Genomic DNA, 279,895 nt, shown 5'->3' on the forward strand with positions numbered 1-279,895 from the left:
CAAATCGTGTTCGGTAAACTTTTTCTGTGTAACTTGATCTCTTTCCAAGATTAGCTTCACCATCTCTTCCAAACGCCCAATTCCACCATTCGAATCCTGCACATTATTTTGAACATTAGTACCATCGGTGTTATTATTATTATAATACTGACCTTGCCCTTGATTATAATAGTTTTGAAATCCGGGTGGTGCACCCGACGGACGCCAATTAGCATTATTCTGATTCGGGTTCTTGTAAGTGTTCCCATTCTGACTGTTGTTGTAATTATTGGGAAACCTAGTTTGACCAGCAACAAAATCGACCTGTTGATTCATCACCGGGCATTCCAACTTACCATGTCCTCCCCTACAAAACTAACACCTGTCCACCTTGGCCTTAAGTTCCTTCACCTCTCGGGTTAGTGATTCCAAAGCAGCAGCCACACTAGTATCCAGATTAACCTGGTGTACACATCGAGCAGACGAGGATGTACTTCTGACGGGAATGGAATTCCCGCAATGTGGCTCATTGGCAAGGTCCGATTGAGCGAAGCTCTTAAACATTTCGTTACACTCGGTGACATTTTTCCTCGCCAGTAAACTTCCTCCCGCGGCCGTGTCGAACCGAACTTGGGTTTCGTAGTTCAACCCATTGTAAAATTTCTCCACGAGAGCCCATGGTGTGAGACCATTCTGTGAGCAACGGTCTAGCATGTTCTGAACATGCTCCCAAGCATGACAATATTTCTCCCCCGGCTCCATGTGAAATGAGTGAATCTGATCGAGAAGAATAGCCACTTTAGCCGGTGGGAAGTATCTCTTGATAAATGCAGAACGTAGTGCTTCCCAAGTGGTGAACGTGCCAGGTGGCTACGTGTCAAGCCAATTAGCTGCTTTACCTGCAAGTGAAAACGGAAACAAATGTAAGAAAATAGCATCTTCGGTAGCACCTTGTAAATTAAAAGTTTTAAGAACGCGGTAAAGTCGGTTAATGTGAGCAGGTGCATCCTCGTCATCACGCCCCGTGAACTGATTAGTTTGAACGATGTTGTTCATGAAGTATGACGGAAACTGCCACGAGTTGGGATTGTTGATTGCAGGAACGATGATGCATGACTGGTTTCCAGTTAAACCATCGAAGGCTTGAGCATCAATTGTTCTGTCGTCGGCCATTTGATCTTGATTTCTTGGAGTGAACTGGGTGGTGACGAATTTGGTGTAGACGCAGGTTCTGACGGTTGTTTCTCTGCTGACGAGCTTGCCTCGGTCTTCAATGGAGAGAAATCCAGATAATCTAACGATGGTCCTTGCGAACGAAGATATGGCATAAACCTTAAAGACGCAACAGACCAAGTGAGTAGACTCGAATACTTAAATAATAAAAATAATAAAAATAAACTAAAACATAAATTAGACTCCTATGACTCAAACGAAAATAAACAAATAGCACGAATGTAGCAAATAAGTCCAATTAGAACTAAATAACGCAATTGCCAAGAGTCCCCGGCAACGGCGCCAAGAACTTGATGTGCTTAAAACAGTCAATTAAATATTAACTAATGTGAGGCCCCATTACCGGTGCCTCACTTTATCGTTGGATTTACTCATAAACACAGTTCTAAATATCATAGTTAATTAAAACTTTACGCGGAATATAAAACTTCAACCAATATATTACATATTCATCATTCCTTGTCTTAACAAACATTCATAGTTATTTAATTTCAAACATAGTCTTTAAAACATCATAACATTTCCTTGAGATGCCAGTGTCTTCAATTCCATGCCATGTGTCTTCATCAAGCGAGCTGCCTCATTCTACTCACCTGCGTGCATACTAAAAGTCAGCTACGCTGAGTGAGTTCTAGTTAATCAGGTAACATACATTACATCCATATACATAACATGTATCCGAAGACACATACTTTCGTCTTTTCTTACATACTCATTTACATACTTACGTACATACTTTCATTGCTACATATACCTTTAAAGAGCATTCTACCCTGTAGCATTCGCCGATATTATTAGGGTCGGTTCCCTGCATTCGCCGATATTATTAGGGTCGGTTCCCTGCATTCGCCGATACTATCAGGGTCGGTTACCTTCATTCTCCGATACTATTAAGGTCGGTTCCCTACATTCGTACTACTATAACATACATGTCCTTTACATACGTTCCTTGACAATACGTGCAATCTCCGAAGAGAGTTCACGTACCATTAACATATCGTACATACACTATTCATACATCATATGCATTCATACATACATCGTTCTTACATCATACATATCAATCATACCTTTAACTTCTGTTGGTGCATAATGTCAGTAGTTCAGTATCTAGTGTTTTGTATGTGTCTGTAATCGTGTTAGATTGGTTTTAGATATGGTGTCACACAAGTTCGCCTGATGTAAGCGAACTTGTAGACAAGCGAAGTTAAGACAACTTCGCCTAGTCTGTTAGGCAAAGTTGTCGTGGCCTATATATGCCTAACTTCGGCTTGTTTAGAAAAGGAGTTTTGGGCAGAACGTGTAAGTGATATTCGAGATCACGTGTTGAAGTGTTGCAATACAAACGTGTTTATTAGTATTGTAACATGTGTTTGTGTATCGTCTCAACGTATTATATATCTTACGCTCGTATCGTATTACGTGGGGATTCCGCACCCTCGTGTTACGAGATATTCCTATGTAGATCCGGCTGGGAACCTACAATTGGTATCAGAGCATTTGCTCGTGATTGTGTGGTTCGGGACTATCACACTGGTGTTAGGACTGTTCCGTTTGACTATTCGCGGAACGAGTTTACGTTGAAATACCTAGTTTTTGTGTCTTGCCCATCTCCCATCATCAAATACAACCCAATACACCTTCGCATATCTCGCAATACATTCAATTAAAACCTGCAAAAACTCGTGTTCATCAGGCGAAGTTGCCGTCATCGTTTGTAGGGTTTAAGTGAACTTATAAGGTTTAGGCGAAGTTACAGAGAAGGCGAAGTTACAAAGAAGGCGAATGTACAGAGAAGGCGAAGTTAAGGTTCAGCGAAGTTAAGGTTCAGTGAAGTTAAGTACAGCGAAGTTAGGAAGCAAGCAAAGTTAAGCCAAGCGAAGTTAAGCACAACTTCGCCATCTGATCACTGTTCAAAAATAAAAAAAATAATAATAATATACTTTCTTTGTATTTCGAGTCGTATTTCTTTCAACTATGACTTCAATAAACATTACTGAACTGGTAAAAATGGAGGTTGAAGCCGGTTCAGCAACCAAAGCTCCAAAAATGCTTAAGGGTACCGATTTCGTTGCATGGAAAGATCGGTTTGAACAGTATGTGAAGTATCAAGACGCTAAGATGTGGGTTGGCATTCAAGATGGATACATTCCACCAACATCCTTGTTTGAAGGTCGTGATCAAATTAAGAAGTACAGTAAGATGGAAGAGGAGGAAAAGAAAATGTATGAGGCAGAGAGTAAAGCTCATGCAGCAATAACCATGGATCTTCCACAAGAGATTCTTCATACCTTCAAGAAGTACAAAACTGCTAGAGAGCTATGGGAAGCACTAGAAAATAGATATGAAGGTAATGTGGGGATACGTGCTTCCAAGACAAAGCTACTAAAAACCCAATTCTCTGTATTCAAGTATTTGAAAAATGAATCACTTGACGATATCATCACCAGATATTATCACTTGATGACCGAACTTAGTAATTACTCCATTGAATACAAGGAAGAAGAGATAGTAGAGAAACTCCTTGATGCTCTTCCACCGAAATGGGAAATGTACACGGTTTTGATGAGAGAGGATAAAGACTTTGCCAATATTGATTTGGAAACAGCAGTGAATAAGTTACAAAATTTTGAACTTAACATGGTTCGGAAGGAGACACCAACTGATCAGGTTCGGGATCCGGGAATGTATGGTGCGAAAGTCACTCCAAGTTCAAGTTCAAAATCTAAATCCTCTGCCTACTACTCAAAGGGAGAATCAAACTCAAACTCAACTCATGATGGTCATGTGATTCTCAATATGGAAGGCGACGTATTTTTCGTAGCTGGAGGCAGTAATCCTTCAAAACCTCAAGCCACAACTGGAAATTTCTCGTCAAATGTTCCGAGTTACAACTACTCACAGATGCCTATGAGTGTTAAATCAACTGAACAGCAGGTTGCTCTTTATGCATCGTTCATTGCATCCTATGAGAACTACATCAAAGGTAAAATAGTCGACCCTGCAACGTTGGATGAAGACTATGATCAGATCGATGCTGATTATTTGGAAGAGATGGACCTACAGTGGCAGGTGGCTATGATAGTAAGAAGGGTAAAGAGATTCATGAAGAAAACGGGCAGGAAGTTCGTTGGAGAAAGACCAGGGTTTGATAAATCAAAGGTTCGATGTTACAACTGTCAACAGAATGGTCACTTTTCTAAGGAGTGTACAAATGAGGGAGTCGAAGGAAGTCAGAACAGGCCTGCACAACAGAATGGGGGTGGTAGTGAGAATAGGGCTATGGTATCCAGACAGAATGGTGGATACAACTGGAATATACACGTTGAGGAAGTGTTCGAACAGGCTAATTTGGTAAACATCGAAACTGGAGGAAGTGAGAAGGAGACGGGAGAAAATCAAGCATATATGGCAGAAGTGAACGATCAGCTCTCTGAGGTAAGTTCTTAACTTCATTGTATGCAATGTGAAAATCTGTCTGAACAATTAAAAACAGTAACTGATCAGTTTGGTAGTTTGGACGCACAATTTAAAACGTTAAAAGAAGATCATCACTATACTAAAACTAGAGAAAACAGTTACTCGGTAAAAATAAAAGCTAGTGAAAAAGATATCAGAAGTCTAAAAGCCAATCTAGCTGATAAAATACAAGTAATTGATCTTAGTTATGAAGTATTAGAAGAAAAAACCAAACTAATTGCTGAAAAAGATAAACAGATAGCTGATTACCAGGTAAAAGTGGTGGAACTAAACAGAAAAATTGAACAGTTTAGAAATTCATCAGCTATGCTTGATCACATCATAAGTGTTCAACGTTCCCCAGTTAACAAAGGGGGAATTGGATTTTCTGAAGTTCCACCACCGTATAACAATAATTATACCTATAATCCTAGTGATCAGCAATCTGCTAATGTTGAGATTAATCAGACAGTTCCAGTCAAAATTTCGACTGAAGAACCTGAAGTCAAAAAGAGCGAAACGAGTAAGTCAACTTCTAAGGTTGAGATTTCTGTCCCTAGCTCTGTCTCATCAAATTTGGACCAGTCATCCGAATCGAGTGAGATAAAAGAAAAGGTAGTGTTACTAAAACGTGGGGAGGAATATAAGCCTAAATCTGATGAAAAGAAACATTCCCTAAATCCGTTTGTCCCCCCATATGTTCGATAAACGGGTAGTAATGCAACCTCGACATCTGCAACTACTGTTGAGACAAAAGTTGAAAACAGAAGTTGTTTCAGTTGCAATCAAGTAGGACACCTTATTGCAGATTGTTCCCTAAACCAGAGAAACCTTAGAGGTATGAGGCCTCCGAAAACGCAGAATAAAACAAAGAGTAATTATTATACTGGTAAGAATGCGAAATCACAAAATTTCAGACATTGGTCTAATCCAAGATTTCAAAGAAATCGGTCTCATTTTTCCCCAGTTAACTACCAAACCAACAATTATAATTCAGTTAATTCACTAAGGTTTGGATGGCCTCATAGTCAATCCTCAAGAAGGTTTCCTTTCAGAACTTACAGAAATCATCCTCAAACTGATTTTGGGCAACCAAAGTACTGGATGCCGGTCAACATATTTAATCGACCCAAGACCAGTAGGTCTTGGATCCCCAGATTTTAATCTTTTTCTTTAATTGTGCAGGAACAGTCGAAAAGAGCTATAAACAATTTGTGGGTAGTTGACAGTGGCTGTTCCCGACACATGACTGGTAACAAGAATTTGTTACATGACTGGAAATCTGTTCAAGGAGGAAGGGTTAGTTTCGCTGGAGAGAGTGGAGGTAGAATCACTGGTATTGGAACTGTGACAAATGGAAAAATGAAGTTAGAGAAGGTGAATTTTGTTGAAGAATTGAAGCATAACCTGTTGAGTGTATCTCAGATTTGTGACAAAGAATATACGGTGCACATTACTAAAAACGAGGCAATCGTCCTTTATCCTGGTTTCAAGATACCAGAGGCATGGGTGGTTATGAGAGCTCCAAGAGAAAAGAACATGTATGTAATGGATATGAGGTCAAATGAGATGATAACAGAAGAATCATGTCTTCTGTCAAAGGCAACTGAGTCTGTGTCAGAGTTATGGCATCGAAGAATGGGTCATATACATCTTCGCAAAATGAATTACATTGTAAAGAATGGGCTGGTGCTTGGTGTTCCCTTAAAGAATTTTAACTTTGAAGATCAATGCTTATCGTGCAAGAAGGGAAAGCAACACAAAAAACCTCATCACTCCAAGAAGGTTAACTCAATTATCAGCACCCTAGACCTACTTCACATGAATCTCTTTGGTCCCGTGAATGTAAAGAGTCTAGGTGGAACGTCATACTGCTTGGTTGTAACCGATGATTACTCTCGATACTCTTGGGTATACTTTCTGAAGGCAAAAGATGAGACGGTTCAGTTGGTAATTAACTTGATTACCAAGGTTGAAAATATTGTTGGGAGAAAGGTTAAGTACATCAGGAGTGATAATGGTACAGAGTTCAAGAACTACCAGATGGAGATGTTCTGCTTACCAAAAGGGATAGACCATCAGTACAGCGCCCTGTATACTCCGCAACAAAATGGGGTGGCTGAGAGGAAGAATAGAACGCTAATTGAAGGAGCCAGAACCATGCTGGCTGATTCTAAACTTCCCGTGGTGTTCTGGGCTGAAGCTGTTGCCACAGCCTGTTATATCCTTAATCGTGTTTCAACTGTTAAAAGATTAAATAAAACTTGTTATGAACTCATGCATGGTAGAAAGCCAAACTTGAATGGTCTCGAACCTTTCGGGTCCCCATGTACGATATTAAAGACAAACTCAAAATTTGATGAGAAAGCCGACGAAGGTATTTTAGTCGGATATGTTGTTGGGACACCCAACAGAAGAGTCTTTAATTTATCGAACAGCAAGGTTGAGGTGGTATGTAACACTGACATCATGAATTACAAATCACCAAAACCTAGCATGGGACCCGCTGAAGATTTTGACTATGATAAACTGTTCAAATCTTTTAATATACCTTACTTGGATTTTGCAGAAGTTGATGAGAAAATTGCTTCACAGATTCTGTATGACGAGGAAGAAAATTTTGTGCAACGTCCGCGATACGACGAAAGTCAACCTTCCTCGTCAAGTGCCGTTGATACTCCTGCTGCCTCTATCGAAGAAGAATTCTACAACCCATTTTTCTCTCAACATCAATCATCCACTGATGAACTCTCTTCGAATTTAGAAAACAATCTGGAAGTTGGTCCGATTCAGACTACTGCAATTCACAAAAATCATCTTTTGGAGAACGTGATAGGTAATCTGTCTGACGGTGTTCAAACAAGAAGAAGTTTGGATGAACACAAATGTGTTTACGCAAGCATTAAAAACACGGGTATCATAAATGAATGCTTGTACACCTGCTTCATCAGCCAGATTGAACCGAAGAACTATCAAATGGCTCTAAAGGATAGCTCGTGGGTCGGAGCCATGCAAGAAGAGTTAGCACAGTTCGAGAAGATGAAAGTATGGAAATTAGTTGAAAAACCAAAGAATGTAAATGCTATTGGTACAAAGTGGGTTTTTAAATGTAAGAGAGATGAGAAAGGGATAATCATACGGAACAAGGCAAGGCTGGTAGTACAAGGGTTTAATCAGCAAGAACGAATCGACTACAACGAAGTGTTTGCTCCTGTGGCAAGATTGGAGGCAATTCGACTATTTTTGGCATTTTCTGCTCACAAAGAGATGAAAGTGTTCCAGTTAGATGTGAAAAGAGCCTTTTTAAATGGTAAAGTCGATGAGGTGGTGTATGTTGAACAACCTCCGGGTTTCCCTGACCCAGATTTTCCTGATCATGTGTACAAACTGAGTAAAGCTTTATATGGGCTACATCAGGCCCCTCGTACCTGGTACGCAACATTGTCCGATTACTTGCTTGAGAATGGGTTCGAAAGAGGAAAGATCGATAGCACGTTGTTTGTCAAGAGAAAAGGGGGAGATCTTCTACTAGTTCAAGTCTATGTGGACGACATCATTTTTGCTGCATCAAAAGTCGCCATGTGTCAGGAATTTGAAGCAGTCATGAAAAAGAGGTTTGAAATGAGCGCCATGGGGGAATTAACTTTCTTTTTGGGATTGCAGGTTGATAAGAAGAAAGATGGGATGTTTATTCATAAAACAAAATATGTCCATGATGTGCTCAAACGCTTCAAGATGGAAGATAGCACCACATTTGATACTCCAGTTTTCGTCAACCACAAACTGGGTGCTGATTCTGACAGTGATGAAGACGTGGATCCCACCCAATATCGAGCAATCATAGGTTCTTTAATGCATTTAACTGCATCTAGACCTGATATTATGTTTGTAGTTTGTCTTTGTGCTCGTTTTCAGGCAAGCCCGAAGGAATCTCACATGAAGGAAGTGAAGCGAATATTGTGGTATCTCAAAGGCAAGCCTAAGTTGGGATTGTGGTACACGAAATGGGGAGAACTGAATTTGGTAGCTTACACAGATTCTGACTATGGTGGTTGCAATCAGAACAGGAAGTCAACAACCGGTGGATGTCAGTTTCTGGGAGGAAGATTGGTGTCGTGGCAGTGCAAAAAGCAGACCTCAGTAGCCATTTCCACCTGTGAAGCAGAGTACATGGCAGCATCGAACTGCTGCTCCCAGGTTCTTTGGATACAACAGCAATTGCGCGATTACGGTCTGAATTTCACTCAAACTCCTATTTGTATTGATAACACTGCTGCAATCTCAGTAACTAACAATCCCGTCAAACACAGCAAAACTAAACATATTGACATTCGTCATCATTTTATACGGGATTGTGCTGAGAAGAAATTAATTGTGCTAGAAAAGGTTGATTCGTTGGATAATTTCGCCGACCTTTTTACTAAAGCGTTTGACTGATCCCGTTTTCAAAATCTGGTTGAGCTAAATGGGATGATCAATCCCGAGTAACCTTGTTTTTCGTTTTTATTTAAAAAAAATCACTACCGCTTAGAATTATGTCGGTTGCTTCAGTTTGAAGGACACATCCTCGGATATGTTTGGCCCTTACTTCTACTAGTAGATTATGAGGATAGCCATTAACCAGATGAATAAAAGTGACCGGGGCGGTTTATGATGGGTTTTTATTCTTTCGCTGAAAAATAGTCGTTCATACTTAGTTAGAAGGACACATACCCGTATGTGGTCGGTCCAGCTGATCCATTGGATCTTCAGGATAGCCGTTTACCTGAAGACTTTGACTTGATCGGGGCGATTGAATTTAACATTTTTAAAGGGAGATGATATAATTTTTCAAGTCTATAACTTCGTAAGAAGTTTCTATACAATGTTTAAAAGAAAATTGATCCAACCTTGGAAAGTGATAGTAAAACTATTTCTGTGTGCCTAACTGGTGAAGTTATTAGGCCTAAAAGACTCTAGAACAGCCATTGTATGTTATGGTAGCTTTTATGGTGCGTAAAAGTATAAATGATACAAACTAAATCTCCTCGATTTAATGTGGAGAATCATTCTGAGTTGTGCATGTCTCCATATACATCTTTCCGAATGATAGGCAGAAAAGTGATTACCCTGTCATACACGAGCCCGTGAGTGTTCTGATTCCCGAGAAGATGGTGTGTTAAGTACCTGCAGTGATCCAGATTCGGGACTTGCAGTCGTCTACTATTTGAAGCTGTATTAATATCTTTATTTGAAAAAAATGTTGTTAAGCCTTTTTGAAGCTTATGTTATTTCAAATATCAACCAAGAGGCAAGAAAGAGAATGGGAAGAAGACTCTAAAGATCGATATGTACTTACTGTTTAATCAGACACTACGGGTCGAGGTCAATTCGGGGTGACTTGGGGAAAGCCAAATACGCTTTGAAAATAGATAGGAGGCATCACAATCTCTCATGTGATGTCCATCTAAATTTTGAGCTTAATTGAACCTAATCCGTATCACAGAAGCGATGAAAACCATACTAAGTTTTATACCTGCTTACAACCTGTTTCTTTATGTCATAGTACCGCTGAACATGGATCTATGTGACAGTCACTTAATTAGTATGATTCCAATTCGGATCTTTTCTAAAACATGCAGGTTCTCGTCAAGACTGAAATTTGATCCCTTTTATTTACTTACTACAATTTTCACACGCATATTTTGTTTTATGGTTTAAAACTTGGTCACCTGGTTATTTGATCGTAAAGTTTAAATCTTTAACGGAGGATTTTAAAAGACAGTTGCACTTTGATCAAATTTATAAGGTCCTGTTTTGTAAATTAAGCTAGGCGAACTTGTGTTAAGGTAAAGAGGCGAAGTTGTACATGCTTGGTGTTAAGTGAAAGAAAATGAAAAATCACAAGTACTCCCGAGCACATCCTTGCTACCGAGCACACTTTTGCTCCCGAGCATGCTTGGTGTTATGTGAAAGAAAATGAAAAAAGCACTAAGTAATTCGAGCACACTTTGTTTCCGAGCACTAAGTAATCCGAGCACACTTTACTTCCGAGCACACTTTGTGCTAGTTGAAAATTGAAAAATCACAAGTGTTTTGATTTCTAGGTACACTTTGTGCTAGGAAAGTGCTTCTGGGTACACTTTGTGCTAGTTAAAAATTGAAAAATACAAGTGTTTTGCTTAACGAGTAGACTTTACTTCCGAGCACATTTTGTTTTCTAAGTACACTTTGTTTTCCGAGCACACTTTGCTTCCGAGTACACTTTAGGCGAACTTGTAAAGAGGCGAAGTTGACCATGGTTGACCTTGAGCGAAGTTAATGATAATCTGTTGACCAGCGAAGTTGTCACAGGGGCGAAGTTAAGGTTAACTTCGCCCTTGCATTTTCAAACCTATATAAGGGTCAACCTGGTCAAACCCTCGGCGAACTTATATACACTCCTAACCCTCGGCGAACTTATATACACTCCTAACCCTCGGCGTACTTAATCCTTGAATCCGTATTATCTGTTTCCAATCCGTGTTAAAGGTGTGTAGGCTCGGTATTACATGTAATCATACTAATGGTGATAATCAAGGGCCGTGGTGATTCGATGTGTGACATTGTTTATGCTAACTTTTAAACAATTGATAAACCAATCTATTTCTAATGTGTTCTTAACTCAGTAAATCGTCTAGATCTCCATAGTAACATCTTTTCTTGTTTTCAATCACAAATTCACCAAACAACCCAGGATCGGACCTCTGTACTCGCCGTTTCAGATTCAGACGAAGTTAGGCTTAGGCGAAGTTGTTCTCAGCTTCGCCTTATGCATAACTTCGCCTGCTCATGTTTAATTAATTAATTAGCCTGGTTGTTCTCAGGCGAAGTTAGGGTTAAGGCGAAGTTGCACTCAATTTCGCCATATGGTTAACTTCGCCTGCACATAAGATGTTATCATAACTTCGCTCATTGTAACTGGAGAAGTTATGATCTGCTTTGTCGATGTTTTAACTTAGACCGTTTGTTGTGCAGATATGGCTGCTGTAGCATGAGCTGGTAGTGCTGGTGGTGACGAAGGTGGTGACAACAACCGACAGTTCTTTCCAGGTCACAACATGTACATTACTTTGGATCCGGATGCTAGTTGTATCGACGATTATCGCGAGATCATCTCCTTCCTAGTTCGCTCACGTATTTTTTACACTATTACTACAACTCTCCCCATTTCTCTTCCGAATATTGAAGATCTCTGGCGAACGGTAGAATATGACTGTAGAGTTGAGCCTCCGGATATGCGCGCCATAGTGAACAATAAGGAGGTGCAGTTCTCAGCAGATTAGATCAGAGTCGCTTTGCAGTTCGGGACTAAAACTAGAGATGATCCTACAGATTTTTCAACTCCATTCAGAGATGGTGCATTTTTACGCATGGGCTATTCGGGTCCATTGGGTGACACTCAAAGGCGAAAGGGGTTTTTATTGGATCAGTGGCGTTTTCTGATGCACGTGATGATTGTGTGCATGTCGGGTCGTAAAGCTGGTACTGACGGTATGGGGGCAACGATGCAATCTGCTATGACGGCCCTGACTTACAACAAGCCCTACAGCTTCAGTCAGATGGTGTTTTATGAAATCGATCGTCAGAGACGCGCGGTCGCTCGTGAAAGATTCTTAATGTACCCAAGATTTTTACAGATAATTTTGAATCATGTAGCACCTACGCTACCTCAACGACGTCCCATCCGTTATGTTGAGAGTGTAAGTAAGAGGATCTTTGCGCAATGTAGGTCGTCAAGCGCACGTAGCAAACCAGAGCTTCGTCCGCGGCACACTCCATTGTTTGGTTATTTGGTGAACCCTGCTTATATTGCTCCTCGTGGAGATGAATTTCGGGACCCGGCACCGCAACAGGCTAATGTTCCTCAACCACCACCTGTGGTACAGCAAGCTTTGCCTGCTGATCCTGTTGCAGCTCCAGAGGAACAGGTGGATCTTGAAGCTGCTTTTGGTGGCCAAGGGTTCTTTGATATGGAGCAGATTGATCCAGCTGCAGAGGTTCAAGCACCAGAAGCTGAGGCATCTGGTGTGAATGTTTCAATAGTAGCTACGTCTGTAGCAGATTCTGAGAGAACCGACTCTGACTCCTCCCCTGACGATATCGCTGAAGCACGACAGATTCTGGTCACACAAGAAAGAATACATGGTAAGAGAAAGAAAGACTCAGATGACAGTGAATCTGACTTCGAGGAGGAGTTAGACCAGTTGATACGTCGATCAAAGAGGGCCAGAACTGGTGAGGATTCGGGAGCTGGTGAAAGCTCAAGGGTGGTTCGTTTCTCTCCACCCTCGTTATCTGGTATGACCATGGTTCCGGCTTCGATGACTGTAACAGTACCGATCACCTCCAGTGTTCCCGTGGTGACATCATCATCATTTGGTATTCCACCAACCACGTTTCAGTTTTCGGCTCCGGAGATAGTTTCCTTGCCACCTCCTACTCTTACTCCCTCGGAGGTTGTTGCAAGATTTGTTGAGTCGACGTTGGTAGCTACTGCGGGGTTATCTGTTACATTACCACCCACGGTTACTGTTCAGCCTGCTTCTGATACTCCAGTCAGTCTGGGAATACCTCCACCTTATGCTCAAGACGTTTCTCACATGCGGTTCGATTTTGATGCTACCTTGTCTGATTCTGAAAGGATAGCGGCTCTTGAAAGGGTGGTTGCTGAACAATCGAGAATAAATCTAATCCAGACACAAGCTATCCAGTGCCTTGTAGCAGAAAATCAAATCCAATCGTCCCTCCTTGTTGAACACGGTAAACTTTTTGATGCTCTAAAGCAGTTCTTAGCATCTCAGGGGGAGACGAGCTGCAAGGGCGATGAGTTGAGAACAAAGAAGAGACATGATAGAGACGATGATCCCAATGCATCTGAAGGTGCAGGTGGTGAGTTGCCAAGAACTGAACAAACTCTTGGGACTTCCACATCTCAGGGGGAGTCAACTGGTACGGCAGGTAGATCAGGTGGTGAAGATGTTGTGGTTATGGATGATGAGGAAACGTTGGGTGATGATGATGTGGGTGATGACGATGTGTTACCTGTTGAAGAGATTGAAAAGATAGGTGAACAGATTGTGATTGATAGTGAGATTGAAGAGGGTGAGATTGTGGATGACAGTGTAGAACATGATATTCCAGGCGTTGACAAAGTAAATGTAAGTCAAGATATGTATGTGTTAGATGAGTCTGAGTGGGAAGAGCAGCCGAGATGGAAAGAAGGATACGCTCAGTGGTTTGTAAAGACAAAGAAGCCAGCGGTTCCAACCATGTTCAAGAAAAGTTACAATATCAAAGGGTATGCTGAGTCGAAGAAGGGTATTATTTGCTGGTTATATGATGAGCAGTTGAGGTTATTTGTGATTAAACGCTTTGATGGTATTCAGTATTTTAAGAGGATGTTGAGATCTCTCAATACCTTGCCTGAGTGTGAGGTGAAGGATTTGGCAAAATTAGGGTTGATTAATAGAAGTGATGATAATATGGCCAGAATAATTGGGAAGATTGTGTGGAAAGAAAGTGTGAAAGAGAAGAAGTTTGAATTGTTAAAGCCGCAGAAAGGGAAGATGGTTGAAGATAAGGAAAGAGGAATGCGAGCTGATGGTAAACCTTGGATGGTAATGAAATATAAACCAATTCGGTGTTTAAAAGAAGTGCCGATTAAGATAATGCCTAAGGATGTCTTAAAGAATCTCAAGTGGTGGTACGTTGATAGTCAAACAGCTGAAGCGGTTATGGAAGATGAAGACGAACAAGAGATTCTGAGAGTGTATGATCCCATGCACTTGGTAAATTTGTCTCAAGCTGACTTGCAGGTGCTAAACGATAAGAAGATATTCTATATTCCTGCATGGAAAGATGAAGCCAAGAAGTACCAGAGAGTGGTCTCTGTGTGTGTCAGACAAAGCCTAGTCTGTTAGGCGAAGTTGTCGAGGCCTATATATACCTAACTTCGGCTTGTTTAGAAAAGTAGTTTTGGGCAGAACGTGTAAGTGATATTCGAGATCACGTGTTGAAGTGTTGCAATACAAACGTGTTTATTAGTATTGTAACGTGTGTTTGTGTATCGTCTCAACGTATTATATATCTTACGCTCGTATCGTATTACGTGGGGATTCCGCACCCTCGTGTTACGAGATATTCCTGAGTAGATTCGGCTGGGAACCTACAACTACTACTTGACGGCGCATGCAATATCCGAAGATCGTTCACGCACCGTTAAGCAATCATCATACATAAATCATACAAGGTGTAAACTTACCACCTAAGGTAAGTGTATTAACTATCACATCGAGTATGCACACAGCCCCGAAAATATAACAAGGAAGTGGGGCTAGAAACTAACCTCAATGCGGTTGTGTTCACCATTTACGGTTATTCCCTTCTTGAGATGTGCCTGACTAACTGTATAATAATTATACGTATCAATAAACTATCACTACACATATCGTCTTTCTACTTTAATTATTACCGTCAACGAACGGGGTCCGGGGGCAGCGCCCCTGGCAGCGGGGTTCTAGGGGCGGCAGCCCCTAGCGGGGTCCAATGGGCAGAGCCCCTGGCTGGGGTTAAATAATTTTCATTAACTGTCTTAACACATTTTCCATTAAGATTTTGAACAATTAAATAATTTGCTACTTAAAAGTCCAAGGGCTTCTTTATAATTAAATCATTCTATTCTAAGTCCAGGGACTGTTCTTGTCATTCTGTCAAACTCCTAGTTCGTTACCTATCCTTAACGAACTGACTTGTCATGACGAACTGGTTATTTTAACGAATTGAACCCTTCTAACAAACTGGACCCTTAACGAATCAGTCCATAGCGAACCAGTCTATGTAACGAATTGAACCTTTCAATTCGTAATCTTTTAACTATAGCGAATCAAGGGTAATTCACTGTCTTTTCCCCTTAACGAACTGAAGTTAGTTCGTTATGTTTCCTTAGGTGAATCAGCTAGAGAATCACTTTAATTCGTTAGTTATTCCTTAGCGAACTAGGGTTAGGTCGGGAATGTCAGAACATTCCCTGACAACCTCGTATTAACTTTTCCGGCGGCGCCGCCGGAGGGCCGCCGGAAAACCACTAATTCGCCGGAAAAACGAGTTTTAACTCGTTTTTTTCACCGTTTTTCGTCCCGTTCGATCCAGATCTGAGCTAGGGTGACCCCTAAGCTCATCTTAGGTTCGATTTATACCCGATTCCACCCGGATCTCGTGACTTAAACGGTTTAACGATGTCGGCTCGTCGTTTCGTGACCATATCTAACGGATTTAAGCTTATACAACATAATACTATCATACCTTGGGTCGGGATCGGTTTTCTCTTCTATTTTTCGGCTAGAGATAGAGACTAGAGAGAGAGAGCTTAAGTGTGTGTTTTGGTGGTGTAAGGGATATGTGTAAATGAGGGAATTAATGGTGATTATGGTTTATATATTTAGGGATCATGGGATTAAACCCATGGTCTTTCCTTCTTTCGTTCATACCCAAGTCCACAACCCATATCCATTTAACCCAACACTAGCCCAACTATTAATAACCCATACTTTCATTTATTAACCGAAACCCGAAAAACGGGATGTTACAACTAAACTAAACAAGTAATAAAAACTAGACTTAAGACTCAACTACACAAAACACCGGCAAGTGAACCGGTCAATTGTACTAAAGCTAAGTAAGTCCGGAATATCGAACCCACATGACTCTATAAATTACGTTAATTAACTAATTAGACTCAACTTATGACACGACTATTTATTATTAATGTTTAAAGGGGGATTTTAAACTAAGAAAGTAAATAAACAAATAAACTAGAAATCAAGCAATTAAACACGAGATCAAAACCAATCAGAGAAGGAATCTGCCTAGGTAAGAATCCCATGCATCAACAATCATCAAGCAATGGACAACTAATATGATATGGAAACTGATTTCTAAATATATTCATCTAACAAACCCTAAAGGACCCTTGACCGAATCAAACGAAATCCCAAAGAAAAGTTATTAGATTTTTAAGCAATCAGTTATATTAAATTCCTTACAGTTATCAAATAGGGTTAATTAATAGTATCTAAAGCAAGTAATCTCACGAAACACTAAACCCTAGATAACTTGATAAGCTAAACACGACATCATGAACAAGGATCAACACAATAAGAAAGAATTTTGTCACTAATCTATCCTAGCATGCGATTGACCAAGACACATGAACAACTCCTCACCTTACAGCTATTGGAATTTAGTAGTACATTTAAAACCCTAACCAACTATCAACTAGCTTCTATGATCTAATAGGCCCATTCAATCACAATAATCAAAACACCAAGTAATGATTAAACAAAACCCTAAATCTAAATAACACAATCAAGAGATAAAAGATCTATGTGAAGCTAAATTAACAATCAATCAAGATAATAAACATTCATATGAATCATGAAAGCAAAATCAAGTCTTTTACTATTAAAATAACGAAACCATAATCAAAACATTTGTTTGATCCCGTATTACCAATCAATAACAATTACAACTAACAGATCTCAGATCTGTGTATATAAGATTAATACGAGTAAGGATCTAGCTCATGATTAACATCAATTCAGTGTTATAAATATGTGTATATATTATCAATAAGTTATCAGTATAGTGTATTAAGGTGAAGCTTGAGAGAGATCTGGACAGCAAAACTTCCCAAAACCTTTTTCAAAACTTACATTAAAGTGAACAGTAGTTCACTATATATAGAAGGCGACCTGGTTCGCTAACATCCCCTAGCGAACCAGCTTCTCCTTCGTTACATAATTTAACATAACGAACCAACCCCTGATTCGTTAACATCCCCTAACGAATCAGGAGGGAATACATTATAATTTCTTAGTTCGCTAACATCCCTAGCGAACTAGACTTAACCTTAACGAACTAGTTAATAATAAACATTAAATATTACATTAATTAATAAATAAACATTAACGATAAATACAAAGACTCCAGACGCAAAACCGTGCACTAACAACATAGTCCAAAGCAAGAATCAAATCAACACATGTTCATCAAACCTAGGGATGGCAAAAATCCCCGAATCCGACGGGGAAACCCGAAAACCGGCTTATTTCGGGTCGGGTCGGGTTTTGTTTTTTCGGTTTCGGGTCGGGTTTCGGAGATTGTTTCGGGGATTGTTTCGGGTTCGGGTTCGGGTTTGGGTTCAGGTACCCCCGCCCCGACCCGCCCCGATATAATATATAAATATAAATATAAATAATATATATATATATATATATTAAAAACCTAAACCTACATCCAGACATCCACTCATCCTTTGTATTACGTTTGACCCAAATGTAGTAGAAATAGAAGTAGTTTGTATACCAATTTGTATTAAAATTGGGGTTGTTAAAAGGATTTAGGGTTAACAAGCACTCACACAGTCACACTTGCTTCTTCATCAACATCATATTTCATCGATAACTCCTGGTATGTAAATTGCGACTATTTGATGTTCTCTCTGTCCTGCATTTGATTTTGTTGTTGAAGATGCGTTTAGTTGGAACGATATTTGTGTTTAATTGGAATTATAATTGTTAAAAGCGTATCAGATTTGTTTAAAACCGTAACCATTTTTAATATATAATTGGAATGATATTCGTTATTCTAGTAGTTGTGAATTTTAATGTGAATTTGCTGCTGTGAGTTAGATCTGAAGAAGCGTATGCTGACTTAATATTTAATTGTTTTTTAGGTTAGGAGAAATAGTGTGTTTAATCGATTCTAATCGTTGATTGCTGGACTGATTCTTTGTAACTATTATATTTTGATTTGTTTTGTTAATTAATTAGGTTTTTAAGTTTTTCTGAATCATGAAGATAAAGCAAGTTAAGTATTCTTCTATGTGTTAAGCAAGTTAAGTATTCTTCTATGTGAACCAATTTCGGGTCGGATCGGTTTCGGGTTTTCGGGTTCGGGGACGGGGCGGGTCGGGGGGGTACAAAAAACCAAACGGGGAATCCCCGAATTAAACCCGACGGGTAATGGGGCGGGTACGGGGATGGTTTTTGGTTTCGGGTTCGGGTTCGGGTTAAGCAAAACCCGCCCCAAACCCGCCCCGTTGCCATTCCTAATCAAACCTAGGTAGACATGAAGTCTAGCCTAGAATCATTATTAAAAACAATCCTAAACAAGCAATACAAAAGAGATTCATGATAAATAACAAGAACGAAGAAAGTAGAGCGATAAAACCCTTAAGACTCCTTTCTTGATCGATTGAATGAAAGCTCCTTGATCTCCAATGTAATCAACCTTCAAAGAACCTCAAACTCTTGGTTTTTCTCTCCAAACTCGGCTGCCAAAGCTTGTTTTTCCATTTAGGTTTATAATAATATATATGTACGACGAGTTGGGCCTTAAAACTTGCAAAAATGAGTGAACAGTGAGCCCTAGGCGCCGCGCGACCGGGCCTTGCCACCCCCGTTGCGCGGCGCGGCGTGGCCTAGGGGGAGGATCCGGATTTTCTTGTTATTTGTTGCTTGTTTATGTTGGATCTCTTCCTTGACTCTCAAGCAACGATAAGTAACTTCTAGAACTTCTTTTCTTGGCTTACAAATCATCATCTACATGAAAACAAATCCAAACACTAAGTGGAGCAATCATGTAATCAATAACGAGCAAAACGAACTTAAACTTCGCATGAAAAGATAGAAAGAATTAAGTTTAACATGCAAGACACCAAAAGATATAAAACACGTAAACATATAATAAACTTGACTCAAAACCTGAATCAATAAAAGATGAACTAAACACGAACTAAACCGAACATGAAACATTAAAGAAACACAACTTTACAAGGGATTCGAGATGTATAAATAGATGTATATCAGGTGCCAATTTAATTTTTATAGATTATAATTTTTGTAGTCTATTAAACGAACCTTTAAAAAAACTAAATAAAACTCTAAGCGTCGAGACTGCTAGCGGCGAAATAGTTAAAATCTCCGAAGCCCTTGAAAACGAAAAAATTCTTTTAGCCGGTTATATTCTGCCCATTCAATTATTGCCTATGACTCTTGCTGGTTTTTATATTGTACTTGGTATGGATTAGTTATCCAACAACCATGCTCGTATCATTTGTAATAGAAAAACTGTCGAACTTCAAGCCCCTGATAACCGAACCATTAGAATTGAAGGGGACAAAGATGCTGGCCAAGTTAGCATAATTTCCATGATTAGGGCTAACAAATGTTTGAATCAAGGATGCTTAGCATTCATGGCCTACGTCACTAAAGAATCCAAACCGAAGGAGATAAAGGACGTGCCTATTGTCTCCGACTTTGCTGATGTTTTTCCCGACGAACTTCCTGGAATCCCTCCTGATCGTGAAGTAGAGTTTAGGATCGATCTCATCCCCGGTACTGCTCCGATCGCCAAAACTCCATATCGTCTAGCTCTGACCGAAATGAAAGAATTAAAGAAGCAACTTGACGAATTGCTTGATAAGGGTTTTATCCGACCAAGTTCTTCACCGTGGGGAGCACCAATTTTGTTCGTCAAAAAGAAGGATGGTTCCATGCGTATGTGTATCGACTACCGAGATCTCAACAAAGTCACAATCAAGAATCGTTATCCACTCCCTCGAATCGATGATCTCTTTGAAAAACTCCAAGGCGTAAGCTTCTTTTCTAAAATCGACCTTCGTTCTAGTTACCATCAACTCAAAGTTCAATATGAGGATATTTCGAAAACCGCATTTCGAACAAGGTATGGCCATTATGAGTTCACCGTTATGCCATTTGGACTTACTAATGCGCCAGCTGCGTTTATGGATATGATGAATCGAATCTGTAAGCCTTACTTGGATAAATTTGTTATCGTATTCATCGAAGACATACTTATTTATTCTAAGTCTAAGGATGATCAGGAAAATCATCTCCGAACCTTGCTTGAAATACTTAGAACCGAGAAATTGTACGCCAAGTTCTCAAAGTGCGAGTTCTGGTTGCATGAGGTGCAATTTCTTGGTCACATCATCAATGTAAATGGTATTCAAGTGGATCCCGCTAAGATTGAAGCTATCTCTAAGTGGGAAATCCCAAAGTCGCCAACCGAGATCCGAAGTTTCTTAGGTTTGGCCGGCTACTATCGAAGGTTCATTGAAAACTATTCTCGTATAGTTGTTCCCCTAACTTCTTTGACTCGCAAAAACATCAAGTACGAATGGGGAGCTAAGCGACAAGAGGCGTTCGATATACTTAAACAAAAGCTTACTCAAGCACCTATACTGGTCTTGACAGAAGGTACTAAAGATTTTGTTGTCTTTAGTGACGCGTCTCATTCCGGTTTGGAATGTGTGCTGATGCAATGAAAGAAAGTGATCGTTTATGCCTCTCGACAGCTCAAAGTGCACGAAAAGAACTACACAATTCACGATCTAGAGTTAGGCGCCATAATCTTTGCATTAAAGATAAGGAGGCACTATCTCTATGGAGTAAGAATTATCGTGTATACCGATTATAAAAGCTTAAAACACATCTTCGATCAAAAAGAACTCAACATGCATCAACGATGCTGGATGGAAACTCTAAATGACTAAGACTACGAAATTGTCTATCATGAAGGCAAAGCCAATGTTGTGTCCGATGCCTTAATTCGTAAGGAACATGAAAAGCCAAAAAAAGTCCGAGCGTTAAGGTTAGAAATCCAAATTAACCTCATCAAACAAATCAAATCCACTCAAATCCAAGCTATCAATGAAAACAAAGTTTCTGACGAAAAACGTAACGGCGCCATTGACTCGCTAGTCAAAGGTGACGATGGTATCCTTAGAATGGGAAACCGGATTTGGGTACCAATCGTTGGAGACTTGCGTGAGAAAATAATGAATGAATCTCACAAGTCCAAGTACATGATGCACCCCGGTAGTGACAAAATGTACCAAAATCTCAAACCGAACTACTGGTGGAATGGGATGAAAAAGGACATCGCTTCGCATGTGGCGAAATGTTTAACTTCTTTGAAGGTCAAGGTTGAACACCAAAGCCTTTGGGATTGCTTCAGCAACCTGAACTTCCTATTTGGAAATGGGAGTTAATAACCATGGATTTCATCACTAAACTCCCGAAAATGACTTGACAACATAATGCTATTTGGGTTATTGTGGATCGACTAACAAAATCTGCACACTTTATACCCATCAATGAGCCCTACTCAATGGATAGATTGGCGCATATCTATGTAAACAACATCGTTGCTTTGCATGGAGTACCGTTGTCTATAATCTCAGATCGAGACAGTCGTTTTACGTCTCATTTCTGGAAAAGCTTCCAACAAGCGTTAGGCACAAAACTGAACCTTAGCACCGCCTATCATCCACAAACCGATGGGCAAAGCGAAAGGAGAATCCAAACGTTGGAAGACATGCTCCGCGCTTGTGTGATAAACTTAGGTGGAAGTTGGGACAACCACTTGCCCCTAATGGAATTTTCATATAACAATAGCTATCACACGAGTATTCAAGCCGCACCATTCGAGACGTTGTATGCTCGTAAATGTAGAACGCCCGTGTGCTGGTCTGAAACTGGAGATAATCATTTATCTGGACCCGAGATAGTCCACGAAACCACCGAAAAGATTCTACAAATCCGAGAACGACTTAAGACAGTACGTGATCGCCAAAAGAGTTATGCCGATGTTCGTCGTAAGCAATTGGAATTCAATGTTGGTGACAAAGTTCTCTTGAAAGTTTGCCATGGAAAGGCGTAGTTCACTTCGGAAAGAAAGGAAAGCTAAGTCCTCGATTCGTTGGACCCTTCGAGGTACTTGAACCAATTGGTACTGTTGCATACCGATTGCGACAACCCGAGGACATACAAGGGATACACGATGTATTCCATATCTCGAATCCGCGTAAATGTTTAGCCGACGAATCTCTATCGATGCCCTTAAAAGATGTAGAAATAAACGAGAACTTAAAATTTGTAGAAAAACCAATTTCAATCGAAGATTCGAAAACAAAGAAATTGAAAAGACGAACGTTGAAAATAGTAAAAGTAAAATGGGACTCACGAAGAGGTTCCGAATATACTTGGGAACTCGAATCCGAAATGAGAAAGAAATACCTTCATCTATTCTAAAGAAGCAATCTCGAGGACGAGATTTATTTCAAGGTGGGGAGGATGTAACACCGTGAAAATTTCAAGTTCAAAATATAAAGTTTCTGAAGTTAAGGGACCAAAACTGTCCAATTCAAAACCTTAGAGTTTAAAAAGAAAATTCTGCTTTCCTGACCCATCGCGATACGCGATGGATCAAAAGGGAAACCCATCGCGTATCGCGATGGGTTGTCTGACAAGCGAGGCACGAGGCGTACCACGTGTCCACACGTGGCACACCGTTCGCCAAGTGTCCCGCCACGTGGCACAACGTCTGCCACGTGGCGCCACATGGCAGATCTATATGGTAACGACGCAATCCTACGACGTGATACGCGACTGGCTAGCCAGAAGCCATCGCGTATCGCGATGACTCCCAAGATTTTGCCTATAAATAGCAAGCTCGGGTGTTCACACTTCTCATCCCAAAATCAGCTATTCTCTCTCTCTAACATCTCTCTAGAATTCCACAATCATACCCCCGATTCACCTCGAAAAGCGTGTCCATAATACTCGATCTCCATTCCTGATTCCTCGATATTCGTGCCACTTACCATCGACGTTTCAATCAAGAAGGTGTTACCATCCCGACGACTCGCCTCGTGAAGCGTGCCGGTGTGAGAAGAAGTGTTGGTGCCTAGTTTTGTGTACCAAAGTGAAGTGTTGATCAAGAAAGTGGTGAAAGGGTAAAAGGCGTCGAAGTGCTGCTCGATCGTCTAGAGTTATTATAAGCCAACCAAGGTAGGCATAATGGCTAATAAAATAATAATAAAATATTATAAAAGGCTTAAAACCCTAAGTTGAGGTTATACTCGATACCTCGATAAATAAAAATATAACAAAGAAAAGTAAAGAAAGAAATTATGAATTTTATATATATGTGTGTAATTATATATATGTGATGATTCTTTGTTTTAAATATTATTTAAGTAATAAATAACTATTCTTAAATAATAAAGAAAAGAAAAGAATACGTTTCTTAGAGAAGAAGAAACATAGGGTTTTATGAAAATAAACTAAAGGTTTATAATGTAATTAAAATAAAGACTTTTAATTTAAGAATACTTTTAAAACTAAAGGTTTTAAAGTAAAGAAAAGAGATTTGAACTAAAGGTTCACATAATCGAGGTAAAGATTATAAAAGACTAAAGGTCTTAAGCAGAATTGTATATCCGACTAACAAAAGGTTATACTCGTACTATAGGTGTGAGATAGCAACGGGAAAGACCATCGGACGGTGTTTGAAGGCGATCCAAATAAAAAAGGTGAATACGAACCAAACTTTACAAACTTGTTTTCAAACGAATCAAATGTGTTATGTGAAAATATTTACATGAGACTACGTGTCTCTAAAAACATTTATGAACAAGAGTATAAACCTTACCCTCAGGCTATAGTATATGTTTGTCTGGATCCTTACATATGTGGTAAAATGTGTTGGGCACATCGCACCGCACTTGGTTATAGTCACGCTCGCCTGCGGGGAGTAATGACCATGTGTATGCGTATGGTAACCAAGTAATGTCGAACGCTGCGGTGTTTGCTGGGGTGCTTTGTGTAGAGACTTGAGTTTATAAATTGTATTGTTTTATAACTTGATTATTCCTAAGCCACGATGGTCCGGACCCAAGTTATGTCTCAAGGGGTAATCAAGTAAAAGAAAATATTTTAGTGTCAGCATATTCACCAGCATTCGTTGCTGACGTATTTTCTTAACATTTTGCAGGTGACTAAATTTAGAGCTTGGAAATGACGAAGTGCACAAGATATCCGATGGCTCGGATCTTTTTGCTAAATATTTAAATGTTAAAATTGGTGGTTTTGTAATTAAACAAGTAATCTTTTGTTAAAACTTAAAAACGGGTATTTTATAATCCCGCCTTTTATTGTAAATATTATATTTTAAATCCACAAGTTTTAAAAGACTTCTGCTTTAATATGTAACTCTAATTTATTTACAATTGTGGTACCAACTGTTCACGCCCAAGCCTAAGATGGGGGTGTGACAAGTTTCTGGGCCGATTTCAAAGCATAGTTTAATTACCTATTGTGGTGACGGATTGAGGGTGAACGACGAGATGGGGTTCGCAGCTTAAGATTGAACACGAATTAGATCTTAAAGGCCTTGTATACTGAAATTTGTTTAGGGTTTTAGGTCGCAATGCAGTAAGGATAGTGTGGTGTGATTTAATTGAATTATAAACGAGTTTATATAGTGTTTTAAGATTGATTTGGTCCGCGATTCGTTATTAATGAATTAGCTATCAATTGGTTAATCCTTTTCTATAATTAGGGTGCAGGGAGGCGCGATTTAGGTAAGCTAGTGGTTGTGTTACGTCAATTACGTGATTTGGTCCATGAATTTTGGTTCAAGAAATGGGGGGTATGTCGGCGACGGGCGAGGGAGAAGGAGGGGAAAAAATATTTTGCGTATTTACCGTTTGGTCCTTGATCTATGGTGTTGGATGCAAAGGTGAATTAGAGTTGGTTAAGGGTTGTTTTTGTACAATCTTATAACTATAATCAATTTTAAAAAGAAAATAAATAAAAGTATTAAGCAAATACGGAACCTTATTGATAAAATTCCCGAACCCAAAACCGGGTCGGGTAAAGATTACAAATACGAAAGATTTGAAAACCCGAAATGTTACATCTTAAGCTAGATTAATGATCTAGTATTAACAAAAGGTTATACTTGTACTATAGGTCCGAGATAGCTAAGAAAGACCGATCAGTGAAGTGAAGCTGATCCTTTAAAGGTGAATATGCCCCAAACTTTTATAACTTGTTTAATCGAGTCAAAGTAAATTGATTACATGAGATTGTGTATCTCTAAAACATTATGAACAAAAGTAATCGTTGGCCCTCGGGCTATCGTGTACGTTTGTTTGGATCCTTACATATGTGGCAGACGGTGGGCACACCGCGCCACACCTGTTACATGCCTCCGCCATGATGGGCCGGACCTAAGTTACGCCTGAGAGAGGGTAATCATGTGTATACTGATGGTAGCTGTAAGGCCTCGTTACCAGTACCCTATTTTGGACGTTGGATTTACTCATAAACGCAGTTCTAAATATCAGAGTTAATTAAACTTTTGCGGAATAACATAAGACATCAACAGTCATTACAAACATTCATAACTTGTCTTTAAAACATACTTAAAACATGTCTTTTAGTTCAACATTAACAAATAAATCTTCAGATGTCAGCTTCTTTATTCATCCGCTATGTGTCTCCCTTCAAGCCAGCTGTCTCATCCTACTCACCTGCGTGCATACTAAAAGTCAGCTACGCTGAGTGAGTTCTAGTTAATCATACAACATACAACATATTCATAATTACATAATTCCATACGCATCCCATGCTTCCATACTTTCGTTTATACATACTTACTTACTTACTTACTCCTTTCCTTTCATATTCATACCTTACGTTGTAAAGAGCATTTTGCCCTTTAACCTTCGCATATATTATTAGGGTATGCAACCCTTTAACCTTCGCATATATTATTAGGGTATGCAACCCTTTAACCTTCGCATATATTATTAAAGTATGCAACCCTTTAACCTTACCTTACCTTTCATTATCATCACCATTATCATATCCATACATTTGATATCATACATATCATATTCGTACATACTTCCTTATTCACATACACATAACATACATACTACACTATACTTGCCTTAACGATACGTGCAATACCCGAAGGTCGTTCACATACTGTCAAGCATACAATCATAACAATCATATTTGTCATTAAGACATACACTTACCATTTAAGGTAAGTGTATTAATATTCACATCGAGTATGCACACAGTCCCGAAAACATAACAAGGAAATGGGGCTAGAAACTCACCTGAATTCGATTGCGTTCACCGTTTATTGTTATTCCCTTTTTAAGCTGTTCACGACTAACTGTATAACAATTACACGTATCAATTAACTATCACTATCCACATCATCTTTCTAGTTTAATTATTACCCACAACGAACGGGGGTCCGGGGGCAGCGCCCCTGGCAGCGGGGTTCTAGGGGCGGCAGCCCCTAGCGGGGTCCAAGGGGCAGAGCCCCTGGCTGGGGTTAAGCTGCCAGGTCAGCTTGGAAAAGTTTTATTTTCATTAACTGTCTTAACACATTTTCCATTAGCATTTTAAGTTATTTTCTAAGTTGGGCTTGTTATATATCTTAAGATATTGGGCTTGCTTGTTTCAAACAGAACATGGGCTTAAGTTGCGGACTGAGCTAAGTCACCAACGGCCCATTACAGCATCTGGGTTCAGGCCCAAACTGGGTGGCCGAGAACCCAAGACAGAGAACCTTTAAGTTGACCGACAACTCTCATATTTGTCCGAGATCCATACTTAACCGAGAACCCGTGTTTTCGGCCGAGAACTTGACCGAGAACACGTGTTCACCGAGAACACTGACCGAGAACTCTTGGTGACTGAATGTTTGACCGAAACCACATAGTTTGACCAATGATTCTCAAAATTGGCCGAGAACACCCAGTTCAACTCATCGTTCCATTTCCAGGTTTCTGCCTTGCCCAGTTTGCTCGTTCTAAGGTTCAAATCATGAACTCTTGATCCTTTATCATCATCATTCATACCCGTTTACCCCCATTCCTATCACGGCTTCAAGATCTATCCCGTTTTAGGCATAAAGCTTAGACCTTTATAGGTTTAAAACGTTCTAGGATAGATCTAGGGTTCATCTTTGAGCCGTATACTATCATAAGACCATTAGGTTCATTTTAATCTCCAAGTTTGTATTTTTATGAGACATCTAGATCCAATCTACTCTAGGGTCAAGTTTCATGGAAAAACATTCATAAAAATGTAACCTTTAAACTTAAAGGACATACCTTTATATGGTTATTAGGTCACGGCTAGCTTGTTATGAAGTATTGATCTTGTATCTAGCTTGTATCCCAAAGATCTATCAATAAAAGATTTGATTTTGATCTCGGTTTCTTGATCTTGCTTGTGGCCGAAATGGAAGGGTTTATGTGTGTGTCATGGAGGTGTAGGGAGAATAAGATGGATGGAAATGGAAAGATTTAGGGTTTAAGGGGTATTTATACTCCCTTAAGCCCATGGACCTAAGGCCCATCTTTCCTTTCTTGTCCACGATTAATCCCTCTAATCTAGCCTACTTATCCTTCCCCCCCCCCTATTATTATTGTTTTATTTACCATCTTAAGTAAACTTGTCCACCGTAAGAGATAATATATAAAATTTTATTTATTGAAATTTTGGGATGTTACAGTAGCTAAGTAATTTCGAACGTTGCGGTGTTTGCTGAGCGATTTCGAGTAGAGATTAAGTTTATAATTGTGTTTAAATTTTAACTTGATTATTCCTAAGCCACGATGGGCCGAGACCTAAGTTATGTCTCGAGGGGTAATTAAGTAAATAAAATGTTTTATGCGTCAACTTATTCACCAGCATGTGTTGCTAACGTATTTTCAAACTATTTTTCAGGTAATGAAGATCAGCCGCTTGAAGAATCGAAGTTGACATCTAGGCGATCTGATGGCTTAGATCATTTTTGTTAAATGTTAAACTTAAATGGTGGTTTGTATAAAACAACTAATCATTTTGTAAACATTAACGGGTATTTTTAAATCCCGTCTTTTGATATGTAAATATTATTTTAATCCACGCTAATATATTTCCGCTATTAAACTCGTAACTCTGATTTAATTACAAAAGGGGATACCAACTGTTGGTCGCATGCCCAGGCCCGAGATGGGGGTGTGAAAAACTTATTTATTTAAATGTTATCACTAGAGTTATTCTAAATTTAGTTTTTCCTAAGACTAATCAAAATAACTCCTAAGATGCATGCGTTTCTTCTAAATTCTAACTATAAGGTTAAATGGTATTCCTGAATACATCATAACGTACAATACCATGACCCATAAAATTAAGGGTTCACACATAAAAATAAGTACAATTTTATAGTACATTGTATTACTAAAATTTTCAATAGTACAATTTGGTGCCTTATGAATCAACTATAACACTCAGAAGTACCAAAGAAAAATGAGTGTGTTGATCAGCAACATATGTACACGAAAACAAATATCTGGTACTGTAAATTAGTTGTTATTCAACTCATTAGCACTAAAACCTAAAAGAGGATAATTCTAAGGTTCATAGACAAAAGTATTACTTGCAGCTTTAAGTTCTTTGATGTTGTTCCCACCTTTGCATTTTTACTCCCTATGGGGGGTTGCGGTTCCAACCCATTTACAACCTCCAAACCCTTCAAGTTAAGGTCATTGTTACAAGAAGCATCTGAACTGCCCATGTTAAATTTCACATTCGGACATTTTACTACCTTTTCGCCTACTCAACCTCGTACGACACTGGAAACCTCTTCGGAGAAGCGTCTACAATTTCCCAAGCTCTTGTGTATGCAAACACATGCTTATATTAGAAAGTGTATTGATCACTAGCCAGCTTATAAATATCGACGTTGTTGGTACCACTCTTTCGATTGTCGTGGACGTTGTTGTAAATATTTCATTATGTATATTTGTTGGCCGCGCAATTAAAAGACAACTTCCACGGTTTAGTATCTTAAAGTTTTGTCATCTAAGTTTTAAATATTTATCTTTTGAGTCCTCAAATACTTGTTATTAATCAAGACAAAACATATGAATCAATCAATAGTTCTAATATTTCCAAAAAAGATATTCATAACAAGAAAGAAAAGAACAAGGAAAGGAAAAGGATTAGCTATGTAATTAATGACTGGTGAAGAAACATGCATACATACATGACATGACATGACCATCACCACAAACAAGTAACCCTTGCTTGCCCCAATTTTCATTTATTCAATTTCTTCTTCTTCATCCGCAAGTCGTCCTTCATAATATTCTCTAGAAACCTCCTCCACCAATTCCTTTCTTTCACTTGACGATCATAATCATAATCATATTATGGAAACCCTAGCTTCATCTGCATCAATCGCACCCGTCAAAGCCTTCTCTCCAAGATTCAAACACAAAAGACTCACCCGCTTCTCTATTTCTTCCAAAAGTAACCAACTTTTTCATACCTATATCTATCGTTGATTATTCAATAATACTAATTTGGTGTGTGTTTCCTTTCAGGTAATGGAAATGAATCTGATATGCGATCGGATCCTAATGATGCCAGCATCGTCCCGATTTCAACCTACCCTCCTTTCTCCAAGGTAATCATATTATTAGGTGTTTTCTAGATTCTATGATGTGGACCAATTACAACCTAATTTTATTTTATTTGATTGTTTTGAATAATAATGATCTTGATGTTAGGTAATTTTGTTGCCTTTTTTCATTTTAGGTCAATTCGATGATCCTTTTATGATTTGCTCAGGTGTTTGTTTGTTACTTTCATGTTTTTTTATCCTAAGGGAGAATTTGCTGATTTGGTGTGCCCTCAATATTGTCACGCAAAAATTTATTTTGATTATGTAATTATGATTACGCGTACGTACAGGATTGCTTATCAAAACGGCTTACTCGTTATTGTTTTCAAATAAGTGGCTTGGTTTAAGGCACACACGTCTATTTTGAATCAAATAAGCTTTATTTACAACCAGAAACTATATATCTCTCTCTCGTATGTGTTTACACGTACACTTACTTATCAAGTAAACATTTTTGTAGTTTCTGCATCTCTTGGTGGTTCTTACACATGCCTCTAATTTACATCAATTTTGACCCAGAGTTACGTGAGCCTTTTTAAGAACAAGATAAAGCAGTTGGGATAAGCAATCCCAAACACCCTTTAAAACCCACTTATTGTTTAATCTAGTCACTATAAGCAGAAAAGCAGTTTTGAGATGCGATCATAATCATAAACACCCCATAGTATGGGTCTAAACAACCCGAGCGAAGCTTGTGAGTAGTTTTTTCAAGCTTGAACTCTGCTCCTTTTTTAATTATATATCAGTTAAATTATATACCTTTTTTATTCTTTTTTTATATATATTTGTAATTAAAGTTTATACCCAACATAATATGTCTCATTTAATTATTTTATCATAGTTTAAATGTGATAATTGTTATTATTATAAAATATAAATTACACATAAATAACAGACTTAACAAGGCTAGCAAGCCAGCTTGATAAGTGAATCTCGGGCTCTAGCTCATTATTAAATATGCTTATTTGTGTGAGTGCGTATACCTGTTCTAGATGCTTGTTAAAATTTGAGGTGTATCATTTGTTCTTTTATATATATATATATATATATATATGGGTTAGTATCATTTGAGAACTCCAAAAAAGTTAAGAACTTATTTGGATAACATTTGAGAACTTTTATATATATATATATATATATATATATATATATATATATATATAATATTATATAATATATGGGTTAGTATCATTTGAGAACTCCAAAAAAGTTAAGAACTTCTAGGAACTCATAAGAAACAAACATTTTTTTAATTTTTTTTATATAGTAACATTGTTTAAGACTAGTTTTACCATATTTTATATATAAATTTGTTATTACATATATAAATCACAAGTTTACATATGTGTAAAATTTATGTAATAACAAATTTACATATATGCAGAAAAAAGTTTAGATATGTGTAAAAACTAATTTTCATAATTGTAATCGTAATTATAGATATAAAAAGTGATAAAACTACACTCAAATAACACTAACATACAAAAAATTTATAAAAAACGTTAATTTTCAAGGGTTCCTTCAAGTTCTTAAATAATTTAAGAGTTCTGTGATGATACTAATCCTAATATATATATATATATATATATATATATATATATATATATATATTATGTTACTGTTTTTTATTAGAAATGAGCCAAATCGGTTAAACACCGAGCCCGAACTCAAGCTCAAAATTTCAGTTCAGTTTAGAATTCGAGCCAAGCCGGAGTTGACTTTGGCTTAGCTCGTGAACAACCATAGAAGCAGCAAAGGCTAATTTGGTTCATTTATGGTGTTTTCTTTTTGGGCCAAATTATTGCAGGATGATGCAATGGGATTAGTGTTAAGTGCAGCAAATGTTAGGGGTTGGACTACAGGGTCCGGTATGGAAGGTCCTTCAGTACCTGCAGGTGGTAGTTGTGATAGCGAATCAAATACCGAGAACATCTCCACATTTCCATGGTCTCTTTTCACCAAATCTCCAAGACGTCGTATGCGCGTTGCTTTCACTTGCAACGTGTGTGGTCGAAGGACCACTCGTGCCATTAATCCCCATGCTTATACTGATGGCACCGTTTTTGTCCAGGTATTATTGGTTATTACAAAAGACTAAATTCTTGAGAAAACAAAAAGAACAAACCTAAATCGTTTAATTATCTAGATAAGCGGTTCATGTTTTTAAGAACTCTTACTTCTTACATACAAATGTCCATGTTATGTATATAATAAGACTGTAGATGGGCCAAACGTTCAGGAACCGTTGGGCTGGAAGTTTGTTTGTGTTTGCTCGTTTAATAAATGAACATAAACAACGATTTCTGTTTGATTAATTAATTGAACAAACGTGGGCAGAAGTCGCGTGCGTTCATTTGTGTTCCTAAATGTTCAGTAATATACATTTATGTTTGTTACATTGCTTTTTATTTTCAATTATATATATATATATATATATATATATATATATATATATATATACTAGAAGAGTGCCTGCGTCATGCAGCGGGAAACACATACCTTGATGATCATGTAACAATTTTATGGGTGTTCATTATTTCGTTTGAAATTGTGAGACCGTTCACTAGTTTGGTTTCCCGGTTGAAACCGGAGCTGGCCGTACATATTAAAATGTTAATTATTTACTTATCTAGTATTAGATGTGTTTTATAATATATATTAGACATAGTTAAAATATAGTTAAACAAAGTTTTATTTAATACAAGCAAACTCGTCTATTACAACTTTAATTTAGCCCAATATCCAGTATTTTTTTTTTATAGTCTTTGTTCTTGTTATGATTTCGTATTCTATTTATTCTAATAAGGTTTATTATTTATGTGACCAAAGTTACCGTTGTTCATATTATGATTCTCTTAATAATGTATTAGTTAGTGTTTAGTTTGAAGTGAAGCTATATGCAGATTAATAATTTTTATTTTAACTTTTAAACTCAATTTTTTTTATTGAAGTACAAACTGTATCGGAACCTAATCGTTGGTAATGGTTTGACTTAATTGGGTTTTAATTTTAAACAGTTCAGTTTTGGTTTTCGACGACAAAAAAAAACGTGTAAAAATGGCTAATGGTTTAATTTTAAGTCATCAAAACCAATCCGCAAGCACTTTTGCCTAAATTGTTTTTTTTTTTCGAAAACTATAACAATATCATACTCAAATTAAAGATAATAAAATGCTCGTTTTTATGATCCCATTTTTTTAAAAAAATATTAATGTATGAAAAAGTTAAGAACGTTTAGAAATCGTGGGGGTAGTTGGGTTAAACGTGAAAATAAAATAATATATAAGTAAAAGATTAAGGACCAATGCTGTAACTAATTGTAATTATTTTGAAAAAATTTAAATGCATTTAATGTAACAAAGACATTTTTGTCCCTAGTTAATCTTGTATCTCATGCTTTAGAGTGTTGTAAATTACTTAAAGATGTAGTGTCTTAATTTGCCCATGAGTGGTGCATTATATATAGTATAGATATAGATATAGATATAGATATAGATTATCATTTATGTAATTATGTTGGTTTGTCTTTGTTTGCGTTCGTCATCAAACTTAACAAACAAACATTAACAAGTTCATTTCCTTAATGAAGGAACACGTACAACAAATTTCGTTCGGTTATGTATTCATGAATTGTATGTTTGCCCGTTGACTTAACGAACGAACACGGTCAAGGTCTCGTTCGGTTTGTTTACATCCCTATACATAAATAATCATTAATCTAAGTTGTTCATATGTTTTTTGTTTTCATTTTTTAAACTTTTACATGCACCTGTAGGTTCTATAAATAAGCGAATTTTGCTTATATATATTTTACAATATTAGAAGAGAAATAAAGTAATAAACATTGCATTTCAACCATTTTCTTGTATTCTATGATTTTTCAAAACTGAAAAAAATGAATTGTTTATTTTGTTCTTTCTCTTGTCGCAAGAAAGTGTCTTCTGCATAGAACTTTTCCCATAGTCAGGATATTGAATCATATACTGCACATTAGTTATAAAGTTATATATTAAAATGGTCATTTTATAGTTTGGATTATCGTCTCAAATGCACATTACTTGTGTTGGTTGTGCGTTACACTAATTATATGTTTTTCTATCCGAGTGCAGTGTTGCGGGTGCAATGTATTTCACAAACTGGTGGACAATTTGAATCTGTTTCATGAGATGAAATGTTATGTGAATCCATCTTTCAAGTATCATGATCCTAATGAGAATGTTGGCAGCCTCGGGTTCAAATATCTAGACATGAATGATGAGGAAGGCACGCAAAGTCTGCAACAAGGGCGTGATTGTGATTGTAAATAGTGTTGGAACTCTAATTTAGTGTTAAATAAATAAACTAGATTGGATGGGGTATAAGTATCTTTATATGGCTGTCTTAAAATCATAAGACCTTCTATTGTACATGACTCTAGATGTTATTTAAGGAAGGTGTCTAGTTGGGTTGTGAACCAAATTAATTTGGAACCCAATGTGAATCATTTTATGGTCATATGCGTACTCTTGTTTAAAAATGGTGATGAAATTATAGGAATTTTTAGAGGTGGTTAAAGAAACTAAGAAAGTGTCTCGACGGTTGGGTTAACATTAACGGAACGATCTTCTGCTGAAATTATTCATTTACTTTTACCGTTTGCTTACGTCAGTGATCCCTTCTTAACAAAGTTGTTGGAAGGAGAACCATTGATGTAAGCTGACCGTAAAATGTAAGGTATCCAACTGAAGTGAATAGACTATGTCGTTATTTGCCATAATTTCTTTTATGTAAATTTGATGATTAACTAAAATGTGTTCTTTGAGATATAAAGCAAGTCGAAACTGAGAAAGATTATGTGACATTTGTTATTGCTTGGTCTTGCGAGAGGAGAATGGTCGAAACGACTGTGTTACGTACTTATTAAATCATTGGCAGTCTACCATGCCTTTATTATAACCGTAAAGCATAAGCTAGAACTCCTTTTATAATCGTGATAACCTGTTAGCGTTAACACTGGTGCTCCATAGTGTGGATGAACATTAAAATCTAAATACGTTGTGTTTTAACTTTTTCTCGATGTCCCCGTATAAATTATGATGAAACAGGGTTGTGTCGGAACAAAGTATTTCTTTTTTTGGTAGTAGTAGGCTATACCAAGTGTCTTACCGGTATAGTGACATACGATGGCTAGTGGCGGAGCCAAGAATTTTTTCCTATGAGTTCGGAATTTTTCGGTGTTCGATTTTTTTTTCCGTTGTCAAAGTTTTCAGGCCCGGATGTGTCGGGTCCATCATTCGGTCAAATAAATAAAATGCAATATCACAACCATAACCAAAGTACATTGTATGCATTAAAATAAAATACAGAGTCAAATTAAATAAAACTGTTTACATATTATAATTGTTCCATACGCGTTTTCATGTATTGAAAACGAATCATAAAATCTTCGACCGTCCAAGAACTCATTTTCAATATAAAAAAATGCAAGCATTGTTCATACAACAGCAACACATACGATTAGTTCGGATATTTATGATGATGGAGGATATCAAAATTAAAGGAGTATATTCTTATAATTAAAATAGGGGGCAACGAGAGGAATTTGATTAGTCGAGCTTGTGTAATTGTACATTTAATGAAATTGAAGTTTGGTGTTGTACGTTCCTCCCTTTTAAGCTTCTTGCTAGGCATTGGAGTTTTTTAATAATACTTTAGTCGTTAAAAATAATAAAATAAATATAGATCAATGATGTCGGCCATTACACAAAATACAGTGTTACATATATTATTATAATTAAAACAATATTTGTCTGCACATATATTTTATGAGCACAAAGAAATTGACAAGTTTTCTCCTCATACCATCTTATTCTCCATGAATGTCCTAAAATTAAATTTAAATGACATGTACTCAAGCTTAAGAAAATGACATCGTTGTCTCTCTCTAAAATTCAAGTTTTTATTTTTTCACCGGCGAACGGTGAAATGTTTCCAAAGATTTCGTGACACTGGGTTCGTTCGCCAAAAAAGAATGGATTCTCTCGTTAAATCGTACTTATAAGTTATATATAAAACCGAAAATGGACCGGGTTCGGCCGAACCCGGTGACTTAAATGTGGCTCCGCCACTGACGATGGCAATATTGACCGAACAATGTAGTACTGGTATTTGTTTTTATGGTTTCAATCAATGTGGAACATGACTTTAGTTTTTGGGTTACACGACATTATTTTTCAACTCACATAAGATCACTTTTGTGTGATGAAATTGTAATAAACAACTTTTTTTTTGTATCATACAAGTAATGTTCAAATAATATCTATATATTGTGCCGTAAAGTTTACCGATTTCTGGTACCATACTAGTAACAAAACAAACCAGACCAATACTGGTTGAACAACTTCGGTACCAGTTCGTTGTTACTAAAACCATTATCAATATTCGTTTTTATTATTTGTTCGATCCAAATCGCGTATTGGTATCCTTTGGAGCATGTCTCAACTTGTTTTTGTATTCGATTCGCCTGTTACTATAAACAATAGTTTAGTCAATAGCTTTTAACTTTCAAAACTACATACGGAATAATGACACGGCACGTAACTATAGTTTTCTTGGAAGATGAAGCATACATGTTCACACAAAAAAGAACCACTATTTGACATGGAATTATGAGCCTTAATCAAGTGCAATGCCCGTAAAGAGATCCATGGCCGATTGGAAGTCACGGAGTTAGAGAGGGACATCTGGATACTTTCTTTTGTTCATTTAGATAAACGAACATAACACATGCCTTGTTCGTTCATTTACCTTTGTAATTTATTTACTTTCATTTACATTGGATAGCGTAGTTGAAATTCGTTTGTTTATCATTTGTTTTGTTCAAGTGGTGTTACTTTAATTTTGTAATCTCCCCCTCCTATGGTGTATTATTTACTTTTTTCTTTAGTTTTATAATATGATGTTAAAAAGAAACTTATTCATTAAAGTTTTTAAGGCATGACAATTTATTTTAGTCTATTGTTATTGTTATAATTAAGATACTAACCATTAGAATTAGTTTAAATAGAATTTCAGCACTAACAAATTTATGTTCATGTATACTTTTAGTTGGTATTTGTTCAATACGTTATGTTTAATAAGTTTTTGTTCGTTTACGCTATTAAGCTCTTTGTATATATTAGTAACTAACGAAACGTAAACACAGTTTATTATGCTAAGAGCAAATTATTTGCATGGATGGAGACGGTGTTACAAACTTGAAATAAATAAAAATATATACCTTTAATTTCAAGGATATTTACATTTATGACACTGAAAAATCATAAAATCAAAGAATAATGAATTAAAAGAATAAAAAACAAAACTCAAATATCTTCTACTAATTTTTCTTTCAAAAATCAGAAAACTAAATATTATTATTATTATTATTATTATTCAAGAGAAGAGGCTTCGGCTGCTGCATGGTTCTTCTCTTCCACAAATTAATTTCTTTTCTCGGCTCCGTACATCCCACAACCCCCCTAACATCAAACCCTACCGGAATATTCCTTATCATCACCGGCGCAGACGACGGCACAACAATAACCTCTTCATCAGACTCATTATCATTATCAATATGATCCGACAACTTATCCCGACCGCTAGAAAACCTCTTCATCGTACTCAAGCTCGGAGCTTTATCAAGATACATCGGAACTCCACCGTTTAATTTCCCGGCGACTGGTTTCCGGCCACCGCAGCCGGGAACCATCAAATCACCAAACAGTTTCATAAACCCCATCATTTTCTTGGTCTTATTTTCACCTTTTGAAGATTCCGGTAGCCGGGATAATTTTCCGGCGGGTGGTAGTTTGGTTCCGGCGAGCCGGAGTTTATCTTTTGTGTACCTGCACTTAACATTGCCCATGCATGAGACTCTTGGAGACGTGGGTTCGTATACCACGGCGGGGTTCTTGATTGTCCGGCGGGTGTTGTCGCCGGCGTCGGTGACCAATGGGCCGGAGAAGGATATTCCGATGTGGGGTTTTTCTGATGGTCTTGGTAGGATGTTCATGATTGTATGTTGATCCATTTTTGTATATGAGGTTTGTGTGCGTGTGTATATATATAAATATATATGGTGGTCGGAGGAAGAGATAGGAAGGAGTAAGGTGGTAGAAATATGTTGAAGTCTTAGTCCGGTGAGATAGAATGAGACAAAATAAGGGAAGCGTGTGTGTGTGTGTGTGTTTTGAGAGGAGAAGTCAATGGTGAATTTAAGGAGGATTTAATAGATTTGACTATGTTCTTGGTTTTATCATGTCACGTTTCTTAAAATAGAATCAAATTTAGTGACTCGTATTTTTAATTATTTTAATTTTCTATGTTAGTTTAGTCAAAGAATGAGAAAAAGAATTCAAAATAAATAAGTGTTAATAAATTGAATAGGATAGATATATAAATGCGATTTATGAGTTTTTATTATACAATTAAGTTTTTGAGAGACGTTAGTTGTAACACCCCACCCTGGAAGGGTGACATGTCACTATCATAGATATCAAAACATAAGACATAATTCCATAAGTCAAACATTATTACAGAGCCCTAGGTTTAATTATTTATTACATAACATCAGTTCTAGATAAACTAGCATAGGCTACCAAAAGTGACTAACTTTGTCAAACCAAAAGTCCTAGAGCTCAGTTTTTATCTCTCTTCACACCCCGCCTAGAGTAACCTGTGAACCTGCTAAAAAAAAGATTTACGGAATGAGCCGAATGCTCAGTACGGATAAAATGGCACAAGTAACAATAATAACAATCTAGCAAGATCAAACAATAATATGACATAAGATGATATGACACAATGTAAAGCAAGCCAATAAACTAAATCGTATCATACGGATGTACCCATGAGCCGAATAACTTATTACTTACAAACATGCACATAGAGCTGCAGACCCTATGTGCCGAACGTGCAATGGAGCGTGGGCATCACACACCATCCACCATAGTCATATACATATATCCTAGGACCAGTTCATACGCCTCCTAATGGCCTCATGTACCTCACAAGTACTAAGGAGACGCCGTGATTTAGGCTCACCGTCACGGCCGGTGCCACGCCATCGATGCCGCAAATGTCGTGCTTGTGGTCACCCCCACAAGTAGGAACATGCTCAGGGTAACAGATTATAACAGCTGAAACAACACTACAACAATATATCCAAAGTACGCTCTCGAAGCGTCAAAGCAAATATATAATCATATCCTTATCATTGAAGCATGCAATAATGAGCACAATATAATAATAGTTCTATCGCATGCTATTAAGTCATATAACAAATCATAATTAGAACATGAATCGAACGGACGGCCAAATGAATCGAGTTGTCAAAGAACGCTAGGAGTTCCAAAGGTATATATATATATATATATATATATATATATATATATATATATATATCATCATCGTACTCATTATATCCCACCAATAGCAATGCTATGGTAGGGTCTGAGGAGGGTAAGATGTAGACAGCCTTACCTCTATCCCATAGGGATAGAGAGGCTGCTTCCGGTGAGACCCCCGGCTCGATAGTAGTTTTGCATCAAGCCTTGGACATAAGGCACATAGCACTCAATCATCGGGACACCGGCTGATTGGTGCATGTGCCCTTGTGTTTCGGCTATCAACGCCACTACATGATGCCTGATTAACCTTCCGCCACTTTTAACATTATTTTCACGAGATTAGTAAAATAACGTCAAAATTAGTGCAATTTTACTTTTGCCCACCCGAGGGTTCACACATATATACATTATATGCGCGCACCGCAAGCAGGGCGTATATATATATAATATATATATACGCCCTTAAATGAAAATGGTTCACACACACACACACACACATATATATATATATATATATATATATATATATATATAATATCAACAGGGTTTATAACAAACGAATATAATAACAATAAGGAAGGGGTTAGGATCCGTACCTTAAATGAAAATTTACACTAGAATCAGACATGTTCTTTTAAGGGGTTGTAAAGACCTACAAGTATTTCAGGTTTGATGAGACTTAGCTTTACATTAATTAATATTTTTTTTAAAGATCTATAGTTTGTGAAGTATTAGTGTTTTGTATGGTTAAAAAAAATTAAGACTCTAGTCATGTACGGTTCGACTTGTAACTCTTAATTATTAGTCACATTAATTTTATATTTTAGCATCTATATGCCACCTGTTAAATTCATATTTTGGTGGACGTAAATATGTATATGTTGTGAATGAAAATCTCTAAGTTTATTTTCATATTTTTTCTATTTTATTTTATTTTCTTTTTCATTTATAGTTGTACATATAATAACATATAATTATGTTAGTTATTACTTTACTGAGACAAAAGTGACCGAGAGAAAAGTGGCAGATTTAATGCATAGCTTGTAAATCTATATTTCTTTGGATTTCATAAAAGTTTTAGTTTATAAAATATATGGTCAATATTAAACAACGTTTTAAATATTGAGGCACTAGCTAAATAGAAGTAAAATTTATGAAATATTCTATAGTTTTACTTTTAATTAAGTCTTTCATATCCAACTTTCTTCTGATTATATTTAAAGTAACTCTAAACATGATAGTCAACCTACTTAGTTCATGAAATAATGAGGTAGGTGAGTTGGGCTATCTAAGTGGTTGGTTTTAAAACATAACTAAAAACTAAATAACATATCGAAGAAAACCGTTAGTGAGTCATGTTCAACCCGAGGTGTGCGGTTATTACTGATAAGCAGAAAAAAAAACTTAATCATATCATTATAATGTAAGATTTGTTTAACATTAAACATGAGGGAAGAGTTCCATTGTTTATAAATGCGGTTACATATTTTACGACACTGTTATAGAGTGATTTCCCAAGTCCAAAACATAACTAGAACCGGTTTGTATACGAAAGTATGGGGAGGGGTTGTGGCTACCTGCAAAAGACGTCAGTGTTTGGTGGTGTTGCGGCGGTGGCGGCGTTCGTCGGCTTCGGTAGTCTAAGTGGTACTTCAGATGCTCAGCTACGATAGCTAACGGTGGAGATGTTGAGTGGTGGTGTCGGTTTTGGGTTATGAAAATGGGTTGTTTGGAGATGATTAAAATGGTTACCAGAAAATATAGTTGGTCGTCGGAGATGATTGTTGGTGGGTAAGTGATGAGTGGTTTGACACAAGGTATATTTTTATAGGCAGTATTGTTAGAGCCAAAATATCTTATGAGACATGCATAATTATTCAAGATATGGTCTCAACATATGATTACCTGAGTTCATCTGATTGCTTAACCATTTGAAAGAAATATATGTTGTGATTTGAAAGTTCAGGAAAGAGAATGGAGAGTTGGTCTGTATACTGGTTTTTAACCTCCACCACACAAACATACTTCTACTTGATATTTATTATTATTATTATTATTCAACGTACATATGTATGTGGAGTTTTAAATTTGAAAGTAGAACTACTTCTTTTATGATTTATTTTATTTTTCTTTATTATTACTCAAATAATATATAACTTATATACCTATATATTTCTATCTAAACTCTATATGTACTCACATAAACTTCTTTTTGTTATTAAATTGTTATTTTTTTTATTTAAACGGTTATTTCATTAGTTTTAGCTGAGGTAAATCCGTAACTCACTCATGAGTTTTAACTATAGTAAATTCGTAACTTATGTATAGTCCAAAATTTACTCTGTATTTTTAAATTGTTTAGTTAACATGAATAAACTAAGTTTTGTTTACACTGCTAAAACTGTTATCTCATGATAAATTTAGATACATCGTTGGAATGATTTTGTTTTTATCTACATTTTAATATAAACTATATAACAAAACTCAGGTGCTAAGTTACTTTTACATCTATAAAGTTTATCTGTATAAATTTTTTATATGTAAAATTTACACGACTCGGGTTTATGAAATTTACCTTAAGAAAGAATAAATCATAACGTCACATTTAAATTTATAAGAATTATTATATAGTAAAAGTTATAAAATTAAACTAAAGTCTATATGATATCAAAATTCCATAATTACAATAAATGATTCAGAATTGTTTCATCAAATAGGCGGAATAGCAACTTTCAGGATGAAAATAGATTAATGTTTGCATCAATTTTAGTTTTAAACACAAGTATTACCTTAAAAATTTGTCCAAACAATACGAACAATTGAAAAAAAATGACGCACTGACAATTTAGTAGTTACATATATACTGTAGTTAACTACCCTATATCACAAAAACCAACCAGAGTAATACATACGTGACGGCATTAACATGTTGCGTAATTTTATTATGCTATAATTTTAAAAGCGTTGTTAATATAATATCGTAATATATATATATATGATATTTCACAAGTTTATATGGGCATATATGAAATTCTCTCTTCCAAAAAGATAGTCTTGTTTTCAAACAAATCCGAGGATGTTAAGTTTTATTATTAAAAGAAAGTTGTACAACTATGTAATGATAGTGTATACTTTCATTATACACATCTTCGTTTTGATACACAATATTTTCGATACTAGAGTGACGGATCCAATATTTTTTCATTCAAATACCGCTTTGAAAATTTTCATCGAACGAGTCAACATGATCATATTTTCTCAACTCAATGATGCATTGGTACAAATCATGTAACACTTATCAATTACTTTTGTATCAAAAACATTACAAAGACTTCTAACCAGTCTCCTTTGTATCAATCAACATAATGTCTTTAGCAGTGTTATGATTCAAAGTCATCAAGTGTTATATTAAATGAATTTCAAACACCACCTTACTGCTGCCGCACGATTTGGGGGACAATTAACTTGCTTGATTCTCAAGTAAACTCGTGTTTAGTTGCCTTGCATATCAAGCATCTCATCTAAACCCTTCAGTCTCTCGATTCCCTCACTAATCAAGTAACGAATCTTCTGTTTGTCATTGCACTCCCTGTTTTGCTCTATCTCGTGTCTGATTGTTTGCATAAGTTCACCTGAAAATATTCCAGTTATAAATCTAAGTGCGGGCGGATTAAACCTGGTTATTACTATCAGAGGTGTAAACGAGCCAAGTTACTTGTGAGCTGCTCGAGATCGGCTCGTTAAAAGCTAGAATCAAGCTGAGCTTAAACGAGTTCAAGCCTAATAAATAAGGTTGCTTAACAAATGAGCCCAAACCCGAGCTTCACTTATCAAGCTCTAGCTGAGCCGTGAACGTAAGCGGGCCTATTATTTGGATAATTTTTATTTAATATATTTATTATATTTGATAATTAACATAATATATAAATATTTGATAAAAATAAGCAAATAATATATATTATATAATATACAAAATTATAATTAAAATACATACAAAATCTAATTATAAAAGTATATAAATCAATCAACAAATAAAGAAAAGAGTTTTAGTCAAGTCCGACCTTGAAAATTATAAACGGGCTGACCTTTAGATATAGAGCTCGAAACGAGCTATTGTAAATAACACGAGTCTGGACTTGGCTCCGTTCGGCTCGTTTACGGCCCTAACGTCTTCTATACAGAAGAAATGATCTAATTTCCAAGAAAAACATGAAAGCTAATGTGAAATTGAGAATGGAAAATACAGTTAGGAATACAACGGTGCTTAACTTGTAATAGAATATAATAACTATTTACTAAGGAACTCGGTTGACTGTCAAAAGTCAAACATGACATCTTCATTTCTTTTCAATAAGTGGTGGCTGATTAGTTTTTTATTTTTAAGTGTCTTTGATGGGATTATCATAGAAACATGTTGACATTAATTATATAATTTTGTGGCGTAAAAAGAGTTCACCTTTACTGTGTGCAGGTGCTCTTTTAGCAACTCTTAGAGCTTGCCTATACAGCTTCAACACCCGAGCACGCAGAATGAATGTCTGCAAATCGAAGGAGACAGCCATAACCGAGCCACCCCTGCAGTGCAATAATATCATAATATTACAATCTACTTCAAACACCGAATTATCAAAATTATCATACCCTATAAAATATCAAAAGCAGTAAGAATATCTATCCAATGTTGAAAATGTAACAGGAAATTTCAATTCATTCATGTGAAAACGGGTCAATTTGGGTTAATAGTAAATTGATAAACATGTCAAACGGGTCGGCTTAAAAATATTTAGTTAAAACATGTTAAATTTAGAAAGTCAACCAAAGTATACCCAGGTTTTTACATTTGGGAAAATTTCAATCCAATTATGTGAAACAGGTCAATTTGGATTAATAGACTAATAGTTAACAGATAAAACATGATATTTTAGCTGAAGAGGTTAGATTTAAAAGTCACCCAAAGTATGCTCAAGTGTAAACATTCTTACAAGCTTTAATCCCAAATTTTAAATAAAGTTATAGACTTGATTCATATAATCATATCTTAGAAGTTGCATGATACATTTACTTATGACCTGATTCAGGTTATGCTTATATCTCTAGTAATGAAATGGGTAGAACTTATCAATCTTGCAAAAACATTTGTAAGATTATTATAGAAACATTAAAAGTTTTGTAGTCAATCTTTCCTCTCTTCCAATTAAAACTATTAAGATCTTAATAAAATTCTCCATCATCCCGAAACATGGTCTCAATGTTTTATTGCATTAATCCCACAATTCCTAAATTCAATCTTGTCGGGCTTGAGCTTTGACCCGATGATATTAACCTAAGCTAGAAATCAAATTAAAGTAGTTGCATCAAATATGTTTGAAAAGAATTGGGGCATTCATTGCATCAAAAACCCAGAATTACTAAATTATAGACCAGAGGGAGGTGTAACAATTGAAGTTGAATCTGCACATTTGATACATAAAGATTAAAAAGATACATTAAATTAGAACAGGTCGTTAACACAACAAACCCTAGTGTTTTTTTTAATAATAATAAAACTGTAGCTAGGGTTTGCATCAATCAACAAGTAGAGAAAAATTACCTGAAAATTCGCAGGCTTTCTTTCTTCTTCAACACTCGGTTATCAGTTTCTTTTCTTTGCTTTCCTGTTGCTTTTATTTCATTTTCATTGTCTGTCTGGTTGAATTCGGTTCAAATCAAATCGTATGTCGGGTCAAAAAGGAATCCGTTCTGTTTTAATTAATGGGGTTGAGGTGTCACAGGGCCCGTTCCCGTATGAAAAATGTTAGTGAAAATTCCTTAAATGATTCAAAATAAGAGAGAGAAAAAAAAATGATTTAAAAACAATTCAAATTTCCAAAATAGCTCATGAAATTTGTACTGAATTGACGCATTGGAAAGATAACCGGCGAGATTGATTAACCATTTAAAAGCCGACACATGGCAAGAATCTGACAAATCCGACCGTATTTTTGAAAATATTGGCGTTTTCATCCAAATCTGTTCTTTAAATCTTTTGTAAAAAGCAGTATCTCCAGACGGTTTTTATGTTTCCTATCTGGTCCGTTCAAATTATTATTATTTCCAACCTTTTCTTCATCTTCCATCCGTGACAAGGTACAAATCGATGGAAAGACGTTGAGCATATCCGTGATTGAAGAGGTAGGTCCCAGCAGAGCCCAGTTGGACCCGCAAGACTCACCTTGAAGAGGGACGTCTGGGCAGAAACCAACTGGATCCGCAGGACCCACCATGCTCAGAGACGTGACGTCCTTACGCGCAGTACGCAAGCTGTTCCCGCAGGAAATGCCTCCCAATGGTGAAGTACTCTGCCTGTTCCCGCAGCTGTGGATACAAGCCATCAGGGAAGGCCACCCGCGCAGCAAGGCTACACGCACAAGGCACTTAGCTCTCAATCACTCAGTGTCACCTGAAGGAATGAGCAAAGCCGGGAACAACCCCGCACAAAGGCGGGAGGGGGAATACTCCCGCCCAAAAGCCAGTCCGTACGATACGGAAAGATCTTTTGTACTGTACCTGACGAGGTATGGGCAAAAGATCTGACTAAAGATACGACAGCTTATTGACAACAGTATGGCGAGCAGCATGCTCCTGTACTGTATGTCACTATTAGCCGCTGCCTACTCACCAACTCCTGTCATACCACGTGCATAGCCGGCAGTTGGTGGAAAAGGAATAGTACACAGCAGGCCTGGTCACTGTCAGCCGCTGCCTACCCACCAACTACCAGCAGGGCACGTGCGTAAGCCACAGTTGGTAGAACAGGAATACTATTGCAGCCGACCACACCTCCTTGGAAACCTACCTTCGGCTATAAATATCCCAAATGGTATGATCATCTCATCTTATCAGATTATCATCATATTATACCTGATATCTGCTCTAGCAATCTCTTAATATACATTTATATTTAAAGAGCAATCTAGTCTGATTCTCACGCCGGAGGGTGGTCACAAGGAGGAACCCCCCCCCCCCTTCTCAGTGACAAGCTCACGGTGTCTGTTTTGCAGGTTATCAGAAGAACCATCTTTGCCGGGTCTAACCCCTCGTGGGAAACATCTATCTAACCCCCAGGTTACTCGTAATCTGCCCGGGGTCCGGTTAGTGTTTCTTCAGTGATTATCCGTGAAGGTGCCTTAATAGTAAGAAATTGATGCATTTCAATGCATACATATCATATGCTATTTTTCAGATTTGATGCCTCAAATGCCTTTCATGTCAAGACACGCATATACATATTCTAGGGTTTCTAGCAGTAACTTTTGTTGATTTGTATTTGGTTTTCAATATACTACTAAGTGACCCAAATGTGTTTGTCAAGTCGTTTGATTATAAAAGAACAAGTTGATGAGATGAAGAAGATGAAGGTGTGAAAGAATGTAGGGATAATAATAATTTGAACGGACCAGACAAGAAATATAAAAAAACCATCTGGAGAGACTGTTTTTTAAAATATGATTTAACTTTAAATATGGACCGAAACCCGAGATTTTTAAAAATCCAGTCGAAATGTCAGAAACTTTCCAAGTGTCAACTTTTGATTGGTTGAAAAATCCCGTCTCTTATATTACCAAAGTGTCGGCTCAGTAAATATTTAATGAGTTATTTTGGGAATTTGGTCTTTTTAATCATTTTTTTTCTCTCTCTCTTATTTTGGTTCATTTTGGTAATTTTCCCAAAATGTTATCTTATCATTGTCTTTATTACTCGAATAGTTTCAGTTTGAGATTTCATTAGGGTCCTGCTAAGCACACCTCAAAAAATTAAAAACACCACTCAATCCACCACGGATTACTTTAGTTTTGTCGTATTATGTATGTACCCTATCCGCCACGGATAGGGCTATCCGCCACAGACCTCATACACGTCAACCTCAGACTATCAAATCAGTCTGACTCGTACACAATCCTCCACGGATTGGGCGATCCACCCCAGATTGACTCAGTAATTGAATTTCCCTTTCTCTATATATTATGCATCCCTCCATTTCTCTATAACAAGTAAATTAAAAAACAAGTATGTTACAAAATATTTGTTAAAATATACAAAGAAAATGTCGTTGTATGATATTTTGTTTGGTGACGGGAATGACGAGTAGTCGGGCTACACATATAACGATCAGCCGGAGCAGTCGGGTTTGCTAGATTTGAATGAACTTTCAGACTCGAACCATGAGCCGGGCTATGCATATATCGAGCAGTATGACTTACCAAATCCTGACCAGGTTATTTAGTATATTTATATAGTACAATAGCGTGCTAGTTATTTTTTAAATATTATACGTTGTCATTATATTTTTATCAGGGGTATGTCATATACGGTAGTCACCCTTCTTGGCCGGAGGAAAATAGGACATCGCCGAATACATACGATGCTAGACCCAAACAATCTTATGGTCAGTTTTCGCAGCAGTTACATGTAGATGGTCCGTATTATGAAACCCAGAATTCGTACCAGTTACCTTTAGAAGAGCATCCATACGTGTCACGAGCAACGTCGTTGATGGCATTCAAGAGGCTCACAGCGAAGGAGGCGATGATGATGATGATGTTGATGTTGTTGATGATGATGATGATGATGGTGGTGGTGGTGGTGATCGTTACATACGCCAGAAGACATTTTTCTATGTAACTGATAATGTATGACCTATGTTTTTTTTAAAACTTATTATTATTTTTTTTCAACACGTTACTAAATATTACTTTATTTACATTGCTTGATATCAGTATTTTAATTCTCTTGATGAGTTGGTGGATTGGGTTAAGAAGACAGGACAGGAGCATGGTTGTGCTATCTCAGTCCAACGTTCAATGAACAAAAGTGTTGAACTTGTATGCAATCGAGGAGGGTAACCAAAACTCAAGGCCATGGTGAGGCATACCGGGAGTATTGAAAGGGGTTGTCCATTTAACCTTGTCGGGAGGTACAACGCGACAGGTGATTGTTGGAAGTTAGAGGTTGTCAACAAGACGCACAACCACGGTCCCGTTGTGTTTGAGGAGGGGCACCCGGCTCTACAGAAAATGACCGACGAGGAAGTTGATATGGTTGCGACGTTACATAGGCAGGGTCTGAGGCCTACTCAAATTAAGGCAGCCTTAAAGGAACGCTTTCCTGGTAACAAATGTATTAATAAGGACATATACAACGTCGTGAAGCTTGTTGATGGCCAAGATAAATTGGTGACACCCCCATGCAGGTACTTTTTTGTGACAATCGTCAATTTCAGGTTAACTCCGTTAACTCAACTCCGTCAATTCAAACTTTAGATCATTGAATCTATAACGCACACCTCATTACATTTAAACTAGGGTTTAAATGACGCTTGACACTTACTACATGTGTAGTCTTTCGGGAATTGCACCGAAACGCAAACGAGTTGACGCAAACAATTGGGGAATAAACGAAAAACGTCAAAACAATAATTATGTGATAATTATGTGTTAGACTTATGTGTTATGTAAACGTTAACTCAATGTGCTAGAACTAGTTAATTAAGCTAGAAAAGTACAAACTAGAAGTTGAGGGACTAAAGTGTAACATGTTATTATTATTAATAAATATAAACCCTAACCTCTCCTCTCTCTTTCCCTCACCTAAGTCGACGGCAGCCCCCCCCCCCCCCATTGCTCTCCTCACAATCGGCTCACATACACACACATATCACTTGGTTTTGATCTTGGTTTTTCACAGTTGAAGCATCCTACATCCGTTTCTAGCCATCTTCTACCTTCCTCTTGCTTGTATTGGTGTTTTTGAAGGTATAATTATAAACCCTAAACCCTAGGTCCGATTTTCATATGTATATGTGTTCATATGTTTTATCTTGATTTGATGATGGATTGATTGTGATATGATAACTAGAATTGATATTATTACATGTTAATTGTTGTGTCTTTGAGTTTGAGATCAAATAAAACCCTAACCATGTATGTATGGTGAAATTGATATGCATGGATAGTGGTTATAGTGTCTAGAATGTTATATGAATGATTTGTGGTCTATAGATGGTTAATATGTTGAGTTTTGCTGCAAACAGTTTCTGGACAGATTGTGTTGTTGATGTTCAATTGACTGTAACGGGGTGTAAATGTGAAAATTGGTTGAGATTATTGATACTACAGTAAACTAGGTTGAGTCTAGTTTCTAAAGAATATAAATTTGCAATTTTTGGACGTGTAAAAGTTAACCTTTATGATTTTACAAAAACATTGTGCAAAGCTGAGTTGTTAGACCTGCTGTTAGGTTGTTTTGTAAATGTTATATCTCATGAACTACGAGACCTATTGGGTTGGTTCCACTTCTGGAAGTTGACTTGTTGAGTTAGGAACCTAACCCAAGCGGTCTTGCATTTGTTGGATTTTTCGTTTAACTAGAAATTCAAATAACATTCTGTTGCGCATAAATTTGACTGTTATGAGTTTGCTGTGGTGAATTGATCATTGTGAAAAATATACATGGAATAAAAATACAACAAAATATGTTCTGGAAACCTAACACATACATGCTTTTGTGATGATTTTTGGTAAATTAATTGAGATGCTATGATCGGTGTAATAGACTAGTTTTTCAAGTAGAATTCTGTCGTTAAGAAACTAGTTGCTGAATTTTGTAAAAGTTGCATGAAACATGGTAGTTGCTAATTGATTTGTCATGTTTTGACCAAAATGCCCTTGCGGGGAATAATTGCTAGTAAATTGTTATGTGTGACCAAATTGCCCTCACGGGGAGTAATTGCTAGTGATGTACATTATTAATACATGACACGTAAATAATTGTTCACACATGTATCGTATCACAAATGTACTTGTTAAGTCACACACGATTCACAAACGAACACGAAACGTATCTTGTGCTTAGGAATTATGTGCCGGGTCTAGAGACTCGATATTAGTTCCGATATTTAGAAAATCTCCTTGTTGTTTTAGAACGCTAGAGAGAGTTTTCTGTGACGCGCATCACTTGGTGATTTATTTTGGGAATTCTTCGCAAACAGTGAGTTTCATTTACCCTTTAAACTGTTTTAAACGCTTTTCACTTGGGGGAGATAACATACTCCGAAAAACGCATTTAAGATTTTGTTAGTAAATTATATATCACTTGTAAAGGCTAAGTGGCAAACGAAACAATTGAAGTCCTACACATCGAACCGGTTAATATTTGGAATAGCGAGTCACCGTTGAGTAGTACTACTGGGTTTGACAAACCCCACCCAACGCTAAACTCGACTGGAGGTCGAGCGGGTGTAATTTTGGCTAACACGTACCATGGTCTGGATGAACTGGTGACAAGCCACTTGATAAACAGTCAGCTTCGGTGTCGAACACTTAGTAATACTTGTTGTATAGGCTAGCTACCTATCGATATATAATTGATTTAACACTATCTGGTAACGCAAAACGCTGAACGCAAAACGCAAAACGCTTTATTTTATATAAACTTGTGAACTCACCAACCTCGTGTTGACACTTTTAGTATGTTATTCTCAGGTAGCCGAGGCGGGCGCGCGGTATAGGATCATGCATTGCTTGAAACGCTTTTGTTATGCAAACTATTTTTAAAACTGTTATCATTTGGTTTAAGTCATCCTGCGTGGCGCAACATTTATTTTATGGTTTTTACGCTTCCGCACTTATTTTCATTTAAAACGTTTTTATGGTTTGATTATAACTGATGATTCCGATCCTGTTAGTTCACACCCTCTGACGGTAAAACTCCATTAGTGGATTTTGAGGGTGTGACATTTTTGTAAGAATATTATTATTTTGTAAAACTATTTTTAATATATATTATTTTGTAAGACTATTTTTAATATACATTAATTTGTTTTATCATATTTAAAATATATTATTTTGTAATATTTTTTAATTAATTATTTTATATTATACTATTTTTATTATTATTTTGATATGTAATAATAATATTTGTAATATTTAGTGTATTTTGTTAAACCCAATGTAGGTACTTTAAAACTTTCTTGTGTCCCATGAATTCACCTTTCACACATGGGAGAATCCTTCCACCAACAGAACATAGAATGTTTTCTTCTGTAATGAGAAGTCGCATACCATATGGCGTGATTTTTTGTTGATTGACACGACGTACAACACCAACATGTACAAGTGGCCGTTTGTTCAGTTTGTTGGTGTGACGTCGACATCAAAGTCTTTCTGTATTGCGCACGCGGTTACCTTTAGGGAACAACAGTGTAACTTCACATGGGCCTGGAACGACTTAAAGACATGCTCTGCGATTGTAGGGAGCCGCGTGTGATCTTGACTGACAAGGACCAAGTCTTGATGAAATCCTGTAGGTGGCACATCACACAGAACATAAAGAAAAAAACATAAGAGTCTTTTTCAGGCAGATATCTTGGAATCATTCTCTTACTGGTGGAAAGTATTGTACGAGTCACCAACAAAGACTATGTACGACTACAACTGCGGTCAAATGGAAGCAACGTTAGCTGGACACGGGAGACGCGGTAAGTCTTTGTCCCGTATATACACATGATTTTAGATTCTAGTTGTACATTGCATAAATTATTTTTTTTTAATTTGTTTCTAGAGGCTTGATATTATATTCATGACAACAGGTTGGATTCATACAAAGAAAAGTTCATGTCCTGCTGGATTGACGACCGCCTAAACTTCGACGAGCATTCAACAAACAGACACGTGAACTTGAAGAGATACCTTCCGGGGCCGAACAATTCGCTAGACTCACTTGAGGCGCATGCCCTTCAAGTTGTGAATTCCCCAAATGGAATGTAACACCTCGGCTAAAGCGGAAACGCCTGAGTGTGACGTACAGATTGCTCAAAACACATGTGACACTATTAAGTGACAATATTATCATTAATTCATTCCAAAGCATCAAGTACACAAGTTATTTCAAATGAACAAACACAATGGAAAATGAACAAAACGAACATCTTCTTGTTTATTATCTAGATAACATAGCTTCTAGTATCCTCGTCATTTCGTCCTCTAATGAAAGCACATGTAGTATATATATAAAATAATGTCAACTAAATGAATAGTTGGTGAGTTCACACAAGTTTTGATATAAGTACATAAAAATCTACAATTCCATGAACAAGTGTAAATGAGCAAGTAAAGTCCTTTCCAGTTGGGATTGTGCACCAACGTACTCGGATAATAGCGCAAATAAGTGTCTTTTCCGTTGGTAACAACCAACGTACTCGGATCGGGGGTCCCTATTCCACTCATAACATCGAGGTCCTGAGTGCAGGGGGGGGGGGGCGTATGATCATACTTAATGAGGAAACCATGAGCACGTAATCTTTGAGCAAGTAAGCAATTAAACACACAAGTCCATGTAACGAATTGTAGTTTGTAAATAATAAATAAACGAAATTGTTATGTTGATAGGATATATATGTCATCCCCAAAATGTGTAAAAGAGTTAAAAAGGGGGTGTGAGAAACTCACCTTGAAGTTGAAGACAAACTTGAAATAAAACCGAAAGTGCATAAATGAAACCGAAGCAATTGAACGTCACGGACTAGAATTAAAAGCACAAAATTAATATTAACTAACGACTGATAAAAGTAGATAAATCGGGTTCTCGGGATTGTTATATATTTTTCATCATTTTATGAAGGTTGATATTATAATATTATAATATTATTTTAATGATTTATTAAATCTAATATTTTTTTTATTACGAGGTAAATGCTAAGTTTGAATATTATAACGTTTACAGAGTTTGGATGTAATGGTATATTTTATTTTGGACAACGACATGTTAATGAATTTTAAAGTTTAACGGAGGAAAATATGTATACATATATATAAGTTAAACTAGTTTTAAACGAATTTGACGGGTTTAAGATCTATAACGTTTATGCATTATGGATCTTCACGAAATTTAGCTTTGAAAAATAATTATATTAGCGTAATATAAAGTTTTAACGAAATAATATATATTAATTTAATATTAATCGGAATTTTAATGAAAACTTAACGGAAACGAAAGTCGGGTTTATAGGTGAAAAGAGATTATAACTAATTTAACTTAAAAAGATTTCATTTGATTTATAATACTTTTTAATAATTTGATTAAAATAAAGAAAGAAAAAGGCTTAAAAAAACAAGTAAAAAATCACTCTAACCCGGGTTTGAACCCAGGTCTTTTGGCTGATACAAACATGTTATAACCACTGGACTAACTTCTTTTGTTTGTTAAAATCTCAGAAACAAATTTACATAAACTAACAGAAAAGGTCATCATCTTCCTCATAAACCCTAGAATTCAAACTGTTAATTGGATCCATGTTTGCTGAATATTATTTAGGGATTTCGTTATACGGCTAAAAACAATAACAATTCATATTTTAATTACCTGGAAATGTTTCGGGTTGGTGGCGAACGGTGGGTGTCGGAATACTAACTTTGATGAACAAGGACGAGATTTCAAATGGTATATTAGATTTATTTGTTGTTGTGGACAGGTTTAGTTGATGCATATCGGCCTATTTATAAGTCTAATTGGAGCGTATAATGTTTAATGCGAGTTAATGGATTTATAAATATTTCCCGGCGGTTCGGATCATAACACGCGCGGGTTAGTTATTAAAAACACATTATTGTTCGACGATTGAGTTTTGCCGTTATGGTCTAACGAGATTACAAACTTTAATTGGGTCGAAACGCATAATTTATGGAAGTTTAAGTGTCGCCGGAACCGTTTTCCGGTCGCCGGAGATGGCGCCAGAAAAACGTAAGTATAGGCAGGGAGACGGGCTGCTGCTGCATCCTTTTTATTATTATTATATTATATATAATTTACATTTTCAGCCCCTGTACTTTTATTTTATATTAAAACTGAATTTAAAGAATGTTTACAAATTGAACCTTGTACTTTCTTATAAATGAAATAAAAGTTTATGAAGTTAGATATTTTTCGTATTATACTTGGGATAGTTCGGGTCTCGTTTATGTACAACATTAAATTCCGGAGTTTTATAAATTAAATAAATTGAATAGAAAACGATTGATTAATTAATGTAATTATCGAGAATATTATATAAATAATAAACGAAAATTACGATGGCATCGAAACGTCATAACGTGTCCGTTTAACGAATGTAAATAAAAATACATGAGACGAAACTTGAAATAGATATATTTATATTTATTTATAAATAAACCAAAAATTTTAAACGGGTCAAATTTTCAGGTTTGAAAAGTAACGAATGCTACATGGAAGAAATCGGTGCAACCTTTAAAGACTCCTGTGTTAGGATCAAGAAGTACCATAAGTTGAGTTTGTTTAATAAGCAACACAATAGGGTGTCGATTTTTGCTCTCATTAAACTTGAAAAAGAGCTGACTTTGCTTGACACATTGCAAGATACGGGTGGGTTCGTGCAACCACCGGTTACAGACATCCTGGGGCTTGTCGTGTGCTTGTAAGCTTAACTGGTACACTATTAACAATATACGTATTCCATTAAAAGACATAGACCCCTATTGGAGGAAGCTCGATTTCAGTCCGGCGTTTGTTCGATACGAAGAACTAGACTATGAAGCGGAACTAGAAGATGTGAAAAAACAAGGTCAAGGACTAAACAATCGAATGCAACAAAAAAAAGTATACTCTCAAATATAAGGTCTGTTCTTCCTGGGAAATCAAACAAGGAGGAGCCTGAGAAACGAGAGGACCATCGGGGTCGTCCAAATCTAAACCAACAAGCCAGAAAACGAGAAACCCCTAGACAGAGCTCGTACTCCCCGTCCCCGTCAATTGATCCCCACAGACAGAGCTCGTACTCCCCGTAATTATGACACAGTTCGTGATTCTCTCGACGTCAGCTTTATTCTAACAAAAGAGTAGCTGGTTTTCGGTACCTGGGCACGAACACGTAGCGGCTCAAACGTTTGATTGTGTTTTAATCAATCTCCATCTGACCTCCAGTGAGAGTTACTTCCAGAGTCCCGAACCACTATCTCAGATTCCAGTGATAACTATCTTAAATGCTCAAGATAATCATTGGCTCAACATACAATTAGAAGGGAATTTCTTCGTGTCGCTACCAGCACGTCAATGGGAAGGATACGCCAACGAAGCGGCACACGAATGGAAATCTTTGTACGAAGATCGTATAAAAGAGTATATGCGAATAAGGGAAACTTGGCGAGTGCAAACCGAAGAGTCAGTTTATTTAGGATGACGTGTATGTTGTAGTTTGAGAAATTATTAATAAAATGTTTGTATTATTATGAATAAAATTATAAATTATATATTAAAAATAATATAAAAAAATCAAAAAAATTTTATATATATACTTGAGAACGATAATATATATATTAAAAATAATATAAAAAAATCAACATTTTTTTTATATATACTTTTTTTATATATACATTTTTATATATACTTGAGAATGATAAAATATATATTAAAAATAAAAAACTTTTTTTATATATACTTTTTTATATATACTTGAGAATGATAATATATATATATTAAAAATAAACAATTTTTTTATATATATATACTTGAGAATGATAAAATATATATTAAAATGATATAAAAAAATCAACAATTAAAAATAATTTTTATATACTTACTTGAGAATGTAATGTAAACAAATAATAAAATAATAAAATACATATTAAAAATAATAAAAAATAATACAATATCTGCATGTTGATTTGAATTGTGGATCACTAACGCGGCGGATCGCCCTATCCGTTGCATACTCTGCTGCAAATCAGATCCGTGGCGGATAGGACGATCCGCCACGGTTGTGATCCATATTTCATTGTGTTAAATACACACGGGTTAAAACCGTTCAACATGCCAAAACCTCAAAAAACGCTCAACCTTTCACTCAAAACATCACCAGATTATACCACCACCACCGGAAAATAATGATGACGGGGTCCGAAATAGCATCTACACAGCCATAATTATTTCGTTCAGAAATAGTGACTGTGTAAATGCTATTTTGGAGTCCGTTATTATTACAAAATAAGACCATATGTTGGCGGAAAATAATGACGACGAAGTCTGAAAATAGCATCTACACAGCCATAATAATTTCGTTCAGAAATAGTGGTGGCTGTGTAAATGCTATTTTGGAGTCCATTATTATTACAAAATAAAACCATAAGTTGGCTGTGTAGATGTTATTTTGAACTTATGTGCTACCAGTGCAGCTGTCGAGAGCTGGCGGAACACTTTAGTAGTCCACATTCATAAATCCCAACAGTGTCGTTAATGGGGATTGTGGAGATTGTGGGGATCAGCACTATTCAACCACATAATAAAGTCTCGTATCAACCTACTTGGGGTTGTCCAGTATCAACAAATATTGCAGCGATGCACCCACGTGGGGTTCATCTAACAATCTTTGGTTTTTGATGAATTCGGTGTCACCCTAAATTGTCTCCTTGTTGATGTTAACCGATTAGTGACTCCATAATATCAGCAAGGGCTAACACGGATGTAGAAGGAGATATGGGGGCATAACTGTACCTGATAGGGTACATTATTTAAAGTTATCTGGTGTATCCTGCCGGATTTGACATCCCGGTGACTGGAGTGCTCTGACCGAAACAGATTTGCTCACTTTCTGGTGAATGGAGTGTTGCGGCAAAGATATGCTGTGTAGATGCTATTTTCGGAGTGGTTATCCAGAAGAATTGCTAATAAGCCCGAAGATGATTAGGAAATAGTCGATGTATAGATGTTTTTTTATGTAATTATTCAAATTTGTAATTTATTATTGGTTTAATATAAAATTTGTGTTATTATTATTAATCTACGATGTAATTATATAATATTATTATAAATATTAGGAATTAATGGTTTATTTGTATAAATAATATTACTCATAATATTTAAAAATTATATAATATTATTATAAATAATACGAATTAATGGTTTTATTTTGTATAAATATTACTCGAAATATTTAAAAATTATATAATATTATTTTAAAATCAATCCGCCACTGATAGACCTATCCGTGGCGGATTTGATTTAAAAAGTAATCAGCCACTGAGAGATCTATCAGTGGCGGATTGTCCCACAGATACTCCTCTCCGTCTCTGATTACTTACACTATCAAACAAAAACAAACACACACCCATCTGTCCGATCCGTTTTCGTTTGACATAAACTATTCGAGATCCGACCAGCAACATCAAGGTAAGTAACATACTTGTATTATGCTCTAGTTTGATATAAGTTATAGTTTAGATTAAGAGTTAGGGTTTGAGATTTAAAAACGGGTTTGAAATCGCATTTGAAAACGGGTTGGATTAATGGTTTGAGGTTAGATTTGGGTTTTAGGTTAGCAAACTTGTTTCAAAACGGGTTGGATTAAGGGTTTGAGGTTAACAAACGGGTTTGAAAACAGGGTTGTTAATGAAATGGGTTAAATTTGGGTTTGAGTTAACAAACGGGTTTGAAAACAGATTTAATAATGAAACGGTTTAAATTTGGGTTTGAGGTTAACAAACGAGTTTGAAAACAGGTTTGTTAATTAAAATGGTTAAATTTGGGTTTGAGGTTAACAAACGGGTTTGATAAACTTTGTTTGAAAACGGGTTTGAAAACGATATGGAAAACGGGTTTGAAAACGTGTTAGAAAACGGGTATGTTAACAAACTCGTTATCTGTATTATATAATTATAATAAAATAAAATTATACATTATATTATATCTTAAATATAGATGACGAATGCCTACATTGAAAGGGATAAGCTTCTACACGGCTACTTGCCTTTGACTTTTGACCCAGAGTCCGATTACCATGTCCGGTTTACGCAGCTTCGGCGTATGGCGCCGCAACCTAGCACGACCTTGTGTACGGACTTTATAAAAAGTGTTCGGGCGGAAGAAAGGTTGAAAACAATTATTAGGGCTGATACACCATGGGTAAGATTGTTTACCGCTGACCAGCCAGCGTACCGGGCGCTCACGCTAGAGTTTTACTCTACATTCATTTTCAGGTATTTTTTTTCTTTTCAAATAACTTATAAAGTATATTTAACAAACGTGTTAATATTGTTTCAGGCCACGGCCGGCTGGAGAGCCGCAGGTCCAGATGTTGATTGATGGTGCGGCTACTAGTCGGGCAGAGGTTCGGTTCCGTATGTTGGGGGAGGACCGTTATCTGTCGATGGAGGAGTTTGCTATGGCGCTCGGCTTGTACACACCGCAGGAGTTACTCTAGCCTATTTACAGGGAGAGCATACACGAGACACCAGATGACGTGTTGAAGCGTTGGTGGACGACGATTAGCGATGCTCCTTGGCCTACCGACCCCATAGACTCCCGAGTCTCATCCATCTGGGACCCGTTGCACAGGTATGTATATGTATATGTATAATATAATATAATAATATTGTATTGTATTTTTGTACAGGTACCTACACAGGCTTATGGCTTTCACCATACATGGTCGTCACCTGGGGCAGATCACTACAACCTCTGTGACCTTTTTTTTTGTGATGCCTGCAACCTAGCTCGCACGTTCGGCGACTACTTCGCCATTTACCGGCACAGGAATGGCCACGGGTTGTTGGTCGGCGGCATGTACGTTACACGGATTGCGATGAGTTTGGGCTACACGGGCCGATTGGATACCCTACCTATTCAACCGCCGATTCGCCCATGACCGCTGGACTGTGCACGGGTACAGGGCATGCGCATCATCCGGAAGAATCAAGGCGTGTTGCACCTGGTCACTGATCCACATGCTCCACCCTACGTCGAGGTCCCACTTGTCGAGCCTCCGCCAGTTGAGGAGTCGGAGGTGCATATTCAGGACATGGTGGTTGACAATGCGGACGGTGAGGGCGAGGACGATGATCAGGTACGTTGTATTTTATCGTTTTTGTATCTTCATGTTATCAACGGTAATTTATCGTGTTCGTAACAGCCACCGCATCAACACCCGCAGCACATTCCGCGTACATATCGCGTCGTGCGTTTGGATGCGGCCACCGACTCCTGGCTACAGAGAGTGGAGCGTGGAGTGCCGCGTTTCATTTTTTTTGAACTCGTAATGTATTAGTTATTATTATTATATAAATCTTGTTCTGTTTATTTTGTTCGTTTTCAATTTTTAAAATTGTTGTTTCGTTGCAACTTTAAAACCGATCAAAAAATGGTTACACCCGACTAACAAAAAAACAAAACAAACAGAACTCGTTATGTATTTATTATTATTATTATTATATAAATCTCGTTCTGTTTATTTTGCTCGTTTTTCAATTTTAAAATTGTTTTTTCGTTGTAACTTTAAATCCAATTAAAAAATTGTTAAACCCGACTAAAAAACAAAACAACAAAAATAAAGAAATAAAAATAAAAACAAAAAGAAAAGACGAAAAAACAATAAAATAATAAAAAAACAACAAAATGACAAAGAAAACACATTTTCCCAAAACACCATACCAATCCGTGACGGATTAACCAATCTGTGGCGGATGGAGTGGGTGTTTTGGAAACACCATATGGTGTATCTAGTAAACCCATATTCATAAAGGGGTTTGCTACATGCACCATGTGGTGTTTCCAAAACACCCACCCAATCAGCCACGGATTGGGCAATTAGTGGAGGATTGGTGGGATGATTTGGAAAAATGTGTTTTTTTTGGTATTTGTTGTCTTTTTTATTATTTTATTGTTTTTTTTGTCTTTTTGTTGTCTTTTCTTTTCTTTTATTTCTTTTCTTCTGTTTGTTTTTGCTTTCGTATTAGTAATCTTTAAAAAAAATACTTTTTAAATATTTTTCATTTTAAACCAATTTTCGGGTAAACCAAGTAAAAGTCGAACTTCTCGTCTTAACAAGCTAGTCGTTGTTCAAATCACCAAAAATACTTTCTAACATTTTTAACTTATGTTTCATTTTATATTATTTAAATTTCTAAGTTTGTGGTGTGTTGGAACCAAACTTGGTTTAATACTAAGATCGGATGGATTTACATTCGCTTAAACCCGAGTTTGGGACTTCAATTAATAAAAACTCTCAAACTTGTTTAAGCTATTAAGTCATATATTTAAATAGAATTGTTTGACGAGTTTGAATATATGAGGATAAAAAATGAATTAAACAAAACTAAATACTCACAAATACAAGTTTTTATTAATAACAAAGTTCGGAATTAGATTCCCGAGTTGGGTAAACATAAACGAATACAAACACGAAAAATCCAAGATGTTACAACGACGAAGACGATGATGCTGGGGATAAGCCCACCACACACAGACGAGACGACGCAGGTGGTGCTGCAGTTTAGATTTGTTTTTGTGTTTTGTTTCTTTTTTTCGAACTCTTTGTTATGCATTTAATATTATTATATAAATTTTGTTTTGTTTATGTTGTTTCGTTTCAATTTTAAAATTGTTGTTTCGTTGTAATTTTGAAACCGATGGATTGAAAACAAAAAATTATTGACACAGAAAATTGGTTACACACCGCTAACAAAAAAACAAAACAAACAAAATTAAGAAATAAAAATACAAAAAAGACAACGAAAGACAAAAAAAACAATAAAATGATATAAGAAAGACAACAAAATGACAAAAAAACACATTTTTCTAAACGAGAAGTTCGACTTTTACTCGGAACTTTCTTATTAATAAAAACTTCTATTTGTGAGTATTTAATTTTGTTTAATTCAATTTATATCCTTGTATATTAAATCTCGTCAAACAATTCTATTTAAATGTATGAATTACTTCAATAAAATCAGTAGCTTAAACAAGTTTGAAAATTTTTATTAATCAAATTCCTAAACTCGGGTTTAAGCGAATGTAAATCCACTCGATCTTTGTATTAAACCAAGTTTGGTTCCAACACACCACAAACTTAGAAATTTAAATAATATAAAATGAAACATAAGTTAAAAATGTTAGAAAGTATTTTTGGTGATTTGAACAGTGACTAGCTTGTTAAGACGAGAAGTTCGACTTTTACTTAGTTTACCCGAAAATTGGTTTAAAATGAAAAATATTTAAAAAGTATTTTTTTTAAAGATTACTAATACGAAAGCAAAAACAAACAGAAGAAAAGAAATAAAAGAAAAGAAAAGACAACAAAAAGACAAAAAAAAACAATAAAATAATAAAAAAAGACAACAAAAATATAAAAAAAACACATTTTTTCAAAAGACCCCACAAATCCGCCACTGATTGTCCAATCCGTGATTTAGGGGTGAGCAGAAAATCGAAAATACCGAACTGAAACCGAATTAACCGAAAAAACCGAACCGAAGCATTAACCGGCGGTTTTTTTTTGAAAAACCGAAATTTTGGTTTCGGTTCGGTTACCCATTTCAAAAATACCAAAAAAAACTGAACCGAACTGACATATTAACCGAACCGAACCGAACCGAATCAATGTATAACCGAATCGTATTACTTCAGGACCAACTAGAATATTTTAATTGTTTCGCCCAACTTTGTGGTCCATAAGTCTTTGTTTTATATTACCCAATGTGGCCATGTAGCATACAATAGATTGTGAAAAGAATAGTAAATGTTAATATTTATTTTTGTACACAGGAACTAGTTGCATAAAACAATTAATAGAACAAAAAAAAACAAAACAAGAAAAAATAAAAAAAACTGAATATAACCGAACCGAAACCGAAAAACCGAAAAACGAAACCGATCGGTTTGTATATTTGAAAAAACCAAATTTTCGGTTTCGGTTTCATCTAAAAACCGAACCGAACCGAACCGTGCGCAGCCCTACCGCGATTAATTGGGTTGGTGGTTTTTAATTTTCCTTGGGTGTCTCTAGTAGAGACCCCCTTTCACTAATCCAAAATACTCGTAAAAGATAGCTAAACAATGGTGGTGAGTAGGGTTGTGCAACGATTCAGAACCGAACCGGACTGGACCGAAATGGAACCAAACCGAAACCATTAAATGCTAAATATAAGAACCGGAACCGGACCGTATTTTAACGGTTCCGGTCCGGTTCAGAACCGAGTTAAACGGTTCTTGCCATAATCGGTTTTCAACTAAACATCTAAATATAAACTATTAGAATGTGCAAGAAACAAAGCTAAAATTTGGAAAATGAAACATTATCGTATCAACATATTATATTTTAATGACGGGATTCAAAATAGATTAGAATGACTCAAAATATTACAAAAAACAACTCTATCTTAAAACAAATTTAGGGCAATGGAATATGAATATCGTTAAGGGATTGTATATAACCGAGAAAGTGAGAACGTGGATGGTCGCTGGTACATGGAAGTGGAAAGCCTACTAAATATATATGATTTTAAATATAATCTTCAAGGTTTAAACCTAACCCGGTTCTAGCGGTTCTATAACTGGAATCGTCGGTTCTAACTGGAACCGAACCGGGAACCGTTTTCACCTAAATTTAAGAACCGGAACCGGACCCGAAATACAATAATACGGTTCAGATCTTGCGGTTCGGTTCCGGTTCCGCGGTTCTAGCGGTTCGGAACCGCGAATTGCTCACCCCTAGTGGTGAGACAAGATAGAAAACCGGGTCATTGGTTGGTTTGGTGGGCAACCTTTAGAGCCCCCGCAATTTTGAAACTCGCTATCAATGTCACCAGTCAGTTTGATAACTTCTTGAATCAATCTTGTTGGTCATTGTGATCGCTGATCATGAACTAATTACCGCTAGCCCAACTGATTGTGTTCAACAGCCGTATCGACGACAATTAAAAAAATCTAATTGTCTCTTTACCTAAGCCAAAGTGAAGCCTATATTTGGTGTGCTTAGGATGTGTAACAACATGCATGAGGGAAGGCATGTGTGGCTTGGTGGTAAAAGAACGTGCCAAACCAAATGTTTGATGATTGTATTTGCTTTGTGCTTGAATGTTTGGATTTACTAGCTAGTCATAGCTCTCATCACAAACAAGAATAGTGTTTTGCAAGTGTATGGGCCCCGACCTGCTTGCACATATGATGCACCACAGATTGATAGTTGAGACTAGTCTACTAATGAGTTGGTGGGACGAAACCAAGCGTACCTATCATAAGCGAGACGGTATGGCTTGCTTCCGAGCGACCAAAGATGCAACATGGATCCTTGAAAGACAACCACGTGACATCCAAGTCTGGTAAAAATAGTTTATATAAAATGTTACTTATTATTTTAAAAAATGGATAATAGAGTAATCTAACAATTTCTTTGAAATAATAATAATACCTAGAAAACTCCGAGTCGTGTACACTCCCTCAAATTAGTCGTGAAAGGATTAGAGCGTTCTCATTTCGTCCCCTAACCCCATCTCTATAATTACACCAAAAATCATTACATTTCTCTCTCTTGTTCAATTAAATAATAATGTTTATACCTTTATCATTACAATTTTCTCTTTCCTCTACTCACAACTAAATCAACAAATATTAAAAATAAATACGGGCAAACAAAGTATCCCCAAATTTACAAAACATTACTATTTTTCTCTCCCCACCCTATAATTTACACTAATAACCACTCAAAACTCCACCCTATCATTTGCAAACTCCCCTCACATAATTTTAGAGGATAGGTTGAGAATGCTCTTATAGCATTCTCATCCTATCCATCATTTTCTCCCCAATCTTTAAATTTTAAAAAATTATGCTAAAAACTAACTCCATCTTATCCACAATTTGTTTACCCCAACCGTTAATTATGAAAATTGATACACCAACTCACTTGATATGGGATCTCTATTACGAACATTCAATCAATCAATCAATCATACCCAGTAAAATCCCACCGACAGCAGAGCTATAGGTAGGGTCTGGGGAGGGTGGGATGTAGGCACACCGTACCTCTATCCAAAGGAATAAAGAGGTGACTTCCAGAGAGACCCTCGGCTCTAAGAACATGTGTATGAAGCAAAAAAAGGAAATCAAAGTTTAAACACATAATCACACACGTTCCAATCATAAAACTATTTCTCGTATTTTCTGTCTTTCAAGGAGCCAAAGAAAATCCTTAAATCCAGTTTATGTAAAATTCAAATCTTTGAACAAACAAAACATGCCTGCGGTCTTTAACAACGATACACAATATATTAGACTATATTATTATTTAATATCATTATTATAGTTTGTTAGTGTGACCCCACCGACAAACCTTAGGGTTCTAGGTTTTCAAGGTAGGCCCGTGGGCTCAGACTAACAACCAAACTATAATAATAATATAATCTAATACAATATACTTCAACGCAACAAACATCTTCTAAACCTATAACCGACAACATCATCTTCAGACCTGTTTCTTCTTAATAACCCCTTCAAGCGCGCCATTGTCCAAGATGTGCTCCAAGGTTGTTGGGTCCACATGTGCAGGCAACTTGAAAGAAACCGAGAAGTCTCCAGGTGGACACAGGTTCTGGGTGTGCATGTCGAACATCATATAGTGGGAGTGAACCTTTTTCCCACTAGCGCTCGTTGCTCCATCGATTGCGATTGTTCCGTCTTCCCGAACATTGCATTTGACTGCAAATTATATAATGTAAATACAAACAAATCAATTAGGGGTGTTCATAACCATCCAAACCGAAGCAAGTCAGTTGATTATATTTGATGGATTTTATCAATGGAATATCAAGTTACGTGTATGGATATTATATACAAACCATCTTTATCATTTTAAAAATTTTAATACAAACTTAATATGTTAAGAAAAAAAAATGTTTACCCAAACCGGGAAAGTCTAGGGGTGGCAATTTCATCACGATCTAGAAAAATGACACGAAAATAATCAGGTTTTGAGTTTAGAATATATATCTTGTTAAAAATACGAGTCATGTTTGGGTTGAGCAGTTTTATTGAAAGTGTTGTGTTCGGTTGACCTGTAACCCATTTACTAAAACAGGTCGACCCTACTAACCTGTTTAACCCATTTTTTACAACCCACCAACCCATTTAACGCGTTTACAACTTGAGTACTATACGTCAACCCATTTGACACGTCTAGATAAATGGGTCGTCAACAGACCATGTTTGGGTTACACGATTTTAACTGTGAACGGGTTAGGGTTGATGTTTTTCACACAAATAAAAATATGGGTCATGTTCACGCAAGTGAAGGCACTTACTCTCATTTTTCTCCACACCCGGTAAAGCAACGCGGAAAAAGATCACTGGCGGCGGCGCCTTCAACTGCTAATCCTTTGCTACCGATGTATAGCGTTTGGTTTACATCATCCATGGTTGTGGATTCATCCAGAAAAACCATTGTCGGATGATTCAATGGCTGATTCTGTTTTGCGGTATCAAAAGGTGGACCTGTGTATGGGACCGAGTTTAACGAGGCCACAGCGATTGGAGCTTGGTCAGCCCAGTCCATGTTAGATCTGAAATTCACAACCCATTCACTTATTTTGTTAGGAATTCAGATTATAAAAATATCATCACACACATACATTAATACAAAGAATAAAAACAAATATGAGACACCATAAAAAAATCCAAACCTGTTTCTTCTTGATAACCCCTCCAAAACACCATTGCCCAATACGTGCTCTAAGGTTGTTGGGTCCACATGTGCAGGCAACTTGAAGGAAACCAAAAAGTCTCCAGGTGGACACAGGTTCTGGGTGTGTATGTCGAACATCATATTATGGGAGTGAACCTTTTTCCCACCAGTGCTCGTTGCTCCATGGATTGTGATTGTTCCGTCTTCTTGAACATCACATTTGAACTCTACAAAATAAATAACGTAAACACAAACAAATAGGTTATGGGTGTTTATAAACTGTTGAAACAGACTGAACCAGTTGTTAATGTTTTATCAACTATGAAATATGCAGTTATGTGTATGTATTATATTTGCTAACCATCTTTTATCATTTTAAAAAATAATTATAATACAAACTTAAGACTAAGAAAAAAAACTTGATTGAAGTGCCAAACTCTAGAAATGGCAATTTTTGTCACAATATGATATAACCAGGTTTTGGGTTGGTATATTAACCAATTCAACAAAGGGTCATGGTCGGCCTTGACCTGTTCAATTAAAAGGGTCGTGATTGGTTTGACTTGTTAACCCGTTTAGTGAACAGGTCAATCCACCAAGCCAATTAACCAATTTTTTTACTACCCACCGACCCAATTAACATGTTTACAACTTGATTATTATCTGTCAACCCATTTGACACGTTTAGAGATATGGGTTAAACAAGTTGTGTTTGGGATACATAATTTTAACTGTGCACAGGATAGGGTTGATGTTTTTCACGCGAATAAAAAATACGGGTCATATTCAGAATTTCAGATACAGGGAAAGTACTTACTCCCATTTTTCTCGACACCTGGTAGAGCCACGCAAAACAAGAACCCGCCATTATTATCAGAAACGTCAAATGACCCGATAAGTGGCCTGATTAGTCCACCGGCAGCGCTGCCTGAATCCGCTATTCCTTTTTTAGCTATTTTGTTTAGTTCTTCCACAGTGATTGATTCAGGCAGATGAAAAGGTTGGCCCATGTACGGGACCGAGTTAAGTAGGGCCACCGCTATTGGAACTTGATCGGCCCAATCCATGTTAGATCTGAAATTCACAAATCGTTCACTTGTTTTGCTAAAAATTAAGATTATAAAAACCAAACGAACGCACGCAAAAATACAAAGAATAAAAGCAAACCTGTTTCTTCTTGATAACCCCTCCAAAACACCATTGTCCAACACATGCTCTAAGGTTGTTGGGTCCACATGTGCAGGCCAGGAACAGGAAACCGGCAAGTCTCACGGTGGACAGAGATTCTTGGTGTGCATATTAAACACCATATTATGGGAATGAACCTTTTTCCCACCAGTGCTCGTTGCTCCATGGATTGTGACTGTTCCGCCTTCTTGAACATCACATTTGAACTCTGCAAGTTATATAATGTAAGATTGTAAACACAAGTGAATAGTTTACGGATGTTTATAAACCGTTTAAAGTTTGAACAGACTGAACCAGTTGTTTAGCCTTTTTTATTTATTGTTTTTTCATCTATGGAATATGCAGTATGTGTATGTGATAGGAACCGATTCGAGATGGTTAATCTCCCTAGCCTTTTGTAGTAGGCAAACACTCCCAAGAATTAGATGAGAAAGATAGAGACACTCTTTTGGAGCACCATTTTTTATATTTCATTCATGCTAAAAACAAATACAAAGTAATTATAAATAGCCACACAAACCACCTACCCACTACTTGCTAACATGACTCTAAATAAACTACCACTATGAATATTAAACTACCCACTACTAACTCATAGGCCAATTACTAATTAACTTAAATAAACTAATAAATAAATACTAATAATTATATTAATATTAATACATGCACATGCACGTATCAGTATGTGTTATATTTGTAACCATCTTTATCATTTAAAAATAATAATACAAACTTATGATTTTAAGCAAAAAACTTGAGTCAAACTGCCAAACTCTAGAGGTGGCAATTTTCGTAACGACATGAAAGTAACCAGGTTTTGGGTTGGTATATTAACCAAATTAAAAATGGGTCATGTTCGGTTGACCTGTTTAATCAAAAGGGTCATGATCAGGTTGACTTGTTTAACCCGTTTTGTTAACAGATCGACCCACGAATCGAATTAACCAATATTTTTACAACCCATCAACTCATTCAACACATTAGCCCGTTTAACCCATTTTTTTAGCCCAACAACCCAATTAAGTAATTATCATCTTTACAACTTGATTATCACCCTCCAACACGTTTGACATGTTTACTAAAATGGGTTAAACGGGCCATGTTCGAGTTGCAAAATTTTAAGTGTGTGCGGGTCTGGGTTGATGCTTTTGACACAAATAAAAATATGGGTATATTCAGGTTGAGCAATTCAACCGACCACAACCCTACACCAAACTGCCAAAGCCGAACCGACAAACTGCTTAAATCAACAGGGAATTCCAGCCAGTCAAACACACACCAATATGGCCGATTTGGTTTGTCGTTTTCTGAAGAAAATTCGTCAAAACCAGGCGTATCAAACGTGAACACCAATCAAATTTGTAACTCCTTCAGTGATTTAAATGACAATAAAAATGTACTCGAACTTCGTTTCTCACCAATCAAAATATTTGTGAAAGTTTTTTTTAAGAAAAAGATGCAGCTGTACTTACTTTCATTCTTCCCGATTTGGCCACTCGTAGCACTGCCAGAAACGGCTATTCCATTTTTAGTGTCGGATAACATGTTGTTTAGTTCTTTAACAGTGGTTGGTTGAGGCAGAAAAGCTATTGACGGATGATTCTTCAAAACCAGGTTGGCTTCATTCTGTTGGGAGTGATCTAAAGGTGGGCCTGTGTACAGGACAGAGTTGAGAGGAGTCGCACACATTGTAACTTGATCAGTCCAGTCCAAGTTTGATCTGAAATCCACACATAAATACAAACATAAACACACGCAGTCACACAAGCACACGCGGGGCACCCACACACGCGCACATGCGCGGCTACGCACCCACGCACATGCACACACATAAATAAATAAATATATACGAAGAATAAAAAACATAAATAAAGATACCATAACAAAAAGCATAAAAAATACTAAGAGAATAATGAATAAAGATTACCTCTTTTGAGCTCAAATGAATACGCGATATGGAGTAAATCTACCAAGTCTCAATGAAGTTAAAAAAGATATGCGAACGGGAGGTCTTTATATATAACTTTAAAAGAGCCAAACTTTAAGGGCCTAACGATGTGGGACGACTACAATGAAATGCTAGAACAAAAATTTTAGCATTATATAACACAAGATATGTAACTTCTCTATCCAATCCCTCAACCCACTCAAAGAACTATTTTTCTTTATATGCTATACATATAAACCAGATTCATTAAAAGATGCCATGTACTTAATTTTTTATGCATCAATCTACTCAAAGTAACAAACAGAAAATCAGTCTTTGAAGGGATTATTATATAAACATGTTAAAACTTTATAATAGAAAGTTCACCTTTACTGTGTGCAGGTGCTCTATTAGCAACTCTTAAAGCTTGACTGTACAGTTTCAACACCTGAGTGTGCAAAATGAATGTCTGCAAACCAAAGGAGACAGCCAAAACCGTTCCCCCCCCTGCAGTCCAATAATATCATATAAGAACTGGATTATTAAAATTATGATAAAACAAATTTCAATCGAATTCTGTGAAGAAGAATCAATTTGGATTTTGGGTTAATAGTTTATTAATAAAACTTGTCAAATGATTCAGCTTAAAAATATTTTAGCTAAACAGGTTGTGAATTTAAAAGTCACCCAAAGTATGCTCAAGTGTAAGCATCCTTCCACGTTTCTTTAATAGAAAAGCTTGCATTAGTTTTCATTTTTATTTTTAGAAGACCTCTGTCCTATCCATTAGACAATGGATACCAAGTAAAAAAAATGCACCATTAGCAAGAACTTGTTTCAGTTGCGTATCATAAGGAATTTGAACAACTGCTTCAAATACAGTATCAGGAAGTACCGCTTGCGGAACCTCAACATCCACTGGTTTATTAGCTAAATGGCAATTGGCGCATACAATACGTCTAGTCGCTTCTCGTGGATTTTCATAAAACTGCTGTGCAAAAATGGGATATGCATTTGAAATGGGTGTACGAGTTATTATATATATTTACATATTTAGATCGATAAAAAAAAGTTTATTTGAAAATCCTAATGGATATTTTTTAACAAACTAACGGATATACCCAATACCCAATGTGTAATTACCCGACATATACCCAAAGCGTAATGGGACGGGTATGGGACTGGGATTACCGATACCCGTCCCATTGCCATCCCTACTGGCTACTGCATCTGAAATGGAAGCACAAGTGTGGATTTGGAAACTCAAACTAGTTTTATAACAGATATGGAAGTTTCTTATCATCTAAAACTTTATATCATATAGTTTTACAGGTTAACCTTCTTTTATTAGCACAAGTGTAATCCCAAATCTGAAATAAAGTTTAAACTCGATTTATAACTAAAAGGTCATATGCGTACTCCTTTTCATTTCTGAATGGAGAGGGTACTACTACCTAGAGGTTGTATGACACGCTTATGACCCAGTTTATCTGTAATAGTGAAAGGGGTGAAATTATCAGTCTTGCTAGCATGTCAAAAGCTGCCCACACATCATTATAAGATTATTATTTAAATATTGTAAGTTGTGTAATCAGTATAAGATTATTATTGAAATATTTCAAGTTGTGTAATCAAAGAGTAAATCTACTAAGTCTCAATGAAGATTAAAAAAAAGGAAAAAAAAGATATGTGAACGGGAGGTCCTTATATAAAATTTTAAAACAGCCAAACTTTGGCCGCTCAACGATGTGGGACGACTGCAATGAAATGCTAAAACAAAATTTTTAGCACTATATAACACAAAATATATAATTTCTCTATCCAATCCCTCAACCTAAAGAAAGAAATTTCTTTCTTTATATGCTATACATACGAACCGGATTCATTAAAACATCTCGTGTTCTTAATTATTTATGCATCAACCCACTCGAAGAACCAAACAAGAAAGCATTACTTTATAAGATTTTAAATAACTTTTTGGTACATTCAAGAACCAAAAATAACTCTTTTCTATAGAACTTGGTTGACTTTCAAAAAGTCAAACATGACATCTTCATTTCTTTTCAATAGGTGGTGGCCAGTTAGTCTTTCATTTTGCAGTCTTTGATGAAATTGTCATATAAACATTTTAAAATTTTAAAACAGAAACAAATTATAATTTTGTGGCATAAAAAAAGGTTCACCTTTACTGTGTGCAGGTGCTCTTTTAGCAACTCTTAGAGCTTGCCTATACAGCTTCAGCACCCGAGCATGCAGAATGAATGTCTGCAAATCAAAGGAGACAGCCATAACAGTCTCACCACTGCAGTCCAATAATATCATATTAGAACCGAATTTTCAATATCATGTGATAACTAAATTGTGAAAAAATATAGAAAAAGTTAGGTAAAGTCGTAGAGCGATCATATCATATCCTATAATACATCAAAGTCAGTAACAAAATCCAACCCGTATGAAAAATGTAAAGGGGAATTTCAATCGAATTCTGTGAAACCGGGTCAATTTGGGTTAACAGTTTATTGATAATAAACATGTCAAACGGGTCAGCTTAAAAATACTTTAGCTAAACAGGTTGAATTTAAAAGTCATCTAAAGTATGCTCAAGTGTAACTATCCCTCCAAGGTGCTTTAATAAGAAAACTTGCATCAGTTAATTAATAATAGGTTTCGTAATTATATTTAATATATTAATAGCCGATCTGAGTACCCGAGTCCCGAACCATATAACCGAAAATTTTGAAATTTTATTTTTATTTTTAGTATCTATTAACCCTAGTCTAGTAACGGTTCATTGTAATAGTTTTCTTATGGTATGAAGCATTAACTTGTCATTTAAGGTTATATCATAATAAATTCTACATAAAAAGGTGTATTTGAAAATCCTATCAGGCGTTTCTTAACAAACTAACGGGTATGCCCAACACCTGACGGGTAATTACCGAACATAAACTCAACGTGTAATGGGCCGAGTACTGGACTAGGATTTTACTAATACCCGTCGCATACTGTATCCGAAGTTGAAGCGCAAGTTTGTATTTGGAAACTCAAAGGCGTTTTATAACAGATATGGAAGTTTCTTATCTCCTAAAACTTCATATAATATCATATAGTATTACGCGTCAACCTTCTTTCGTCAACACAACCGTAATCCCAAATCTTAACTAAAGTTTTAAACTATCTAAACGGTCACATGCATACTCCTTTTCGTTTCTACCTAGAGGTTGCATGACACGATTCAGGTTATGTTCTTATTTCTAAAATAGTGAAATTTATCCATCTTGCTAACAAACATCATTACAAGATTATTATTCTTATAAGTTTTTTAATCAATCTTTCCTCCCCTCTTAAACTCTACAATTTTGAATTCCTAAATAAACTATGGTCTAAAATTTGAAATCAAAATAATATTATTAATGCATCAAACTGTAGCTAGGGTTCGTATCACATGTACCTGAAGATCTGCAGAGCTTTAATCTTCAACACTCTGGTTCTCACTTTGATTGAATTCGGTTTAAATCAAATCAAACCCTACTTCGGGTCGGGGTCGGGTCGGAAAGAATCCGCTTTAAAGAAATAGATAGTTTCCAACCCCTAGGCCACCTTGAGTTAAATGTTTACAACCACTGGCTTGGTGTGTATGCCAAACAACAATGATTATGGATACCAGTCTCACTTGAGAGTTGAGACACACAATGTGTAATAGTTGGAAAAAACAATTAGCTTTTCAGAAATAAAAATGTTAATTGTTTATTTAGTTATGCGATATAACAAATATTTAAGGTTTCGTATTTGCGTGTTTTGTATCGGATTATAGTGATTTAAAGTGTATGTCTTAGGGCGTGTTTGGGATTCCTTATTTTCCTCTCTTCTTATGACTTATGAATGTTTAATAAGTCCTTTTTATGTTTATAAAGTGTTTAGGAACACATAAGAACTTTTACTTTTCTCCTTGTCAACAAGGCTAAAATGGGGGGTTTCAATAAGTTGAGATTTGATAACTTATCAACTTATAGGTTTGGAATTTCCATTCCACCCTTTCATTCCACCCATCTCTCTTTAATCATTACACCCTTACACCAATAAGCTAAACTAAACACTTTTTAAAAAACAACTTATTAACTTATTGGTTTTAAAGTTAATCCAAACACTTTTTTGGAAACTCCTTCTTAGAAAGTTATAAGTCCTTTTCAACTTATCACAAAAGGCCTTTCTAACTTAAATAAGGAATCCCAAACACACCCTTAATGTGTTGGAATCCAAAGTTCAAAACTAGACGAATGCGTTCATGCATTTGGCGTGTTAGTGCTGCCAGTCTGATAACTAATGTCCACGAGCCAAACGCTAAAACAGTGCGGATCTTGAAGATTTAGAGGGTGTTTGAGATTCCTTATTTAACCTCCTTAATAATTTACATAATTTAACTTTCCAAAACAACTTATAACTTATAAGTTATAAGTCATAAAGAGATAAAATAAGCAATCCTAAACACCCCCTTAATTAGGATAGGCCGAAAGTCACAAGACCAATTTTCTTTTCCTATTTCTAAGTTTACGGTCGATGACGTTGTTTAGGTCGTGTATAACATAGAATTCTAAATTCAATCATTCAAATTACCGTTCTTACACATAAAAAAAGTTTTTTTTTTAAAACAAATAAAGACAAGATGCTAGGAGAATGATGAGTAATTGAATAAGAATCACAACTCAACCCGGCGACCTTTAAGCTCTTTAAACTCATCAATTACACATGTTGAATTAAAAACTTTCAGCAAGTACTCTTTCTATGTAAATCACCAAGTTATTCGCAAGATAATAATCTAACATCTTATTGCGAAGACGATTCTTGAATATTTTCACCGTTGAAATACAAAATGAAAACACATCAAATTGACATTCGAATACTGATTTCACATAATCAAAACACACTTATTCCTAATTCCAGAAAGTAGACCGAATTCGAGCACCAAATCTTCCAATAATTCCAAACCCTAATGATGTGTGAAAAACGTATATAATATTGATAACCAACTTTTATCGAATTCACCTAAAACCACACACAATCGGCAAGTGTACCGGTCACAATGTAGCTAGCAAGTAAGAACGGATATCGAACCTAGGACACTATGAGTAAACTCTATTTATTAAACCTAATGATTACTAACCTTGAATTTCTTTTGATTTTTAGAATTTTTTTGTATTAATTAAACTAATAATACTCAACTAATTAAAAACTAAACTAAAAATAAAACTTTATAAAAAATTCGGGTTTTACTAATATGCGAGAAACAACTACCTGGGTAACGGAATCCTATTAGTTAAATTAATAGTTAACGAACTTGACTTGGTTGAAAAATAATATCTTAAAAATATGACACTAAAGACCATTAAAATATGCTAGATCGCCTTCTGGCCTCACCAACGACACCCTAGAACTCTGATGGCATGTGAAGCTCAATTGTTAAAGGTTTGGATCACCTCCCGATCTCACCTTACCTAATAATACTATGGTACCCCAAAACCCAAATCACCTTCCGGTCTCTTCGAATACAATATAAATTCATATAAAGGGGTATTATTAATTATCTTGAACACAACTTGTATCACAATAATCTAGGAGACCTAAGATAACTCACTCACGTGAAATTATTACCCAAACCCGCAAAAGACAAAGATGACACAACACTAAATTGCCTCCCGGCCTCTCTAGTGATTGAACAATAAAATCTAATAAGCTTTCATAATTATTCCTACGATTATTTCGACCATAAACCGCAAACAAGTTGAAAACACAATGTAGCCAACCTAATCATGCGTCTAACAATTACCAAAAACTATTAACACAAGTGGAATAATTATTAAAATAATAAACTAGATTCAATTACTCAATAATACCATGACCAAACCAATTAAAAACTTTTACCATAACATCAAATCAACCAACATCAAATAATAGTTCGTCAAACCATTAATATAACATAGTATTCAACAAAAACCTAGGTAGTATAAAGTATTATGTCACTCATAAAAAAGTATAAAGTAAAAATAAATGAGTTCATGACATAATATATAAAAGAGTTAGAACAAATAATTCACCAATATGCTTAGTTGCTTTCTTCTTCCTTACTTTTTTTATTACCACAGCTGACTTCAAATCACAATTCTTTGACTTCTGATATGTCCACAGTGGCCTTCCCCTAAAAGAGAAGCAATAATAATAATAATAATAATAATAATAATAATAATATTCATTTGCTTCGTTGACTTCTATCCTTCTTTACACAGCAGCGCACCAAAAAATATTATTCCTTTCTTCGTTTCTTTTTTTTCCCTACCACAGTAGCCGCCCCCCAATTATAATATATATTTTTCTGCTTTCTTTTCTTTGCTTCGTCTCGCCTCCCTCTCTATTAATAGTGTGGTAGGGTTTTTTTCTTTCCCTTTTATTCCTTGTCCACCGACACAGTTATTTTCTTTCGGTGAGCCCTACAATAATACATTTAACAATTAATATTAATGGGCTTCCAATCTTCTTAAAAACAAAATTGTGAATAATAAGAATCAACTAATATTTAGATATTCAGTAGTCACCAACTTTGACTCTTTTATTTGAAATTCATATATATAATTAATAAGTGAACTTTTAATCAACTGAATATAATTAAGTTTAGATAACACATGTTAACTCGTTAATCAAAATTTTAGTATACACTCTATTTTAGCTCGTTGTCTCTTATAACCCATAAAATGTATATATGAACCAATTTGGCAAATTATTTTATAAACACATCACAAAAGCTACTCAAAGTGTAGGAAATATTAATATAAAAATTTGTATAATTAAACCATATCAAATATCCCCACACTTAAATCTTTTTCGTCCCTAAAAAAGTAGTCTGCACAGGATCATAACCAAGAGATACAATATAAACCCACAACTCTTAAATTTATTTTTTTCAGTATTCAAATACTATCAAACACATTTATCACAATTACCGATATACTTATCCGCTTTAAACAATTGTCCACTTATCGGAATTCGCCTAATAAGATAAATCCGATTGATTGCCAGTATTGTTGTCCACTTAAACCCATGCCCTTTAATACTTACAAAGACAAATAAAATGCGACAAGTTTATTAGTTTATATGATCTAGTGGGACCCACAAATGAAACAATTTTATATGGTTTTACCGAAACCGAGCCACCCCAACTTGACTTAAACCTTATATCTAGTTGATCAAAACATGTTATACATTTTTAAGAATAGCTAAAGACGATCAAGGATATTGTTTATCCACCTAAGCTTAAGCATCAAGGTCTACCAGACAGCCATTAGATATGATTAAGGTATGTATTAAGTAACTAACTAGTAAGTGTTCCCCACTACATGACATACCCCCATTATCAAGAAATACCCCAAAGTCCATCACCATAGGTAAATATGCACAAATTTATCTATAGGCTTACATATGGCGTGTCCCTTGTGATCCATTTCTTAATGGTAATAGGACGCGAGCAAAGGGACCCCATATGGCTAATAGCGTGGATGATCAAGTCAGTAGTGTATTTTGTACTTTGAAATACTAGATGATCAAGTTTAATGACTTATGTTTGGCAGAAAAAACTGCGGGTTTGCTCTTTGAGCTCCTTTTAATATTCATAAATTCACTTAGGAGATATGAATATCAGATGATATACCGCATATAGACCCATGGTCTCCGAACCCTGGAGCATCCCATCAATACAGGATTTAAGGTTATAAAACCATACGCTTATGATGTGTTAACCACTAAAACTAGAACTTTATGTTTATATCACAGGCTACTTAGGCATACACTAACATTAAACCTACCCAAGCATCGTATGATTATTCTATTCATATTTCTATAAAATTTTAATTTTTAAGATCAAACTAAATATAAGGCTTGAGTATGGCCCGACCTTTCATCCCATTTTTTTAAACATATATCCCACTAAAATCAAGCAATTTAAGTTCAATTAAGTCTACAAGCATACTGTCCTTTCATTCTTAAGGGGCTGAGCCTACTGACACATCAATTACGGAGTCTACTGACGGATCCTTCTCTGTCGTGGTGTAATTCTCCAGAGCATCGTTAAGGGTCTTGCTAGCATAATAGATGGGATGAAAATGTTTCTCTCAACTCTGCTCTAACACGGCTCCAACAACAAAATCGCTCGCATCATACATGATCTCAAACGGAAGAGTCCAATCGGGAGCAACAAGAATAGGAGCACTCACTAACCTCTCCTTAATCAACTCAAAGGCCCTAAAACACTCCTCACTGGAATCAAACGGCCTATCTTTCTCTAGAAGCTGGGTCATCGGATGGGAGATTTTCGAGAAATCTTTAATAAATCGCCGGTAGAATCCCGCATGATCTAAAAAAACTACGAATAGACTTCACGGAAGTGGGCGATGGAAGTTTGTAAATGGTGTCTACCTTATCTCTATCTACCTCAATCGCCACACTAGAAATCTTATGACCTAAAACAATACCCTCACGAACCATAAAGTGACATTTCTCCCAATTAAGCATAAGGTTCGTCTCTTCACATCTAGGGAGCACTCGATCTAAGTTAGGCAAACAGTCGTCGAAGGAATTCCCAAAGACGGAAAAATCATCCATAAAGACTTCAATGGAATCCTCGATTAACTCATGAAAAATGGCCACCATGCACCGCTGAAATGTTGCTGGAGCGTTACATAATCCAAATGGCATGCGTCGGTATGCGAATGTGCCAAAAGGACATGTAAATGTGGTTTTCTCCTGATCACCCGGGGCGATGGGGATCTGGAAATAACCGGAAAAGCCGTCAAGGAAACAGTAGAACTGTTGTCCAGACAAACGCTCAAGCATCTGATATATGAATGGAAGCAGGAAGTGGTCCTTTTGTGTGACCTAGTTAAGTCTGCGGTAGTCGATGCAAAATCGCCACCCTGTTACAATCCGTGTCAGTATGAGCTCATTCTTTTCATTCGTGATAACTATCATACCGCCCTTTTTAGGGACCACCTGGACCAGACTAACCCATGCGGAGTCAAAGATCGGAAAAAATCAAACCAGCATCGAGCAAGTTAATAACCTCCTTTTTGACAACCTCCTTCATGTTCGGGTTAAGCCTCCTATGTGGCTAAACCAAAGGTTTAAACTCGTCCTCCATAAAGATTTTATGTGTGTAGAATGACGGGTTTATACCTTTGATATCCATAAGCTTCCATGCGATGACATGCTTATGAGATTTCAAAACAACCATCGACTTCTCCTTCTCCTCTGTCTCCAAACTCGAAGAGATGATGATAGGAAGTTGAGACCCCTCCCTTAAAAACTCATACTTGAGATGAGATGGTAAAACTTTCAGCTCTAAAAATAGGGGTTCTCAACAGATGGTTTTTCGATCGGAAGCTCTCTCTCTTCAACTGCAAGGACATTAGAAAAGATTTGGGAACTCATGATCAGCCCGTGTCCTCCTGCCTCTGGTATCTGCTCCTCCTCCTCCTCCTGTAACTCAAAATCAAATTCTGTCATCTCTAATGACTGATTTTCCACATCGATGATCTGGGTGTCGGACGTGTCTCTCTCGCAGACCGTCATAAGATAGTCGCCTACATACATCATGAAAGTGTCGATGAAGTAGAGAGTGTCATCCTGCTGCTGAGTATGCCTCATGGATTTCTGCACGTCGAATGTGGTCGTGTCATCATGAACTCGAATAGTCAATTTGCCATTGGCAACATCGATGAGAGCGTGTGCGGTGGCTAAGAAAGGACGGCCGAGGATGAGTGGAACGTTCAAGTCCTCATCCATATCGAGGATAAAAAGTCGACCGATAAGATGAATTTGTCCACCTGCACCAACATGTTCTCCACAATGCCCCTTGGGAACTTCACAGATCGGTCTGCCAGCTGGATACTCATTCGGGTGGGGAGTAGCTCTCCCACGTTAAGTTTGGCAAACACAGAATAGGGCATGAGGTTAATGCTTGCACCGAGGTCGACCAAAGCATTGCTAACATGAAGATTACCAATCAAGCAAGGAATGGTAAGGCTGCCAGGATATGTCATATTCCTAGGAAGCTTATACTGTATGGCGGCAGAACACTCCTCACTAAGAGTAACAGTCGAAAGCTCCTCAAGTTTCTTTCTTATTAGTGAGCAAATCTTTAAGAAACTTGGCGTGTTTTGGCATGTTCGCGAGAGATTCAATAAACGGAATGTTCACATGGATCTTCTTAAGCATGTCAAGAAACCTAGAGTACTGCTCCGAATCATTCTTCTTCACCAGACGACCAGGATATGGTGGTTTTGGCTTATAGGCGCGCACCGGTTCCTGCTCAACTTGCTTCTCCTTCTCAACTGACGCACCGGCTGACTGTGACGTACTTGCTGGGTCTCGCCTCTGGTTCACCTTGTCAGGCGGTGTCTCTAACTCCAACTCGTCATCAACTTCCTCCTCCTCTCTTGGTGTATCTCTAACGAAACCTCGCCCACTTCGGGTAGTCACTTCCTTGGCGTGAGCATTTGGAAATGGTTTAGAATAGGTAGGACCGGGATTAGGGACAATGTTACTTGGAAGACTCCCCGGGGGTCGTTGATCAATCTTTGCGGATAACTCACCAAACTTGGCCTCGAGATTCTGAAATGCGACCTGTTGTCCCTTCATAAACGTCTCATGCTGCAAAATAGTGGATTTGGTGTTGGCATCATTTTGTAAGAGCTGATTTAGCAATTGAGATTGATTAGCCAACATTTCCTCGATCTTGGAAGTACTATTTGACACAAGAGCAGGTTCGGGGGCGGATTCTTGAAACAGATTCTGGCGTTGCTGATAACTGAGTTACCTGTCCGCCAATTAGAGTTAGAATTATTGTTTCGCCACCCAGAATTTAAGGAACGGTTTTGATTAGCAAGAAAATCTACCTCCTCCTAAGAATCAACGAGACAATCGGTTGTCTCGTGATTTCCATGACATATCTCGCTCCTACGAGCTTGGAAATTAAGCTCTCTGACTTCCCTCTTCAGTGCCTCCACATATGCCGACACACTCGTATTTTGATCAACATGATGCACTCCACGTGATTCTGAAATGGCTGCGGCCTTGGTATATGAGACGAACCCTCTACTCGGTGTATGATGATCCCCTAATGCTATGCTCTCGAACATTTCATCAGCCTCCTATATGGTGAGTTTATTGAGCATGTTTCCTCCAGCGGCGGTATTGAACCGTTGTTGGGTTTCGGGAGTAAGACCGTTATAGAATTTCTCAACCACAGCCCAATCGTTTAGGCCATGTTGAGGACAACCGTTTATGAGAGTTTGGAAACGCTCCCACGCGGAATAGTAGGACTCATCCGGGTCCATATAAAATGAACGGATTTGCTTACGTTGACGCCCAACCTTCGATGGAGGGAAATACTTCCTAAGGAACTTAGATTGCATGTCGGCCCATGTGGCGGTTGTGGTGTTTGGTAGAGATTCGAACCATGACGCAGCACGACCAGAAAGTGAGAATTGGAGTAACTTAAGATGAATGACGTCAGACGAGATATTATTAATATTAAAAGTTTCGCAGATCTGCACGAATCAGGATAGGTGTCCCGGAGCATCTTCGCCATCCAAGCCGTGGAACTGAGCAGAATTGGTGATAGAATTCATGCCGTGAGAGGAAATTTGCTAGTTTTGGGTATTAGTCGCAGCAGGTCGGACAATTGCAGATTGGGCTCCCACGATGCCATCGTTGGCTCTAGCATGAACGGTTTGTCTCGGCGGTGCAACGTCGTCACCCATATCTATTCTAGGAGTAGAGACGTGTACTTGGATGTCGGGTGAATCGCTCTCGCTATCTGCAGGCTCTTTAAATCGCTCGTTGATGTGCTAAAAAGTAGTCAAATAATTATTAAATAAAAATAAGCTAATCTTGACACTAAGTAATAATTCTAGACTCTTAAACTTAACTTAAACTACTAACCGGAAAGTGAACCGGTTGACTTTAGTACAGCTAAGTAAGTCCGGATATTGAACCCACTATAAATTACGTATACTAGCTAATTAGACTCAACTACAAGACATGACTATTGAATAATAATGTTTGAAGGGGGTTTTTAAACTAATTATTAATTAACTAAACCTAACCCTAATTGATTAAAATATAATAAAACATAATCATTACTTAAAACCTAATTCATTAAATATTATAAACTTAACCCTAATTAAATAAAATATAATAAACTATTAAAACACTTAGATTAACTCAGATGATGAAAATAACTACCTAGGCTAGAATCCCCAATGTTACGGCAATCAATCAAATGGGAAACTTAAGTTATGGAACCAGGATCGTAAAATAGACCATTGACAGAAAACCTGAACAGGACCCTTGACCTTCAAGAAGACACCTATGGATTTCTAACAAGTTTTAAAACTCACCAGTTTTATGAATTAAACTTCCTTACGGTTATTTAATAATTTATGTCTAAGTATCTTTATGACGAAATCCTACCTTACAACGCGGAAATCAAAGATAGCAAAGCAGACTCAATTGACTTAATAGACTAAGCTGATAATCAAACCTAGACGGACTCCTTACGAAGAACTAAATCTAGCAATCCTAACCAACAAAGATATATCGATAACCTATCACCTTACAGCTTTCTAGGTTAGCAGTCACTTTTATTTGTTTAATTAGTTTTATTGTTTCTATGATTTTAATGCATATCAATCATAAACTAGTCAAGAACACACAATAAATGACTTAACAAAACCCTATACTATGAAACAATCACCAAGGGTAATGGGAAACAATAAATCCAAGTAAATAAAACCAAGCAATCATACGCATCAATTAATTCAAACTCAACAGTTTACTTAAAACATAAACTCCATAACGAAAAGAAATCCCAATCAAAATCAAACCAAACAAAGGTTCATCACGACCTAGGTAGTTTATAAAGTTTAGCCTAGCATCATATAGTCTAAATCAAAGAAAACAATTAAAACTGAAAACATGGTGAAATAATGAGTAACGAAAGATTAAAGGCGATAAAACCCGTAGTCTTCGATCTTGAACGTAAAGCTCTTCACCGGATGTTCTCTTGCCTTCAAAATCACCACAAGACTCAAAAGTATGCTCCAAGAAACTCCAACTACGTCTGGTGGCAGTAGGGTATTGTCAGGTTTAAGTTAAAGATGTTTAAATACCCAAAACAAGGCCCAACATGAAGCAAAAACGAAATAAAAAAAATCCTCCAGCAACCCCTAGGCGCCGCGCGGCGGGCTTTAACCTTCCCAGCCGCGCGGCGTGGCGTGCTCCACCAAGGGGTCCGTCAGACCGGTTCTCTGTCCGGTTCATTCCTGACGTGTTCCGGATCTCCGTTTTGGCTCTTTTTAACTCGTTTTTGGCCCTTTTCGAACACGATCAACTTCCATTGCCTACAAAACATAAAAGTGTTAGTAGTATACAAATATCGACTAAAAACAAACATAAACTATTAAAATATTAATTAAAATATACAAGGGAAACATAAACATTTAGCATTATATCACTCGTGAAACTCTCTCTCAGGATCTTTTGATACATAGAATAAAGGTGGGCCTTGAGAATGGGTATTATGCATAGGGTTGTTCAAGAGTCGTGCCCGATCTGATCCAGGGTGGTTTCGAGCTTGGGCTTGAAATTAAACGAGGCATCTCGGCTAAGGCTCTAGCTTGATTTTAAAGCTAAACGAGATTTAAATCGAGCCAACGAGCCGAGCCATGATCGAGCCGAGCCTAGGTCGAGCCGAGCTTGGTTACAAAAATGAGCCAATTCAACTCAAAATGTTTCAAATCAAGTTTTTTAGCTAGTTTTATTCGAGCTTTTATTGAGCGAGCCTCGAGCTTTTTGAACAGCCCATTTATGCATAAACTAAAACATAAAATTATGTAATTAATTTTTATTTTTAATTTTATTTTTTAAGGAAAACTAAACCTAAAGGCACAAATAGCAAGTAAAGGCACCTAAAGGAAAAATGACAACTAAAAAGCAAATAAACAGATAAGATAATCAACTCGGTTTAAACAAAGAATTTGCCAGTGTCCCCGGCAGCGGCGCTAAAAACTTAATGTGTGAAAAGCGTATATAATATTAATAACCAAGTTTTACCGAATTCACCTAAAACCACACACAATCGACAAGTGTACCGGTCACAATGTAGCTAGCAAGTAAGAACGGATATCTGATGTGGCTTAAAATATACATATTATTATTATATATTTCATACTATTTTGGGTATTTTTGAGCTAGACTTTTATTGAATATTACTCATATGTGGTTCATATTTAAATTTTAAAAGTTTCAGGAGAAAACGAGCTAATATGAATATTTATCTCAAACTTGAAACGGCGAGTAAACTTTAAACAACTTTCATACATATTGGTTTTATTTGCTTTATATGCTTAAGGTTAAAAACATAAAAAAAAAGAATACTTATGAACTTAAAATGGTGCTTTTGATTTATTATTAAAAAGAATAATATAAGTTTGATTGAATGAAAAGGCCAACAAATCAATTATTTGCAAGTGGGGCTAGATTGGAAACTTATTATTTTTGTTTTTGTGATGATGTAGGAATTATGTGGCAGGGACAAAACAAAATACAATTTTGTTTTAGGTGATTATTGTGACGAGAATGAATTGTAAAAGTGGAGTCGGTATCTTGGAGGCCAAATAAGAATTATCTTTTGTCACAAGAAAGAAAAGTAATATAAAAGGCAGCACAATATTATTATTATTATTATTATTAGATGATACGTGAGGAGAGGATAACCTACTGGAGGTTTTTTGGGGTGCCGCACAACAACATTATTATTGTTATTATATTTTTTGTTTGTGTGGTCTTGGACTCACGAGAGAAAGAAGACAGCAGCAGTAAGAAGTCATACAAATTATTATTATTTCTATTGGTGGGTGTCGCAAGTAAGAAGAATATGGAACCAACTAGATAGGCACATAGGTGGTCAATAAAGGTCTTCCACTCCTCGTTGGAATTATTAAGCTAGCAGGCTCGTAGCTCAATTATTATTAACTCTTTTACGAGAACTCTTTTATAAATATTTTAGTTTCGTTCTTGAGCATGATTATTGGCTAAACACTTTTAGTTATCTAGGCTTGTGATGATATGTTGTTGATTACTTTGGACTTGTCGGTTTTCGGGTTTTGTTTTTGGGATTTTGATTAATTAAAAGTCTTGATCAGATTTATTGGATGTGTCTCATGCATATTTACTTTTGATTTGTGCTTGAATGAATGTTTCACATGTTACTTGATTGAAAGTCTTTTGATTATAGGTTGCATGTTAGGTTGTTTACTATGTGTTTGCAACTTGTTTATGGTTTATTGAGCTCATTTACCATAGAAATTGTTTTTTTGGCATATTATTAGAAGTTTATATTCTTACTAGCTTAAATATCCAACGGGTGATAAGTTTTCGGGTTTGTCTGCGTTGTTAGGGTTTTAGGTTAAATTATCTGACAGGAGTTTGCCTATTTTTGCCTTAATTTCACTGTTTAACCGTGTCCTTTAGACTGTTCAAAAACCACCCCGTGTATTTAGGTTCATTGAGATAGTGAAACCGACGGGTTAGCTGTTTTCTAGGGTAATTAATCATAGTTGGTGAGCTGACAGGTGAACCAATAAGCCGGTGTTTTTACATGATCTCTAAGATTTCTTTTTAGGCGACACCTTGAGAGTGATTAAGGATCCATTAAGTTTCCTAGAGCTTTATACCTTTTGATTCCCGGTTCCCGTAGCATTTACCCGTAACCAATAAAAAACCGAGTCGTCACAATTCGGATTCCTTGTGTAACACCCCGGCTAAAGCGGAATAAGCCCGGATGTGACGTACAGATTGCCCAAAACACATGTGACACTATTAAGTAACAATATTATCATTAATTACTTTAAACATCAAGTACACAAGTTTGTAACAAGAAATACAAGGAAAATACTAGAACAATTAACAACTTGTCCATTTATTAATATAAACTAAGTTCTAGTGCCTTCTCTGTTTCATCCTCTAATAATTGTACATGTAACATATATATATAAAATAAAGTCAACTAAATGAATAGTTGGTGTGTTCATACAAGTTTTGATATACGTACATAAAAATCATACAATTCCATGAACAAGTGTAAATGAGCATGTAATGTCCTTTCCAACTGGGATTGTGCACCAGGGTACTCAGATAAGCGCAAGTAAGGTCCTTTCCAATTGGGATTGTGCACCAACTTACTTGAATAATGAGACCCTTTACCACTCACAACAACAAATGTATTGAGCGCAAAGGGGGGGGGGGGCGTATGATCATACTATCTTGAAGTAATCCATGAGAAAGTAATTTGTAGAAAATAACAAGTAAACACACAAGTCCATGTAGCGAATTGTAGTTTGTAAATAATGATTAAACGAAGTTGAATTGTTGATAGGATATATATGTTACCCCCAAAATAGCTAAAAAGGGTAAAAAAGAGGGGTGTGAGAAACTCACATTTGAAATAGGAATACAACTTGGAAACGAAACGGAAAGCGCGTTATATGAAACCGAACTATCGAATCTCACGAGCTAAAATAATAACAACACAAGAATTACTAATTAATTTAATGATGATAACATGTCGGTTTTAAGGTTCATGTATTATTATTTGTATATATATACTTTTCCCTTTTAAAGTATATTAATATTAAAGTTTAACGGATTCTAACGATATATTATTATAATATTATTTATGAGTTTTATATTAAATTTGTATATAATAATGTTACGGGATCCTAGCGTTACCGGTGTATTTTATTTTAGTATAATTGTTGTCTTTTTAGAATCTATAATGTTTACGACGATAACATATTTATATATTTATTTTACGAGTTTTAACGAACGGTTCGGGTTTGTAAAAGTTTAGTTTTTGGTTAAAAAGGTTTAAACAGTTAAAAATCAATCTTCCGTTTGTCGAGGTACTCCAGCATATGCCTAAATATGCCAAATTCTTAAAAGATCTTCTTTTGAATAAGAAGAAGCTGGAGGGACTTTCGATAGTATGTCTAAATGAAGGATGCTCTGCGGTAGTCCAAAACAAGCTGCCGGAGAAATTAGCAGACCCGGGACACTTCACGATCCCGTGTTTGTTTGGTAGCTCAACTGAGAGCTACGCGTTGGCCGATTTAGGTGCTAGCATAAATCTGACTATAAAAAGCTAGACCTTGGCGAGCCAGTTGTAACATCCTGAATTTCAGATAATAATATTTTATATATTATTCTTAATGGAAAAGTTTACTTGGAATAATAAATAAAATAATAACAGATGGAAAGAGAAGTAAGCTAATTTGATGGATTAAACATGGACTAAAAAGGAAAGATGTGCCTTAGGTCTATGGGCTTAAGGGAGTATGAATACCCCCTTAAACCCTAAATCTTTCCATTTCCATCCATCTTATCCATAATATCCCCTACACCTCCATAAACACACACACACAAACCCTTCCTATTTACGGCCGCAAGCAACCGAGCTAAATTCGGATAGATCTTTGATACGCAAGCAAGATACAAGATTTATATTACGTAACAAGCAAAACCGTGACCTAATAACCGTTTAAAGGTATGTTCTTGATCTTAAAGGTTATGTTTTTATGATCGAATAATCATGAAACTCAAACCTAGAGTAGATCGGGTCTAGTAAATTCATAAAGTAGCAAACTTGATGCTTAAAATGAACTTAATGAACCTATGGCAATATGCGGCCCAAAGATAAACCCTAGATCTAGCCTAAAACGTATTAACACTATAAAGGTCCGAGCTTTATGCAAGGAAATGGGCTAGATCCCGATGAGGGAGTGATAACGAATGTAAACAGTTAGGACTAATCATGAAAAGGGGCTAAAAGTTCATGATTTAAATCATAGACCAAGTTAGCTGGGCAAGGTGGAGCATAAGATAGAAAAATAAGCTGAGTTGGGGGTTCTTGGCCAAATTTGAGAATCCTTGGTCAAACCTTATGGTTTTCGGTCAAACAGGCAGCCAATAAGAGTTCTCGGCCAGGAAGGTCATGTGTTCTCGGTCAAGAACACATGTTATCGGCAACCTTGTGTTCTCGGTCAGAGTTCTCGGCCGAAAACACGGGTTCTCGGTTAAGGATGGATCTCGGCCAAGTAGGAGAGTTCTCGGTCAACTTAAGAGTCCTCTGTCTTGGGTTCTCGGCCACACAGTTCTCTGTTGGGCCTTGAGCCTGAGTCCAGTTGGGCCTAAATTAACTAAAACCATAAATGTTAAGCCCATATCTAATATAAAGCAAACTGGCCCATTATCTTAGGCTTAGCAAATAATCCCAACTTAGAAAAATAATTTAAAATGTTAATGGAAAATGTGTTAATACAGCTTAACCCCAGCCAGGGGCTCTGCCCCTTGGACCCCGCTAGGGGCTGCCGCCCCTAGAACCCCGCTGCCAGGGGCACTGGCCCCGGACCCCCGTTTGTTGTGGGTTATATAAAGATAGAAAAATGATATGAGTAGTAATAGTTATTTGATACATGTAAATATTATACAGTTAGCCGTGCACAGCTCAAGAAAAGAATAACTATTAACGGTAAACGTAACCGCATTCAAGTGAGTTTCTAGCCCCACTTCCTTGTTATGTTTTTGGGTTTGTGTGCATACTCGATGTGTTTGTTAATACATCTATCCTAAGTGATAAATGTATGCCTTACGTGATTATGAGAAATGTATGAATGATTGCTTGTCAGCACGTGAACGATCTTCGGATATTGCACGGGTTGTCAAGTTGTAACGTTATGTTAAATGATAATATGATATGTACGATATATGAATGAATGTAAATGAGGTATGGTTGTATGGTAACGAAAAAGGACCGAGCCCTAATAATACTCGAGGAAGGAGGGACCGAGCCTAATAATACTCGAGGAAGGAGGGACCGAGCCTAATAATACTCGAGGAATGAGGGACTGAGCCCTAATAATACTCGAGGAAGGCGGGACCGAGCCCTAATAATACTCAAGGAAGGAGGGACCGAGCCCTAATAATACTCGAGGAAAGAGGGACCGAGCTCTAATAATACTCGAGGAAGGAGGGACCGATCCCTAATAATACTCGAGGAAAGAGGGACCGAGCCCTAATAATACTCGAGGAAAGTAGGGCGTAATGCTCTTTATAACGTAAGAAACGAAGGTAAGTAAGAATGATATAAAGATATGAAAGTATGTAGATATATATGTATTGTACGTTATGTGATTAACTAGAACTCACTCAGTGTAGCTGACTTTTAGTATGCACGCAGGCGAGTAGGATGAGGCAGCTCGCTTGAGGGGACACGTGGCATTGAATAAGAGGCTGGCATCGGAAGACCCAGACGTTTAAGTTTAATGTTTGTTTATTTCGAAAGACGAGATGTTGTCTTAATACAAATATTGGTTTGTTATGTAATATTTTATGAAAGTTTTTATATTCCGCGAATGTTTTTATTAACTCTGATGACTAGAACTATGTGAATGAGTAAATCCAACGCCCAAATGTGAGGCACCGGTAACAGGGCCTTACACCAGTCCCGACGCGCATGAGTTTATCCTTAGCCGACCGTTCGGTCAAATATCCATGGGGAATCATGGAAAACGTACTCGTTAAAGTCAATAAATTTGTTTTCCCCGTGGATTTTGTTATTCTTGACATGGAGGCTGACGATCAGGTCCCACTCATTTTGGGAAGACCCTTCCTGCGTACTGCTAAAGCGCTTATTAATGTCTTCGACGGAAAAATTACACTTCATGTAGGGGAGGAGAACGTCACCTTCGATGTCGTCAAATCGATGAGGAACTCCAGTATTCAGGACGATTACGTTTACTTTCTTGACACGTTTATCTTAGTTCGAGCGTTGTCTTGATTACATTTCTAGAGCCGATTTGCTCAATCAGGAGGATGAGGTTAATGTTCCCCCGGAGCACGACCTGAGAATTCTTGTTGGCTCACCTCCTGAATACCCTGAGGTGTTCACGGTTTCCGATAGCGCCGAGGGACAGAAGCAGAGACCATCGATTGAGGCACCACCATCCCTCGAGCTTAAAGAGCTACCTCCTCATTTGGAGTATGCTTTCTTGGACGGTGAGGCCGATTTGCCCGTCATCATTTCTTCTTAGTTGACGAATGATGAGAAGTTGAGGTTGGTTGATGTGCTCAAGGCACACAAACAAGCTATTGCGTGGAAACTCATGGACATTCAAGGCATCAGCCAGAACTTTTGCACGCACAGGATACTCATGGAGGATGAGTACAAGCCTGTAATCCAACCTCAGAGGAGGCTCAACCCTAACATGTCAGAGGTGGTTAAAAAGGAAGTTATGAAACTCCTCGACGCAGGCCTGATCTACCCCATCTCCGATTCTTCATGGGTGAGTCACGTTCAGGTTGTCCCTAAGAGGGGAGGGATGACAGTTGTTACTAACGAACGTAACGAGCTTATTCTGACTAGGACAGTCACAGGTTGGCGGGTGTGCATCGACTATAGGAGGCTTAACGATGCTACTAGGAAAGACCACTTTCCTCTTCCGTTCATCGATCAGATGTTGAAGCGTTTGTCGGGGTGACAGTTTTACTATTTTCTAGATGGATTTCAGGTTATTTCCAGATCCCGGTCGCACATGAGGATCAGGAAAAAACCACTTTTACATGCCCATACGGTACCTTCGCATATAAACGTATGCCTTTCGGGTTATGTAATGCTCTAGCTACTTTCCAGCGTTGCATGGTAGCGATATTCCAAGACATGATCGAGAGTTCCATGGAGGTTTTCATGGACGATTTTACAGTATACGGGGACTCATTCGATCAATGTCTTTCTAATCTTGAGAGGATGACGAAGCAGTGCATAGAGACGAAGTTGATGTTGAACTGGGAGAAGTGCCACTTCATGGTGACTGAAGGAATTGTGCTCTGGCACAAGATTTCGCGAAACGGTATTGAGGTAGACAGAGCTAAAATCGACACTATCAGTAGACTTCCTCCACCGACTAGTGTGAAATCCGTTTGTAGTTTTCTCGGGCATGCGGGTATTTATCGTAGGTTCATTAGAGATTTTTCTAAGATCACCCGGCCCATGACTCGCCTTCTAGAGAAGGACGTCGCATACGACTTCGATGCTGATTGTTTGAAGGCGTTTGAGTTTCTCAAGGGGAAGTTGGTTAATGCCCCTGTCTTAGTAGCACCCGACTGGAGCTTACCCTTCGAGCTCATGTGCGACGCTAGTGATTTTGCAGTCAGTGTTGTTTTAGGTCAGCGGAAGGACAAGCACTTCCACCTATCTATTACGTGAGTAAGACCTTCAATGATGCTTGGGAGAATTACACGACTACTGAGAATGAGCTTCTAGCAGTAGTCTTCGCGTTCGACAAATTCCGTTCTTATCTTGTGTTGTCCAAAACCATCGTTTATACTGATCATACGGCATTGTGATACCTGTTCGCTAAGAAAGATGCCAAGCCTCGCCTGATACGATGGCTTCTCTTGCTTTCCGAGTTCGATATTGAGATTAGAGATAAAAAGGGAGCGAAGAATGTAGTTGCGGATCACTTATCACGTCTGGAGGATCCGAAGAGAGAGAGAGCAGGTTAGAGAGGATGCCATTGGGGATAAGTTTCCCCACGAGTCATTGATGATGGTGAGAGTGAGATTTGAGAAAGAGCCAGTGTTGTACGTGAGTGCCGAAGAGGAGGGTCTGCCATGGTTCTCCGACATTGCGAATTATTTGGCAGATAGAGTGGTGGTCAATGGCATGAGTTATCAGCAGAGAATGAATTTTATCGCAAACGCCAGCTACTACATATGAGATGCACCTTATTTGTTTCGTGCAGGTGCCGATCGAGTGTTGAGGAGGTGTGTGCGTAGGGAAGAGGGCCGTGAGATTCTTAGGCATTGTCATGAGGGTTTAACTAGAGGCCACCATGGTTCGTCTTCCACCGCTAGGAAAGTTCTAGATTCTGGCTTTTATTAGCCATCGATTTTCTAAGATTCGCAAGAGTTTGTCAGACAGTGTGACGCGTGTCAGTGCACTGGTAACATCTCATCCCGTAATGAGATGCCCCGAAACCCTATTCAGGTTTGTGAGGTTTTTGATGTTTGGGGCATTGATTTCATGGGTCCGTTCCCTTCTTCTCGAGGGAACTGATACATTCTCGTGGATATCGACTATGTTTCCAAGTGGGTTGAGGCTCAAGCCTTGCCCACTAACGACGCTCGAGTTGTAATGGGATTCTTGAAGAGGTTGTTCTGTCGGTTTGGTACTCGAGAGGTTGTTCTGTCGGTTTAGTAGTCCCAAGGACTTGATCAGTGATAGGGGTATACATTTCTGTAATGCCCAGATGGAGAAGGCCTTGGCACGGTATGGCGTCACCCATCAGTTGTCCACCGCCTATCATCCACAGACGAGCGGGCAAGTGGAGAATGCAAACTGAGGAGTGAAGCGAATTCCGGAGAAAACTATCGGCAAGAACTGAAAGGACTAGTCCGACAAGTTGGATGATGCACTTTTGGCTTTCCGCACAGTGTTTAAAACGCCTATTGGGACCACACCCTTTAGGATGGTTTACGGGAAAGCGTGTCATCTACCAGTTGAGTTGGAGCATAGAGCATATTGGACGTTGAGATCCGTTAATCTTGACCTGACCCAAGCTGCGAAAAACCGGTATCTCCAAATTCATGAGGTAGAGGAGCTGAGAGATGAGGCGTATGCGAGATCATGGAGTTATAAGGAGTGTACGAAGGCGTTACACGATCGAAAGGTGAGGAAAGTGAAAGAGTTCAAGTGTGGGGATCGGGTGTTGGTTTATAATTCATGTCTGAAGTTATTTCCAGGTAAGCTTAGATCGAGATGGGTTGGTCCGTATACGGTGAAGGTGGCATTTCCGCATGGTGCAGTTAAGTTAGTTGATCATGAGGGGAGAGCGTGGAAGGTGAACGGCCATAGGTTAAAGCATTATATCGGTGGGTCGGTTGATTCGGTCGAGGTAGATGTATTTATCCTTGATATCCCTACTTTGATTGCTTGATAGGGATAGGCCTCGGGAAATACCCGAGTGTAGAGTTTGTATGCATTTTATTTGTTTTCTATTATTTTTGTATTTTGAGTAAGTTTTAAGTTTTTAGAGTCTGTTTGATGTCTGTCTTTGGTGCTTTGAGCTTTGTTTTGCAGATTTGGATACTTTCGTTCGTACTCAATCTCCATTCGGACGGGGGCGTTCTAGCGTATTTGATTGTAGAGGGTACCCAAAAGCTGCGGCCGCGAATGAAATGCTATACGGTCGCTTTATTTTAACATGACATACGCAGATCATTGCCATACTATCAGGGGAGTCTGTTCCATTTTCTTTATGCTTTGTTTTATTTTATTTTATTTTATTTCTGCTATATTTTTGTCTTTTTCTTCTCTCCCATTGAGGACAATGTGAAATTTAAGTGCGCGGATGAGAAACTGACGTTTTAGATTTTTATAAAAAAAATGTCCCGAAAATTATTTTGCCATTAATGGAAAATGATATTATTGTTTAAGGTTGATATCTTATATATGAGATTAAATAACAAGATAACACACTTAATTTGGGATGTGTCGGTAGGCCCAAATAACTTTGATAGCCCTCTTTAGCATATTTTATATATCTATTAATTTGAAAAACGGTGAAACCGAATTTCGATGCTTAGGGAGGATTACCATAATCTAAAAACTTTGATATGGTAAGACTTAGATGCACTTAAACCAGCACACCACCACATGTCCATCGTCTTACGAGCTTAGAAATAGTTATATACTTTAGGGTGATAATAAAAAAATGAAAAAAAGGTAAAAAAAGAAAGTATGTGTTGAAAGTGTACTCCGAAAAGTTGTTCCAAAAAGCAATTGAATGTGAGAAAGTTATGTATTGTAAAATGCCAAAAAGCGTTCTCAAAGTTAGTAAAAGAGGCCAAAGATGCACATACTAGACGGGACTTAGAGTTTACGTGTTACCCAGGGGATGATGACTCTGAGGATACACTATTGGGGCTCGAAGGTTCTTAGTCAATAAATATCAAATTAGGAATTTATATGACAAAATCCAATAATATTTAGAAATAGCTCGTACGACCTCCACGGGACCATTCATCCATCAAATTTTACCAAGTGCATCTAATTAGTACCATCAACGAGTCCTTGGCTTATGGTGATTATTCGAACCAGTCTGTTTCGACTCTATTTCTTATAGCTTTCTTTGTCTGAGATGGGGTAGGTGTAGCATTGATTTTTGGACTTAAAACGCTTAATGCAATTGGGGCTTGATAGGCTGGTGGCTGGGTTTAGGTGGACAACAATATCGGCAATCGCGGTTTTTGCGTTTATCTATGCTTCGAAGATAACCTATATGTTTTAAAGATCGACTTTGAATTATGATTCCATTGCAATATATATTTTTTGAAGACGAAAAAGGTTTAAGTGTGAGATTATTTGATGTGGCTTAAAATATACATATTATTATTATTATTATTATTATTATTATTATATATTCCATACTATTTTGAGTACTTTTGAGATAGACTTTTATTGAATATTACTCATATGTGATACATATTTAAATTTTAAAAGTTTCAGGAGAAAACAAGCTAATATGAATATTTATCTCAAACTTGAAACGACGAGTAAAACTTTAAACAACTTTCATACCTATTGGTTTTATTTGCTTTATATGTTTAAGGTTAAAAACATAAAAAAAAAGAATACGTATGAACATAAAACGGTGCTTTTGATTTACTATTAAAAAGAATAATATAAGTTTGATTGAATGAAAAGGCCAACGAATCAATTATTTTCAAGTGAGGCTAGATTTGAAACTTATTATTTTTGTTTTTGTGATGATGTAGGAATTATGTGGCAGGGACTAAACAAAATACAATTTTGTTTTAGGTGATTATTGTGACGAGAATGAATTGTAAAAGTGGAGTCGGTATCTTGGAGGCCCAATAAGAATTATCTTTTGCCACAAGAAAGAAAAGTAATATAAAAGGCAGCACAATATTATTATTATTAATAGATAATACGTGAGAAGAGGAAAACCTACCGGAGGTTTTTTGGGGTGCCGCACAACAACATTATTATTGTTATTATATTTTTTGTTTGTGTGGTCTTGGACTCACGGGAGAAAGAAGACAGCAGCAGCAAGAAGTCATACAAATTATTATTATTTCTATTAGTGAGTGTCGCAAGTCAGAAGAATAGGGAACCAAGTAGATAGGCACACAGGTGGTCAATAAAGGTCTTCCACTCCTCGTTGGAATTATTAAGCTAGCAGGCTCGTAGCTCAATTATTATTAACTCTTTTTCGATGAACTCTTTTATATATATTTTAGTTTCGTTCTTGAGCATGATTATTGGCTAAACACATTTAGTTATCTAGGCTTGTGATGATGTTTTCTTGATTACTTTGGACTTGTCGGTTTTCGAGTTTTGTTTTTGGGATTTTGATTAATTAAAGGTCTTGATCAGATTTATTGGATGTGTCTCATGCGTGTTTACTTTTGATTTGTGCTTGAATGAATGTTTCACATGTTACTTGATTGAAAGTCTTTTGATTATATGTTGCATGTTAGGTTGTTTACTGTGTGTTTGCAACTTGTTTATGGTTTATTGAGCTCATTTACCATAGAAATTGATTTTTGGCATATTATTAGAAGTTTATATTCTTACTAGCTTAAATATCCGACGGGTGATAAGTTGTCGGGTTTGTCTGCGTTGTTTGGGTTTTAGGTTAAATTATCTGACAAGAGGTTTGCCTATTTTTGCCTTAATTTCACTGTTTACCCGTGTCCTTAGATTATTCAAAAACCACCCCGTGTACTTAGGTGCATTGAGATAGTGAAACCGACGGGTTAGCTGTTTTCTAGGGTAATTAATCATAGTTGGTGAGCTGACAGGTGAACCAATAAGCTGGTGTTTTTACATGATCTCTAAGATTTCTTTATAGGCGACACCTTGAGAGTGATTTAGGATCCATTAAGTTTCCTAGAGCTTCATACCTTTAGATTCTCGGTTCCCGTAGCATTTGCCCATAACCAATAAAAGCCCAAGTCGTCACAATTCGAATTCCTTTCCTTGGTAACTCTTGCACTCATTTGAATGTACTAAAGTCTTATTTGGTATTTAATTTTCTAGTTTACTTTAATTTAATTAAGTAATTAGTTTAATTAATTATTAGTTTTTAAAATAAAATAAATTAAAATCTAAAAATAATATTTTCTTAATTATTAATTTAATTAGCTTTTAAAACTAGTGTCGTTAATTTAAAAAGTGTGTCTAGGGTTCGATATTCCCAGTATTCCCATAGCTGTTCTACACCCGATAGGTTCACTTGCCTGTTGCTAGTGGTTTGGTTTAGGGTATTCTAGGTTTTTATTACTCGTTGTGTTTGGTCATTATTTGTTAAAATTTTATATACCACTTCGTGCATATCAATATCGAACCTAGGACACTATGGGCAAACTCTATTTATTAAAACTAATGATTACTAACCTTGACTTTCTTTTGATTTTTAGAATTTTTTATATTAATTAAACTAATAATACTTAACTAATTAAAAACTAAACTAAAAATAAAACTTTATAAAACATTCGGGTTTTTACTAATATGCAAGAAAGACTACCTAGGAAATGGAATCCTACTAGTTAAATTAATAGTTAACGAACTTGACTTGGTTGAAAAACAATATCTTAAAAATATAACACTAAAGACCACTAAAATACGCTAGATCGCCTCCCGGCCTCAACAACGACACCCTAGAACTCTAATGACATGTGAAGCTCAATTGTTAAAGGTTTGGATCACCTCCTGGTCTTACCTTACCTAATAAGTATTATGGTACCACAAAACCCAAATCACCTCTCGGTCTCTTCGAATACAATATAAATTAATATAATGGGTATTCTTAATTAACTTGAACACAACTTGTATCACAATAATCTAAAGGACCTAGGATAACTCACTCCCGTGCAATTATTACCCAAACTTGCAAAAGACAAAGATGACACAACACTAAATTGCCTCCCGGCCTCTCTAGTGATTGAAAATAAAATCTAATAAGCTTTTAATAATTATTCCTACGATTATTTCGACCATAAACCGCAAACAAGTTGAAAACACAAAGTAGCCAACCTAATCATCCGTCTAATAATAACCAAAAACTATTAAACACAAGTGAAAAAATTATTAAAATAATAAACTCGATTTAATTACTCAACAATACCATGACCAAACAAATTAAAAACTTTTACCATACCATCAAATCAATCCACATCAAATAATAGTTCTTCAAACCATTAATATAACATGGTATTCAACCAAAACCTATGTAATATAAAGTATTTAGTTACTCATAAAAAAGTATAAAGCAAAAATAAATGAGTTCATGATAAAATATATAAAAGAGTTAGAACAAATAATTCACCAATATGCTTAGTTGCTTTCTTCTTCCTTTATATTTTATTACCACAACCGGCTTCAAATCACAATTCTTTGACTTCTGATATGTCCACCGTGGCCTTCCCCCAATAATAATAATTATAATAATTGTCACACCCCATCTACGACGGAACATGCCGGGGCGCGACATTGATTATATCATACCTCATAAGACACTAAGTAAAATACACGTGTCAATATCTAAATTATTCATTCATATATCAAGATTCAAAAGCACAAACATTGTCAAATACCGTTACATTTATATATTCGAAACGTAAATAACTTTAAATAAAAGTGTTCATCCGAGTTTTTGAGTATATATAATAATAAAAGGACAATTTCATGCAATAATCGTACATTACTACAACTAGTTAACAATAATAAAAGTTGTCTTTTCAACCGAATCACATAGATAAGGGTTTACTTCGACAGCGTATGATCATACTAATGAGGATGAGGATGAGGTATCAACCAACATAAAATAAACACACAATCATATTCGCACATAAAAACTAATCGAGCAATTTCAATTATGCGTATAACGGAATTGCTAGTGAAAACAATAAGTTGATTTTGAACGCATAACGCCTCCAAAATTGTAAAGCGGTAAAAGGGGGGGGGGTGAATTTACTTACCTTAACAAGTGATTAAGTGAGGACTGATGACCGTCGTTTGAGTCAATAATAAACCTAATTAAACTACCTACATAGGATAAGTAAGGTATCGTATCCACCAGGAGTATGTTGTCAATGTGATTCGTGTGCAGATTTAATATTATGAAGTAACTGGTTTTTAGTGCTGATCACACAAGATAATAAAGTGAATTTATGGAACTACACTAGTAAGCAAATAAAAGAGTTTCTAGCAATTAACAAAGTAAATCACACCCGGGAATTCAAGTAAGCAACCTACAGTAATCTCATGCAACATAACAGATTAATTATTACTGGTTAACTACAAACTGATCAATAAGACAAAACCTTAGACATCAATAATTGCTTTACACACGGCACTGGTTATCAACCGGTCCTTGCCAGTGTGACTCAGTTAAGGGAAATTATATGTTTTATCGTATTCAATCTAAACAAACAATCATATGATCAATTATCTAGCAACTGGTAACAAATCGTTCAGACCAACGTAAACCTAAACCGACTGAACTCACAGAAATACTAAACATCAATAATCATATATTAACCATCAATAATTATACAAGAATGTTCTTAATCACATGAGAAAAACTATAAAAGTTACAAACTATACATCACGGGTATGATTCGGTGAAAACTAGCCGAGCATCGTAATCGATAGATCTTCAATTATGATGAGGAATACCATTAGGATTGATCAAGAGATGATTGGTAGCCCTGGAATTCACCCAAAATAATCTAATAGCTGCCGCTGGTTGTCAATATTGATTAGGGTTCGCAAAATAGAAGATATATGTCAAAACCCGTTTTTTCCCGTTTTTTTATGTCCATCGCGATACGCGATGGCCATATGACCATTCCATTGCATATCGCGACCTAAGAAAACCTCATTTTCATATTCCTTTCATCGAGAAACCCAAAATTTATATATTATGACTCCCGTAACTCATTTTATAGCTCAGGATATGCTCGTTTTACTTCAAGGTCACATTTTGTCAACCCATTTTGTTCAGTTTTAGCATCGGCTTATGATTTCTCATCCATACTCTTCCCGAATCCTTGTAACACTTCCCAAGACATCAAATCATGTTTCGGTCTTCCTGAGATATTATTCCATGCTCGTACAAGTCTCCAATTTAGCATCTTTAATGATCATTGACCTGAAATACAAAAGCACGTATGAAGTACCAAAGTTCTAACAATATATTTAATAAAACTACATAATTAATACACTAATATATATACAAAATACAAGACCATCACATCCCCACACTTATCTTTTGCTTGCCCTCAAGCAAACTCTAAAGCAAACATTAACCACCATCATATGTATGTAAATTATCACCATTAATACTAGTAAGGTTTAAGGTCATACCCAGTTTCCCCAACTAACACTTTCTATATTGACATCCCACAATTTAGGTTAAGTGCTATAATAAAAACAATAGAGCCACCCAGACAAGTGTACTTTGTTTCCGGTTAAGGTACACATGCTCATACCCCTCATAATATAATAACTCTCCTCTCGGGTTAATATCTGAACTAGCAAAAGATGTGCTAGTATCACTCTGCTCTCATTATCACTCATAAACAAGTATTCGTCCATAAAACTGCTTTGACACAAATGCAAATCAAGAGGACTTAAAAAGTGTTGTATGGGGCTAGGTGTAAGGGTATGGAAGGGAAATTTTTAAGTAGCTCAAACGATCCGACCCGGCTTATTACAAAACATCTAAATAAACAAAACTAACATGCAAACTGATTTCATCTTTTTTTTTTTACTATACATAGACGAACTACTACTTGCGTAACTGAATATAAACATACATTTTTTGGCTCTTTTATTTTTTTAAGCGTAATAAACGTGATGCTTAATACTGGAACAAATACAAATACATAAACAAAAACAAATACAAATACAAATACAAAGAAACCTACTAAGCCGGATCATCTCGTAACATAATATCGGGATTAATCAAATGAAAAACAGATCCAAGAAATGTTTTCTAAGGGAACCAACCCCCCGCCTCTCTCATTACCCACTCTCATATGTATAATGTATGAGGCCCAACCCCCCCCCCCCCCAGTACCTACACTCTCGCTCATCCAGACGATGCTTAACCTAATTGCCTTTATCACTTTTGCATTTTGCCAACTACGATCACGTAATCCATGAACATTGATGAAAGCGCTCAAATGACACGTGTGTACTATATATCATATGTGTATTATATATGTGGTCAACTCACACACGTACCGGAGGAATAAGGTTGCCTATATAAACATGTGTACCTGTCCCCATAACTCGTTATCCCCGCCTAAACGACCCCATTTTCAACTTCTCGTTATGAAAACATTTGTGAGTAAGACTATTGAGAAGCTGAAAAACCAACCATGACCAGAAACCTATAACTTGACATTAATGGCAATAATTAACAGTTAACAACTTTGGTTTCTGAACACTCTTCGAGGTACTATCGGGTTAAAATTTTCAAATTTCGCCCATCCCCACACGCGAGGTTTACATTGTCCTCAATGTTAAAATAGTTAAACAATTAATGAACATTTGAGGGACGGGGTTGAAATTGACTTTTTGACTGTTAAGCAATTTTAAAATTCGGGGCTCAAATGTGACGGTTCTACTAGCAACTATACAACTAAGAAAACAAAATAAATTATGAAACTGAAATCACCTGATATCAACGAGACTGGAAGAGGACCAGTCGGCTCGCGAACTCTCATAAACACTCGTATACCCTCGTCTCGACCAACTACCAAACTGACAATCGAACCTGCAAAATCTCGAGACGTGTAGAAGCAAGCTTCTCACAAGTGTAAGACCTAGGTCTTTTAAGAGTTATAAAAAAAAATTGTTTTGCTGTTGATTTTATTAAAATAATTACCGAGCCAAATTAATTCGTTTCATAATAAATTTTGTTAAACAAGTTAAAAAGTTAAAAGACCTAACTCACTTTCGTAGGAATCATGATTGCATTTAGCATATGAAACAAGCCCTGTAAACCTCCCGGTAGCCCGGGAGGACGAGTGGGGTCTCTTGAGGGTTTATAGTGAACTACACCCACAAAGTTCCAAATACAACACAATATACAATAAATCAAAATACAGAAGATAATAACTCAAATAAAAACAATTTGGAAAGATACTTGCAAACCCCGAGTTGCCTTCCTGTTAGCGCTGAATTGATGTCTACAGCTCGACAATACCTGAATTTCTCACGGTGGTCGAAGTGCACACTTACCCACCGAGTTTCCAATATGCGCTCGGTAGCTTACATGCCAAGTCCATAACCGCTTTTCAGTGATTGGCATGCTACTTGAATGATTATTGTGAGGCCGCTTCTTAATTATTTGCCCAATATCTTGCAAGCTTACTTTCTTTTCATTCTTTACCAAGCCTTCATCCTCACACTTGTTGTTTTGAACAATAAGTACTGGAGAAGGCATAGGATTCACATTGGCTACCTTGGGCTCTTCATAATCTGAAGGAGTTGTATCTTCTACTTGAATCCCACTTTCACTTTCTTGCTTTGGAAGATCAACAACCTCATTCTCTTCATAACCATCAAACATAGTACCCCTAGCCAACTCTTCTTGGTCTCGTTTGATTTTAGTATTGTCCTCAATATTCGGATTGAGCGAGGCCAAAATTCTTTCATGTCTTAGCTCATATTCCTTTTCTTCTTCCATCATCTGTCTCTTATGTTCCATTAACGTATTCATGATGGTATCGAGCTTAGAGTGCAGAATATATTGTTGGTCTTCATCAACCGACTGAGGATATTTATAATCATCTTCTTCATGAGAATATTCATAATCATCCTCATCCCAGTCTGGTTCAGTGTGTATAATCTCTTTATTAATTTGATTGGTCCACTTAGCCTCGAGAGATTTCCTTTGTTGTTATAATTCCTTGTCATGCTCAACCATAATATATATCAATTTGTCAAGTTTGGATTCCCCCGTGTCTAGGAACTTGAGGAATAGGGCATCTCCGGTTCGCAGTTGACATAATACGGCTCTTGATCATATTGGTCATCCATGTCTAATTGATAATCTTCATCATAATTTGGTGATGTGTGTTGTTCAGAGTGTGAATAATATGACAAAATCTCTTTATCTTCATAGCATGTCGTCATATATCTTCGCCCATGGCAATGCTCTTGCCGATTTTGTGCAACTACTGGACAATCCCGATAATGATACGGGCCTTCACAATAAAAAAAATCACCATAATTGCTCATAGTGACAGTTGTGTGCTCGGGTTTCGGGATGGGTTTTGGTTTTGATCCACAAGCGGTGACTGTCTGCCCGAGTGGCGGGTGTGTAAAAACCTGTTACCTGCACAAACAACACACCCCGCGTAAAATGAAAAAATAAAATAAAAACCAAAAATAAAATTAAAAATTACTAAACTAAAATAAAATAAACAAAGAAATTAAATAACACGAAAAACACTAAGCGCACTAACTCCCGGCAACGGCGCCATTTTGATGACCGTCATTTGAGTTAATCAAAAATCTAATTAAACTACCTATATAGGATAAGTAAGGTATCGTATCCACCAGGGGTGTGTGGTCAATGTGATTTGTGTACAGATTTAATATTATGAAGTAACTGGTTTTTAGTGCTGATCACACAAGCATATAAAGTGAATTTATGGAACTACGCAAGTAAGCAAATAAACTAGTTTCAAGCAATTAACAAAGCAAATCTCACCCGAGAATTCAATTAAGAAACCTACAGTAATCTCATGCAACCTAACAGCTTAATTATTACTGGTTAACTACAAGCTGATCAATCAGACAAAACCTTAGACATTAATAATTGCTTTACACACGACACTAGTTATTAAACGGTCCTTGCCAGTGTGACTCAGTTAAGGGCAATTATATGTTTTATCGTATTCAATCTAATCAAACTCTCATATGATCAATTATGTAGCAACTGGTAACAAAGCGTTCAGACCAACGTAAACCTAAACCGACTCACCAGAAATACTAAACATCAATAATCATATATCAACCATTAATAACTATACAAGAATGTTCTTAATCACATGAGAAAAACTATAAAAGTTACAAACTATACATCCCGGGTATAATTCGGTGAATACTAGCCGAGCATCGTAATTGATACATCTTCAATAATGATGAGGAAGGCCATTAGGATTGATCAAGAGATGATTGGTAGCCCTGGAATTCACCCAAAATCACCTAATAGCTGTTGCTGGTTGTCAATATTGATTAGGGTTCGCAAAATAGAAGATATATGTCAAAACCCGTTTTTTTATGTCCATCGCAATACGCGATGGCCATATGACCATCCCATCGCGTATCGCGACCTAAGAATACCTCATTTTCAAATTCCTCTCGTCGAGAAACCCAAAATTAATATATTATGGCTCCCGTAACTCATTTTCTAGCTTAGGATATGCTCGTTTTACTTCAAGGTCACATTTTGTCAACCCATCTTGTTCAGTTTTAGCATCGGCTTATGATTTCTTATCCATACTCTTCCCGAATACTTGTAACACTTCCCAAGACATCAAATCATGCTTCGGTCTTCCCGAGATATCATTCCATGCTCGTACAAGTCTCCAATTTAGCATCTTTAATGATCAATAACCTAAAATACAAAAGCACGTATGAAGTACCAAAGTTCTAACAATATATTCAATAAAACTACATAATTGATACACTGATATATATACAAAATACCAGACCATCAGGGACGAGATAATAAAAGAAAAGGCTAGAATGGAAAACGGTCAAGCTCCTCAAGGTTCACCGACAAATATTCCTAATTGTTAATGATAAAGTGAGTTAAAGATAAAAGATAAAATAATATGACGGATATTGGGTCTCGATGACTTTATTAATGTGTAATTAGTCTTATAATCATAATGTTGTTGTATTTTATTAACGTTTTAATTATTACTACTATTATTATTAGTTATTTTTGATAAATAAGATAAATATTACTTAAAGATAAATAAGTCAAAGGTTGTGTAATAAATTAACGTGGAAGATTAAAATAAGATTTATTATGAACAATCTAAGTTCGATTTATCAAAATATTGTATTATATGTAGTAATGTAAAAATTTGATTAAAAAGGTTTTAAAAAGATAAAGCTATAAAAACCGGGTTTCGTGAGACTTAGGAGTTCGGTTTTAAGAAAAATAACATTTATTACTTAATATGTATATATATATATATATAGGGGATGGATCTTGTGAGAAGTGATATTACAGCGAGAAGTGCGAGAAGTGAATGTGTAACTCTATTAATCCATAATTTTTAACTCTCTTGCTTATGATGTTACCTACATGTAGGTAAGATGGTTGTATTTTTGTCTTAATACACATTCAAACCTACCTATACACATACAAATGTACCGAGCAACATTGAAACCTACGTATCTACACACATACGAACATGCATACACATATACAAACATATGTACCTATACACGTACATACGCACCTACACACGTACATACGCACCTAAAAAACACACCTACATATAATAAATGGAGTGAAATTATGGATTAATGGAGTTACACCTTCACTTCTCGCTGTAAAAAAACTTCTGAAATGATAGAATACCTATATAGATATATATTATGTATTTATTTCTTTATAAACAATATTGAGTATATTAAAAGGTAAGGTAAAAGAAAAATAAAGAAACCGGGTTTTAGGATGACGGGAAAACGGCTCAAAGTGTCGGTTTATAATATTTAAATGTTTAATTGTGTAAGGATTAATTAATGTTAAAAGATATGAAGCAAACAAAGAAAGAGAATAAATGTTAAAAAAAACGGGTTGGGTCGGGTTCGAACACGTGAACCAGCCATGGTTATATGTGTGACCAACCAACTGAGCCAAACTATCAACTTGTTAACATTACAGAAACGAAGATATATAAACACAGTTAAAAGCGGATATGAACCCTAGATTATCCAATTGGGTAATCTGATTCATATTCGATTAAACAAAGTTGGGGCTATTGATCTATGACAAAACCCGATTCTAGCCCTTTTAATTGAGTTATAACGTTCGGTACAATGGTGTAATTGATCCAACGAGCTGCGGCCAAGAAGTGGTTAGGTGACGGGATGTTATTGTAAACAGAATTGGGTTTGGGGGAAAAGTTGGCGACGGGAAGGAGATGGTTCTGGCAAGTTTAATTGATATATTACGAGGAGATTATATAAGATCACGATTTAGGGTTTGTTTAGGGCTTAATAAGATTCATTTATCAAATTACGGACTAATTAACACACTCCTACTATAATTAAGTGTTGGTTACACGTTTACTTGGTGGAATATGCTAATTTCCTAACATAATCGGTCAAGAACGAGCGGGAATTGAAGATTTGGAAGACATTGGGTGCGCCGGGTCGGGTTTGGGTCAACTGGTCGGACCAGCGGGTGGTTTGGGTTATATATATATATATATATATATATATATATATATATATATATATATATTATAGTATCATAAATTACATAACAGGCCCCTGAATTTTTAGATGGAAACGGGAATGGGTTAAAGTTTGAGTTTGGGTGAAAGTTGCAAGTTCTTGTAAGTTAGAATATTGAAACTATTAAATGATAAAACTAAAACAATAAAAATATTCAATAAATGTGTCGGTTTTATTAAAAGAGTGACCCGAACCCTTAAACGGGTCGGGTGTAATTACAAGAATACAAGAATGAAAAACCCGAAATGTTACAGCATTCACTACTTTTGAAAATTTCGTCCCGAAATTAGGAGTTAAGCCCAAGGTGGTTTGCAACGATTTCCAAAAAAATGAGAGGTAAACCGACCATCACGATCAGAATAATGGTCACAGGCGTTCCATGGCGGCAAATGATGTTCTTGACATAGAGTTGGGCTAATTCGCTTACGGAGGACTTTTCTCAGAACGGTATGAAATGAGCTGACTTGGTCAAACGATCGACAATTACCCAAATACTATCATTGGGGCTTTGAGTAGTGGGGAGTTTAGTAACGAAACCCATGGCTATGCCTTCCCATTTCCAAATGGGAATCGGAAGTTGCTTGAGCAAAACAAATGACTTTTGATGCTCGGCTTTAACCTTGGAACAAGTGAGACATTAAGATACATACACCGCGATATCTTTCTTCATTCTCGGCCACCAAAACATGGAACGAAGATCGGCATACATTTTACTCGCACCGGGATGGATAGAGTATCGTGACTTATGAGCTTCATCGAGGATGAATATGCGAAGATCGTCACGATCAAGAACCCATAAACTATTCGAGTAATAGAGTAAACCGTTACGTTTGGTTTCAAGCTGAAGTTCGGCGCCACATGACATCTCGTCGTATAAGTTACCTTCGGTGACGGAGACGTGTTGTGCGTCGAGGATGCGGTATTGAAGGTCGGATTGGATGGTGACACAGTTTGAGCAAAATGGATTTAATGTGACTTTTACGACTAGTCCCGAAATTAAGAAATAATATATCTACACCGTAAAAGAATTCTTTTTATTTATTTATTTATTATTATTATTTTTTACTTATGATTTAAAATAATATATAACTAACCGTAATACGGAAGGAAAAACTTTAAAACTAAAATTTATCATAACCCGTAACTTAAAGTAATAGAAATAATGCTACAAATGACAATCGGATAAGAACACTTATATATAGGATGTACCAGCGACGTATCCACCATGTTCTCATCATCTCAACATTGTACCGTTATCCCAAACTAGCATCGGTTCTAGGATTATGACACACGATTGTACGTATTATGATTTCCATGCGAGGACTTGGGTAATTATGTATGCATCCATAATTACTTATTTCGTCGGATGGTCTGCATAATTCTCTCCATCGTGTGGGTTACCAAGCATTGGAAAACATTATTTTGTGAAGGAACATAAGTTTTAAAATGTTTATCTATAAACTAGGAAAAAGTACATAAGTTTCTAAGACATTATTTAAATATAAGTCCTTAAAGTTGAAAAGGAATAACTTATTAGTAGTCGAGATTAATAAAATGGGCTGTGATGATTGAGGATGATAAAATAAGGCAAACGCGGGCTTTAATAAGCAATCTACATAAATAAAAGGAACTTTATTTATAAGATACACGAAGGATCATTAGTTCAAACTGAAATAATTCGATGCCATAAACAGGTAGTACTAATTCATAACTGAGAAAATACCAAAATGACTAAGATCGACTAAGGGATACAACACGAGTCTTCGGATTTCTTGAGTAGCCTAGCTGATGTGACATGAAGCATCATGAGAAATTGAATTCATAAACGTTTGAGCAGTCGGGGTGGGTTATCTCGGAATAGCTTGAGTAGGTTGGGCTCGAAGAGGTTGCGCAATTTGGGATTCCAATAGAGTATAATCGGTGAACTTGAGCTTGTGGGTATGGAATTTGGTATGGTTGGGTTAGGTAATGAGGTCTTGATTGACTAAAGAAACTTGAAAGATGTAGGGTTGATAGGTTTGAACTTAATGAGCAAGGGCAATTTGGGGACACATATTACGAAGATGATTTGGGTCTCCACAATGGTAACAAGTGCGGGTGTCAAGAACACCGGTTTGAGTATGAGCGGTAAGCTGTTGTGGGATGGCTCGTGCACTAGGCGGGGTACGTAAAAAGCTAGCAAAGTGGCCATAGTGATTGAAATTTGTGCATAGCTGTCACAGGGATTGATCAGTGTGATGACGGGTGAGTACCGATGTACAGTTTCCTTTTTGAATGCGATTCGGTTGTTGTCAAGGTTGAGGGTTGGTTTGATTAACAACATGATTTTGGCGACTGACTTTACGCTTGTTGTTGCGGTTGTTGTTAATTGAAGCAGATTTTGGTTCGGCTTTAGCGTCAGCGGATGAGTCGGTTTTGGTCTTTTCGGGAACAATTGTTTTAGCAGCACAATTAGAGTTGATGCTCTGAACTCATGTCACGATTGCTTGTATAGTAGTTTCAAGCTCTTTGGTGATCATAGCAGCCATAAGGCGGTCGCGCGAATCTGATAAACGACGATGAAACGTTGGTTTTCTTAGTGAAGGTATCTTATAAGAACATAAGATGAAATGGGATGATGGTAGATACAACAGGAGCATATCGATGAATTTTGACATAAAATCTTCTCGTTTAAGACACTAAGATTGGGGTGGGTTGACGATGAATAGTATAGCTTCACGATGTTTGCCAATGTTGGTGGTGAGGATAAGCAGTGGGTAAATGAGTCAATATTTCCAAAAATTAGCTTAACGCACAAGATTTGGTTTGATTGCTTTCAACATTTTTAGTTGAAGTTACTATGCGAGTGACCATAGAGGAACAGTTGATTAATTTTTTGTACAAGGATTTCTTGCTTAAAACCTTTTATCATTAATAATGACACGATTTTCAAGAAATGAGTTGATGAGTTGTGTAAACCTGAAATGAACTATTAAGAAAAATTGAATTTTGAAATTTGTTGAGCTAGCGTTTACTCTTAACTTAAGGACAAGTTAGAGTCTATGTTGAGAATTAATCGGATGATTTTTGATGAATGAGTTTTATCCAAATTTGATAAATTGATAAGTTTTAACAAATTTTAAAAAATATCTCTGGTTGAATACTTGAAAATAGTTTATGTGTGTGATACCATGATTATGAGGGAGTCATTCGATTATTAAATATGCAATAATGTTGTTGATGTTTTAGTAATGTGATAAAATAAATAGATGTAAATCAACACAATAATAGAGTTTAAATTGTTTGGTTGACTCGTGATAGTCAAGTCTCAATGAATGAGGAATTTGTATCTAATTATGTAGATGAAAAATATTTCTAAGTGTAAGAATAGATCGAATCAATAAATCTTGATTCAAAAGTGATTTAGTAAATAAGTATTGGATGTAAATTGGTACTCGTGTATTATAATAGTAGTTTGAGGTTGGGATTGTGTTTGAGGTTAAGAATTTCCAATACCTATGAATATTTGATTATAGAAGTCTTATCATTTTTAATATTGAGAAAACATAACTTAAAATATAAATGGGTTCATTCGTTGGTTAGGGCTTCATGAATCACCATGGGTCCTCCCAACAAAAAGAAAAACATTGAAAGCCTAAATAAAATCATTTAAAATCAAATTGAGGGGGTGTTGAGGTAGACGGTCGAAGTAATTCGGGAATCACCCCGTATTTACATACTTCATCCATCAACAAAACACAATACAGGAAAAACCGTGTTTAGCCACGAATCGCCGTGAATTCGGCTATAAATTTAAGAGTGTGATCGTCACATGACCACATTTGATACAATGAGGGTAGTAGATTCGGTTTCGTTTGGTGTGATATGCTTTGGCTTAATAAGTTTTACCATACCATCAAATCAGCCCACATCAAATAATAGTTCTTCAAACCATTAATATAACATGGTATTCAACCATAACCTATGTAATATAAAGTATTTAGTTACTCATAAAAAAGTATAAAGCAAAAATAAATGAGTTCATGATAATATATATAAAAAAGTTAGGACAAATAATTCACCAATATGCTTAGTTGCTTCAAATCACAGCCGGCTTCAAATCACAATTCTTTGACTTCTGATATGTCCACCGTGGCCTTCCCCCAATAATAATAATAATAATTGTCACACCCCAACCTACGGTGAAACATGCCGGGGCGCGACATTGATTGTATCATAGCTCATAAGACACTAAGTAAAATACACGTGTCAATATCTAAATTATTCATTCATATATCAAGATTCAAAAGCACAAACATTGTCTCAAAAGAAATACCGTTACATTTAAATATTCGAAACATAAATAACTTAAAATAAAAGTGTTCTTCATTCATCAAGCAACCTAAGGTCTCATCTAACTTCCATACTTGATTCATCCGATAAAGCTACCCGCGTCATGCGTGAAAATATATATTTTTGTCAACATAAAGTTGAGCAAGTAAACCACAGTTTTTGAGTATATATAATAATAATAATAATAATAGTAATAATAATAATAATAATAATAATAATAATAATAATAATAATAATAATAATAATAATAAAAGGACAATTCCATGCAATAATCGTACATTACTACAACTAGTTAACAATAAATAAAAGTTGTATTTTTAACCGAATCACATAGATAAGGGTTTACTTCGACAGCGTATGATCATACTAATGAGGATGAGGATGAGGTACCAACCAACATAAAATAAACACATAGTCATATTCGCACATAACAACTAATCTAGCAATTTCAATTATGTATATATCGGAATTGCTAGTGAAAACAATAAGTTGATTTTGAATGCATAACGCCCCCAAAGTTGTAAAGCGGTAAAAAGGGGGATGTGAATTTACTTACCTTAACAAGTGATTAAGTGAGGACGAGATAATAAAAGAAAAGGCTAGGATGGAAAACGGTCAAGCTCCTCGAGGTTCACCGACAAATATTTCTAGATGTTAATGATAAAGTGAGTTAAATATAAAAGATGAAATAATATGACGGATCTTGGGTCTCGATGACGTTATTAATGAATAATTAGTCTTATAATCATACAGATGTTGTATTTTATTAACGTTTTAATTATTACTATTATTATTAGTTATTTTTGACAAATAAGATAAATATTACTTATGGATAAATAAGTAAAATGTTATGTAATAAATTAACGTGGAGGTTTAAAAGAAGATTTATTATGAACAATCTAAGTTCGGTTTATCAAAATATTGTATTATATGTAGTAATGTAAAAAATTGATTAAAAAGGTTTTAAAAAGATAAAGCTATAAAAACCGGGTTTCGTGAGACTTAGGAGTTCAGTTTTAAGAAAAATAACATTTATTACTTAATATATATATATTATTTATTTTTTTATAAACAATATTGAGTATATTAAAAGGTAAGGTAAAAGAAAAATAAAGAAACCGGGTTTTAGAATGACGGGAAAACGGATCGAAGTGTCGGTTTATAATATTTAAATGTTTAATTGTGTGAGGATTAATTAATGTTAAAAGATATGAAGCAAACAAAGAAAGAAAATAAATGTAAAAAAAATGGGCTGGGTCAGGTTTGAACCCATGACCCGGCCATGGTTATATGTGTGACCAACCAATTGAGCCAAACCATCAACTTGTTAACATTACAGAAACGAAGATATATAAACACAGTTAAAAGCGGATATGAACCCTATATTATCCAATTGGGTAATCTGATTCATATTCGATTAAACAAAGTTGGGGCTATTGATCTATGACAAAACGCGATTCTAGCCGTACCTTTTAATTGAATTATAACATTTAGTACAATGGTGTAATTGATCCAACGAGCTACGGCCAAGAAGTGGTTAATTTAGGTGACGGGATGTTATTGTAAACAGAATTGGGTTTGGGGAAAAAGCTGGCGACGGGAAGGAGATGGTTCTAGCAAGTTTAATTGATATATTACGAGGGGATTATATAAGATCACGAGTTAGGGTTTGTTTGAGGCTTAATAAGGTTAGTTTATCAAATTACGGACTAATTAACACACTCCTACTATAATTAAGTGCTGGTTACGCGTTTACTTGGTGGAATATGCTAATTTCCTAACATAATCGGTCAAGAACGAGCGGGAATTGAAGATTTTGAAGACATTGGGTGCGCCGGGTCGGGTTTGGGTCAACTGGTCGGACCATGGGGTGGTTTGGGTTATATATATATATATATATATATATATATATATATATATTATAGTATCATAATTTACATAACAAGCCCTGAAGTTTGTAGATGGAAACGAGAATGGGTTAAAGTTTGAGTTTGGGTGAAAGTTGCAAGTTCTTGTAAGTTAGAATATTTAAACTATTAAATGATATAACTAAAACAATAAAAATATTCAATAAATGTGTCGGTTTTATTAAAAGAGTGACCTGAACCCTTAAACGGGTCGGGTATAATTACAAGAATACAAGAATGAAAAACCTGAAATGTTACAATAATAATAATAATAATCCTTTGTTTCGTTGACTTCTGTCCCTCCTCACATAGTAGCGCACCAAAAAATATTATTCCTTTCTTCGTTTCTTTTTTTCTACCATAGTTGTCGCCCCCCCCCCCTAATTATAATATATATTGTTCTGCTTTCTTTTTCTTTGCTTCGTCTCACCTCCCTCTATACTAACAGTGTGGTAGGGTTTTTTTCTTTCCCTTTTATTCCTTGTCCACCGACACCGTTATTTTCTTTGGGTGAGCCCTACAATAATACATTTAACAATTAATATTAATGGGCTTCCGATCTTCTTAAAAACAAAATTGTGAATAATAAGAATCAACTAATATTTAGATATTCAGTAGTCACCAAATTTGACTCTTTTATTTGAAGTTCATATATATAATTAATAAGTGAACTTTTAATCAATTGAATATAATTAAGTTTAGATAACACATGTTAACTCGTTAATCAAAACTTTAATATACACTCTGTTTTAACTTGTTGTCTCTTATAACCCATAAAATGTATATATGAACAAATTTGGAAAATTATTTTATAAACACATCACCAAAGCTACTCAAAGTGTAGGAAATATTAATATAAAAATATGTATAATTAAACCATATCACCTAACCAACAAAAGTACCACTGAAAAAATTACCATATGGTGAAATCAATAGCCGAAAAGTCTCGATTCAAGTATGATTTTACGAGGTGAATCCCTCATTCTAGTATACTTTTACAAGTTTGCGCTTCCATTAGTTCGTTTGAAAAGCGTCATTTTTGTTTTCACTGAACGGGGCTTGCAGCGAATAGTGAGCTTTCGTCTTCATTGAATGAGACTATCAACACTCGTGGGATGATTACGAAGGTGAATGTAACATCCCGAAATTTCAAGATAATATTAATTATATTACTTAATAATAGAGGGAAAGTTTACTCGGGTTATCAGGAAATAAATAAAAGAATAGGAGTTGGTATGGGTCGGGCTAGTGTCGGGTAATGGATGTGGGTTATGGACTTGGATTAATAGAGATGGGTTAAATGAGAATGGGCCTTAGGTCCATGGGATTTCAGGGATATAAATATCCCCTAAACCCAAAATATCTTTCATTTTTCACCAAACTCCCTAACACACAACCACACACTAACTTCGCCGGAACCGGGCCGAGCCAAGGGAAGAATCGGGCAGGTCCAAGAGAAAGAGATTAGTGTGCTAGCAGGTTAACGAGATCCAACAAGCTCAAAGGTATGATTCTTGATCTTTGAAGTTTAAAGATCCAAGCTTTTTAGTGTATAAGCGACCGAAAATGGTCGGGAAGCGTAGTGGGTGAGATTGAACCATAGCAAGGGTGTTAAAATCGCTCAAAATGCTGGAAAGAAACCGAACAGCGGCTGTCTGGGCAACTTCGCCTTCATCTGGGCAACTTCGCCTTCAATGCGACGAACTTCGCCTGCAAGCTAAGTTCGCCTGATGAACTTCGCCTGCAAGCTAAGTTCGCCTGATGGCAACTTCGCTGTAAAGTTAAGTTCGCCTAAGGTTTAACTTCGCCTGAAGCCAAGTTCGCCTAAGGTTTAACTTCGCCTGAGGTTTAACTTCGCCTGAAGCCAAGTTCGCCTGAGGTTTAACTTCGCCTGAAGCCAAGTTCGCCTGAGGTTTAACTTCGCCTGAAGCCAAGTTCGCCTGAGGTTTAACTTCGCCTGAAGCCAAGTTCGCCTGAGGTTTAACTTCGCCTGAAGCCAAGTTCGCCTGAGGTTTAACTTCGCCTAAAGCCAAGTTCGCCTAAGATTTAACTTCGCCTAAAGTTAAGTTCGCTTAGAAAATAGATTAAAAACCTAATGGAAAATGTGTTAAGACAGTTAATGTAAATAAAATTTTTCCAAGCTGACCTGGCAGCTCGACCCCAGCCAGGGGCTCTGCCCCTTGGACCCTACTAGGGGCTGCCGCCCCTAGACCCCACTGCCAGGGGCGCTGCCCCCGGACCCCCGTTCGTTGTGGGTAGTAGTTAAGACTGGAAAGATGATATGAGTAGTGATAGTTGTTTGATACGTGTACTTGTTATACAGTCAGCCGTGCACAGCTGAAGAAAGGGATTACGATTAACGGTGAACGTAACCGTGTTCAGGTGAGTTTCTAGCCCCATTCCTTGTTATGTTTTCGGGGCTGTGTGCATACTCGATGTGTTGTTAATACATTTATCCTAAGTGATAAGTGTATGTCATATGTGATATATGTGATAGATATGAATGATTGTTTGTCGGTACGCGAACGATCTTTGGATATTGCGCGTACTGTCAGGTTAAAAATAAAGGTACGAATATTATATATCAAAGATGTATGAATATTTCAAATGAATACTTGTCGGGGCGTGAACGATCTTCGGATATTGCACGTAACGACAAGGGGTATGGTTGTTAAAGGAATGAGGTAAAGAATGCCTAGAGTGTTCTTATGTTATAATGTAAGTATGTGTATATAGGTACACGAATGGCATGTGAGTTCTACGTTCGACATAGTAAGCTAGGATGGCAAATCCCTCTAGCTTCTGTCGGACATAGACTCGGCTGGTGATGGCGTAGTTAAGGACTGCGAGCCTTATACGTGAAGTAGATGATATATGTAAACGTAGATAAGGACTGCGAACCTTATACGTAATGTAGATAGGTGTCAGCATAGGAAAGGACTGTGAACCTTATACGTGCTGTATTTGTAGCATAGGGGAGGACTGCGAACCTCGTACGTGCTATGAATTAGGTTGCAACATAGGGAAGGACTGCGAACCTTGTACGTGTTGTGGATGTATTTCAGCATAGGAAAGGACTGTGAACCTTATACGTGCTGATATTGTAGCATAGGGGAGGACTGCGAACCTCGTACGTGCTATGAATTAGGTTGCAACATAGGGAATGACTGCGAACCTTGTACGTGTTGTGGATGTACTATGGTATAGGGAAGGACCGCGATCCTTGTACGTACCATAAATGGTGAACATAGGTAAGGACTGCGAACCTTGTACGTGTTCACGACCTTGAGTATAGGTATAGACGGTGAACTATGAACGTACTCTAGGTAGACTGAGGTTAGTGATTGTAGATATGTATGTATGTATGGTAGCAAGTATGTATGTAGAACAGAAGGGTAACTAGTGAAGTATGGATATGTATCTACAGATATGTATGTATGTGTATGTATTGTATGGCGTTCGATTAACTAGAACTCACTCAGCGTAGCTGACTTTTAGTATGCACGCAGGTGAGCTGATTATAGAGTTAGCATGAGGATGACACACTGCATGGATTGAACGGCTGGCATCTGAAGAAAGAAGTAAAGATGTTTTAAATATAAAGTTTTGTGTTATGGTATCAAAGAAAAGATTTAATGTTTTGCAACAAATGATTGATGTTTTATATTCCGCGAAAAGTTTTAGTAAACTCTGATTTGAAGAACTGTGTTTATGAGTAAATCCGACGCTAAATTAGGGCCACCGGGTTCGGGGCCTTACAGTGAATCCCTCACTTTAGTCTTCGTTTATTCATTGTGGTTTCCATCTGTTCGTTAAAAAAATGTCGCTTATGTTTTCACAGAACGGAGCTAGCAGCGACCAATGGCCTTTTTATTTCACTGAACGGGGCTATCAGGTAATCTTGAGACGATTAAGTAAGCGAGTCCCTCATTATAGTTTACTTTTACTCGTTGTGGTTTCCATTTGTTCGTTTGGGCTTCTATTTGTTCGTTTGAAAATTGTTACTTTTGTTTTCTCTAAATGGAACTAGTAGCAACCGGTGGGATTTTATTTTCACTGAATGGTGCTATCTGGGACTCATGTGATGATTAATGAAGTGAGTCCCCCATCCTAGTCTTTCTTTACTGGTTGTAAATTCTGTATGTTCGTTTGGTCTTCCATTTGTTCATTTGAAATGTATCGCTTTTGTTTTCGCTGAACGGGGCTAGCAGTGACCGGTGGGCTTTTGTTTTCATTGAACGGGGCTATCAGGGACTTTTGGGATGATTAAGGATGCGAGTACCTCATTCTATTCTTCTTTTACTCGTGGTTTCCATTTGTTCATTTGAAAAGTGTCGCTTTTTTTTACATTAACATGGCTAGTAGTAACTCATGCGTTTTTGTTTTCACTGGATGTGGCTATCAGGGACTCGTGAGATGACTCAGGATGTATGCCCCTCATTCTAGTCTTTTATTTTTTGTGGTTTTCATTTGTTCGTTTGAGCTTTCATTTGTTCGTTTAAAAAGTGTCGTGTTTTTTTATCATTAAACATGGCAAGCAGGGACTCGTGTATCTTGTTTTTACTGAACGGGTTTATCAGGGACTCGTGGGATGATTAAGGAGGTGAGTCCCTCATTGTAGTCATATTTAATTCATAGTGGTTTCCATTTGTTCATTTGGGCTTCTATTTGTTCGTTTGAAAACTATCGCTTTATTTTTTCTCTCTAAACGGAGCTAGCAATGACTGGTGGCCTTTTGTTTTCACTGAAACGGGCTATTAAGGACTCATGGGATGATTAAGGAGGTGAGTCCCTCCTTTACTAGTTGTAGTTTCTGTTTGTTAGTTTGGGCTTCTGTTTGTTCGATTGACACGTTCACTTTTGATTTCACTGAGCAGAGCTAGCAGTGACTGGTGGGACTTTGTTTTGATTGAATGAGGCTATCAGGGACTATCAAGATGATTAAGGAGGTGAGTACCTCATATTAGTCTTCTTTTTATCGTTTGAGTTTCCATTTGTTCGTTTGAAAAGTGTCGGTTTTGTTTTCATGGAACATGGCCAGCAAGGGCTCGTGTTTTTTTGTTGAACGGGGCTATGATGTGTTGTAAAACACACTAGTTTTCTGCGCTATTTATCATTGGTTTAATCGCTTATATATCTAATATTTAATGTTTTTAACTTGTTTTTTGTATGATCTTGCATGAATATGTATTTTGTAGGCTACGGGTTTAAAGAGAAAGAAACCGAGCTTTTCAAGACACTTAGAGGCCTTTTATGCACTATTCTTGATGAACCAAGTCAAATGTCTGACCCATATCCATTTTGTGAAGCCCATATGTGTTATAATATAGTAAACAACAAGAAAACAAACCCTAACCGGCCCCATAATCCCGAAATCAGAATCACAAGGAAGAAAAGAAGAAAAAAAATTATAAACCCTAGTTTGGTGAAGGTTCCGATCGGCAACAGCTAGGAGGAAGAAAAAGAGAGTTTTGCAGCCAAGTTACAAGTGTTTTCTAAGTGTTTTAAGCCTTCAAAGACAGCCATCATCAGGCTATCAGTGACTCATATGATGGTTAAGGAGGTGAGTACATCATTCTATTCTTCTTTACTCGTTGTGGATTCCATTTTTACTTTTAGGCTTTCATTTGTTTGTTTAAAAATTGTCGCTTTTGTTATCACTGAATAGGGCTAGCTGGGACTCATGGCTTTTATTTTCACTGGACGGGTCTATCAGGGACTCGTGTGGTGATTAAGGAAGGTGAGTCTCTCATTCTAGTCCTCTTTTATTCGTTGTGGTTTCCATTTGTTCGTTTGAAAAGTTTTGCTAGTGTTTTCACTGAACGGGGCTAGTAGCGACTTTAATTTGTTCGTTTGAAAAGTTTCGCTTGTGGTTTCACTGAACGGGGCTGGCAACGGCTGGTGGGGTTTTTTTGTTTCATTGAACGAGGCTATCAGGGACTTGATAGATGATCAGGAGGAGGTGAGTCTCTCATTTTAGTTTTATTTTACTATGAGTTTCCGTTTGTTCGCTTAAAAAGTGTTGCTTAGTAGCGAATGGCGGACTTTTGTTTTCATTGAACGGGGAGGGGCTATCAGGCACCCATGACATACAATCAAGCATTTACGTTGAACTGATAACATCTAGAAAACTTGGAATGGTGTATTCTTTAGCGACAACTTAAGTTGAGCGTTTTAAACTAAGAAATGTTTTGTGGTTTTAGACTCCAAAAATCAAGTTAGTCATGGAAGTATAATAAGTCTATAAGATGCTTCGTATGAGTACCTTATGTGTTGTTGTTGTCTAACTTACGATCCACTTCAGCAAGCAATACTGCCCCCCCCCCCCCCCCCCCCCCACCGGCCACCACCATCACATAACTCACATTTCTCTTACACATTGTCTTAAGAGGAGTATATTCTTAAGCTACAGGAGTTTAATAAATAATGTAGTTCAAAATTTATATAATAATCAATTAATTAACATAAAGAAGGATATAAATTCATTATTTTAGGTAATTAGCCCAAAATTTTCAATCGCAAAGGGTTTACCAAAAGCAAAAAAACTGAAAACCAGAAGTATTGAAAACAAGATAAAACTAAAATCGATCGGTTTTCAAAAACCTAAATGCAAAATCAACCAAATTTAAACACAAAATCACACACCTTCCAATTATAAAACTCTTGTATTTTTTCTTTAAATCAAGGAGGCAAATAAAAACCTCAAATCCAGCTAGTTAAAAGTTCAAATACATGAACAAACAAAACATGCCTATGCCCTATAAGTTAACACAACAAACATCAGCTTCTACACCTATAACCCACAACTACATCATCAAGCCGATTTCTTCTTTACAACGCCTTCAAGAACCCCGTTGTCCAACACCTCTCCAACGTTGCTGGGTCCACATGCCCAGGCAGCTTGAAGGAAACCGTCAAGTCACCCGGTGGACATAGGTTCTGGGTGTGCATTTCGAACACCATATTGTGGGAGTGAACCGTCTTCCCACCGGTGTTTGACGCTCCTTCAATCTTGACTGTTCCATCTTCTTGAACAGCACACTTAAACTCTGCATATAAATCATTGAAACAGACCAAAGCAAGTCAGCTGGTTTATGATTTGATGTTTTTTCATCTATGGAACATGCAGTTATGTGTATCTATAACATTTATAAACCATCTTTATCATTTTCAAATTTTAATACAAACACAATACTTGATTCACAAAAAATAAATAAATAAATAAATAAATAAATGATTCAAACTGCTTAAATCTAGAGGTGGCAAATTTTGTCACGATCCATTTGGCACATGATTATTACCCACTAACCCATTTGAACATTTAGATTAAAGGTTATCGTGTTCGAGTTCACCAGCTTAACTCGTTTAGTTAAAAAGATTGACCCACAAAACCATTTATGAGCCACCTAACCCATTTTTATAGCCCTCCAACCTCTTTATAACATGTTTAGATAATTTGGTTAAACGGATACCTGATTATGACCCATTTAACCCATTGGTTAACCCGTTTACAACCCCGTCAACCCATTTGACATGTTTGGATAAATGGGTCGTCAAAGACTCAAACAGGTCACGTTCAGGTTACACGCTTTTAACTGTGCACGGGTTAGGGTTGATGTTTTTCACACAAATATAAATATGGATCGTGTTCACGTCAAGTAAAGGTACTTACTCTCATTCTTCTCCACGCCCGGTAAAGCAACACGGAACAAGAATCCATCGTCACTATCGGAAACATCAAACGCCCCGATAAGTGGCCCGAGTAGATCACCTGCGGCGGCGCCTTCAACCACGAATCCTTGGATGGATAGTATTTGCTGTAGCTCTTCCACAGTCGTGGATTCATGCAGCATAACCATCGTCGGATGATTTAACGCCTGATTCTGTTCTGCAGTATCAAAAGGCGGGCCCGTGTACGGAACCGAGTTTAACGGGGCCACAGCAATTGGAGCTTGGTCAGCCCAGTCCATGTTAGATCTGAAATTCACAACCCATTTACTTATTATGTTTAAAACAATTACATTATAAAAACCTTATCATGCACACATACATACATATATACAGAGAATAAAAACAAATATAAAATATCATAAAAAACCATAAGTATTGCTTTTGAGCCCAAATGAATAGACAAGCGAGATACCGAGGGATGAGTCTATTAAGTCTTAATGAAGATAAAAAAAATACAACGTGAACAGTAGGTCTTATATAGAATTTACAAAGCAAAAGCAAAAGCAAAATAAGATTTCAGAATATTTATTTAATAAATTTTTCGGTATCACAAGAAAGAGCAAGTAAAATATGTCAACTACAAGATTTCATCAAACATACAAATTCATAATATAAAGACAAATTTAGACAACTATGAAGTCCTACAAGAGTCACAAGTTTGGACAAAATAAAGGAACAAACAACTTAACTTTTAAACCAATTGCATACCGCTAGAGAAAACGTATGAACTCATAAAATCATATTATCAGTCACAATGAAAGAAAAACAAACATCTAAGCAAACAATTATCTTCAAGATGCAAAAGTAAGTATAACAGCTGGCAAATAAACAGATTGAAAAAACTGTATTAAATCCAATTTAAATTCACAATGAAACAAAATATGATTATATGAAACACCTCACAACATAGCTAAGATCTCTCCGATCTCAACGGTAACCTTTGTAAATTCAAATCTTTTCAAAAAGAACATATAATAGGTCCACTGAATATCCCTTATAGAAAAATGAAAACAGGAGTACAATGAGCGTAAATATAAAAAAAACCCGATTAAATCATATCTCCGGGTTATGATAAAGATATATAAAAAAAACCCGATTAAATCATATCTCCGGGTTATGATAAAGATAATTACAATAAACCCTAACTAATATATTCTTTCTAATACCACAACACCAATAAAAGATCAAACAAATCACAAAAGTATGATATAAAGCCCCAATTTTTAGATTTTATTTTGAGTTTAATTTTAAAAAATGAAAGATTTTGAGACTGTACAACAGAGTGAAAAGAACCTACTCATTCAAACTTGACCAAAAAAAGATTTTTCAAGCTAAAAAGGACAAACATTCATAGGACACAAATTCCATTTATAAAAAAATTAAAGAAACTTCCACACTTTATAATTTATAACAAATACACACACACACACATAAAAACATGAACTTTTTACAGATAAATTCTTAATCTTGAAAACAATCTCAAAACCTTAAATCATCATCAAGAAAATCAACACTATAGATCAATCAAAACAAACGAATTAACAAATAAGTACTAAAAATTGGGATAAATTCAAACATTTACTGAAAAAAAAAACAGTAAAAAAGAAAAGGGTCAAGACTTGAATCTCCAAATGTAGCTATAAAACATCAACAAAAATTAAAACAAATTGATTCTATACCAAACAAGAAATTAGGGTTTTGTAGCAAACCCCATAAAAACACAAAATTGAAATACAGCATAAATCTTGAAGATGGGTTTAAGGGCATACGTGTTAGGAGAAGCCATTGGAGATGAAAAGCTGAGGAATTTGTAGAATGAAGAAGTGGGTTGTTGAGTATTGAGTGATAAGCTGCAGTGATGCGTTAACACAGGTGGGTTGCTTTGTGTGAAGAGGTTCATGTTATATAGAGCAAGGGATTGACTTGATATAAAAAATATTTAATGCTAAAGAAATTTTGGTTTGATATTATTATTATTATTGTTATTATTTTTGGTGTCTTAATTTGATAATTAGAGTAATTTCAAGTGTTTATTTTTTAATTTGGTATTTTATTTAGTAAAACAATACAATATCAACTATATTCATCTAATTTGTGGCATTTATATTCTTATTTTAAAACTAGTATTTAGATTGTCACCCGTTCACTTATTTTGTTAGAAATTCAGATTACAAAAATATCATCACACACATATATTAATACAAAGAATAAAAACAAATATGAGATACCATAAAAAAATGCAAACCTGTTTCTTCTTGATAACCCCTCCAAAACACCATTGTCCAACACGAGCTCTAAGGTTGTTGGGTCCACATGTGCAGGCAACTTGAAGGAAACCGACAAGCCTCCCGGTTGCCAGAGATTCCCGTTGTTCATGTCGAACACCATATTATGGGAATGAACCATTTTCCGGCCAGTGCTTGTTGTTCCATTGATTGTGATTGTTCTGCCTTCTTCAACATCACATTTAAACTCTGCAAATTAAATAATAGGAGTGTTTATAGACCATTGAAAGTAGTTTGAAACAGACACAAACCAGTTGTTTAGCCTTTTTTATTTAATGTTTTTTCATCTATAGAATATGCAGTTATCTGTATGTACTATATTTGTAAACCATCTTTATCATTTTAAATAAATGTAAAACAACTTAAGACTTTAAGAAAAAACTTAATTCAAACTGCCAAGTTCCAGAGGTGGCACTTTTCGGCATGACATGTAAATAACAGGTTTTGGGTTGGTATATTAACCCAATTGTAAAAGAGTCATGTTCGGGGTGACTTGTTTAATCCTAGGGTCGTGATCGGGTGGACATGTTTAACCAGTTTAGTTAACAGATCGACCCACTAACCAAATTAACCAACTTTTTTACAACCCATCAATCCAATTAACATGTTTACAAGTTGATTAATACCTGCCAACTCATTTGACACGTTCAGATAAATGGGTTAAGCAGATCATGTTCGGATTAACCTGTTTAATTCAAAGTGGCATGTTTGTGTTGACTGTTTAACCAGTTTAGTTAAGCAGGTCGACACGTTAGCCCGTTAACTCATTTATTACAACCCACCAACCCAATTAAGTAATTACCTCTTTACAACTTGATTATCAAACCGCCAACCCGTTTTACATGTTTAATAAACTGGGTTTAATGGGCCATGTTCAAGTTGCATGATTTTAAGTGTGAGCAGGTTAGGATGATGCTTTTGACACAAATTATAATATGGGTTGTGTTCAGGTTGAACAATTCAACCCACCACGACCCTACACCAAACTGCCAAAGCCAATATGGCCGGTTTGGTTTATCGTTTTCTGAAAACATTCGTTAAAACCAGGCATACCAAACGTGAACACCCCTGAAACCAATCAAATTTGAAACTGTTTTAAGTGATTTATATGACAAAAAAAACTGCACTTGAACTTCGTTTCTCACCAATCAACATATTTGTGAAAGTTTTTTTTTTTAAGGAAAAAAAATCAGCTGTACTTTCATTCTTCTCGATATCAGGAAGAACAACACGGAACAGGAAACCGTCTTCAGATTCAGAAATGTCAGATGATCCGATAAGTGGCCAGATTTGCCCACTAGCAGCACCGCCAGAAACCACTATTCCATCTTTAGTGTCGGATGGCATGCTGTTTAGTTCTTTCATAGTGGTTGGTTGAGGCAGAAAAACCATTGATGGATGATTCTTTAAAACCAGGTTGGCTTCGTTCTGCTGGGAGTGATCTAAAGGTGGGCCCGTGTGCGAGACATAGTTGAGAGGAGTCGCACCCATTGTAACTTGATCGGTCCGATCCAAGTTTGATCTGAAATCCACACATAAATAAACACCTAAATACATACATACACACAGACGCGTGCACGCACACCCACCCACGTGCTCGTGCACAAAGAGACACATAAATATAAATAAATAAATATAAAGAATAAAAACATAAATAATACACCATAATAAAAAGCATAAAAAATACTACGAGAATAATGAATAAAGATTACCTCTTTTGAGCTCAAATGATTACGAGATATCAAGGAGTAAATCTACCAAGACTCAATGATGTTTAAAAAGATATGCGAACGGGAGGTCTTTATATAAGTATTAAAAAGAGCCAAACTTTAGCGGCCGAACGATGTGGGACAACTACAATGAAATGCTAGAACAAAATTTTAGCATTTTGTAACACAAAATATATAATTTCTCTATCCCCAACAAAGAATTCTTTTTCTTTATATAAACCAGATTCATTAAAAGATCCCATGTTCTTGATATTTTATGCATCAATCCACTCAAAGTAACAAACAAAAATTCACTACTTTATAAGAAGATTTTCAAATAAATTTTGGTACATTCAAGAACCAAATATAACTCTTTTCAAAAAAATCGGTTGACTCTCAAACTCAAACATGAAATCTTCATTTCTTTTCACTAAGTGGTGGCCACTGGCCACTTAGTTTTTCATTTTTCAGTCTTTGGTGGGATTATTATATAAACATGTTGAAACTTTATAATAGAATAGATTTATATTATTTTGTTGCATAAAAAGTTCACCTTTACTGTGTGCAGGTGCTCTTAAAGCTTGCCTGTACAACTTCAACACCCAAGCACGCAGAATGAATGTCTTCAAATCAAGGAGACATCCATAACTGTCTCCCCCCTGCAGTCCAATAATATCAGATTAGAACTGGATTATTAAAATTATGATATAACAAATTAATAATAAAATTGTGAAAAAAGCTAGAAAAAGTAGCGATCGTATCATATCCTACAATATATCAAAGGCAGTAGAAAAATCCAACCCGTTTGAAATATGTAAAGGGGATCCAATTCTGTGAAGTAGAATCAATTTGGATTAATAGTTTACTAATAAAACACGTCAAACGGGCCAGCTTAAAAATATTTAGCTAAACAGGTTGTAAATTTAAAAGTCACCCAAAGTATGCTCAAGTGTAAGCATCCTTCCAAGGTGCTTTAATAGAAAAACTTGCATCAGTTTTTTAAGAATAGGTTTAACATATTAATACCCGGCCCGATTACCCGAACCATATACCAGAAAAGTTTTCATTTTTATTTTTAATCAACCCTAGTCTAGTAATGGTTTATTCTAATAGTTTTATTACGTGACAAATGAACTTTTCTTTTGGAAGATGTATTTGATAAAATATTATTTATATATTTTCTTATAACATGAAGCATAAACTTATCTTTTTGGATTTATATCATAATAAATTTAACATATATTTCAGACTTTTTATAGTAGTGATAAGCGTATATTTATCATATCTAATTTATTGTAAATTTGTAGTTGTTAAAAACTTAACACTATATAAAAATTAAATCGATAAAAAAATGTGTTTGAAAATCATCATCATCATCATCGTACTCAGTATATCCCACCAATAGCAAAGCTATGGTAGGGTCTGAGGAGGGTAAGATGTATACAGCCTTACCTCTACCCCGTAGGAATAGAGAGGCTGCTTCCGGTGAGACCCCCAGCTCGATGGTAGTTTTGCATCAAGCCTTGGACATAAGGCACATAACACTCAACCATTGGGACACCGGCCGATTGGTGCATGTACCCTTGTCTTTTGGCTATCAACGCTACCACATGATGCCTGATTAACCTTCCGCCACTTTTAACGTTATTTTCACGAGATTAGTAAAATAACGTCAAAATTAGTGCAATTTCACTTTAGCCCACCTGAGGGTTCACACATATACACATTATATGCGCGCACCCAAGCAGGGCATGTGTTTGAAAATCCTAACGAATATTTTTTTAACAAACTAACAGGTATACCCAATACCCAATGGGTGATTACCCGACGTATACCCAAAACGTAACAGGGCGGATATGGGACTGGGATAACCGATACCCGTCCCATTGCCATCTCTATTGCATCTGAAATTGAAGCACAAGTTTTTGATTTAGAAACTCACACCCACGTTAAATAACACCTTTTATTAACACAACTGTAATGCCCAAATCTGAAATAAAGTTTTAAACTCGATTTATAACTGAAAGGTCATATCCGTACTCCTATTCAATTCTGAATGGAGAGGGTAATACTACCTAGAGGTTGCATGACACACTTATAACCCAATTTATCTGTAATAGTGAAAGGGGTGAAATTATCAGTCTTGCTAGCATGTCAAAAGCTACCCCAAACATCATTAGAAGATTATTATTGACATATTGTAAGTTGTGTAATCAAGGAGTAAATCTACCAAGTCTCAATGAAGATTTAAAAAAAAAAAAAAAAGATATGTGAACGGGAGGTCCTTATATAAAATTTTAAACCAGCCAAACTTTGGCAGCTAAACGATGTGGGACAACTACAACGAAATGCTTAAACAAAAATTTTAGCACTATATAACACAAAATATATAATTTCTCTACCCAATCCCTCAACCTAAAGAAAGAATATTTTTTTTCTTTATATGCTATACATATGAACTGGATTCATTAAAACATCCCATGTTCTTAATCATTTATGCATCAACCCACTCAAAAAACAAACAAGAAATAATTACTTTATAAGAAGATTTAAATAAACTTTTGGTACATTCAATAACCAAAAATAACTCTGTTCTATAGAACAACCTTGTGTCTGACTAGCAGCTCCTTATAAAAACTCTTTTCTAAAGAACTTGGTTGACTCTCAAAAGTCAAACATGACATGTTCATTTCTTTTAATAAGTGGTGGCCAGTTAGTCTTTCATTTTGCAGTCTTTGATGGGATTATCATATAAACATTTTGAAATTTTAAAATAGAAATAAATTATAATTTTGTGGCGTAAAAAAAGGTTCACCTTTACTGTGTGCAGGTGCTCTTTTAGCAACTCTTAGAGCTTGCCTATACAGCTTCAATACCCAAGCATGCAGAATGAATGTCTGCAAATCAAAGGAGACAGCCATATTCGACTCACCCCTGCAGTCCAATAATATCATATCAGAACCGAATTATCAATATTATGTTATAACAATTTAGTGATTAAACTGTGAAAAAATCTAAAAAAAGTTAGGTCGAACGATCGTATCATATCCTATAATACATCAAAGGCAGTAGAAAATTCGAACTCATATGAAAAATGTGAAGGGAAATTTCAATCCAATTCTTTGACATCAGGTCAATTTTGAGTAATAGTTTATCGATAAACATGTCAACGGGTCAGCTTAAAAATATTTTAGCTAAACAGGTTAAATTTAAAAGTCACCCAAAGTATGCTCAACTGCTCAAGTGTAAACATCCTTCCAAGGTGCTGCTTTAATAAAAAAACTTGCATCAGTTAAATAAGAACAGGTTTCGCAATTATATTTAATATATTAATAGCCAACCGAACCATATACCCGAAAAGTTTTTATCTTTTATTGTTATTTTCCATTAATCCCAGTTCAATAACGGTTCATTCTAATAGTTTTCTTACGTGACAAATGAACTTTTATTTTGGAAAATGTAGTTGATAATATTATTTATATTCTCTTATGGTATGAAGCATTAACTTATCTTTTTGAATTTATACAACAAATTTTCATATAAAAAAGTGTATTTGAAAATCCTAACGGGTGTTTCTTAACAAACTACTGGGGATGCCCAATACATGATGGGTAATTACCCAACGTGTAATGGGCCAGGCAGTGGACTAGGATTACCAATACGCGTTCCATTGCCATCTGTACTGCATCTGAATTGAAGCAGTGAATTTGGAAACTCAAAGCCATTTTATAACAGATATGGAAGTTTCTTATCTCCTAAAACTTCATATCATATAGTTTTGCGCGTTAACCTAGTGTCATCAACACAACCGTAATCCCAAATCTTAAATAAAGTTTTAAACAAGATTAATATCTAAACAGGCATATCCATACTCCTTTTTGGTTTCTACATAGAGGTTAAGTTATGTATTAGATGTAATAGTGAAAGGGGTGAAATATATTAATCTAGCTAACATAATGTCAAAAGCTGCCCAAACATTATTATAAGATTAATATTATTGAAAAAAATATTATTATAAGTTTTGTAACCAATTGTTCCTCTTAAATTCTACAAAACTGACTACCTAAAAAATTGAAGTTGAATCTGCACATTTCATACAGCAAACACTAAATATTATTAATGCTGACTGAAAGCCATCAATCAAACTGTAGCTAGGGTTCGTATCACAAAAACCTGAAAATATGCAGAGCTTTATCTTCAACACTTGGTTCTCAGTTTCTCTCCTTCTGTTTAAATCAAAGCAAAACCCTACTTCAGGTCGGGTCGGGTCGGAAAGGATCCGTTTTGAAAATTAGATAAGTTTGCAAACATCTAGGTCACCGTGAGTACGAATGAATTCACTCATACACCGGTACCGAAAATACTTGGTAGGGGTACCGGTTCAATACCAGTAAAATTCTGAAAAATATCTAACGGTACAGGTATAATATGATAGCAGATATAGTTTACTCATCCCTACCTTGAGTGACTAGCTAACTTACTTATAGTTGTTAATGGTTAAATATTTATTTACTTATGTGACGTACCAAATATTTAATGATTGTATTTCCTTGCTTTGTATTGAAATAACCTTAGTTATTTGTAAACTGTGTATCCCCATGTACTAGAACTCAAAGTTGCAAACCAGATGATCGTGGTTGGTGCTGATTGTTTTCTTAGAGGTAAAATGTCTGTAGTCTGTGGACCACATATCTATAGCAGAAGAGGTGGATCAAACCTCTACAGTCTGCAACAAGAAAACTATTTGTTTTTTAACGCCTGCAAACTGCTAAAATAAACTAACATTTAAATAAACTGAAATTTAACAAAAAAACTTTAACAATTAACAAAAAAACTACAAATTTTTTTCAACTACAAACTAATAACAATATTCATCAAGTCTAAAATTTCTACAAACTTTTTTCAACTACAAACTAGTTACAATAATTCATCAAACCTAAACTTTCTATAAACTTATAACAATTTAACGAAATTAGCAAAAAAAATTACAAACTAATAACAATGATCTCCAATCAAACCCACCAAATCCAATCATCCACTCACCCAAAACCCATTTCAGAAACCCTAATCCAACCCCAAATGGCAGTTCCAAAACACCCATATTCCATTATTTAACACTATCTTCCATTCTTTAACTTCATGGATCCTTAATTTCATAATTCATGAATTTATAGCAATTAACATCGTGCCATTCAATATGCTAATTCCCCTTCGTAATCTACACTACGCATCCGCGACAAGGAGCTATTGGAGGCTTTTTGTCGGAGCCAACCCGGCTCCGGCAGGTATGGGGGTGGTGGAGGCGACGGCGGCAGGTATGGGAGGTGGCAGGTATGGGAGGTATCGGAGGTGGTGGAGGTGGGCTGGGTTGGATAGAGGAGGGGAGAGGAGATTAAAGGTGGAGGAGGAAGGTCGCCGGCGATGGAGGAGGTGGAGCTAGGGTTGGGGTGGAGGAGGGTGGAATCTGTGGTGTGTGTTTTGTGTTGTTGATATGAAAAAAAGAAGAAGAGGAGGAGGAGAGGTGAGAAGTAACAGGGGCTAACACTTCTAGGAGGGGAGGACGCGCCGACGTTTTTTAATGAAACGTCTTCGAAAAAACAAACACACTGCAGAGCCCAACGTCTGCGCGTGGTCTGCACGGCGCAGACAAAAGTGGTGGAGAAGTGCTTTTGATGAAAAACAAACAGCACCTTAGTGGTGCAAGTCTGATAGCTAATTTCCATAAGAACCGAATTCTTAAATTGGCTATAAGCATCGCAAGTATGATAACAACTTGAATCGATCATGGGAAATGTTGATTTAGAACTAGTAATCGATTGCTAGAAAGAGTACTGCTATGTGGCATAAAGTGATTGTGCTTAATGGTTAGGTTAACGCCAGGGAAGAACAATTAGGTTTGCTAGAGCCTTGGGAAATTTGATAAGTCGATGGAGCCATAAATCCACGAAAACGGTAGGAATGAATGGTCGTTGCGTGTTGAGATCAACCTTTTATGAGTGTCTCATTAGCGAATACCAAAGTGAAGCATATATTCAATGTGCTGCATGGGATATGTAGCTAATGCACGAAGATGATATGTATGGTTTTTGGGTAAGAGAATGTGACATGCAAAGTGTTTGTTGATCATAGGTGTTTGTTTTGTGCTTGACATTTGGGTTTATTGGCCAATCCTGCTCATCCAGGACAACCATAGTAATTTATAAAAGTGTAGGTGTCGTGATGATGTTCTTGCACATATGATGAAACTATTGACCCTTATTACAAGCGAGGCGGGACAAGTGACATTTGGCTTCTAAGCAACCAAGGGTGCCATACAAGACCTCAAAAAGACAATCTCGTGGCATCCAAGTTGAGTAAAGTTGGTTTAAGTAAAGAAGTTTGGTGCCGTACTTGGCGGCACCGTATTGATTGATGAATTTTGTTTTGTGTTTTTAGTTCGGTTACTATAATAAACGTAATGGAAACCAATCAAACGTCAATTATTTAAACCTGAAGGAAACCTACTTAGTACGTGAAGACTTGCGGCCTTATTTAAAACCCAAGACTGACAAAGCTCGAGTTTTACCAATGTGCAAGTTTACCAACCGACCCCCCCCCCCCAAAAAAAAGGTCGGTCCACCTCACTTTTATATGTTTTTTTCATTTTTGAGTTCCGGTACCATAATGTACGTAATCAAAACATGCTGAATTCGTGTCAAGTTACCGCCTCAATGCTTGGTACTGGCAACGCTTGGGTTTTACCAGTGCCCGGGTTTGCCAACCAAATAAACATTGTTTTAAATATATTGTTTTCTTATATGTTAATGTTTTTATATGTTCATTTAACGAATTATTTTTTTAGGTTTTAACACTGAAATATAATCAGTGGTGTCTATGTCGTAACGAACGCAGTCAATACTGACTGAATTTGTGTCGACTCATTGTCGTAATGCTCGAGTTTTGCCAGCTGCCCCGGCGCAACTCACCGGGTAAAAAAACTAGTATATATTATAAATTATAAAGTAAAAGTGGTTCCATAAAAAAACAACAAAATATACAAGCATCTTTAGTAGGTTTTTTTAACACTTATATTAAGAGTCTTAAATATTTTACCATATACAGTAGAAACTCGATAAATTAATATTCGATTATTTAATGAACTCTCTAAGATAATATTTTTTGCCGGTCCCGACTCGGGGATAGGGTGCTAAATTAATAATTCGCTAAAATTATAAGATAATACATTTTTGATAATTTCTGTAGACCCCATATAAAATATAAATTAATAATTCCTTATATATAGCATATTACATGAATGATTTATGAAAGTTTCTTGAAAAATGACTCAATTGTCTTTTGCTTTTTATTGAAATCAATTTCTCCTTGAATCTCGTCTCTAATTTTCCTTAGCATGATAAGAACTTCTGGTGTTGTTTTCCCATAGCTCAACAAGAAATTTCTCAATGTGATTGTCGCTTTAATAGATTCGTTTTGCGAAGGGGGCTCCATTGTAGAACTTTCATCATCTTCTTCATCGATATCATCTTTATTAATTCCAATAACGCTTTCAATAATTTCTTCATCAGTCAACAACTGTGCAACTACATTTTCTTCTGGGTGAGTCAGAACATCTTTGACATCCATTGCATTGCAATAACCCAACTCTTTGATCAATAATTAAGTGGAAGCTTGAAAGGTGTTTGTAAACTAAGTATTCTACTATAAATTAATAAAATATTAATTAATATATAAATTAATAATTATTAATTTATCGATTAATTAATAACTCTTTTAATTAATAAATTTTGGTGGTCTCAAGTGTATTATTTTATAGAGTTTCTACTTATCTCTCTCCACTTTGGTTAAACTAATTTTCTTAAACCTAGACTTTTACAACTTTTTAGTTCTTATTGTACAACCTGGCATATGTTATACTCATATGGTTTCTCTTTTTTGTTTGTCCATACTTCTAAATTATGATATTATTAAATTCTAAATATGTTATTGCAACACACTTATTTACGTTTCGATATAAGTTTCGTTCTAAACAAGCATATGCAAAAAAATCATATAAGTTATTTGTATTTCCTTGTTTACGTGGGTTTTTACCATTACGATTTGATTATTCTTTTCCACAATAGTTTTCCTTTTTTTGTTTTATCAAATTTTGTTATTTCATATTTTAACGTGTTGCAAAACGCGTGTTGTAGTACTAGTTAACTATTACTTCAAAAAGTAAGATAATAAACCAATCGAGCATTTTTGTTGAAAGCATGAATAACTAAACCAAAAATCAAGCAACCGTTTAACCAAAAGTAACAAACGAAAAACCGAAAATACTGAAAAACATAAAAACTAAAAATCGATTGGTTCTCAAAAATCTAAACGCAAAATCAGCCGAATTTAAACACAAAATCACACACTTCCAATTTTAAAACTCTTGTATATCTTTCAATCAGGAGGCAAAGAAAAACCTCAAATCAACTTAAATTAAAATTCAAAATCCATGAACAAACAAAACATGCCTATAACACAACAAACACTTCTACACCTACAACCCACACAACTACATCATCAAGCCGACTTCTTCTTCACGGCGCCTTCAAGAACCCCGTTGTCCAACACCTGCTCCAACGTTGCCGGGTCCACATGGCCAGGCAACTTGAAGGAAACCGTCAAGTCTCCTGGTGGACATAGGTTCTGGGTGTGCATCTCGAACACCATATTGTGGGAGTGAACCGTCTTCCCACCAGTGCCTGATGCTCCTTCAATTTCGACCGTTCCATCTTCTAGAACAGCACACTTAAACTCTGCAAAAATAGAAACAAATTAATTAGGGTGTTTATAAATCATTGAAACAGACCAAAACAAGTCAGCTGGTTTGAAACTTGTAACTGACTTTATGATTTGATGTTTTGTCATCTATGGAATATGCAGTTATGTGTATATATAATATTTATAAACCATCTTTATCATTTTTGAAATTTTAATACAAACACAATACTTAAAAAAAAAAACTTGATTCAAACCGCCTAAGTCTAGAGGTGGCCATTTTTGTCACGGCCCGATTTTCTAGTTGGTATCTCTATCCCGTTTGAAAAAGGGCCGTGTTTGGGTGGACATGTTGAATTAAATGGGTTGAGTTCGGTTGATATGTTTAATTAAAAACGGATCGTGTTTGGGTTGACCTGCATCTCACCCCTTTAAATTTACAGCCCATCAACTCGATTAAAACGTTTACGACTTCATCATTAACCGTTAACCCGCTTGACATGTTTTTAAATGGTTAAAACGATCCGTGTTCGGGTTGTGACCTGTTTAATTAAAAGGGTCATGTTCGGGTTGACTTGTTTTTCCCATTTAGATAAACAGGTCAACCCACTAACCCATTTATGACCTATCTAACCTATTTTTTATAACCCACCAACCCGATTAACACGTTTAGATAAATGGGTCATCAAACAGGCCTCGTTTGGGTTACACGACTTTAACTGTGCACGGGTTAGGGTTGATGTTTTTCACACGAAGATAAATATGGGTCGTGTTCAAGTCAAGTAAAGGTACTAACTCTCATTTTTTTCAACACCCGGTAAAGCAACACGGAAGAAGAATCCGTCATTATTATCGTAGACATCATACGCCCCAATAAGTGGTTTGAGTAGATCACTAGCGGCGGCGCCTTCAACCACTAATCCTTTTCCACCGACGGATAGTATCTGGTTTACATTATCCATGGTTGTGGATTCATCCAGAAAAACCATTGTTGGATGATTCAATGGTTGATTCTGTTCTGCAGAATCAAAAGGCGGACCCGTGTATGGGACCGAGTTCAACGGGGCCACGGCGATAGGAGCTTGGTCGGCCCAGTCCATGTTAGATCTGAAAATCACAACCCATTCACTTATTATGTTTAAAACAATTACATTATAAAACCCTTATCATGCACACATAAATACAAAGAATAAAAACAAATATATAAAATCATAAAAAAAAGAATAATTATTGCTTTTGAGCTCAAATGATTAGACAAGCGAGATACCGAGGGATGAGTCTACTAAGTCGCAATGAAGATAAAAAACACTATGAGAACAGGAGTTCTTTAAAGAATTTACAAAACAAAAAGCAAAACAAAATTTCAAAAAATTATTTAATAATCTTTTCAGTATCGCATGAAAGAGCATGAAAAATATGTCACCTCAAGATTTCATCTAACATACAGATTCATAATATAAAGACAAATTTAGACAACAACTATGAAGTCCTACAAGAATGACAAGATTGGACAAAATAAAGGAACAAACAACATTTAAACTGATTGCATACAGCTAGAGAAAACGTTTAACAGTCACGATGAAAGAAAAGCAAACATCTAAGCAAACAACTATCTTCAAGATGCAAAAGTATACATAATAGTTGGCAAACAAACAAATTGAGAAAACTGCATTAAATCCAATTTAAATTCACAATGAATAAAATATGAAACATCTCACAACACAGCTAAGATTTCTAACACTATCCAGCTGTATACTATAAAAAATTAAGCTTTGAACTGAGATTTAAAAAAATAACAGGATCATGTAACCACTTTTCTTCTCCGATCTCAACGGTATAAGTGGACTTTACAACCCTCGTAAATTCAAATCTTTTTAAAAAGAACATACAATAGGTCCACCGATACCCCATCGAAAAATGAAAACTACGAGTACAATGAGCATAATTATAAAGAAAACCTTTATCAAATCATCTCTATTGATTATGAAAAAGATGACTAAAATAAACCCTAACTAGTATATTCATGTTAATTCCACCACACCAATTAAGGATCAGACAAATCACAAAAGTATGATAAAAGCCCCAATTTTTAAATGTTATTTTGAGTTTAATTTTTAAAAATGAAAGACTTTGAGACTGTACAACTGAGTGAAGAGAACCTAGTCATTCAAACTTGACCAAAAAAAGTTCTTTCAAGCTAAAAAGGACAAACATTCACAGGACACAACTTCCATTTATAAAAAATTAAAAAAATCTTCCACACTTTATAATTTATAACAAATACACACACACATACACACAAACATGAACTTTTTACAGATAAATTCATAATCTTGAAAACAATTTTAAAACCCTAAAGGCCTAAATCATCATCAAGAAAATCAACGCTATGGATCAAATTTACTAAAAAAATGGGATAAATTCAAACATTTACTGAAAGTAAAACAGTAAAAAAGAAAAGGGTCAAAATACAAATCGCCAAATGTAGCTATAAAACATCAACAAATTTTAACAACATATCGATTCGATACCAAACAAGAAATTAGGGTTTTGTAGCAAACCCCATAAAAAACGCAAAATTGAAAGAAAGCATGAATCTTGAAGATGGGTTTAAGAGCATACGCGTTGGGAGAAGCCATTGGAGTTGAAAAGCTGAAGAATTTGGAGAAAGAAGAAGTGGGTTATTGAGTAATAAGCTGCAGTGATGCTTTAGCACAGGTGGGTTGCTTTGTGTGTTGAGGTTCTTGTTATATAGAGTAAGGGTTTGACTTAATATAAAAAATATTTAATGCTAAAGATATTTTTATTTTATTATTTATTTTTTTTTGGTGTGTTAATTTGATAATTGGAGTAATTTTTTTTTTAATTTGGTATTTATTTAGTAAACAATATAATATCAAATATATTCATCTGGTTTGGGACATTTATATTTTTTAATGTTATTTTTTTCTTTATGTTTTAAAGAACCTCGGTTAATTTGTGATAGCTTATATGATTCTCTACGATTTTAATTTGTTTACCTAATTTTTATATATACAGTGTGTTCTTTGGTTTTATCAAGAGTATTTATTGTGCGTACGTGTTTTCACAGGCAACCGGTCTCAGTGTGGTTTCAGATTGGTAAATATAGCTTTGGTTTTCAATGAGTTGTGTATATGTGCTTGGGAATTTGGGAATGTGTGTGGTTGTGGATGTTTATGTTTATGTGTGTTTATATGTGTGTGATTTTAGGAAAGTGTGTGATTTGGTATTAATATATGTTTGAATCTAGCGTTTCATACGGTTTTCAATGGGTTACGTGTATGCGCTAGAAAACGTGTGTGTTTGTGTGTGCACGCACACTTGAATTTTATGTGTGATTTATCTTGATTTATAAGTGTGCGATATGGTTTTAATGTGTTCGAATCTAGGGTTTTTTACAGTTTTAAGTGGTTGTGTATGTGTTATAGAACAAGTGTGGTTGTCGATGTTTCTTGATTTGTAAGTGTGATTTAGGTTTGATTGTAATTAAGTGTGTAGTTTGATTTGACTTTGTGTTAGAATTTAGCGCTTGGAGGTGGTTGGTTGCAATACCCATGTTTTCGTAAACCAATTTTGAAGGATATTCAACTGAAATTAATCCAATATTATTAAATGGAATATTGGATTTTAATAATCCCTATTAAATGGTATTGGCTAATAATAATCCCTATTCACTTATCGTCACTAGCAGTCCCAAATTCAATGGCCCCCCCGTTAAATATGACTTAACGGCGTTATAGTTTTTTCTGAATTTCAAACCAATGTTTTAGGGCTTTTGATTGTTAGGAGGATACGAGTCGATTGGTGTAAAATTTAGTTTGAAACAGTGCTTCAAAATGACGAAGCAATGCTTCGATTCGGGTGTTTGAACTTACAATTAACCAAAACCAAGTCGTTTAGATCATTGTTTGGAGCTAAGTTTTATATCATTCGACTCGTATCTTCCTTCCGATTAATAACCCTAAAAAGTTAGACTGAAATTCGGAAAAAAGAATAAAGCCGTTAAGTCTTTTTAACGGGGGACTATTGGGGGCCAACTTTTTTGAATTTGGGACCGCCAGTGATGATAAAATGAATAGGGATTATTATTGGTCAATACCATCCAATAAGGATTATTAAAATTCAACATTATTAAATAACAAAAAGTCAGAATATCTTTGAGGCAAACTAACATAAGTTTAAAATTTTCATAAGATTCTTGACTAATAAGGTAACATTGTCAAAGATTCTACCAGAAAAAACACACACACACAAAACGCAATGGGCGACTATGGGTTACATTAATAAGTGTTCCCAAGGCACAAGATACAAACACATTTTGATTTATGTGTAGCTAGCTTAGGCACTCGATAACCTAACTTACGAATCTTGCTAACATCTTAGAAGACATGAGAAGGGTTGTACATCTTAGAAGACATGAGAAGGGTTGAAATACATAACAAGAATCTCCAACCATAATCATGTGGAATTTATGGTAGAATTTAGGTTTTCGTCAAAATAAAAGAATACAACTATGTCTTTCCAATCCATAGCTAATTAAGATTACATTCCAAAAATCCAATAAATCACACGATTTTGTGTTTCCAAATACATAGTCGTATGAGATTTGTTCAGAAAAAAAGCAATAAAAACACACAAGTACATGTTTTTAAATACATAGCCTCCTAAAAATTAAAATTTACAATATTGATAGTTGTGTAAGCACATTGACTCCAAAAATCAACATATTAACATCAACATTAGTTAGTATTTAAAAGAAAATTGGGTTTGTGTCTTCTATACATTGTATCAGATATACGATTTTCAAAGCCTTTGGTACAACTGTCCAATGCATATTTTGGTGGTTTTTCCCATGTGTTCCCTATTTACACGTGTGTAAAGTCTACCTTCCCACTTAGCTTCCTGCTTTATGATATTGATATACGAAGCGAAAGAGAAAGCAAAATAGAGAGATCGGGAGACTATAATTCAATGTCGTTGTAATTGACAACGGTGATGGAGGCACTGAGGTTTGCGGGTGATAACATAACTCAAAGTTTGGATGGGAGGATCAATTGCGACAAAAGGTTTGTAACGCAACATTAGCATTTCCGTCATCTATGACTCTATTTGTAATCTATGTCAAATTTCCTTTTATTTGTGTTATCAAATTGAGTAATTGGCTTGCTAAATTTCACATAGCACAACAAAATCCATTCAAAGAAACAATGCATTATTCGAAAGAATCACATGCTTTCAAAATCAACAATACTGCAAGCTAACTTCTATTTCTCTATATATCTGCCGGTATGTTTTCTTCACAATCTTATGTGTCTATTTCTTCGATTATAGTTATGGTTTGCACCTTTTGACGTCAATTGTGTCACATAACCCATGATGTGCTCAGCCAATTTGCTAGTATTGATCAAGGATAATCAATAACATATGAGGGTTTGATGATGGCGCTAGGGTTTCATTTGCACCTTTTGACGTCAATTGTGTCACATAACCCATGATGTCCTCAGCCAATTTGCTAGTATTGATCGAGGATAATCAATAACATATGAGGGTTTGATGATGGCGCTAGGGTTTCAAGATTATAGCTTGAAGATGATTGAGTGACTTTGGATTTTGTTGTTAAAGTAAATTAGGGGTTCAATTTCATGTTTATCGGATGTTTCATGTTCTCCTTGGAAGTCGTACCATAGGCCCCGGGGTTGTAACTTATGTCTTCCGTTCATGCCATGATTGTTCTTGGTTTTTAATTGATTTGAGTTCAATGGTTAGTTTATTCAGATTTAATTTGGATTTTGATTGTTAATCAAAATAACCATAATACATGTTTACTTTAGTTGGGTGCTATGCTGTATGTATTTTTAGCGTCAATTTATGGCTAAACTGTAAAGAATCCAACTTTTTTCTCTATCCAACATTTTGATTATAAGTGTTTGTTAAAGAGAGAATTTATTATAATGATTTGAATGATTTAATTTTCAAAATTGTGGATGTAAGAAACTGTTAGGATTAAACACACACACCGACCAGACACTAACACGAAAACAATTAACGAACACCGGGATTTAACGTGGTTTGGTCTAAGTTGACCTACGTTCACGGTGACAACTAGGTATTCTTTATTGAGTGACAAATAATTACTTGTACATAGCGTTGTTTAAATAGAAATCGAACTAGGGTTTGTAAATTATTGAACAAGAAATCCAAACTGGGCCGGGATTCGATCTGGCCACCCTACACCCGTCTGCCCTCGAACCCAACAATCTCCCACTCGGAGGCCATGAGTACTTTCGTCTGCACTTCTGATTGTACTTATGTAATCTGAACATTAAACATCTTCTAGTTGCCACCGTCTTCTCATCAGTTAACCTGAAGGCCCGTTGAAGCTCCCCGGAGCTCCAACACGTTAGTCACAATTGAAACTGCCCATGACCCGTTCTTTGTCCTTACCAGCTCCCATTGTAATGAACTGCTAGATCCCAAGATATCCTGAGAACAAACACTCACCATATTCAACAAGTAATCAACTGGAGAGTCTTTTACAGTTGGAATACTGGTATTCCTAATCCACTGTCGACCTAAAACTGTAACTGAAACACGACAGTGCTCCCACTGTCACAATGTCCTCTGATTGATTTAACCTTCCTAGCTTGTTCATCATGAATCTTCACTTTGGCTATGGGTTTGTTACTTACAAAACGAGCCTTTTTCTGCCTACGAGATTCTGTGAACCGGACCTTGTCTTTCACCAAAACTAGATCCACTCATTTCGATGACATATCGACCATATACAAAGAACCCATTTTTTTTCCACGAGCAACCACAAGATTCCCTTTGACTACTTTCCACAGCCCATTCCCGAACTTAACATCGTAACTCTGGTCATCCAACTGCCCGACTGAAATAAAACGTTTCTTCACACTTGGAATAACCCTCATGTCTTTCAAAGTCCAAAAAGTACCGGCTGAAGCTATAAAATCAACATCTCCCATACCCGTTGTAACAACTTGGTTTTAATTAATTATTTATTTATATTAATATTATATTAACCTTTACCCGACCCGCTTTTATGTTCGGGTTATCTTATTTAATAATAATATCACGTTTATTGAGAAGGTTAATTATTATTATATTATTTATAATATATATATATATATATATAGAAAGGTTCAAATAAAAATAAAGAGTTTTCTAGGAATGGTAAGAACCAATAGATTTTTGACATCTGGCATTACATATTATGATTAAAGAATAATTCTAGAAAACTATGTCGGTTTTTAGTAATTTTAAATCTCAACAATTGATTAACATGATACAATGGATATGATCTATTCCTAGTCTTCCTAGGAAACTACTTCTTTTTAGCATAACCTTATATATATATAGTAGTTTTTATCCCCCGTATTACGGGGGCTGTTTTACATTACTTGTTTTTAATATTTATATACTTTTTTGGGTTTAATTTTATTTATTGTAATGAAATTTATAATATACTTAGAGTTCGATGATAAAAAGGTTTAACAAATAACTAAGATGTTATAACCTGGTTTAAAAGTTATCTGGGATTGGTAAGACCCAAGACCCGCTTATTTTTTTTACTATAAAATTGTTTCTTAATTATAAATAATATTTTAAAAAAAATCATATGATAATTTTTAGTATATCCTATTTTATAGGATTTTCACATCAATAATTTAATGAGATTTTATACCTCATTTAAGGAATATCTGGGTTTGGTAAGACCCATACCCGTGAATCGGGGTTAAATGCATGAGAAGCCCCCATTTAAAAATCAAGCAAATCTGATGACTCCAAAAAAGGGGGAGCGACCACATCGTGACACGTAGAATTTTTATGTTTTCCTTTATATATATATATATATATATATATATATAACTATCAAAAGTATACCTTTTTAACCTAAAACCTTACTTTTGCCATAGTATGTATGCACCTTGATAGTTGGAGGACCTTTTTGAAAATATGTGAAAACTATTATTATATTATATCAAACACCCAGCAACCCATGTGCCCGTATTCGTGATCCGTATACCAACCCGTGGCCCGTTTAGTGTCTTGAGCCGTAATTCTCGTCATTAACTTGGAAATCAAATCATAGGTTTTGTTAATCTTTCCATTTACGACATCACCGACGTTTTAATTATGTTATATCAATCATAAATGTGACACCTGGCATTTGTAGGTTAACCCCGTTAACTAAACTCGGTTAATTTTGTTAACTCCGTTAGAAAACTAGCATCCATGTCGCATGTCACATGTCACATAATCACACAAAAGAGTTTGTCTGAGTCGTTGGCGGTCTAACAATAATAACAAGTGCTATTAATTAAAATAATAAACTTGTTATAAAGGTTATGATACATATTATATGAAATATGATAACTTGTTACAAATGTTATGATACATATGGTAGGCAAAATGTTAAGTGCTACATGTTACGTGTTATATAAACTAGTGTGATATATATTACATACTACTTGTAACATGTTACACCATAAACTAATGTGATATATATTACACACTACTTTTTACATGTTACATTATGAACAATGGTAATATATGTTACATGCTACATGTCATATGCTACATGTCTATATGTATGTTATGTGTAATAAATGGTCAAGAATGATTGTTATATGCATCTTATATTACATGTACCTGTTAATTAGTAAAATGTACCATGAACTTTAGATTATGTTGTGCCTTGTAAACTTGTATTAAAAATGTTACCTGATACATGTTATTAAATAAAAATCTTAATCTAAAGTTTATTATTGATTAATAGTAGTTAAATTGTTGTAAATGAGAGTTAATATGTTTTTAATAAGATTTTGATTACACAACCTTTGATTTGAAAACCTTTTCTCTTCCTTTTCTCCTTCCTTGGCCGAAATCCACACTACACACACACACATCACATTTTTCTCTCTAAACAACACTTTCTTTAAAACTCCTCCCTAGACATACATACAATTGATTTTGATGATTCTTGAATCAAGGTTTTGGAGTCTTCATTGATGAAACAAGAAATTAAGCATGTTTTTATATGTTTTATTTAATTTTCTTTGATTTGGGATTGTGGGATGAACGTATCCAAGCACATGAAATCATAAGAAAACAAAACACGATAAACTTGACAATCTACATGTTAAAATTGTTTTATTTATTTCTTGATATGAAAACCCTTAAAATATTTGTAATAAAATATGTATGAACAATAAAAAGATGTGTTTTGATCATATAAAATGGTCCCTTGGTGATTTAGGATCATAGAGATATAAAAATCATGATTTTGTGACTTTTGGTTTGAATCTGCTTGTTGACAGATTCTGTGATTTAGATTGTAGATTGAATAACTTGATGATATCTTGGTGTTTCTGATTGATGTTTGATTCTATGATTAATTACTTTGAATCTAGTTTTCAAAAAGTCAAGAATCTTAATTTTTGGACTTTGTTTGACTAGTTTTTATTAATTTACAAAATTGGGTTGCAATCCTGATTGAAAGATAAATTTTCTGAGCTGTGTTATAAATTGTATAACTTTATGTTAAAAATATATATGGGTATGGTTCTACTTCTGGAATGTTTTAAATTGAAGTAGGAATCTAATCCAATTGGTCTTGCATCAATTGGACAAATATATATTTTTTGGCAAATATTTGTGTACTGTTGTGTTAAAATAGGGACTGAAATTAGGTTGTTGTAGAGTGTGAATATTCTGTATTTTGTGTGAACTGGAAAATTATAAGAAAAATATATGTTATACCTAATACTTGTTAGAATATGTGTGAATTATTTGGTAATTTAATTACAAGTTTTTGTTGGCTGGAAAAATCAGTTTTGATGATTGAAAACTTGTTAAGGATGATTAGCATATTTGTTAGTAAAAATAATTGTAGTTTGTAATAGAATGATTGTGGTAAGTTGGATTTTGAATTTATGAGTTAACTTAGAACTATTTGACTAAGTGGTTACTCTTACTTTTGAAGTGTTGAAAAGTGGTATAAGTTAGACTTAGTCATAGAATTGTATGAAAAGTGGCTAAGTGCACATTACTTGATTGTTTGTTAAATTGTGACTAGGAACATCATGTAATCATTCTAAGTCTAACAAATTACTCAAAAGTCACCAACGGGCCGCGGTCAACATTTTGGACCGTCGGTCAACATTTTGGTCAAAGGTCAACATTTTGGTCAACGGTAAACAAAACACAATTTTTAGTCTTCGGTCATCGAGACTTGGACTTTTAGTCAAAAGTCAACAACTTGGACCTTTTGGTCAAAAGTCAAATGAAAAGTCAAAATTTGGTCAAATTCAACAAAAAAGTCAGACTTTGGTCAAAGTCAACAAAAAGTCAAACTTTCGTCAAACTTTAAATAAACAATGGAATTGTTTGTATACTAAGGGTTCTAGGAATCGCTTAGCAAATACTTATAGTGCTTGTATGATTTAGGCACTATAACAACTTTGACTTAAGCAGTTGACTTTCAATTTGAACCGCATTCGAGGTGAGTTTCACTACCCCACTTTTTACGTACCCTTTTTGGGGGGAAAGCATGCAACATACAAACTTTTTGATAATTGTAGACTTTTTAATACCTCATGGGTACATAGTGCACTTAAACTGAAGTCCCCCATGCACATTGGACCGTTAAAAATTGTACATTGGCTCGGTAATGAAAGGTAGTACTACTGGGTTTGACGAACCCCCTCGGGGCTCTCGGTTGAGGGAGTCGCCGGGCGTTTCATTTACTAGGAACGCAATATGCACTAGTCTTATATTAGACTCCGTGGGTGGCAAACAAACTAACAAGTCAGCCTCGGTCACAATGGAACTCACACTAATGTAACATGATTGCTAGCGTAATTAACTAGCGGTATTACTAATGCATACATTATCCATGCTTTACTACTTACACGTTTATTTACTAAATGGTTTGTTTAACAAACTTGTTTTCAAACTCAAACCTGTGAACTCACCAACCGTTGTGTTGACCCGTTTTAGCATGTCTTTCTCAGATGTTTAAGGTGCACGTGCGAAGTTGAAATGAGTCTTGGATGCATGGATCCCACTAAGCATCGAATTATGCTGGGAGTCTTCAATGAAATGTTATGTCTGGGCGTCTTGACTTGCCTTTTGGGTTTTTAATTGTTTTCATAAATTATTCGTTTCCGCAAATGTAAAAGCTTTATTGTAAATGTACTTACCTCATTTATGATGAGCAATAATATTTAAATAATTTCCATTATAAATTGGTTGTTCGTTATGACACATGGCTAGATCCTGGTATGTCACGCGCCTCACGGTAAAACCCCGCTAGTCGAAAATTGAGGGTGTGACAGATTGTTATCAGATCCATTGGTTATAGTGAACTAGGTTTGTTTTCAAAAACAAGTCTATAACCGTTTTCAAAGCTTTGTGTCAGTTTTAATACTTACAAACCCAGACATACGTTTCATTCATGCATGCACTGCATATGTGTACGCGTAGTATTCGCACCGCATTGATTTCGCACTTTGCTTCTACTCTCATTTATGATAAGCATATTAATCATGCATTTTCATACACATTTATTCTGTACTTTGGGGTACGTAGTATAATACATAACCACTTAAATCAACAATGCCATACGGGTATGTAGACATCATCCACAACATTATATTCGGATAAGGAGCACGCCACTCTTGTTGTCACATCGGAACCTTCACCCATTCTCACATCATTGGAGCCGAGGAAATACCGGCTTGAATATATAAACGACATCGTCTAAAATGATGATTCATCTCAAGCCCTTGCACGGGCAACGCCAAACGAGTATAACCTCTTCAAGAGTTGGGTATGTCGGAAGTGAGTCTCTTATCTATCTACCATCTTGAGTATCCTAAACCTGCTAGCCATACTCCACTCCAAACTCCAAACTTGATTCTCGGGTGAGACACACCTCTTTGAGGCAAACCCTGGAAGACATTTTTCTATAGAAATTCATCGGCATTGAGATGGCATAATTTTCATTCCTGAGCCGCACGCTCATTTCATTAGTCGATGCTGCTGGAAGAGTAGATTGACTGCGCAACTGAAAACATCTTGTTTTACACTCAAAGTCTATTCTGACCTAAAGGAATGTTTGCTTCGATGGAATGTTTGCTTCCCGAACATGTATTCTTCTGCCATCTGTATAGCTGAACTCTTAGTGTGTTCGACTCGAGTGAATACTCGGATAATCTATTCCCAACCAAAGTTTTGGGTAAAACTCTGACCTAATACATGTACAATCAATAAAAAGTCTTTTTGCTGACCTTTTCATGATTAGTAGCACTTTGTACCCGGCAATCCAAACTAAGGGACAACTTGACGCATGGTGGGAGGAATTGGTCTGATCATGTAAACCGAATTATTATTTTGGGTGCACACTTAATAATAATTTATGGTGCATGTGAATCCTGATGAATCCTATAGTGTGGTCATAGTCCATGAATCTCAAACCTATGTTTCCACCATTGCTGGAAGATCTCGTAACTCGTCCAACACTAGTAGAAATCGTATAATATGTTCTATAACTGGTAGAAGAGACTACCCGATTGAAGATGGATCATCATAAAATTTGATGTTTTAGTTACCAATATGCAAGTTATTTTGGCAAGCTTAAGATATCTTTTCCAAACCTTGTTATGAAAATAATTTGAATTCAAAACCTCTCTAGCGTTTCGTGGCAAGGCCTCTAACCCTAGTGTATATGAGAAATTTTAAGAACCTCTTGTAAATCAACACCATGTTTGTGCGACCTAGCAAAAAGTTCCTGTTGATATACTTACCCTGACCAATTGTTTACTCCCATTTTTGCTTGATTTTTTTTCTTTTTCCGACCCTGACAAACTCAATAATAAGACCATTCCATAAGATAATTCCATTTTCTTAAGGACATTGGAAAACATAATTTAAACCATCGAACCTCCACTAGAATGCGATGAATTGGAATACCTTATGCACGGATGGAACCGTAGCCCTACAACAAAACTCTTTGAGAAATATCTTCTTTAACACCCCTCTTTGGCCATTCTCAAAAACAATTTTAATCACTCGCCTCATCTTGACCCCGTGAACTAACTACTAGTATGGTCCTACCTCAACTCTCATGGAAATCGGTAATTTAGTTATGTAACCATTCATAAAGCGTTGAATCTTCCTCTCGACCCATAGCTCTAAAGACATCACCCTAAGGATTGGGGAATACCCTATGCAACTTTTCCTAGAAATTTTTTGGCCCCAGAGCAATGATCCTTAATCGTCTGAAGTAACGCCTTGATCGTATGTGAAGGCTGATGGCGTAACTCATCTTATGTGCCTATAGTTACAACGAACAAGTTTTTGATACAAACCTCCAGCACTGTCTCGCCCTAGTTTGAGTCAAACCTCGAATAGCCTAAGTATTATTGAATGCCCTCGTGAAGGAAACTAAATTGATTTCCTCCCATTTGTCTTCTGTACAAGCTCGAACCCGCTAATGCCATCAATTTGTACGAACATAACAAAATGATAAATACCAAACCTAAACTTCAATAGAACATCGAGTATGACCTTGACAAGACATATGGTTAAACTTTTCTTCTAGTAAACAAACAACAAAGTGATGGACATACTATCCAATAGACGATCAACCTATGATAATGACTTCGCCTGTGACGAACCTTAATTTGAATGAAACCCGAATAACCGTGTCTTCATTATGACTTCTATTTCCCCTAGGACCAAAGTTTAAGAAACAACGCATTTCTATTTCCAGGGTACCCTATACCGCACGACTAAGGACCAAATAGTTAACGTGAATAAGTCATGTCAGTTGGTGAAAGACATTCATCATCAAAACCCTGCTCAGATCCATAACTCACAAGGAACGATGAGTAACCATCCATCCAAGTATTTACATGGATTCATATTGGTCTATCTTAGATGGAAAACATATACTAATCTTTTCTTGCCTAAAATGGAGAAGAGAAATTTACCAGTTACACTTGACACTAGGAAGATACACTTTGGTTAGGATTGGTAATGAGAACCACCGAAGATGTGCTATTAGTGTGGTGAGTTAGATGCGGTACACCCTATATATAAACGCTAACGGTATGTTGATGTTGGGGACATCACTAACCGACTTTCCTACCTTGAGCATAGTTATTATTTACAATATTTATTTAACATAAATCTTTATTAATAATAGAAATATGTATTAAAAGTATTTTAATTTAAAATAAATATGTTTAAAAAATATCTTTATATAATCGATTTAAAAGTTATAAATATTTATTTATAAATGTATTTTTTCATAGTTAAAGATATATTATTTAATAAAACTAATAATGAATTAACGTAATATATAACTTTCGCAAGAACAAACTCGACAATCAATTTTCGAACCTATATCTAATTTTAACTTTGTATTCAATCCATATTTATTTTCCCTCAATTATTGTTACTTAGGATTTCTCGTCGGTATCATTCCCGAAGAGCCTTCGTTTACTGCGTTCTTACCTAATCATTAAATCTTGCTTAATTGCTAAGGTGAGAATCACACTCCTCATTTTAACTCATTTTATACCATTTTGGGGACATATGCGTATTTACATTGTGTGTATATCAGTTTATGCCTAACTTGCTTTATTTAAACGCATTTTGGTGAAGTTCCTCATTATAGTATGATCATACGGCTATCTTCGGCAGCTGATGTCCATTTTTATAGAAACGGTTTAGTCCTTGCTTGGTAACCAATGTCCATTTATATGTAATTGGTTAAGCCCTTTTTTATGGTTTGATTGATTGTTTATGTGATATGGCTTAACTGTTTATTCTCACAGGAACAGTTTGCATCTTTATTTATTTATTATATATTATTATTGTTATGTCTTAAATTGGTGTTTTACTCACTCAACATGTGTTGTTGACATACCTTTCTTTTTTATATGCATTTGCAGGTTATTGTTTGAACTAGTTGCAAGATTTAGTGAAGACTTAGTGAAGAATTTATGTTAGAAAACTTTTAATCAAGATCATTTGTGATATAAATTGTATTGTTGTATGATTATGGATTTTGTACTTTGTACTTGAATTATTTGAATCATTTAAACGAATTAAATAGATATTGTCACTTTTAAATACTACATAATAGTACCTTGAGAGCTGTGAGCAATCAGCTCATGCCCCGACATTTCCGCCTTAGGTTGGGGTGTGACACCCGTAACCTCTAAAATATCATCGTTCGCTAGTCGAACCTTTCAAAAATCCCCAAACTTTATATTCTTCATCATTTCACTACAACGAGTGGCATGAAACGATGCACCATAATCCATCACCCAATTAATAACGTTACTTTCAACACTATAAACCAAAGTCTCATCACTAGTGACCCCGTCATATGTGTCGTCTTCTATAACGTTCATCTCTTTCTTATCATTCAGACACTGATTCCTGAAGTGTCCATTCTCTTTAAAACTCCAACACTCAATATCTTTACGAGTTCTTAGACTAACTCTTCTTTCTGATCCCACTGCCTCGTTGTTATCCCCTACCTCTACCTTCTGTGACTGATGTATTACTTGATGATTCACCTAAACCTCAAAAGTAATTTTTTTAGATGAACTACAGACCGCGGTTACTGTTTGCGACCAACTTTCAGGCAAAGATGATAATAACAACAAGCCTTGAACTTCATCATCAAAATTTATGTCGACTGACACTAAGTGGGACATGTTCAAATTAAAATTATTGATATGCGTTGTAACTGACCAATCCTCTTTCCTTCTAGTTGTCACTAACTCTCGGATAAGATATACATTATTCATTGTCGAAGGCTTCTCATACATGTTGGATAATGCCTCCTTTATACAACATGTTGTGGTTTCTTTCATGATGTTAAACGCAACATCTTCCGACAACGACAAAGTAATACAAGCCCTAGCTTTCTTGTCTAACTTCTTTCAATCTTCATCTGACAATTTTTCTGGTTTTTCATCCTCAAGCACTACATACAAGTCTTTCTGACAAAGTAGCGCTTCAATCTGCATCTTACACCAACCAAACTTCTGCCCGTCAAACTTCTTTATCGAAACCTTTCTGTTTTCTACCATGACTAAAACGAAAAACCTGGATAAAAATAGAGACATACACAATGATTGCATGCCCTGAACTTAATGGTTGTTTTATTGAACTCTGTTATACAATTAACCTATTTAAACGCAGTGGAATAATGAACTAAAAACCAGAAACTAGAATTTTAAACTGAAACGATAAAATCTGACAAACGCGATTGACACTAGTTTTGGTTTATCTAAGGCTTCTTCTGATTGACAACTATTCTTCAACAAAAATAGGATCTTGATTCAACTGTTCTTGGAACCCGAAACACTGCTGGTCAAACAAATGGTCAAGTTTTGATCAAAGAACCCTTTGGTCAACACACCAAACAAATAAAATAAACACTCCTTTTTATATTTGGAGTACAGAAAATTTCCCTTTTCCTTGGTGTGAACTCCAAGACAAAAAAGAAAGAAATAATATTTTTTTTTCTTCTTCGACATTCTGGTCGAATGCAACCACTACCAAAAAAGGTGAAATATTTCTGTTTTTATCTTCGGCAATCCGGCGATCCAAAAAAAGGAACTCGCACGGCCTGTAAACTCTGATCGAACCCTTACGACTAAGCGACCACACACTGTGGTTATGCTGGTAGTATTAAACGGAATTCCGGCACGGCAGAACCTTACATAGCGGCGGTGGAGACTGCCTGCTTCTTCAGCTTTCGAAATAGAACCTCCACAAACGTCGATGGTTGGGAACAATTCCTAACTGACTGTGACGAAGACCAACCGAATATGACGGAACCCTAGCCCTGACTTTAGGTGCGGCGGCAACGAGCGGAATTGGTTCAACGTGTTCTCGTGTGTAACAAGCCTAATCTCTTGATACCACTTGTTAGGATTAAACACACACATGAACCAAACACTAACATGAAAGCAATTAATGAACACTAGGATTTAACGTGGTTCGGTCTAAACTGACCTACGTCCACGGGTGGCAACTAGGTATTCTTTATTGAGTGACAAATAATTAGAAGTACATAGTGTTGTTTAAATAGAAATTGAAATAGGGTTTGTAAATTATTGAACAAGAAATCCAAACTGGGCCGGGCTTCGGTCTTGTCACCCTACACCCGTCTGCCATTTGGACTTCAAATGATAAACCGAGCCAACAAGGCCTACGAACCCAACATAAATAATGGTGACATTTGTCATTTTTGGTTTAATTCATATATGTACTTGTATTGTAAACCCGACCCGTTTTGTCTTTCGGATCCTTCGTTACTAATAAAAGAGTGGGTTTTATGTTATGATTTTGTTTCACACTTTTCGGATCACGATAATATCCTTTACGGTATTTTAAAATTCTCTTTGGACACACAAAACAACTTAAAATGAACTTCAGGAACCAAACTCGCCAAAAACCAAAGATCTTGACCAACACATTGATGGTCGGGTATTTTGTATATATATTAGTGTATTAGTTATGTAGTTTTATTGAGTATATTACTAGAACTTTGGTGCTTCAAATCATGCTCTGGTATTCCGAGACATCATTCCATGCTCGTACCAGTCTCCAATTTAGCATTTTAACGATCAATGACCTGAAATACAAAAGCATGTATGAAGTACCAAAGTTCTAATAATATACTCAATAAAACTACATAACTAATACACTAATATATATACAAAATATCCGACCATCACCCACCCCCTAGGAACGCCGCGTCGCATGGTCAGAGAAGGGAAGGCTGGTCGCGCAGCGTAGCCAGCCACCTGCAGCAGATCAGATTCGTTTTTTAGATATTTTAACTTGTTTAAGACCCACTAATCAACCAATTGCATGTAAAACTATTGGTGGAGACTTAATACCAATCCTTACAACCCTCCTCTATAAATACTAACTCATTTCATACTTTCTTAGCTGCTCTCACTTCAAACTCTTTCTCAAATTAGGGTTTACAAGCTTCATTTCCAAATTCATGACAGTTTAACTTTTCGAAGTCAAACAGAAGCTAAACCTTGATTTTAATTCATTTTTGGTAATTAAAACTTATGATTTCAATTTGATTATGTTATAGTACTTAGCTTCTTTATTTTCCTTCTTCAACAACGGTGAATTAGTGTTTATGCCATCATAAGACAAGTTTGCATGACATGGCTATTTTAGTACATTTTAGCATTTTAATTCGTTTAAGCTTACTGTTTCGTTTAAGTTCCGAGTTTCTAAGTTTTTATATATTATTTCTTCGGTAGTGGGTATGTGGTAACCAACCTCGGCCTTATACCGAGTCACGGACCGAACAGAAACCGAACTCCCGTTTTAACTCTTTATTTAAATGATTTAAAACAAGTTGCATGTAAGATTTAAGTGTCTTAGTTCTTTTATTTACTTTTGTATTTGTTGTTGTGATATAGATTTGTTGGAACCGAACTTGGTCATATACCAAGTCTTGAACCACCTGAACCACACAAACCGAACTAAACCGAGCTCACTCGCTTAAAACACACTAGTTGTGTTTCGGGCCATCGAATCTCATATTTTTCTTTATGATTTTTTTATAAATTGATTTATAAATGTTTTTTTTCAAAATACTTGGTATGTCGGATCCAACTTTATATTATAACAAGCTTGAACCGATAAAACTAAACACTCGCTTAACGTTGACGTTTGGATTTCTTCATAATAGATCTTCTAACTTGGTTAAGTTTCTGATTTAAATAAGTTACCTCATAATATTTATTACTTTGAAATGTCGGGTTCGGACTTGACAACTTATCAAGACCCGAATAGACTAAACCGAACACTAGTTAAAAATCACGTTTTGGTATTTATCTAACAAATGGTCGTGCCCTATTGCATTAAACCAATCCCCTCATATATACTTAACAAAAGTTAAGTAAAACCAATGGATAGAACACCAAGACTCCATTTCGGGTTAAGTTATTTTTCAAACCATCGCTTTATTTAGTTAAGTTTTTACACTTTAAACCCCAAAATTTGTTTACTTATTTTGGTTGTCATTTTATTTTACTTTAAGTTTTCTCATGACATCCTACTAATTTAAGGACCATTTTAACCTTGGACTCGCAAGTTAACTCGTTGAGCTCGTTTTCCCGAAGCTTTCTCTTGAACAAATTCTTCATCAACGTCACTTATTCCATGTGAGTAATCACACTTCCCCTTTTTACGATTTTATACTTTTGGGGGTGGCATGCGTACCATATTTAAACTTACATGTTTTAAGTCCTGAATACTAAATCCACAATACAACATTATGTGTTATATGAATATGTGCTCGAACATTTGTTTATGCGTCAAATTGATTACGTGCACAATTTTTTTGATGTTGTTGTTAAGCCTCATTTAGTATGATCATACGCTCCTCTAACTATTTTAACTTTGTGATAATAGAATAGGGCCTCATTATTTATCCGAGTATTTTGGTTGTTACCAAATAGACAAGAGTCTCCGTTATTTACTTTACATTTATAATGGTTTTTGCAATATTCTGTTTACACATATGACTTGTGATTTTGCCTCATTATATACATATAACAAAAACTAGTGTATTGCTCACCAACATTCGTGTTGATCAAATCTATTTTTATGCATGCTACATGTTTACTTGTCATTACTTATGAAGACTGAAGACTCATCACTTAGATTATACCTTTAAGATATTTTAATGAATTAAATATTGTTGTAATTGTTTATATTTAATCTTTGAACAAGTTGTACTTGAGTTATTGAATGAAATAAATGAGTTGAGTAAATATTGTCAATTTAATAGTGTCATTGTGTTCTTGAACAATCCGTTGCGCCCCAGCATGTTCTGCCACCTTTGGTCGGAGTGTGACAAAAACTTTGATAATATTTCATGGATTATGAAGTTCTAACACTCTCGAAAATTTTGCTTGAATTCCTCCCTAAAGGAAGTTTGGCGAATTTAAATATTCGAGCATCAATATTAAAAATTTTTGACCGAGGTATGTATAAAACATGATTTACCTTGACTTAACATAGGTTTTGATTTGGGTATGAGTGGGTGTGGGTTTAATTTTTTGACTAAAATGTCTTAAAATAGTGAATTTGAGCATGAAACCCTTGATTTAATTTTTTGTTAGCCACATATTAATGAATACAGGGATGTAATGAGTTTGGAAAATACAGTCACTAATAAACATTCAAATAGTTTAAATGTGAATTCTGTATCGGATAAACTAGACAAATCTTGACGCAAGGCATGCATGCGTATGAGCTTATCTGGACTTTTAATAAAGTGTTACAGGTTGCTTTGGGTAAATTAATATTGAGAAAATTAGCATTTGCCTCCCTCGGTAATATTGTCGCGAGATGGATTGACAACTGAAAAAGAATTTGCGCATATTGCACCTCTGTGTTTCTCGGGTGGGGTTTTTGGCTCCTTCTGGTCAGTTGACCAAGCGTTGACCTGTTAAAAAATGCTGAAATTATGTTTTTACCCCTAAGCCTTTAATTCAGTTTAAAAATAATCATCAAAAACCATGTAAATGCTGGGATTCGAACCCAAGACCTCCAGTTTAACATCCCACCAAAGCTACCACTTGAACTGAGTTAGTTTTTGGTATAACTATACAACATAAATTATCATTTTTATCACTTCATCTTCCCCAATTATAATTAGGGTTCCTAAGTTTTAATTCAAGACAATTCATCTTCATTTTTATCTTCACCAATTCATCCAAACCAACCGATACTTGCACATCAACAAAGATTCAATCAATAACATTTGTAGATCTGCTCACGTTGTGATGCATGTTTCACACATTCAATCAATAGCATTTGTAACAGTTTTCTTTTTCTTTCTATTCAAGTTTATTTAGATCTAAAACATTTACATTCCTTGGATAAAATCAACTTTCAAAAAAAGGTTGTATGATGTATCCATTAATTTACTAATCACCAAAGCAAATCAGATCATAACAAGCACTCACGATTCGCGACCTAATAAAACAACCAAATAAATGAAACTCGTGGTGTAAATTATGAGACCATACTTCTCGGATTGTGATGGTCTTATCACTAATATTATTTGACATGATTATTATTTGAATATTGTTATTGTTGTTGGTGTGTGAGTGGATTATTGAAATGGGATATATACTTATAGATGAGAGTATATGATTGAAGGTAGGCGGAAATAGGGGATTTGACGGAGGTTGAAGATGACCAGATTCACGCGTATCCAACTTTCTTTGTTTGACTAAAATTAGTGTTTGGAAAGGGTACATGAACCTGCCTTTGTTATGATACTGTGCTTCTAATAATAGCAACAAAAGAGAAAAAATATCTCCTTATTATTATTTATTAAAAGAAGATTACTAAAATACCCTTGCCATCCAAGGGTCAACTAACGGAAGGAGCCAAAAAACCCGCCTGAGAAACACAGAGGTGCAACATGCATAAATTCTTTTTCAGTGGTCAATCCATCTCGCGAAGATATTACCCAGGGAGGCAAATGCTAGTTTTCTCTATAATATTTATCATGGCTAAAATGGGCATGTAAAAATTAATATACTTTCTTTATAATTTTTAATTAAATAAAAACACATTTTTATACCTTTATTGGTACTTTTTCTATCTTGTTGACTCATAACTATTTAAAAAAAATATTAAATAATAATAGAGAGTGAACATAAATATTTCAAATATATAGAAAAATCACTACATTCCCTCTTATCCACTCAAAACACCCTAAACCATTTCCTAAATTATAAAAACATCACTTGCATATTATTGGGATAGGATGAGAATGTTGTATGCCTGGATAGTTGGACGGGTCAAATTGGGCTTAAGAATAAACACTTTTTTAAAATAAGCTTTTCACACATAATTCATTTGTGGGAAAATTCCCAAAAGGAACCTTTTTTAGAGAGAGAGAGAGAGAGAGAGAGATACACACACAAAATGACCTTTAAATTTCCATTATTTTAGAAATGTCATGGGGAATATGGATGGTGACGCCACTTTGGGAAGCGTTCCGATGTGATTTGCAAGCCAAAAACTAGTGTGTTGCTCACCAACATTCGTTTTGATAAAATCTATTTTTATGCATGCTACATGTTTACTTTGACGTTTCTTATGGATATTTTAATGAATTAAATATTGTTGTAATTGTTTGTATTTAATCTTTGAATAAGTTGTACTTGAGTTATTGAATGAAATAAATGAGTTGAGTAAATATTGTCACTTTAATAGTATCATGGTGTTCTTTAGCAATCCGTTGTGCCCCAGCATTTTCCGCCGCCTTTGGTAGGGATGTGACAGATTGGTATCAGAGCAATGACTATTGGACAGGCGGTTAGACGTGACGACCTAGTATAGTTTATGCATTAGTGTTCTTATATGTGTTGCCTATACGTGATTGCCCCACTTGATTGTTCATTGCACTTATTTACTTATTTACTTCATTTGATCTCGTATACACACATACACACACTCTCATATTATTCTAAGGTATTATTTCCTTACTTCAAAAAGATAGTTTTTATATTTTCTTATGGATCACAAACTTAATTCAGATCCCATTATTTCTCATATCCTTATAGATTGATCATATAACAGGTTTGTAGCAACCGTAGGAGGCAAATCACCATGATTCGATCCTTTGACAAAAAGATTCCAAGAATCAAAAGTGATATGACTTACTTAGGAGGATTAGATCTAAGTGTTTATCTCATAGGCCAAACGAACCCATGTTATACAAGTCAACAAATTTAAGTGGTCGTTGCAAGCGTTCCGGTTGCCTCCATATTATTATTTTTGTTGGAAACATAAAAGCCACGATTATACGCGGACTAGTGTTTTTAACATCTCATCGCACCTCATATTTACTTATTATTATCATGATTTTTGGTTGAAACATGAAAGACACGATGATACGTGAAAATGTTCGACTTCTCATTTTATCTCATTTTCATTTAAGTTTATTGACTGGAACAAGATTCATGCTGATACATGCATATACTCATGGTTTTTTTTTTAATTTATTTTATATTGAATGTTTATTAAGAACTTATTTATTCAAGTATTTATTTAGTAATTTTATTGTAACATCCGTTTTTTGTTCGGTTGACATAATAATAATATTTGATGTTATGAGATGAGCTTGTGTTGGGTTAAGTAATATGGGTGATGGACTTGGGCTATTAAAGGAAAGACCATGGGCTTAAGCCCATGACCCATAATATATAAACCATAATCACCCATTATTCCAATTCATTTTCACATATTTCATACACCATCCAAAACACACACGTAAGATTTCTCCCATATTTCTCTCTTTCCCTAACCCAAACCAAGAAGAAGAACCGATCCCGACCCGAGGTATTGATAGTATGATATTGTACGGATCGAAACCCGCTAGATCTAGCCGTGAAACGACGAGCTGACACCCCCAACCGTTAAAGTCAAGAGATCCAGATGGAATCGGGTATATACCAATCAAAAGATGAGCTTAGGGGTCTCCCTAGCTCAGATTTGGATCGAACGGGACGAAAAACAGTGAAAACGGTGCGAAAATACGTTTTTCCGGCGATGACAACGCCGGAAAAGGTGTACGAGGTAAGGGAATGTTAGAGAATGTTTCTGACATTCTCTGACCTAACCCTAGTTCGTTAGCGAGACTTAACGAATTAGGAGGCAATTCGTTATTCCATTCGTTAAGAGGAGATAACGAACTAGAAGCAGTTCGTTAAGCCAATCGTTAAGTAATTCGTTAATGAAGGAATAACGAATTAAGAGTAATTCGTTATGCCCCTTCGTCTAGGAAAAGTAACGAATAAGCTTTAATTCGTTAGTCCAGTCAATAAGAGATTCGTTAACGGAGATATAACGAATGAACCCTTATTCGTTAGAAGGTTCATTCGTTACAGAATGGTCATTCTTTATATAGGCCAATTCGTTATAAAATCCCGTTCGTTATAGAAGCCAGTTCTTTCAAATGGTCAGTTCGCTATAAAGGTCCATTCGTTAAAGGACTGGATGATGAACTGGATAACGAATTAAGATTTAAAAGAATGACAGAAAGGTCCCTGGACTTATTCTAAAATGGATTAATTACAAAGAAGCCCACGAACTTTACGAGTTAGCAAATAAAGTAAAATTCTAATGAAATATGTGTTAGCCCTCGACCCCAGCCAGGGGCTCTGCCCCTTGGACCTTGCTAGGGGTTGCCGCCCCTAGAACCTCGCTGCCAGGGGCGCTGGCCCCGGGCCCAGTTTGTTGAGGGTTATAATTAGACTAGAAACGCGATATGGGTAGTGATAGTTAATTGATATGTGTAATTGTTATACAGTTAGTAACGCACAGCTAAAGAAGGGAGTAACTATTAACATTGAACGTAACCGCATTCAGGTGAGTTTCTAGCCCCACTTCCTTGTTATGTTTTCGGGGCTGTGTGCATACTCGATGTGAAGTGTGAATACACTTACCTTAAGTGGTAAGTGTATGCTATAGATAATATACGAGTTATTTATGAATGCTTGTCGGTGCGTGAACGATCTTCGGATATTGCACGTATCGCCAAGGAGAGTGATTGCCAAGTGGTTATTAGTGTGTATGAATGCTATGATGTGATTTTCTTATTATGTAGATGATGAACTGATAGGAAATGTGTTGTAGACAAGTAGAATAAAGTGTGATAGAAGTGGAGAGGAGTCTAGTAAGGGTGCTAGTGGCATGACGATAGTACGTGGTAGGGTAAGCCTATACGTGCCTTTGTTATTAAAGTGGCATAACGTGAGTTTGTGGTAGGGCAAGCCTGTTCGTTCCTTCATTAATAAGTGGCATAACGTGAGTGCATGGGAGGGTAAGCCTCCATGTGTTTCCGTAAACAAGTGGCTAAGTCGTTAGGGGGCAGTTAAGTGGTTAAGCGGTAAGGTGAACAGGTTAGACTGCGGACTATGTGTCTTCGGATACGTATATAATGTATGTAATGGTTGTATGGTAAGTTTCTTGATTAACTAGAACTCACTTAGCGTGGCTGACTTTTAGTGTGCACGCATGAAAACAGGTTTAAAGGGCTAGCACGATGACCGCACATGGCATGGATTGAATGGCTGGCATCTAATGATAAAAGAAATGATGTTTTAACACGATATTTTATGTTATGATTTAAAGACAAGTTTGTAATGTTTTGTAAAGAATGATTGAAGTTTTTTTATTTATTCCACAAAAGTTTTAATTAACTCTGATTATAGAACTGTGTTAATGAGTAAATCTGACGCTAAAGTAGGGCACATGTAACGGGGCCTTACAAGTTGGTAACAGAGCATGAGTTCGAGAGAATTAAGCATCCTATATGCTTAGACTCGAACAGAGAATGGGATTTAAGTAAGGAAGGAAAGAAGATGCCAGTTCAAGATAGCCATGTGTCACTCAAGCAAGCTCAGTAAATGTAAAGTGTATGGTTATATATTAATGTATATTGATGTTAGCTTAATTGCTAAAGAAAGGATATGTGAATGATAGGGATAGGATTAAGTGATTGTCTGATTGATTAACTGTTTAAAAGTAGAACTTAGCACAAATAGACTCATAAAGGGAAGTGTATAGGACACGGAAAGTAACGTGATCAAATAATCACAGTTGGCCACTGTTATTACCTGTTAGCCTTACTATCCTTGTACTAAATAGTTCCTTGGGTGATGATGTTTGTGTTTCCTTATAGAATACAAATGGCTGGAGCAAGGAAGATCGTTGAGCGAGGAGGTCGTACGGGACGACGTGGTAGACCACGCATGGTCCGATAACCTTATGTTGAATCAACTACTAACACTGGAGAAGAAGAAAGTGCAGCTGATCAAAATCCGAGCAACAACGAAGGATATCAACTTGACCCCGCAGTTCAAGCTGCTATTGCTCAAGCTGTAGCAGCTGTCATGAAGAACTTGAATCCTGAGAAGTCTGCTGGAAGTCATGCACGAACTGCTGAGAGATCAGAGGAGAAGGGTGACTCGAGCAAAGTCCAATCTGTGAAGGTTGATGACAGGAAGAGAGGCCGAGGAGGGTGCAATTACAAGTCGTTCAAAGGTTGCGACCCGCCAAAACTGATTGGTCTAGGAGACTCAATCGCTACTCTCCAGTGGATAACCGCCATAGACAAGGTTATCCGAATTAGCGAATGCCGTCCCGACCAAGCAGTGGGCTATGCCACTTAATCGTTTGGAGAGGAAGCTAAGTACTGGTGGGAGTCAGTGGAGCAGAGGAAGACTCGAGAGGAAGTTAAGGCAATGAGATGGGACGATCTGAAGGAATTGGTTATGAAACGGTTGTGTGCTAATGCTGAGGTCGAGAGGGCTGAAATGAAGTTTTTAAATCTGAAGGCGGGCAAGATGACGCACCGCGAGTATACCACTGAATTCAACCTCATGTCTAGGCTGGTGCCTGACATGGTGAACACTGAGGCGAAATGGATCAAGTGCTATGTCAGGGGGCTCCCATAAAAGGTCTGCACTTTAGTCAGGGCTAACAAACCTGCTACCTTTGACTCTGTAGTTGAGTTAGCAGAGATGGTTTATGAGGACCTAGCGGCAGTTGATGTGGAAGTGGAAGACAGGGAAGGAGGGAAGGGAACCAAAAGAGCTGCAGAATGTCGTGGAGCATGCAGGGAGGAAGATACAGAAGATGGTAGAAAAGGAAACATGCAAGGTGTGCGAGAAAATACACTTGGGGGAATGCAAGGCTGGTCCAAACCAGTGCTACCGATGCGGGAAGAAGGGGCACATCTTTCGTGAATGCACCAAGGACCAGAAATGTTACAAGTGTGGTAAGTCAGGTCACATAGATAGAGATTGTGGATAAGCCGTGGTAGTGGAGGGAAGAAGGGAGACACGTAAAAGGATGGTTTATTAGCCCCCTGAGAAGGTTGCGGGAGAATAAGTGGCTTGCCACCATTGTTTTATGTCAGTATTGTTAAGGGGTGTTTTATGTTACAGTTTGAACCTATGTATGCCTGGAAAGCTTGAATGATTTCCTTTTTATGTTTTTATGAATGAGTTATGTTTTCTTGTGATTTCGTATGAATGACTAGTGATTGATCTATGGTTCTGACCTACTGGGCCAAGGTAGACGGTAATGATTAAAGTAATGTGTCACTCCTTGTGTAATGAAACCATCATTGAGAACTTCATAGAAAGGTACCTAAGAAAGCTGAGATTCATGATCAACTCGATGATCGTTAAGACAGGAGGTAAAGCGGTAAGCGAGAAAGTTAGGACGCTCTACGAAGGGGAAAGAGTAGGGAAATTACAAACCGTATAAGTAGTATCCCAAAAAATCTCCCTCTTGGTTTGTTTCTTCAACATCAATCGTGCTCAAGTATATTTGCATCCGCTTCTTTTTATTCACCAGCCCACAAACCTGTACAAATGATCGACCCAACCATGCGTGTATACACCTTAGCTGCTGGCTCGAACAGTGGTTCAGCCATGATTTGTAATTGCTAAGAGTTTTGATGTCTTTTTCACCGAACTTCAACAAGTCACGTGGATCGACAATTCCAAATTGCCCCTTTCTTAGAATAATGACGACCGTAGCCGTCTCACCATCGTGTGTCCAGAATTTCATTTCATCCAGAGCTCCATCGGGGATTCTTGTGGTGAGCGGAATGTGTGTCGCCTTTTTAGTTGCCGGCCACATCACATTAACCATGGTTTTCCCAGTCTTTGGATCTCGAACCCCTTTGGCTTTCTTCAATAATGATTCGGCCGTAGTCATATTTGGGAATCCTCGATCAACTTGATTCCTTAGCAAGTTCCATAAGTCGATAGCTTTCTTATCGTTATTGGGCTGTGAAAAGGAGCGTTGATCAAGTCACTTAGGTAAACTTTTTTCCATGTCCCAAAGTCTTTCATCTTCTTGTAGTATTCAGTATTACCAGACCTCATTTTCACCCACCATATCGATTTATCTATATCAAATCCCCATGACACGACACTTGATCGATTACCATACTTGTCAAAGAATCCCTTTTTGAATTCCACAATGAATTTATCAGGGTGATTGGAAGACTCCACATATTGATTTCAGTTCTTCATTATCAAGATCTTCTTCTGTATTCTCTCGACTTGTTCAGCTGTCTTTGGAGGAGCAGCAAGATATTGTTCCAGTTGCTCAGAGGCATCAATATTGAAAGTCGGACGCATACTGGAACCACTGCCTGGATTGTCACTAGTTGTCTTCTCACCGCAATCATCACCACTTTTAAATTCATCTCCAAACTTCTGAATCAACTTTTGTTGGAGGTCTAAATAAAGTGCAGTGAGGCCACCCATGTTATCTGAAGCTCCTGTATCTTTATATCTTTTTGAGTATTACTGTCTTCAAGCTCTTGGATTCTCACATCCTTCACCACCGAGTCTTGTTCAAGTTCATAGACTCGTCGTTGCATGGATTGTACATCATCTGGTTCAGCCTCAAGAGCAATCCCCTTTCCCTTGTCTTATAAGTATTTATCTTGCATAGCCAGGATTTGAGCAATTTTTTCAGCGTTGCTTGAGCTTTGTTGACCAATCGGTTCTGATGATCCCGATGGTTCGTTGATAGACTGAATATGCTCCTCAAACTCAAATTCTTGTGCAATGTCATCAAATGTCTGTTCTTGAGTTTGTTGATCAGCAGTGGATGAACCTTGATCAACTTGAGCTTTAATTGTTTCGGGCTTAGAATCTTTTGGTTGGATGGTTGGTGTAGTTTCAGTAACCAGCACACCTGGTCTCGGATCTTTCTTTCACCTTTTTCTTGGAATGAGATCGGTGGTTGGTTGTTCTTCAATATAATCATTATGTGTCGCAGTGACTGATTGAGGAGGCTTCAATGCAGTCGACTGGAGCTTTTCTTTAAATGCCTCAAACTCTTTCATTTGATCAGCAGTAGGTATTGATTTTTCATCCTGGTACTCAGTCTCCATGTGTTGTGATGGAGAATTATCGGGCTCATCATCATCAGAAATCGTCTCATAAGCAGCTGTGAATCTCAGAGACGGAGTCACATGTTCATCAGCAATAGTGGCACGAGGACCAGTAGTGACAGTCTCTGTTTCAGCGAGCTGCTCAAATTTAACCAACTGATGACGTCCTTTGTAGACCACTTTGGCTCCCTTTCGTGACTGCTTCATCAACCCAAATGTATTGGGTCCCATGGCTTTCAGATCGAGCGTTTCTACAGATTTGATGAGGTCAGGATAGTGAGAGTCGAATATCATCTGTAGAATCTTCGGGTACATTAAGAACATCTCCTTCTTCTTGCCCTTGAGGTTGCTTATCATTTCATCAAACACAAACTTGGAATAATTTTTTTTCCAGTCCATGATCAAAGCAACCACAACCGATATTTGAGTGTGGCTTATCTCATAGGAACCTCCCTTTCGTCCTGAGAAAGGAGTTTCTCGTAAAGAGTGAGAAATTCTACACGTATTAAGCCTTACGATAATTGACTTGAACTTCTTGTGGACTAGAGGTGGATCAAAGAGGCATCCAACAATGTTATGAGTATCAACGAACTTCAAAGGTGCTTGATCAGCCATGACTGCAACAAATGAGTCCAGTTAATAATAAGTTCATTTAAATAGAAAATCATGTAATATATATATATATATAGTATCAAAGAATAGGGACTTGAAATATGAATATAGATAACATAAGTCCTCATTTGCAAATTAGTCCAAATTATATTAATATTAAACATATTCACTCAAGAAATTTAGTTTTCTGTCTGATGAGTGAGTTTTTGGTCCATAAAATGAGTTATCTGTCCAATACTGTTCATAAGAGATCTTGTACAACCGAGAACATGAGTTCTCGGTTAACCAAGGGGGTTCTCGGTCAAACGTTGACAGAGAACTCTTGGGATCTTGGCTGGTCACAGGGTTCTCTGGTTGACCAAGGGTTTTCGGTCAACCAACCCCGAGAACCCAAGATCCCGTGATCTCCGTAGATCTCGGCCTAAAAAACGCTTGGGTTCTGCCTTGAATTCGTGTCGTCTTCCCAAAACCATCAAAGCACCATTTACGGAGAAACCTAGAACTTCAAGAGAACTCATAATAAATCAAACACACACCATATTCATTCATTACAAACATGCATTTTAATTAAATATCACTGTCCAATCAATAAGCTAAACCAAAACATTCATTCCGTCCAAAGAGGTTTCAACAATGAACAGAGAACACTTTTCTCAAGGTTTCATATACCTTTAGTACCCAATGATTCAGATGATCAAGTATAACTTTGATAGAGGCAAGCATGTATGAATCAAAGGCTTAGAGTATTTGGGTTTAAGAGGATTAGAGGATTTCATATTCAAAATAATAACACCAATAATGCATACTAATGCCTTTTAAACTTCAAAAACTACATGTCTGGGCCGAAAACCCTGATGGGCCGAGAACAAGAGTATACCTGGGCCAGACCATCAGTACTAAACCATTTTCATCACAAATCACTTTATGGGCCACTCAGACTGGGCTGAGGACCCAGTCGTCTCACAACATATTTTCATAAACTCGATCAAGGGCTTGATCCATGTTTTAAAAATGATCTCTTATAGCATTCGTTTCGACAAGAGTAGGGATGAGGTAAAAATAAGACGAATAAGAAATAGTAAACATTAAGACAAAAGTAAAAAAATACAAAAAAACTAATCACCCGGTCTTCTTGTAATTTAGCAAAATTTGGGATCAGATTTCAGTTTCGATAAACAAGCAGCCTTTCAAAAAAAGATCCGAACATGGAATCATATTGATTAAGATGCTTTCACAATGATTCATTTTCAGCATTATCATGACATAGTGAGACATGTTGATAGCATGTAATAAGATACTTAGCATGATTTTCATTGTATCAATGATACGATAAAGGTTCAATTAGGCATAAAGCTTAGATAGACATCACTTATGTACATGTGATGCCTCCTATCTCTTCTCAAAGCGTATTTGGCTATCCCCAGATCACCCCAATTTGACTCCAACGATCAAAAGATTTTCTTAATACAACCAAAATTTTAAGCTTCAAGGTTGAACGTTGGACTTATAAGCCATCCGGAATTACATGCCTTACATTCAGAGCGTCTAGGACTTATAAGAATGCTCCACCCTTGTAGTTATAGTTTGACCCTTTAAGCTTATGAAATGCGAATTTTAATAACATAATATTATATATACATAAATATTGTATTTTATTTTTAATATAACTTAGAAACACAAAAATTTTGGTGATCAAGACGCTAACGGGCTCGTGTATGACTGGGTAATTACTTTTTTGTCTATCATTCGGAGAGATGTATCTGGAGACATGCACACATCTTCAAAATGACTCCCCACAGTAAGTTTAGCAGATTTAGTTTATATCATTTAAAATTTTACGCATCATGGAAAGCTACCATACAAATCAATGACTGTTAAAATCCCGTATGTCTATAGTAGGGGTGTTCTTCGGGTTCCTTCTTCGGTGTTCGGGTTTTTTGGGTCGGGTTCTTCGGGTTTCAAAGTTTTAAATCTTGACCCGAAACCCAACCCAAATCTCTCACGGGTTTTTCGGGTTTGGGTAATTCGGGTTCGTTTTTTTCGGGTTGGGTTAATCGGGTTTTGAGTATCCTAGAAAATAAAACAAAAAACAAAACGATTTTAAAAACTACAATGCCAAAATTAAAACAACATATTATTCTTTGCTCGTAAGCAAATAATCAAATAATAAACCAACATAACTTGATTAAACAATCCAAAAGAAGAGTAAAACTAAATCGAACCATAATCGTCTTTAATCGAACGTGACTTGGTTGTTTGATTACGGCTGCTATTAGTAATCAACGGAAAACATAAATTAACAATAAACAATTGATCTATAATAGTTGTAGCGACAACAATTGATTAGGATAATATTTTGATAACATTAGTGGCTAAGACTAAACCTATTTATACCTAATGTCACACCCCAAACCACGGCCTAGGCGTATGACACATATGTTGGTACCATAATTTTAAATAAATCAGAGTTACGTTTAATAGCGGAAGACTTTATATACTTGTGGGATTAAAGTGTAATATTACAAAAGAGAGGATTATAGAATACCCGTTTTAAGTTATAACAAAAGCATTAATTGTTTTTAATTACAACCACCATTTTAATATTTTAAGTTTATACAAAATAGATCCGAGCCATCGGATATTTTTTGAGCACTTCGTTCCTCCAAGCGCTAACTTTGGTCACCTGCAAAATGTAAGAAAATACGTTAGCAACGAATATTGGTGAATATGCTGACGCTAAAAATATTTTCTTTACTTAATCACCCCTCAGGACTACGTAGGTCCCGGCCCAATGTGGCTTAGGAATAACCAAGTTAAAACATACAATTTATTAACTCAAGTCACTATACTCGGTTCCCCCATTGAAACACGACAGCGTTCGACTAGTTGAGTGCCTACACGTATACACGAGGTCATACTCCCCGCAGGCGAGCGTAATTGTGACCAGGTGTGATGTGCCCACCACATATGAAAGGATCCAGACCAACGATAGACTGAGGCCAATATTTATACCCTTGTTTATAAATGTTTTAGAAACACTTAGTCTCACGTAAATTTTTTCATATAACACGTTGACTTGTTGAAAACAAGTTTGTAAGATTTTGAGGGCGTATTCACATTTTGATTTGGATCGGCTTCAATCACCGTCAGAGGGTCTTTCTCTTGTTATCTCGCACCTATAGTACGAGTATAAACATTTGTTATCGGATATAGAATCCGGCTTAAGACTTTTAGTCTTATTTTATAAACTTTACCTCGATGAACCTTTAGTTCATAAATCTATTTTACTTAAAAACCTTTAGTTTAAAAGTAATTTATAAACCTTTAGTTTATTTATATAACCCTACGTTTCTTCTTCTCTAAGAAACGTATTCCTTTTCTTTTATTATTTAAGAATAGTTATTATTACTTAAATAATATTTTCATAACAAAGAATATATACTTACACACATATATATTTACCAATATTCATAATCGCATCTTTTGTTCTTTTCTTTGTTATATTTACTTTTTCTTTTATCGAGGTATCGAGTATAACCTCGACTTAAGGTTTAAGCCTTTTATAATATTTTATTATTATTTTCATTGGCGTTATGCCTACGCCTACCTTTGTTGGCTTATGGAAACCCTAATGATTCGAGCAACACTCCAACGCCTCTTTTCCTTCTTTGGCTTTTTGGTCAAACTTCCCTTCTCGCCACCTTCTTTTCAGCACGCTAACGATAAACACCAAACTTCAACGCTTGTCGGCACGCCTTTCGAGATTCACCATCTTGACATCGAGACATAACAAACACCTTTTTGGTCGATACGTCGGAGGAGAGTGGCACGAACTTCGAGGAAACGTTGGCACGAAAAACGAGAAATCGGGACACGCTTATCGAGGTGGGTCGAGTATTAGATTGTGAGTTTCTAGTGAGAGGTTAGAGAGAGATTGGAATATTGATTTTGGGATGAGATTTGTGAGATCCCGGACTTGCTATTTAAAGGCAAAACTTGGGATCCCTTCGCGATACGCGATGGCCTCCTGGGCACCCATCGCGTATCACGATGTAGTCTTGGCCAGTCATCACATAGGTCTGCCACGTGCCGTCACGTGGCGGACAGTGTGCCACTTGTTAACACGTGGCGGGAGACATGCCACGTGTGGACACGTGGCAGAGCATGTGCCAGAGGTGTCAGGCCACATCATCACGATACACGATGATGTTGGTTTAACAGCGATCACGTATCGCTATTGACTCCTTCTAGAACCTTTTGACCAATCTCTTCGCGATACGGGTTGGGCTTGTCCCTTTGTCCTGTCGCGTATCGCGACATGACATGAAAACAGAATTTTTATTTTAAACCCTAAGGTTTGGAATTTTGACATTTTTGATCCTTAGATTTTGGAAAGTTATCAATTTGAACTCGAAATTTTCTCGATGTTACATCCTCCCTACCTTGAAACAAATCTTGTCCTCGAGATTGCTTTATAAAAACAAGTGGGGGTATTTCTTTCTCATTTCCGATTCGAGTTCCCATGTATACTCGGGTCCTCTTCGTGAGTCCCATTTAACTTTCACCATTTTCAATGTTCGTCTTTTTAGTTTCTTTGTTTTCGAATCTTCTATTTGTATTGGTTTTTCAACAAATTTTAAGTTTTCATTTATTTCAACATCTTTTAAGGGCATCAATAGAGATTCGTCGGCCAAACATTTTCGCAGATTTGAAACATGGAATACATCGTGTATCCATTGCATTTCCTCTGGCAGTCGCAAACGGTATGCAACAGTGCCAATTTTTTCAAGTACCTCGAAGGGTCCAACGAATTGAGGACTTAGCTTTCCTTTCTTACCGAAGCGAACAACGCCTTTCCAGGGCGAGACTTTCAAAAGAACTTTATCACCAACATTGAATTCCAACGGCTTTCGACGGATATCGGCGTAACTCTTTAGGCGATCATGTGCCATCTTATGTCGTTCTCGGATTTGAAAAATTTTGTCGGTGGTTTCTTGGACTATCTCAGGTCCAGATAACTGATTATCTTCGGTTTCAGACCAGCACACGAGCGTTCTACATTTCCGACCATACAACGCTTCGAATTGTGCAGCTTGAATACTTGTGTGATAGCTATTGTTATACGAGAATTCCATTAGGGGTAAGTGGTCATCCCAACTTCCAACTAAGTCAATCACACAAGCCCGAAGCATGTCTTCCAATGTTTGAATTGTCCTTTCACTTTGCCAATCAGTTTGTGGATGATAGGCGGTGATAAGGTTTAGTTTTGTGCCTAACGCTTGTTGGAAGCTTTTCCAAAAGTGAGACGTAAAACGACTGTCTCGATCAAAAATTTTAGACAACGGTACTCCATGCAAAGCAACGATGTTGTTCACATAGATGCGCGCTAGTTTATCCATTGGATACGACTCATTGATAGGTATGAAGTGTGTGGACTTTTTTAAGCGATCCACAATTACCCATATAGCATTATGTTGACGAGTTTGGTTATGAAATCCATGGTTATTAACTCCCACTTCCATACAGAAAGTTCGAGTTGCTGAAGCAATCCCGAAGGCTTTTGGTGTTCAGTCTTGACTTTCAAACAAGTTAAACATTTCGCCACATGCGAAGCGATATCTCTTTTCATCCCATTCCACCAGTAGTTTGGTTTAAGATTTTGGTACATTTTGTCACTACCGGGGTGCATCATGTATTTGGACTTATGAGCTTCGTTCATGATTTTCTCACGCAAGTCTCCAACAATTGGTACCCAAATCCTATTACCGACTCTAAGGATACCATCGTCACCCTTGACTAGCGAGTCAATGGTGCCGTTATGTTTTTCGTCGGAGATATTGTTTTCATTGATTGCTTGAGTTTGAACAGATTTGATTTGTTCGAGAAGATCGACTTGAAGTTCTAGACGCAACACTCGGACTCTTTTTGGCTTCTCATGTTCCTTACGACTTAAGGCATCAGCCACGACGTTGGCTTTGCCTTCATGGTAGACGATCTCGCAGTCGTAGTCATTGAGAGTTTCCATCCAACGTCGTTGTCGCATGTTAAGCACTTTTTGATCGAAGATATGCTTTAAGCTTTTATGATCGGTATACACGATAAACTTTACTCCATAGAGATAGTGCCTCCATATCTTAAGTGCAAAGATTATGGCGCCTAACTCTAAATCGTGAGTTGTGTAGTTCTTTTCGTGTACTTTGAGTTGACGAGAGGCATAGGCGATTACCTTCTTGCGTTTCATTAGTACGCATCCCAAACCGGAATGAGACGCGTCACTAAAGACAACAAAATCCTCAGTACCTTCTGGCAAGGCCAGTATAGGTGCTTGGGTGAGTTTTTGTTTAAGTATATCGAATGCCTCTTGTTGCTTTGTTCCCCACTCATACTTGATGTTTTTGCGAGTCAAAGAAGTTAGGGGAACATAAATTCGGGAAAATTTTTCAATGAACCTACGGTAATAGCCGGCCAAACCTAAGAAACTTCTAATATCGGTTGGCGATTTTGGGATCTCCCACTTAGAGATAGCTTCAATCATAGTGGGATCGACTTGAATACCGTTGACGTTGATGATGTGACCAAGAAATTGTACCTTGTGTAACCAGAACTCGTATTTTGAGAATTTAGCATACAACTTCTCAGTTCTAAGAATTTCAAGCAAAGTTCGGAGATGATTTTCATGATCATCCTAAGACTTAGAATAAATTAATATGTCGTCGATGAATACGATAACAAATTTATCCAAGTAAGGCTTACAAATTCGGTTCATCATGTTCATGAAAGCAGCTGGAGCATTAGTAAGTCCAAACGGCATGACCGTGAACTCATAATGTCCATACCTTGTTCGGAATGCAGTTTTCGGGATATCTTCGAATTGAATCTTGAGTTGGTGATAACCAGAACGATGGTCGATTTTGGAAAAGAAGCTAGCACCTTGAAGTTGGTCACAAAGATCATCGATTCAAGGGAGTGGATAACGGTTTTTGATTGTGACTTTGTTTAACGCACGATAGTCGATACACATACGCATAGACCCATCCTTCTTCTTGACGAATACAATCGACGCTCCCCATGGTGATGAAGTCAGTCGAATGAAGCCTTTCTCAAGAAGCTCATCGAGTTGTTTCTTTAATTCTTTCATTTCAGTCGGAGCGAGACGGTATGGTGCCTTTGCGATCGGAGCAGTACCAGGAATAAGATCGATCCTAACCTCTACTTCACGATCGGGAGGGATTCCGGGAAGTTCATCAGGAAAGACATCAGAAAAGTCGGAGACGACATGTACGTCCTTTATCTCCTTTGACTTTGATTCTTCAGTGACATAGCCCATGAATGCTAAGCATCCTTGATTTAAACATTTGTTAGCCCTAATCATGGAAATTATGCTAACTTGGCCAGCGTCTTTATCCCCTTCAATTCTAATGGTTCGTTTATCGGGGGCTTGAATTTCAATGGTTTTGCTATTGCAGATGATAGGTGCATGGTTGTTGGATAACCAATCCATACCAAGTACAATATCAAAACCAGCAAGTGCCATTGGTAAGAGTTGGATAGGCAGAATATAACCAGCTAAATGAATTCTTCCGTTTTCAAGGGCTTCGGAGATCTTAACGATTTCACCACTAGCAGTCTCGACGCTTAGAGTTTTATTTAACTTTATTAGAGGTTCGTTTAATAGACTACAAAAGCTATAATCTATAAAACTTAAATAGGCACCCGAATCAAACAAAACTCTAGCATAGGTGTCGTTGACTAGAAACGTACCGGTAATGGTTTCCGGTATCTCAGCGGCCTTTTTCGTGTCAAGTACGAAGACTCTAGCATTTCCCTTCTTGTTCTGGCCACTTCCACCCACACCACCAGTCGCGGGTTTGTTCTTTGGGCCCTCGAAATTCAGATGTCCCATCTCCTTGCAATTGTAGGACGTCATCTTCTTTTTCCAACATTCAGCAGCAGCATGGCCCGGTCTTTGGCATGATACACATACGGTTGTTGAAGCATGTCGGCATTGCCCTCGGTGGTGTTTTCGGCATATCTTGCAGTATGGAGCGTTTGAGTTGAACCTGGATTGACTATGATTTGCGCCTTTGCCTTTGTAGTTGGCACCTCCACTTGTTCTTCCTTGAGTGGTTGTTGCTGTTATCTTCTTATCTTCTTCCTTGTTTCGGATCATTCCGTCCATCAAATAACCAGCCAACTCCATCGCGGAATCAGCAGTTTGAGGTAAATGAGACCTCACCATATCGCGGATTTCCCGCGGTAGTCCCGAAATATAGCGTGTAACTTTGCTGGATTCAGGATTCACCAGCTAGGGAACTAAACGACAATATTCATGAAACTTGGTGTTGTATTCTCTAAGATTTGTCCCCATGACCTTGTGATTAAGAAACTTAGTTTGGATTTGGTCGGTTTCATGCATGGGACAAAATATTTCCATTATCATCACCTTGAACTCTTCCCAAGAAGATTGTACATCACCTCCCTTCTTTTAGTCATGATCATCGTATTCCACCAGTCGAGCGCTTCCCCTTTGAACATGAGAGCAGAATATTGAATCTTTTCTTCATCAGAACACTTGCTTGTTATTATAATCGTCTCCATTTATTCAAGCCACCTTACGGTTGTGATGGCTCCTTTATCACCATGGAACTCCTTTGGTCCATAATACTTGAAATCCTTAAACGAACACCCACCAATCTTGAGTTTCTTAAATTCTTGTCTAACTCCTCCATCAGCATTTGATTCGTGAACACTTTCTTCGACATGGGAGGGTTTCGGACGAGACTTTACGGATTTATGGGAAAGATTAACAAATTGGGAATGTTTGGAATGTTTTGATCGGGATCTTGCCATTGATTCTTCTCTAACCGCATCCTTTATCATTCGTTGTATTTGACTCATATATTTTTCGGGGATCGGTTCATCTTGTTTATTCATGGGGTCTTTCCCCTTTTCTTTTCTTATTTCTTTTTCTTTTCGAGCATTCTCTACGTTGTTACTTTGTTCAGACATTATCTTTTTCTTTTTCAATATGTCATTTTATATCTGAAATTTTAACAAATTATTCCTTATTAAACATAGATTTAATTTCACATTAATATATATATCACAAAAGGATATATATATTTATTTTACAACACACACACACACACATATATATATATATCGATAAATCTATCTTTACATAAGAACGTCTCAATGTTCTTTATTACACTTTTAACACATAACACATATGATTACATTACACACACAACTTCCACATCACATCCTTCTCCATCTTCAATCTCTCATGAACTTCCTCACCACTTTGGTTAACTTGTTGCATTTGCGAAGAAGCGTCTCCCCCATCTTCTTCTTTTTCTTCCCCTTAATGGTCATCTTTTTCCTCAAATAGTCCGACTCATGCAAAGCGCGGTCCAAGTGTTCCTCTTGTAGTTGCAGGATTTCATTGGGGTATCCATATCTTGGAGGTGGGTCGCGGTAACCCATCGTCACCATGTCTTAATGATTTCTTGGTTTTGGATACGGGGAAGCGGTCACGTCGGATGCATAGTGGAAGAAAGCTTTGGTAGCTTTGTTTTGTTCTCTAATCTCATTGGCTTGCTCTTCTTCTATCGGGATTAAGCCTTGAAAAGGTGGAAAACTTGATGAAGTTTGATTCTTGAGTTTCTCGAGGTATTGAATGTAGGGGTCAACAGAACCATAGCTTGCATTTTGGGAAGTGAGTGATTCCTCCATCGGTGTTGATATCTCGTTGGGATTATCAGGGTACTCTTTTTCCGGTTCTTCCTCAAATTCTTTTTCTAGATCTTCCTCTTCCTTCTCGGGTTCCTCCTCTTCTTCAGGTTCTTCTTCTTCCATATGCTGGGTGGTCTCATGGATCATCAGGGGCATTTGGAAACTTACATAGGGCATCATCACCCTCATCATGGGTTTGCGGGACGGCCCTTCATCATTGTTTGGTTGAGAGTTAACTTCATTGAAGGTAGAGCTTCCGGTATGCCATCTTCGTTGAACTGAGTGGCATTGCATCCAGTCGGAGGATGGAGAACTTGGTTCTTCTTTGATTAGTCGATTTGAGAGGAAAGCATAAGATGGGCGAGGATTTTGTGGTAAATATGTTGGATTGTTTGATGGGTAATAGGGTGGTATCTCCGTTGGTTGGTATGTGAGGATCTCTGACGGATAGTATGTGGGAACCTCAGATGGATGGTACATGGGTATTGTTGGTGGGTGGTAGCTTGAGTGTCTCGGTGGTTCACTTCTTTGTTTCGGTGGGCTATCGGGAACATTTATTGGATAGTGTTTGCTTCCGGGGTAATATACGGGTTTGGTTAGATCATTTTCTACGTCTCGGTCAAAGTATGCTTCATAGTAACCCTAATGATTCGGGCAGCACTCCAACGCCGCTTTGCCTTCTTTGCCTTTTTGGTCAAACTTCCCTTCTCGCCACCTTCCTTTCAGCACGCTAACGATAAACACCAAACTTTAACACTTGTCGGCACGCCTTTCGAGATTCACCATCTTGACATCGAGACATAACAAACACCTTCTTGGTTGATACGTCGATGGAGAGTGGCACGAACTTAGAGGAAACGTTGGAACGGAAAACGAGAAATCGGGACACGCTTATCAAGGTGGGTCGAGTATATGATTGTGAGTTTCTAGTGAGAGGTTAGAGAGAGATTGGAATACTGATTTTGGGATGAGATTTGTGAGATCCCGGACTTGCTATTTGTAGGCAAAACTTGGGAGCCCTTCGCGATACGCGATGGCCTCCTGGGCACCCATCGCGTATCGCGATGTAGTCCTGGCCAGTCATCACGTAGGTCTGCCACGTGTCGCCACATGGCGGATGGTGTGCCACATGTTAACACGTGGCAGGAGACATGCCACGTGTGGCCACGTGTTGGGACACGTGGCAGATAGTGTGCCACGTGTGGACACGGGGCAGAGCGTGTGCCAGAGGTGTCAGGCCACGTCATCGCGATACGCGATGACGTTGGTTTAACAGCGATCACGTATCGCTATTGACTCCTTCTAGAACCTTTTGACCAATCCCTTCGCGATACGCGATGGGCTTGTCCCTTTGCCCCGTCGCGTATCGCGATAGGACAAGAAAACATGATTTTTATTTTAAACCCTAAGGTTTGGAATTTTGACTTTTTTGATCCTTAGATTTTGGAAAGTTATCGATTTGAACTCGAAATTTTCTCGATGTTACACCTAAAAATATATTTAATTTCAAAACTAAAAGTTTATTTGGGTTATTCGGGTTGACCCGAAACTTATAAATCAAACCCGAGAACCAACCCAAATTACTTCGGTTCGGGTTCGGGTTCGGGTTAGTCTTTTCTCGTGTTCAGGTTAGTTTGGGTTCGGGCACGTGTTTTATCGGGTTAGGTTTCGGGTTTCGGGTAAAAGTGACAGCCCTAGTCTACAGGTAGATAACATGACCAAAAATTTATACAAATATATGTCCCTCGAACTTTGAGTAGCCGACATAATTTTAAGCAAAAGAATGAAACAAAACACACTACAGTCACCTTAGTCAGTCTCAGTCTTCAGGTGAATGACTACCACGTATATCTACAAGTAGATAACAGGACCAACCATATACAAGTATATGCCCCTCAAACTTAAGCAATCGACATATTTTAAGCGAAAATGTAAAAATATTTTTGAATTTTTTAATAAGATTTTATAAGAACACACGCACACTTTTTTGAATTTTTTTAACCCCCCCCCCCTAAATTTGTGCAAGAAATTTATCAACAAGAAAAAAGTTTTATGTACAAATTTAACCTAAAAAAGACTCAATCATCAAAACGAAGCATTTTTAGAAACCCTACAAGCACATTAAATCTGGTTGTTCCTGCCGGTTTTGTAAATAAGTCTGCCACATTATTATTAGTGTGAACTTGCTCAAGATGAATTGATTTTTAGTCATAACAGTCATGAATAAAATGAATTTTGATGTCAATGTGCATGGTTATTGAATGCTGAACAAGATTTTTAACTATAGCAATAACAACATCATTATCACAAAGAATTGGAGTATCAAGAAATTCCAAACCATAATCCAGCAATTGATGTTGCATCCAGATAACCTATGAACAGCGAGCTGACGCAGCAATATACTCAGCTTCAGCAGTGGATGAGGACACCATTTGTTGTTACTTGCACTACCATGAAATAAGTCGATCACCCAAGAATTGGCATCCAGCATACGTAGGTTTCTTGTCAATATCATCTCCACCATAATTGCTATCAGCAAAAGCATATAAATCAAAATATGAATTTTTGGGATACCAAAGACCTACCTTTGGTTGCCCTTTCAGATATCTAACAATACGTTTAATAGAAATTAAATGAGAAAGTTTAGGATTAGCCTAAAAATGGGCGCATTGACAGACAACAAACATAATGTCAGGGCGACTGGCAGTGAGATACATCAGGAATCTGATCATTGATCTATAGTACGTTTGATCTACGGCTTGCCTTCAGGATCAGATGAAAGAAGAGGTATTTCCGTCATAGGGGTTGCCGCGCTCTTAGAATCTTGAAATTCAAACTTTGCTAGCTTGTCTTCGACAAATTTTCCATGATGCAGCATAATTCCCGTCGAACTCTGACTAACCTGTAGTCTCAGAAAAGTGGTCATCTCCCCCAACGTACTCATTTCAGATATCTTCTTCACAACTTCTTCAAATTCAGAACATAAAGCAGTACAGGTAGAACCGAAAATGATGTCATCTACATAAATCTGAACCAAAATCATATCTTTCTCAGTAGTTTTAAGGAACAGAGTCTGATCGATGGTTCCCCTCTTGTACCCATTCCCTAGTTGGTGAGGCGTTAAAGTTGCATACCATGCCCTAGGCTCTTGGTGAAGACTATAGAGAGCTTTGTCTAGCTTGTAAATGTGAGTAGGATGCTTTGAGTCAACAAAGCCGGGTGGCTGATCCACATAAATCTCCTCCCTGACTTCGCCATACAAAGACGTTGTCTTGACATCCATTTGATAAACCGTGAACCCCAAATAGGAAGCATGTGCCAGGAAAATCCGAATGGCCTCAAGACGAGCCACATGCGTATACATTCAGTGTAGTCAAAACTTCAACCTGACGAAAACCACGAACCACGAGCCGCGCTTTGTTTTGAACAATAACTCTAGTATCATCTTGCTTGTTACGAAAAACCTATCTTGTATCTAAAGCTTTCTTCTCAACGGGCAGCTCAACCAGTCTCCAGACCTTGAGTTTTTCAAACTGATTCAATTCCTCATGCATGACGTCCACCCAACTTGGCTCTTGTAAAGCCATTTCAACTGACTTAGGTTCAATCTAAGAGATGAAATAAGAGAATAAACATATGTTGATGTGTCATGTCTGACTTCTGGTTGACATGCTTGTTTCAAGAGGACCAATGACATTGTCAATTGGATGATGTCGTTGAATTTTTGTCGGAATTGAATGACCGGGAATAGAACTGGTAGAAGGTAAATTCGTTGGATCTTCAAGGATTTCAGAAAGAAGGTTCTTCCATTCGGATGTCGCCGTACTGTGCGAGTATGAAGTACTAGCAATGTATTCATTTGGTATGACATATGGGAATAGAGTGCTTCCAAAAATTTAACGAATAGCACTTTCCCCCTCAATTGATGAAGCGTCAGATGCAGGCTCTAGTGAAGGCACAGTATCAGTAACACTTTCTTGTTGGCTAGCTGACAACGGCTGAGTAGTATCTAATAATTCTGACAAATCAATACCCAACACTGAAGACATATGAGAGTCAGTAGGAATGTCTTCTTCTTCATCATTGGAAATTGTACCACCGGCACATGAATTTTCTGTATCAACAACTGGAAACACATTAAATGGCTTAAACAATTCATTATAATCAAATAACCAATTAGGACCACCACGAGCATCTTTCTCATTTTCTTCTAGCCAACGCACGTCATAAGATTCCACTATCTGCTTCGCTGACTTGTTGTAAGCCCTGTAGGCGGTACAGCCATCATATCCAACAAAGTAACAATCATCAGCTTTGGCTCCAAACTTTGGAGTTGTTTCGAGATTTAACAGAGTACATGGGCATACAAAGGCTCGAAAGTGTGCAACTATGGGCTTATGACCATACGCAATCTCATAAGGAGTTTTCATCTGAGATTTGTTGATCAGCACTCGATTTTGAACATAACAGGTCGTGTTGACCGTTCAGCCCAGAAGAACAAAGGTAGTTTTGAATCACACAACATAGTTATTGTCGCCTCGATAAGAGTTATGTTCCTTCTCTCAGCAACTCCATTTTATTGCGGTATGCGAGCTGAGTTGTACTGTCTAATGTAACAACTCGGGTTTTCTAACTTAATATTTAATCCGACCCGCTTCTATGTTCGAATTATTTTCGTTTACGAAATATCACATTATACAAGTTATTTATTATTATTTTAATATTATTTTTAAACATTTGGTAGATTATTAAAACAACTTTAAACTATGTATAATTTTAACCCCTATCCTTACTTTAACCTCCTTTTGTATTCATATCCATAGTTCAGGGACCAAATTGCAAAACTGATAAATTATAATCTATTAACCCAATAACCAATAACCTGAACCCGTATCCATGACCAAATAGCACCCGTGTACCCGATTAGGATTCCTTGAGCCTCAATCTTTTTTGTAAACAAAGAATGGATATCGTGTGTTGATTCTCCTTACCTACTTCGTTCTTACGATGTAAATAATTAGGAAAACAAAATCAATGATATACGAATTGATAGCACTTTACCACCGCCTTAACCCATTTCTTAATATATGATATGACGGTCATCATAACCCAATTCATCAAACATACACAATCCTCTTAGCAGCGCTAGTAATACCCCAATTATTAATTTGGTTTTCGATACCTGTTGGTGTGTTATTTGCTTCAAGTTTGGCCAGCAGTACGTATCCCTAGTTCGCCATTGCCTGTGTACCGCAATAGGTAATTCATTATATGTTTAGAATTGTCGTTTCTTCCTCAACAATAGCCCTAACACGAATTAATCAATAACAAACGGGATTATTCGAATTGATAATCTAGGGTTCTTGATAGTTGTTGGTTTTGGATATGTGTATTTAACCTAATTGATGCTGCGATATAAACTAGATGGCACCCCAGCTTAGTTGGCTTGGGGGGCATGTGTTATGGGGTTGATTTGGCTGGGGGCGCGGGTTCGAGCCACCCCAGCTGGTTTTTGTTGTTTTTCTTTTATTACTTTTATTATCCATTTGATTAAAATGTAAATAAATTTAAACATATTATAAATTATACTATTAATATTATAAATATAATCATGAATTGAAATTTTATATAAACTAACATACTAACCGATCATTTTTACGAACCTTGGTTGAAACAGTATATGTGTACCTAATTATATATATATATATATATATATATATATATATATATATATATATATTAGTTATTTAAAGTTGTTAAAGGTTTTATAATAAAGATTTTAGTAAGATTCAAATTAAAGATAATACAATTTTAACTCGTTAATTAATATAATTAAATATAATACAAGTCAAGTAATTTATAAAAGATTTTATTTTATTTAAATTATTTTTTAGCTATTAATTGTTAGTTACACTCTTTAATATAAGTTGGTTGTGGCTCAATGGTAGAGCACTCACTTTATAAGTGAGAGGTAGGGGGATCAAACCTCACTACCACCAACTTATATGGGAGATATGAGGGATGACCCTGGGTTGCCAGGGTTCGAGTCCTGATCTCACCCGGTTTTACTGGCTCCTCGCTGTCGTGCCGTTTGGCGGGCGTGGGGGTCGGGTTTTATCCGGTGAATCCCTCAACAGGTGGACCGCTAGGGGATCCGTCCGTCCGGACTAGTGGCCGGCTCGGGCTACCTTTAGTCAATGGGGGCCGCGTACGGGGTACCCGGCGTTACTTAGTTGGCCGTTCAAAAAAAAGTTACACTCTTTAATTTAAAAGAAGTTCTTTATTTATACTGAAAATATATATAAATACATTAAAGGTATTTTAGTTTAAAATAAATATTTTAAAACAATCTTTTTACATAAACTATCTAATAACTTTAAATATTTATTTATTTAAGTATTTTATAAACAGTAAGTTTATATAATCAAAAAAATGTATTATTTAATAAACTCGATAAATTATGTAATATATGACTCTCGTAATAATACACCCGATCATGAAATCCATAACTTCTATCTAGTTTTAACTTCGTTATTGAACCCATGTTTATTTTCCATAACTATTGCTACTTAGGATTTATCGTCGGTAATTCCTAAAGAGTGTGATTTATCGTTTCTTGTCGTATTCTTTCCTGCTTTGCTTATTCGAGAATGTGAGTATCTCACTCCCCATTTTAACTCATTTTTAACCGTTTTGGGTACATATGAGTTCTATTTATTTTATTACTATATATTACTCAACTTGCAACTGTTAGTCATGTGTGTTTAACAGTTTATACCTAATGTGTTATTTGTTTGTATGCTTTACATGAATACATGTCAGAGAGGTCCAACATATTCTCAGTCTAGTATGATCATACGTCTGTCGAGTTAGCCATCGTTCGGTTCATCTGACATCATGCTTACTGACATCATTATTTACTTGCTCATTAGTTAAATTGCTTATCTCACTTGACACAATTTGCCTTTTATATTATTATTATATAATCATGAAAATCTGGTGTGCTACTCACTCAACCTCGTGTTGACAAATATATTGTATTTTTAACGCATATGCAGGTCATCGTGTGATGTGATATTTCAATCAAGATTGGAAGAAAACTTAGGATTTCAAGATAGAGAAAAATAAATAAGACTTTTGATTTTTGATATATGTTTGTTTGATGACTTATTTGATTTTGGTTATTTTGTATTGAATATTTGGTTATATTTGAATTTAACTTAATAGATATTAAAAATTCCAATATTGCATGATAGTACCTTGAGAGCTGTGAGGAATCAGCTCACGCCCCGGCATTTTCGTCATAGGTTGTGGTGTGACATCTAAGCACTCCTTTCTCGGCATAAAAATAATTCAGTGTTAGGTTCTTGAATTCGGTGTCGTTGTCACAATGAATACCCTTTAGCTTTAGATTGAGTTGATTCTCCATGAGCACCACAAAGCGTTTTATCAATTATGCAGTTTCACTCTTATTTGACAAGAAAAAACACCCAAGTGAAATGTGAGTAGTCATCAGTAATAACCAGACAATAAGAGCTGCGAGAAAGACTCAAAACATGAACTGGACCAAACAGATCCATATGTAGCAATTGAAAAAAAAATGAAATGGTATTAACCAGTTTTGGTTTGTGAGATTTACGATTATGTTTACCCAAAGCACAAGCCACACATTTCTCAGTTGTTAAAAATCCTTGTCAGGCAAACCACGCACCAAGTCGTTTTTAGCAAGACGGTTTAGATTTTTAATGTTTCCATGACCGAGACGACGATGCCAAAGCATGACATTATGTTCTGACACTTTTGAAAATAGACAAGTAATTTCATCAGGAACATATTTGTTCATATCGATCACGTAAGCATTATCTATTCTTTGTGATCGAACAAGAACCCAGTCTTCTGGTATGAGGATACCAGGTTTTAAAATTAGACATTCTTTGTTAGTGTAATGGGTTAAAAGGCCTTTGTCTCAGATCTGTGAGAGGCTGAGAAAAATGTGTTTCAACTCAGGAACAAAATTGACATTTTCAAATTTTAGAACACCATTACTCACGGTACCCTTCTGAGTAATCTTCCCCCTTCTCTCCTCCCTTAAAGGAAACATATCCACCGTTAAAGATTTGAACTTTGTGAAGTTGGGAGATGTCTCATGTCATGTGCCTAGAACAGCCACTATCAATATACCAAGGTCTGATGATATTCCTCCATAGCTGTTCCTTCACGATGTGCGAGCTTAGTTAGGTTTTGGTACCCAGTCCATAGTAATGCTAGGTAAGCCTGATTTATCTAAACCTGCCACGGGTTGCCATGACATGTCTTCCCGATTATCTAAGATCGAACAGGATTGCTTGGTCACTAGAGATTTAGGCATTCGTTCATATCTTGTTTTAGAAGCTTTATTATTTGTATGAATGGATGGTTTAGTCTCCGGTTTGCGAGCGGAAGACACAATTGACTTTTACCTCTGAACTTGTTTCGATCCAAAGCCGACTTGGTTCTCGGGACAGAAGCCGAGTTCCCGTGACGCCTCTTAAACAAGTTACGCTTGGTCTGATGAAAGCTTAACCTATCGGCCTTGTTTCTTTTCCAATCATCGTCAGAAGGATTTTGCCTCATGATACCTTGATTTATTTTGAGGGGTATTTCGAGGCATATTCCTCTGATAATATCCATAATATGGGACATATGGACGGAGTGGACAATTTCTAGCAATATGACCAGGAGTGTCTACAATAGTTAAAACACGTTTGGCGTTTAATATATAATTCATTGCGGACTACTCCTAGTCTTAATATGTTGTGTGAGCTAGGTTTCCTCACTTTGTACCTAACACCTGACTTATGGCTTGATTTATCACAATTATGAACATTTGAAATTCATTCTTTAACAAACTTAGGTGATGAATATTTTTGAGAACTATTATTTTTATCAAACTTATTTAAAAACACACCACCAGATTTCAAAGTTTTAGAAGAATCAACCACACAATTGTCTTTGCTCTTAAAAAACATAGCCCACACAAACATTTTATGTAATAGAATTCAAAACAGGCAAATTTAAAGGAGCATTAGAGTTAATGTCTTTATTATTCAAAACAGATAAGTCATCATCCTCATCAGTCCAATCCTCAACAATTACTTCATCTGCACATGAAGCAAACACATTAGTATCATTCAACCTTGAGATTGATTCAGTATCATTTACTGAACCAGGAGCACTTTTGCCATTTTTAGCTGATTTACAATACTGCATTGTTTTTACCTTTTCTTCCTGCTCTTTGGTAAGAGAAAGACCAGTGTAGTTATCGTTATATGGAGGGGGTACAACACTGTACCATATACCCTCACCAAAGTTTTCTTTCCACCATAGTTGACTTTCAATCACAAAATTAACAACACTAGAGCCATCAAATTTTTAAAATTGAATTCAGCCTTTTCAAATTATTAGTTAACTTAGCGATCTCTAACTTGGAAGCTTCCAATTCAGCAGTTAAATCAGCAATTTTATGTTTGGCATCTACGTGGTGACAACACTTTACGCTAAAATCAGATTGAAGTTTAGAAAATCCTTTTTCTGTGCCTCAAGTTTTTCTTTGAGAGCTTTCTCGAATTTCTTAAGAGTGAAATTCTTAGATTTTATTTCTTCCATTTCTCTAATCAAGTTACTATTGTGGGATTTATATAAATCTACCTTAATAATACAAGATTGAGAACATAATTCAGAACTTACCTCGGATGAGATGGAAGGAGCAAAAGCCATGAAAGCAAATTGAAGTTCCTTAACTTGTTCTTCAGCAACGTTCTCTTCTTCAGCAACCTAAATCCGGGCAAAATTAGCAGTCTAATTACCAATGCTGAGAGTTGCCATCTGATCATTCCAAGAGAACTGTTGAGCTACCAGTCCCCGTTCACTTTCACCTGAACTAGCTGTTTTTTCTCCACTTGCATTGCTTACCGGAACCAGTTCCCTTTCTCTGTTTCCTTCCTTATTTGGATTAGTGGATTCACGAGCGAAGTGACTCGGTTCATGACAGTTGTTGCACCTCAGAGTGTCTTTGTAGAATCCCACCTTCTGGTTAGTTGGAACACTCCAGTTGTTTCTGCATGTTCTCTTTGTAAATTTCTTCGCACGAAACACTGCCATGGCTATTTGCCAATAGATATTCATTTCCTCCACATCATCATGATGGATTTGATCCAACTCAGCAGCTACAACTAGTTGAACCAGATCTCCAGCAAGAAAGACGTTGTAGAAATTCATGAACCCTGCCATCAAGGTGATGTTTTCATGAGTCTCCTTTGAGATAGTGGGAATCTGATTGGGAGATTGACTGAAAGATGCTTAAGGTGTTTGGGGCTTAGCAACAGAAACAAATTGTTGAACAGGTTGAGGAAAGAACACGGGAGTTGGCTGTGGTGGTGCCTGAGTGAATTGACCTTGAGTAGACTTAAACATTGAGAAGTTATTCTTAGACTGTTGTGGCTGAGTGTACTGCCCCTGATAAGATTTAAACATTGAGAAGTTGTCTTGCGAGATGAGAGCATTATGAGAAGCAACACTGTAACAGGCCGCATTGTAGGAATTGGCATGATTTATTGCACGATGCTCGTCATCCATGTCACAAGCTTTAATAATTGTCATTACCTCTGACAAAGTTAGCCTGGCGAGATCCTTTGTCTTCTTGATCACGGCAACATTCATATCCCATCTCTGTGGCAGGGAATTGACCAGTTTATTATTTGTCTCAGTAGCGGTCAATTTTATGTTGCAGATCGCGATTTAGTCACCAGAGATATAAATCTCTGCAATTGTGTTTCCAAAGACTCTCCCATAACATGATTGAACATATTGAATTTTTGTCGTAAGAGGTCTTGTCGTCTTCTTCTTATGTCTTCATTTCCCTCATACACTTCAATGAGGGCTTACCATAAAGCCTTAACAGACTGTAATTCTCTAAATCCCAAGGCAATTTCGTGTGAAAGTACCATAGTTAAGGTAGGAAGAGCCTTTTCATCCTCTTCAATTTTTTGAAAATATGCGTCGTCATACAATTCGACAGCCTTCACAGCCATTTCATCAGAGTTTTTTCGTTGATAGGTGATAGCTTGAGGACCCCGAACAATGCTTCTCCAAATCTTTGCAACTTTCATCTTCACATACTTTTCAAAACTAAACTTCCACTCGGAAAACCCCTCATGAGACAATAAACAGGGTACACGAGTAGCAGTTCCCATGATAGAGTCCAATTCCTGATGCAGAGCAACATTTGATGATTTATTGGTTACTTGGTCCATTTTAAGTGAAAAACTAATTACTGCTCATAAACAGAAGTCCAATTGTAAGTTCTGTTATACTGAGGCCCAACAGAACAGACCCAGATGCATAGTCAAGGCCGAGATAAGAAAGTTTTGACTGAGAACTCAATAAGTCAACCAATAACCATGAAAAATAACCTAGAAAAATTAAAATTGACCGAGAACTCTATAAAATCAACAGAGAACCCTTCAAGTTGACCGAAAACCCTAAAAGTCAACATAAAACACTTGGAATTGACCGAGAACCAGCAAAGTCCATCGAGAACCTAGAGATTTGGCCGAATACCCTTAGATGATACCGAGAACAACCAAGTAATGGACGAAAACGATCTAAATTGCCCGAAAATGATCTAAAGTGCCCGATAACGCCCAAAGAAGATTTTGACCATATAAGTTTGGTCACAACTAAATCCTGAGATCACATGGACTTGAATTTAAATCAAAATTAGATCAATCTTCAACCAAATAACCTCTTTCCTTCTCCGACGAGTAGTTCACCGGAAATACAAACACCACGGCTTACAAGATAATCAATAAAACACAATTTTTGAATATGTAATATAACAACCGAGCCTAGAATAGGTCAATAGGCTCCGATGCCAATTGTAAGTCCCGTAAACGGATCTTTCAATGTGATATCATCTAAACTCATTGTTAGGCGGAATATAATACGAGTGGATTCAATGAAACGTAAGTAAAACACAATATAAACACGATAAGATGCTTCAAAACACAAGTATATTCACATCGGGTGCTTAAGCACAATGAGTTACAAAAGCCAATACTTCTCTCACGTCTCTCTCTCGATCTCTCTCTAACGTCTGCCCAGATTAACCTAGCTACAAGGTTTATATAGTAACTACACACAAGCCTAACACTACCTAAAATCCCACCGAGATCCATATGATCTCGGTTCACAATGTAAGCCCAAAACCTAAGTACAAACCATATAAATAGTAGCCCAACAAATTTCGTCTATTTAGTTTTCTTCAATTTCATTTAGTACATTTTAAGTCCTCATGATAACTTTCATTATACAAATTTTCATCATACGATTTCAATCATTCTAAATTTTTCTCATGACAATTTTACTTTGATTTCTCAAGCAATTCTTATTGTATAATTTTTAATTGCCTTTGATTTCCTCATACAAATTTTCATTGAAATTCTATTTTTTATGACAATCTTGTTTATCTCGATTCCTCATTTCACAAAATTGTTTATTTTACATTCTCATGACTGTTTTCAATACACAATATTATATAACCTTAATGGCAAAATTCTCATTAAGTAATTTTTTTCTCATGAAAATTTTCATTATACATATCGATACCTGATAAGAACAAATTTCACTATACAATGTACTTATTTTGATCCCTCATAGTAAATTTTATTTAGATTCCCATAAAGATTTTATGTTGATTCCTCATCAATTTTGTTTTTATTCCTTATGGTAATCTTCAATATACAATTTTTTTTCATTTTTTTAGTTCTTAATATAATTTCCACTACTTAATTTTTTTCTTTTCAATGAGGATTTACGTTAAAAGGATCCGTTTATTCCAAAGTCTCTCTTATAAAAATATTTATATCAAGGCAAGCACGACCCGACGTTTTCATAGCAATACTTATTTAGCGGGATTCGTTGAAGCAATGAAATTGTGATTATTCACTTACTTGTTTCTCAAACGTTCCAATAAAACCCTATGTTTTAAAAATTTTATTGATACCTCATATATATATATATATATATGTATAATCTTCACGCGTGATTGAAACACGAACAATCTGTGGTGATTCACAAAAGTTTTCGGTTTTGCATGCTAATATCAATTGGTAATTTTGTTCTTGAAATTGCATAAATGTTTCAGCCTTTTCAATTTCAGTTTTGTTGTTTGAAAATTATAAAACTTTCAATTTCAAAGTTAATGTTGATCAAAATTCCTTTAAAACGCAACCACAAGTTCCCGAACAACCTCACTCAAACTATCATCATAATCAACCCTTCATTACCACCACTACAACTCCCTCCTTCCACTACCATATCTTCACACGAAATGAGTTTTGCCTTAACCACGAAGAGACGAAACCTAAGTTATAGCCTCACCAACTCAAACTCCATACAAATCCAAGATGTACAAAATCAACCCAACAAAAAGCCCCAATACCGACACTTTTACCCTATCTAACACCTACCAATTTCACTATTCTACTATTACGAAACGTCGACAAGCACATCAACTCATTCCTTGAACACACACAAACCAAATTTTACCAACCTGTGACCCAATCCTTTGACCCATACTATGTCAAATCACAAACCATGTTTTCATACCGTTACCACCCGAACTTCGAGCTAAATACCAAAATATGTACCTGAACCATCTTCGCAAAATGCATATACAAACCGAATCCAAGCCCAAACTAGTCAATCTTAACTTATCCAACCCATCAAGGTCAAACAAACCCAAGTAAACCCAGCTCCAGAAGACACTCTAGAACCCACTCATTCCTCAAAAGGTTCCTAAACCATCCATCATTAAAGCCTAATCCTTTACATACACACACAAGCCTCATTCCCCTTATTTACGTTTTAAAAGTTATGTATTTATAACGACTTCATGTACTCAAATCTTTATTTTAAATTATAAACCTTTGTTTTCAGGATAACGATTTACGCTTATTCATAATGCTCATTCCTTTATAAATCCTTTTCATTTAAAAGTGATATTGTCACAACAACTTTACGCACTCGAAATTTAATTTTGGATTTCATTTTCAAGATTGTTCAATAAACTATTTACATGTTTCGCTATATCGCATTGTCGCAATGCTTATTTCATTTAAGGTGATAATACCATAATGACTTATAAACATGAAGTTTTATTTCGAATATTGTTTCAAGATTTATTCAATAACAGTTTACACATTTCATTATTTCTCGTTGCCTCAATGTTCATTATTTTTTTTATGAATTATTTCTTGGGATGTTTCCACAACAACTTTATATACTCGATATTTCAGTATGAATTTTGTTTATTCCGGATTATTCGATAACAATTTATTCGTTTCATTACCTCACATTGCCGCATGTCTCATTCCTTTTACGGTTTATTTTCAATAAAAGCGATATCATCATAACAGTTCTATGTACTCAAAATTTCGTTTAAGAATTTTAGCTTTCAAGATTTATTTGATAGCAACTTAGGAGTTTATCTAACGACGCGCTACCGCGATGCCCAGATATTATTTTTCTTTTTATTGGACGGATATAACCACTTTGCTCGAAATTTTGTTTTGAATTTTTCAATAATATGCGATTTACATACTTCATCATTATCCCAAGTCTCATTTCTATTATGATGTTCTTTATATTTTAACAAGATATTTCTATAACAACTTTATGTACTCGAGAGTTCATTTGTGTTTTGATTATTCATGTCTGAATTCTGGTTATTCGGTAAACAAATTGTGTGTTTATTATGTACTACTTCAAACCTCATTTTCATTACAATTTCTTTTCTTTTTAAATGATATTTCTATCACGACTTTATTGTTCATGATAAGCGATATTTTATGCATTTTGCCGCATGACCTCATTTACTCAATTAACGGCCTACGCATGGTTGTCCACAAACATTGGCACTATTGGAAATTGTTACTATAATCATGATTATATAAAATGTTTCACAATAAAAGTCGTATGCGCATTTTATCATATTTCTTCCATGTTTTGTTAAGTTAAACAATTGTTCTTTCGTGTTTGATACATGGTTACGACCTCAAGTTTAAACTTATTTCACAAAATTATGCCCACAAATGCCTAAGACCTCAAGTTTGTTTCACATGTGAAACTCATCGTACGATTTTATTGTTAATTGTATCGTTGTTTATCTCAACATAAAGTTTTCACTTATCAAATTTATCATTATCACTTGTTTTGGTTTATCATGTCTCATTTAGTGCAACAATTACTCAATTATAAGCCTTGATATTTTCCGTGATAACTTTTGACCTCAAGTCCTATTTCATATTTCTTACTCAATAACCTCACTTATTCGACCATATATTCTGATTTACCCGTTTCATAAGACTCATTTTTTTCCTTGCAAATTTAATAGTCTAATTAGTCTAATAGATGATTCCATTTCATTAGCCAACAAAACATTCATTTTTTTCATTCATTCAGAATATTGCATTTTATTTCTGCATACCAAACACTACTTTAAAATGTTTAAATTTTAATGTGACTTGTTGGGAAAAAAATAAAATTCACATAGTTTAATTTTAAGAGAAACTAAAAGAATTCATTTAACCAATTCAATTATCAAAACTGATGTGTAGCTTAGTTGGTCTTGGCCCCTGAGTTAAATTGATGCATCAAGGGTTTTATCCGTGAGAGACTAGGGTTCGACCCCGTTAAAGGGGTTTCCCTTAAGCCAGTGTAAGGGCTATTTTGTGTGAGGTTTTTCTTAAACGCTCATCAATTTTGACATCACATGGACCGGTTAAGACAACATACTAGTTGGGGTTGGCAGAAGCTTCCCCATGTGATGGGGTGCGTCACATGATCCGATAGTTGTAGTTAAAAGAAAAAAAACTAGTTCAATGGTCTCCGTTAAATAAAAATAATAATAAATTGTAAAAATACACAAGTTTGAACTCCCTTTCAACAAATAAAAACTACTCTCTTGTCCGAAATATAAACCCGCTGCCGCCAACGTAAAGCCATGCATCCGCCTCCTCTCAAACCGAACCACCATCAACAACCACTTTTCCGTTGTTTCCACCTCTCCCCCCTGATCCAAACACCACCAAACTCTCCGACCTAGAAACCCTAATTACACAACAACTCCACTCCATAATTAAAACCCACCATCGCCAAAACCCTAACCCCATCACCACCTCTCTCCCATCTACCTTCACCATCCCATCTCTCTCCTCCGATTTCTCCACCCTCTCCCACAAGAACATCATCAAGTCGATTTCTTCTTCACGACGCCTTCAAGAACCCCGTTGTCCAACACCTGCTTCAATGTTGCTGGGTCCACATGCGCTGGCAACTTGAAGGAAACCGTGAAGTCACCCGGTGGACACAAGTTCTGGGTGTGCATTTCGAACACCATATTATGGGAGTTAACCCTCTTCCCACCGGTGCTCGATGCTCCTTCAATTAAGATTGTTCCATCTTCTTGGACATCACACTTAAACTCTGCAAAAGCCGTGTTCGAGTTATGGCATGTTTAACTAAAAGGGTCATGTTCGGGTTGACCTGTTTAACCCATTTAAATAAAAAGGCCAACCCACTAACTCATTTATGACCTCGCTAACCAATTTTGCCCATTTAGATAAATGGGTTATCGTGTTCAAGTTGACCAACTTAACCCGTTTAGTTAAAAAGATTGACCCACAATAAGTGGCCCGAGTAGATCACCTTGAACACGATAACCCATTTATCTAAAAAATGGGTTAGATGGCCCATAATTGTGGGTCAATCTTTTTAACTAAACGGGTTAAGTTGGTCAACTTGAACACGATAACCCATTTATCTAAATGGGCAAAATTGGTTAGCGAGGTCATAAATGAGTTAGTGGGTTGGCCTTTTTATTTAAATGGGTTAAACAGGTCAACCCGAACATGACCCTTTTAGTTAAACATGAATCCGGTAAAGCAACGCGGAACAAGAATCCGTCGTCACTATCGTAAACATCATACGCCCCAATAAGTGGCCCGAGTAGATCACCAGCGGCGGCGCCTTCAACCATGAATCCTTTGATGGATAGTATTTGCTGTAGCTCTTCCACAGTCGTGGACTCATGCAGCATAACCATTGTCGGATGATTCTGTTCGACAGTATCAAAAGGTGGGCCCGTGTACGGGACCCAGTTTAACGGGTCCACATCGATTGGAGCTTGGTCAGCCCAGTCCATGTTAGATCTGAAATTCACAACCCATACACTTATTAAGTTTAAACAATTACATTATAAAAACCTTACCATCACACATACGTACATAAATACAAAGAATAGAAACAAATGTAAAATATCATAAAAAAGCATAGTTATTGCTTTTGAGCTCAAATGATTAGACAAGCGAGATACCGAGGGATGAGTCTACTAAGTCGTAATGAATATAAAAAAACAATATATGAATATAAAGACAAATTTAGACAACAACAATAAAGTCCTACAAAAGTCACAAGTTTGGACATAATAAAGGAAATGTTTGAACTCATAAAATCATTTTAACAGTCACGATGAAAGAGAAGCAAACATCTAAGCAAACAATAATCTTCAAGATGCAAAAGTATGTATAATAGCTGGCAAATAAACAAATTGAGAAAACTGCATTAAATCCAATTTAAATTCACAATGAATAAAATACGATTTAAATTCACAATGAATAAAATATGAATCACCTCACAACATAGTTAAGATTTTTAATTATATCCACCTGCATACCATACAATATTAAGCTTTGAAATGAGATTTAAAAAAAAAAAGGGGATCGATCGTGTAGCCACTTTTCTTCTCCGATCTCAACGGTATAAGTGGGCTTTACAACCTTTGTAAATTCAAATCTTTTTATAAAGAACATACAATAGGTCCACATACAACCATTATAGAAAAATGAAAACTAGGAGTACAATGAGCATAATTATAAAGAAAACCTTTATCAAATCATATCTCCAGGTTATGATAAAAATAATCACAATAAACTAATATATTCTTGTAAATTCCACCACACCAATTAAAGATCACAAATCACAAAAATATGACAAAAGACCCAGTTTTTAAATTTTATATTTTGAGTTTAATTTTTAAAAAATGAAAGATTTTGAGACTGTACGTGAAGAGAACCTACTCATTTAAACTTGACCAAAAAAAATTTTTTCACACTAAAAAGGACAAACATTGATAGGACACAAATTCCATTTTGAAAAAAATAATAAAAACTTCCACACTTTATAATTTATAACAAATATATATACACACACATAAAAAAACCCTGAACATTTTACAGATAAATTCATAATCTTGAAAACAATTTCAAAACCCTAAATCATCATCAAGAAAATCAACACTATAAAGATCAAATTTACTAAAAAAATGGGATAAATTCAAACATTTACTGAAAGTAAATCAGTAGAAAGAAATGGGTCAAATGTAGCTACAAAACATCAACAAATTTTAACAACAAATCGATTCGATACCAAAAGAGAAATTAGGATTTTGTAGCAAACCCCATGAAAAACACGAAATTGAAATAAAGCATATATCTTGAAGATGGGTTTAAGAGCATACGCGTTGGGAGAAGCCATTGGAGAAGAAAAGCAGAGGAATTTGGAGAATGAAGAAGAAGGTTATTGAGTAATTAGTAGCACAGGTGGGTTGCTTTGTGTGTTAAGGTTCTTGTTATATAGAGTAAGGGTTTGACTTGATATCAAAAATATTTAATGCGAAAGATATTTTTGTTTGATTATTTATTTATTTTTTGGGGTGTTAATTTGATAATTGAAGTAATTTCAAGTTTAATTGGTATTTATTTAGTAAAACAATATAATATCAAATATATTCATCTAGTTTGGAACATTTATATTCTTATTTTAAACTTGTATTCATGTTGTGGATGTGGATGGTTTTCTTTTTAGGTTTTAAAGAACATGGGTTGATTTGAGATAACGTATATGATTTTCTACGGTTTCAATTTCTTTTACCTATTTTTAGATATACGGTGTGTTCTTTGGTTTTATCAAGAGTAATCATTGTGCGTACGTGTTTTCGCGGGCAATCGGTCTCACTTTGATTTCAGATTGGTAAATATAGTTTTGGTTTTCAGTGGGTTGCGTATATGTGCTTGGGAATGTGTGTGGTTGTGGATGTTTATGTTTATGTGTGTTAATTAGATTTGTGTGAGAGAGAGATTTAGGAAAGTGTGTGATTTGGTTTTAATATATGTCTGAATCTAGCATTTCATATGGTTTTCAATGGGTTGTGTGTATGCGCTAGAAAATGTGTGTTTATGGATGTATGTTTTTAGATATGGATGTGTTTGTGTGAACACGCACACTTGAATTGTATGTGTGATTTAGCTTTGATTTATAAGTGTGTGATTTAGCTTTAATGTGTTCGAATCTAGAGTTTTCTTCAGTTTTCAGTGGTTGCGTGCATTTATTAGAGAACAAGTGTGTTTGTCGATGTTTATGTTTTTGTTTGCACACTTGATTTGTAAGTGTGATTTAGGTTTGATTTGTGAGTGTGTATTTGATTTACATTGTGTTAGAATTCAGGGTTTGGAGGCGGTTAGTTGCAATACCCATGTTTTCGAAAACCAATTTTGCAGGAGTCAATTGGAAATAATTTAAATAACAAAAAGTTAATATCTTTTGAGACAAACTAACGGAAGTTTAAAATTTTCATAAGTATCTTGGCTAATAAATCAACGTCGTCAAGATTCTACACAAAAAAAAGAAAGAAAAAAAAACGCAACGAGTGGTTGTGGGTTTTACAACAGCGACAATTTCCAACCATAATCATGTGGAATTCATGATAGAAATTAGGTTTCCATTAAAATAAAAATATATAACTATGTGTTTCGGACCCACAGTCATTTAAGATTACATTCCAAAAATCCAATAAAACCACACGATTGTGTTTCCAAATACATAGTCGTCTAAGATTTGTTCCAAAAAGCAATGAAAACATACAAGTACACGTTTCCAAATACATAGCCACCCAAGAACATAGAAATTTACAATATTGATAGTTATGTCAACATATTAACATCAACATTAGTTAGTATTAAAAGGCAACTTGGGTTTGTGTCTTATATACACGGTATCTAATATACAATTCTCAAAGCCTGTAGTACAACTGTCTAATGCATATTTTGGTGGTTTTTTCCACGTGTCTTTGCTGTGTGATCTCTCTTTCCACGTGTGTAAATTCTACCTTCCCACTTAGTTTCCTACTTTCTTATATCGACATTCGAAGAGAGAGAGATAGAAAGCAAAGTAGAGAGATTGGGAGACCGTAACTCAATGTCATTGTAATCGACGAAGGTGATGGAGGTGCATAGGGTCGTGGGTGATAGCGTGGCTCAAAGTTTAGATGGGAGGATTGATTATTACAGAAGGTCCGTAACAACACCAACATTGACATGTTAGTCATCTATGACTTCATTTGTGAATTAGGTTTGTTTTTCTATTAGAGCTTTGATCCATGTAATCTATGTCAGATTTCCTTCTTTTGTGTGTTATCTAATTGAGTAATTGACTTGTTAACTTTCGCATAGCACAACAAAAACATTCAAGGAAACAATGCACTATTTGGAAGAATCTCATGCTTTCAAAATCAACAATAAGATATGTTTTTTTTACGAATTGATTATAATAGCCATATATAAATATATATATTACTACATATTTTTTTCTTACAATGCAAGCTAGCTTCTATTTTTCGATATATCTTCCGATATGTTTTCTTCGCCAATTTTATGTGTCCATTTCTTCGATTATAGTTATCATTTGCAACTTTTTAACGTCAATTGGGTTACATAATCCATGGTGTGCTCAACTAATTTGCTGCTATTGATTGAGGATAATCAATGGGAGAATGAGAGTTTGATGATGGCGCCAAGGTTTCCAGATTATATCTTGAAGATGATTGCGTGCCTTGGGATTTTATTGTTAGTTGATCAGGATCAACTTGAGCATGGCTGCATAATAAAATAAATTAAGGTTTCAAATTCATGTTTATTGGATGTTTCATGTTCTCCTTGGAAGTTATGCCCTAGGCCTTGGGTTTTAGTTTATGTTTGGCGTTCCGAATTGTTCTTCGTTTTTAGTTGGGTTGAGTTCAATCGGTATTTATGGTTTATTTAGATTTATTTAAGGTTTTAATCGTTAATCAAAAGAATATGTTACTGTAACCATGTTTACTTTAGTTAGGTGCTATATATGTTGTATGTACTTTTAGCGTCAATTTATTGCTTAACTACAAAGAATCCAAATTTTATAGGTGTTTGTTAAAGACTAGGTTTGTTATGATGATTTAAATTATTTAATTTTTTAGAAAACAACTTCAACCAGAGTTCATGGATCATTGAGTTCAAACACTTTTGAAAAATTTGCTTAAACCCCTCCCTGAAGAAAGCTTGGCCAATATAAACATTTGAGCATCAATAAAACATTTGGACCGAGGTATGTATAAAACATGACTAAACATATAGGTTTTGATTTGGTTATAAGAGGTTTTAAATTTTAGACTAAAATGTCTTAAAAATAGTGAATTTGAGGATGAACTTTTGGTCTAAAGTTTTGTTAGCCACGTTTAAATGAATATAGGTCCATAATGAAAATTGGAAAATAAAAGCAAATTACGCCCAATCATATGAAACCCTAACTTTGTCATAACTGCTTCTCCGATCACCGACACCTCTGAAACCGCCATTGCTAGCAGCCTTCCGCCGTGAAGCATCACTCGACACCTCTCGCTCCACCGATTATTTCTTCTGGTATGTTTAATTTCTCAGTCCACATATATGTTAAATGTCACTTGTTTAATTCGTATGGTACTATTTGATTTTGTAATTAGCTGCCACGGATTTTGAACGATTGTTAGTATTAGCGTTTAGAGCACTCACACATATCTTCAAAGCTAATCATTCAATTTCACATGGAGTATCAAGCTTCTTCATCTTCATCTTCGAATCACATACTCTTATTTCTTTGAACTATTCATAATCGTTGTTCTATAAACCCTAATTTCGTTAAGGGTTTAATTCGGTACTTTAGTTTGGTGAAATTGAAGCTTCGTGTAAGTAATTCGTGTCTATAAATTAGGCTGTCAATTCAACTGATGAAGTGTTTGATGATTTTGTAAGCCCTAAATTTGTTAATAATTCGATTTGGTACTTTAATTTTATGAAATTGAAGCTTCGTGTGAGTAACTCGTGTCTAGAAACTTACTTTCGTTAAGGTTTTGATTTTGTAAACCCTAATTTTGTTAATCTTTCGATTCGGTACTTTAATTTGATGAAATCGAGGCTTCGTGTGAGTAATTCGTGTCTAGTACCTTTGTCGGTTTATTTCATAAAGTGTTTGATTAGGTTCCATTTGGTTCTAATACCTTATCTCTGTGATGATTTCTGAGTATTAAGAGGAATAATTATATATGTATGTTAAATTTCGTTTATGTTACTTTGTTAATAGTATAAACGATTGGTTCATATGAGCATAAATATGTTGTCCTAAAAATTTATTAAAACTAAACTAAACTGTGATGGGCCTCAATTCCTAAAATATTTAATTGAGTATGTAAACAAATAAACAAATGTAAACTAACAAACATAAGTTATGAACGAGTACAGATAAATGACCAAAAAACTGTGAATGTTCGTTCGTTTATTAATTAAGCGAACATACCATATCTTAAGTATATATGTATTTTGTAGTTTTAGGTTTCTACTAGGATCAATGACCAAATTGTTGATCGGGTTGTTGATTGTGGCCATATATATTGAAACTGTAAAATTGCTTTTAAGTTGGAATGATGATGTTAACTTAAAGGTATCTTGATGTCAATCGTTTACTAATTGGCGTTAAGAGTTATAAATTAGAACTTGATCAAATTTTCGGTTTTATCATCTAACGGGTCAAAAGGTTTTAAGCATAATGTCACATACCAAATATTTGAAGATCGAGATGCTTAATTTGTGTTGTAACGCTTGGGTTTGTTGGCTCGTCCTGGACTTCATTGGGCACGGCCTCAGCGGGAAGGAAGACGTACATGTCTAGTCGTGCTGGCACGACGAACGCATCGCTGGTTGCGAGCTGTTGCCGCTCGCCTGATGAGTCCAAGGCAGGACGAAACCTGCAGACCCTGATCATGAGCGGACCGATTGGCGCCATACAGAGTCAAAGGGATAACTCCGTGACAAGTGGTATCAGATCAGGTCGAACCTCGGATACGTTGGAATGTGTACACTCAAGCAAAAAGATCTTAAAAATGTCGAGAATGAGTTATGCAATGGTGGTGGGAGAAGATCGAATGGTCTTTGTAAGCCGCGAGTATGGGATCGTGAGCTCCGCCCTAGTTCAATGAGGTGAAGGACACCGTGTTCGTGTTAAAATTTTTACGGTGTGGCAGAGCCATAATCTGGGTTGAAGTCTGCTAATATGGCGAACTTCGGCGTCACATAATCCGACGACATAATTAACCGACACGGCTAAGTCACATTTTGGCTGAAGTACCGGGTGTCCCATTTATCAGAGTGAATCATTCTCAAAACGCATGGCTTCGGCTAGTGAGCTGGTATGGGACGGCGAGCTTGCCCTCCAGACAGGCATGGCATAGGGGAAGACCAACGTCTAAGTCTTGCACGTCGGTATGGGAAGACATGTGCATGCACGAGGACTTGCATGGTTATGGTGGTGGGAGAGTGTCATGGACCAAATATTTGAAGATCGAGATGCTTAATTTTTGTTGTAACGCTTGGGTTTGTTGGCTCGTCCCGGATTTCATTGGGCACGGCCTCACGGGAAGGAAGGCGTACATGCCTAGTCGTGCTGGCATGACGAACGCATCGCTGGTTGCGAGTTGTTGCCGCTCGCCTAATGAGTCCAAAGTAGGATGAAACCAGTAAGCCCTGACCATGAGCGGACCGATTGGTTGGCTTTCGGGCGCCACACGGAGTCAAAGGGATAGCTCCATGACAATAAGCTACGAAAGGATATTGACATGTCAAACGTGTGGAAATTTATCCAATATGCATATTTATTGCATGAAACCTCCTAAATAGCTTAAGTTATATTTTTTTGGATATAAAAGGGGAAAAACTGGGATGAAGGGGATATGGAATCTGGTTTTCATGAAACTGGTAATATGTTGCTATGTATTTGGAAAAAAATATGTAAAAGTGTAGTTCCTTGTGTAAATTTTTTTTTACATATAAATAATGATCAATTACATAGACTAATGAACATGATGCAGAAGCTGAAACTAAACTGACTGGCAAGCTATATGTACTTTTTATGTATAATGACAAATTATACAGGCTGATATTCACGGAAATTGCATTCTATTTTAGTTTGCAAAAACAAACTAAAGAGAACAGACGTTGAGGCAGCAAACTTGGATGAAGGGAACATAGGAGCTGTAACTGAATGCACCAGTAAGCAAGATTGTGTGATATGTTTTTTAATATTTATGTAGTGATAATATGTATTATGTGTGTAATGTGATGTTATGTATATATGTAATATTCAATTTCGGAGGATAAGGAGATGATTAAGGAAGAAGCGCCATATTTAACATTGGATTTCGCTTAATGAAACAAGAATACGAGCCGGAAGAACGGTTAGTGAGGGGGGCATGCTTTGATGAAGTTGGTACAGAGGCAGATACTTGTAAGTATTAGTCAATTGTGTTAATGTAATTAATTGTTTTTTCTAAATGGTTAATATGTGTGATTATGTGTTACATATCTTTTGCAACATCTCGTTTTCCAGTTTCGGTTAATAAAAATAATAATATTAATTTTATTGAGTTGGGCTTGTGTTGGTTAAATAAATATGGGTAGTGGACCTGGATTAATAGGAGGAAGAAAGACCATGGGCCTAAGCCCATGACCCATATTATATAAACCATAATTATCAATTAATCCATCCATTTCCACTCATTCCATACACCATCCAAAACACACACTTAAGCTCTCTCCCTCTTTCTCTCTTTCTCTAGCCGAAACCAAAAAGGAAAAACCGAGCATTGATCCGAGGTATGATAGTATGATCTTATATGGATCCAAACCCGCTAGATCTAATCGCGAAACGATGAACCGACACCCTCAACCGTTAAAGTCACGAGGTCCGGATGGAATCGGGTATAAACCAATGGAAAGACGAACTTAGGGGTCACCCTAGCTCAGGTCCGGATCAAACGGGACGAAAACAGTGAAGAAAGGTGGAAAAACAAGTGAGATCTCGCTTTTCCGGCGAGATCCCGGTTTTCCGGTGATGACGACGCCAGAAAGGCAGCACCGGCGATAGGGGAAGGTTTAGGGAATGTCAGGGAATGTTCTGAAATTCTTTGACCTAACCCTAGGCGTGTGTAACGAATGAACTTCCATACTCTATGCCCATTCGTTAAGAAAGAATCGAACGAGTTACATTCGTTAAGCCATTCGCTATGCCCATTCGTTAAGAAAGAACAACGAATGAACTGCCATTCGTTGTGGAGAACTAATGGATGAACCCCCATTCGTTGGAAGGTCCATTCGTTAGCCATATCAAACGAATGAGTCCATTCGTTATGAGAGACCTATTCGTTATGAAGTAACGAATGAGTAGCCCATTCGTTATAGAACCCTTTCGTTGAGAGGTCATTCTTTATATCAGACTAACGAATGAGCTCACGTTCGTTAGATGCTCATCCGTTAGTCCAGCCAACGAATGAGCCCCCATTCCTTAAGGGTCAAAGGACGAATGAAGTTTGATAAAATGACAGAAAGGTCCCCCGACTTAGAATAAAATATTTTAATTACATGGAAGCCCTTAGACTTTATTAATTAATGAAAGATACCTTTAAAGACTAATGAGTAACGATTAACTAACTGGTCAAAGATTAATGAAGTTAAACCGACTTCGACACTTAAGATAAATTAAGCAAGCAGTTAAGAAAGTCTAGAGCGGTAATTAATATTGTGTTTATTAAACAGTTAGACACGCACAGCTAAAGAAAGGAATAACCATTAACGGTGAACGTAACAGGACGTAGGTAAGTTTCTAGCCTCATTTCCTTGTTATGTTTTCAGGGTTGTGTGCATACTCAATGTGAATGTTAATACACTTACCTTAAGTGGTAAGTGTATGTCCTAATGATAGATGTGATAGTTATATTTATATTATGAATGTATGCTTGTCGGTACGTAAATGATCTTCGGATATTGCACGTATCGCCAGGAAAGGTGAGTTTTACATAAGATGCATGAATGATATATGAATGATTAAGAATATATCTATATATATATATGAATGTATATAATAGAATGTATGTGTAAAGAAGCGTAGGTATGATTGTTTGGAAAGAAGGGACCAGACCCTAATAATATCTGAGATAGAAGGGACCAGACCCTAGTAATATATGAGATAGAGAAGAAAGGGACCATACCCTAATAATATCTAAGATAGAGGAGAAAGAGACCAGACCATAATAATATCTGAGATAGAGAAAAAAAGGAGCATACCCTAATAATATCTGAGATGGTAAAGATAGTATGTGTGTAGTATGAAAGTGTGGTAGTACGAAAGAATGCATGAATGAATGTATGAACGTAGGAAAGAAAGGTATCATGTAAAGTATACAACATGTATCTACGGATGTGTACATGAAAGTAAATGTATGAATGTATGTTGCCTGATTAAGTAGAACTCACTCATCGTAGCTAACTTTTAGTATGCACGCAGGTGAATAGACTGAAGCAGTTGGCTTGAGAGAAGGACACATGGCAGGATTGAAGGGACTGGCATCCAAAGAAGTTTTGTCATGATGCTTTAAGTAAACCATTTATGTTTTGTTTTGAAGACAAGTATCTAATGTTAGTAATGAATGATTGAAGTTTTATTTATTCCGCGAAAATTTTTAATTAACTCTGACATTTAGAACTGTGTTTATGAGTAAACCCAACGTCCAAGTAGCGCACCGGGATCGGGGCCTTACAAGTTTGTATCAGAGCATAAGTTTGAGAGAATTAAGCATCCTACATGCTTAGACTCGAACAGAGAATGGGATTTAAGTAAGAAAAGAACGAAGATGCCAGTTCAAGAAATCCATGTGTCACTCAAGCAAGCTAAGTAAGGGTAAAGTATGTGATTAATTTCACATGTAATGTAAGAATGTGTAAGGAAGTTAGCTTAAATGCTAGAGATAGGAGTATATGATTATGTGAACCGTTTTACTGTCTAACTGTTAGAAGTAGAACTAGCACAAGTGGACTCACGAAGGGAAGTGTATAGGACACGGAGAGTAACGTGATCAGCTAATCACAGCTGGCCACTGTTATTACCTGTTAATCTTACTATCCTTGTACTAAATAGTTCCTTGAGTGATGATGTTTGTGTTTCCTTATAGAATATGAATGACTGGAGCAAGAAAGGTCGTCGGTCGAGGAGGTTGCACTGGACGTCGTGGTAGCCCGCGTATTGTATGAGAACCTTCTGTAGAATCAGCTACTAACACAAGGGAAGAAGGAAGTGAAGCTGGACGGAACACGAGCAACAACGAAGGGTATCAACTTGACCATGTTGTTCAAGTAGCCATTTCTCAAGCTGTAGCTGATGCAGTGAAAAACCTGCAACCTGAAAAGTCTACTGGGAGCCATGCAAGGACTGCTGAGAGGTCTGGAGAGAATGGTAAGAAAGCTGATGATGGAGAAGGTGATTCGAGCGAAGTTCGATCTGTGAAAGTTGATGAGAGAAGAGAGGCCGTGGTGGGTGTAACTACAAGGCGTTCAAAGGTTGCGACCCGCCAAAGCTGACTGGTTTAGAAGATGCAATCACTACTTTCCAATAGATTACCGCCATGGACAAGGTTATCCGAATTAGCGAGTGCCGTCCTGACCAAGCAGTGGGTTATGCCATCCAATCGTTTGAAGATGAAGCAATGTACTGGTGGGAGTCGGTGGAGCAGAGAAAGACTCAAAAGAACATGGGGAGATGAGATGGGATGACCTGAAGGAGTTAGTGATGAGAAGGTTTTGTGCTGATGATAAAGTTGAAAGGGCCGAGATGAAGTTTCTGAACTTGAAGGCAGGTAAGATGACACACCACGAGTATACTACCGAATTTAACCGCATGTCTAGATTGGTGCCTGACATAGTGAATACCGAAGTGTAACATCACGTAAATTTCGGGCCAAAAATGTAAAATTTCCAAAGTCAAGGGACCAATTCTGCCAATTTCTAAACCTCAGGGGCTAAAGTGTAAAATCTGTCTTTCTGACCCATCGCGCTACGCGATAGGGTCAAGAAAGACACCCATCGCGTACCGCGATGGGGTGTCTGACACAACGTGACACGTGTGCCATGTGGCACACGGTGGCAGCACCTGCTGCCACGTGTCACCACGTGTTGACACGTGTGGCTGCGCCTGCCACGTGTCAACACGTGGCAGGTCTAGGTCTGACACAGCAGGCCTATATCTCGCTACGCGATAGGTTGGCCAAGTGACCCATCGCGTAGCGCGATGGGGTCAAATTTCGGCTATAAATAGGAGCGCTACGGGCATTTCCCAAACCCACATCAAAACACAAATTTACTCTCTCTCACTACTCTCTCCCTAACCTCGAAATTCGTTCCATTGATCCACCTCGTTTTACGTGCCCCGAAACCTCGATATTCGTGACATTTCTCGACGATATTCCAAACAAGAAGAAGGTGATGTTCCGACAATTTTCTCAAAGCGCGTGCCAAAGAGTGTTGGTGTATTGAGAAGCGTGCCAAGTGAAAGAGTGTTGATCAAAGCGAGCATTGAAAAGCTAGCGGCGTCAAGGTGCTGCCCAAGTGACTAGGGTTTATTGAGCCGACAAAGGTAGGCATGATGTTCAACCAAATAATAATAAAATATTATGAAGGCTTAATGCCCTAAGTCGGAAATTATACTCGATGATTAACACAGAAATATATAACAAAGAAAATAAAGAAAGAAAGATAAAATATATATATATGTATATGATTATTCTTTTATTAAAGTATATTATTTAAGTATAATGAGTATACTTAAATAATAAAGAAAAGAATACGTTTCTTAAAGAAGAAGAAACGTCAGGTTTTATAAATAAACTAAAGGTTTATAAAGATTACTTTTTAACTAAAAGTAAAAGAGAAAATGAACTAAAGGTTCATCGAGATAAATAAGACTAAAGGTCTTAAGCCGTATCGTTTATCCGACTAGTGAATGTTATACTCGTACTATAGGTGCGAGATAGCGAAGGAAGATTAACGGACGATGTTGGAAGCCGATTCCATTGAAAAGGTGAATACGTCCCACTTTTACAAACTTGTTTTCAAACAAACAAACGTGTTATGTGTAAACTTTACATGAGACTAAGTGTCTCTAAAAACATTGTAAATAAGAGTATAAGCCAGCCCTCAGGCTATGGTATACGTTTGTCTGGATCCTTACATATGTGAAACGCGGTGGGCACATCGCACCACGCTTGGTCACGACCTCCAGCCAAGATGGGCCGGACCTAAGTGACGTCCGAGTGGGGAATGGACATGTGTATGTTTGTAGTACTTAAGTTATGTCATAAACGCTGCGGTGTTTCGCTGAGGTGACCTAGTGCAGAGACTCGAGTTTATAATGATTATTGTTTTAACTTGATTATTCCTAAGCCAAGATGGGTCGAGGCTTGCGTGGTCTCGAGGGGTAATTAAGTAAAGAAAATATTTTTGCGTCAGCATATTCACCAGCATCTGTTGCTGACGTATTTTATTTACATTTTGCAAGTAATCATGAGTAGAGCTTGAAAGGACGAAGAAGCTCAAGTATCCGATGGCTCGGACAACTTTTGTAAATATTAAAATATGGTGGTTTTGTAAAACATATAAACAAGTAAAACTAAACGAGACCTTCGTCTCGTCTTTTGTATTGTAAATATTTATAATATCGATCATTTGTTTTTATAAAGTCTTCCGCTTAAAACCGTAACTCTGATTTAATTACAAATACGATACCAACAATGGTTCATACTCCTATGCCTAGAATGGGAGTGTGACAGGTTGGTATCAGATCCATCGATCTTAGCGAATTGGGTATCATAAAACAATACCCCAGCTTCGATCCAAGCATAGGAAATAATTAGTTTTTTTATTTGAATAGGGATAAGATTGGTTGGTAACCCTTTCTTTCCCTCTCTACATTCTAAACCACCCAAAGATGTCTTATGAAGAATTAATGAAGTATTATGATAATGAAGCAAGAAGAGCAAGGAAGTATTACAAATTCTCCAAGGACATCATGAGCAAGGATTACTTCGAGTCATTTTTCAACTCCAACGAAGGACCTAGCCAACATCCTAACATGGAACCAAGTCCTATCTATCATTTGGACAATACACCACATGAAGTGTACCAACTGCCGAGACACTCGAGTTATCATCCCACAAGTCTACCTATGTATCAACCATCGGAGGTACCGACATATTATCCTTCCGAAATTCTGACCTATCAACCCATGGAGACTCCACCCCATTACTCAGATCCAATATATGAACCACCAAATCCACACCCGTCATATTATTTCCTCGCAAACTTACCAATCACGGAGGAACCCAAATCTCCCTCTTCCGAATGGATGAAATGTCACTCCGACCAACAGAGGTGGCATACCGGCACTTCAACCACGGATACTGCCAATTCCCACCTCAACAAGAAAGGGCCATCTCACAAGCCCAAGATGAGGGTGACTATGCCGTACGAGAAAATCCATATGCCGGCAATGACTGAAGAAGAACTGGAAGCAGAACCAGAGGAGGAACACGAGGAGGAAACTGACCCTGAGGAAGAGGAATTTCCCGACAACCCGAATGAAGAGATGACACCGGTGGAAGAACCATAATCTCAACAAACCCCAAGTTATGGTTCTGTTGACCCCTACATGCAATTTCTGCAAGAACTCAAGGGTAAAACACCATCAAGCTTTCCACCGTACAATGGTGAGATCCCCTCAGTTGAAGAACAAGCAAAAGAAATACGTGAGCAGAATAAGGCTGCCGACACTTTCTTCAACTACCAATCCGATGTGACTACTTCCCCGTATCCTGATCTAAAGAACCACTTTGACGTAGTGATGATGGGATACCATGATCCATCACCACGTTACAGTTATCCCAATGACATCCCCAGTCACAGGAGGAACACCTGGATTGAGCCTTACATGAGACCAATGATTTTAGGAAGAAGATTGCAGTTGATAGGAAAAAGAAGAAAAAGACGGGGGAAACACTTCTCCGTAAATGCAATAAATTAACAAAGATCGTTAAGAAGTACATGAAAGATTAAGAAAAAGAGGATGGCGTGGAAATAAAGTTTATGTGTGTAATATAGTTTGTTTGTATAATATGTAACATAGGGTGTACTAAGGATAGGGACTTATATATCGCTTAAATGGTATATATAAAGATGTTGTGAAGATATATATCACTGTGTGATATATATATATATATATATATATATATATATATATATATATATATGTGAAATAAATAAAAAAGTATATTTAATAAAGAAAACATGTTAAAATTTCAGACCAAGAAATATAAAGAGTTAAAAGAAAATGTCTAGACAAAGTGATAATCGTTAGGTTTCCCGAAAGGAAGCCGAGAAACGAGAAGCTAAAGGGAAAGGTCCCGAGAAAGCACAAGAGGATCCGATTCCCGAAAAATACATGAATCAAATACAACAAATGATCGATAAGGCTGTTAGAGAAGCATCTAAAAATAAATCCCAAACAAAACATTCTCGATCTGAACATCCTTCTCAACGGTCTGTTTCTAAACCCCGATCTAAACCCTCCCGTATGGATGAAAGTATGCATGAATCAAATGCCGATGGAGGCATGAGACAAGAATTTAAGAAACTTAAGATAAGCGGTTGCTCGTTTAAAGATTTTAAGTATTATGGACCAAAAGAGTTTTACGGTGAAAAAGGGGCCATCAATACCGTAAGGTGGCTCAAAGAGATGGAAACTATAGTGATCACAAGTAAGTGTACGGAAGAAGAAAAAATTCAATACTCCGCCCTGATGTTTAAGGGCGGAGCACACGAATGGTGGAACGCATTAATCTTGAGTAGAGGAAGGGAGCTAATGTATAGTTTGACGTGGAATGAGTTTAAAGAATTGTTGATGTCAAAGTTCTGTCCAATGCACGAGACAGATCAAATTCAAACAAAGTTTTTGGCTCACAAGGTTGTCGGAACAAACCTTCGTGAGTATAACACGAAATTTCACGAGTATTGTCGCTTAGTGCCCCAGCTGGTTACTGCGGAATCCAGCAAAGTCACACGTTACATTTGGGGACTGCCACGTGAAATTCGTGACATGTAAGATCGCACTTGCCACAAACCGCTGACTCCGCGATGGAGTTAGCAGGATATTTGATGGGCGGAATGATCCGCAATAAAGAAGAAGATAAGAAGGTCGTGACGACTCACGACACAAGGAGAGGAGGAGATACCCGATTTAAGGGTAAAGGTGTTGATCAACGAAGGTCTAGCTCCAATTTTGGCATCCCTCAATGCAAAATCTGTAGGAAATATCATAGGGGAAGATGCAACTTTGCTTCCCGAGTGTGTGAATCATGTAATCGACCTGGCCATGCCACGGCCGATTGTTGGAAAAAAAAGATGACCTGCTATAACAGCAAAGTGTTGGGGCATCTTAGCTTTGAGTGCCCCAAGAATAAGCCCGCGATTGGTGGTGCGGGAGGTAGCGGTCAAAAGAATGATCCCAAGAAGGGCAATGCAAGGGTCTTCGTCTTAGACACAAAGAAAGCGGCTGACATGCCGGAAACTATCACCGGTACGTTCCTTGTTAACAACGCTTATGCTCGAGTCTTGTTTGATTCGGGTGCCAACTTAAGTTTTATAGATTATAAGTTTTGTAGTCTATTAAACGAACCTTTAATCAAACTTAATAAAACTCTAAGCGTCGAAACCGCTAATGGCGACATTGTTAAAATCTCCGAAGCTTTAAAAAACGGAAAAATCTTGTTAGTCGGTTATGTTTTGCCTATTCAATTGTTACCCATGGCTCTTGCTGGTTTTGATGTTGTATTGGGTATGGATTGGTTATCCGACAATCATGCTCGTATCCTTTGCAACAACAAGACCGTTGAACTCCATGCCCCTGATAAACGTACTATACGATTTGAAGGGGATAAAGACGCTGGCCAGGTTAGCCTAATCTCTATGCTAAGGGCTAACAAATGTTTAAATCAAGGATGCTTAGCATTCATGGCTTACGTCACCGAGGAATCAAAACCCAAAGAACTTAAAGATGTTCCCATTGTTTCCGAGTATGCCGATGTCTTTCCTAATGAACTCCCCGGCATTCCACCCGATCGTGAAGTAGAATTTAGAATCGATCTTATTCCCGGAACTACTCCGATCGCTAAAGCTCCTTATTGCCTCGCACCAACCGAGATGAGAGAATTGAAGAAACAACTTGACGAACTACTCGAGAAAGGTTTTATTCGACCAAGTTCATCGCCATGGGGAGCGCCAATATTATTCGTAAAGAAGAAAGATGGATCCATGCGGATGTGCATCGACTACCGAGCTCTCAACAAAGTTACCATCAAGAATCGTTATCCACTTCCGCGTATCGATGATTTGTTCGATCAACTTCAAGGTGCTAGCTATTTTTCAAAGATTGATCTTCGTTCCAGCTATCACCAACTCAAGGTTCAAACCGAAGACATTCCTAAAACTGCTTTCCGAACAAGGTATGGCCATTATGAGTTTACTGTTATGCCATTCGGACTCAGTAATGTGCCAGCCGTATTTTTGGATATGATGAACCGAATATGTAAACCTTATTTAGATAAATTTGTAATTGTTTTCATCGATGACACACTTATTTACTCTAAGTCTAAGGATGACCATGAAATTCACCTTCGAATCTTACTTGAAATCCTTAGGACCGAGAAGTTGTACGCGAAATTCTCGAAATGAGAGTTCTGGTTGCACGAAGTGCAATTTCTTGGTCACATAATAAACGTTAACGGAATTCAAGTAGATCCCACTAAAATTGAAGCCATTTCAAAGTGGGAGGTTCCAAAGTCGCCAACCGAGATCCGAAGTTTCTTGGGATTGGCCGGCTACTATCGAAGATTCATTGAAAATTTTTCCCGAATCGTTGTTCCCTTAACTTCACTAACTCGTAAAAACATTAAATATGAATGGGGAACAAAGCAACAAGAGGCGTTTGATAAACTTAAACAAAAGCTTACTCAAGCTCCTATACGGGCATTGCCAGAAGGTATTGAAGACTTCGTGGTCTTTTGCGATGCGTCACATTCTGGTTTGGGATGTGTATTAATTCAACGCAAGAAAGTTATAGCTTACGTCTCTCGACAACTTAAAGTTCACGAAAAGAACTATACAACTCATGATCTAGAGTTAGGTGCCATAATCTTTGCACTTAAGATATAGAGGCACTATCTCTATGGAGTAAAATTTGCCGTGTACACTGATCACAAGAGTTTAAAACACATATTCGATCAAAAAGAACTTAATATGCGTCAACAACGCTGGATGGAAACTCTAAACGACTATGACTGCGAAATTGTCTATCATGAAGGTAAGGCCAACGTTATGGCCGATGCCTTAAGTGGTAAAGAGCACGAAAAGCCAAAGAGAGTCCGAGCGTTAAGGCTAGAACTTCAAATTGATCTTATTGACCAAATCAAATCCGCGCAAACTCAAGCGATCAACGAAAACCAAATCGCCGACGAAAAACGAAACGGCACCATTGACTCGTGTTGGTGCATAGATGTCAGTAGTTCATATGTCTAATGTCTGTAATCGAGTCTGTAATATTGTTTATGTAATTGTTTGTAAAAGCGAAGTTGTTGACAAGTTCGCTTAGGCGAACTTGTTAACCAAGCGAAGTTGTTGACAAGTTCGCCTAGGCGAACTTGTTGAACGAGCGAAGTTATAGACAACTTCGCCTGAGGCGAAGTTGTCGTGTATTTATATTGTTTAACTGTTTACGGTTTAGGGGTTAATCAGTTGGTCAGTTAGTGTTTTGGTTGATCGAGTTCAGTTTACGTGAGTCTATTGACGTGAGTCTGTAAGTAACACGGTTCGAGTTATCAATATAACGTGAGTTTTGTTCGTATCGTGTGTACGTGTGTTTGTGTGATTATATTCTACGTCCGTAACGATCTACACAGGGATTCCGCACCTGTGTATATCGGGATATCTCGTGTGATCCGTCCAGGGAACCTACAATTGGTATCAGAGCTTTTGCTCGATTGTGTGGTTCGGGATATTCACGCGGGTGTAGAATTCGTCTCATTTCGGGTATTACCGGGACGAGTTTGTGGTGTTTTTGCTCATTCTAGCTTCCTACCAGTGTGTTCAAGCCTTCAAACCGTCAAAATCGTCGTTAAAATCCGTTTTTCAGATCTGCAGAAAGTTTCAGTTCGTCAGGCGAAGTTGCTGTTCATCAGGCGAAGTTGCCGTCAGGATTCGTAGGGTTTCAGCGAAGATATAAGGAGAAGCGAAGTTATTCACAACTTCGCCTACCTCCTCAACTTCGCCTAACTCAGCGAAGTTCTTCTCAAGTTCGCCTCGTTAAGCGAAGTTCTCTTCAAGTTCGCTTACTTTCTAAGTTCGCTTATCCTAAGCGAAGTTATTCTCAACTTCGCCCATTTACGCGAATTTACGAAGGATCCAGCGAAGTTATTACTTAAGCGAAGTTATCCTTAACTTCGCCTACAGTACTGTTTCGAAGAAATTTTTCTAACTTCGCCCTTTTCAGAATTTTTCGAGTTTCTTAGTCTTCAAGAAGGATGTCGTCAATCAACATTTCAGAGCTTGTCAAGATGGAAGTTGAAGCGGGGTCAGCTACAAAGGCCCCAAGGCTGCTGAAGGGAACCGACTTTGTTGCGTGGAAGGATCGGTTCATACAGCATGTTAAGTACCAGGATGCGAAAATGTGGGTATGCATCCAAGATGTAGATATTCCACCGATCATGGAGTATGAGGGTCGAGACCAAATCAAGAAATACAGTAAAATGGAAGAAGAGGAGAAGAAGATGTATGAAGCCGAAAGCAAGGCTCATGCTGCAATCACAATGGCTCTTCCACAGGAGATCCTCCATACATTCAGAAAGTATACATCAGCTAGAGAGCTTTGGGAAGCTCTTGAGAGCAGATTCGAAAGAAATGTAGGCATTCGGGCCTCAAAGATAAAGCTGCTTAAAACTCAATTTTCAGTCTTTAAGTACTTAAAGAACGAATCTCTTGATGATATTATCACTCGATATTATCATCTAATGACTGAATTGAGTAACTACTCCATTTCCTACCGAGAAGAAGAGATTGTGGAAAAACTTCTCGATGCACTCCCACCAAAATGGGAGATGTATACTGTACTGATGAGGGAAGACAAGGACTTCCCTACTTATGATCTTGAAACCGCTGTGAACAAGCTCAGAACTTTTGAGCTTAATATGGTAAGAAAAGAAACATCTATGGATCAGGTTCAAGATCCAGGCATGTACGGAGCTAAAGCAAACTCCAATACAAGTTCAAAGACTGATTCTGCCGCCTACTACTCGAAGGGTGAGTCGGGTGCCAATTCTTCACAGGAGGGGCAAGTGTCAGTAAACTCAAATGGGGATGTTTGCTTTGTTGCGGGTGGATCAAGTGGTACTCAACAGTCAGCAAGCAAGATTAGTGGATCTTCAAGTTCCTCAAGCAATAATTATTCAAAGATGCCAATGAGCGTCAAATCTGCTGAAGAGCAGTTTGGCCTCTATGCTTCATTTATTGCTTCATATGAAAACTATATTCAAGGAAAGGTGGTTGATCCGGCGGTGCTAGATGAAGACTATGACCAGATCGATGCTGATGATCTGGAGGAGATGGATTTACAATGGCAGATGGCCATGATAGTGAGGAGAGTGAAGAAGTTCATGAGAAAGACGGGGAGAAAGTTTGTTGGTGGCAGGCCAGGGTTCGACAAGTCTAAGGTGAGGTGCTATAACTGTCAACAAAACGGGCACTTTGCCAAAGATTGCATAAACGAGAGAGTTGAACGTGGTCAAGGCAGGCCTGCACAGCACACTGGGAATAATAAGGAAATCAATGCCATGTTGTCCAGAGAAGCAGGTGAATACAACTGGAACCTGCATTTGAATGAAACTAATGAGCAGGCAAATATGGCTAAGGTTGAGAGTGAAGAACGTGAGAAGACTACCGGAGAAGAGAAAGCTACTGGTAAAGAAAAAGCTTTCATGGCAGATAACAATGATCAACGCTCCGAGGTAAGTTCTAAATCTATTTGTACTAAATGTGAGAATTTGTCTGAGCAACTTGCTACCATAACTGATCAGTATGTTCGTTTAGATGCTGAATTTAAAACTCTTAAAGAAGATCATCACTTTACAAAAGCAAGAGAAAACAGTTACAAAGTTAAAATTAAAGCGTGTGAAAAAGATGTTAAAAGCTTAAAAACTAAACTTGCTGAAAAAATTGAAGTTATTGATCTTAGTTATGAGGTTTTAGAAGAAAAGACTAAACTGATTGCTGAACGAGAAAAGCAGATTGCTGACCACCAGGTCAAAGTGGTGGAACTAAACCGAAAACTGGAGCAGTTCCGAAATTCCTCAGCTATTCTTGATCACCTTGTTAGTGATCAAGGTACCTCTACAAAGAGAGGAGGAATTGGTTATCACGAGGTTCCACCACCGTATAACCACAATTACACTTTTAACCCTAGTGTACAGAAATCTGCTGATTTTGAAGTTCCTCAGACAGTTCCAATCAAGGTTACGAGTTCAGAACCAAGTGTTAGTAATGGCGAAACGAGTTCGCCTGTTTCAAGTGTAAATATTTCTGTTACGAGTCCAGTCTCATCGGATTCGGATAAGTTGTCCGAATCGGGTAAGACAAAAGAGAAGGTAGTGTTACCCACTGGTGGAGAAAAAGATAAAACTTCTAAAAAGAATACTCCACTCAACCCGTACGTCCCACCTTATGTGAGACGAACGGCCGCTAACACAGCCTCTACATCCAAAACAACATTTGAAAAGAAAATGGAATATAGGTGTTGTTTTAGATGTAATAAGATAGGACATCTTGTTGCAGATTGTCCTCTGACGCCTAAATTCAGAGGCATGAGGCCTATTAAAACTGAGCAAAAGATTAATGGAAATTTTAATACTGTTAAAAATGAAAACCCTTTAAAGTTTCAAAATGTAACTAATTCAGGTTTTCAAAGAAACAAACCTCAGTTTTACAATGCTAATCACCAAACCACAAGATATAATACTTTCAATGTACATAGGTTTGGAAGGTCTCACACTCAATTTCCAAGGAGATTTCCTACTAGGACTGATAGGAATTATCCAAATGCTAACTTTGGAAAGCAGAAGTACGGGATGTATAGATCCAAGACCAATTGGTCTTGGGTCCCTAGATTCTAATCATTTGCTTTATTGTGCTGGAACAGTTGAACAGGGCTGCCCACAGTCATTGGATTGTAGATAGCGGCTGTTCCCGGCACATGACGGGCAACAAATACTTGTTGCACGACTTAAAACCTGTTCAGGGAGCGAGAGTTAGTTTTGCTGGTGAAAGTGGAGGAAGAATTACTGGGAGAGGAACGGTGTCCAATGGGAAAATGACACTTGAGAATGTGAATTTTGTGGAAGAGCTGAAGCACAATCTGCTGAGTGTGTCGCAGATTTGTGATAAGGAGTATACTGTTCACTTCACGAAGAATGAGGCGATCGTGTTGAAGCCTGGTTTTCAGATACCAGACGAGTGGATAGTGATGAAAGCTCCACGTGATACAAATACTTATGTGATGGATATGAGGTCTACTGAAATGGCCACGGGAGAATCATGTTTAATGACGAAGGCAAGGAATCAGAATCCGAACTATGGCACAGGAGGATGGGGCACATTCATCTTCGGAAGATGAACCACATTGTCAAAAATGGGCTTGTGATGGGCGTTCCCTTGAAAAGTTTTAACTTTGAAGACAAATGTATAGCATGCAAGAAGGGAAAGCAACACAAGAAATCCCATCTCACCAAGAAGGTCAACTCAATTGCCAGTACTCTAGAACTGATTCACATGGATCTCTTCGGTCCAGTGAATGTACAAAGTCTAGGAGGTACTTCTTACTGCTTGGTGATCACTGATGACTACTCGCGATATTCGTGGGTATATTTTCTGAAATCGAAAGATGAGACGGCTCAAATGGTGAAGAATTTGATTACTAAAGTTGAGAACGTCATGAGTAAAACAGTTAAGTTCATCAGAAGTGACAATGGTACGGAGTTCAAGAATTTTGAAATGGAGATCTTCTGTCTTCAGAAAGGAATTGAACATTAATACAGCGCTCCGTATACTCCGCAACAGAATGGAGTGGCTGAAAGGAAGAACCGAACTTTAATTGAAGGAGCCAGGACTATGCTGGCAGATTCGAAGCTTCCTGTGATGTTCTGGGCTGAAGCGGTTGCTACAGCCTGCTATGTTCTGAATAGGGTGTTAACCGTTAAGAGACTTGGTAAAACTTGCTACGAGCTTATGCATGGAAGGAAGCCCAACTTGAGTGGTCTTGAACCATTCGGGTCCCCTTGTTCGATCTTGAAGAAAAATTCTAAATTTGGGGAAGTAGCCGATGAAGGAATATTAGTCGGTTATGTTGTTGGTACTCCCAACAGACGGGTCTTCAATACTTCGACTTGCAAGGTGGAGGTGGTGTGTAACACTGACATCACAAGTTACCAACCGCCAAAACCTAGCAATGGACCTGCTGAGCTTTTCGACTATGTTAAGCTTTTTAAGTCGTTTAACGTACCGGATTTGGAGATTTCTGAAGAAGAAGAAAGAGCTGCGACGAAGATGATACTCGATGAGGAAGAAAATCTATTACAAAGACAACTGATTGATAAATGTCAACCTTCCTCATCAAACACTATCGATACCCCTGCTGCCTCAACTGAAGAAGAATTTATCAATCCTTTTCACTCTCAGCATGAAACAACCATTGATGAGATCTCTTCTAATTTGGAAGATAATTTGCATGTCGGTTCTGTTCCGACCACGAGAATTCATAAAGATCACCCTTTGGATAATGTGATTGGTGATGTGTCCTCAGGTGTACTAACGAGAAGTAGCTTGAATGAACATACATGTGTTTATACAAGCATTAAGGAGACAAAAATAATCGATGAATGCCTGTATACCTGCTTTATAAGCCAGATTGAACCGAAGAATTATCAAATGGCTTTAATGGACAGCTCGTGGGTCGAAGCCATGCAAGAAGAATTGGCTCAATTCGAGAAGATGGAAGTTTGGACTTTGGTTGAAAAACCAAAGAATGTGCATGCGATAGGCACGAAATGGGTGTTCAAGTGCAAGAGAGATGATAAAGGGATTATTATAAGAAACAAGGCGAGGCTTGTCGTGAAAGGTTTTAATCAACAAGAGGGGATTGATTATAACGAAGTGTTTGCTCCTGTCGCCAGGTTGGAAGCCATAAGATTGTTTTTGGCGTTTGCTGCTCATGAAAAGATGAAGGTGTTCCAGCTAGATGTGAAGAGTGCGTTTTTAAATGGGAAAGTTGATGAGGTTGTGTATGTTGAGCAACCTCCGGGTTTTCCTGACCCAGACTATCCATATCACGTGTACAGGTTGAGCAAGGCGTTGTATGGATTACATCAGGCACCTCGTGCCTGGTATGCAACTTTATCGGATTACTTGCTCGAGAATGGTTTTGAAAGAGGGAAAATTGATAGCACGTTGTTCTTCAAAAGAGATGGAAGCGACATCCTGCTGGTACAAGTCTACGTGGACGACATTATATTTGCTGCATCAAAAGTCTCCATGTGTCAGGAGTTTGAAGCCGTCATGAAGAAAAGGTTTGAAATGAGTGCTATGGGTGAACTAACTTTCTTTCTAGGATTGCAGGTTGATCAGAGGAAGGACGGGATGTTCATTCATCAGTCGAAGTATGTTCATGATGTGCTCAAGCGCTTCAAGATGGAGGACAGTTCTCCATATGATACTCCAATCTGCGTCAATCACAAATTGGGTGCTGAAGTAGACGGTGATGCAGATGTGGACCCAACTCAATATCGGGCGATAATAGGTTCTTTAATGTACTTAACTGCTTCTAGGCCTGATATAATGTTTGCTGTTTGTCTTTGTGCACGTTTTCAGGCAAATCCAAAAGAATCTCATTTGAAAGGTGCAAAGAGGATACTGCGGTATCTCAAGGGCAAGCCGAAGCTGGGGTTGTGGTACCCGAGAGGAGGAGACTTGGAGCTGGTCGCTTACACAGACTCTGATTATGGAGGGTGCAATCAGAGTCGGAAGTCAACAACTGGAGGATGTTAGTTTCTTGGTGGCAGATTGGTGTCGTGGCAATGCAAAAAGCAGACTTCAGTCGCAATCTCAACCTGTGAGGCAGAATACATGGCTGCATCCAACTGCTGCTCTCAGGTTCTTTGGATACAACAACAGCTGCGCGACTATGGTCTGAATTTCTTACTTACTCCTATTTGCATTGATAACACAGGTGCTATCTCAGTAACTAACAATCCCGTGAAACATAGTAAAACTAAACACATTGACATACGTCATCATTTCATACCGGATTGTGCTGAGAAGAAACTGATAATTCTTGAAAAGGTGGATACGCTTGATAATTTCGCTGATTTATACACTAAAGCATTTGACAAATCCAGATTTCAAAACCTTATTGAACTGAATGGGATGATCAATCCCGAGTAACCATGCTTTTCTTGTGTTATTTAAAAAAAAACAAAAAAAAAAAAAACGTCACTAATCGCTTAAAATTATGTCGGTTACATTAGTTTGAAGGACTTGTCTTCGGATATGTTTTGGTCTTCATTTTCTACTTGTAGATTTTGAGGATAGCCATTAACCAGATTACTGATAGTGACCGGGGCGGTTTATGATGAGTTGTTCATTCTTTCGCTTAAAATTAGTCGATCATATTTAGTTAGAATGACACATACTAGTATGTGGTCGGTCCAGCTGATCCTTTGGATCTTCGGGATAGCCGTTTACCTGAAGACTTTGTTTTGGTCGGGGCGATTTTTTGTTTAAATTTTGAAAGAAAAAGGGAAATGAAATTATTTTTCAAGTCTGTTACTTCGTAAGAAGTTCGTTAGCTATGTTAAACGGAAAATTGATCCAACCTTGGAAAATGATAGTATACTAATTCTGTGTGCTTAGCTAGTGAAGTTATTAGGCTTAAAAGGCTTTAGGACAATCATTGTATGTCATGGTAACTTTTAATGGTGCGTAAAAGTAGATGTGATACAAACTAAATTTACTTGATTTTACGTGGAAACTCCTTAAGAGTTTTGCGTGTCTTCATATATATCTTTTCGAATGAAAGGCAGAAAAGCGATTACCCAGTCATACACGAGCCCATGTGTGTTCTGATTCCCGTGAAGATAGCGTCTCAAGATACTGCAGTGATCCAGATTCGGGACTTGCAGTTAATTTCTACGTTGAAGTCTATGTTTATTTCAATATATATATATATATATATATATATATATATATATATATATATATATATTTGGTGTTATTGAAATATATTAGAGATGACAATATCAAGACTTCACAATCTTTGAGTAAGAAGAAGAACGGGAACCAGAAGAAGAGTGCTTACATGTTTAATCAGACACTATGGGTCGAAGTCAATTCGGGGTGACTTGGGGAAAGCCAAATACGCTTTGAGGATAGATAGGAGGCATCAATATTTCTGAGTTGTTACCCACTTAAATTTTAAGGATTAATTGAACCTAACTCGTATCACAGAAACGATGAAAACCATCTTAAGTATATTACCTGCTTACAACCTGTCTCTATATGTCATAATACAGCTAAACACGGATCTATGTGACAGTCACGTAGTTAGTATGATTCCTGTTCGGATCTTTTCTAAAACGTAGCAGTCCCTAGCGAGACTGAAATTTGATCCCTTATACTTTAAATTTTTTACGTTTTTGTACTTAGATAGTTTTATGATTTTTTAACTGGTTACTTAGAATTGATCATGTCATTTATTTCTTAAAGGAAAGTTTTATAAATTAACTGAAAAATGTTAAAATTATAAGGTTAAAATGTGTAAATATATAGGCGATGTTGTTGAACAGGCGAAGTTGGGGATAACTTCGCCTAGGCGAAGTTATCCGTAACTTCGCCTGTATAACAGGTCCCCTATATAAGGGATATTTTTGTCAAAACTGTTCATTATTCATATTAACAGCGAACTTATACTCAATATTATCAGCGAACTTATCGATCATCCGATCTTTGTTCTTTTTTCCAGATTCCTCAATCATTCAAAGGTTCGCGATGTCGTTTAGTCATAGATTACAAGTACTTTCATGCTAATCAAGGGTCGTTTGGACCGATTTCGAAACCCTTGGACCATCGGGTTTTTTAAAACCGATTTTTGAAACTTGTTGTTAGGTGTTCATAACCATACTAATCATCAACATGTCCTTAAAACTTGTGGTTAAGAGTTCTTAATCGTCTAAACTATCCGAATCATCAACTGCACGTTGTTCCATGAATCTCACTGTCGCCGATTCAGATTCAGGCGAAGTTAAGGTTTAGGCGAAGTTATCCGTAACTTCGCCTGGAGCTTAAGTTCGCCTGAGGCGAAGTTATCCGTAACTTCGCCCGAAGCTTAAGTTCGCCTGAGGCGAAGTTATCCGTAACTTCGCCCAGAACTTAAATTCGCCTGAGGCGATGTTGTGATGAGGCGAAGTTAACTTTAACTTCGCCTAAGATCAATTTTACTTAGTGTTAATTAGACGAACTTAAAGCTGAAGCGAAGTTGTTCCCAACTTCGCCTCAATTTTAAGTTCGCCTATACAGAGTTTATCACAACTTCGCTCATGGTAACAAAGCGAACTTGTGCTATGTCTTTGTGTCGTTCTAACTTGGTTAGTTTGTTGCAGATATGGCTGCGATAGCTGGTGCTGGAGGTGCAGGAAGAGACGATGGGGATAACCAACGTCAATTCTTCCCGGGTCACAACATGTACATTACACTTGACCCGGAAGCGAGCGGCGTTGACGATTATCGCGAGATAATAACTTTTCTCCTGCGCTCGAGGATTTTTCACGCGATTACAAACACACTGCCGATATCTCTACCGAACATCGAAGACTTCTGGGAGACGGTAGAATATGATTGCCGTGTTGAGCCCCCGGTGATGAGAGCTACGGTGAACAATCAACAGGTTCAGTTCAACTCTGAACAGATCCGGGTGGCGCTACGGTTCGGAGACGAGACTCGAGACGATCCTACAGAGTTCGTAGCTCCCTTTCGTGATGGAGCGTTTCTTCGAATGGGCTACTCTGGTCCATTAGGAGATACCCAAAGGAGGAAGGGTTTCCTTCTTGATCAGTGGCGCTTCCTTATGCACGTCATGATCGTGTGCATGTCCGGGAGGAAGGCGGGCACTGACGGTATGGGTGCGACCATGCAGTCTGCCATGACTGCACTGACCTATAACAAGCGTTATAGTTTCAGTCAAATGGTCTTTTACGAGCTTGACAGGCAAAGAAGGGCGATGTCTCGGGAGCCGTTCATCATGTACCCACGCTTTTTACAGATGATATTGAACCATGTGGCTCCGGCTCTACCTCAGAGACGCCCGATCAGATACGTCGAATCAGTGAGCAAACGTATCTTTGCTCAATGCCGCACGTCAAGTGCGAGGAGCAATCCTGAACGTCGTCCCAGGCATACTCCTCTATTTGGGTTTTTAATTAACCCAGAGTATGTTCCTGCTGGTGGGGACGAGTTCAGAGATCCTCAACCGCAACAGGCAAGAGCAACTCAAGCTGTTCCTACTCCTGCTGTGCCTGTTGCATCGACTGCTGAGGATATAGACCTTGACGCTGTTTTTGGAGGTCAAGGCTACTTTGATATGGATCAAGTTGAAGAGGTGCAAGTCTCAGCTGCACAGGGTTCGGGTGTGAGTATGACTAGAGCAGCTACGTCGATGGCTGACTCCGATCTGGATGAGATTATGAATGAGGGGAGACGGTTGATGGTGTCTAGAGAGAGAACGATTGGGAAGAGGAAGAGAACGGAAGATGATGATGAGTCGGAAGAAGAAGAAGACATGCATAAGCTGATTAGAAGATCAAGACGGGAGAGGACAGGTGCTGGCATGGGAGCTGGAGAGACTTCAAAGACTGTACGATTTGCTCCGGCCGCACTGTCTGGTATGTCCATTGTTCCTTCTTCTGTACAGGTGACAAGTACAAGCGCTGCGGATGTTCCCGTGGTGGCTACATCAACGGCTGGCATTCCATCCACCACTACCATCCAGACGTCGACTCCGGAGATCGTGTCTCTACCACCGCCAACGCTTACTCAATCGGTGGTAGCTGCTCGTTTTGTGGAGTCAACGGTCGTCACTGCTGCAGGGTTATCAGGTATGGTACCACCTGCGGTTACGCCTGCTTCTGGAGTCTCGCCTTCGCCAATGTCTGACACAGAGAGAATAGCTTCACTAGAGCGAATCGTGGCAGAGCAGTCGAAGACTATTCAAAGCCTAGTGGAAGCAAATCAACTACAGGCATCCCTCCTGGTTGAGCACGGGAAGATTATAGATGCCTTGAAGGAGTTCTTGGCATCTCAGGGGGAGATGAGCTGTAAAGGCGACGAGCTCAGAACGAAGAAGAGGAATGACCGAGACGATGATCCCAATGCATCGAAAGATGCAGGTGGTGAGCTGCCAAGAACTTCTGAAGCTCTTGGTACTTCCACAGCTGAGGGGGAGTCTACCGACGTGGCTGGTGGTTCTGGTGATGATGTGGTGTTAGTTGAAGATGACGTGATTGATGCGCTGAAGGAGCTTGATGATGATATGTTCAGTGATGAGGTACTGTGTGATGAAGATGTGCTACCGAGTGATATGATTGAGAAGATCGGTGAGCAGATTGTGATTGAAGATGGAATAGAAGAGGGGGAGATAGTAGAAGAAAACGTTGAACACGAGATCCCTGAGGTTGAGAAAGCCGACGTGAGTGCTGAGATGGATGAGACTGAGTGGGAGGAGCAGCCTAGGTGGAAGAAAGGTTGTGCTCATTGGTTTATCAAGACCAAGAAGCCTGCTGTTCCAGCCATGTTCAAGAAAAGTTATAACATCAAAGGCTATGCTGAGTCGAAGAAGGGAATCATCTGTTGGATTTATGATGAACAGATCAAGTTGTTTGTGGTGAAGCGTTTTGATGGCATTCAATACTTCAAGAGAATATTGAGATCTCTCAATACGTTGCCGGAATGCGAGGTGAAAGATTTGGGCAGGTTGGGCCTGATAAACAGAAGTGACAATAATATGGCAAGAATGATTGAGAAGATTGTGTGGAAAGAAGGCATAAAAGAAAAGAAGTTTGAAATATTAAAGCCACAGAAGGGAAAGCTCGTGGAGGATACAGAGAGGGGATTGAGAGCAGATGGCAAGCCATGGATGGTGATGAAGTACAAGCCGATCCGATGCATCAAGGAGGTTCCAATGAAGACTATGCCTCAAGATGTGTTGAAGAATCTAAAATGGTGGTATGTTGATTGCCAGACTGCAGAAGCCGTGATGGAAGACGAAGATGAACAAGAAGTGCTGAGGGTGTATGACCTGATGCATCTTGTTAACTTATCGAAAGCTGATTTGCAAGCGTTGAACGAAAAGAATATATTCTATATTCCTGCTTGGAAGGATGAAGCAAGGAAATATCAGCGAGTAGTCACGGTGTGTGTTAGAGAAGGGGTGCACGCATGAAGATACAGGATTACGGGACAAGAGCTGAAAGATTAAGATATGAAGCTACTGCCAAGGGGGAGTCTGTTGGTGCATAGATGTCAGTAGTTCATATGTCTAATGTCTGTAATCGAGTCTGTAATATTGTTTATGTAATTGTTTGTAAAAGCGAAGTTGTTGACAAGTTCGCTTAGGCGAACTTGTTAACCAAGCGAAGTTGTTGACAAGTTCGCCTAGGCGAACTTGTTGAACGAGCGAAGTTATAGACAACTTCGCCTGAGGCGAAGTTGTCGTGTATTTATATTGTTTAACTGTTTACGGTTTAGGGGTTAATCAGTTGGTCAGTTAGTGTTTTGGTTGATCGAGTTCAGTTTACGTGAGTCTATTGACGTGAGTCTGTAAGTAACACGGTTCGAGTTATCAATATAACGTGAGTTTTGTTCGTATCGTGTGTACGTGTGTTTGTGTGATTATATTCTACGTCCGTAACGATCTACACAGGGATTCCGCACCTGTGTATATCGGGATATCTCGTGTGATCCGTCCAGGGAACCTACAACTCGCTAGTCAAGGATGACGATGGTATTCTAAGACTTGGCAATAGAATTTGGGTACCAATCGTTGGAGGATTGCGCGAGAAGATCTTAAACGAAGCCCATAAGTCCAAATATACGTTGCATCCCGTAAGCGACAAAATGTATCAAAATCTTAAAGCAAATTATTGGTGGAACGGAATGAAGAAAGATGTCGCTTCGCATGTTGCGAAATGTCTTACTTGGTTAAAGGTCAAGGCTGAACACCAACGACCTTCGGTATTGCTTCAGCAACCCGAACTTCCCGTGTGGAAGTGGGAGTTAATAACCATGGATTTTATAACCAAACTCCCAAATACGACTCGACAACACAATGCAATATGGGTAATTGTGGATCGTTTAACAAAGTCCGCACATTTTATACCTATTAACGAGTCGTACTCAATGGATAGATTAGCACGTCTCTATGTAAACAACACAGTTGTGTTGCATGGAGAACCGCTATCTATAATTTCTGATCGAGACAGTCGTTTCCGTCTCAATTTTGGAAAAGATTCCAGCAAGCACTAGGCACAAAGTTAAACCTTAGCACCGCCTATTATCCACAAACTGATGGGCAAAGCGAAAGGACAATCCAAACGTTGGAAGATATGCTCCGCGCATGTGTGATAGACTTAGGAGGAAGTTGGGATGAACACTTACCTCTAATGGAATTTTTGTATAACAATAGTTATCACACGAGCATTCAAACTGCACCATTCGAGGCGTTGTATGGAAAAAATGTAGAACGCCCGTGTGCTGGTCTGAAACAGGAGATAATCAATTGTCTGGACCCGAAATAGTCCAAAAAACCACCGACAAAGTTCTTCAAATCCGAGAATGACTCAAGACGGCACGTAATCGCCAAAAGAGTTATGCCGACGTCCGTCGTAAGCCGTTAGAATTCAATGTCGGTGACAAAGTTCTGTTGAAAGTCTCGCCGTGGAAAGGCGTAGTCTGATTCCGCAAGAAAGGCAAACTAAGTCCTCGATTCGTTGGAAGGGATACACGACGTATTCCATGTTTCAAACCTACGAAAATATCTAGCCGATGAATCTCTTTCAATGCCGTTAAAAGACATAGAAATTAACGAGAACTTAAAATTAGTAGAACGGCCAAACCAAATAGAAGATTCAAAGTTAAAGAAACTTAAAAGACGAACTTTGAAAATTGTAAAAGTAAAATGGGATTCCCGACGAGGACCCGAGTATACTTGGGAACTAGAGTCCGAAATGAGAAATAAATACCCCGACTTATTCCCGTGAGCAATCTCGAGGACGAGATTTATTTCAAGGTGGGGAGGATGTAACATCACGTAAATTTCGGGCCAAAAATGTAAAATTTCCAAAGTCAAGGGACCAATTCTGCCAATTTCCAAACCTCAGGGACTAAAGTGTAAAATCTGCTTTTCTGACCCATCTCGCTACGCGATAGGGTAAATAAAGACACCCATCGCGTGCCGCGATGGGGTGTCTGACACAACGTGACACGTGTGCCACGTAGCACATGGTGGCAGCACCTGCTGCCACGTGTCACCACGTGTTGACACGTGTGGCGGCGCCCGCCACATGTCAACACGTGGCAGGTCTAGGGTCTGACACAGCAGGCCTATATCGCGCTACGCGATAGGTCTGCCAAGTGACCCATCGGGTAGCACGATAGGGTCAAATTTCGTCTATAAATTGGAGGGCTACGGGCATTTCCCAAACCCACATCAAAACACAAATTTACTCTCTCTCACTACTCTCTCCCTAACCTCGAAATTCGTGCCATTAATCCACCTCGTTTTACGTGCCCCGAAACCTCGATATTCGTGCCATTTCTCGACGATATTCCAAACAAGAAGAAGGTGATGTTCCGACAATTTTCTCAAAGTGCGTGCCAAAGAGTGTTGGTGTCTTGTGAAGCGTGCCAAGTGAAAGAGTGTTGATCAAAGCGAGCATTGAAAAGCTAGCGGCGTCAAGGTGCTGCCCAAGTGACTAGGGTTTATTGAGCCGACAAAGGTAGGCATGATGTCCAACCAAATAATAATAAAATATTATGAAGGCTTAATGCCATGAGTCGGAAATTATACTCGATGATTAACACGGAAATATATAACAAAGAAAATAAATAAAGAAAGATAAAATATATATATGAGTATATATATGTATATGATTATTCTTTGTTATAAAGTATATTATTTAAGTATAATGAGTATACTTAAATAATAAAGAAAAGAATACGTTTCTTAAAGAAGAAGAAACGTCGGGTTTTATAAATAAACTGAAGGTTTATAAAGATTACTTCTTAACTAAAGGTTTTAAAGTAAAAGAGAAAATGAACTAAAGGTTCATCGAGATAAATAAGACTAAAGGTCTTAAGCCGGATAGTGTATCCGACTAATAAATGTTATACTCGTACTATAGGTGCGATATAGCGAAGGAAGACTAACGGACGGTGCTGGAAGCCGATCCCATTGAAAAGGTGAATACACCCCACTTTTACAAACTTGTTTTCAAACAAACAAACGTGTTATATGTAAACTTTACATGAGACTAAGTGTCTCTAAAAACATTGTAAATAAGAGTATAAGCCAGCCCTCAGGCTATGGAATACGTTTGTCTGGATCCTTACATATGTGGAACGCGGTGGGCACATCGCACCACGCTTGGTCACCACCTCCAGCCACGATGGGCCGGACCTAAGTTACGTCCGAGTGGGGAATGGCCATGTTTATATTTGTAGTACCTAAGTTATGTCATAAACGTTGCGGTGTTTCGCTGAAGTGACCTAGTGCAGAGACTCGAGTTTATAATGATTATTCTTTTAACTTGATTATTCCTAAGCCTAGATGGGCCGAGGCTTGCGTGGTCTCGAGGGGTAATTAAGTAAAAAAAATATTTTTCCGTCAGCATATTCACCAGCATCTGTTGCTGACGTATTTTATTTACATTTTGCAGGTAATCATGAGTAGAGCTTGAAAGGATGAAGAAGCTCAAGTATCCGATGGCTCGGATAACTTTTTGTAAATATTAAAATATGGTGGTTTTGTAAAACATATAAACAAGTAAAACTAAACGAGACGTTCGTCTCGTTATTTGTATTGTAAATATTTATAATATCGATCCTTTGTTTTTATAAAGTCTTCCGCTTAAAACCGTAACTCTGATTTAATTACAAATACGATACCAACAATGGTTCATACTCCTAGGCCTAAAATGGGAGTGTGACACGAAACCAAAAGAATCAAGTGCTACATAAGAGGACTGCCACAGAATGTCTGCACTTTGGTCAAGACAAGTAAACCTGCTACTTTCGACTCTACTGTTGAACTCGCAGAGATGGTTTACGATGATCTGGCCATGGGTGAGGTGGTGGTGGAAGAGAAGAAAGAGAAGAAATGGGTTTTACCTGCTAAGCGACCCGGTACTCAGTTGTGGAACCCTAGGGATAAGAAGTAAAGAATGTGGGAGAAGAGGTCATGTAAGACGTGTCGTAAGATGCACGGTGGAAATTGCAGGGTTAGGTCAAATGCCTGCTACAAGTGTGGAAAAATGGGGCATTATGCTCCAGATTGCACTGCAAAGCCTGCATGTTACAAGTGTGGCAAGACGGGTCATATGGCTAGGGAGTGCACTGATGAAGTGAGAGGAAGTGAAGGATGCTGAACAAGCTAGGCCAAGGACTAGGCCTTACATGCTGGCTCATGAGTAAGCCAAGCAGATTCCTGATGTCGTGACATGTACGTTTCTAGTAAACGGAATTCCCGCTTTAGTATTGTTCGATTCAGGAGCAAATAGAAGTTTTATAGCTACGACATTTAGTAAAATAGCAAAAATAAAATTTTGTCGTGTGCCTGAAATATTTAAAGTAGAAAGCGCGAGTGAGACCTCAGTTAGAATAATGAGAATGGTTAAGGACTGTAAGATATAATTAGGGGGACATGAGTTCCCTGTTACATTGTATGTCATGACCTTAGGATGGTTCGATGTGGTTTTGGGAATGGACTGGCTATCTGAGTTTGAGGCTTAGATAGTGCGTAAGAGTAGATTAATAAGGTTAAGGTCCTTGGATGGTGGTACGGTGACGGTTTATGGTGATAAAGAAAGTTCAGGGCTTAATGTCATTTCGATGACAAAAGCTGAAGGTTTGTTACGACGAGGGTGCGATGCCTACCTGGCGTATGTTGTCAAAGCTACAGCCGAGACGAAAGAAGTGAAAGATGTTCCTATTGTGTGCAACTATCTAGAAGTGTTCTCTGAGGATCTTTCGGGGTTGCCACCGGAGCGTGAGATAGAATTCCAGATAGACTTAATACCAGGAGCCTAGCCCGTCGCAAAAGCACCTTACCGCCTAGCGCCGTCCGAGATGAAAGAATTTATGTCCCAACTACAAGAACTCCTCGATAAAGGTTTAATAAGACCGAGTGTTTCCCCGTGGGGTGCATCGGTGTTGTTTGTTAAGAAGAAGAATGGAAGTATGAGAATGTGTATAGACTATCGTGAGTTAAATAAGCTTACGGTGAAGAACGGATACCCGTTGCCACGGATTGATGATTTGTTTGATCAATTACAAGGTTCGAGTTGGTTCCCACGAATAAACCTTAGATCAGGGTATCATCAGCTGAAAGTGAAGGAGGCAGACATCCCTATAACATCGTTTCGGACACGGTATGGACATTACGAGTTCCTCGTGATGTCATCCGGTCTAACGAATGCTCCCGCAGCATTTATGAACATGATGAATAGGGTGTGTCGTCCAATGTTAGACAAGTCAGTTATCGTTTTCATTGACGATATATTGATTTATTCGAGGAGCGAGTCTGACCATGCAGAACATCTAAGAGAAGTATTGGAGGTTTTGAAGGAAGAGAAACTGTATGCTAAGTTTTCAAAGTGCGCATTCTGGTTATGTGAGGTGCAGTTTCTAGGTAACGTAATCAATCCTGAAGGGATTACTGTGGACCCAGCTAAGATTGAAGTGATAACAAACTTGAAGACTCCACTAAACTCAACTGATATACGCAGCTTCTTAGGGTTGGCTGGATATTATAGGAGATTCATCGAAGGTTTCTCCAAGATAGACGCACCGTTGAACGCAATGACCCAGAAGTCTGTAGTGTTTAGTTGGGGTAAGTTTCAAGAGTAATCTTTTGATGAATTGAAGAAAAGGCTCACACAAGCTCCAATCCTTGCTCTACCCGGTGGTGATGAGGATCTGGTTATTTGTACTAATGTCTGGCATGGTGGGTTAAGTTGCGTGTTAATGGAACGAGGAAAAGTGATAGCTTATGCGTCCAGACAGTTGAAAGTTCACGAGAGCACTTATCCGACGCATGATTAAGATCTAGCATCACTAGTACATGCCCTCAAGATATGAAGACATTACTTATATTGTACTAAGTGTACTATCTACACCGATCATAAGAGTCCGAAATATTTCTTTGAGCAGAAAGAGCTGAATATGAGACAGAGAAGGTGGTTGGAGTTGATAAAAGACTATGACTGTGATATCAAGTACTACCCTGGTAAAGCTTATGTGGTCGCCGACGCGCTGAGCTATAAGAATAAAGAAGTCATTGCAACAGTGAAGTCTTATAAGTTGCTCATCAACTCAGGTCTCTTTGGAAAAATCATCGAGGTGCAGTCTGAGGTACTGACAGATGAAGGATTAATGAAGAAAGAAAGAATTTTTGGATAGTAAAACGAGCTAATGGATAACACTCATGGTGTGAAGACTAGGTTCGACCGTATGTGGATTCCACGCCATGGAAATCTTAGAGGTCGAATCTTAGATGAAGCTCACAAGTCGATATATTCGATTCATCCAGGATCCACCAAGATGTATCAAGACCTAAATAGAGACTATTGGTGGTCGGGTATGAAGAATGATGTAGTAGACTATGTTAGTAAATGCTTAACTTGTTTACAAGTCAAAGTTGAACACCAGAAGCCTTATGGGAAGATGCAGCCTTTAAAGATACCTTAATGGAAGTGGAAACACATCACCATGGATTTCATAACTAAGCTACCCCGTACAGCTAAACATCATGATACCATTTGGGTGATTGTGGACCGTTTGACGATAAGTGCTCACTTTCTGCCTATACGAGAGGCTATCTCATCAGAAATGTTAGCAAATGTATTCATAAAAGAAGTTGTGGCTAGGAATGGTTCCTTTGTCAATAGTGTCTAATAAAGATACTCTCTTTACTTCAAGATTCTGGAAGAAGTTCCATAAGGCTATGGGTACAAGATTGAACATCAGTACCGCGTATCATCCACAAAAGGATGGGCAGTCTGAAAGGACAATCCAAGCTCTTGATTATATGCTACGTGCTTGTGTTTTAGACTTTGGAGGAAATTAGGATGACCATATGCATATGTCAGAATTCTCTTATAACAACAGCTACCCTTCAAGTATTGGTATGCCACCGTTTGAGATGTTGTATGGTAGACGTTGTAGAACTCCTGTATGTTGGGGAGATATTGGTCAGAAAGAGATCGAAAGCCTAGAAGTTGTGCAAGAAACTTCGTTAAGGTTCGATCAGATCAAGGCAAGAATGAAAGCTGCTCAAGATCGTCAGAAGTCATATGCTGATAAGCAGCGACGACCAGTCGAGTTTAACATTGGTGACAATGTGATGCTCAAGGTATCGCCTTAGAAAGGAATTGTTCATTTTAGGAAGAGAGGAAAGCTGAGGCCGAGTTACATTGGACCGTTTAAGATTGTTGATCGTGCGGGTGAAATGGCTTACAAACTAGATTTTCCCGAAGAGTTGGAAGGAATTCATTCCACTTTTCATGTTTTTCATTTGAGAAAATATCAAGCTGATGACACATTGCTTGTGCCATTAGTAGACATTGAGGTTGATGAACAGTTAAACTACATCGATCAGCCAGTAGAGATCATTGACGGCAAGGAAAAGCAACATTGTCATAAAGTTATCCCTTTGGTGAAAGTAATGTGGAAGCATCGTAAATAATTGGATGCCACTTGGGAAGTAGAAGATGAGATGCACAAGTTTTACCTAGAGTTGGTTAAGTAATAGTTAGGTTTTGGGGACGAAACCTCTTTAAAGAGGGAAGACTTGTAACATCTCTTTTTCTAGTTTCGGTTAATAAAAATAATAATATTGATTTTTATGAGTTGGGCTTGTTTTGGTTAAATAAATATGGGTAGTGGACCAGGATTAATAGGAGGAAGAAAGACCATGGGCCTAAGTCCATGACCAATAGTATATAAACCATAATTATCCATTAATCCATCCATTTCCACTCATTCCATACACCATCCAAACACACACTTAAGCTCTCTCCCTATTTCTCTCTTTCTCTAGCCGAAACGAAGAAGGAAAAACCGAGCAATGATCTGAGGTATGATAGTATGATCTTATATGGATCCAAACCCGCTAGATCTAGTCCCGAAACGATGAACCGACACCCTCAACCGTTAAAGTCATGAGGTCCGGATGGAATCGGGTATAAACCAATGGAAAGTCGAGCTTAGGGGTTACCCTAGCTCGGGTCCGGATCAAACAGGACAAAAACGGTGAAGAAAGGTGGAAAAACAAGTGAGATCTCGCTTTTCCGGCGAGATCCCGGTTTCCCGGTGATAACGGCGCCAGAAAGGCGACGCTGGCGATGGGGGAATGTTTAGGGAATGTTAAGGAATGTTTTGACATTCTCTGACCTAACCCTAGGCGTGTGTAACAAATGAACTGCCATTCGCTATGCCCATTCATTATGAAAGAATCGAATGAGTTACATTCGTTAAGCCATTCGCCATGCCCATTCATTAAGAAAGAACAACGAATGAACTGCCATTCGTTGTGGAGTACTAACGAATGAATCCCCATTCGTTGGAAGGTCCATTCGTTAGCCAGATCAAACAAATGAGTCTGTTCGTTATGAGAGACCTATTTGTTATGAAGTAACGAAGAGTAGCCCATTCGTTATAGAACCCTCATTCGTTGAGAGGTCATTCGTTAGACAAGTCTAACGAATGAGCTCACATTCGTTAGATGCTCATCCGTTAGTCCAGCCAAAAAAAAGCCCCATTCGTTAAGGGTCAAAAGACGAATGAAGTTTGATAAAATGACATAAAGGTACCCGGACTTAGAATAAAATAGTTTAATTACATGGAAGCCCTTGGACTTTATTAATTAATGAAAGATACCTTTAAAGGTTAATGAGTAACGATTAACTAACCGGTCAAAGATTACTGAAGTAAAACCGGCTTCGACGCTTACGATAAATTAAGCAAGCAGTTAAGAAAGGCTAGAGCGGTAATTAATATTGTGTTTATTAAACAGTTAGTCGCACATGGCTAAAGAAAGTAATAACCATTAACGGTGAACGTAACAGGACGCATGTGAGTTTCTAGCCCCATTTCCTTGTTATGTTTTCGGGGCTGTGTGTATACTCAATGTGATTGTTAGTACACTTACCTTAAGTGGTAAGTGTGTGTACTAATGATAGATGTGATAGTTATATTAATGTTATGAATGTATGCTTGTCGGTACGTGAACGATCTTCGGATATTGCACGTATCTCCAAGAAAGCTGAGTCTTACATAAGATGCATGAATGATATACGAATGAGTAAGAATATATATGAATGTATGTAACATCCTAATTTTGATAATAATAAATAGAGGAAATTATGTGTGTTTAAATGTGTGCTAATATTTAATTAAGAGTAAATAGAATAAAGGAGCATGGACTTGGTTAATGATAGATGGATTAAGGGGTGGTGATGGGCCTTAGGTCCATGGACTTAAGAGAGTATATATACTCCTTAAACCTCCCTAAAACCCTAAAACCCTCATTCTATTTCCTAGCCTCCCTAAACACTCTAAAACACACACAAACACCCTCTAGAGTTCGGTCGTGACCAAGACCAAGATTCAAGGCCAAACCAAGCTTAGATCTTGATAGATGTTGATTATAAGAGCAAGATACAACCTTAAAGTTTCATATCAAAGCGAATTGTAACCTAACAAGCGCCAAAAAGGTAGGTTTCACGTATAAAGGTTATGTTTTTATGAACGGTTTGCCCTAAGTCTTGGTATGAAAGATAATCGGGTAGTGCAATACCATAAAAATGTAAACTTGATGATAAAAAGGGATTAGATGAACATGATGGTATATACGACTCACTTGGAAACCCTAGATCTAGTCAAAACGGGTTTGTAATTAATAAAGGTTGGAACTTTATTAATAAACGAACTAGATATTGGCCTAGAAAGGAAAAGAAAACGTTTAGAAGGTTATATGGAACTTAACTATGCAAATGGATGCTTAATATAAGGTGAAAAAAAAACGAAAATAAGGGTGATAACCACCTACAGTGGTTGTATTAGAATGGGCTACCATTCGTATACAATGCCACAGTGGGTGTATTCGAGTAAGCCATAATTTGAATTCAAGAGGAATTCGCATGCAAGAGTATCCATTACAAGTTGTATGTTAACACCTGTGTATTTGAATACATGCCATTCGAATACAATATGGTTCAAATACAAGTGTATTCTAATAGGCTTCCATTCGAATACAACAAGAAGGAAAGACAGAAAGATTTTACAAGTATAATCTATTAGAATATATATTGTATTCTAACACTATGCCTATTCGAATCCATGATCATCTGATTACAAGTTGGTCCATTCGAATACAAGTGACGAATTGTATGCTAATACAAGTTCTATTCGAGTGCATGATTCATTCGAATACAAATAACAAAGGAAGAAAGAAAGGTTACTAAGTATGTTCTAATCGAATACCAAGTGTATTCGAATACCAATTGTACAATTGTATTTGAATACAAAGTGTATTCAAATACAAAGAGTATTCAAATACAGAGTGTATTCGAATACACTTTATTCGAATGTCATGTATATTTGAACACAAATGTGTTCAAATGGGAAGAGGACACTCTATTAGAATAGACCAGTCATAACTATTTCTGGTGCAACTTAAATGGGTTAGGAATTGATTCATGTAATTGATATACAGTTAGCCGAGCTCAATTGAGGAAGGAGATTACAATAAACGCATAAAGAAACATGAGACAAGTGAGTTTCTAGCCACATTTCCTTGTTATGTTTTCGGGGCTGTGTGCATACTCAATGTGAATGTTAATACACTTACCTTAAGTGGTAAGTGTATGTCATAATGATGAATGTGATAGTTATGATTATATTATGAATGCATGCTTGACAGTACATGAACGATCTTCGGATATTGCACGTATTGTTAAGGAAGGTATCGTGTAGTAAGTATGAACTGAGTTTGTGAAAGAAAGTTTGTATGATTAATACATGTATGTTATTATTGAAAGTATGTATGAATGTTATAAAGATAATGACAAAGAAAGGCAAGGTATGGTTGTTGGTAACGATAGGGAACCGGGCCCTAATAATACTCGAGGCGGGAGGGAACCGGGCCCTAATAATACTCGAGGCAAGAGGGAACCGAACCCTAACAATATTTGAGGCAAGAGGGAACCAAGCCCTAATAATACTCGAGGCAAGAGGGAACCGGGCCCTAATAATACTCGAGGAAAGTAGGGTGTAATGCTCTTTAAAACATATAAGTATGTATGTAAGTAATATAAAATATGAAAGGTAAGAAAGTATGAAAGTATAAAGTATGAATGAAAGTATGTATACGTGCATGAATAACGTATAAAGAAAGTAATATATGTATTCGGATATATATATATATATAAGTAAGGTAATGAATGTATAATTAACTAGAACTCACTCAGCCTAGCTGACTTTTAGTATGCACGCAGGCGAGTAGGATGAGGCAACTAGCTTGAGGAGGGCACATGGCAAGAGAATAAAGAAGCTGGCATCCGAAGAATTATGAAATATTTATGAACGATGTTTATTTATGAAAGACAAAAGATGTTATTTAAGACAAGTTTTGTAATGTTATGAAATGTTTATTGAAGGTTTTTATATTCCACAAAAGTTTTTATTAACTATGATATTTAGAACTGTGTTTATGAGTAAATCCAATGTCCAAAGTGAGGCACAGGTAACGGGGCCTTACAAGTTGGTATCAGAGCATAAGTTCGAGAGAATTAAGCATCCTATATGCTTGGACTCGAACAAAGAATGGGACTAAGTAAGAAAGGAAAGAAGATGCACGTTCAAGAAAGCCATGTGTCACTTAAGCAAACTATGTAACGGTAAAGTATGTGATTTATTTCACATGTAATGTAAGAATGTGTGAGGAAGTTAGCTTAAATGCTAGGGATAGGGTATATGATTATCTGAACTGTTTGAATGTCTAACTGTTAAAAGGTGGTGCGAGGGTCCGGATGTTACACACGGAGGGTAACATGATCAACTAATCATAGCTGGCCAGTGTTATTACGTGTTTGCCTTACTATCCTTGTACTAAACAGTTCCTTGAATGATGACGCTTGTGTTTCCTTATAGAATAGAAATGGCCGGAGCGAAGAAAGCTACTGGACAAGGAGGTCGTACTGGGCGTCGTGGTAAGCCGCGAACTGTTAGATCCCCTTCCAAAGAACCGATTGTTAACTCTAGGTAAGGAGTAAGTGAAACCCTACGAGGGCCAAGCCAAAATGAAGGGTATCAGCTTGACCCTGTTGTTCAAGCTGTCATTGCTCAAACTGTAGCTGCAGCAGTAAAGGAATTACAACCTAAAAAGTTTGCTGGAAGCCATACAAGAACTACTGAGAGGTCTGGAGAGAACGGAAAGAAGGATAACGAGAGGGAGAAGGGTGCCTCGAGTGAGGTCAGGTCTATGAAGGTCGACGACAGGAGGAGAGGCCGAGGCGGGTGTAACTACAAGTCATTCAAAGGTTGTGACCTGCCGATGCTAACTGGTTTAGGAGACGCAATCGCTACTCTTCAATGGATAACCGCCATGGACAAGGTTATCCGAATTAGCGAGTGTCGACCTGACCAAGCAGTGGGTTATGCTACCCAATTCTTCGAAGACGAAACTATGTACTGGTGGGAATCACTGGAGCAGAGAAAGAGTCGAGAATAGATTAAGGCTTTAAGATGGGAGGCTATAACGAATTGGAAATCCCCCGCGAAACCCAACTGATATACGAAGGTTCTTAGGGTTGAATGGCTATTACAGGAGATTCACCAAAGGCTTCTCTAAGATAGCCGCACCGTTGACCGGAATGACCCGAAAGACCATAGTATTCAGTAGGGGAAAGCTTAAGGAAGAAGCTTTTGAGGAATTAAAGAGAAGACTCACATAAGCTCCAATCCTTTCCCTACCCGATGGTAATAAGGATTTGGTTGTTTGTACTGATGCATCGCATCGTGGCTTAGGTTGCGTGTTAATGCAACGAGGGAAGGCGATAGCTTATGCGTCCAGACAGTTGAAAGTTCATGAAAGTACTTGACCGACGCATGACTTACAGCTAGAAGCAGTAGTGCATGCTCTAAAGATATGGAGACATTATCAGTATGGTACTAAGTGTACTATCTACACAGATAGTACACTTAGTACCACGAGACAGAGGAGATGGTTAGAGTTGATAAAGGACTATGACTGTGATATTAAATACCATCCTGGTAAGGCTAATGTGGTCGTCGACGCGCTAAGCCGTAAGAATGAGGAAGTCATTGCAACAGTGAAGTCGTATAAGTTTGTTGTTAGTCCGAATCTCTTTGAAGAAATCATATGGTCTAAGGTACTTACAGACGATGGACTAATGAAGACGGAAAGAATTGTTGGACAACAAGACGAACTGATGGAAAACACTCATGGTGTTAAGATTAGGTTTGACCGTATGTGGATTCCTCGTTATGGAAATCTCAGAGGTCGAATCCTAGATGTAGCTCACAGGTCGAGGTACTCGATTCATCCGGGATCCACTAAGATGTATCAGGATCTAAAGAGAGACTACTGGTGGCCAGGGATGAAGAATGATGTGGTAGATTACATCAGTAAGTTCATAACTTGCTTACAAGTCAAGGCAGAGCATCAGAAGCCTTTTGGGAAGATACAGCCGTTAGAAATACTAGAATGGAAATGGGAACACATCACCATGAATTTCATCATTAAGCTGCCACGTACAGCTAAACATTGTGATACCATTTGGGTGATTGTGGACCGTTTGACGAAAAGTGTTCATTTTCTGCCTATACGAGAAGCCATATCATCAGAAACGTTAGAAACTGTGTTCATAAAATAAGTTGTGGCTAAACATGGAGTGCCATAGTCGATCGTGTCTGATAGAGATACTCGCTTTACTTCGAGATTCTGGAAGAAGTTCCATGAAGCAATGAGAACAAGACTGAACATTAGTACGGCGTATCATCCTCAAACAGATGGGTTGTCTGAAAGGATGATCCAAACCCTTGAGGATATGCTACGTGCTTGTGTTTTAGACTTTGGGGGAAGTTGGAACGACCGTCTACATCTTGCATAATTCTCTTATAACAACAGCTACCATTCAAGTATTGGTATGCCACCATTCGAGATGTTGTATGGAAGACGATGTAGAACTCCTGTATGTTGGGGAGAGATTGGTCAGAAGGAGATTGGAAGCCTAGAAGTTGTACAAGAAACCTCTTCAAAGTTTGATCAGATCAAGGTAAGAATGAAAGTTGCTCAAGAAAGACAGAAGTCATATGCTGATAAGCGGCGACGACCAATCGAGTTTAACGTTGGATACAATGTGATGCTCAAGGTCTCTCCTTGGAAGGGTATTATCCGTTTTAGAAAGAGGGGGAAGCTGAGTCTGAGGTACATTGAACCATTTAAGATTGTGGATCGTGTGGGAGAAGTGGCTTACAACTTAGATTTGTCCGAAGAGTTAGAAGGAATTCATTCAACCTTTAATGTCTCTCACCTAAGGAAATGTCTAGCTGATGACACGTCACATGTGCCATTGGTGGACATCGAGGTTAATGAACAGTTGAACTACATTGAGCAACCGGTGGATATAGTCGACCACAAAGAAAAACAGCTTCGTCATAAAGTTATTCCCTTGGTGAAAGTGTTGTGAAAGCATCGCAAGGGATCAGATGCAACTTGGGAAGTCGAAGAAGAAATGCACAAGTATTACCCAGATTTGTTTAAGTGATAGTTAGGTTTCTGGGACGAAACCTCTTTAAGGAGGGAAGACTTGTAACATCCTAATTTTGATAATAATAAATAAAGGAAATTATGTTTGTTTAAATGTGTATTAATATTTAATTAAGATTAAATAGAATAAAGGAGCATGGACTTGGTTAATGAAAGATGGATTAAGGGGTGGTGATGGGCCTTAGGTCCATGGGCTTAAGAGAGTATAAATACTCCTTAAACCTCCCTAAAACCCTAAAACCCTCATTATATCTTCTAGCCTCCCTACACACTCTAAAACACACACGAACACCCTCTAGAGTTCGGTCGTGACCATGAAAATGTTCAAGGCCAAACCAAGCTTGGATCTTGATAGATCTTGGTTATACGAGCAAGATACAACCTTAAATTTCATATCAATCTAACAGTAACCTAACAAGCGCCAAAAAGGTACGTTTCACATATAAAGGTTATGTTTTTATGAAAGGTTTGCCCTAAGACTTGGTACGAAAGATAATCGGGTAGTGTAATACCATAAAAATGTAAACTTGATAAAAATGGACTAGATGAACACGATGGTATATGAGGCTCACTTGGAACCCTAGATCTAGTCAAAAAAGGTTTGTAATCAATAAAGGTTGGAACTTTATTAATAAACGAACTATATATTAGCCTAGAACGGAAAAGAAAACGTTTTGAAGGTTATATGGCACTTAACTATGCAAATGGATGCTTAATATTAGGTGAAAAAACGAAAATAAGGGTGATAACCACCTACAATGGTTGTATTCGAATGGGCTACCATTCGAATACAATGCCACAGAGGGTTTATTCGATTAAGCCACCATTCGAATACAAGAGGAATTCGCATGCAAGAGTATCCATTACAAGTTGTACGTTAACACATGTGTATTCGAATACATGCCATTCAAATACAACAAGAAGGAAAGACAGAAACATTTTTCAATTATAATCTATTCGAATATATATTGTATTCTAACACTATGCCTATTCGAATCCATGATCATCCGATTAAAAGTTGGTCCATTCGAATACAAGTGACGAATTGTATGCTAATACAAGTTCTATTCGAGTGCATGATTCATTCGAATACAACATATTTGAAAACATATAAGAAAGGAAGACATAAAGGTTACTAAGTATGTTCTAATCGAATACCAAGTGTATTCGAATACCAATTGTATTAGAATACAAAGGGTATTAAATACAAAGTGTATACGAATACAAAGTGTATTCGAATGCCATGTATATTTGAATACAAATGTGTTCAAATGGGATGAGGACACTCAATTAGAATAGACCAGACTTAACTATTTCTGGTGCAACTTAAATAAAGAGAATAGGGTTAGGAATTGATGCATGTAATTGATATACGGTTAGCCGAGCTCAATTGAGGAAGGGGATTACAATAAACTCAGAGAGAAACAGGAGACAGATGAGTTTCTAGCCCCATTTCCTTGTTATGTTTTCGGGGCTGTGTGCATACTCAGTGTGAATGTTGATACACTTACCTTAGGTGGTAAGTGTATGTCATAATGGTGAATGTGATAGTTATCTTTATATTATGAATGCATGCTTGACAGTATGTGAACAATCTTCGGATATTGCACGTATTGTTAAGGAAGGTATTGTGTAGTAAGTATGAAGTGAGTATGTGAAAGAAAGTGTGCATGATTAATACATGTATGTTATTATTGAAAGTATGTATGAATGTTATAAAGATAATGACAAAGAAAGGTAAGGTATGGTTGTTGGTAACGAGAGGGAACCGGGCCCTAATAATACTCGAGGCAGGAGCGAACCGGGCCCTAATAATACTTTAGGCAAGAGGGAACTGATGTGTTGTAAAACATACTTAGTTTCCTTATCGTTTTATCATGATTTAATTGCTTTTTAGTTTAATTATTAAGAGTTTTGGCTTGTTTATGTTTGATTTTACAAAGATGATTGATAACATGTAGGTTTTGAGCTTTAATGGAAAAAAGTGGCAAATTTGAAAACTCTAGGGGCCTTTTTGATCAACTTTAAAGACTACAACATAAGGCCCGGCCCAAGCCCACAATATTAAAGCCTTTTATGCATAATATATTAAGTTAATTAAAAAAAATAAGAACCCTAAGAGCCCCAAAATCCCGAAATCAGCAGCAACCAGCCATAAAACTTTCGTTCGACAGCTTATAAGGTTAAAAGAAAGTCGTTTTTGCATCTTGGGTGACCAAGTGAAGAAAAAGGAGACTAAAAGAGACTTTGGATAGCAGCTAGGGACCATATACACTCATAATCTCAGCCATAATATTGAGTAATACATTCATAAACTTTGTGTTTTTGTTCAAAAACCCTAACTAGTTGATTTGATCTTTTGCTTTGGATTGTTTTGCAAGTAACTTGAAGATTGACTTGTGTTTGATTGTTCTTGAATTTTGAATGAGTTTACTTATGTTTTTATTGATGTTTATGATGTTTAACTTAAGTATTAGCTGCTGTCCAAAACCGATGTTAGGCTAAAGTAGTTAGTTCTACCTAGGTTAGATGATTATTGTTAGGTTTAAGTAAGTAGTTTGGATTGTTAATTAATATGACTTGAATTGTTGATGAAATTTTGGTTTAATATTGAATTAGGTTGTGTTTAGTGAGTGTGATTTGATTATTTATACTCATATACCTCTTGCTTTGATTGATTGAATTAGTTTTGATTGATTGTTGCTTGTTTGACTCTTTACTTTGTGTCTAGAGGTTGTTTGCGGTATGATCAACCGTAGGGTTTTAGTGGGTGTGTTAATTGATTAAATTCAGCAGGTAGGAACCTTCTTAGAGACCGATAGGTGATAGGAAGTAAGGTCGTCTCATAGCTTTTACTTGTTAGGATTAGGATTGCGCGAGAGCATGTTCGGTTCTTGTCGGGTTTGGGTTTGTGAGCGATTAGTTGATCTTGTTTAAGTTAAACCAAATTTTTCCTCTATCCTTGGGTAGTATTCGTTTCCATTAGGGTCGTGTGTCAGTGAGACCGAGAGGAGAGTCGACATTAGAGCACTTTAACAAGTCGTTAACCGGTTAGTTCTTAAAATCAACTAAGTGTAGGTTAGGGTTTGTTAGTGAGACCGAGAGGTGATCTAGCTTTCTTGAGTGAACCTTAGTTGTGTCATCCTTAGGAACCGGTGTCGTGAAGTTCTACAATCCATTAGCTTATTATACCTTCAATAGGATTCTTACCTAGGTAGACGTTTTCTCCATTAATAAGTCTTATTCTCACAGTTTCGTCTAGTTTTCTTAAGTTAAGTCTTTTAAGTTAATTAAAGTAAGTTAGGTTAAGTAGTTAATAATTAAAAATCAATTAAAAATATTATTCTTAGGTGAGTCTTGGTTAGGGTTAATTATTAAGTACATTTTCTAGTGTCCTTGTGTTCGATACTCGGACTTCCTTAGGTCTATACTATTAGTGATCGGTACACTTGCCGGTTGTGTGTGGATTCGTTAGAATTTTCGTTTAATAAATTTAAAGCTTAGTTGTGAGTTCGTAGAAAGAAACACCCTTTAGACACACATCAAGTTTTTGGCGTCGTTGCCGGGGACACGGTTAGAGTTGTATTGAGAACGACCCGAGTTAGGATTTGCCTATTGTATTTTTGTATATTTAGATTAGATTAGTTATTTTAATTAGTTTAGTTTTAGTTTAATTTTATTTTAAGTATTTTATTCTATTTTTATCTGGTGCCCGTGATCCTTTTCTTTTGAGTGTTCTGTAAAGGAAATATGTTTGGACAACACGTTAGAACGCCATGTTGCAAAGTGTGTGGCGGAGATCATTGGGTACATGATGCTTATGAGCGAAGGAGGATTGAAGTCGAGGCACGGAAAGCTCCATGGGAATAACTTGTGGCAAAGCCTCCTCCATACCAATTTGCATATGATCAAATGGGGAACTTCTTAGGGTATAAATACTTATCGGGAAATATATTAGAGCCCACCCCAGAATTGGAATCAATAATGGATGATGTATTATTTGCCATTAGAAAGGATTTGGATTATATTCCACCTTTGAATCCACCTTTCTTTGAAACCCTGAGTGAGATTGAAGATACTGGAATGGAGGAACAGAGAGTAGAGGAGTATGTTCCCTCTTGGGAAGAAGAATTTAAGGATGAGTTTTGCGAAGAGTCTATGGATTTTACCATTATGGATGAAGGAGAGTTTGACCCACTCGACGATTTGAAGTTGCTTGAGGATATATTGTATAACGAGCCAACTGCGGGGATCAAGATTGAGCCTTGTGAGGAGAGCCATGAGGTGGTTGGTGAATCAGTCTTTCCACCATTGCACTTTGAATGTGAAAAACCAAAACATGAACCGTACTCAATCTCCATTCGGGACGTGTTGAGGTTTAAAAAGTTGGCTAAAAGAATAAGGAGGATATCTAGGCTCAGAGATCATAGTGTGCAGAAGAGTTCGTCACTCCCGTTTCACTTTAGGGGATCATTTTTTGGGGAGTCTATGAGTTGGTGGACTGAGTTTAATTCATATGGTTGTTCCCATGAGAGTTGTGTAATTGGTTTCTTCCCGACCAATTGTAAGAGGAGAGTATTGAGGAGCATCGATGGGAAGAGGATAAAGGAGAAGCCTCCTGATTGAGGTTTCGGGAGCGAGTCCAGCTGAAGACTATTCAATAAACTTAGCGCTGCCCGAGAGGCAACCCGGTAATATCTTTTCTTATTATTTTGTTTTCATTTTATTTTTATTTCCGAGTTTTGCTGGGTGTTTCTTCTCTTACTTGCAGGTTATTCCTTGGCTGGTTGATAACGGTTTATGAGCTGGAGTTTTAAGCAAGTGTGGAGATGCAATTTGCTTAAGGATTGTCGCTTTCGCTCGTTAGTGATAGCTTGATAGAGAGCACTGGAGTTTTAAGCTTGCGTTCGAATAGGAGGGCGAGAAACATGATTCACCGCACATTTGCATGATCACATATGCCAGGGGAGTCTGTTCCACTTTATTTTTCTTTATGTTTAGTTTTGTCTTTTCCTTGTCTCAGATCGAGGACAATGTGAAATTTAAGTGTGGGTATGGGGAATTGACGTTTTAATTTTTAAGAAAAATAAAGGAATATTAAAAAAAGGTTTTAAAGAAAAATGTCCCTTGAATTTTGTTTTTTTTTTTTTCGCGTTAAAGTGGGAGATGATGATATTTATCGGAAATCGGTTTTTCAAACTGCTAATAATATGAGATAAATAAAACAAAACACACTTAACTTGGGATATGTCGGTAGGCTCAGCCTTGAAAATGAAAGGGCAAATTTGATAAAATGGTTAAAACGGAAATCTTTTGTGGGTAAATCATTTTGTCCGTGGAAGATAAGTAATGAAAGGTCGGGCCATACTCAAGCCTCAAATTTTGGTATGAAAAAGTGGAAATATCATGAGTTTTAAAACTTTGAATACGTTATCATATGATGCTTGGGTAGGTTTAACGCTAGAGTATGTCGTGTAGCCTGTGATATAAATCTTAAACTACTAGTTTAGTGTTTTATACCTCATTGGCGTATGGTTTTATAACCTTAAATCTTGTATTGATAGGATACTTCGGGTCCGGAGACCATGGGTCTGTATGCAATCTATTCATCTGGGTATTCACAATTCCTAAGTGGGGTTGTGGATATTTAAAATAAAGCCAAAAAGAGCAAGCCCTTATAATTCTTTAAACATGATCACAAAAGTACAAATACACTACAGACTTGATCATCCACGTTGTTAGCCATGTGGGGTCCCCTTGCTCGCGTCTCATTACCATTAAGAAACGGAACACAAGGGACACGCTAAATGTAAGCCCTACAGATGAAATTTTGCATACTCACCTATGATGATGGTTTCGGGGTATTGCTTGATAACGGGGGTATGTCATGTTATGGGGAACACTAGCTATTAATTAATTGAACCTTAATCGTATCTAACGGATGCTTGGTAGACTTTGATGCTTAAGCTTAGGTGGATAAACAATACCCTTGATCATCTTAACTATTCATGAAAAAAAATAGAGCAAAAAAAGTTTTAATTCTGCTAATTTTGAGGTTTAGGTCAATTTGGGGTGGTCTGGTCCGGTAAAAGCTGAAAATAAGCGGGTCTTAATTATGTAAACCACTGAGTAATATTATTGTCAGATCTTATTTGTCCCGGTAAAGATTAAGGCATGGGTTTAAGTGGACAACAATATCGGTGATCGCGATTTTTGCGTTCTTCTAAGCTTTAAAAATTTAACCTATATGTTTTTAAGACTGTATTTTCCGATTCTAATCCAACTGCATTAGACTTTTTCAGGGACGAAAAAGACTTAAGTGTGGCGATGTTTGATGTGTTGTAAAACACACTTAGTTTCCTTATCGTTTTATCACGATTTAATTGCTTTTTAGTTTAATTATTAAGAGTTTTGGCTTGTTTATGTTTGATTTTACAAAGATGATTGATTACTTGTAGGTTTTGAGCTTTAATGGAAAAAAGTGGCAAATTTGAAGACTCTAGGGGCCTTTTGGATCAACTTTGAAGACTACAACTCAAGGCCCGACCCAAGCCCATAAGATTAAAGCCTTTTATGCATAATATATTAAGTTAATTAAAAAAATAAGAACCCTAACAGCCCCTAAATCCCAAAATCAACAGCAACCAGCCATAAAACTTCCGTTCGACAGCTTCTAGGGTTAAAAGAAAGTTGTTTTTACATCTTGGGTGACCAAGTGAAGAAAAAGGAGACTAAAGGAGACTTTGGACAACAGCTAGGGACCATATACACTCATAATCTCAGCCATAATATTGAGTAATACATTCATAAACTTTGTGTTTTTGTTCAAAAACCCTAACTAGTTGATTTGATCTTTTGCTTTGGATTGTTTTGCAAGTAACTTGAAGATTGACTTGTGTTTGATTGTTCTTGAATTTTGAATGAGTTTACTTATGTTTTTATTGATGTTTATGATGTTTAACATAAGTATTAGCTGCTGTCCAAAACCAATGTTAGGCTAAAGTAGTTAGTTCTACCTAGGTTAGATGATTATTGTTAGGTTTTAGTAAGTAGTTTGGATTGTTAATTAATATGACTTGAATTGTTGATGAAAGTTTGGTTTAATATTGAATTAGGTTGTGGTTAGTGGCTGTGATTTGATTATTTATACTCATATACCTCTTGCTTTGATTGATTGAATAGTTTTGATTGATTGTTGCTTGTTTGACTCTTTACTTTGTGTCTAGAGGTTGTTTGCGGTATGATCAACCGTAGGGTTTTAGTGGGTGTGTTAATTGATTAAATTCAGTGGGTAGGAACCTTCTTAGAGACCTAAAGGTGTAGGAAGTAAGGTCTTCTCATAGCTTTTACTTGTTAGGATTAGGATCGCGCGAAAGCAGGTTCGGTTCTTGTCGGGTTTGGGTTTGTGAGCTATTAGTTGATCTAGTTTAAGTTAAACCAAATTGTTCCTCTGTCCTTGGTTGCGTAGTATTCATTTCCATTAGGTTCGTGTGTCGGTGAGACCGAGAGGAGAGTCGACATTAGAGCACTTTAACAAGTCGTTAACCGGTTAGTTCTTAAAATCAACTAAGTGTAGGTTAGGGTTTGTTAGTGAGACCGAGAGGTGATCTAGCTTTCTTGAGTGAACCTTAGTTGTGTCATCCTTAGGAACCGGTGTCGTGACGTTCTACAATCCATTAGCTTATTATACCTTCAATAGGATTCTTACCTAGGTAGACGTTTTCTCCATTAATAAGTCTTATTCTCACAGTTTCGTCTAGTTTTCTTAAGTTGAGTCTTTTAAGTTAATTAAAGTAAGTTAGGTTAAGTAGTTAATAATTAAAAATATTATTCTTAGGTGAGTCTTGGTTAGGGTTAAGTATTAAGTACGTTTTCTCGTGTCCTTGTGTTCGATACTCGGACTTCCTTAGGTCTATACTATTAGTGATCGGTACACTTGCCGGTTGTGTGTGGATTCTTTAGGATTTTCGTTTAATAAATTTAAAGCTTAGTTGTGAGTTCCGTAGAAAGAAACACCCTTTAGACACACATCATGAACGAACCCTAACAATATTTGAGGCAAGAGGGAACCAAGCCCTAGTAATACTCGAGGCAAGAGGGAACCGGGCCCTAATAATATTCAAGGCAAGAGGAAACCGGGCCCTAATAATACTCAAGGAAAGTAGGGCGTAATGCTCTTTAAAACATATAAGTATGTATGTAAGTAAGATAAAATATGAAAGGTAAGAAATTATAAAAGTATAAAGTATGAACGAAAGTATGTATACGTGCATGAATAACGTATAAATAAAGTAATATATGTCTTCGGATATATATATATATAAGTAATGTAATTAATGAATGTATGATTAACTAGAACTCACTTAGCGTAGCTGACTTTTAGTATGCACGCAGGTGAGTAGGGTGAGGCAATTAGCTTGAGGAGGGCACATGGCAAGAGAATAAAGACGTTGGCATCCGAAGAATTATGAAATATTTATGAACGATGTTTATATATGAAAGACAAAAGATGTTATTTAGAACAAGTTTTGTAATGTTATGAAGGGTTTTTCGAAGGTTTTTATATTCCGCAAAAGTTTTTACTAACTCTGATATTTAGAACTGTGTTTATAAGTAAATCCAACATCCAAATGAGGCACCGGTAACGGGGCCTTACAATGTATATAATAGAATGTATGTGTAAAGAAGCATAGGTATGATTGTTTGGAAAGAAGGGACCATACCCTAATAATATCTGAGATAGAAGGGACCAGACCCTAGTAATATCTGAGATAGAGAAGAAAGGGACCAAACCCTAATAATATCTTAGATAAAGAGGAAGGGACCAGACCCTAATAATATCTGAGATAGAGAAGAAATTGACCAGACCCTAATAATATCTGAGATGGTAAAGATAGTATGTATGTAGTATGAAAGTATGAAAGTGTGATAGTACGAAAGAATATATGAATGAATGTATGAACGTACGAAAGAAAGGTATCATGTAAAGTATATAATATGTATCCACGGATGCGTATATGAAAGTAAATGTATGAATGTATGTTGCTTGATTAACTAGAACTCACTCAGCGTAGCTGACTTTTAGTATGCACGCAGGTGAATAGACTGAAGCAGTTGGCTTGAGAGAAAGACACGTGGCAGGATTGAAGGGACTGGCATCCAGAGAAGTTTTGTCATGATGTTTTAAGTAAACCATTTATGTTCTGTTTTTAAGACAAGTATCGAATGTTTGTAATGAATGATTGAAGTTTTATTTATTCCGCGAAAGTTTTTAATTAACTCTGATATTTAGAATTGTGTTTATGAATAAATCCAATGTCCAAGTAGGGCAACGGGATTGGGGCCTTTCATCTTTGATGGTTTATGAAGATTTGTTTCAAAGCAGAATATGTCAAAAATTGCAGGAGTTACGGAGATGGTTGTGGGGTTAAGCGACGAGGATGGGACAATTAACATGGATGCAGTGAATGAGGAAAATACACTTGAAGATGCTGCCGAGTTTAATGCAGTGGATATATTGGCGGAGAATAACATATTAAAGTCTGAAGTATTAAGAGAGTCCTTAGCAGGTAGTTAACTTTTAATATATATATATATATATATATATATATATATATATATATATATATTGGGAAAATGTATTATTTTCGTGTAACAAATTATGCACTTTATTATTTAAATAAAAATAAAATAATCTATCTATACTATTTAATGAAGGTGAAAAAGGTGCGGGTAAGGATGCTTTTTGCATGCTGAGTTTTAGTCATGGATTAACACAAGAAGATGGACATGAAGGGCGCAATGCAATGGACAAAGAAGAGACAGATTCGACCGTACAAACCACAGATGGAGCTGGAGTTGCTAGGAAATGGGGTATCTTCTGGCCAATTTGGTAGGTTTCTGCCTTGAACATTAATGCTCACAATGTACTTATATTTTATTGCAGCAATTGCTGAACTTTTGGATAAGGTAACTTTAACTGAGAAAACAAGTGTACACTAACAATTAAACGAATGAGGTTTTTTTACAAAAGACATGATACAGATCTAATTTGTTCTTAACTTCAAGTTGTATATATTTAGTAGTCTCAATTATTTTTTAATGGCTCAATATAATGATATATATAAAAATGTAGAGTATATGATCAAATGAAAATGAAAAAAGCACATATTGTTAGGTATTTGTGTAGTCACATACGCATTCCATGGTTATCATTTGCTTTGTTAACATTGTTTATTCCATGCAGTTTATCTTGCATCTCAAATGGTGGGCCGAGCTCAAATTCATACTACAACTCAGCACTGATTGCTATGACTGCAGATGAGGTAATATTAATACCTACTTCTCTGTTTACATTTTACCAAGAATTACCTCGTTAAGTCAAGTATTATTCCTTCCTTCAACATTCTTTTAAATTTTCCATTAAAGTTTTCTAATGCCATCTATACAAATTTAATCACATTGATTTTCGATATGTGACTGTTGATAAAAGATCATTTTGAGTCACGCCCAAAAACTGAATTATTGCTAAAGTAAACTATTAATTATATTTTGTAATGTTAAGCAACCAGAAGAATCCCTTTGCTTTCTTAAAGAGATGACGTGGCGATAGTCTTGATTAGTCAATATTTAAGTAATCACATCAATGAGTTATAAAACAGTCATTACTGAATCCTGGTCTTGGTTTTAAATAGCGCGATGCGATCCGATGCGTTATGTCCCAAAATTTGATGCGCGATGCAAGCGCATCACGTATCTGATGCGTTCTTTGTTAAAATAATACTAAAAAAATAATTATACATGATATTATAACATCTAAACTTTTAAACTTTTAGGCTTACCTCTATAATGTTGTTACAGTAAATGATGAATATGCTTATTTCTTTGTCAAACAGACAAAGACATATAGTGTTAGTATTATAAAGTATTGGATATCTTGCTGCTAGAACTTCAATGGCCGAAGACTCTAAAGGTTGCTTTTCATTATGCTACTAAAGATAAAGTTAGTGTTGACATTGACTTATGTTTGACTTATTATTTTGTTACTAATGCATCCATTATAATTGGTTAGGTAGATATACACACTATTAGATTGCCAAAGATATGTAATTAATGTACTCAAATGTAAGGTAAAACGAACAACATTTTTTGCTATTAGTGCTCTGTCTTGTGTCTTTATATTTGCTAAATGTAATGTTAATTAAAATTTCTTTTTTTTTATTTTAATGTTTGTTGGTTAAGTGGTTAATGTTTTGTGGATCAGGTTAAGTTATGTCATGTATATGCAGATCTTCAACTACTGGAGATTGTTTTTCACAAAATCTACAATGTATTTGATGTAGGTTTTGTTTTCGGGCGAACCGTTTGGCCTAAAAAAATTTCATGTGGTCTTTAATAAAAGTTTCAAAAACTACTTTTGGTATATTAAAGTCCCTCAACATGTAAAAAGTGCCTGAAAAGCTTTTTAAACTAACTGTTGAATATTGATAAAAAAAAACTAATTAAACAACAATCTCACTATTAAATCTAAATTCTTAAGAGTCATCATTTAAAACATGATTTGTACTGCAGGTTTCTTATAGATGGGACATGATATGCTTTCAAAATGCTGAACAAGTACTAGAACATTGCGTTATCATGATATTCTGTCTTAAATTTCTAATATATATTCATAACTATCATGTACTATTTGCAACAGATTTATTTGATTTAATATTTAATTTTCAACCTTTTGTTTATATATGTAGTGGAAGTGTTGTTTTGGGATCCTAGTTAATATTATCAGAATGAAGTAGGCGTCTCATAACCTTCCAAGTTCCAACTGAGGTATTATTTGTTACTGTAATATTTTTCTTCTTTAGTATTTTCTCAAACTGTGAACAAGAGCGAAGCTTCCTTATGGTTGGGTTAATTAGATTGCTGATAGTCAAGTTTAGTTGGTTATTATATTTGGAATCATAAATAACAAATCATACACTTTCTTTTTGTTCAGGCAAAGGAGTAGAAGCAAAGGAAAAGAGATGTAGTTAATGTTGTTAACGTAATGCATTGCGATGCGCGAGCTTACCTGCTCGTTGCTTAAAATGTTTGTATTCGTTTTTGTTTTGTGTATAGTAGAATAACATTTTCTTATATGCTTATAGAACTATAACTTTTTTGTTAAGATTGAACATCTCTAATTCTTTAACAGAAATTTGTAATTTGATGTGTTTGAATATATATATATATGTGTGTGTGTATTAATACGATTTTATGAATATTTTTGTATTTACGATAAAATTGATATTGTATTGTGACCGAAAATTAGTCAGCCACGTTCAGCAGGTCGGTGGCAAAACACATGGTGGCAGTATCTGCGACCGCACAACAGTGGTGGCAACATTTGCGACCGTTTGTGGTGGCAAAATTTGCGACTGTTTTACACCGGTTGCAACACGTGCAACCATTTTAAACCGGTTGTAATATCTGCGACCATTTATACCGGTTGCAATATTTGCGACTGTTTTCTTAGTTGCAAAATTTAGTCGCAAAATCATAGGAGCGGTCGGAAATTGGTCGCAACAAGGCATTGCGACGTGTATTTTTCGACATCAACTTTCATCGCAAAACAGTCGCAACAGGGCAATTGCTACTATTTTGCGACTGAAACTCTGGTCGCAAAAGCCCAATTTTGTAGTAGTGTATATGTTGTATGTACTTTTAGCGTGAATTTATTGCTTAACTACAAAGAATCCAAATTTTGTCTCCTATATCAAGGATTTTGATAGGTGTTTGTTAAAGACTAGGTTTGTTATGATGATTTAAATTATTTAATTTTGTAGAAAACAACTTCAACCAGAGTTCATGGATCATTGAGTTCAAACACTTTTGAATAATTTGCACAAACCCCTCCCTGAAGAAAGCTTGGCCAATATAAACATTTGAGCATCAATATAAAATTTTGGACCGAGGTATGTATAAAACATGACTAGATATATAGGTTTTGATTTGGTTATGAGAGGTTTTAAATTTTAGACTAAAATGCCTTAAAATAGTGAATTTGAGGATGAACTTTTGGTCTAAAGTATTGTTAGCCACGTATTAATTAATATAAGTCCACAATGAAAAATGGAAAATAAATTCAATAATAAACATTTAAACAAGTTAAATGCGGTTTCGGTCTCAGATAAACTTGACAATCTTGACCCGAGGCATGCATATGAGTTGATTTGGGTTTTTATTAAATTGCTACGTGTTACTTTTCGTCATTACGTTTTTCATGGCTAAATTGGGCAAGTAAAACAAACACCAGCATGAGATAGTTGGACAAGTCATATTTGGGTCAAGAATAAACATTTTTTTTAATAATTATTTTCACGTATAATTCATTTGTTTAGTATAAAATAAAGTTAGCCGGTCATTTCCATGGATTATACATCAAAAATAGTTGATTAGTTATCAAATATTTCCGGATTTCTATATATGATCCTTTGTGATTAATTACTCGCACCTATAATGATCTGTGGTGGGTGTTGGTGGTTGCGATCACAAATTCACAATGGGCGTTGGGTGATGATGGAGGTTGGCGATGGCAGGTGGTGGGTGTTGGCGGTGGTGGAGGGTGGCGACAATGATGGGTGGAGATGGAGGTCACAATGTTGGGTCAAGGTAGTGGACGGCTAGTATAGATGGTGGTTGGCTGTGACAGGTGACATGGCGGGTGGCGATGGCGAGCGACAAATGGTGGTTGGCGGTGGTGGTAGTGGCGGAATCGGTGGTGGTCGGTGGTAGTGGTGGGGGTGATGTAGGATTGATGAAAAGGGCATGAAAAAAAAGGCGAATGAAATGAATTTGAGGTGTTATAAAAGGAATGCAATCAACTTAGTACTAGATGATTTAATTCTATTAGCCAACCAAACACTCTCCATTTTAATTCCTTTGCAATGGTTCATTTCATTTCGCATCTCGTTCCTGCACACAAAACACTAGCATAGGATGCTTAAATTTTAATGTGGTTGGTTGAAAAGAAAAATAAAATTAAATTCACATAGTTTAATTTTAAAGTAACTAAATTAAGGGTTATGTTAAAATATAATGGAAAAATGATAAAGAAGAACATTTTTTTGGCATAAAAAACCCTAAAAAATCATAACTCAAAATATAAATAAAACATGAAAAAGGAAAAGGTAAAATATTTCCTATGTCTATACCTTGTTTTAAAAAAAAGAAATAATGACAAAAAAAATCATTTTGACTTTTTTTTTATTTATCATTGTGTGTTTTTTTGTTATTAATTGTGTTTTTATTTCCTTGACAGTGTGTCCTTTTTCATCGATATTATGTTATATTACTCATTTAACATCCCAAAATTTCGAGAATAATATTTAATATATTATTTACGTTGGAAGAATTTATTTAAGTTAGTTGAATAATAATAAAAAAATAATAATAAGACAAAAGGATGGTAGGTTATATAAATGGAATCAGTTATGGACTTAAAAGAAAGATGAGCCTAAGGTCCATGGGCTTAAGGAGTATAAATACCCCTTAAACCCTAAATCCTTTCCATCTCCATCATTCTACACCTTAGCCTACACCATCAAAAACACACACTTAAGTCAAACACTCTTTACTCTATTATATTCAACAATCCAAGACCAACCGAAGGTAAGAAATCATTTATCTCAGATGACCCAACATATTAGAACCCGACACCACAGCCTCGGGATGCTGAATGAGCCGTTTGAATCTAGATCTAGCTTTATTCGGGTGTTTAATTAACCAAAAACGAGCTTGAGGGCCACCTTAGCTCAGATCTGGACACCACGAAGCTAATTGGGTCATTAACGATCAAACCCCGACCAACCATGGTGGTTAATAGCGGTTGACAGCGCTAGAATCGAAGAAAAACTATGAAAATGCGTGAAGAAAGGCTGACATGTACTTATACGGCCGTATAAGTATATACTCCGTATGAGTTGCAGCATGTATGTATGTATGTATGTATGTATGTATGTATGAACCGTATACGTTGCAGCGTGTAATTATGTATGAACCGTATAAGTTTCATTGTGTATGTATGTATGTATGTACTATATAAGTATACCTAGCGTATATGTATCTACAGCGCATATGTGCATGACGTGTATGTATGGACGCATATGTATGTAACGCATAAGTATGTGCATGTCGTATATGTGTGGACGTATATGTATGACTTATGCGCCAAGACAAATTACATGTTGGACAGAACTTATACGCCTAAAAAGGACTTATAACTTACACGCTCTAAACTTATACGGTCTTAAATGATTTTCCAAAATAAACGAAAGATAAACAGCGTATACGTATGTAAACGATATATATGGACTTATATGATGGTTAAGATAAGAATAAGTAAATAATTAATAATGAAAGGTAACGTTTAAAATGAAGATTTGATTTGATTAAATAATTGAACTTCAGTTTTCTGATGAGGTTTTTGGTAAAGGCTCATTAAGAAAATTTTTTTTTTCCAAACTGACCTGGCCCAGGGGCTCTGTCCCTTGGACCCTGCTGGGAGCTGCCGCCCCTAGAAACCCGCTGCCAGGGGCGCTGCCCCCGGACCCCCGTTTGTTGAGGGTTGAAATAACCTAGAAATATGATATGGATAGGGCTAGTTAATTGATACATGTAATTTTTATACAGTTAGCCGCGCCCCAGTTAAGGAAAGGAGTTAACATTGATTCTGAAAGGAATCGTGTAACATCCTAAATTTTATAATATTGAATAAAGAAAGTTACGTTTAGTGATTTCGCGTTATTAATTAATTAATATCGAGTTAAGAACGGATCATGGACTTAGATTAATTAAGGTGCACTAAGTGGTAATGCGCTTTAGGTCCATGGGCTTCAAGGGATATAAATACCCTCTTAAACCAACCTAAAACCCTAAACCCTCATTTATATCCATCCAAATCTCTACACACTCAAAAACACACACCACCATATTTCGGCCGAGAGAAAGAGAGGTGAGGTCCGAGCAAGCACACGCGATTCAAGATAGATATGAGATCTAGAGTTCCTAAACAAGCTAACCAAGATCGAACGAGCACAAAAGGTATGTTCTTGGACTTTAAAGTTTACGTTTTATTGAACGTTTAGCCTTGAAGCTTGAAATGGTGATAGATCGGGTCTAAACGAAACGTAAAGTAGCGAACTTGATTCTAGGACGAACCTAGTAAACCCATAAACATGTACGGTTCGTTTAAGATAAACCGTAGATCTTGTATTGAACGTTCGTTAAATTAAAGGTCCAAACATTACGTGTTTTCGGGTCAAATCTTATCCAAAAACGACCATAGGAATGATCGCGGGTTAGTCAAATACCATACCCATGGATTTCTCAGTAAAACGATGATGATTTTGGGGGATTAAGATTGAACAGAGGCGCAGCTGGGCAACTTCGCCTGCAAGCTTAACTTCGTCTGCAAGCTAAGTTCGCCCAGCCATAACTTCGCCTGCAAGCTTAACTTCGCTTGCAAGCAAGTTCGCCTAACTGATAACTTCGCTTGTTGACAAGTTCGCCTATGATTAACTTCGTTGGACCCCAAGTTCGCTGATGTCTAACTTCGCCTGCAATTAACTTCGCCTGGTGATAAGTTCGTTTAATGTTAAGTTCGCTTAACCCTAAGTTCACTTACAGTAAGTTCGCTTAATGTTAAGTTCGTTTGATGTTAAGTTCGCTTACAGTAAGTTCGCTTATTGTTAAGTTCGCTTAATGATAAGTTCGCTGGAGTTAGCAAATTGAAAAATAAATTAAAAACCTAATGAAAAATGTGTTAAGATAGTTAATGGAAATAAAATTTTTCCATGCTGACCTGGCAGCTCGACCCCAGCCAGGGGCTCTACCCCTTGGACCCTGCTAGGGGCTGCCGCCCCTAGACCCCGCTGCCAGGGGCGCTACCCCCGGACCCCCGTTCGTTGTGGGTTATATAAAGATAGAAATACAACATGAGTAGTAGTAGTTAATTGATACGTGTAAATATTATACAGTTAGCCGTGCACAACTCAAGAAGGGAATAACGATTAACGGAGAGCGTAACAGGATTCAGGTGAGTTTCTAGCCCCACTTCCTTGTTATGTTTTCGGGGCTGTGTGCATACTCGATGTGATAGTTAATACACTTATCTTAAGTGATAAGTGTATGCCTTGTATGATGATTGCTTGACGGTGCGTGAACGATCTTCGGATATTGCATGAACCGTCAGGTGGTAGTTAAGATATGATTGATAAGTATGATGAGAGATATGATGTATGTATGAATGTATGATGTATGCATAATATATGTATGTTATGATGATGGTACGTAAACGCTCTTCGGAGATTGCACGTATTGTCAAGGAAAGTATGTATGAACAGGTATGGTTCAGTTACACGAAACAAAGGGACCAGACCCTAATAATATCTGTGATGTTAGGGACCAGACCCTAATAATATCTGTGATGTTAGGGACCAAACCCTTATAATATCTGTGATGTTAGGGACCAGACCCTTATAATATCTGTGATGTTAGGGACCAGACCCTTATAATATCTGTGATGTTAGGGACCAGACCCTTATAATATCTGTGATGTTAGGGACCAGACCCTTATAATATCTGTGAGGTTATAGGGCGAAAGGCTCTTTAAAACGTATGATTATGTATGTAAAGAAAGTATGAAGGTAAGAATGAAAGTATATGCACTTATGTGTGTATGAAAGAAAGTTACGAGGTTAAGTATGAAATGTAAGAAGGTATTGTATGATTATGTAATTAACTAAAACTCACTCAGCGTAGCTGACTTTTAGTAGCTTGAGGAGGACACATGGCAGAGTTGGACGAAGCTGGCATCTGAAGATTTTGCTATGATGTTTTATTTTACAAGACTATGATTTGTTTTTAAATGACTATGAATGCTTGATAAGACAAGAATTATGGTTATGGATTGTAATGGTTTGAATGTTTTTAATGTTCCGCGAATGTTTTAATTAACTCTGATATTTAGAACTGCGTTTATGAGTAAATCCAACACGAAAGTAGGGCTACCGGTAACGGGGCCTTACAAATCGCTTACAGGTGAGTTTCTAGCCCCCAATTCCTTGTTATGTTTTCGGGGCTATGTGTATACTCGATGTGATTAGTTAATACACTTACCTTAAGGGGTAAGTGTATGTCATATATGATTTATGTGATAGTTATTGAAGTTATGAATGAATACTTGTCGATACGTGAGTGATCTTCGGATATTGCACATATCTCCAGGGAAGATGATCGTTAGAAGATGTGATTGTTCTATATATGATGTATGAGTGATATATGTATGTTATATGAAAGATTGGAAGTATGTATGAAGGTTTATAAGTATGAATATAAGAAATGTATATAATGGTTGTATGGAAAGAAGGGAACTGAGCCCTAATAATACTCGAGGAATGAGGGACCGGGCCCTAATAATATCCGTGGAAGAAGGGGATCGAGCCCTAGTAATACTCGAGAAAGAAGGGACCAGACCCTAATAATATCCGAGGAAGAAAGGGAACCCGACCCTAAAAATACCCGAGGAAGTAGGGGGTAATGCTCTTTAAAACGTATAAGTATGTAAAGTAAGATTAAAAATAAAAGTATGAAAGAAAGAATGAATGAAAGAAAGAAGGTATATACTTATGTATGCATGAAAGAAAGACGAACAGGTTAAGTAAGTAATATGTATCTTCGGATATGTATAAGTAGGTATGTATGTATTGTATGTTGCCAGATTAACCAGAACTCACTCAGCGTAGCTGACTTTTAGTATGCACGCTGGTAAATAGACTGAAGCAGCTGATTTGAAGGGGGGGCACATGGCATGATTTGAAGGGACTGGCATCCAAAGAAGATTTGTCATGATGTTTTAATAAACTATTTTATGGTAAGGCCCCGTTCCCGATAGCCCTACTTTAGCGTCGGATTTACTCATAAACACAGTTTTACAAATCAGAGTTTATTAAAACTTTCACGGAATATAAAACATCAATCATCTGTTACAAAACATTTAATCTTTATTTTAAAACCATAACATAAAACATCTGTAACATCCCGAAATTTCAAGATAATATTAATTATATTACTTAATAATAGAGGGAAAGTTTACTCGGGTTATCAGGAAATAAATAACTGAATAGGAGTTGGTATGAGTCGGGCTAGTGTTGGGTAATGGATGTGGGTTGTGGACTTGGGTTAATTGTGATAGGTTAAATGAGAATGGGATTTCAGGGATATAAATACCCCCAAAATCCCAAAATATCTCATTTTCTCACCAAACTCCACACACACTCCTCAAAACACACATTCTAACCGATCAAGATTCGAAGCCGAGACCCGAGATTTTGTGATAGATCTGAGTTGGTAAGGTAAGAACAAATCCAACAAAGCTAATATTACTGAAAATGATTAGGATTGGATGGGTTAACCGGACCCGAACCCAAACTGCCCAAATCGGACCCCTAAAACGTCGATTTTAGGCCGATTTGATGGTTAGGGTTTGTAGGCGCCGATCATACGATTCCGTGGGTACCAAAATCGAGTTATTTGGTTAAGAAACGAAGGAGTTATGGGCAAACAGATCTGCAGCGCGACAACTTCGCCTGCAAGGTTAAGTTCGCCTGATGAACTTCGCCTTCAAGCGTAACTTCGCCTTCAAGCGTAACTTCGCCTAAGGCCAAGTTCGCCTAAGGATAACTTCGCCTGAAGTCAAGTTCGCCTAAGGATAACTTCGCCTGAAGCCAAGTTCGCCTAAGGTTTAACTTCGCCTGAAGCCAAGTTCGCCTAAGGTTTAACTTCGCCTGAAGCCAAGTTCGCCTAAGGTTTAACTTCGCCTGAAGCCAAGTTCGCCTAAGGTTTAACTTCGCCTGAAGCCAAGTTCGCCTGAGGTTTAACTTCGCCTAAAGCTAAGTTCGCCCGAGGGTTAACTTCGCCTAAGCCAAGTTGATTAGAAGATAAATTGAAACCGATAAGTCAAAGTAAGCTAATACTAGGCCGCCAGACTAGATCAGACGAGTATTGATACGTGTAACTTGTACAGTTAGCCGAGCTCAGTTAAAGAAGGAATTTACAGCTACCAGAAGAAGAAGCAGAGTTCAGGTGAGTTTCTAGCCCCATTTATGTGTTACGTTTTCGGGGCTGTGTGCATACTCAATATGTTTGTTAATACACTTATCCTAAGAGATAAGTGTATGCCTTATGTGGATAAAGTGAAATGTATGGATGATTGCTTGATGGTACGTGAACGATCTTCGGATATTGCACGTACTGTCAGGTTGTAACGCTATGTATAAGGTAAGTATGTTATGTATGTTTATGTATATGAACATGATAGAGATAATAGAAGAAAGAAATGATAACGTATGGTTGTATGGTTACGAAGAGGGTACCGAGCCCTAGTAATACTCGAGGAATGTAGGGCGTAATGCTCTTTATAACGTAAGATATGAAAGTAAGATAATACTAAGGAAAGTAAGAAAGTATGAACGAAAGGATATAAATTTTATGTGTATGCCTTATATGGATAATGTGAAATAGATGAATGATTGCTTGCCGGTACGTGAACGATCTTCGGATATTGCACGTATCGTCAAGGAAAGTGACTAGCTCCTTACATGGATATATATAGAGTTCCTTACATGGATAGTATAATGTTCCTTTTATGGAAAGTAAAATGTTCCTTTTATGGAAAGTAAAATGTTCCTTTTATGGAAAGTATAATGTTCCTTCTATGGAAAGTATAGGGTTCCTTCTATGGAAAGTATAGGGTTCCTTCTATGGAAAGTATAGGGTTCCTTCTATGGATAGTAAAGTGTTCCTTCTATGGAAAGTATACAGAGTGTTCCTCCTATGGAAATTCTATATAGTATGGTAATGGTAAAGGTTCTTTTAATAAATATTACGTGATGATCCTCCTATGGATATTTATACGAGGTTAAGGTAGAAATATGTGTCTTCGGATACGTTAAGAAATATATGAGAATAAAATTGTATGTGGCCTGATTAACTAGAACTCACTCAGCGTAGCTGACTTTTAGTATGCACGCAGGTGAGCTGATTATAGAGTTAGCATGAGGATGACACACGGCATGGATTGAACGGCTGGCATCTGAAGAAAGACGTAAAAATGTTTTGAATATAGAGTTTTGTGTTATGGTATCAAAGAAAAGATTTAATGTTTCGTAATAAATGATTTATGTTTTATATTCCGCGAAAAGTTTTAATAAACTCTGATTTGAAGGACTGTGTTTATGAGTAAATCCGACGTTAAAGTAGGGCTACCGGGTTCGGGGCCTTACAACATCATATTTAAAACATCATTTCTTCTATCTTCAGATGCCAACCGTTCAATCCATGCCACGTGTCATCCTCATGCCATCTCGATAAACATGTATACCTGCGTGAATACTAAAAGTCAGCTACGCTGAGTGAGTTCTAGTTAATCAGGCGACATACAATACATACACATATCTTACATACATACATAGCTTATCCTTGTATAATTATCCATAAGAGGACGTCGCATAATATCTATTAAAAGAACTATTACTATTACCATACTATTTATATTCTCCATAGAAGGACACTCTATATATATATTCTCCATAGAAAGAACATCCTATGTACTTCCATAGAAGGAACACTATGCTTTCCATTAAAGGAACACTGGGCTTTCCATTAAAGGAACACTGGGCTTTCCATTAAAGGAACACTATGCTTTCCATTAAAGGAACACTGGGCTTTCCATTAAAGGAACACTATGCTTTCCATCAAAGGAACACGGGGCTTTCCATTAAAGGAACACTCTGTTTATTATTCGTATAGGGAACTCTATATATAAGTTATCATTTAATATCCATATAAGGAGACAATCATAGCTATTTTTGGCAATACATGCAATATCCGAAGATCGTTCACGTACCGACAAGCAATCATTCATACCGCACACATATATCACATAGGGCATACATTTATCACTTAGGATAAGTGTATTAACTGATCACATCGAGTATGCACACAGCCCCGAAAACATAACAAGGAAGTGGGGCTAGAAACTCACCTGAACTCGGTTACTTCTTCCGTTAGTGGTTACTCCTTTCTTTGGCAGCGCACGGCTAGCTGTATAACAATTAGGTGTATTGATTACTGTCACTCTTCATATCGTGTTTCTAGTTAAACTATTACCCTCAACGAACGGGGGTTCGGGGGCAGCGCCCCTTGCATCGGAGTCCTAGGGGCGGCAGCCCCTAGCAGGGTCCAAGGGGCAGAGCCCCTGGCTGGGGTCGAGCTGCCAGGTCAGATTGGAAAAATTTTATTTACATTAACAGTCTCAACACATTTTCCATTAGGTTTTTAATTTATTTTCTAATTCGCTAACCCATTCTTCATAACGAGCTAATTCTGATTCGCTATCCGATTCGTTACCTTAAATACAAGCAAGCTTAACTTAAGCGTACTTAACTTAAGCGAACTTAAGTTAAGCGAACTTAGCAGTAAGCGAACTTGCTGTAAGCGAACTTATGTTAAGCGAACATAACAGTAAGCGGACTTATCAGTAAGCGAACTTAGCATCATGCGAACTTAACAATGGCGAACTTGACATCAGGCGAACTTGCAGGTAGCGAAGTTAACCACAGACGAACTTAGCGTTAGCGAACTTATATACCTCGCGAACTTATTGGGCGAAGTTATTCAGTAGCGGCTACGGGTTTGTTTACAGCCACTCATTCCAATCCTATCGCCTTGTTTTGGCTCGTATTTGACCCATCCATAACCCCGACATCTTATAAAGGTTTGGTATAACCCGCATTCACTTCCCAAACATCCCCGACTCGATACTTAATCCGTTTATAACAATAAGCATGGACCTTTAAGGCTAAACGTTTAATACTAGATCTAGAGTTTATTTTAGACGAGTCATATATAGCCGTAAGTTCGTTTATAACATCAAGTTTGCTACTTTAATACTCGTTTATACCCGATCAAGACTAGGTTCAAGTTTCAAGACTAAACGTTTATAAAAATGTAAAACTTAAAGGTAAAACGACTTACCTTTATGCGTTCTTCGGTCTCGGTTAGCTTGCTTATGGACTCTAGATCTTATGTATGGCTCGTATAGCAAAGATCTATCAAAACTAACGTTCGCTCGATTCCGTTTCACCCCTTTCTCACTCGCGGCCGTATGTGGTGGTGTAGGATGTGTGTGTGTGTTGAGTGTGTAGAGAATAAGATGGAGAGAAATGAGGATTTAGGGTTTTGTGGTGTTTTAGGGGATATTTATATACCTTAAAGCCCATGGACCTAAGGCCCATTCCCTTTTAATCCATCTTAATTAATCCAAGTCCATGACTTTTCTTTATTTAGTACTAATTAATAACTTAACGCTCGACAACTTAACACGACTTTCTTTATTAAATATGAAAATTTGGGATGTTACATTTATGTTATGTTTAAAAGACAAGTTTTGAATGTTTGTAATGAATGGTTGACTTATATTATTCCGCGAAAGTTTTAAACTATATTATATTTAGAACTGTGTTTATGAGTAAGTCCAACGCCAATGTAGGGCACCGGGAACGTGGTCTTACAACTCAACTATGTGTAATAATATGTGATCTGTTGTAAAAATTTTTAGTTATCATGGTGTTTATTTGTTTATTTTCGTCACTCTGTCTTTTTTCCTCGACACATTGTCTTTTTTTTTAACGAGGAGGACGGGGAAAACATTTTAATTTTGATTTATATTCTAAGTTATGATTTTTAGGGTTTTTTAGGCCACAAATCCTTATTACACTTCTAATTTTTGTCTTCTTTTGTATTTTAACCTAACTCACTAAAATAATCTCTTTAACTAATTCAACTCTCGCAAATGATGTTTAGTTCAGTTAATCTTTGGCCCTTGAGTTAAATTTATGCGCCAATGGTTTTACCCATGAGATGCCAGGGTTCGATCTCGTTAAGGGGGTGGGGTGGTTGAGAGTATTACACCTCAACCTAAGACAGAAAATGTCGGGTCGTGAACTGATTGTTCACAGTTTACAAGGTACTATCATGCAATTTAATATATGACAATATCTAATTAATGTATTTAATAACATATAACATTTGAGTTCAGCAAGTATAAAGAAACTACAAAACAAGATCAAATGATTCTTGAATAAGTTTTTAAATCTAAATGGTCATTGCTATGTGTTCTTCTCCTTGATAAACAATCCAATGATAACCTGCAAATGCGTTCAAAATAGAATAGGTTTGTCAACACGAGGTTGAGTGAGAAACTTAACAGTTTTGACGCTAACAATAATATATATAAGAAATCCGCAAAGCTGTTATTCGTGAGTATAACAATCAAACCATAACATGTAAATATTGCAAACAAATAATGATGTGCTGGCTAAACCGTTACCATGCGAATCAAGCGTTGGTTACCATGATAAAATAGTTGAGTTGTCGGTGAAACCATTGTCATGCGATCGGACGTCGGCCACTACGACATGATGTGACAATTGATAAATGATGGACCTCTCCAAATGCGAGAAATAAACACATAAACAAATAGCAAGTGGCAAGTAGTTATTCAATTGATACACAACACAAATATTAACAATTTGCATTTGAGAATATAATATAATATGTAAATGGATAGTTGGTACGCATAAGTCCCCAAAACATTTGAAAATAAGTAAAATATGGGAGTGATTACTCACCTGATTAGATGAACAAAAGTCAAAGTGACGATGATGTGAGAAAGTGAATTGTTAAATCCTTCGGGATTCACCGACAAAGATTCCTAGTTAATAATAATAATATATGTTAATTGTATATGATATAACATGTACAATGGAATTAGGTTTTCGATATGATTTGAATTATGCTTGTAATTAGAATGTTATTGATTGAACAATTGATTTCTACGGTTATTGTTATTGCAAAAATCAATATTATTGTTTACCATTTATTTACAAAAAATCATTATTCATAAAATTACCATTTAGTTATACTTGATATAATAAACATGTAGTCGAACTTATTAATAATTAGTTTAAATATAATTTGAGATATAATTACGATAATATGAATATAAATATATAAATAAATAATTTTAATGATAATAATGCCTAACTAATTAGATGTAATATGTATTGTATTAAATAAATATAATATAAGTAAATGAATATTTAAATAATTATAATATATGTGATAATAATGCTTAAATAAATATACTGCAATTAAACAAATAATCTTTTTAAAAATAAATAATAATATGTAACTAGACATAATAAAAACAAATAGCTTAGTTTGAATCTTTTAACGACTAGCGGTGAGAATATATTTAATCACTCGAATACATTTATGTGTGTGTGTGTATAAAATAAATACACACCTAATGAGTTTGTAAAGACGTTCAATGACGAGAAACGTGAATTAAAAAGTTTCGTCTAATAAAAAAATGTTAATTTTATATTTAATATTATATATATATATATATATATATATATATATATATATATATATATCATTTAAACCATTGAAAATAATTAAAAAAAATAAAATAGCCAGAACTGGGTTGGGAGAGGGTCGAACTCGCGCCCCTAGCCGGCTTAATGTTTGAACACACACACACACTAGGAAATTGGGCTGGTGTGTCAGTAGGTTATTCTATGAAAACGGAGTATTAAATATAATAACTGATTAAACCCAATTTGCTTATAAACCCTAGAATCTACAATCGATCAATCTGCTTGATGTTTGTTTAATTGACATTAGAGTTAATATAACACGGATTACAACGATCATAAATGAATTAATTACCTTAAACAGTGTTGAATTGATGATGAACGACAAACTAAATCCGACGGCCTAAATACAAATTTGTTTGATGTTTGCATATGATTTTAAATCAGTTACACTTAAGGTTTTGATCGCGAGGGTTGCAGGAACATGTATACAAGTTTAGTTGAATTATTATTAACTCTAGATGGTATAATACTATAATGATAATGACGGTTTGTTACTATTGTAAATCCGAATCAAATTGATCGTGTCTTCCAAATTAGTTGCGTCGGTGTTGTAACAACTCGGATTTTCCATTTATTATTTTGTTAGCCGATACCCGACCCGATTCTATGTTCGGGTTATTTTATCAATAAAACTCTGTAATTAACGAGTTAATATTATTTTATCATTATTGTTTATTATATTTATTTAATTTATTCAAAATAACTTTCAAATATGTATAAATTACACCATAAAGTTAAGTTCTTGCCCATTATGTATCCACAAATAATGTTGAGGGACCTTTTTGCAAAACTGGTTAACTAATATATATATATAATCCTTTTACCCAAACCCAAACCCATATCCAATTTCCAGACCCGTAAATCGGCGACCCGATTATTTCTTGAACCTTAATCCTCGCATTATTCATGGAATTGATCTGTGTATATCGATCATTATACCTAAACGACTTACACCGACAATCTAATCGTAGAATGAGATCTTATTTGATACATATTAACAAAATATCCAAACTGTCTTTAGTGAATTGGTAATATACTATATAGAAACGATCTTATTGCAATTAAACTCGTCTGCACATTCATATATACATCGCAATCATAACCCCAATAATTAATTACGTTATAACAGCCTGCTTGTACTAATTCTGATTCAAGTTACTGGCGTCACTTATAACGTTCATTTAACCCGTCGATTCATGTTCATTGTTAGTGATTAATGCATGCTTTTGATTCTTCGTTATGCCAAATTCATTAACCCTATGGTTAATCGGGCAAACGATTAACGTTTTGGCCGATTGGATTTCTAGGGCTTATAGTTTGGTTGGGTTTGAAAGTTGTCTGGTTAAATTATTACTCTCATGTTTAAACCAACTGACACCCACACGTGGATGGTTTGAATGTGTGTTTTTCAGGCTCATGTCAACTAGGGGCGCAGGTTCGAGCCTCCCCCCTTCAACCGTTTTTTGTCCATTTATTTTTGGAAATCCCTTTTGATTATTATATTAATTCTTTTAAATCATTAAAATACATTATAAAGCATATCAATATACTAAGTAATTAATACTTAATCATAACCGGCTTGTTAGTTAGTCGTTTTTCCGTAACTTTGATAAATCCATATGTATAGGTATATGTGTGTGTGTGTGAATAATAAGTATTAAAAATTGATAAAGGTTTTACAATAAAAATTATAATAGAGTTTTTAATGTAAAATAAATATTTAGAATATGTCTTATTATTTAACATGTTGAAATAATTATTGGTACAAGTATTTTATAAACAAATGTATTTTTATACAAATAATTATATATTATTATTATTTATTACAACTTTAATTAAAAATAATCCTTATAAATAAATAATAAATTTAAATAAATTAGTATTTTACAAACACCCGATCAATCTTAAATCTATCTCAATCATGGATCCATATATTAATCGATAGTTATTTTCCCTCATTACTCTTACTTGGGATTTTTCATTGATATTTCTCGACGAGCATGACATTTATTTATCGTTCTTATCGAATTCATTCTCCTTTGCTCATTTGATAAGGTGAGCAACTCACTCCCCCTATTTTACTCATTATTAACCGTTTTGGGAACATGCACATATCTTACATTATTTATATATTACTAGTATTCTCATTAGCAAACTGTTAACCTTGTGTGCTATCAATTATCTGTCTAACTTGCTATATGTTAACTTGTTTATTTGAACGCATTTGGAGATGCCCATCATATTCACATTATTAGTATGATCATACGGTCGTCGTAGTAGCCAAAGCGCAATTCGCAAGGCGATGGTTTTTGCCAAAACTCATTAATTGTCATTGGTTTGATTGTATATCTCATAAGGATAATTTTTGCTCTTTTTATATTATATTATATATAACTGACTGATGTTTTACTCACTCAACCTTGTGTTGACAAATATATTTTTATTTTATGCACTTATACAGATTTTAAATTGAACCGGTTGCAAGATTGGTGAAGACTTATTGATGCTTTAAGCTAGAATAAATTATCAAGATTTAAGTTTAATTTGAATTTGAGCTTGAATTATATTGTTGCATTTATTTCCAGAATATTTACTTGTTTATTTGAATATTTGGATATTTAAATTAAATTAATAGATATTGTCATTTTTTTAAAATAGTGCATGATAGTACATTGAGAGCTGTGAGCAATCAATTCGCGCCCTGACGTTTTCACCTTAGGTTGGGGTGTGACAGGTGTAGGTTGTGATAAACATAACAAACGATTTGCAAGATCAATTTTGTTTATAATTCGTTGATTAAGGTATAAGAAAACAAACGGGTTATGGGTTTGAGTCAAGTACGGGTTATGGTTATGGGTATAGGTTTGGGTTAAAGAAATAATATAATTATTAGACAGATTTGCAAAATGGTCCCTAGAGTTCAAGTGTGAATACACAAGGGTTAAAACTTAATTTTAGGGTGGAAATTGTATATTTAACAAAGTTATAAGAATATTAATAAAATATATATTTAAATAATATAATATCTTATTGATTAACTTACCAAAGACGAAAACGGGTCGGATATTAGACATTAACAAATTAAACGAAAAACCCGTGTTGTTATGGGAGAGGGTTCTTCAAGCTCAATGAAAATACCATTCTCTGTGTGGCTTTCCTTAAACACTTGTCAACCTTGATAGCAAATGTAGCTGGTTAAGACAACATATTGGCCGGGTTGGCTGATGTTTCCCCATATAAATAAAAGGGTGTGTCACACTATTCGATGAAAACCATTATACTATATATAAAGAGAAACCTAACGCTACAATAACTTAATGTAGGTTTAATCAGTGGCTGCCAATCTACGGAAACAACACTCGGGTGCTACTAACACATAACAGCCTGGCGTGGCTGCCGGGTAACAACCTAATTAAAATAAAACTAATTCAATTGTCGCCATCAAAAAAAGAAAAAAGATAAAATTAAATTGGAAACTAAAAACTAAAAATACACAAGGTTGAACTCCATTTTTTCCAACACACAGTACACTCTCGTCCGGAAAATAAACCCGCCGCCGCCGCCAATGACCGCCGTCGTAAAGCCAAGCCTCCGCCGTCTCTCAACCCGAACCACCATCAACCACTTTTCTTCCGTCGTTTCCACCTCTCAACCCGATCCAAACACCACCAAACTCTCCGCCCCAGAAACCCTAATTACAGAACAACTCCACTCCATAATCAAAACCCACCACCGTCAAAACCCTAACCCTAACCCCATCACCACCTCTTACCCACCCACCTTCACCATCACATCTCTCTCCTCCGACTTCTCCACCTTCTCCCGCCACCACCCTGTCTCCGCCGCCGTCATTTCCGCCGTAATCTCCAAATGCGCCGCCGTCCGCCACGGCATCCCGTTTACACAAACCCTAGCTTTCTTCAACTGGGCCACCACCGAATCAGTCATTTCACCAGACCCATATCACGAAATGATCGATTTTGCAGGAAAAACCCGACAATTTGACGTCGCGTGGGAGGTGATCGAAACGATGAAAGCCCGAAACGTTGAGATTTCAATCGATACGTTTTCGATATTGATACGGAGGTACGTTAGAGCTGGATTGGCTGCTGAAGCTGTTCACGCGTTTAATCGGATGGAGGATTTTAATTGTAAACCCGACCGGATTGCTTTCTCGGTGGTGATTAGTATTCTTTGCAAGAAACGTAGAGCTGAAGAAGCTCAGTCGTTTTTTGATAGCTTGAAACATAAATTTGTACCGGATGTTGTCGTGTACACTAGTTTGGTCCACGGATGGTGTCGGTCGGGGAACATATCGGAAGCGGAGCGCGTTTTTGGTGAGATGAAAACGAGTGGAATCAAACCGAATGTGTACACTTACACGATTGTGATCGATGGGTTGTGTAGAATGGGTCAGATCACTCGCGCACATGACGTGTTTGCTGAAATGCTTGACCAAGGAATCACCCCCAATTCGATTACTTACAATAACTTAATGCGTGTTCATGTGAAAGCGGGTCGAACCGAGAAGGTTTTGCAGGTTTACAATCAAATGAAGCGGCTTTCTTGTGAACCCGACTTGATAACTTACAATTTTCTTATCTCGAGTCATTGTAAAGATGAGCATCGCGATGAAGCGATAAAGGTTTTGAATTTGATGGTTAAGAAGGGATGTGAGCCGAATGCGAGTAGTTTTAACCCTATTTTTAGGGAAATTATGAAGGCCCACGATGTGAATGGTGCTCAGAGGTTGTTTGGGAGGATGAAGGGGTTAAAGTGTAAGCCAAACACGGTTACGTATAATCTTTTGATGAGGATGTTTGCGGATTCAAAGTCGGCTGATATGGTATTGAAGTTGAAAAATGAGATGGATGAGGATGGAATTGAGCTTAATGTGAATAGTTATAGGATTTTGATTGGGATGTATTGCGCAATGGGGCATTGGAACAACGCTTATAAGCTTTTCAGAGAGATGATTGAGGAGAAGTGTTTGAAACCGAGTCATGGTGACTATGAAATGGTTTTGAGGCAGTTAAGGAACGCGGGTCAGATCAAGAAACATGAAGAATTGGTGGAGAAGATGGTGAGTAGGGGTTTTGTTGCTCGGCCTTTGTAGTTGGTATGCATACAAGATACAACCCATTTTTGTGATCTTTGAAGTCTTTTTTTTTTAAGAAAGGTTTATTGGTTTATACACATTGTATTAGTGGTTAATCTTGATCTAATGACACTATCGGTTGTGTTGTTATGATGGTCTATTGGCGGCTCAACCTTTTTGGCCTAAAATAAACTTAGAAAAAGATTGTATTTTAACTCTTAATTTTTTTTAATAATCGTGTTTTATTTTTTTTAATGTAACACATTCGTTTGGAAACCTTTTTTGATAATATTTTGGAGATATAACAAAAGCAGTCTCAGTTTTTTCCATTTACAACGGAAACTATTATATTAGCTACTAGTTTGAGGCCCATGTATTTTACGGGTAATTGATGAAATTTTTATACTTTAATCATTAAGTGAAATATAGTTAACAAGATGATCATATTTTTTTATAAAGTTACAAATTACATAAACTACATAACTAAGATTACACAAGTATGTTATAAATAAGTAAAACCTTTCTTTTACACTAAATCTATAATTGTATTAGTTGGTATGCATTATTTTATCACAAATCATTTTTTTAGTCCATGAATGCTTGTAACTCTTGATAAAGTAACATATATGTATGCTTATAACTCTTGATATAGTCACGTATAGTTGTCCGTGTGACAAATAAAATTCTTCAAGTACATACCAACCCTAGCTAAACGATAATACACATGAAACTAACAAAACAATTATTCATACACATAAAATATTATACATTTTAATCAATTAATATAATGTCATTTGAAATCATCTACTCATGTTTATCCCAAAAGCATGATTATTCAAAAAACCAGATTACTTGAACTTTGATGATTTAGTCTTCCTTATAATCTTTAAAATTTGAAACTGATTGATCATGATAAATTTGGTGTCATTAATATTCTGTGTATGACAAATTTTTACTTGATTTTATATTTTACAATTAACAATCATATAATCAAGCAACATATAAAACCAGAAAATAAAATAAAACAAAATGAATTTTTTCATTTCATATTAATGGAATATGACAAAGACATACTAACCTTAAAGTCATGTTCAAATAAAAGTGATTATTCCGAGTTAACAAAATATTAAAATATTAAAATTTGCATAAAGTGAAGGTAGTGATTCTTATTTATAATAGTTGAAAGTATTTGATAAGGTATGTTTAAATTTTGAATACTAATCTCGTGCTATTAGTTAATATTACGGGAGTTGTTAAAATATTTAATTAATTGATATATATATATATACATAAATATATTTTAAAAACTTATAGAAAAAAAACAAAGATTTTGCATTTGTTGGAAGCATGGTAAATGACTTTTAACCGGCTTAATTTTTTTTATTAATGTGAAAATATATGTTTCTGAAGCATTTTGGTCTGAGTTATAGAAGCAAATATCGGAAACTAAATATTGATTTTCTTATTGCTAAACCCTTTATACATAGCAAAAAAATCATATAAATAAATGACATATACTTCATATAGTAAATCGGTATACATATAGATTATAATTATAATATTCAACTTCAATAATTTAATGCTAAACACTAAGATATATGTAATATGTATTCTTCATGTTGTAATATTTATACAAAACATTTCGAGAAAATTAAGAAAATACACATTTTCCTGAGTTAAAATGCATACGAGAAAATTTTAAATCCAAATTTGAAACTAATCTTATATAAAAAATTATGCACAGTTGCTTGAATCTCAATTTAAAAAACATTTTTTAGTTTACCATACAAATCCAAATTCTTCGACAATGATGAACCTTTTATTTGTTTTAATTTGCAATTACCCGTAACTTTAAAATTTTATTCTAACAAACCAACAACGTCAATTTTAATATTTTCTTATTTTCTTATTTCACCATTAATGTTAACGATTGAATTGATTAGGATTTACATATAATAACAACAAACTTGAATTAATATATTGTAATAACTTAAAAGATAAGGACCATATATTAAAATGAGTGAAAAAAGTGATGATGACTATAAGATTGACAAGTGGCAAAAATAGGTTGTCTTTTATTAGAAGAGATAGATTTGTTGATCTTTTTTGACCTCCTAAAGTCAAATTTGTCACTAGTATGCGAATTGTGCACATTTGTATAACTATCAGTCCTTTGGTTGACATAACTATTTTGAATCTAAACACTCTCACAATTGTGTTTACTATGATGTTGAGGCTCATTTAGCCTAAAACAGATACTTATTGAAGAACAAGAAACTTTTAAGTTTTATTTAACTTTTGGCGTAATTAATGCTTCAAGTTGCATGGTTCACTTGGTTTATTAATTACTACCAATGTTGCTTTCAACACCTCAATAGATATATTTGAAGAAATTAACCATTCTTCTGTTTTACAATCAATTTTTTTAAGTACTCGAACATTTTTAAGTACTCGAATTTAACATTCTAATTCTAAAAAACCCATCAATACGTCGCATGTAGTACAATAATTGTGTCATATCTTATAAATTAATCTTGTCTTATATCATAAAAAAAACATAAAATTTCGTTGTGTCCCTAGAATTTCCGAAAACATGTCTATCTATCTATTCTAATAAAAAAATATAATTGTGTTATATATCATCCCTATGTTTTATCTAACAATTTTTTCCCCACCAATACACATTTACTTTTGTATCTCATATCTCATAAATTAAGATATTTAATTATAATTAATATATTTTTTTCTATATATAAGTTAATCATAATAGATAAGATATACCTAAATCTCGTATATAAGGTCAAATTTTAGTTATAAAAGTCAACTTAAGTTTCTATATCATGTCCAAATTTAAGTCTTTTTATGTTATATAAAATCAAATTCATTTAACTAATACAATTACTTTCAATACAAAAAAAGATGAAAAGTTAAAATGCAAAGGAAGTCAAAAATGAGAAGTGTGAGAAGGACTTTGGACACACAAAAAACTCCTTAAAAAAGTTGAAAAAGAATAATAAAAAAAATGATAACTCAAAATATAAAAAAAAAACAAAAAATTAAAAAAACCAAAATGTTTCACCCGTCAATCTCATTCCAAAGAAAAAAAACGTCGAAAAGACATAATGCCTAGAGAAAAAACATTGCTGAAAAAGAACAAATAACACAATGATAATTAAAAAAGAGACAATATGTCGCAAAAAATATAACACAATGTTGACAAAATATAACGCAACGTTTAGTAATATAACACGATATCAAGAAAAAAAAAGACACAATGTTAAGTAAAAAAAGACACAATCAATGATGAAAATAAACAAAAAAACACAATGATAGATAGAAAGACACAATGATTTTTTTTCCTCAACATTGTGTCTTTTTTTTAAAACAAGGAAGACGGTGGAAACATTTTTTTTTTTTTTACATTATTCATCTTTTTATTAAATTTTGAGCTATTATTTTTTAGGGGTTTTTTTTGTCTACAAATCTTTGTCGTCATTCTTATTTTTGTCTCACTTTATAGAATAACCTGACTATAGTTAAATAATAACATATACAATAATCATATTCTGGTAGTTAAAAAAAGAAAGTATTAAATTAAACATTCACTATTTTGTTAAATAAAGCTTATTGCAAATAATTAAACAAATAAATAAACGTGTTTATAACATTTTATTAATTGGCAATAAAAAACCCAAAATAAATATTCTTCCTTACTAAAGTTCTTTTTATCACTTCTTATATTATCATTAAAATCCAATTAATCTATACTACATAATAAACAAAGCTTTCTAAGTGCCACATGTCATCACCATGGTGATTCTTACAAAATTTTCCATCCTCTCCCTCATATTAAATATATTTCTTTTTCATATTAATAATTTTGATTTTTATTTTCTTTTTAATCTTTTATTTTCTCTTTTTAATAATTATTTCCTAATTTAAAAATTTAATACCAACATAAATATATTATTTTGTTTTATATAAATATATTGTATTAGTTATTAGTATTAGGTTTTTAAAAATAACTAATTTTAACGTTGATTTTGAATAATGATTCCAAAAATTAAGGTTTTAAATATATTATATTAGTTAATTAATATTGAGGTTTTATAAAAATGATATTACTGGATGAAGAGACAAGATTAATTTAAAATTTAAATTTCAATAAACTTTAACTTATCACATATATATGATATTTACTAAATTACATGTTTTTTTTCTTTCAAACCCTTAAAAGACAAATTAACCATTGATATATGTGTTTATGTTAATTTATAACTGGTTAAAGTATCAAGCATGGTTCATGTTAAAACATTTTATGATTAAAATGAGTTTCGGTTCACATGTGGGTTTAAAAAAAGAGACATTTACAACTTTTTTTAATTGAATATTTGATCAACCCACCATTTATGTTAAGTATATCGTCTTAAAAATCCACAAAAATATATAAACACTAGACTACATGTTTTGGTTTTTCAGAAGGATAAATCAACTTCTTACCTTAAAAAGCTAATGTTAGACATTAACACACTGTTAATCATATGATAAATTGACTTTGTATATCCTTATATTATTAAAGATTTCAAATACATAGATTTCTCTAATGAACGAGATATACTTGCATAAAAAATGAGGTCGTTCAAGAAATTAACAAATGTTTGTTATCCATATTTTCCGGAGATGAAAAATATTACCATTATTCAGATGGTATCTATCATACATAAAATGATACATTACAAGAAAATATTAGTTTCTTGATGTTTTAAATGGCCTCAAAATCTAAGATTGTCAAGTCATAGGTTAGTCTTGAAAGACGATGTTGAGGCGAAAATACATGGGAAAATAAAATACAATATGATAACCGTGTTATAAAAGCGAAAATCATATCCGGAAGTAATACTGGAACTAACATTTTTATTCTTAAAAGAAAAATTCTACACCCTTAGATAAAATGATTAATTTCAAAAACCGAAATTTCAGTTTATTTTTTGTTTTGCTTTTAAGATTAATAAAATATAAATCAGTCACTATAGATGGTTGGTTTGTTTATTAAACAAATTATTTTAACTCGTGGCCAGTTATGTGTTGCATTATCAAGAGTTAAAAACACAAACAGCGTGACACTACTAAGTTTTGATATATGAAGTAAAGTTACAAACAAAACTATAAATATTGTGTACAAAGAAATATTTAGAGATTAATAAATTTTCTAATAACTTTTTATTTTCATATTGTGTAATGTGTAATTTATTTACCGTATAATATCTTTTTATATCTGTTGAACATTTGTATTTGACATTATATTATTATTTAAATAAATTTATTTATTTTAACCCGTATGCTACACGGGTAACAAACCTAGTTATATATAAATTTGACTAAACTGTTGATATTTTAATTTAAAGACATATTTTTTAAAGTCATGTTATATTAAATTTTTCTATTTAATTCTTACCATTTGCTAACTATATTTATAAAAACACATTATAATTTGTTGTATGATTTATTTGGGCAAAATGTAGATCTTAAATTTAAACAAAAACCTAATCTTAAGTATAGAAAGCAGTGAATCGTCTAATATGATACGAAAGAAACAAAGATATTTGCAAATTGACTTTGGGAATTAGGTGAATGAAAAATTGGTGGTTTGAGTGACGGAGAGCCGATTATAGAAATACTTGACCATATTCTCATAACTGATTTATTTGATGCTATTTCATATCAAATTAGTTATGTGTATCATTTTATTTTTTACTATGCATCTAATGCACAATATTTTCAAAAACATGTTATACTTGTCTCAAAAATTGATGTTGTACAAGAAGTTAATAACCACTTCATGTCAATATTTTCAGAAGATTCAATGTAATGAATATCTATATGCAGTGGGCGGCGCTGGTAGATCTCGGCGAGACGGTTCCTTAGCCGCTTGCATCACTCAATTCCGAGTTCGTTTGATATGGTTTTAGTCTATTCGAGTGATTTCAAACAAAAACCTAAAATGTACGTTTTCGTTAAAAAGGTTTACTTTTCGTGTACGGATTTGAATGAAAATTGGTAGGATGATAGAACGGGCCACGATTATTAATAAAGTAATAAACTTGCGAGTAAACGGGTTAGTTAGTTCATTTTGGGTAAACCGAGTAGTGTTCGGTTTATGAAAAGAATGGGTAAACAAAATCGGTTTTACATGAAACTTGGTGGGATAGTAAATCAGACCTTATTATGTGTAAACTTGAACATAAAAAAGTTGTTTGGAATGAAACGGGTTATACGCGAGCGTATGTTTGGACGCATATGATGTTGGCATATAAGTGTGTGTATTCGTATAAGTCTAAGCAACGCATAAGTGGAAGAGACCGTATAAGTATGTAACATATATGTATGTAACATGCATGTATGCAACGTATACCTATGGGAACACCGTATATGTACGTGAATACCATGTATATGTATGTAACTTGCTTGTATGTAGCGTGTATGCATATAAACGTATATGTATATATGTAGTGTATATGTATGCATGCACCGTGTGTGTGTGTGTGTATATATATAAGCGTATATGTATGTATGGACGTATATGTATGTGGGCGTATATGTACGTATGCCCGTACATGTATAAAAAACATATATGTAAGACCTACGCGCTAGACGACTTATACGCTGGATGACTTACACGCCAATAAGGACTTATACGTTAAAATGATTTTCCAAATAAATGAAAGATAAACAACGCATAAGTACGTAAACGATAGATCTGGACTTGTATGATATATGAACTAAAGATAAGTAATTAATTAATAAGGAGAGGTAACGCTTATAGAACGAGAAGTATAATATAATTAGGAGTAGTTGAGTGATGCGTGATTAATTTATACACAGTTAGTCGTGAACAAATCAAGATGGGCATTACCGTAAATTCAGAGAGGAATCGTTTGCAGGTGAGTTTCTAGCCCCTTCTCTCTGTTATGTATTTAGGGGTTGTGTGCATACGACTATGTGTTAGTTAATACACTTACCTTAAGTGGTAAGTGTATGCTGTGTGAATGTTTTATGAAAGATATATGAATGATATTATAACAATGAAAGAATGTAAGGAGTATATATGTAGATGTTTATATATATATATATATATATATATATATATATATATATATATATATATATATATATATATATATATACTAATGTATGTGTGACAAAGAATGTATGGTTTTATGGCAAGGAATGTATGGTTGTATGGAACGGGAAGAATGTAAGGCCCCGTTACCGGTGCCTCACATTTGGACGTTGGATTTATTTATAAACACAGTTCTACTAATCAGAGTTAATTAAAACTGTACACGGAATATAAAAATTTCATAAACGTTGCATAATAGATTCATAACATGTCTTAAAACATTCACTTTGTCTTTCCAAATCAAACATAACATATAAAACATAACAGGTCTTCAGACGCCAGACGCTTATTCTTCTACCATGTGTCCCTGCTCAAGCCAGCTGCCGCATTCTACTCACCTGCGTGCATACTAGTAGTCAGCTACGCTGAGTGAGTTAAGTTAATCATACAACACACAATCTGTCACATACTTGCACACATGACCGAAGAGGTGTACATTAATCATACTTACTTTTCATACATAACTATCCATCCTATTTAAAGAGCCTTCCGCCCTATAACCTCACATATATTATAAGGGTCTGGTCCCTAACATCACATATATTATTAGGGTCTGGTCCCTACTATCACATATATTATTAGGGTCTATTCTCCATCCTCACAAATATTATTAGGGACTGGTCCCCATCCTCACAGATATTATTAGGGTCTGGTCCCTTTGTTTCGTACTACTATAACATACCTGTCCTTTACATACTTTCTTTGACAACACGTGCAATCTCCGAAGAGCGTTCACGTACCAGCAACATATCATACTTACATCCTACTTACTCATTCATACATTATTTATACATCATATATATTCATACATAAAACATTCATACATCATATATATCAATCATATCATTAACTACCACCTGACGGTCCTTGCAATATCCGAAGATCGTTCATGCACCGTCAAGCAATCATCATACATAATTCATACAACGCATACACTTACCACTTAAGGTAAGTGTATTAACTATCACATCGAGTATGCACACAGCCCCTAAAACATAACAAGGAAGTGGGGCTAGAAACTCATCTGGATCCTGTTTCTTTCTCCGTTTATCGTAATTCCCTTCTTTAATTGTGCCCTGCTAACTGTATATAGGGTACACGTATTAATATTTTTCTTATTGTATTAGAGTACTTTTAGTTAACTTAATAGGTTTTTCGTTTCTTTTAACGTTCTAGTATTTTATCTTCCTAAGCCTTTACAATACATACCCTCAAATGTATACACGTATACATGTACCGGTCACCATGCATCAGGGTCCCAATGTACCCGATTCTTAATGTAAGCGAGCTTACATGTAAGCGAACCGACGTCAGGCAAACATATAGGTAAGCGAACATATGTCAGGAGAACATATAGATAAGCGAACACACATCAGGCGAACTTATATCAAACGAACTTGGTCAACTGGCGAACTTGTTAACAGGCGAACTTAACAACAAGAGAAATTATAGCCAGCGAACTTAGTCAGAAGGCGAACATGATTGCAAGCGAACTTGCTAGCAGGTGAAGTTATACAGTAGCAGCTACGGCTTTGGTTTTAACCCCATAACGTCTCTGTTTCAGCGCGAAATCCTTTGATATAATGTTAATAATTCTCGTAAACGTCCCCATGGCCATTTTTGGATAAAACGCGACTCAGAAACTCATAAAGTTCGGACCTTTAACTTTAAATGTTCAAAACTAGTTCTTAGGGTCTCCTTTAAACGAGCCGTAGATGTTTATGAATCCATTAAGTTTTTTTTAACATCAAGTTAATTTCTTTACGTTTCACTTAGACTCGATCTACTATTGTTCCACGTTTTAAGACTAAACGCTTATAAAAACGTAAGCTTTAAGATTAAAACGTACCTTTATGTGTTCGTTTGGTCTCGTTTGGCTTGATTATGAACTCTAGATCTTGTATTTATCTTGTACAATAAAGATCTAATCACCAACTAGCGTTCGTTTGGTCTCGTTTCTCTCCTCTTGCTTGCGGCCGAATATGGTGGTGTAGGTGTGTGTGTTTTGAGGGTGTAGAGATTATGGAAGATGGAAATGAGAGTTAGGGTTTTAGGATGGTTTAAGGGGGGTATTTATATTCCTTAAAACCCATAGACCTAAGACCCATTACCCTTTAATCCATCTTAATTAATCCAAGTCCATGATCTTTTCTTTATTAAACACTAGCTAATATTATTTAACACACGAAAACTTAACACAATCTTCCTTTATTTAATATTGTAATATTTAGGACGTTACAAGTTTTCCCTCCTTAAAGAGGTTTCGTCCCCGAAACCTAACTATTACATAAACAGTCTATGGTAAAACTTGCGCATCTCATCCTCAGCTTCCCAAGTAGTATCTGATCCTTTGTGATGTTTCCATATCACTTTCACTAAAGGTATAACCTTGTGACAAAGCTGCTTATCTTTGCGATTAACAATCTCTATCGGCTGTTCAATGTAGTTCAGCTGTTCATCAACCTCAATGTCCATCAATGGCACGTGAGACGTGTCGTCAGCTAGACATTTCTCATATGGGAAACATGGAAGGTTGAATGAATTCCTTCTAACTCACCGGGAAAAGCCAGCTTGTAAGCTACTTCACCCACGCGATCTATAATCTTAAACGGTCCAATGTATCTCGGACTCAATTTCCCTCTCTTCCTAAATTGAATAATCCCTTTCCAAGGCGAGACCTTGAGAATCACGTTGTCACCAACATTAAACTCAATCGGTCCTCGCGCTTATCAGCGTACGATTTCTGTCTGTCTTGAGTAGCTTTCATTCTTGCTTTAATCTTATCAAACTTCGAAGACGTTTCTTGGAAAAATTCTAAGCTTCCTATTTCCTTCTGACCAATCTCCCCCCAACATACCGGGTTTCTACATCGTCTACCATAAAGCATCTCAAATGGTGGCATACCAATACTTGAATGGTAACTGTTGTTATAGGAGAACTCTGCTAGATGCAGGTGGTCATCCCAACTTCCACCAAATTCTAAAACACAAGCAGTAGCATATCCTCAAGGGTTTGGATCGTCCTTTCAGACTATTCATCGGTTTGAGGATGATACGTTGTACTAATGTTCAATCTCTTTTCCATGGCTTCATGAAACTTCTTCCAAAACCTCGAAGTAAACCGAGTATCCCTATCAGACACGATCGATAACGGTACACCATGCTTAGATACAACCTCTTTTATGAACATGCTTGCTAACGTTTCTGATGAGATGGCCTCTCATATAGGCAGAAAGTGAGCACTCTTGATCAAACGTTCCACAATCACCCAAATGGTATCATGATGCTTAGCTGTACGAGGTAGCTTAGTTATGAAATCCATGGTAATGTGTTCCCATTTTCATTCCGGTGTCTCCAGTGGTTGCATCTTCCCATAAGGCTTTTGATGCTCGGCTTTGACTTGTAAACAAGTAAAGCACTTACTAACATAATCCACCACATCATTATTCATTCCCGGCCACCAATAGTCCCTTTTCAAAGCTTGATACATTGTAGCTCCACGATGAATCGAGTATCTTGACTTATGAGCTTCATCTAAGATTCGACCTCTAAGATCACCATGGCGTGGGATCCACATACGGTCAAACCTAGTCTTAACACCATGAGTGTTTTCCATCAACTCGTCTTGCTGGCCGTAAATTCTTTCTTTCTCACTAGCCCTTCATTAACCAGCACTTCCGACTGCACTTTGATGATTTCTTCAAAAGGCTTGAATTCATAATTAGCTGCTACGACTTCACTGTAGCAATGACTTCCTCATTCTTAAGACTTAGCGCGTCGGCGACCATATTACCTTTACCAGGGTAGTACTTAATATCGCAGTCGTAATCCTTTATAAATTCTAACCACCTTCTCTGCTTCATGTTCAATTCTTTCTGCATGAAGAAGTACTTTAAACTCTTATGATCTGTGTAGATGGTACACTTAGTACCATACAGATAATGCCTCCATATCTTGAGAGCGTGCACTACTGCTGCTAGCTCCAAATCATGCGTCGGGTAAGTACTCTCATGAACTTTCAACTGTCTAGACGCGTAAGCTATCACCTTCCCTCGCTGCATCAACACGCAACCTAACCCACTACGAAGCATCGGTACAAATAACCAAATCCTCGTCACCATCGGGTAGAGCAAGGATTGGAGCTTGTGTGAGTCTCTTCTTTATCTCCTCAAAAGCTTCCTCTTGGAACGTTTTCCAACTGAATACTATCGACTTTCGGGTCATACCGGTCAACGGTGCAACTATCTTGGAGAAACCTTCGATGAATCTCCTATAGTAGCCAGCTAACCCTAAGAAGCTTCGTATATCAGTTGGATTCTGCGGAGTCTTCCACTTCGTTATCGCTTCAATCTTAGCGGGGTCAAAGGTAATTTCTTCAGGATTTATCACGTGACCTAGAAATTGCACTTCTCTTAACCAGAACACGCATTTCGAAAACTTAGCATACAACTTCTCTTCCTTCAGAGTCTCCAATACCTCTCTCAGATGCACGGCATGATCAGACTCGCTCATTGAATAAATCAATATGTCATCGATGAAAACGATACCTGACTTATCCAACATCGGCCGACACACCCAGTTCATCATGTCCATAAATGCTGCGGGAGCATCGTTAGACCGAATGACATTACCAGAAAACTCGTAGTGTCCATACCGCGTACGAAGCGCTATCTTAGGGATGTCCGCCTCTTTCAATTTCAGCTGATGATAGCCCGATCTGAGATCTATTCCTGAGAACCAACTTGAACCTTGCAGTTGGTCAAACAGATCATCGGTCCTTCGCAAAGGATATCTATTCTTTACTGTAAGTTTATTCAACTCACGATAGTCTATGCACATTCTCATGCTTCCGTCCTTCTTCTTCACGAATAACACTGGTGCGCCCCACGGGGAACACTTGGTCTAATAAAACCCTTGTCGAGGAGTTCTTGCAGTTGGGATATTAATTCCTTCATTTTAGACGTCGCTAGATGGTAAGGTGCTTTTGCAACGGGTTGGACTCCGGGTACTAGATCTATCTGGAATTCTATTTCTCGGTCCGGTGGCAACCCGGAAGATTCCCAGGGAATACTTCAGGGTAGTCGCGCACGTTAGAAACAGCTTTCATTATTTTGTCTCGGCCATAGCGTTGACAACACGCCAGGTAGGCACCACACCCTCGCCTTAACAAGCCCTCGGCTTTTATCATCGAAATGATATTAAGCCCAGAACTTTCCTTATCACCATAACCGTCACCGCACTACCATCCAAGGACCTTAACCTTATTATCCTACTTTTACACACTATCTGAGCTTCATACTCAGACAACCAATCCATTCCCTAAACCACATCGAACCCTCCTAAGTTCATAACATACAGGGTAACAGGGAACTCATGTCCCTCTAACTCTATCTTACAGTCTTTAACCATTTTCATTATTTAACCGAGGCGTCACTAGCGGTTTCTACTATAAAAGTTTCAGACACTCAGCAACATTTCATTTTAGATGATTTACTAAATGGCGTGGCTACGAAACTTTTGTTCGCACCCGAATCGAATAATACTGAAGTGGAAATACCATTACTAGAAACGTACCTGTGACGACATCTGGAATCTACTTAGCTTGCTCTAGGGTCAGCATGTAGGCTCTAGTCCTCGGCCTTGCTTGATCGACATCCTTCTTTCCACTACCTACAGCTTCACCATCGGTGCACTCCCTCGCCATATGGCCTGTCTTGCCACATTTGTAACATGCTGGCTTCGCACTGCACTTATTGGCATAATGCCCTACCTTACCACACTTATAACACGCATTAGACCCCATCCTGCATTCTCCACCATGAGCTTTTCCACATTTGTTACAAACATCGGAACTCCTACTCCACTTACACTCACCACCATGCATCTTTCCGCAGGTTTTACACGATCTCTTTTCCCACACTTTCTGTTTCTTATCCTTGGAGTTCCACAACTGAGTACCGGGTCATTTGACATTGACCCACTTCTTATCTTCTTCTCTTCTTCCACCACAATATCATCTGCAGCCAGGTCTGCATAAACCATCTCCGCGAGTTCGACAGTAGAGTCAAAGGTCTGTGACAATCCTCTCACATAACACTTGATTCTCTTAGCCTCGGTGTTAACCATCTTAGGTACCAACCTAGACATTCAGTTGAACTCAATAGTATACTCACGATGTGTCATCATTCTAGCTTTCAAGTTCAGGAACTTCATCTTCGCCCTCTCAACCTCGGCATCAGCACAAAACCACTTTATCACTACTCCTTCAGATCCTCCCACTTCATGCCTTGATCTCCTCCTAACTCTTCCTCTGCTCAACCGAATCCCACCAGTAATTGCTTCTTCACTGAATGACCGACTAGCGTAACCCGAAGCTTGGTCGGGACAACACTCGCTAATACGGATAATTTTATCCATGACGGTTATCCACTGAAGAGTAGCGATTGCGTCTCCAAAACCAGTCAGCTTCGGCGGGTCACATCCTTTGAAGGAATTATAGTTGCACCACCTCGGCCTCTTTTCCTGTCATCGGCTTTTACAGACTTAACCCCACTCGAGCTCTCCTCTCTTCTTCTCATTCCTCCTACATCACCCCCTCGCCCTTCAGCAGTTCTTTCACGGCTCCCAGCAGACCCTCCAGGAGTCATATTCTTCACAGCAGTGGCTACCGCTTGAACAATAGCTGCTTGGATTGCGGGATCCAGTTGGACCCCTTCGTTGTTATTCGGATCTCCTCCAGCTGCGCTTCCGTCATCTCAGGTGTTGAAATCGTCCAACCGAATGTTGTTGGAATACGACGAGGCCCGCCACGACGTCCTTTGCGACTCCAGCTCTTCCAACTCCTCATGTTCCCGCATTTCCTTCTGTTCCACCATCATATTCTAAAATGGAAAACATAAACGTCATCTCACAAGGAACTAGTTAGTACAAGGATAGTAAGGCTAACAGGTAATAGCAGTAGCCAGCTGTGATTAGCTGATCACGTACTTTTGTCGTCCTATGCACTTCCCCTCATGAGTCTATTTGTGCTGATTCTAATTTAAACAGTTAGTAAATCAAAGAAATCAATTAATCCTATCCCTACATTCATTCCTTTCTTTAGCAATTAACTTCATTATTCAATCATACATTCTACCTTTACTGAGCTGCTTGAGTGACACATGGCATTCTTGGACTAGCATCTTCTTCTTTCTAACTTAAATCCCATTCTCTGTTCGAGTCAAAGCATGTAGGATGCTTAAATCTCTCGAACTTTGCTCTGATACCAACTTGTAGGGCCCCGTTACCAGTGCCTCACATTTGGACGTTGGATTTACTTATAAACACAGTCTACTAATCAGAGTTAATTAAAACTTTACGCATAATATAAAAATTTCGTAAACGTTGCATAATAGATTCATAACATGTATTAAAACATTCACTTTGTTTTTCCAAATCAAACATAACATATAAACATAACAGGTCTTCAGATGCCAGACGCTTATTCTTCTACCATGTGTCCCTTCTCAAGCCAGCTGCCGCATTCTACTTACCTGCGTGCATACTAAATGTTAGTTACGCTGAGTGAGTTCTAGTTAATCATACAATACACAATTTGTCATATACTTGCACACATGCCCGAAGAGGTGTACATTAATCATACTTACTCTTCATACATAACTACCATCTTATTTAAAGAGCCGTCCGCCCTATAACATCACATATTATAATAAAGGGCCTGGTCCCTAACATTACAGATATTATTAGGGTCTGGTCTCTACCATCACAGATATATTAGGGTCTGGTCCCCATCCTCACAGATATTATTAGGGTCTGGTCCTATCCTCACAGATATTATTAGGGTATGGTCCCTTTGTTTCTTCTACTATAACATACCTGTCCTTTACAAACTTTCCTTGACAATACGTGCAATCTCCGAAGAGTGTTCACATACCAGCAACATATCATACTTACATCCTACTTACTCATTCATACATCATTTATACATCATATATATTCATACAACATATATATCAATCATATAATTAACTACCACCTGACGGTCCATGCAATATCCGAAGATCGTTCATGCACCGTCAAGCAATCATCATACATAATCCATACAAGGCATACACTTACCACTTAAGGTAAGTGTATTAACTATCACATCGAGTATGCACACAGCCCCGAAAACATAACAAGGAAGTGGGGCTAGAACCTCAACTGGATATTGTTTCTGTCTCCGTTTATCATAATCCCTTCTTTAATTGTTCCCTGCTAACTGTATATAGGTTACACGTATTAATATTGGTCCTATTGTTTTAGAGTACTTTACTTAACTTAATAGGTTTTCTTTTCTTTAACGTTCTAGTATTTTATCTTCCTAAGCCATTACAATGCATACCTCAAATGTATACACGTATACATGTACGGGTCACCATGCATCAGGGTCCCAATGTACCCGATTCTAAATGTAAGCGAGCTTACATGTAAGCGAACCTACGCCAGACGAACATATAGGTAAGCGAACATACGTCAGGAGAACATATAGGTAAGCGAACATACATCAGGCGAACTTATATCAAACGAACTGGTCAGCTGGCGAACTTGTTAACAGGCGAACTTAACAACAAGGGAAATTATAGCCAGCGAACTTAGTCAGCAGGCGAAAATGCTTGCAAGCGAACTTGCTGGCAGGCGAAGTTATACACTAGCAGCTACGGCTTTGGTTTTAACCCATAACGTCTCTGGTTCAACGCAAAATCCTTTGATAAATGTTAATAGTTCCCGTAAATGTCCGCATGGCCATTTTTGGATAAACGCGACTCGGAAACTCATAAAGTTCGTACCTTTAACTTTAAATGTTCAAAACTAGATCTTAGGGTCTCCTTAAACGCGCGTAGATGTTTATAAATCCTTAAGTTAATTTAAACATCAAGTCATTTCTTTACGTTTCACTTAGACCCGATCTACTATTGTTCCATGTTTTAAGACTAAACGCTTATAAAAACGTTAGCTTTAAGATCAAAATGTACCTTTATGTGCTCGTTTGGTATCGTTGGCTTGATTATAAACTCTAAATCTGTATTTATCTTGTACAATATAGATCTAATCACCAACTAGCGTTCGTTTGGTCGTTTCTCTCCTCTTGCTCGTTGCCGAATATGGTGGTGTAGGTGTGTGTGTTTTGAGTGTGTAGAGGATTAGGAAGATGGAAATGAGAGTTAGGGTTTTAGGATGGGTTTAAGGGGGGTATTATATCCTTAAAGCCTATGGACCTAAGGCCCATTACCCTTTAATCCATCTTAATTAATCCAAGTCCCTGATCTTTTCTTTATTAAACACTAGCTAATATTATTAACACACGAAAACTTAACCCAATCTTCCTTTATTTAATATTATAATATTTAGGACGTTACAAAGAAGGGATCATACCCTAATAATATCTGAGATGGAAGGGACTAGACCCTACTAATATATGAGATAGAAGGAACCAGATCCTAATAATCTAAGATAGAAAAGGAAGGGATCAGACCTAATAATATTGAGATAGAAGAGACCAGACCCTACTAATATATGAGATGGTAAAGATAGTTATGCATGTAGTATAAAAGTATGAAAGAATGTATGTATGTAAGAAGGAATGTATGAATGTATGTATGTATGAAAGGAAGATAAACATGTTAAGTATATAATATGTATCTTCAGATGCATATACATTAGTATGTGTATGAAATGTAGTTGCCTGATTAAC

At 36.7% G+C, this 279,895-nt stretch overlaps 9 protein-coding genes, 1 long non-coding RNA gene and 1 pseudogene across 14 annotated transcripts; 5 read left to right on the plus strand and 6 right to left on the minus strand.

Annotated features, from left to right (window-relative positions):
* Nucleotides 1-29,753: 29,753 nt before the first annotated feature.
* On the plus strand, nucleotides 29,754-34,349 carry LOC143629909 (uncharacterized). The gene is made up of 4 exons (XM_077099057.1): nucleotides 29,754-29,888; nucleotides 29,963-30,045; nucleotides 31,850-32,113; nucleotides 34,152-34,349. Exons 1-4 carry the CDS (start codon nucleotides 29,789-29,791, stop codon nucleotides 34,347-34,349), a joined length of 645 nt encoding a protein of 214 aa, XP_076955172.1. The 5' UTR covers nucleotides 29,754-29,788.
* Nucleotides 34,350-37,421: 3,072 nt separating this feature from the next.
* LOC143629930 (uncharacterized protein At1g76070-like) lies at nucleotides 37,422-38,143 on the minus strand. The gene has a single exon (XM_077099075.1). The coding sequence runs from the start codon at nucleotides 38,090-38,092 to the stop codon at nucleotides 37,427-37,429; it is 666 nt and encodes a 221-aa protein (XP_076955190.1). The 5' UTR covers nucleotides 38,093-38,143; the 3' UTR covers nucleotides 37,422-37,426.
* A 4,686-nt stretch (nucleotides 38,144-42,829) lies between these two features.
* Nucleotides 42,830-44,152, minus strand: LOC143629931 (uncharacterized). The gene is made up of 2 exons (XM_077099076.1): nucleotides 43,867-44,152; nucleotides 42,830-43,042 (listed from the first exon to the last, which is right to left on the minus strand). The coding sequence occupies exons 1-2, from the start codon at nucleotides 44,003-44,005 to the stop codon at nucleotides 42,903-42,905; spliced, it is 279 nt and encodes a 92-aa protein (XP_076955191.1). The 5' UTR covers nucleotides 44,006-44,152; the 3' UTR covers nucleotides 42,830-42,902.
* A 20,537-nt stretch (nucleotides 44,153-64,689) lies between these two features.
* Nucleotides 64,690-126,145, minus strand: LOC143629910 (uncharacterized). The gene is made up of 8 exons (XM_077099058.1): nucleotides 125,485-126,145; nucleotides 71,203-71,321; nucleotides 68,565-68,812; nucleotides 67,072-67,300; nucleotides 66,722-66,978; nucleotides 65,903-66,131; nucleotides 65,556-65,782; nucleotides 64,690-64,922 (listed from the first exon to the last, which is right to left on the minus strand). The coding sequence occupies exons 5-8, from the start codon at nucleotides 66,969-66,971 to the stop codon at nucleotides 64,690-64,692; spliced, it is 939 nt and encodes a 312-aa protein (XP_076955173.1). The 5' UTR covers nucleotides 66,972-66,978; nucleotides 67,072-67,300; nucleotides 68,565-68,812; nucleotides 71,203-71,321; nucleotides 125,485-126,145.
* LOC143629911 (alpha-crystallin domain-containing protein 22.3-like) lies at nucleotides 67,173-68,781 on the minus strand. Its single transcript, XM_077099059.1, has 2 exons — nucleotides 68,565-68,781; nucleotides 67,173-67,300 (listed from the first exon to the last, which is right to left on the minus strand). The coding sequence occupies exons 1-2, from the start codon at nucleotides 68,779-68,781 to the stop codon at nucleotides 67,173-67,175; spliced, it is 345 nt and encodes a 114-aa protein (XP_076955174.1).
* Nucleotides 91,648-92,115, plus strand: LOC143629912 (uncharacterized). Its single transcript, XM_077099060.1, has one exon. The coding sequence runs from the start codon at nucleotides 91,648-91,650 to the stop codon at nucleotides 92,113-92,115; it is 468 nt and encodes a 155-aa protein (XP_076955175.1).
* Nucleotides 117,717-122,515, minus strand: LOC143629937 (alpha-crystallin domain-containing protein 22.3-like; annotated as a pseudogene). The gene is made up of 4 exons (XR_013153054.1): nucleotides 122,160-122,515; nucleotides 120,921-121,149; nucleotides 118,617-118,921; nucleotides 117,717-117,993 (listed from the first exon to the last, which is right to left on the minus strand). The product of XR_013153054.1 is annotated as an alpha-crystallin domain-containing protein 22.3-like (transcript).
* Nucleotides 126,146-131,095: 4,950 nt separating the features above from the next.
* LOC143629939 (alpha-crystallin domain-containing protein 22.3-like) lies at nucleotides 131,096-189,515 on the minus strand. 2 transcript variants are annotated; one of them, XM_077099082.1, is made up of 3 exons: nucleotides 189,443-189,515; nucleotides 132,217-132,527; nucleotides 131,096-131,458 (listed from the first exon to the last, which is right to left on the minus strand). In XM_077099082.1, exons 1-3 carry the CDS (start codon nucleotides 189,457-189,459, stop codon nucleotides 131,223-131,225), a joined length of 564 nt encoding a protein of 187 aa, XP_076955197.1. In that variant the 5' UTR covers nucleotides 189,460-189,515; the 3' UTR covers nucleotides 131,096-131,222. The 2 variants fall into 2 exon arrangements, with proteins under 2 accessions (XP_076955197.1, XP_076955196.1); XM_077099081.1 differs by lacking the exon at nucleotides 189,443-189,515 and adding an exon at nucleotides 134,043-134,149.
* A 3,029-nt stretch (nucleotides 189,516-192,544) lies between these two features.
* On the plus strand, nucleotides 192,545-242,335 carry LOC143629933 (uncharacterized). Of its 3 annotated transcripts, none has more exons than XR_013153051.1 (3): nucleotides 192,545-192,653; nucleotides 193,599-193,707; nucleotides 242,294-242,335. It is a non-coding gene; the product is annotated as an uncharacterized LOC143629933 (long non-coding RNA). The 3 variants fall into 3 exon arrangements; XR_013153053.1 differs by lacking the exon at nucleotides 242,294-242,335 and adding an exon at nucleotides 195,228-195,310; XR_013153052.1 differs by lacking the exon at nucleotides 242,294-242,335 and adding an exon at nucleotides 194,861-195,153 and having other exon boundaries at nucleotides 193,599-193,814.
* On the plus strand, nucleotides 241,726-242,450 carry LOC143629932 (uncharacterized). The gene is made up of 2 exons (XM_077099077.1): nucleotides 241,726-241,916; nucleotides 242,065-242,450. The coding sequence occupies exons 1-2, from the start codon at nucleotides 241,736-241,738 to the stop codon at nucleotides 242,241-242,243; spliced, it is 360 nt and encodes a 119-aa protein (XP_076955192.1). The 5' UTR covers nucleotides 241,726-241,735; the 3' UTR covers nucleotides 242,244-242,450.
* An 18,958-nt stretch (nucleotides 242,451-261,408) lies between these two features.
* LOC143629940 (uncharacterized) lies at nucleotides 261,409-263,156 on the plus strand. The gene has a single exon (XM_077099083.1). The coding sequence runs from the start codon at nucleotides 261,451-261,453 to the stop codon at nucleotides 262,999-263,001; it is 1,551 nt and encodes a 516-aa protein (XP_076955198.1). The 5' UTR covers nucleotides 261,409-261,450; the 3' UTR covers nucleotides 263,002-263,156.
* Nucleotides 263,157-279,895: the final 16,739 nt, after the last annotated feature.

This window comes from Bidens hawaiensis, unplaced genomic scaffold (assembly GCF_021521415.1).
Source record: "Bidens hawaiensis isolate Kalapana, Puna unplaced genomic scaffold, B.hawaiensis_p1.1 tig00005482_1, whole genome shotgun sequence".
Taxonomy (NCBI): Eukaryota; Viridiplantae; Streptophyta; class Magnoliopsida; order Asterales; family Asteraceae; genus Bidens; species Bidens hawaiensis.

What these genes read in the sequence shown, in the direction of transcription:
- LOC143629912 (XM_077099060.1), top strand. Translation starts at nt 91,648, where the DNA reads ATGGTTTACGGGAAAGCGTGTCATCTACCAGTTGAGTTGGAGCATAGA.
- LOC143629940 (XM_077099083.1), top strand. Translation starts at nt 261,451, where the DNA reads ATGACCGCCGTCGTAAAGCCAAGCCTCCGCCGTCTCTCAACCCGAACC.
- LOC143629939 (XM_077099082.1), bottom strand. An exon ending in GGGTGTTGAAAAAAATGAGA is followed by an intron (nt 131,459 to 132,216) that starts GTTAGTACCTTT and finishes CTATTTTTGCAG; the next exon opens with AGTTTAAGTGTGCTGTTCTA.
- LOC143629932 (XM_077099077.1), top strand. Translation starts at nt 241,736, where the DNA reads ATGTCAAAAATTGCAGGAGTTACGGAGATGGTTGTGGGGTTAAGCGAC. An exon ending in ATTAAGAGAGTCCTTAGCAG is followed by an intron (nt 241,917 to 242,064) that starts GTAGTTAACTTT and finishes TATTTAATGAAG; the next exon opens with GTGAAAAAGGTGCGGGTAAG.
- LOC143629911 (XM_077099059.1), bottom strand. Translation starts at nt 68,781, where the DNA reads ATGTGTGCGACTCCTCTCAACTCTGTCCTGTACACAGGCCCACCTTTA. An exon ending in CCAAATCGGGAAGAATGAAA is followed by an intron (nt 67,301 to 68,564) that starts GTAAGTACAGCT and finishes TATAACTTGCAG; the next exon opens with AGTTCAAATGTGATGTTCAA.
- LOC143629930 (XM_077099075.1), bottom strand. Translation starts at nt 38,092, where the DNA reads ATGGATCAACATACAATCATGAACATCCTACCAAGACCATCAGAAAAA.
- LOC143629931 (XM_077099076.1), bottom strand. Translation starts at nt 44,005, where the DNA reads ATGATATTATTGCACTGCAGGGGTGGCTCGGTTATGGCTGTCTCCTTC. An exon ending in AGCACCTGCACACAGTAAAG is followed by an intron (nt 43,043 to 43,866) that starts GTGAACTCTTTT and finishes GAATATTTTCAG; the next exon opens with GTGAACTTATGCAAACAATC.
- LOC143629909 (XM_077099057.1), top strand. Translation starts at nt 29,789, where the DNA reads ATGGAAACCCTAGCTTCATCTGCATCAATCGCACCCGTCAAAGCCTTC. An exon ending in CTTCTCTATTTCTTCCAAAA is followed by an intron (nt 29,889 to 29,962) that starts GTAACCAACTTT and finishes GTTTCCTTTCAG; the next exon opens with GTAATGGAAATGAATCTGAT. An exon ending in CCTACCCTCCTTTCTCCAAG is followed by an intron (nt 30,046 to 31,849) that starts GTAATCATATTA and finishes AAATTATTGCAG; the next exon opens with GATGATGCAATGGGATTAGT.
- LOC143629910 (XM_077099058.1), bottom strand. Translation starts at nt 66,971, where the DNA reads ATGGATTGGGCCGATCAAGTTCCAATAGCGGTGGCCCTACTTAACTCG. An exon ending in AGGTGTCGAGAAAAATGGGA is followed by an intron (nt 66,132 to 66,721) that starts GTAAGTACTTTC and finishes TTTATTTTGTAG; the next exon opens with AGTTCAAATGTGATGTTCAA. An exon ending in GGGTTATCAAGAAGAAACAG is followed by an intron (nt 65,783 to 65,902) that starts GTTTGGATTTTT and finishes TGTGAATTTCAG; the next exon opens with ATCTAACATGGACTGGGCTG.